General features: G+C 39.7%; 7 protein-coding genes across 12 annotated transcripts; 3 read left to right on the forward strand and 4 right to left on the reverse strand.

The window, feature by feature from the left end:
* The first annotated feature begins 1,810 nt into the window (after window positions 1-1,810).
* On the forward strand, window positions 1,811-8,615 carry LOC110155158 (PI-PLC X domain-containing protein 1-like). Its single transcript, XM_020919214.2, has 7 exons — window positions 1,811-1,960; window positions 2,030-2,147; window positions 3,826-3,950; window positions 4,110-4,241; window positions 7,278-7,442; window positions 7,522-7,717; window positions 8,368-8,615. Exons 2-7 carry the CDS (start codon window positions 2,030-2,032, stop codon window positions 8,598-8,600), a joined length of 969 nt encoding a protein of 322 aa, XP_020774873.1. The 5' UTR covers window positions 1,811-1,960; the 3' UTR covers window positions 8,601-8,615.
* On the reverse strand, window positions 8,585-10,007 carry LOC110155159 (histone H4). The gene has a single exon (XM_055150486.1). The coding sequence runs from the start codon at window positions 9,870-9,872 to the stop codon at window positions 9,561-9,563; it is 312 nt and encodes a 103-aa protein (XP_055006461.1). The 5' UTR covers window positions 9,873-10,007; the 3' UTR covers window positions 8,585-9,560.
* A 291-nt stretch (window positions 10,008-10,298) lies between these two features.
* Window positions 10,299-11,173, reverse strand: LOC110155192 (histone H2A). Its single transcript, XM_020919251.2, has one exon. The coding sequence runs from the start codon at window positions 11,157-11,159 to the stop codon at window positions 10,782-10,784; it is 378 nt and encodes a 125-aa protein (XP_020774910.1). The 5' UTR covers window positions 11,160-11,173; the 3' UTR covers window positions 10,299-10,781.
* Window positions 11,174-11,900: 727 nt separating this feature from the next.
* On the reverse strand, window positions 11,901-12,310 carry LOC110155168 (histone H2B 1/2). The gene has a single exon (XM_020919224.2). It carries the CDS (start codon window positions 12,299-12,301, stop codon window positions 11,927-11,929), a length of 375 nt encoding a protein of 124 aa, XP_020774883.1. The 5' UTR covers window positions 12,302-12,310; the 3' UTR covers window positions 11,901-11,926.
* Window positions 12,311-13,850: 1,540 nt separating this feature from the next.
* LOC110155179 (ras-associating and dilute domain-containing protein-like) lies at window positions 13,851-77,252 on the reverse strand. 2 transcript variants are annotated; one of them, XR_008631783.1, is made up of 18 exons: window positions 76,702-77,252; window positions 70,779-70,948; window positions 68,258-68,429; window positions 60,727-60,959; window positions 55,141-55,538; window positions 47,954-48,250; window positions 46,244-46,588; window positions 43,260-43,297; window positions 42,255-42,439; window positions 41,851-41,960; window positions 24,200-24,464; window positions 21,933-22,105; window positions 21,028-21,169; window positions 19,839-19,999; window positions 17,659-17,926; window positions 16,087-16,252; window positions 14,290-14,429; window positions 13,851-13,998 (listed from the first exon to the last, which is right to left on the reverse strand). XR_008631783.1 is itself a non-coding variant. In XM_055150618.1 (18 exons), the coding sequence occupies exons 1-18, from the start codon at window positions 76,830-76,832 to the stop codon at window positions 13,905-13,907; spliced, it is 3,492 nt and encodes a 1,163-aa protein (XP_055006593.1). In that variant the 5' UTR covers window positions 76,833-77,252; the 3' UTR covers window positions 13,851-13,904. The 2 variants fall into 2 exon arrangements, 1 of the variants encoding a protein (XP_055006593.1); XM_055150618.1 differs by having other exon boundaries at window positions 16,083-16,252.
* A 6,177-nt stretch (window positions 77,253-83,429) lies between these two features.
* abcc3 (ATP-binding cassette, sub-family C (CFTR/MRP), member 3) lies at window positions 83,430-208,190 on the forward strand. Of its 5 annotated transcripts, none has more exons than XM_020919219.2 (31): window positions 83,431-83,780; window positions 126,846-127,022; window positions 128,833-128,955; window positions 131,526-131,663; window positions 137,331-137,459; window positions 139,080-139,141; window positions 144,633-144,764; window positions 145,127-145,372; window positions 155,325-155,502; window positions 157,282-157,443; window positions 159,710-159,802; window positions 159,868-160,071; window positions 171,321-171,467; window positions 173,428-173,509; window positions 174,447-174,513; window positions 176,141-176,267; window positions 178,283-178,459; window positions 179,645-179,812; window positions 184,063-184,246; window positions 186,147-186,255; window positions 186,740-186,896; window positions 188,581-188,788; window positions 192,027-192,340; window positions 194,962-195,161; window positions 197,102-197,228; window positions 198,807-198,908; window positions 201,155-201,301; window positions 202,059-202,217; window positions 203,433-203,599; window positions 205,085-205,279; window positions 206,275-208,190. In XM_020919219.2, the coding sequence occupies exons 1-31, from the start codon at window positions 83,745-83,747 to the stop codon at window positions 206,384-206,386; spliced, it is 4,629 nt and encodes a 1,542-aa protein (XP_020774878.1). In that variant the 5' UTR covers window positions 83,431-83,744; the 3' UTR covers window positions 206,387-208,190. The 5 variants fall into 5 exon arrangements, with proteins under 5 accessions (XP_055006086.1, XP_020774878.1, XP_055006083.1 ...); XM_055150108.1 differs by having other exon boundaries at window positions 145,130-145,372; XM_020919220.2 differs by lacking the exon at window positions 192,027-192,340 and adding an exon at window positions 191,155-191,465 and having other exon boundaries at window positions 83,432-83,780.
* Window positions 208,191-211,460: 3,270 nt separating this feature from the next.
* On the forward strand, window positions 211,461-218,610 carry LOC110155180 (WAP, Kazal, immunoglobulin, Kunitz and NTR domain-containing protein 2-like). Its single transcript, XM_055150628.1, is given in 3 exon segments — window positions 211,461-213,390; window positions 215,841-216,220; window positions 216,222-218,610. Coding segments are annotated over 3 exon segments (1,725 nt in total). The 5' UTR covers window positions 211,461-213,204; the 3' UTR covers window positions 217,381-218,610.
* Window positions 218,611-288,358: the final 69,748 nt, after the last annotated feature.

The following is a 288,358-nucleotide window of genomic DNA, read 5'->3' on the forward strand; positions in this document are numbered from 1 at the left end:
TGACACAACTACAACATGCAGATTGTGAAATAACAGGTTGTACTGAAGAAAAAAAAAAAAAAAAAAAGATGTATAACACTTCACTGGGGGGTAAAAAGGTGCATTTTAATAGCAAAATGAAGACAAAAATTGAGGACAACTGTACTAAAATTGCCTTTAGGTCTGGAAGGGTTAAGTATTTTTAGGCATATGTATTTACTTCTACAGTGGATATTTTTTTCTTTTACTTCACTACACTTGAGAACACCTATACGTTCTACTTCACTACATCTGTGAACTGGACTTAAAAGTTAAAAAACAAAACAAAAACACTTTTCATATGATTTGAGAGATCGTTTTTTAGCATATATATGGTAATGTTCTGTCTAAAATGTTTTGAGTTTAAATCCCGGCTTTGAGCAAACAAAAACATACAATTCATTAGAGAAACATTATCATATATTGGAAAACAAAATCTATTATCAATGTCACTACTTTAAACACTAACTCAAAATCTTACTACTACTATACTTTTACATAAATACATGTTTTTTTATATGATACTTTTACTGTTTTTTTTATTATTATTTTTGCCCTCTAGTATCTGTACTTACACTTGAGGCACCACAATTAAGTACTTGTGTCAGATCTTGAGTCAGGATCTTAACTACTACTACTACTTTTATTGTTTTTTACCAAGACTGTCCTTTTTGATTTAAAAGGAGACACTGTGTAAAAGCGTGCACTTTAGTAGTTGATGTACTGCACTCTATTTCAAAGATCACATTTGTATTATAGATGAAAAGATGCATATTTATTTAGTGAAAAATGACAACAATGGCCAACTGGTCATAAATAAATATATATTTTATATTCTCTGTTTTTGATGTTTGTCTGTTTTTCTATTAGAGAACCTTATTAAAGGTGAGGACTGTTTTTAATATGCAAGATATAGTGTTTATTTTTATTATAAATCTTTATTATGCAATGTTCTTAAAGGTGCACTATATACATTTTTTATCGGGTGCCTGCCACCTGCTTGTTTCTATGGATACGTCATTGCTTTACCTTACATTTATTCAATTACAGGTGGTTTTATAACTCTAAAAATACCATGAACTGCAGGCATTCTGACTGGGAGCGGGGTTACCTTGCCACAGATCTGACCTGTAACTTGGTATGATTTGGTCTCCATGATGATAGAAAGGTTTAATGCCATACAACATTTCAGACGCTATAGCACCTTAATGAAGAAAATGGACCCTCCACCAAAACCATTACACAGTGTACCTTTAAATTAACTGTACGTGTCCTGTGCTCTTTCAGTTTTAAAATAATTGCTACAATCCCAACTGAGTTGTGTCTCCAAAGTCTTAGCCTGCAGATCGAGACACATCCAAGTTTCCCTCATTCTAAGTTTATGGACAGACCTCATGTAAATGCTCAGAACCTCCAGAATTCCCTCCCTGAGCTGCAGAGGCTTCACTAGCACTGACTCATGACTGGTGCAGGGGCTGGGGTTTACAGAGAGATCATTCAGAGCAGAGAGAAAGATTTTTAGGTTTAAACACATTGGATTTGAGCATTGAAACTGGCAACCCAAATGAGCAAGAATATAGACTTAGACAAACTTTATTGATTCACAAGGGGAATTATTTGGACACTGTAGCTCACACATCACAATATAATATGATAACAAAGATCAAACATAGAAATGGTAATAATACATTCTAAATGCTAATGAAAGATTGTGCACATGGTTCCTTTAAATCCATCCCCGGCCTTTATTCTGCATATTAATTGACACAAGGCGGTGGCTAGTCTAGGGGATCCAGTATCTGCATGTTTTTCCTGTTTGGACACACCTCCTGGTCATTGTCAAAGCTGCATTAGCGCAGAACAGCTGTGCAATGCCAGGTATGCTAGCAATGACAACACCTGAGGACATTTAGAAGCAACAGTGTCTTTTACACTCGCCCAGGTGAGTCTGACTTGTCTAAACATACTCAGTACATTCACAGCATTTTAATGAAGTTATGGTTTTTCACAGATGGCACCAGGACAACAGGAACAAAACCAACTTCATGAAAATGAAAGTTACAGTGACTGGATGTCCCGACTACCTCCAGATAAACACAACACAGTGCTGTGGCATCTAGTCATACCGGGTATGTTACACTTTAACAGATTTATCAGCACTTTAACATTACCTTTTATTATAGTGATCAGATTTTCAAAATGAAAAAAAACTGAGACAGCCCTGGCTTGTGGTGATTGGAAAACTGTTCTGCACTCGACCCATTCACAACATGTCAGTAGAGTCACATTTTCTTAGTGTTTTGGTAATTTTTAAGCAGCTTTTCTGTATTTTATCTAAACAAATGACAGTTTATACCTCTCTTTACTGTTGGCAGGGGTCAGATTGGTCAAAAATAGGGACACCTGGGACATTTCTCATATAAAACTGGAACAAATCAGTGTTTTTTAATAAATCTGCTGGGACAGGGGACACAGGACTCAAAACTGGAACTGTCCCAGGTAAACAGGGACATCTGGCCCTTTTATAGTGTACAACACATTGTACATAACATTGCATTTTCAGTACATCTCAAAGGATATCATTTAAAATCCGTTTGATAGGTTTGGAAGGTAGTTTTTTTTTTACAGGAAGTAGAAAATTCTAAAACATATTGATGACCTCAGACTAGGGAGAATTCTGTCTAGAAGTTTAGCACAATTTACTTGTACAACACCGCACAACATATTTTTCTTTGTCATTGTATTTTTATTTGTCATATATGAATTTCTGTGTACATTTGAGGAGTTTTGGCCTAGTCTAAAACATGGTTGCTAGGTAACAGTTATGGACCAGTTTTGGTCTCGAGAACTTTTTTTTTTTTTTTTTTTTTACGGTCTTGGTCTCGTCTCAGACTCGACTGCTTTTGGACTCGGTCTTGTCTCAATCTTGGACTTTGAATTTGAAAAAACAGGTTTAAAAATCCTACTCATTTTCTTCACTTTCTTCACAGTTTTATGTAAAGTGGCAGTGGAAGTTTTCTAAAAGAAGGGGTTCTCAAACTGTGCCCTTTTTTCTCAAACAAAAAATGGCACAGTGTTTCAGTGCAGTACAGTTTGCTTGGGTTAAATTACCATTTATCAGAAAAAAGGAGATAGATTTATAAAAACATTGATATATATGTGCCAAAATAACTGTAAAATACAATAAATGTAGAAAATGACAAAGATGGTCTTGATTTGGTCTCGATGGGCCGTGGTCTTGGTCTTGTCTCAGTCTTGGGACCCTGTGGTCTCCGACTGGTATTGGTCTCAATTTGTGCGGTCTTGACTACAACACTATTATTCCTTAGTGTGAATTATGATTTCCAAATAGGAAGAAACGTTTGAAACCTAAATAATAGCAAAATCTAAACATTAAATGAACTTTTCTCATTACTAAACAGTATTTTGTTCTGTCCCCAGTCTTATTTAGGCAATTTTAGTTCAAGTGCAGTTTTATTCTCAGGTCTACAGGGGTGCAAAAGGTGAGCAGTGCAACCTCAGTTAAAAGTTTTGCACAGGAAAATAAAACAGTACCCCTTAACAGAAGCGTATTATGTTTGCATCCCTCACCTTTGGGTTGTTCTTCGCATCAAAACTAATCAAAAACCAACTCTCCATACATATTTACTTGACTTCCATCTATTTTATGTGAATCTTCTCCTCAAAGATTTGTCCTACTCTCTAACATTATTCTATATTTCCCTACAAAGCAATATATTTATTTATTCATTCATTTGTTCATTCGTGTATGTGATGAACTTTTGTCTTATTCTTGTTACTTTTCAGGCAGCCATGACTCAATGAGCTATGATCTGGACATTAATAGTTCCATTATAGAGCCCGCCCTGCTGAAAAAATACAGCCGTCTGCGCTGTGTCCGCTCTATAATGAGGAGGTGGGCAAAGACACAGGTAAAGTTTAGTCAGTCATTGTGATGAATGATTTGTGTTTCTATTATTTGTAATTTGTTGTAGCCATTGTAGCTCTCATCAAATACTTTAGCTTCGATTTTATTTTGCATTGATAAAAACAGTGATGCCTGCTCATGACGTGTGATATTTCTGTTTTAGGAGGCCAATATCGTAGAGCAGTTGAACGCAGGGGCTCGTTACTTTGACTTAAGGATCGCTCGCAAAGAAAATGATCCCGACCCCGACAGGCTGTACTTCTACCACGGGCTGCTCACACGCACAGATGTGGAGGTAACATCACACTTCCTATAAATAAAATAAAAACATGCTCATGGCAAAATGCACAAATCTACCACATTTTTCAGACTATAAGTGGCTTTTTTTCATGGTTTGGGTGTTTCCTGTGACTTACACTCTGGTGCGACTTATATATTAAAATGTTTGAGTGAAGTGGTGAGAGGTTCTAGTCTTGTGTGTGAGTATCTGCTGCTCCTGTTCCTCCTGTACCACTGTCACTTCACTCTACTGCACATGTCTCCTGCAGAAAGAGCCTCTGTCCTGTCTGTATCATGTCAGTCGATCGCACCATTACTTCTGCACCACTGAACAATTTAACATTTAAACTAACTTATAAAGACGACTGAGAAGACTGAAAACAAATGCCCCCAAAAAGAAAATCTGATTTTGCAGATTACAAGATGCAAGTAGCGTAATCTGCAGCTGAAAATGGTACTCGAGCTGCAGAAAGAAAGTTTGGAGTGAGTGAGAAACTTGTAACAATTGGAAGGAACTTTCCTGGAAGTCACTGGATGGATGGACAAAGCCTGGACTGTCTGTTTCTGGTCTCTGATTTTATAAAATAAAATTCTCCCAAAAAGTGCAACCTAAATGTTTTTGGTTTTTTTTATTCAAAAAGTGCGACTTATACCCTGGCACCATTTATAGTCTGAAAAATTACATTACATCTAAACCCCAAAGTCTCCAACCTGTAGGTCGGGAGCTTCCAGGAGCTCTCCACCCCCCTCCATGTAGCTCGCTAAGGGATTTCTGAATTACACATATTGTGCTGAATAACTCAAATTTGATTGATTAAATACCTATTTCTGTTCTAAATGTATAATTTTGATGCCTAATTTTGTGCACTGATAACTGTAGAATAGGTTATGTTTTATAAGCATATAACTGCACCTCATCTACAGCTTGCCATGGCACTTATATTTACATAAATTCTAGCAACCACTAAAATGAGTAGCTCTCTGGCATTTTGATTTTACAAAAAGTAGCTCACAGGAGGAAAAAGGCTGAAGACCCCTGATGTAAACATTGTATTTTGTTTGTAGAAACCTCTTTTTTCTGCAAGAAAGAGAAAAAACAAAACAAAACAAAATAACCTTCACTTGGCCTCTCCTTTCACCCCTGCCTCTCCACAATGAATCCTGTGTAAGCACCCGTGCACATACCTACAGTACTGCCTGCCCATACTTCTATATTAATAGTGGCATGGTGGATGAGTAGCAAACCTCTCCAGCTTGGTCCTGACCAAGCCTATGAGCTAGGCTTAGTCAATAGGGTTGGTCAGGCATCTAGAAACTGAAGAACAATAGAGTGTAAGCTAACCGCATACTTATAAAATCTGAATAATGCATAAGACAGGACTATTAAAGGTCCCATACAGTGCAGACTCTTGTGAACTTTTATAATCCAAAACTAGTAAAATCAAATATGACCAAGAATACCAATAAATAATAAAAAGGTAAAAACATAAATATAAAATAAAAGACACAGAGGAGCACAACAACTCATGCGGTGTTAAAGCCAGAGAGTAAAAGTGGGTCTTAAGACAAGAAAAAAATGGGTCTTATGACAAGACTTGAACCTCTCCACTGTGGGGGCTGTTGGGATGTGGGGGGCAGAGTGTTCCAGAGTTTGGGGGTCATAGAGAAGGCCCAGTCTCCCTGGTTTTAAGTCTTGTCTTAAAACCAGGGAGACTGGACTGGACTCTTGTCCAGCTGGAGCTGGAGCCGGCCCTCAGAAATCAGAGCGCGCACAAGTGTAAATTTGGATGAGATCCAATAACGTTACCTCATCAAAAACAAACCTGGAATTGTGTTTTGTTTCATTCACACATGTTTTAGTAACTCTTTATTATTAGTCTGTCTGCATCTCTAATTCTCAAAATGCTCTGTTCCACCTAGTGATGTCGCAAAGTGGTGGTTTTCAAGTCAACAACTATCTTTTACCTTTAGTCATGATTGGAAAGTAACAAATTACATTTACTCACGTTACTGTAATTGAGTAGATTTTATGAGTATTTATTTTATTTAATTAATTTTTTTTAATAGGTAATTTTCCTTTTATTCAAGTACATTTTGACCCAAGTATTACTTCATTACATTGGAACCCACCCTCATTACTGAGTAAAATCCATGAGGTTTGCTGTTCACAGCGGAGAGCATGGATTAACTCTACAAACTCTGAAAATCAACTCCTGCTCAAACTGAACACGAGCTTTACAGTCTGATGCTGTAGTGTCCAGTGGGCAGAATATTCTGGAGGACATGGCTCTTTTTCATTTCTTATATCAGCAGGCAGTGTGCAAGTGTGCACCATTTTTGTTTTGCATACTTTGATTTTGGTTATTTATTTAATTTTTTTATTGTATTGTTGTGAGTTGGACCATATAATTCAGAATGTTTAATTTGTTAAATTTGTTATGCAGTTAAAGTTCTAAGTTCTATAAAGTTCAATAACAAGAAGAAAGAGCGCAGTGTTAGTAAGAGTTAGTAAGTGTTAATAAGTTTTAGTAAGTGTTAGTAGGTGTTGTGTAATTTGTGCTGGATTAGATTTATGACTCATCCTTTTTATACATTATATAAATGAAAGTAACTATGTAACATTTTCTCATTTTAAATTAAGTACTTTTACTTTTTAGATTTTTACTTTTCCTTGAGTAGGAATTAAGCAAAGTAAAGATAATTTTAGTTAATTACAATTGTTTCTGTACTTTTTCCACCAGTCTTAGTTTTGAAGAGATTTACATTTCCAGGGCTGAAATCATCCAGATGAGTTTAGTGAAGGTGTGTGCTGCTTCCTGTATCACCACATGACATGACAAGGAAACAGAAACACAGAAACCGACTCAGTCTAAATATGCAGGGTTTGTGAGTTAAACATGTGTGAATGAAACAAAATACAACTCCAGGTCTGTTTGTGATGAGTAAACTACATTAGAACATAAAGATAAAAGATAAACTCTTTAAAATCAAGTATCATTGTACAATACTTTGAAAATGCTGCCAGCTACAATAACATGCACTGTTTTATCAGACTGCTCTCAGGACTATAAAGGAGTGGGCAGAGGAGCACCCCAGAGAAGTCCTCATCCTCTCTCTGTCCCACTTTAAAGGATTTGGCAGTAACTCAGGACACCTCCACAACCATCTCACCAACTTCATCAAGAACCTGTTCGGCTCCAAACTGGTCCCCAAACCTGTAAGCACGCCTTCTACACACATCAGACAATCAACTACTAGTATTTGTTTATATTATACTTACAAAGGCAATGTTCCAGATGAGAAATGAAGACATGCCAACGTTGCAGAGGTGCTGGGACCATAAGCAAAATGTGATTGTTTCTTATGACCACCGTGAAGCCACCAGTCAGCCCGTGTTCTGGTTCAAAATCAGGTACTTCTACGGGGACGGCATGGATACGAACAAAGTGGAGGAAATTCTCACAAGGGATCTCAAAGTTGCCTCTCAAGCTTGTAAGTAGTTCCAGTCTGAGCTCTTTTCCACTTTACAGGATAGATGAGCGTGGGTTCATTTTCTTTCACCACTTTTGGCTGCTTTGTGAAGTTGTAGTGTATTGTTTTGTATCGTACTTTTGTAGATTTATAGAGAATTGTCTTGTGGGAGCATGACTGTAAGCTTGTGGGTGGAGCATTGAACAGATCTTACAGCTAAACATAAGAAGGGTTCTAATAGGGTGAACAGGAGAGATCACTAGATGACTCAAACATGTATGCCTGACATCTAAAACCTGTTTTTGATGAGGCAACAATGTTATAACATAGTATAAATGACAAATGATGACTGAGGGAGTGCTTTATTATCATTGTGATACTGGAATATTTTATGTCACTCTAATTTGCATATAGTTTGAGCTCTGGCAAATCAAAGCCAGCGATGCAGTGCTGTTATGTGCGTTTGTAGGTTTGTAAAAGAGTGGAGACAACTGCAGATTGGGACAATTGAGACTTGTACATTATTAACTTCCATGATTTAGAATTATACACAAGTACAAGTACAGGTAGTACAGGTTTAAAAACAAATGATCATCCATAGAATTGTTCTACAGCCTACTGATATTGTGATGAACACTTCCAGCCCACATTCTGCTTTCTGTTTTGTGCAGATTTCTATGTGTGCGGTCTGAACCTGACTTTACCAGAGAACGCAGGAGCTCTCAAGTACATTCTGAGATGGAGAAGTCTGGCCTCTTCCATACGGCACAGTCTACCAAAGCTGCTGAGGTGGCTCCAAATACAAGCTGCCAGGACACCTGTCAATATAGTGGCTTCAGACTTAGTGACAGAGCCCAATGTGGTCGCGACCATTGTCAGTCTGAACAAAACCGCTGTGTGTTGAGAACTGTTTTAGAAAAAGCACTGAGACTGCAGAATATTGTACTAGGCTCTAGTCTAAATGTTAACATAAATTCATAAAACTTGGATTTTAAATTTCATAAACGTGACTTGGCTGTGTCCATAGGTATGAGGCAAACATGTCCTAATCCAATGTTTACTGATCACCATTGTGATGTGATGGATTCACAATCACAAAAACACTAGACATGGTGTCCAAGTTGTGTTAATTTGGTGTTTTGGTTCTCAATACAATTATCCAATCAGAAAGTAGAATGAGTGTCTCATTTGGGTTTCCATGTCAATGCTGAAATTCTTTCTCTGATCTGAGTCATTACTCCCTAACCCTAACTATCTGCAGTTTTACCACAGACTGCATTGTATATCAATGAACATGGCTAACCCACTAGCTGCTGCGCTCCAAAGTGACCATGGGAGCGCTTCAGGCTCCACTAACTCTGGTCCAGTTCACTTAACAATGAAAAATTCTCTGTTTTCTACACTTTTCTGTATTGTAACTTGTCTAATATATTAGACATGTTTATTTCTATGCATTTTATTTATACACATGCCTGGTATTTAGTGAGTACAGATGAATTTTGTCTTGCAAGATCATGTGGAATGAGATCTAGTCTCATTTTTATCAGAACTGAAAGTTGTGAAAGTGAGGTAAATGAGTAGGTATTGTCTAATGAAGGAGCATTTTCATTATGCTGCGGCATCAAAATTGGTACGTTGAACATCAAACAACTTGTGTGGCAACGCTCATAGGTACTCGCCAGAAAACTAGAGAATTAAACCATTTCATGTTCACGGTTTTTTTTTGTCCTACAGAATAAACACATGTTACCATAGTTGTCTCTAAACTTCACAAGAACCACTTCACCAATAGTACAGAATGTGCCCTTAGATGAGTTGTGTGGCCCTGAAAAGGGCCGTTGTGTGTCACCAGAAGAAGTAGAGTTTAACCTCCGAAGCCGTACAGAGTGCGGCCCTGTCTCTTCAGGGCGTACACCACGTCCATGGCGGTCACGGTCTTCCTCTTGGCGTGCTCGGTGTACGTGACGGCGTCACGGATCACGTTCTCCAGGAAAACCTTGAGCACACCGCGAGTTTCCTCGTAGATCAGACCGGAGATACGCTTGACACCGCCGCGACGAGCCAGACGGCGGATAGCGGGCTTGGTGATGCCCTGGATGTTATCACGGAGAACTTTACGGTGACGCTTGGCGCCTCCTTTCCCCAGACCTTTACCTCCCTTTCCTCTGCCAGACATGTTCACCTCTGAGTCAGTTGAACCAAAAGATGACTGGACTCTCCGAGCGCACAGTCTTTATTCACTGACAGAGGACGTGACAGAGAACACAGGCTCTCTGGCGCCATCATCTGGACAGTATGTGCACTGAAAAAGGATAAATTCAAATAAAATTAAGTCAACTCACATTTTCCCGCTATTTTTCCTCATTTATATTCAGCAAATGTGAATAATACTATTTTAATGTAAACGCTTGCTCTTTGGTGAGATAAGAGTGTCTGTGCTGTTCTAGACTCTTCTCTTTGTGTTCACACGCTGCCTGTTGTTTTTGTGGTACTGAATGAATGCTGCAACATTGTGTTTTGTGGCACAAATGGACCGATGCTTTTATGGAGAACACTAAGTGTGATTTTTTTTAATATTTATATTCTATATCCTGTCGCTGTGCTTTGTTTGATTTGATTCAGTTATTAGTGGTGTTCCACGGGTTATCGTCTTAATTCCGTCACCACACATGTTTCTGTTCCTTGTTTAGTGTTAATTTCCTCTCCACACACTCTTCAGTACAATAAAGGTTTAGTCTGACGTGCACGGTGAAAAAAGCGGTTTTAATGACAGTGAGGAGTCTGGAAAGAGCCGTTGTTAGTTCACTTTGTGAGCGGGGACTCTACTTCTTGAGGGCCGCTGCCATCTTGGCTTTGGGCTTAGTTTGTATGTTACTGTGAGAACGATGTGAACTCAGTTTTATGAGAACATGTAAAGAACAAACGAACAACGAAGTCCGATTATTATCCACGGGAAAATTGAAAACACTAGGGTGATTTTAAGGAATACACTGCAATGTCTTCAAGATATTAACAAGTTTGTTCTTTTCTGAGAGTGCGTGGCTCTTAAAAGAGCCGTTGTTGTGAGTCGAGTCTCGGGGCGTCTTTACTTGGCCTTCTCGGTCTTCTTGGGCAGCAGCACAGCCTGGATGTTGGGCAGCACGCCTCCCTGAGCGATGGTCACTCCTCCCAGCAGTTTGTTGAGCTCCTCGTCGTTGCGGACGGCCAGCTGCAGGTGGCGGGGGATGATGCGGGTCTTCTTGTTGTCACGAGCCGCGTTTCCCGCCAGCTCCAGGATCTCAGCGGTCAGATACTCGAGCACGGCCGCCAGGTACACGGGAGCTCCGGCGCCGACGCGCTCCGCGTAGTTGCCTTTACGGAGCAGCCTGTGCACACGGCCCACTGGGAACTGCAGCCCGGCCCTGGAGGAGCGGGACTTGGCCTTAGCGCGGGCCTTTCCTCCGGTTTTGCCTCTTCCGCTCATGATTAGACTTTAACTCAGTGAAGTGGTGAGAGAATGAATGTCCTCAGACGGAGCGCAGCGTATTTATGTGCGAGAGCGCGTGCGTTTCAGCGCCGCACCAATGAGCGGCCGCGCTCAGACAAGAGGAGGAGCTCTGACTTGAACAGAATTCTCCACGGAGGAGCATCAGTTATTATTGCTGTTATTATTTGGCCTGTACAGGATAGAATAATTTAGGCTGTCACGATTAATATATTAATAGTGATAATTCAAAACTATCACAGCCTTATTTTGATCATTATAATCATTATTTGGACTGTACAGGACTCAACTTCAGTCAATTTACATTCGGTTAAAATGTTTTGAAAATTAAGTTTACAATTAAATTGTTAGACTATTCAAATAGGTGACTAAATAATCACAAGAATATTAAAATTTAAATATAATGAAAGGGGCTTGTCATTTGTCATACTCCATAGGCCCACACAAGAGTCTAATGAATCTAGTGTCTACGCGACGACACGATGCCAATGATGGTGTCCATCTTAATGGTCATCAATATGGAGATCATTAAAACTACAACCCCCGAAAAAGTAGCTTTTTGTGGAAATGTTACATAGCAAGACTTTAGATGGATGTCCGAGTGTATCCGTTAAGTTGCACACATGTCCAGACTCACAGCAACATAAGTGAAATATAACATGAGTACAGACACAGTATTGAAGCTCTTTAGTGGAGTGTGTGGCTCTTAAAAGAGCCGTTGTGTGTGTATATTGTGGTGGAGCAGTTTACTTGGAGCTGGTGTACTTGGTGACGGCCTTGGTGCCCTCGGACACGGCGTGCTTGGCCAGCTCTCCGGGCAGCAGGAGACGCACGGCGGTCTGGATCTCCCTGGAGGTGATGGTGGAGCGCTTGTTGTAGTGCGCCAGGCGGGAGGCCTCTCCGCCGATGCGCTCAAAGATGTCGTTGACGAAAGAGTTCATGATGCTCATGGCCTTGGAGGAGATGCCGGTGTCGGGGTGGACCTGCTTGAGCACCTTGTACACGTAGATGGCGTAGCTCTCCTTCCTGGTCTTTCTCTTCTTCTTGCCGCCTTTCCCGGCGGTCTTGGTCACGGCTTTCTTGGAGCCCTTCTTGGGCGCAGCCTTGGCGGGTTCAGGCATGTTTCTGATCGGAATCAGGACACTGAGGAGACGGGAGCGCGGCCGCTGCTTTTATCTGGGCCTCGCTGCGCTCTGATTGGTGGAGCGTGTAGCCGCGCTGTACTTGCTGGGGGTTTTGGGAGGAGGGTGGGTTCTTTCTCATGTTTCTTAAAGTTGTTTCTTACAAAAGATCTCCTGTCTTCTTCACGTCTTCTTCAAGATGCTCGGAGGCCTTGGAGGAGATGTAGGAAGTGTTCACAGTGCAGGCGTGCCCTCGGTGCTCTCATTTTATTTATTTTTTATTTTTTAATGGTCGTTTTCTTTTTTTAAAATCATGCAACATCCGTTACTTTATTATTCTTTAAGCCACAATGTGTGCTGTGGATTTATATGCTTTTCCAGTATTCTTAAATCTGTGAAAAAAGTTTTATTTGCAGAACTACAGTCTTGAGCGTGTAATGCTTTTAGTGGCCACTTGATGGCAGCATAAACTCTGGTGTTGCGTCCTGAGGCCGGAGGTCTACCCCGGATGCCTACTCCTGGGGCCTACATAAGACCTTATCATATTATTGAACACGTGTTTACACTGTTATTCATATGATTTCACTTATTTACATGTGATGAAATCCATTTGATTAACTATAGGGCAGTTTAAACCAGGATTTCTAGATGAATGTGTTCTTGTCACATGGTTGTCCAGGTTGTCTGCAGGGGTGCACCAGAGTGCAAGAGTGTTAAACAATCTCATTTCAGGTGCCTAAAATAATATCACTTCAAGGAAGCGTGTTATGTTTGCAGGTTATAAACTCAAATGCTCCCTCAGTCAGTGTGTTCTGGACCTGGGCCTGCACAGCGCAGCTGAGAAGTGAAAACCATTTAGGAGACTTCGCCATGAAGCTCACTGAGAGAAAGCCAAGGGTTTGCACTGACGACTACTCTGAGGATTTTAAATATAAGATATATTTAAAAAAAGAAGAAGTTAATCCCATATTTCTTGATTCATATAGTTGCTGTCTTCCATATAAAATGCATGAAGTAGTAAATATAAAAGCTGAAGAGAAGGTGTGTCCAAACTTTTGACAGGTAGTGTACTGTGTAGTGCAGGGGTGTCCAAACTTTTTTCATCAGGGGTCACATATGTAAACACAGATGAAGCAGAGGGCTGATCAAGGCCGTAGACTGGTGCACAGTACGGTGAATAATTGAAATATGTGCATGTTTAACACGAATAGCATGAATAAAGACTGATGGCTCATGCTAAGATCCTTAAAACCACACACTAAATATTAAATATTCACTTTATCAAGGTAGATTTTCCAAAAACTTGCAGTAAGAAGTACATTTTTAAATGATGTAAGGTAATTTGGGCCAATTCACCTGGAAGCCTGAGGGCCAAGAAAAATTTGTCTGAGGGCCACATGTGACCCACGGGCCGTAGTTTGGACATGCCTGGTGTAGTGTATATGTTTAGTAATCACGACCACACACATACACACACACACACACACACACACATCTCATATGTAAAAACACACATTTATTAACAGTCATAAGTGTTATACAGAAATGGGTCGTCTCTTCCAGCTGCCTGTCCTCTCTCTCCTCTCTCCTCTCTCCACTAGCATCAGTGCTGAGTGTGTGGAGCTTTGGGTCTCCGTTCTCCTCGAGCCACCAGCAGCCTCACCCTGTTACCCGACGACTGGATCAGCTCCTTTCCACTGAAAAACAAAAGAACCCATCAGAGAAGTCATAAATGGAGGACAAAAACAAAGACATTCAAGAAGCACAATGTTGTTTTTGTGGTGGGGAGTCAACCATGTAGGTATCATTTTTATGGATGGAGTTTATCTGTTTAGTTCTACTCAAAATGCCACTTAAGGAAGCTCATGAAAATACATGGATTTAAAACCTTCATGACTACAAGTAAATATTAGAGAGAAAAAAAACATGAAAAAGCAGCTACAAACTGTTAAGGAGAGTGAGTGGGAGCCCTGGTGTTTCTTACTGACCCCTGGTAGTCCACTCCCAGCAGACTGACTCCATTGACAGCCAGGATCCTGTCTCCGGGGGCCAGTCTCTCAGTGCGAGCGGCCGGGGACTCTGGGAGCACTGCGCTGATGAAGAGGCCCTTCATCTTCACCGCTGTGTTCTACAGTGTACACAGGACACTTCAGTGAATACATGAGAAGACTGGGACCCCTTATCAGTCAGAATATATATACAAGACCACACATCGCTTTCAAATACAAACAGTGAATACAACTACATTTACCAGAAGATTTATTTCTGATAGGATTTATTGTACTGCTCTAATAATAATGCATCAGTTTTATATAGCACTTTACAGAGCATTATTCATTCACTCCACACTTGGTATTGGTAAACTACTATTTGTCAGTCTGCTCCAGTTCTCCTCCATCCACCATCACTCATGTACACACCACTTTCATACTAGGCAATGTGGGTGAAGAGCCTTGCCTAAAGACACAACAACAGTTTTTGTGACTGGTGCCGCCCTGTGGCACCTGATTTTCCCAGTGGTCTCCCATCCAAGTACTGGCCCAGCCCTGCTGAGCTTCTGAGATCTGACGGGATCAGACTTTGACAAGCTGGTATGACCACGGCATGTTCAGGATTGTTTATTATTGATCAAATTTAAGTAATGATCAATGTTAGAAATGTTAAATGTTAGAATATTTGAAATTGTTCTTTCTGGCATACTTTAAATACATACATAAATCCAACATTTATAAATTCAACAGGCACATTAGTAAGGTGTACTGGACGCAAACTAAGTATTACTAAGTAAATAAAGAGTTATTTAATGTAAATCATGGCAATATATTTTAACATAAACATACAGTAGAGCAAATGGAAAACAATTGTTTTTTAACATTTGTGTTTTTAATATTCTTAGACACTAATGAGTGGTGTTTGGTTTAACCTACAGCATGAAACCGTATGAGTAATATATCGTTCAGTGTAATCGTACTCTTTCTGGGGTGGTACATCACTTGCATGATTCCACAGAAACAGAAAGTTCTCTATCTTTCTCCATGGAGGTAGATGTGACAATTTGCCATAGAAAACCAATAAACCAGAAGTTCCACAACCCTACAGGGCAGGACATTCAGCCATGTGAAAAAGGTTTATATTAGAGCCAAAGGAACAACATTTCCATGGAAACAAGCATGAGGAGGGTCTCCCTCTCCCGCCAAGTGAGAGTCAGGTCTGTGGAGATGCAAACCGGTTCATTTTAAGAACACAAGGTTTGATTTGTTTTTTAGGGCAGTTAACAACCAAAATTATGATGTTGTATTTGAGTCTTTTTTTGTTTTGTTTATTTTTTTGTTTTTTTGCTAAAACTTACATATTGTGGCTTTAAGTATGCATCATGTACACTGGTGTAGTGGGGATTTATTAAGTGGGGGTATGCGATTCATGACGTCATCGCCCTGCCGAAATACACATAGGTGTCATATAGATTGTTTGTTTATTTAAAAAATAAAAAAAAAACAGTAAAAGCATAACACACACACATATACAGGAGAAGTGGGCAGATAGCGTAATCTCTGCGTACCACACCCACTACACCCCTAGTTATGTATTTACAATTAAAACATGCTGTAGCTGAATGCATTAGTGTGAAAATAGTAAAATGAAAGTTAGTAAAAGAGCTGTTGGGTAAGCAGCTCAAAGGCAGAGCAGCTTGTGGCAGTGTTGTGGAGATGACAGTTTAAATGAGGATTAAACATGATGGTTAGAGTCTAAGTGATAACATGATCACACATGTGCCCCTCACCCACGTGTCGACCAGAGCCAGACCGATGCCCCTCTCTCCTCGCTGCAGGTCCAGGCTGAACACTTCCTGGTTGTTGTTCTCATGGTCCTCTTCCTCCTTCTGCTCCACCACAGTCTTCATACAGGAGCCTTCAGACCTGAGCTCAGCCCGGCCCTCACACACCAACACACCTACAAGAAGAAAGGTTTTTAAGAAGTGCATTCACACTGCAAAACACACAGAGAAACTGTGTGTTCACGCATATTTTTCACATGCATGTATGAGAGGTTTACATGTTTTTCTAATTATGACAAGATGGGTTCACACTTAGCAGTATTAGGTCCTAAATTAAGGCCATTTTAGTCCTGGTTTAGTCCTGATCTACTTTTTTAGTTTAGAGAATGCAGCTATATATATATATATATATATATATATATATATATATATATATATGCACACACACACACAGCTGCATTAAATATGGATAGCAAAAAAGCACCATACAATAACTATATGCTGCCCTCTGCTGGCCATGCGACCTGTTAGAGACTATGTCAGACCTGGGCATTGTGCAGCTCCCGGGCCACATTCGGCCCTTTGGCTGACTCTGACTGGCCCGTTAAGATAATTTGGAATTACAAAATAAACATATTTTATGTTTTACCTAAGGCTTGGACTAAAGCTGCATTGCTTTTATTTTAGAGGTGTTTTTTTTTTTTTTTTTTTTTTTAATGACACCCACTGGAAGGAGACCCTGGGGAAGACTCGGGACATGCTGGAGGGACTATGTCTCTGGACTGGCCTGGGAACACCTGGGGATACTCCCGAAGGAGCTGGAGGAAGTGTCCGGTGTGAAGGAAGACTGGGAGTCTCTGCTTAGACTGCTGCCCCAGCAACCTGGCCCCGGATAAGTGGAAGAAAATGGATGGATTTTTTATGAGATTTCTTGTAATGCAGCCTCACTTTTTCATTGCTTAGTCATAACATAAACTCTCACCAGTTTGACCAGCTCATCAAAACAATGCTATTTACTGCTCTTTATAAAGAAATGCAATTAATATTATACAAAACTGAGTAAAGCATTTTGGCCCAGCCTTCCACAGTATTTTCTGTTCTCATGTGGCCCCATAGAAAAAAAAAAAAAGCCCACCCCTGAGCTAGAGCACAGATCTGAAGCTGAACCCAAGATGGCATCGTGATGTTTTTAGTGGTCTGTGCTCTAGTAAGGGCGCAAAAAAATGTTCTCTTCCACATTTACTTCCTCAGTACAGGCAAGTACCTCCCACTCATATGACGTCTGTGACATGCACGGCATGGAGCGTTTGGACCAATCAGTTGCGAGAGCTGCTAGAGATAGACGTGTTGAGGATTTAACTTTTTTATTGTGAAAATAGAAAAGAATCCCTACAAAAAGTTGTCGATGCCCTCTCAGAACTCAGACAGTTTGAATTCCCAAAATGCATTGGGCTCTATGGGAAAATTCTTTCTAGACCCAAGCTCCGGGGAGCTGCAGTACCTGGAGCGGCCGGGGCCGGGGAGGGGCTTATCCAGTTTTTATTATAGATCTATGGACTAGAACCATTTCCATACAAATTACCTTCTTTGAGTATGTCTCCATTAGACATCCACAGATTGGCCTCATTGTTCTTCAGCTGCTGTGATTGGTCGATGGGGTGATCGTGACCATTGTCGTGCGGCTGGGGGCTTCTGGGAGGGGTGAGTGGACAGGGGGAGGAGCCTACAGCAGAGCATGTCATGGCGTCTCCATCTTCTTCCTGTCCCTGATTTTGAAGCTCCAGATGTTGTAGTTTTTGTGCCAGCCGCAGCGTGCCGTCGTCAGTTTGGAGGTGGGATTTTGGAGGAGCCTAATAAAAGACAAACGATATTCAAATGTGCACAAAAGCAGGACTGGACATTTGAAGTGTCTTATGGATTTACACAGTGCAAATCATCACTAGAGGTAAAGGAACTGTATGTAAGATTTCGATTTGAAATTCCATAAACATGAGTGAACTGTGTCCCCAGATTAGGTCATCAAAAGTATCAAAAATCAGATACTAACAAGTGTTTTTTTTTTTGTTTTTTTTTAGCATTGTGGTATTGGAATCGGTATTGAGTATCAAGTTCAAATTAGTATCAAATAAAGTTTTTAATTTCAGCATCTCAACACATCTACTCAGTACGTTGAAAATGCATGACCCGATGAATCCTACATTTCCACATTTGTACACATCCCCCAGTTTGAGAAGCTCTGTGATATTTCTCTGCTCCACACAGTTCAGTCTGACAGCTGCAGTGACAGATAAACATTAGTGTGGAAACGCTGAGTCTGGCTGTGTGAGCGAAGACTGTGTTGTTTCAGGTTTGTTTTTATGAGGCTCAAATAAAAATGTGTTGTGAGGTTATGATGTTTTTCCCACAGACCTGTGCCATAGACCCAGCCGCGATCACACACAGACCTACACAAGTGTCAAAGCACAATCCCCAAGCAACTGGGAAAGGAAAATATTTTGCTGTTAGATTTGGTATGTGTTTTTAATCAAGATGTGGTTCAAAGTGCAGATTTAAACTTGTCCAGGAGTTTGAAAGGAACTGTATGTAGCCTGCACTCTTACACTCGTACACTATATACTCAACTTGACATGCCGAATACACATGTGCTCTTATACATGTTCTGATCCAGCTCAGGATCATTCTAAAGACATTCAGGTATCAGGTATGCCTTTTTAGTATTGATACTTGTTCAAATGAGCATCTAGCTTCGTTACTACTTAGTCTTCAGTTCACTGGTCATTTTTAGGGGTGTAATGGTACAAAAATCATACTTTGGTACGTACCTCGGTTTTGAGGTCACGGTTCGGTTAATTTTCGGTTCAGTTTGGGAACAAGATGCAAAACCATTCGCTTGTTGTTTATTTGTGTGTTTATTAAACCAACTATTTGTTTTAACATTATACAAACAGGAAAATAAAATAAATGTAAAGTCCTGCTTAGTAAAACTAATACGTTAAATTAAATATTCTCAAATAAACAACAAATGTATGAAATATTATAAAAAATAAAATCCTTGTAAACAGTAAACAAAACTTTTCAAAAAGTAAAGTGCAACACTTAACAGTTCCAGCATGAACTTTTACTCAATCTTCAGATTTTGGTCAGAAAAAACAGTAAGCAGTAAATGCAGACCTGCTGCAGTTACAGTGTCAGTGGGGGGGCGGAGATTCCGTGCCCGCGAAAGGTGAAAGTGACAACCGGGGTGTGACGATCGTAGTTTTGCGAGGCTTCACGGAGGGACGTGGTCAAGACGAAATTGCCACCCTAACTATAAAGTGCTGCAGGAAACACTGCCACCCCAGTCACGGACAAGTTCCTCGTGAATATTAAAGAGCAGAGCCTCCGTGTAGCTGCACATGTAGTGGCAGAATGTAAACACATACAAATTGCACAGACTCACTTGTGCACAGCCCTGCACCAAACTGAACATCTCATACCGAAACGGTTCAGTATGAATACATGTACCGTTACACTACTGCTGATTACTGTACCCAATTTCTCCTATTTATTGAGCTAAGCAGCTGTTGAGGTCAAACTGTGTCTGTTTTTATAGTAAAGGTAAAACTTTACACTGGCCTCTGAAAGTTGTGGAAAACCCTTAAAAACTCAACACGGTGTACAATTAAAATACTCTGAATGCATAAGGGAAGTGAGGAATAACTGGACCACTGCAAACTGTTTAAATGGACTAGTTTTAAACAGTAAAGATGAGAGTGTGTGTACCTGCTCCTCTGTGCTCTCACACGTGTTATAGATGAAGAGGCTGAGCTCCTCCAGCTGCTCCCACAGTCCACACTCTGTCACGGGGCTCTCCAAGAGGAACTGGTACCCCCCGTCAGGCAGCACCAAAGGGTGCTGGGTGTCAAAACTCTCCAATATGTCTCCTGACAAGAAACACATATGTATTTATTAATAATAAAATGTAAAATGGTGTGTGATGAATTCCAGTGTAACAGTGTAAGTTATGACTTTGATCTTTGTTTGAAAATGAAAATCTGATTTCTCCACAGAACCTGTCAGACAGTCCTTGTCCCAGTCTACAGTAGGTCAGAAAACATTCAGGGGCACATACTAATTCAGTAATATTTGAACTCTGTAGCTGTAAAAGCTGAAAAAAAGATGCTAACATGGAATTATAAGCCTCTCGGATCAAGAGAACTCAAACATGTTGTATAATGTATATTGTATTTTCTTGGCTGTTTCTTGGCAAGGGCTTTATGCCTCTCCTACAGCTGTGTGTCTACATTTACATGATGCCTGTTCAAATCACAGTTATCTGATTTGAACAGGCATCATTGAACAGGCATCTGATTTTTCAGCTTGGTTAGAAATACATTTAAAGGAGAATAACATAACTTTTTTTGGTGGAGGATTGCTCAGGATAATACTACTGAAGCAAATGACAGGTTAGGAGTCTATTTTATAAAGAGTGCATATGTACAAAAATGTTACATATGTGACTCTTGATGTTTGAAGAAGTTTGAGAAAAAGACTACTTTGCGAGGAAATGTGCATCATGATCCAAAAACTAAACTCTCTTGAGATGTGGCAAAAGGCAATCTGTGCTCAGACGGACAAGTAAGTCTGTATTTACAGACTTTAGTACAAACACGTTTGAATTTATAAATGAGACCCAGATATGTATGAAGAAAGCATGTTTTTCAAGCTATAACTGAACAGATTCAACATGTCAAGTTTGATCTCATAATATCAAAGACTCCAGGAAAATCAATAACATCTCTATGGAGACATGCGGTGAACCCCCCACTTAAAAAGTGACATAGTGCGCCCTCGAACGTCCATGTGAAGTCTCTGCATTATTCCTTCACATTTCACATGTGCATTTTCAGATGTGAAACACAGAATGCTAAAGACAGCAGAGGTACTGTTGTGAGTGTTGTTTCTCTCTTACTCGTGTTCAGAGCTGCATCCTGGTCCAGGGCTGATGGGCTCCACATGCTGTGGGGGTGAGACAGGGGGCGGTAGAGGCTGAGCAGGTGGTGTAGTTGTGCAGGAAGTAGAGAGGGATAGAGCGAGCGGGACCCCCAACAGGTCTGCAAAACAACACACATATCATACCATGGATTACCAAAACGGGCTGAACAACAGGGCAAAAAATGACAATAAATTACTTTTTTTCCCTCAAATTTATCAGTCTAAATTTTTGGTTTGATTATTTTGTTTGTTTGTTTGTGTGTGTGTTGCTTTTCTCTCTTTTTTTAAAGCAGACCTATTCTGTAAAATGGACTTTTCTGAGCCTTTAACCATGTTATAGTTGTTTCCACATTTACTCATCAAAAGTTGTACTTAATTTGTGCACGTTTGAACAATCTTTAATGCCTATTTTTTCAACTCGCTTTATTGCAGATCAACCTGTTTTCATGGTCCTTGGTGAACCACTTCCAATTTTATTCTCCAGTTTTATTTCCTTAATCAGTGGATCAAGTGAATCAGAGCATGTACAAATCAGCAGTGTCACTAAGAAATTTTGGTTAAAAAAAACAAAAACAAAAAACATGGTCTACTATTGTGATGTGCGCTATCTGGCACTGGAGGTGCTGACTGTTTGTGATGATGTTTACGGCGATGTCAGCTCCCATTGGGCACCACAGTTTTCTAACACGGAAGTCAGCGGGTTTGCTTCTTGTATTAAGTCGTTTTAGATGAATATTGTGATTTGAAATTATAAGATAATGTTAAGATAATGATCATAGATTAGAACTATACAACAGATACAAGCAAACTATGTGTTCTTTACTAGTAGTTTCAACAATATGCTTGTAAGTGTATATAATACGTGTCTGTGTGTAATCTAACCTTGAGTAGGGTCTTGCGGGGGGTCGCCAGGAGGTTAAGGGCCCCGGACAGCTTTAGCGTCTGCTCTAGGGCCACTTCTCCCAGGGCCCTCTCATGAGCCCAGTCTAAGATCATGTCCAGACTGGCCCTTAGGTGGACCCCACGGGACCACTGGTAGAAGCCCTCCTCTGAACCTGCACGAAGACACAGATGAGATAAATGAAAGAATTTAAGAAAGAAATTAGAAAGAATTTACAGTATTTACTCTTAGGGGTTTTTTTTTGGTTTTTTTTGGACAAGCAATTGTGAGTAGATTTACAATTGATGTTTTAATAATGGGGTTCTGTTTCAAGTTTACATCCAGAAGAACTGACAAAAAGACTGAAATCTGAACAGACACACAGCTTTTATGTTTGTGAAGCAAATTCTGGTACTTCAAAAACTGCTCCCTTAGAAAGATTTGCTAATTGTGTTCATTCCAATTGTGATTTCAATTTGATTTACCAAGATTTTTAGGTCACAGTATGACTGTACAGGCTAGGACCATTTTAGAGGAAAAATTAAGTCACTTCTATGTAATCTACACCAAAAGAAGTTTCCAAAAAATTCATGCTTCAGTTTTGTCTCCATGGAGATGCTGTTGCTTTGCCTAGAATGGTCCACAGTATGGTATTATAGTTTTATTGTTAAAAATCTGTTGAAAAACATCTGACCTTATTGTGGAACATTACAAGCAAATAGATAACAGAGTCTCCAAATACATTTCAAGAGTGTCCCTCCAGAAATCTAATGGGAAAACTGCAGTTCCCTCTATCACCAGCAGAGAGCAATATTGTCACAAAAGTAACAGCCATGAGCTTTCATTCTTCATCTTTTAGAAATAACATTATATTCAATACTGAGACAATTCTTGAATCATGTAAACCAGTGTTTCCCAAACCTTTTTTTTGGTGACCCATAATTTAAAAGTCACAAACCTGCACGACCCAAGTCAGTAGACATTATTCATAACTCACAAAATAAAGGTAGATTTGAGCATTATTGAACATTAATGAGGATATTTTATTGTTGACTGAGTGATTGTGTATTACTCAAGTTTTAAACAATGAATCCCTGAAGCAGCAATAAAGGGATCCATAAGTCACCTGTTTGGACATTAAATGTAGGACATTTCTTTTTCTTTTCAACATTCAATTGAAGCAGCAATATTGGAACAAAATAGTCAATAAAGTAATGACAAAAAGATTAGAAATGATACAAAACCTGTCTTAACATTTGGACATTTCTAGTGAGATAGGTGGACCTGTGTGTGTTTTTGTAGTGTGTTCAGTCCGGGTGCAGAAGGAGACGCAGCAGCAGATCAGGAGCAGCTTTCATTCTGTTTCTGTGCTTTGTCTTCATTTTTGTGAGCACAGAAAATCTCATGTGTATATTGCAGATCTACATGCAGATCATGACAAGGTGACCCAAAAAAAAATCTCTTGCGACCCACCTCAGGGTCATGACCCAGTCTTTGGGAAACAATGCTTTAAGTTACTCTTACATGAGTAGCAGTTTTCCCAAATATTTCTGTTACTCTTGCTTGAGTAATCTCTAGGACCACTACTACTACTTCTTGAATATTCATTATTTTGAAGTAACTTTCGCCTTACTTCAGTGTAATTGTTGGCTATTCTACCCACGTCTGGCTAAACCGCACGTTTGTATGTCTGGGTTAGTTGCCTGGCCAGCCGACACTACACACTTGTTCTCAATTTTACACAGATATTTGTTTGGGCTGAAACTGAATCATGTCTCCTCAACGGATTAACCAATCGGAGAGACGCATCTGTTCTTGTTACAACAAACATGGTGGCTTACGAATAAAAAGAGAGAAACAAAAGTGAGAACAGCACAAATTTGCTGTTTAACAGTCAGATTACAGATGTGTTGACCTGGTTTATGGTTTATATCTCTGTAGTTACTGGGACTATCCACATGAAACAAAGTTCAACATCTTCTCTGTTAGCACAAATAACAGATGTGGAATATTTTGTTCACAAGAGCTTCAGACAGTGGTACTATTATTAAACACCAAAGACGTGATTGTTGTCAGTTGAAATGACTTTGAGCCATAAGGTTAATGCTAAGCTTGTGGAGCCAATTCAAACAAATATTGATAAAGTTCATCGTTTGTGGATCAGAAGTTTGGAGATTTCTGCCAGAAACACTAAATCTCCCATAGAGTGTGAAATTATAACTTCATCAAATTCTAAAACTTGAACACAACTTTCTGGAACCGTCCCTACCTCTCTCCATGAGCGAGTTGAAGAGTGAGGCGTTGATGAAGTAGAAGAGATACCCAACGAGCTGGGCTGACATCTCCGGGTGAAGTTGGCAGGTCTGGAGCAGTGTCCACGTTTGGTTGAGGACCTCCACCACCTTCTGGATCTCCTCAGGGGCATGGAGAGCAGGAGTACCCAGGACCGGAGAGCCGTCTATGGTGTCAGGAGTGTCCGGACTCCCCCTGAACGGGTTACAGTCCAGGACAGCTGGTAGGAGAGGGTACAATACCTGCAGAGAGAGTGGTAGTAAATTATATACTGAATATACTCATCATTTTGATATAAACATGTTTGTATTAATCTGTTCTACATGATCCCTGTGTTTTTATTTTGTTTGTTGCTTCATTTGAGTGGAACTGAATGCTGTGGGTGATGTCACATTGACTTAGTCCACCTTTGTATACAGTCCATGTCAGGGGTGGGCAATTCTTTTTTCCATGGGGCCACATGAGAAACAGAAAATATTGTGGAGGGTCAAAATATTTAACTCAGTTCTGCATAATGTGAATTGTATTTCTTTATAAAAAGCTGTAAATACCATTGTTTTGATGAGCTGGTCAGACTGTTGAGTTTATGTTATGACTAAGCAATGAAAAAGTGAGATTGTCCTACAAAAAATGTCATTAAAAAAACCAAAAAAAAACAACACCTCTAAAATAAAAGCAATGCAGCTTTAGTCCATAAAAAATAAAGGTAAGATGGTAAAATATGTTTATTTTGTAATTACAAATGAGCTTAAACAGGCTGGACAGAGTCAACCAAAGGGACATATGTGGTCCTGGAACTGCACAATGCCCAGTTCCGGTTTATGTGGTAAGTAGGGCAACACGATGTGCCAATAAAATTATATGTCATTAATATTTTTCTCACATAGATTGACCACAATTTTCTATTTAATTTTATTTGTTGAAAATCAAATACAAATGTCTTTCAATATTAATTTTCCAAAGCCATAAGATGCGGGTTAGTCCTATGTTCATTCAGCCCTATGTTCCTTTATTTCTAAGATTTTTCTCAAAATGAAACTCTAAGTCAGGTCATTTGTTGGAAATGTGGGAACATAGGGCCTAATTTTGGGGGGAAAAAAAGAGAGAGAAAGGGAAGAGAGGGCTGAGGGAACATAGGCACGCTCCCCAAAATGCAGACTTTTAACATGTGTCACCTACATATTACTATTTTAACTGAAAATATACGACCAAATCATCAAATCTATATCATGTTTAAAGCTGCACAATATATCAAAATGAATGGAATGTACGGTATCCTTGTCAGTCCATTTTCCAATCTTCTGTCAAATGTTGAAAAGCTCCAGGGGTTTACAACATGCACTCTGAACAGAATCCTACTAATACTTCCTACGCAAATCTAAACCCAGTCCCAGTTTTATTCCATGGACATCGTGTCACAGAGGTACTTCGAAATAACTGTACAGTAATGTGAAGTAGCTCAGAATACAGTAATACTCTGGGAATGCGCTGCTCCTCCCAAGACTGAAAAGACAATTCCTGTGGGCCCTTTGAGGTCGGAAAACTTTACAGCCCAAACTTATTGATTTCTGAGGTAAAACAAATCATTTAACCAGCAGCTCAAATGTCAGACCACCCAGACCTCAGCCCACACCCTCCACTCACTGTTCACTCTGCAACGCACGGGCAAGAGCAAGCACGCAATTACGACGGAGTAGACTTGGGTTCATTCTACTTCTTAACATACTTGTACTTGTAATTGAGGATAATTTTAGTCATTTATTGAAATTTGTTTGTGTTAAAATCATAACTATAACGGTAAGAACCAGAGTAGCAGTACCAACACAAAACCGTCTCACCCAGGTCAGCTTTTCCGGTGAGGGGTTCATAACCATGCCATCGCTCTGCCTGGAATGTTCCACAGTGTGACATTAAAGGGCTCTGCTTTACATTTATTCAATTACAGATGGTTTTAGAGCCAAAAAACAGGCATTCTGACTGTGAGCGGGGTCGCCTCTCCACACATCTGACCTGTACCTTAGTGTGGCTTGGTCTCCGTGAAGATAGAAAGGTTAAAATACTATCCACCTTATTCTGCCACGCCCACTTTTGTCTCTAAATGCTCCTAAACTGCGCTTTTTTGTGCGGTACTTCTGGTGAAACGGGGATTTCATTCATTTCAATGGAGAATTTTGGAAACATTTTACATACATTAAACACCAGATCTTTGGCATTTTTTGTTCTAATAACATAAAAATTGGCACTGCACACATCCGTCCCATTAGGATGACACCCTCCGAATTTAAGATCGGTCAGATGAGCAGTTCAAGAGTTATGCTTGGAACAGACAAACACAAACAAACAGACACACAGAGAGATGTTTCTTGCATTAATAGATATAAAGTCAGTTCAAATGTTCATGTGCACCAACAGGTCACACAGCACTGGTTCTCTTAAGGGCTTTAAAATTTCTTTATAGTCAAGTTTAGAGTTTTACAGTCAAGTTTTGTGTAAAAGACTGATCTAAAATGCTGCTAATATTGTGTAAAAAAGTTTCAAGTAACATAAACTTCAAGTAGTAGCCTATTTTTTTCATGCATGCATACTGGCCTGGAATGTTTCACAGTGTAGTGTTGTAGTCCAGACCGCACTAATCGAGACCAAGACCTGTCTGAGACCACAGGGTCCTGAGACCGAGACAAGACCAAGACTGTTAAAGGTCAAGACAAGACCAAGACCACGGCCTATCGAGACCAAATCGAGACCATCTTTGTCATTTTCTACGTACATTCATTTGTATTTTACAGTTATTTTGACACACTCTGTGCTCCTTTTTTGAACCCTCACCCACAGTTTAACAACACCATATTTAACTAATATAACTTTACAGAAAACTGTGAAGAAAGCGAAAAAAATGAGTAGTTAGACCTCGAGTCTGTGACATAACCAAATCCAAGTTCCTTCAAGACCGAGACAAGACCGAGTCCAAATGTGGTCGAGTCCGAGACGAGACCAAGACCATAAAAAAAAAAAAAAACTGTCTCAAGGCACAGTTAGTAGCACTAACTTACTGTATATATAATGACTGTATTTGTATTGCTCAAAAATACACAGTAAAATATGCATTCTTCCTCTGACCTCTCCACAGATCTGGTACTTCACTTATACAATTTTAGGGTTGTCTTTTCATCGATCACAAACTTAACGTGGAAAGTCATGTACATAACATTTTAGTACACAAGGCTCTTGACCTGTAGTATCACCTGCTTGTCTCCATGGAGATGTAAATAATAAAAATGTACATAGTTCGCCTTTAAGTACCAATTGTGCAGAATTCCAAGTCCTGTGTGAATACATTTTTGGACATATAACTGCACTTTTACATTAAGGTGCACTTTGTAACTTTTTTGTTTGAGGATCCATCACCTGCTTGTTTTTATGGAGATGTCATTGCTCTGCCTGGAATGTTCCACAGTGTGACATTAAACAGCTCTATCTTACCTGTATTCAATTAGAGATAGTTTTATAGCTCAAAAATACCTATAGAAAAACAGATATTCTGACTGTGAATGGGGTTGCCTCTCTGCAGATCTTACCCGTAACTTAGTCTGGCTCAGTCTCCGTGAAGATAGAAAGGTTTAATGCCATAGTGTGAAACATTCCAGACAAAGTAATAACATCTCCATGAAAAGCATTTGACTAAACGGAGCCTCCAGCAGAAAAGTGACACAAAGCACCTTTTAAGACTTAAAAGAACTGCAAAAAGGAGCTCATTTTGTTCAACATAAACATGAAAATGTCTGTTCAAAGCTTCATGCTGCTCTTGTTCGCACAATGTTAGCTTTGTTCTGCCTACTTGTCACTCTACTTTCCTTTTTCAATCTTCCGCGCCCTGTGCCAGCCATAGAATCCTTAAAAGTCTGGGGATAAGTGGCGTGGGCTCCGCATGGCACTGGTACAACCCAGTGAGTAATGACTTCAGAAGGAATCCACCCTGAAAAGATCAGGTTACAAGTGCGCTAAAGCCAAGAGGACAGTCACACCAGACAATGGGAATGTTTATGACGCCAGTGTTACAGGAACAGACAGTTTTCATGTTCTATAGAATCTGATGATGTCATCATTTCGGGGCTGGGGCCTATATAACTCTATGGGAGATTTACTGTTCTTTTCAAAGTCATACCCAAACTTAACCACATATGTTGGATGCTATTATTTGTTTAAGACTGGTTCTACAAACTTCCCATCATAATCTTAAAGGAGCTGTATGTACCTGTGCTCTTACCAAGTTTAAAAGGAACTGCAATCACAACTGAACCTGTGTCTCCAGAGTCATTTGATACCATCGTAAACGATGCATTTTGTGCCTTCTTTATCATTATTATTAGTTTGTACAACCATAAACAAAAACAAAACTGGCATCTTTAAAAAATTAAGATAAGAGCTAAAAAAAAAAAAAAAAAGATTATATTTCCGTTAAAGTTGTTAGCATGTGGAACAATGTGTATGATGATTGAACACTGTAGAAGCCTTTAAAAATTAGAGTATAAAGCTTTATGTTTTGAAAGCTATAGAGCTCTGGAATGAATGATGAATTATGCTTTATTTTGTTTGTTTTAATTGATATTTTGTCTCTTATATATACAGTAAGTCATGAGTGAAATTGTAAACACAAACTTGCTGTTCATACACTGCTTTTCTTTCTTGGAATTATGTCATTGTTAAATAGGATTTGGCATTAGAAGTACTTTTTACTTCAGCCTAAATACTAAAAACTATGTTTTGTTTGTTTGTAGTGCTGCAAAAATGACCATATAAACTACTACTACTACTATTAGTGCAGATAGACACATTCAAGTCTGTTTCATTGTCAGTTTATGGACAGGCCTCATGTGAAAGCTCAGAATTCAAACATTTTCTCCCTGAGCTGCAGAGACTGCATTAGCACTAATTCATGATTGGCTGTAGGTGCTGGGGTTTAGGGAGTGACCATTCAGATCAGAGAGAGTCATTTTAGGTTTAAACACACTGGATTTCAGCACTGAAACTGTCAACACAAATGAGAGACTCATGTGAGGCTCATTCTGCTTTCTGATTGGATAATCATCTTAAAAAACACAACACCAAATAGGCTCTATTTATGCTTACGTCACAAACCAGGACACATGCTAGATCTGCTTAATGCCATACAGTGAAACATTCCAAGCAAAGCAGTGGTCCAAAGTTATTCCTCAATTACTTGGAATATCATTCACCGAGGATGTAACAATATCCAAATCTCTTGATGTGATATTTTCACAATATGTATCTCACAGTATGATACTTATTTTGATACTTGTGGAGTTTAACAAAATGGTGAATATGCTACTTTTTCCTTTTAAAAGCCTTTGGTTATAATATGTTAAATAATACAAATTACAAAATTAAATAAAATGCTTAATAACAGCTATTTCTGCATTTAGTCTGCACTGACAACACCAAAGGATCATGGTCTATGTAGTTCCTTCAGTTTTTTTTTCTGTTGCTGCACTAAAACTATTCATTTGAGCAAAGAGGCTTGTAATTTGATATATTGTGATGGTTCACGATATTATTGGGTGTTAACCAACTGCCATAATCCTCGGCTTCTGAACCACTCGGACATATCCACGTCATCAGAGCTCCGCCAGGTGCTGGTCCAATTCCCCCAAAGCCCTCGACTCCTCTGTTTGACTCTTTTACCAAGGATGCAACGGTGGATCCTTGGCTGCCTCAGAGTACTCGAAATTGCCCATAGTGCATCATAACTTTCATTTTTTACTAACTTTATTTAAGCAGTAAAACACATTTTAATCAAATAAAACTCATTCTATAATAATAATTTTTTAAAAAAAAGGGAATATTTAGCTATTTTATATTGCTATTCACATTGCTGCAAATAGCATTATTATCAGACTGAACGAATTCAAATCAAGACAAACACAGCAACATCTGTTGAAGACGGTGATTGGAAATAAAATTAGCCTATCATCTGAAAATGTTTCAGCCTGTGAATTGATTTCTTTAGTCTAATTATCAACAAGTCAATAACAGATGATTCACTCAGCCTTTAATATTCAGATGTTTTAATGCACATTGACACATAAAAACACCTCTAAACACTTTATACTTAGAAACTGTGGAAACATGTTTATTAAAACTCATAGTTTTATCTCATTTGATCTGGTCACGGGACACGGTGCAGTCGCTCTCTCCAGAGCCTGTTCAGGTGCAGGACACTTGGTTCTGCTTCACAGGAGCCGACTCTGGAGGACTGCTACAAAGTGGTCTTTAGAGGAAGGATCCTGGGAATTGAGACGCATCCAATGTGAGACTTTTGACCATACAATCCATCCATAACTGCAATTAGTGTGAACACTAAAGCTAACAACAATTAGCATGCTATGTGCATTCCAGATTATCTGACAATAAAATGCTTTCTAATTATCTCTATATTCAGACAACACACAGCAGATTTATTTTGACCTCAAGAGCTGCTCATATACTCTACCGGTCAAAAGTTTTAGAACACCCTAATTTTTCCAGTTATTTATTGCAATTCAAGTCGTGCAAGTCCAATGAAGAGCTTAAAATGATACAAAGGTAAGAACTGAACAGACAGAGGTTACAAAAAAAAAAAAAAAAGATAAAAGATAACAAAACACAAGTTGAAGCTATAAGAGGGTGAGCTTGAAAACATGGAGTGTCCAGCACAGTGTCCAGACTTAAGCCCCATCGAGCTGGTTTGGGATGAACTGGACAGAAGAGTGAAGCAAACTACAAGTGCCATACATTTATGGAACTTCTGCAACAGACTTGGGAACAGCTTTCTGAAGAATATTTTTTACTGTAAAAAGAACGAGCCACGAGTGTGTTCAGCTGTATATCTGCCAAAGGTGGACACTCTGATGAGTCAAAGGTTTAGAATACGTTTTGGTCAATAAATTGATTCTATGATTTATTTTTCAACTCAGATTGCTTTTTTATTCTTTGCTTTCATTTCAGAGTGCAATGAGACAATGAGACAATAAACGGTAAAATAGTGAAAAAAGTATTTTGTTCTAAAACTTTTGACCGGTAGTGCACATCTGTTCTGGGGAAAATGAACAGATATGGGGAAGACATATTTTGCTCAAATACGGAAATAAATTGGGAACTGTTCCTTTAATAGTTGCCAGTCGCATTTTTAGCTGATTGCAGAAGGAATTAGTGCAGATGTTTTACAAGAGATAATTAAAGTGTTGCCCCAAAGCACAACAGCACAACAATAAACACGTGATTGTGCACAGGCCGACACTGACTCTGTGTGCAAACACCTTAAATAACCTTGTTGTGGAGACATTCAAAAAGTGCAAAGCCAGATGGAAAAGTGTGTGTTAACCCAGAGATATTTAAACCCCAAAAGAGCATTCATGACCCAGTGTACGGAATCGTATAGGTCAGACAAAACCAAACATTGACTTGATTCCATGACTTTGAGAAAGGGTTCGTTTGGGACAGAAAAGTGGCAAGTTTTGTGCATTTGACAGGGTTTCATGTTTTTATAATTATTACTTGGTTTGGTGGGATCCTACCTGTGGTAAATATTTGTCATAGTTTTACAGCAGTTAAGTGGCAGTTTGTGGGAAAAAAAGGTTGAGAAGAAAAGTTCAAAAATGCAGGAAGTACCGCTGAGTTATGAAACGGAATCCCTCTACCTATGTCATCAGCACGGACTATTTCATCCAAAATGAAGAAGGAAAGAAGGAATTTTCCTTTTGTTTTACATTATGGTTGCTAGGAAACAGAACTGGAATTAGCCCACCTAAGTATGTCACATCTGCTGTCCATGTCCAACAGGATGTAAAATGACAAACTAGACAATACAAGCAACATTTTATTTTATTTAATGTTTTTGTAAAATGTTGGACATTAACAACAGTGCAATTATTAGTCTAACCTGTCATAGGCACTTTAAAGATACACTATGTAACTTTTCTCACCTGTTTGTTTACTTTGAAAATGTTGTTGCTTTGCATGCAATATTCCACTCTACAGGATTAAATGTACCTCTATGGAAACATGCAGAAGACGCTACCAAGTCAAGTTACAGATCTAAGGAAAGGTGAGACTGCTCACAGTTAGAATGCATCTTTTTTGAGCAATAAAAGCAAAGACATGACAAACACATGACACAGTGACATGGTGCATCTTTAATCGGATTAATTATGGCTAGGGTCTTATAGGTGTATCAACTACAGTACCATAATATCATTACTTAAAGCCACTGTATTTCAAACTCATCATGCCTGTCTGGGTCCCTTTTGTGGAACAGCACAATCATGCGGGTGACCTGCCACCTCCAGAAAGTTCCATACTGTACCTTTAGAGACTCTGTGCTAGACAGTACTCAGTTAGATATGCTTAATTTGTTGACAACTGTGTGCAGTTGTCGCAGCATGCAGACTTTAATCTCTGGTAACACATGCAATTTTATCAACACATTTAAATTTGGGATGTAACAATATCCAAATCTCATGGTAGAACATTATCACTGTATGCATCTCATGGTACGATATTTATTGTGATATTTTGAAGGCGCTAATATAACTGTAGATAGGACACTTTTTTTGCTTTTAAAATACATTGACAAGATTTTGGTGTGAATTATTTCCATCATAATCGTAAGAATTCAAGTAAAAACATATTTCTTCATGTTGTTTGCACTGAAATGATTCATGGGATATGTAGTTTCCATTGTTTATAAGCTGTTGCTTCTATAAAACCATGCATTTAAGGAAAGGAACTTGTAATTCGATATATTGTGACAGCCCAAGACATTACTGTGAGACTTCTGAAGATAGAATATCACAATATTTTGGTTACTGTTACATCCATAATTTAAATAGTTTCTCAGCTGATATGATTTTTATTTGTATTTATTTCATTTGCACATAGCCTGCCTCTATGAACTAACATATTGTGTAGAACTACATTGTGACACTGCTGTTCTACTTTCTGTTCCCAAAAGGCAAAAAGAATATTCCATTGTGGACTTGTGCACATTCACCAAAAAGCACCACACCCTTGGCATGGCCCGGCGTGGGGAAAGTTTTTCATTCTGATTTCCAGCGGTGTGGGCGTACATGTCAAAACAGCGTCCAAAAATCCAGTTTTAATGAAGAGATGGCCCTATTTTTACTTTTAAAGCCCTATTCACAATGACATCGCCTCTGCAGTGACCTCAGCGCTTACGAACACAGCCAATCACAACGTAGTTTAATATGACCACTTCAAAACATACAGAAACCAAGACGCCAGATCCACTGCTTGCATGTTCTGCCAGTCACGAGTCAGCTCCTAGCCTACAAAGGCAGCCAGTGATATCTAGAGCAGGACTTTTCAGACTTTTTTTTTTCAGTTGTGGTACTTTTTTTTTTTTTTCTTCTTCTTCTTTTTTTTAATATTACCAAATTACACCATTTAGAAAAGCAAGAAAAGCTGGTGTAAGCAAAATGCATCTTACCCCAGTATCGATATATTGTAGAAATATCTGTTAACTGTTTGCAATTAAAGCATTTATTGTCCAATAATCTAGTTGTAAAGTTGTAAAACATCACTCTGACTTCTGAAAGTTGTAAATAGTGGATATAAACTCATCGTGGTGAATAATTAGGATGCTCAGACTGCATAAAGTCAACAAGGAATAACTTAGGACCACTGCAAAGATTTGAAAATGACCTAAAAATGAAAATTACATGTTTTTCAGTGAGTAAAAATCAGTTACAACGCCTTCATCCGAACTTGGATTTCAGAGATCTAGAGGAAACTTACATAATTCCTAAATAGTTGCTGTCCGTTGTGGTTTCAATGAATATGCGGTTATCAAACTTAAATGACTTCCAGATGTAGTCTACTTCATTCAGTGTATTCTTTTTGCTGACAGTGCATATATTTGGGTAATTACCGCATTACCGAATGAGACAGAAAACAGATATTTATTGTGTTTGGGGTTTTGAGAAACGTAAACATTTTTGCATGTTTGTGGTGAGTTTTTTTTTTTTTTTTGGGGTTGGTTTCGGGGGTTCCATGCCGTCCATCAGGCCTGTCACGGCACAGCTGGCTCAGAACAAGAAGAAGGACGTTTTCTCAAGAACATGTCAGACACAGACGCGGGGAATGCAGTAAAGACACAGGAGGTACACAGCTAGGGACTAATGGGCTATCCCTGCAGCTGTTTCCCATAGTAGACATGAATATGTGCTTGTTTTGTCTGAGCTAATATAGCAGGGTGACCAGACGTCCCTACTTACCCGCAAGAGTCTCACTTTTGAGTCCTGTGTCCCCTGTTCCAACAGATTTAGACAAAATCACTGATTTGTCCCAGTTTACAACACTAGAAATGCCCCAGGTGTCCCTATGTTTGACCAATTTGTTACTGACCAACAAAAAACATGCTTGAAAGTGAGCATAAGGCAAAAAAAAAAAAAGCAACGACAAAAGTCCATCAGATTAAATACTGACACGTGTGAGTCGAGAAAGGGCAATGTAAGTGCTCTTTGTAACATGCTGTCTGGTCACCATATAATATAGGAGGGCGAAGAAGATTTTCATATTTGTTGTACTAATTAGTGGCGAGAGTAGCCAAAAATTTTACTCATGTAAGATCAGTGGTGGTTACAAATTAAACTTTTTTTTTTTCCAGTTGACAAAAATGAAGTTTTATTTTGCTGTGTATCCTACCTGGATGTGTGAGGGATTACACAGACACCTAGCACCCCTGTTTAAGACTTTAGGGCCCTCATTTATCAATTCAGTTTAATTCAAGTTTATATATAATGCACATTGAAAACAACTTCAGCTGACCCAAGTGCTTCACATAAAAGTCAACAAAAAATAAATAACATGTGAAAACTACAATAAAAAACACCAAGATAACCTGACTAGCTCATGTTAAATGCCAGGGAGAAGAGGTGAGTTTTCAGTCTAGTCTTACACTGCGTTACAGACAGACAATCTGACAGGAAGAAGAAGGCTATTCCACAGTCCATGCACTGCCATAGAAAAGTCTCTGTCACTTCTTGTCTTGAGCCTCGTTTTGGGTACAACCAAAAGGAGCTGGTCTGATCTCAGGGCTCTAGGCAGAGTACAGGGCTGCAGTAATTATCAATTTCTCACAGAAATTCTTTTAAAGAAGATGCAGCACAATTTGGCTGTCCCATATGTCTTTAAGACATATAGGAATGTGGGGTCCTATCACCACATACAGGGACATTAGATGAGGTGCATGCCTGTCTCTGCACCACTCCAGTGCCACAGTACACCACAGTACACCACAGTACACCACAGTACACCACAGTACCACATGTGCACATATTTCCATCATCCAGCGTTTAACAAAGCCAAAAGGCTAATGTTGGTTAACCTGATGTTAAAAGTTTTCACCACTCTCCATCAGACGCCCCTTAATCCAAACTACAATGCCACAAATTGCACTAGTTATTTTTCCATTTATACAGTTTAGCGCATGGATTGATAACTGAGGCCCTGGGATCCTCACACACGAACTATATAGTCATGGAAATTGTAACTAATGATTATAATAAATACTCAATACTATACTTTTTGATCTGTTTTCAGAAAGTGTCAAGTTTATTTTAATGTACAAGCAACAGTTTATGCCTTTATGAACTACTACATGTGAACATCATACCATTTGTATTAGCACAGGGTATTGTCCAGACGAGGGAATTTGTCCATCTCAGGATCATAGGACTTTGCCTAAACACACAAACTCTACACAGAAATACTTTGTCCACTACAGCTCCATTACATTATTTATAGTAACAATCACCCGACGATCTTTCCTGTCATTGTAGCATCTATTTTTACACTCATCATTTTAAGTTTTCACAATTACTATAATCCAACACATTCAGATTCATACCACAAACAACAAACTGCTCCCCCGTGTTTACTCTTGTGGCTGCTAGAGGCTCGCTCCTCCATTGTTTTCAGGATCACTGTGGTCATGGTGAACAAAAGATGGAGGAGAATCACAACTGACATCCAGACATGTCAGAGATGCACTTATACAACTTTGTTTACTTGTCATGACACAGACATCCCATAATTAATGTTTTTGCTGAATGAAATGGTTCTGTAGTGGAATAGTTGTGTTCAAGTAACATGACAGCTATGTAGAACTTCTATAGTCAGAAGTCTATGCTGGAACTTGCTGATTGCAGATGTGTTGAGCAGGTTTATGTTCTATCCAAACAAAAACTAGCACAAAGTTCATCGTCTTCTCTGTCAGTACAAATAGACAGAAGTGAAACATTTGTTCAGTAGCTTAATAAGGTCCACTATTATTCAACCCCAAAGATGTGATTATTGTCAGTTGAAAGGAATTTAACATATATACAAACCTGCACAGCCAGGACTGAAGGACATTAATTTTAAAGGGCCCATTTGAAGACTGTGCAGTTGATAGAATGTTGATCACAATTTCGATTTGTGTGTCAAATGATCTCCAAACTCATATAATCGAGTTAAAACGAGCATAACAAAGTTTATTTTTTATATAAATAAGTATCCATCCATTTTCGTCCGCTTATCCGGGGCCGGGTCGCGGGGGCAGCAGCCTAAGCAGGGACTCCCAGACTTCCTTCACCCCAGACACGTCCTCCAGCTCCTCCGGGGGGACCCCGAGGCGTTCCCAGGCCAGCCGAGAGACATAGTCCCTCCAGCATGTCCTGGGTCTTCCCCGGGGCCTCCTCCCAGTGGGACATGCCCAGAACACCTCCCGAGGGAGGCGCTCAGGAGGCATCCGGAACAGATGCCCGAGCCACCTCAACTGGCTCCTCTCGACATGGAGGAGCAGCGGCTCTACTCCGAGCTCCTCCCGTGTGACTGAGCTCCTCACCCTATCTCTAAGGGAGCGCCCAGCCACCCTGCGGAGGAAACTCATTTCGAGCGCTTGTATCCGCGATCTCGTCCTTTCGGTCACTACCCAGAGCTCATGACCATAGGTGAGAGTAGGAACGAAGACTGACCGGTAAATCTTCTTCACCACAACGGTCCGATACAGCGACCGCATCACTGCCGAAGCTGCACCGATCCGCCTGTCAATCTCACGTTCCGTCCTTCCCTCACTCGTGAACAAGACCCTGAGATACTTGAACTCCTCCACTTGAGGCAAGGACTCTCCACCCACCCGGAGAGGGCAAGCCACCTTTTTCCGGTCGAGAACCATGGCCTCGGACTTGGAAGAGCTGATCTTCATCCCAGCCGCTTCACACTCGGCTGCAAACTGCCCCAGTGCACATTGCAGGTCCTGGTTCGATGAAGCCAAAAGGACAACATCGTCTGAAAACAGCAGGGATGAAATCCTGTGGTCCCCAAACCGGACCCCCTCCAGCCCCTGACTGCGCCTAGAAATTCTGTCCATAAATACAATGAACAGAACCGGTGACAAAGAGCAGCCCTGGCGGAGTCCAACATGCACCGAGAACAGGTCTGACTTACTGCCGGCAATGAACACAGCTCCTGCTCCGGTCATACAGGGACCGGACAGCCCTTAGCAAAGGGCCCCGAACCCCATACTCCCACAGCACCCCCCACAGGACACCACAAGGGACACGGTCGAATGCCTTCTCCAAGATCCACAAAACACATGTGGACTGGTTGGGCAAACTCCCATGAACCCTCAAGCACCCGATGGAGAGTGTAGAGCTGGTCCAGTGTTCCACGGCCAGGACGTAAAAATAAATAAGTATATTTATTTTATTTTTAAATATAGAGATTGTAGAACAGTTGGATATATAGTTTATTTTGGACACATTTACATTTTTCTGCCTTATTTCATGTTCAAAGTATATTATTCATTTTATGCGAAAAACACCCACAGCCACACTCATCACTCCACGCCGACGAGGAACAGAACGGAGGAATGAACCGAAAAAGCGAGTGCAATGTACCACTTCTAGACACAACTGAACAACTGAGTCACTGCGAACACGCCGACAATCCAGCGGTTCCAGACACCACCCTCCCTACACGCCACAACTGAACAAAGCCCAGAGTCACCGTGAACGCCACAAACAGACAAAACCACTCACCCATCACACTGTTATGTTTCGTTTAAAGTTCAGTGCAGTTTATTTGTGAAAAAAAGTTTGAAAATAGACCAGTAACAGTGCGCTTTATAATCTAGAGCGCCTAATAGCCAGTAAAACACAGTAATTGGATCTTTAATGTGTGCAAGTTAGGGTCACATCTCAACATTTTAACCCATTTCTTCAGGCCGGATTTTAATTTGGTCAGATCAGAAAAAAAGCTGCCTCACCTATCTTTAAAAGGCAAAGATTGAAGAACGATAGACAACTGCTTGGGGTGTCATGGTGCAATATCACAGCAGGAGAAAGAACTAAGTGGGCAGAGCTAAAAATGCTAACTAAAATATCCCTGACTTGTGGGGGCTTGTGGTTTAAAATCAGGTACAGGCGCTTTAAGTACGGCTAAACGAGGGTCTCCTCCCCCCCAGAAGACACGCTCACATACAAGTCCTCTCTTTTTCTCTCAGAATGCCCTTCTGTGGTGGACCCATTACAATCCTACGGGCCCCTTATCCCCGGCTCGTGTCTGATTATTTTCTTTACTTCATGCACACATTAGAAGCAGCAGCAGTGGGAGCCCAGACAGAGCAGGGTTACACCTAAATAGCCGTTAGCGCAGTGGTGAAGCTAAATGTTGTGGTTGCGAGCTCAAACATCCATTGATCACTTTACAAGGGAGCAGGAAGTTCAAGGAGTGCAGTGAGGAACAAGAATCCATGTGGAACTTGCTATTAGAAAACGCAACATTCCAACAATGATTTTTTGGGACTGTTACATCCCATCTGGGTTGGTATGGAGAAAGCAGCTGTTCTAAGATTTTACGCAAATCTTTCTGGTCTTTTATTTGCTTATTGATATAATTTAACATGATGAAATACAGGCGGATGGAAGTATCAGCTCATAAAGAGAAAGAACAAAGTTGAAATTGGGGGTAGATATTGTTAGGATAAATAACTAGGCTTAGCTATTTTGTACAATCACTTCTATAGTTTGTTATTGTACCGAGGTCATTTGAAGATCAGGGCTCTGATCACAGCAGTGAGACTCATACATATATGTCAAGACAAATGCAGGGAATTCTAATCTATCTAATAGCAAACTAACTAAATAGGACAAGAACTACTGATAGGGATGATGTCATGACTTGGTAGCCAGATAACTCCCCGGATGGAGTCTGATCGAACTGTGCAACGTGCCAATAGAGGCCTGGCTGACCTGTGCACCAACGAAGAGGCGCTAAGTCTAAACCATGGTCGCCTCCCACTATAGTTTGCGTATAAAAGTCATTGTATAAGTGTAAAAATTGAGTCTCTGCATGGGAATGTCAGCACAGACTCCTTGTACAAGTATGACTTTCTAATATTGGAAAAAAGTAAATTATCTGGACTTTATTCTGTTTCAAGTGTATTTTTTATCTAAGAAGAAAACTAACGAACACATGAGTAAAAGGTTGTTTTCCTCAACAATATGTCTAAAAATGTATTATTTCAGAATTGTTGTTTTGGAGAAATATAAAAAAATATACATATATATCAAATTACATAATTCAAACTATTAAAAAGGACTGTGATGAGCTGATTAGAAAAAAAATAAATAAACAATCAAACAGCTTTTAATGTAATCTGCTCTTTTTGTGGTTATTTTCAAGGTTCTTTTTTGTACAATGCTTGAATCTGGATAATACTAAAAAATATTTATGTATTTATTTTAGGCAAGTAAGAGATTTACATTATTTTACAATGGAACATATAACATTAGTGAAATCATAATGGAAACAACAAAAATTGTGCCCAAAAATGAGTGACAAAGAAGAAAATGTATTTAATCCCACCCCCACTTCTAATCTAACACAATGATCTTACTTTCAGACATTTTACATTAAACCAGTTAGTAATTTTGGGGCCCTAGGTGAACTTCAGTTTGGGGCACCTATACTGCACTGTTTAGTTGTTTTGTATTGAATTATGGTGGATTGGAAACTTGTCTTATTAGTTCGGTCACCTACTAGCTAACCAGAGGCGAAAGTTGTTTTATTTTTTTTTTTTACAATTTACAATTAGATTTTTGTTTAAATCCATTACATATGATTATGATTATACTAGGATTCTGTTCAAATCAGGGTCAAGCTGTCTAGTCCATTCTAACGTGAAGGGGGGATGCTTTGACAGCTAAAATAATTTTGACAATCATATACTATTTTAATGACGATTTCTTGTTTAAAAGTAACCTACTCTCATTTAATGTCATATTGAGAGAAATTCAAGTTTATCTGAGGTCTCGGTCATTAATGGCACTGAGGGCAATTGGTAGGCGCCCCTTCCACGTTCAGGGGCCCTAGGTGGCTGCCTACTGTTGCCTAATGGTAGTACCGCCTCTGCATTAAGCTATATGAACTATTTACGTACGGACAGAGTCACTGTTATAGTTTGGTAACATAACGATCAACATATTGCGATAATACATAAGGATACCAGCAATGGTTCCAGACAGCAAATACAAGTAATGTAATGGACAGCACCAGCAAAGGTAAGGAAACAACAAACATAAAGCAGCACTACAGAGGCCGTATGTTCTAATATTAAGACCCACTCTCTATATATATTGTAACCAGACCATATGTTTATAGAACAGCTTGAATTTATTTATTTTTATTTTGGCATTGCTTGAGATGTGTATCCAGACTGTTCAAGAGTTTTAAACCACATATAGACACACACAAACTTTTACGGGTAGTTTGAAAATTAGGCAATTGGGCAACTCTTAACTCTAATTTTGAACAAGTTTTTTTAGATTACTTGGTAGTAAATTGTTGAATGCTCTAAATCAGGGGTCATCAAACTAAGGCCTACTCCAGCTGGCCACGCCACTTTTTTCGTCACCTTACAAGCTCGAGATCAAACAGTGACAGTCAACACACGGGCAGAGTTCTGTAGTGCACTTAAGGACAGCAAAATGACGAGTGTTAAAGTACAAAAACTTGACAGAGAATGCAGAGTTTTCAAAGAATAGTGGACAAACAAATATTTTTTGTTCAGTGTAAGGACCATGCAGTTTGCCTGATATGTAAACAAAGTGTGGCGGTTTTCAAAGAATAAAATCTGCGTCATCAGGGTCATATAATTCTGTTATATGGCCGACACGACCCCGGCCCCCATCACAGTCAGGAGCCATAATGTGGCCCCAAGAGGAAAAAGTTTGGTGACCCCTGCTCTAAATAAAATGACCAGTGTATAATATTTCACAAGGTCAGGAATCTTTAGGCGCTTGGATTGCATGAAAAGATTATGGGTGTGTTCTAAAAATCCAACTTTATGGATAATTTGTAAAGCTCGTTTCTGTAACATAATCAATGGATGAAGTGCACACTGGTGTTACCCCACACTTCAACACAGTTTGTGAAATAAGGGAGAACCAATGAACAGTAGACCGTATGAAGGGCATTTTGATAATATTTCAAATTAAAATGTTTTAAGATTTACATTTTATAGAGCTCCCCTGTTTGAAACATGGTTAAAAGTCCCTAAGTTAAGCTTACCTTAGTAATATAATAGACACACTGTTGGAACGCCAGCATTATAACCTCTTCCAGGACAGCTATGGTCTCCTCCATGGCTGATCGCACACAAGAAAGATAGATCTGAAGAACTGAAAAATATACAAGAAAATGAATTATTATTGCCTACAGCAACCAACTATTAAAGGACACATATTATGCATTATTTGTAATCTTAGCAAATATGCCTCAGTGTAAGCACACAGTTGTAATGAATGTGATTTGACAGCAGAAATACTTGGTGATGATTTATGGACTGCCTGTGACATAACAATCCTGGATGAATGAGTGAAATACAAGCCCAGGTATGAGGCAGGTTTTTAGTGGTCGAACAATGTTATAACATGGATAAAAGCTCCAAAAAGTGTCCTTTAAACATGTCTTACACAGGTTGTGTTCATTGCCGTGCATATGTCCCTGCTCCTTCCTGCTCCTCCACTCCAGAAGCTCGGGCAGCTGGAACTGGATGAAGTGCAGGAGCTCCAGGCTGTTGGACATCCACATCACCAGGGGGCGCAGGCCTGAGATCACGGCCTCCGGAGTGAGAGGCTGTGACTGCTCTGGTTCTAAACTGTGACAAGAGAAGATATGATGGTGGAACAGCAGGAATGTTGTAGTTTCGAGTCACGCTCACGTCACAAAACTTAAAGATGTTTGGAAACGGATGACAACTTCCTTTGGGTTCTGTTAGCAATAATAACTCTGACAAAATCTGGGAAAACTGAGAAAATGTCCCACTTTTCTTCATCTAGATGTTTTGTATTTATTTTTTTATTTTTAGAAATTACCTATTAATTTGTGTTTCACTAGCAAGGACCATGCCACAACAATGGAATACAATAACACTATTTATTGACATTTGATAGATGTGAGAGCTGTTGGGAGACTCAGGGTGGGGGTATAATCTCCAATCCAAAATAGTCACCCAGCTGAATCAGAACATCCCTCCTTGAAGATGCTGTCATCGGACAGAAGGATGGATGAGAGACACGTGTGGGAGGGAGGTGGTCAAGAGCTCTGACGCAGACGGTGTTGTCGGGATAGGCCGTATAAATAGGGCTTCTGGCTAATTGAAGGCGTGGTTGAGATAAGATGTGGTTGGTTGGAGAGGAGGTTGAGGCGTGGTCCAGCTCCTGAATCTCAGTTAATCATATTAACTCCACATTATAATTTGTATAATTGTAGCGTTCCATAAGTGACATGATGTGATTAGAGTCCCGTCCCCCATGGAAAGCTTTGGTAGGTTGTGAAGACGCTGCTGTTGAATCTATGGTTTTATCACAAGCCCAGTGTCAGTAACTACACCGGAAGTTGTTATCCTCATATTTCCAAGAGTCTTCTGGTAAGAGTGATTAGAGCCTGGTGGTAATTTAAATGTAGCTTGTACTTACTCTTCAGACTGGACAGCAGCGAGCTGCTTTGTGAGCTCCTGTGAACAAGAATTTAAAGTCATTTTGATACTGATACTTCACGTTTGTGTAATTAAGGTTAAGGTAGACTTTAACCCCTTAAAGCCAACTGTCACAAATATGGGACAAACCGTTTGGAACCTATGGCAAGCACTTGCTCTTAGTTGTCACAAATTTGCAACATGCCCAGATTTCTTTCTTTTTTTGCTATAGTCACATTAATAAACTTAATTTACCGTCTACATAAAGGCAAAAACATTATATATATATATATATATATATATATATATATATATATATATATATATTATATATATATATATATATATATATATATATATATATATGCATCTATGATGTAAATTCAGGCGTTAAGGGGGTAAAAGTGACTATATTACACAGTTTTTTGATCTGTGTTCTAATGTAGTTTCCTCATCACAAACACACTTGGAGTTGTGTTTTGTTTTGCTCGCACACATATTTAACACAGAAATCCTGCAGATTTAGTTCTTCTCTCAAACAGAACATACTTTGTTCCACCTTGTGATGTCATGTGGCAATACAGGAAGTGCTCCACTGTGTTTTTAAACTCCACACACCTTCACTAGAATCATCTGGATCATTTCAGCTCTGGAATTGTCAATATCTACTGAACAAGTGGTAAAAGGTATTAATTTGAAAAGTACAGCTCCTTGACATCACAAGGTGGAAAAGAGCATTTTGAGCTTTGAAGATGTAGACAGACTAATAATAAAGAGTTACTCCAACATGTGTGAATGAAACAAAACACAACTCCAGGTCTGTTTTTGAGGTGGTAACAGCATAAGAACATGGCTCAAAGCTCACAAGAGTTATAAGAGTTTTAATGTCCCCCACTGAACCCGAAAACTTCTTGCTATGAAGCGTGGGTGCTAGCTAGCCACTCAGCCACCATACAACCCATAATAACTACTTTCCACCACTGAAAATCCTTTGAGTGCCACTTTAAAGAGTTCTATATTACACAAAATTGACTCTTGTGATTTAAGCCATGCTATAATGTTGTTACCTCCTCAAAAACAGACCTGGAGTTGTGTTTTGGTTCATTCATATGTTTGAGTAATCCTGCATTATTAGTTTGTCTATATCCCCAAAGCTCAAACTGCTCTGTTCCACCACGTGACGTCATGAAACAGTAATTTTCTGCTGTTTTTACCTTGATTGAAATGGTCAGTTCCAGGGCTGAAACTGCCCAAATAAGAGAGAAGAACTAAAGCCTAAATATGGATTTGTGTGTCATGTGTGAATGAAACCAAACAAAACTCTGGGCATGTTTAGATGAGGAAACAACATTATAACATAGATCAGAAACCTGTGTAATATAGGACCTTTAATTTGTTCCAAAGCTGGGTAACCACTGTTGAATGGAACCAATTTCCACGGCAAATATTTAGAATAGTCAATATGAATACATCACTAACAGCAAAAGAACCAGACCACACAATTCAGCAGCCAGGTCTGCCACATTTTTCTTTGCCAAATCCTTCTGAATATATGAGATTAGATATTTCTTCAAAGAGAAAAGTGAATCAGGGTGGACGATTAAAGACAGCCAATCGGATATCAAAGTGTTATGCAAACTAGTGTTACTTCATCTTTAAGGTCCCGTATTACACAAAATTTACTCTTGTGAGCTTCAAGCCATGCTAAAATACTGTTACCTCCACAAAAAGCATACCTGGAGTTGTTTTGTTTCATTGACACTTATTTGGGATACCCATTATTAGTCTGTCTGCACCTCCAAAGCTCAAAATGCTCTGTTCCACCTTGTGATGTCATGTAGCAGTAGTTAGCAGTTACCTTTTACTCGTTACATGCAGCCATTCGGACATACCATTTCCATTTTGTATCAAACGTCCCTGTACTAGCCTTTTTTTTTTTTTTTTTTTTTTTCAACATTCCGCCATTCTGACCACACGGTGTACGGGAGGAGGCGCAGTGTCTACAAGGAAAAAAAGGTGACACTACAAACTATGAGTAGGTTTTCAGAATGGTGATATAAAAAGTGTCAGAATGGCTGCATCAAAAAGTGGGGGCATGTTGGAATGGAGGGTTGTCGGAATGATGGAATGTCAGGGTGGGGGTCTGCCGGAGTAGCCTGATTCATCAGCCAGTTTCACTTCGTGGAAACTGTCTGACCTCGCACCATTAGGATTTGTTCGCTGGACGGTAGGTGGGTATGTTTTTATTTAACCAATCGCTTCTATTTGGTCGTGACATATGTAATGCGCCAAATCCTGTAGGAAGAAGGACAATAGCATCTTTTTCCTTGATAAAATTCACCAAACATTCTCTTTGTTCCAGCTATAAATCCTCGATCTTGGGAATCTCCTGGAATCTCCTATCTGTCTACATCCATCTCGACTGCTTTGTTTACTGTTGTGCTGTACCACAGAAGGGCCCCAGACAGGCGCGACAAGTTTGACGTCACGGCTTCAGAGCTCTTCTCTGATTGGCCGGTGCGCAGTCTACAATTTCTGGGGTTCATGCAAACCATCTAGTGTATTCTGATTCCTGACCTAGTCACTGGAGAGAAATGAAACTGAGCAGACGCGCAAGGTGACGCCAGCCTGGCTACTGTTGGAGAGGCCGTATGTCAGAATAAGGCTTGTACCCCCATTTACCTTTTGTCCAGTAGAAATGGAGGTGAAGGTGTATTGGTGTATAAGGTGTATAATGAAGGTGTACTGAGTTTAAAAACACAGTGGAGCACTTCCTGTATTACCACATGACATCACAAGGTGGAACAGAGGTTTCTGTCTGAGAGAAGGGTTTGTGTGTTAAACATGTGTGAATGAAACAACATTGTAGAGATGAAAAAATAGTGTAATATGTGTTCTTTAATGCTCTTGGAGCTGTTTACAATGAGCACTTTGAACACAATCCTACTTTTTACAGATAAATCACAATCCCTCCCTTCAGCTTACCCACACATTGCTCTGTAGATGACTGGCTGTGAGCAGGAGCAGTCTGCGTAGCTGTGACGCCTGCAGGCTAGTAGCACAGTACTGGATACACGTGCTGAGAAGAAAGGCTAAAGTCATCTGTGGTCTCTCTGTACTAACTATGCTGTGTAGTCCCATGGTTATTATCTCCTTGGTAACAGTGTCCAAAGAGTGTGTTGGAAAGCGTATGGTCAGGTCGTGTCCTTGTGGTGTTTTGAAACACAGAGGTGGACAGGGGGAAGTGGAGAGGCAGGTGCTGCACAGGAGCAGTTCATCTGGAGAGGTGGGAGAGTGGGTCAGTAGCCAGGGCTCAGTGGTCAAGAAATCCTGAAAAAGAAAGAAAAAACATATTAAGGATAATTAAGATAAATGCTGCATAAGTGTGTCACAGTAATTACAAATCATGCATGTGTGCCATACTGGGCTCAACAGTTAGCAGGGATTTCCGGTAAAGAGAGTTCAAAATGTAGAAAAGTTTAATGGAGGCTGATGAGATAATGGGGTAACTAATGGCCAAAACACACACTTGAGATATTTCCACGTTTTACTGAATTGGCTTTATTTGAACACTTAGATCCATATAGTAACTTCACAGCTCTCCTGACAGCTCGTGGGTGAGTTTGTTGTAATTTAAAGTTACATTATTTGGTGAAAATGCCAATAAAAAATAAATAAAAATTGTCCCTACATATCATTTGTAAATATCAGCAAAGCTTATTAGCAATCACTTTATTTGAATTCTAAACAATCAGTATCAGCATCGGCCATGTACATTTTTGATAGGGGTGGGGGCATCTGCTTACTTCCGTGGAGTTGTTATTGATGGAATGTTCCACAGTATACCATTAAACCTATGTATCTTGTATGTGTCAGTTGAGTTTATTTATTTCAGTGGGACAGCATGTATTAATGAACAGCAGACTATTTTACTACTTAACTACTCAGTTTTTATCTCAAAGCAGTCAGCAGTATTATGTGCTTCACGGAGATCTGGCTTCATACTAACATCCCAGACAACATGGCAAAGGAGAAATTCAATTTGTCAACTGGACAAAGTTTATTTGGTTGAATGTGTTTCGCAGCTCATCATGCTCCTTCAGTTCAGAACTGAAGAAGCAGCTTGGATGAACTGAAGTGTATGTTGAAGCTACGGAACTTCATTGCCAGTTTAGCTGTAGGATGTGACTTCTGGGAGCTGTGGTGGGGGCGCTGGAGCCGTCGCCTTGCCCTCTTTGTACATGTATGATTGACTGGATTGAGTCGTCCATCTTGCTCCATTGTTTGTGAATCCCAGTGTTGACTTAATTCCCGATTTTGAGACTTTGAGCTGAACTATGCTGCTGAAATGCACATAACTATTTATGTACAAGTCCTCTCAACTAAATTACGTGTAAAATAAATGTACAACTTAGTTCAAAATGGAACCTTGCCTCTGTGTTTTCAAAAATGAACTTGTGTGACCTTTTTAGTTATTTTGCTGCTGCTTGGTTCATAATTAAGCTGTTTTATTTACTTTCTTGACCATCACCACTCCATCTTGCCACACATGGAATATTCCAGGTGGAGCAATAACATCTTCATGGTGACAAGGTGGCTGACCTTCACCAGAAAAGTTAAAGTTTCAAATTTTCAAGCAAAATGTTCCTCTTATAAATCAATACTATTACTAACTACTACGTATGGCTGCCTTACCTGGTGGCTTGGACTAGCGGGGTCTTTAAACATAAACAGGTAGCTGTGTCCAATGCCGATGACATCTCCAGAGCTGAGCATCACCTCCGCATTCAGATGCTCCCCGTTCTTCGTCACTACGGCGATCGGGCACGGGCGCAGGGTCGTCGGGCGGCCGTTTGGAAGCCGGTGAAAACTGCAGTGTGTCGAAAGGATGTCATCAGCGGAAAGAACTATGTCGACTTTTGATTCCTGGTTCGGGTCAGATGTTCGACCCACCGTGACATTCGGACTTGTCAGGAGATATATGAGAAAGTCCTAAAGAACAGATAGAGGGGAACATACTGTATGAACAAATGAAAGAAACAGTAAAATGCATTGCTCAAAATGATCAATTGTTCTGGTTTAGATAAGGCTCAGTTAAAGGGGTACAACCCTTATTCCAACATACCGCCAGTCCGACAGACCCCCACCCTGACATTCTATCATTCCGACAACCCTCCATTCTGACATGCCCCCATTGCGACACATTTTGATGTTGCCATTCCGACACCTTTACCATTCTGACAACCTATTCATAGTTTGGAGCGTCACCTTTGTTGCCTCGTATATGCTGCGTGGACCGTGCCTCCTCCCGTGCACCACATGGGCTGCACCTCTAAAACAGAACTAAAACCAAGACTAAACCAGAACTAAAACCAGGACTAAACCAGAAATCTGAAATAAAACCAGAACTAAACCACTAACCAGAACTAAAATCAGGACGAAAACCAGGTCTAAGCCAGGTCTAAATCAGGACTAAAACCAGGTCTAAACCAGGACTAAAATCAGGACTAAAACCAGGTCTAAACCAGGTCTAAAAAAGGTCTAAACTAGGACTAAACCAGGACAAAACCAGGACTAAAACCAGGTCTAAACAAGGACTAAACCAGGACTAAAACAAGGTCTAACCAAGACTAAACCAGGCCTAAAAAGGTCTAAACCAGGATTTAACCAGGACTAAACCATGCCGCACGCACCGCGCCTCCTACGCCGCCAGTCCTAGAAAATATTGTCCCGAAAACAGTAGCGCCACAACTTAATAATTACCTTGTGTATGAATGGTGGAATGTTGAAAAAAAGCTAAAGTGCTGCCACTCTGACCAAGGAAAAAAAACAATGTTGGAGTGCAGGGATGCTTGATAAAAAATGGAAATGCCGCCCCTTTGACACTGATGTCCAGTTGTCGGAATGGCAACATGTAACCCAGTTAAAGGTGCTGTATCTGACTTAAAAACTAAAAAAAACAGAACAAGTTCATTTTAAACCATTTGCATTGGTCCGTTATTCCTCACTTACCTTATGTATTCTGAACGTCCTAATTATTCACAGAAATGTGTTTACAAGCAGTTTTCTCAACTGAAATGTTGTATTTCCAGTTACAGGCTCATTTTGTGATGAATTTCTTAGGGTATTTGAGCTCAACTAAAAACACAAGTTAATGTTTCCAAACTTTGAGAACCTTACTTTTTCAAATGCCTCAGTCAGTGTGTTGATTTGAAATACTTTTAAGGGAAGTAGTGAAAGCTGCACGACTAAATCAACACATTAAAACTCCACAGTCCATTTTCCCAAACTAAAACAATAAACAGCAGCGTCTGGTCCCAGCACACACACGTGTCCTGAAAGCCCTGTAGTGTACGCAGCCACTAGGGGTGTCAAAAGTATCCAAAATCTGATACTGATCGATACTAAAACTACATTTGAGCAGGTATCGGTTCTAAAGTCACTTTCACAGGACAAAAATGAACCTTTCCTGAATAGCTGCACCACTGAAGAAATATTTACATGTAACTCCACATGGTAATATAAAACAGTACTAATTTAAGGCTGTCATGATTATTTTGCTAATCAATTAATGTAGTGATTATTTATCTCAATTTACTGATCATTGATTAGTTGTTTAATACATGAAAGCCCGCCAAATGTATACTAAAGGTGCATTGTGTAACTTTTCTGGTGAAGGGTCTGTCAAGTAGTTTTCATCAAAATATAGATATATATCGTTTTGTTTATTGTAGACTGCCATATCGATACATCGCCAAGAGTATTTTTTTTTAAATATAGTTTACTAAATTATTTTGTTACAGTGCTACACTTTTGTTGCTTGTTTAGTTGAATGAAACTGGTTTATGCAGTCCAAACTGTCAGGTATCTTGGTCTGAAAAAAGAACCTAATAACATAAATTATCTGAAGACCAAATGTACCTCATTGAAAGTACATATCATATCGAACTGTAAGTGCACGGTATTGAAATATGTATCATATTGTGGTCTATGTATGGAGGCATGCATCGTATCGGCAGCTTCTTAATGATACCAAGCCCTAATGGAGGTGTTATTGCTTAGTTATTCATATTATTGCTTATCTTCATGAAGACCAAACCAGAACAAGTTACAGGTTCAGATCTGTGGAGAGGCGACCCCACTCACAGTCAGAAAGCCTGTTTTGCTCTGTATTTTTTAGCTACTGAACCACCTGTAACTGAATAAATGTAAGATAGTTATAAAGCATTTTTCATAAATTACCTTTTCGCTTTTTACGCATTCATCCAAGATATAAATTCACTTTAATTAATATATTCATTCATATTTTTATTCATTTAGTCTGCTCCAAAAGACAAATCTGATGTACTGAGGACAAACTGGGAACGACAAGTGAGCACACAAAGACTGAGGCGGGGCAGAAAAAATATTGATGCCAAATATTGGTAAAATTTTCAATATTGAATGGATACAATATCACTAATATCGCCAATAACTGATATACCATCCCAACGTTTTACGAACAGATTATTCAATGCAGACAGCACACCTACTAGGACTTACTTTGACCTTAGGAGCTGCTTTTACAGTATATCTGTCCTGGGGCACAACACATTGTAGTTTATTACAAGAAAAAATGTAGGTACAGTTGCAATTAGAAAGCAGCTCAGTTCTAATTAAGAATGGCGCATTGATGAACACAATCCAGACTAATTCAAAGTCCAATAGTGTGTCCATTGTTGGTTTAATCCAAGCCTGATTAAACAAAACAACATTCCATTATTCCTAGAGAGTGTCCTGTGATGCCTTGTCTTTCCAGCTGAACAGATTTGTGTAGCATTGCCTCATGGGTGTTGTGTAACTGTGTAGAGTGAGTGAGATTGGAGCAGTGACAGTTACAGCGGACGATAATCATTCAGGAAACAGCTCTGGCTCTGCTCTCTCAGCTTCCTCGTCAGTTCCTACTGTCTACTGACTGTTGACATGTGGTTTAACCTAGAAAATGATGATTCAGACTTTTATCTTTGACATAGTTTCGTGTGTGGAGTAATGGGTGATTGTACACTGAAAAACAAACAAAACAAACCTTTGACTTTGTTCCTTTGACTCTAATATTCCACACTATGACATAAAGTGCGTCCATACCTATGAAGAATGTTCTGGAGAATGTTTTTTTTTACCTTCCATTTCCATTGAATCATGCAGTTGAATTGCCACCTCCAAAAAGTTGCATACTGTACGTTTAAATTTGAAAACAGCAAATAATATGTTTTGCATTATTACAAACCTTAATTGTTTTTATTTCAGCTGGTTTAATCCAGTCATATGCAAAACTTTAAGGAAAAGTCTGGTACTTTGATTTAAAGGGTTAGATCAGGGGTCGGCAACCCGCGGCTCCAGAGCCGCATGTGGCTCTTTTATTCTTCTGTTGTGGCTCCCTGTGTCTTTGGAAAATAAATAATATTAGTATATGAGTATTTAATTACAATTTATTTTTATTTTAGTTTGCTCATTTTTAAATGTAATTCTAAATTTGTAGATAATGGGAATCTTGCAACATTCAGATAAAACGTTTTTAATATTTTTGTAGCTCAAAATATGCATCACAACTGCCCATCTGCCACACCCGGCACATACAATATCTGGCAGTCTGGACTTACCAGCACCAACACCAGTAGCATGATTTATTGAGCTTTTCAACCCCTTGTAGGTAAATGATGGATAAATCCAAGAAAATAAAAGTTTCTGAAGAAAACAGAATGTTTAATGTTATATGGGCAGATTCACGCTTCAGTACACACGATAAAATGATAATGGAACACAGAAGCAGACATATTTTTGGTTCACTGCAGATGAATAATCTAAGTTTGGGTTTTTATTTCCTATGAGAAGGACTCAAATACACATTAGGTATTTCATTTGAAAGTAAGCATCAACCAGGTGTCTTTTTTTCGGAGTTCAGAATGTTTGTATTACGTGCAGGAATAAAATTCCATGTTCTCTGTAGCATTTCATTGATTTGCAGCACACTATAGTCTTTTATACAGAGCACACAGGTAAAACAAATGATCTGCATCGCCTCATTTTAGAGTCAAAAGGGTTTTGTGGCTCCAGTGTTTTCTTTTCTGTGGGAGATACTCCAAATGGCTCTCGGAGTATTTAAGGTTGCCGACCTGGGTTAGAGGATATGGAAGATTCAACAAAGTCCTGTGTCTCAAACTACTTCATGATAAATATTTTGTTGATTTTCGAGAAAATGTATTCCTGAACTGGAAGATTTCCATGGAAACCTAATTTTTCAATAAGAGTTGAATTTATGGAGATGCAAGCTTGCTTATAGTAAGGACAATCAAAATGAAAACATACTTTAGTCTATTTTCTGGCTAAAAAGTTGCATACTCTGGCTTCATTTGTCTTTAGCCGTTATTCCCAAAGAACATGTGACTCATTTCTTTTCAACTGTACTAACTGTTATGAGGTCCTCACACTAATGACTGTCACTCCACATGGGACTCAAAAGAAACCAAAGGGTCACCACTAGAATAATGAAATACAGCAATATGCTGCATATTTCCCCATGTATCGTAAGTGTTATTGATGTGATTTTGAACATGTTGAATAAAAAATAAATAAATAAATGCTGCCCCATCGAAATGAGCTCCCAGAAGCCTAAATCGATATAAGTTACTTTATGTTTTTCCGTTTACAGTTGTATAGATCCAGTAGAGCCAAACCCTAATCCTAACCTCCCCGGTTTTACAACATATTTCTTTGGATTAGAGACAGAGGGTTTGATGCTTTTGCGCACGGTGATCACACTTTATACCTTTGTTATGTCAAATTTCTAGGGCCAGGCACGTTAACGCGTTAACTTTGCGTTAACTAATTAAGTCATTAACGCCGACAATTATTTTAACGCCGTTAACGCAGTTTTTATTATTTATTTATTTATTTTATTGTAAACGTCTGTTTCTCACTGGCTTTTAGTTTGAAAAAGTCCACCGCGAGCGTTTCTTTAAGTTTGACGTCTTTTCTTTACACTTTTTTCACTTTTTTCTGACCACGTGAGATGCAACGTGCCCGAGCCTCCGCGAGCTGCGGGCCCGGCCGCGGGTTCGGCCGCAGGCTCCTACTCCGGCCGCGGGCTCTGGCCGCGGGCTCCGGCCGCGGGTTCAGCTGCGGGCACCGGCTCTGAGCTGATCTTATTTCTTTAGTTCAGTGCTGGAGTCACTGATTTACCCAGATACCATTGGAAGAAAAAATGTGATTGGTCCATTTCCATTCCATTATATTAACCCTTTGTCTCCGAAGAAATATCAGTCCAGGTTTATAACACTGATCTAGAAATTATTACTAGTGTAGTTCATTACTCACAGCATAAAAAAATATTCAACAAATATATTAGTAGTACAAACGTCCATTCAATATTTTTTCTTGAGCCTTCCCTGAATACCCTGAAGGCTCTGAGGATTCTCCTGTGAAAGAAATGCTGTTTGCACAACAAATGTTTGGCTCTTTCATTTACATTTCCAATAAAAGTCGCTATACTCTACTTTTTAATTCATTAATTGGTTTAGCGTATAACAACTCGAACTCATGTGATTAATCGTGATTACATTTTTTTAATTTTTGCCCAGCCCTACAAATTTCATATGAATATGTGTAGGTAGTTCATTCGGACAGTCGTATTCTGCTCAAATAGGCTTCAACTAAAGGGAGCACATATCCACAGGTCCCACAGGTCAATTTAGCCATCGAATAATGTCCCACCATTATTCCCTTATTTAGATGAATTTAGGCAGAGGTATGTAGCTCATTTCCACAAGCCAATATCTTCTATCAAATACAGATCCCACTACTGAAAACACTGAAATCTTTTTTATTATATAGCTTTAAATATTATATATTTAATGTTATTTAATATAAAGATTTCACCTAATATCATAGGCTACAATGTGAATTTCCTATTATAATATAATGATTTTAAGGGGTGTGCAAAAATATCAATATATTGTATATTGAATGTGATGATACAGTATCAATATCGTGGGCTGCTGTATATGTATCGCCAAGAGTTTTTTTGGTATATTTTACTAAATTATTTTGTTACAGCACTACGGTTTTGTTGTTTGCTTAGAGGAAGCAAATTCATTTCTGCAACACATTTGACATTTTCATTGTTTTGATGATTAAAATGGGTGTGTTTCATATTAAATTTGCACAAGACGTGGTTTAACTTTTAGTGGTTTAGACAAGTGGTTTAGACTTTTAGTGTCACAGACATTATTTAGCCTTTATTTTTTTACTGAATCGTATCGAATCGATTTGAAATAGATCATATTGAATTACTGAATCGAAAGCTCAATATATTGAGATATGTATAGTACTGTGGCCCATGTATCGAGATATGTATTGTATCAGCAACTTCTTAATGATACACAGCCTTAGTGATATTTTATTTATACAGCGCCTTTCTAAACAAGGCTACAAGGTTTTCTACACATGGAAACAAAATAAAATCAAATATTAAATCCAACCTATACAATCATCTAACGCAGGTATTCTGCCGCAAATCTAACACTGGTCCAAACATACAATAAAACCAATACACTTTTAAAATGTTCTGCCTGGGGAGCTCAAATCGACGGCATTTAAACTGGAACAGCGCTTGAGGGTCGTGCACATGTGCAGTAGAGCTAGAGAGCTCAAATCAACGGGACACCAGAAAAAAAACAAAGTCACTCCACCAATCACAGTGATGTGCAAGGCATTTCAAATTCAAAACTGTCCGTTAGTCTACGAAAATAGTGCTGAATGGATAGATTTCTGGCCCAGTGCCACCCAGCCTAAACAGATGATGAGTATAATGATCGGGGGTGTGCAGAGACGGCTGAATGCAGTACCTGTGCGAGGCTGTGTCCCCTGAGCAGCAGCAGGTAAGGACAGTCCTGAGGCGGGTGAATGGAGTACTGTGTGCTGCTATCGCCGCTGCTCTCCGTCTCCTCTCTCTCCCACTCCGTGGCCCCTCGCTCGGCCCCGGTCCCGGGCTCACACAGGGCCTCTGTTCTGGCCCCCGAGTCCCCCGCTTCACTGACGCTGTGTTCTGGGTCCGTTGTGGGGAGCTCGCAGATCTGCAGTGAGGTCTGGCTCTGGTGTCTGGGGCTCTGCTGGGCGTGGCAGTCTAACATGTCAGTGGAACTCCTGCTCCTCCACAGAGCGCCACGGACGCTCGACCTCTCCATGAGCGTGGACGTGACCCGGGAGCGGCTCTTTTGAAGTTTTCGAGCCTGGGCGTTGATACCTGAAAAAAAAAAAAATTTAAGTAGAGGAAAAAGTAGCACGTTTGGTTCAATTAAAGAGACCTATTCTGCAAAATCGACTTTTCAGAGCTTTTAACTGTGTTATAGTTATTTCCCCTTCCCTTGGAGTGATTTGTGTATGTCTGAGCAGTCTTTAATTGTTTATTTTCAAGACGCCATTATTGATTAACCCCTGTTTTTTAGCACCACCAGCTTACGCCTACTTCTCTGTACTTACTTTGTTCTTCAATTTTATTTTCTTAATCGGTGTCAGATCCCATTGGACATCTCATTTTTCTAACACAGAAGTCATCGGATTTGTTTCTTTTATTAAGCTGTTTTAGATGAATATTGCGATTTAAAATGTGCAATTTATAACATAATGATCCACGGATGTCATAGATTATAACTATATAACAAGTAGCAAACACAGGCACAATAGGTCTTCTGTAACTTTTTCCAGTAGTCCCCAATTAAATCCAAATCCATGTACCACAAGATTGATGTAATATTTAGAGAACTGGTTATTTTTTACATTAAAGTTCCACATGGCATAAGTACATGGGAGTTGCCTGTTGATGAGTATTACTGTCCATTCCTGTTATTAGCAGAAGATCCTGTCATTTCAAAGGGTGTGACTGACAGGAGAATGAACCAGTCAGAGAGACGCATGCTCTGTTCTTGTCAAAACAAACATGACAGCTTAAATTTTTTAAATCTGCAGAGTCAATAATAGAAGACTCTTATTATGTTATGAGAATTTTCGAAAGGAGAGGTCCCATATTACACTATTTTCTGATCTGTGTTAGAATGTTGTTTCCTCATCACAAACAGACCTGGAGAATCCATGTATCATTCATTCATTCTTTTTTCAAAATAAAACCAAAAATAATAAGAAAAAAAAAACACTATTCATTATTATTTGTCCTCAAAGCCAAAATCTAAACCAGGACTGAACTAGGACTAAAACAGGACTAAACCAGGACTGAACTAGGAATAAAACAGGACTAAACCAGGAATGAACCAGGACTGAGTGTCAGGACGGGCCCGGAGGTGCGCCCGCGTAGACTGTTGGGTGACCGTGGGCGAAAGAACCAGCACAAAGCTCCAGGCCCCACGGAGCAAAGCGCAGCCGTCGCCCGATCGCACTTTGTGGACACCCTGTTCCTCCACAGGCTCTGGGTTCTCTCTCTTTCTCTCAAGTCCAAGATTAGTCTGGGTTTAGTCCTGGTTTAGACCTGGTTTAGACCTGCTTTAGTCCTGGTTTAGACCTGGTTTTAGTCCTGTTTTAGTCCTATTTTAGTCCTGTTTTAGTCCTGTTTTAGTTTTGGTTCAGTCCTGGTTCAGTCCTGGTTCAGTCCGTATGCGGCACAAAAGTCCAGCATCGCAGTTTGGAAACTGGAAATGGCCGTGATCCGTTTTCCATTATTCATTTAAACACAAAATCGAAAACTGAAAAAATAAATAAATAAAAAAGAATCGTTATCCGTTTTTTTTTTTTTTTTTTTTTTTTTTTTTTTCATTTTGGTTTGGGAGAAAAAAATGAAGAAAATAGTTGCGCTTTTTTTTCCGTTTACTTACTTTTGGCTTTATTTTGAAAAACTAATCACGAATGATATACGGATTTACATTGATTCTGGAGCTGTGTTTTGTTTCATTCACATATGTTATCACACAAACCCTCCATATTTAGGCTGACATTTTTTCTCTCAAACTGAAAACACTCTGTGCCACCTTGTGATGTCATGTGGTTATACATGAAGTGCTCCACTGTGTTTTTAAACTCCATACACCTTCACTAGAATCATTCAAATCATTTCAGCCCTGGAACTGCCAACCTCTACTGACCTAAAGATAAAAGATAAAAGCTTTTAACTTGAAAACTACCACTACCTAACATCACAAGGTGGAATAGAGGATTATTTGAATGAGGATTGCATGAAACAAAATACAAAGTTCTCCAGGTATGTCTTTGAACAGCATTATAAAATGGCTTAAAGCTCACAAGAGTCACGTCAGTAACATTTCCAGCACTTTTGAGAAATGTATCAAAAAAGAAAAGAAATGAGAAAATAAACATAGTGATAGGCCAACTTGTGTTCTCATTATTTCACAGTAAAAGCGGCTGTGCGGAGGCTGGTGAGGTGCCAGTCATTAGCACATGGAGATCTGGGGCCAAAGTCAACACACAGGGAAGCGGCGCAGAGGAAGCACAGCCCGGTGGAAACACACACACTGTACATGGAAAATGAGAGGGGTCATCCACACCCCAGCCTCCATAAGCTCTCACATCATACGGACACTATCACACTATCACAGTATCACAGTGTCACAGTGTCACAGTGTCACAGGAGGGGCCATCCGGAGCCCAAAACAACACACAGCAGGGGGTCCACAGCCAATTGAAGACTCATGTATGATCTGATGAAAATATGTTTTGTGTATTTTTTTTAGTGAAACAGATATAGACTTTACTGATCCACAAGGGAAACTTTACTGATCCACAAGGGAAATTATTTGGACACACCCTTCATAGCATATTATAATAAAAAAGAACAACGCTATAAATGAGAATAATAAATTATAAATAAGTAGCAAAATAGCAAAATATTTGACATCATGTCAAATAAGACACAATTACATAAATGTATACATAAAAATAAAAAATAAAATACATAGTAATACACATATATCTCAGTTATATGATTGACTATACAAGGGCATGTCACACTGAGTAAAGCCTGGGGTTTTGGGTATAACAATATTGTATCATGCTTTTTTTGTTAATTGATTTGCCTGAGCAGCAAGTCCCTTCTACATTCTGATCAAATCCTCAAAGTCAGGAAACGGACAACAGAGTGTGGAAAACCTTCATCCAAAATTGAGATGGGCCAATCACAGCTGCTCATTTGTGGAATGTGTCTTTCAAATGCAGAAGACATCTCCTCTTCAAAAATAGTTTGGTGCTTTAGTTGTTCTGTAAAAATCTGTGCTGTGTCCTTTGAGTTTTGCTTCTCATTTTTAATGTGTAAACAGCCATGTTTATTTTGGACATGAATGGAGCATGTGTCTCTCTGACTGGTTAATCTGCCTGTCAATCACGCCCTTTGACATCAGGACAGGAGCTCCAGATGTGCCCCTCTTTGCAAAGTTTTTCAGTCTGTGTTGTTCTGGCTACACTGTTGTGCTGTACTGAGGGCACTCACTGCAAGCTCAGTCCTTGTTATCTTGGTGTCATCAGAGTTATAATACTCCCTACAACAGAGTATATCCAGACTGGAGTACACTAGACTGGACTGGATGACACTATTACCATGTGCTGAGGGTTCATGTCTGATGATCAGTAAACTTACATTATAAACTACAGCCTCATGTTTTTTTTTTCCAGCTTTTGAATTTACTTGAAAAATTGATAAGCAACATGTTTTAATCTGCCATGGTTTTTAAAGAGATAAGGGGCAGATGAAATTATATTTTTTTAGGCTTAAGGCTCAAATGCAGGAAAGTACAGGATTACTCAAACATATATGAATCGCTCACTACAACTCTAAGTAAACTAATGATCAGGAACACTGTTATAACACGGTTAAAAGCTCACAAAATAGAGTTTTCATGATATTTATCCAGTAAATACTATAGTTGGAAAGCATGAAACTGTCTAGAATTTCAGTCTACAATAATAAAATACTAATAAGTATTTTATTATTTTTGACTGAAAAAAAAATAAGACTAGATTGAACTCATCATGCTGCCTCTAAATTATTGCATATACTCTACAGTTTTTATTTCATTAAAGAACTTCATGGTCAAACTGGGCTACTATGAGTCAGGACAATGTTTTTTTGGGGGGGAAACTGGCACAGAATATTTTACCAGCTCAATTTTGTAGCAGAAATTTGAATGAGAAAAATATACCCATTCAAATATGGTTTGTTCTCTGTGGTTTAGCAAATTGCTGTCTGGAAAATGAGTCCCTGAAAACCACATTTTACTGTGAGAACACTAACTGACCTTTACACTGACACACTAATCCGAGGGAAATATAATTCTATGAGCTGTTTCCACACTCTTCCACAGATTCTGATTTTAAATTTGATAAACTTGACCAATTTGTGTCCCCAGATACAAGGTCAACATGTTCAAATCAAATCATCAAATGTTTTGATGATTTTGAAACAAGGACTTATTTACACAGAGCTGATATTATTGTTCTGAATTAAAGAACTGGAATTATGCAAAATGGACTTTTGGAACAACCTACCATGTTCTAACATTGTTCCCTCATCAGAAACATGCCTGAAGAGGTTTTAGATGTTGTCCATGGATGTTTCAGTAATCTTGCAATCTCTCCTGGGCCCTAGTTGAACTCTCCTCAGGTTTAGCAGTACAATCCTGTCCAAGACTCAAACCACAAGCCTATAACCCAGACTTCTGCACAGACATTTTCCATAAATCTACAAAAGCATGATACAAAACAATATACCTGATGCAATGTGCAGTAGTTTCATTAGAGGAACATCCACTGATTGTGTTGTGATAGTGCTCTGAAGGGGGAGTGAGAGCATCAAAAATGAAACTTGAACCTATTTACACATTTCAATATTTAATATAAATAAATGGCCATTCCAGCTTGTCAAAGCCTGATTCGTTAGATCTCAGAAGCTCAGCAGGGCTGGGCCTGGTTAGTACTTGGATGCGAGACCGCTGGGAAAATCAGGTACCACAGTGGGGTGCCTTTCGCAAAAACTGCCGTTGTGTCCTTTGGCAAGGCACTTCACCCACATTGTCTATTATGAAAGTGGTGTGTGTGTGAGTGTTGGTGGTGTTCAGAGGGGCCGATGGCAGATTGGCAGCCGAGCTTCCATCAGTCTCCCCCAGAGCAGCTGTAGCTACAGTAGTAGCTTACCACCACTGAGTGTGGAGTGAATGAATAATGCTCTGTAAAACATCTTTGAGTGTCCAGAAAAGTTATATAATTCTATATAAAACTCATGCATTAGTATTATTATTATTAATATGTCAGCAAATGTAGCAATTTCAAAAGGTAACAAGTGTTGGCAATTAATGGCCCTCAGAATTGTAAGGTGTGGATAACTATTTGTTTGAATGACCCACTGCCTTGACCACTGCTGTTTCATGATATCAGTTACAGAAATGTGTACAGTGAGGATGTAGTGAGGCCAGTATTACCTGCAGTGACCGTGTCTTTCTCTTGAGACTCTCTCTCCTCCACAGAGCTGCGCTTCTGGATTTCAAATCGTCTGGCCAGGCCCTCTCGTGGTTTCCATAGCGACTGCAGGAGGAGGGGCTTCTCATTATCACCGACAACGCGGAATGCCTCTGTCTTCCACTTGTTCTCATTGAGAGAGCCAATGGCATCACAAAGCACATAGGAGACTGCCTCCTCTTTGCTCAGGCCGTAACTGAAAGAGAGCAGAATTTCAAATAAGTTCAATTACACATTTTAACACCAAAAGTCCTACTTTTTCTTCTGATTTTGAACTTCTTTTGTAGCCCTTAGAATGGGTACTCTTAAATGTTTTAAAACTTCAAATAGTTTGATGACATACATTCGGAGAATCGTGGTTACTGTAACCATAGCATGTTGAGCCCCGGAGAAGGGCATGACTCAAGTATGCAACATATGCCCACTCCAGATGGTTTTGATGAGAACAAAAATCAAATAAAGTCAATATAGTGTGTGCTGTCAGTGAGTGAAAGAGAACATGAGCCACGTATCCATTGGTTTGCTTTGGGGCAGTCCGATACAGTCCCAAAGTGTTTCCTATCTCTTAAATAGTCCTGTGCTTTTTGTGGTCCGGGGCCTCTTCCGGCTCTTGGTTGTCCTCCTCTTTACCTGTGTAAGTAAAACAGTGTGGAGCCCAGAGGAGCAGCAGGCTGCAGGCTGTGGGTCAGCTATGTCCCATGAACCACACAGCGGAAGGATCTATAACGAGGTTTAAGGAGGGCACAGAGGACGGCAAATCTGACAACCCAACATTTGTCTCAACTGTATTTTACATGATAAACATACAGGGGCAATCCAATGAATACTTCTGTTGTGTCTTTGGGCAAGAAATGTCCCTACTTTAGTTACTGTATACACCAGTTTACATGAAAAAAAGTGAGTAGTGACAAGAACATTTTTAAACCTTATATTGTTTGCGATTCTTATTCAGTGGATCATGACTAAATTATTGCTGACAAATGATTGTGATATACCATAAATAAGGCATGACCAAACAGTGGTCCAGGGGCCAAATGTGGCCCAGCTTTCTTGAGGGGTGGGGTCTGGTCATATGAGGAACAGTGTGATTGATCTATAGGTGTCCACACTTCAAACTACTTCACTCGTGCGGTCAGATGTTTGCCATCAGTAACATCTATCTTTAATCTGAGCAGCCATGTGTGATATCACATAGTACATGAAATGTACCACACACTTTTTGCTGAACAGCTATTAAAACACCATTTACACAGTTTAGTAGCAAAAAAGTTGTGTTAGTTCACAGTCCAATAGCCAGCTTTATCCACAGGGAAGCAGTAGAAATGGTGAGCTTTTATAAGTACTTGGGGACTGTGTTTGATTCCTCCCTAAGATTTAATAAAAACACTGAGCAGTTTGTGCAGATGTCCTCTGGGAGGCAATATGTCACCCCACAACAAAAGACCAACCACTACACTAAATCTTTCTTTCTTCCATAAAGCTTTTAAATGGAAATTAAATTTGCTATTGTGTCCCTTATGCACTGAGGTTTGAATGTATGGTGTGGGTTGTATGTATTTGATTTTCTGTTTATTTTATTTATTTGTGGATTGTAAACAACCAGAGATGTGCAAACTGAATTGCTCTTTAGGGATTAATAAAGTTGTTGATTGAGTGATTGATTGACTTTAATGAACTTGAAGCAAACATAACTACCTTATTTTTCACACTTTTGTCATGGTTTGGGTGTTTCCCTGGTGCTATTTATATATTAAAATGTTCACACTGACAATGAGAGGGCGCTCTAGTCTTGTGTGTCAGTATCTGCTACTCCTGTTCCTCCTGTACCACTGTCACTTGGCTCTACTGCACATGTCTCCTGCAGAAAGAGCCTCTGTCCTGTCTGTATCATGTCAGTCGATCACACCATTACTTCTGTACCACTGAACAATTTAACATTTAAACAAATTTATAAAGACAAAAGACTGAAAAAAAAATGCCCCCAAAAAGAAAATAATATTTTGCAGATTACAAGCTGCAAGTAGTGAAATATGCAGCTGAAAACGCTAACTGAGCAGCAGAAAGAAAGTTTGGAGTGAGTGAGAAACTTGTGCCACCGGGAGGATGCACAATGAAACTTTCCTAAAGTCACTGGATGGATGGACAAAGCCTGGACTTCAGTGACACCAAAACCATCCTGTTGAGATTCAGAAAGGCCGGAATAATTCTAACTGGAGCTGATGCTGAGTCTGACGACAGCTGCACAGAAGAGGAAGTGGCTCTCTGTTTACCTCCAGAAATGGCGGAACTGCTCAGAAGTGACACCGACGATGAAGAATTCAATGGATTTAGTGATTGAGAGTTTGGTAAACTTGTTCTGTTCTGTTGTTTATGTTATAGTTATCTGAAGAACTGTCCATATGTGACGTTAACAGTCTGTTGTTCTCTGTTCTATTGTTATTACTAGAACTTGACTTTCAAGATGAAATGTCGGTTTCTGGTCTCCCCCCAAAAAGTGTGACTTATATATGTTTTTTTTTTTCTTTTTCTTCTTCATTACCCATTTTTTTTGGCTGGCACAACTTATACTCTGGAGTGACTTATAGTCCATACAATACGGTATAGTATGCCCAACTATTGCTACAAAGCTAATTTACATCTGCATTTCTAGGAAGGCAACAAAACAAGTACAACATACACACAGGAGAGTCACAAAGCACAAGAATATGTTAAAAAGAAAGATCCATCCCATTTGATTTAAGCTTTAAACGCAGCAAATAAATGACCTACAAGCTCACTTTTACTGCCCCATAAGTTCAGACCTGAATGTTGACCGCAAACTTAGGATAATGGCGGAGTTCAAAGCAGGCCCAGGCCTCCACAGCTGATTCTGATAACGCCGCTGTAACTGTAGAAGAGACAGGTCTGACCCCGGTGTGTGAGGGGCACGGGGGGGGGCAGCTCCGGTACATCCATCACCTCCAGGTAAAAGCAGCTAAAAACGCTAATCACTCTCACCTGTAGGACGCGATGCAAGAAGAGTCTGCAACTGTGTAAGGATGAAGGGTTTTCACGGTTTCAGAATTCTGACTTGGTTTGGTGGGATAGTAGCGGCGGTCAATATTTATCATAGTTTTGCGTAAGTTAAAGGTGCATTGTGTAACGTCAGATGCTTTTCTCCATGGAGGTGTTATTGCCGTGTCTGGAATGTGGCATTAAACCCTTCTACCTTCATGCAGACCGAACCAGACCAAGCTGAAGATCAGATCTGTGGAGAGGCAACCCCGTTCGCAGTAGGAATGCCCGTTTTTCTAGGTATTTTTGAGCTACACTGGAAAAAAAACTATATCTACATAAGTTTAATTTACTTAAATTAAGACCATTTTACTTTATTTGAGTAGATTCAACAATGGAATAAATATGGTTTTCTTTGTTTCTTATTTTAAGTGCAAAGATTTTTTTTTTCTTCTTATTTTAAGTGTAGCAAATTGTATTTTCATATTTTATATACAAAAAACCTTGAAAATTTTACTTGTCAAGTGAAATTTACTCAAATCATGATAAAACTTTCTTAATTCAAGTCATCTTAACTTGACTAGATTTAGTTTTTTCCACTGTATAAACCACTTGTAATTTAATAAATATAAAGTAGAGCTGTTTAATGTCATACCGTGGAACATTCCAATGACAAACTGTATCCACAAAAACCAGCAGGTTAAAGTCACATAGTGCACCTTTAAGTGGCAGTCTGTGGTAAAAACTATTTGAGATGAAAAGTACAAAAATAGAGGAAGTAGCACTAAATTCTGAAACAGAATCCCTTTACCATTGTCATCAACTCGGAAAATTTCACCCAAAATGCACGGAAGACTTACGCACAAGAAAGGCATTTTTCAGGCAGATTAAACATTGTTGATAACTGCAGATTTTTCGTGGTAATGCAGCCTGCCAGTCTGATGTAGATAAAGACTATTTGAAAACTCTCCATACACTTAAGGTCCACATTTGTTCCTTTTGTAAAGCAGTAACCCTTTTAGTAAGTAGTGATGGGAAGAACGCTTTGAAAATGGATTTAGTTACACAATACAGAATACTTTAATTAAAACATATTTTATAACATAATCCGGTCCAATCAGAGTACTGCATTCTGAATACTTGGAATACTTTTACATCAAGTTGCATTATGTTATAGTGTGAAAATATGACATAGAATTAGAAACAGCTTTATTTATTTATATATATTTTTTGTGTTATGCATTCAGTTATGTTTTCAACTGTGTTTTCTTTATTATTGTGTAGTTCAAAGTCAAAATTACATTCAAAAGTGCAACCGTGTACTCCTTTAGGGAAACTAAGTGTACTCTGAATATAACCACATGTAAGAGTAAATGTACCTGTGTGCATTTTCAGTACATACAGTATATTGTTCAGTTACTTCCCAGCACTGTTCGTAAGTGACTAAACAAAACCTTGTATGAGATAAAAACACAAGACCTATTCCTTCATGTATAGCAAAAAATAGGGTTCAGGCCAACACTGACTGTAAATGAAGCAATTCTATGGTTTGTCCCAAAGCAAAAGAAAGGTTTGGCACATTAACACTGTGTTCATTGTGTTTCAGTCATAATAAACACAACAGTAACTCCAGTGAACTCATTGCACTAACAACAAAACAGCTCACAGTCTCAATGGGACTCTGTCGTTAAGTACTGACATTCATTCTGTGATGAAAAGTTGCAAGTCTATTGGGTATAAAGACGGATTTATCTATCTTTTTTTCTTTGTATTTTTACATCGTAGAATTTAACACAATGGGTTTAGTCTGCATAATTCCGGGCGTACACTGTGTGATCTTTGGCCCTTTTTGAGCCAGTTTTTTCACTCTGCAACTGCAACTTTACTTATAGCGCACTTTAAAAACAACACAGTGTTGCAGGACATAACTAAATAAGAAACAATATAAACAATAAAACAAAAGATGAATAAAAACATAAAACAACTAAGAAAAGGTCAACATCTCAAATTGTCAAAGGCCAAAGTGAACAAGTGCGTTTTAAGAAGAGATTTAAAAACAGTTACAGAAGAGACCTGTCTAATGTGCAAAGCTCATTCCACAGTTTTGGTGCAGCCAAAACCGATTGGCTGCAACAAGAACCGATTAATACCTCGTGACCAGCTCCTGATCAGCAATCATAGGTCGCAAGAATATCAAACCAGTATGAAATCCAATTGCCTCTCGCATTCTGAGTATCATACATGAATTGTGAGCTGTGATTTTTTAAACCCTGCAATTCAGTTGTGCAGTCTGAACTGGGGCTGAGTGAAACAATCAAAAATATCACACAGTGCATGTCCGGCATAACATGAAACATAATAATCCATTTCTCTCTGACACGCATATCTCCTGAACGGTGTAATGTCGAATAGCAAATATAAAGTTGAGCTCCAGCCAAATGCAGCCAATCAAGGCTAGCAGTTATAGAAGCGAATCTGCAAGCAAAATATAATTAGAAATCTGGGTACTCAGCCAAAGAACCAATCAGGAGCAAGGTTTTAAAAAGGCAAATGCACCGGTAGTTTGACAGAGGACTGGTACTTAGCAACAAGCTGGGATAGCTGTCAATCAAACCTGTTGCTAAAACTAACAAGAGTAAACCTCGACAAAAGAAGGCACCTGATTGGATTCATATCTTTATATCATTATTTACAACAAAAGAAGGAAATAAAAATCAACAGGATCTTGTAGAACGGGTTGACATGAACAGTTTAAGGTCAGAATGATGAGCCTGACAGCAAAGAGGTGTGATGGTTTTTCAACAGAAGTCAACTGGAACCAGACTTTGAAGGAACCACTTTGTACCCACTTCATATTTGGAGACTAGCAGGTTAGCTATGCAAATATATGTCTATGCATGTATGTGACATTGCTCCAGACCATCAGATTTTTTATTTTTTTCACTACACAAACAAAACAACAACATATATTTCATTTTCAACACAGCATCCCAGAGGGGAGTGTATTATTAAAAGCATAAAAGCCAATTAGTTTTATCCCCAGCCAAAGTGAATGTGCTCATGTGTTTTCATCTCAACAAAGTGGTGTGAGGATGCAGAGCAGACCTCACGGCTCACACATGTGGCTCGCAGTTGTTCAAACAGGGATTACTTTAGCATGTCAAATGTAATGCTATTTTACTGCCCCAGTTCAATATGGTTAATGCTACAGTCTTTTCAAAACTTCAGATTTGGGTTGAGTTCATTCTCCAGAACTTGGTGATGTCATGGTTTCAGATGGACCTTATATAACTCTATGGGAAGAAATCGCCAAAGTTGAACTCCAAATGTTGAACCATATCATTATTTATTTGGGATTGGCTCCACAAACTAATCATATTATCTTAAAGTCCTTTCAACTGACAACAATCACATATTTGGGGTTGAATATTGGCTCCACTTTCTAAAGCTATTGTGAAAATAAGTAGTTATTATGCTGATGGAGAAGATCTTGAACTTTGGGTCAGTTTTGGTTTCATGTTGACAGGCCCAGTAATTGCAGGGATATTAACCACAAACCAGGTCAACAAATCTGTAGTCTGACAGTTAGACTGACAATTCCACCAAAGAATTCTGACCTGTCCTCCAGCTCAGTTTATATAGTTATAGGGATTCTCAAACGTTGTGATGTCACGTTAACGCAACCAATTACAAAATGGACATAGCATGCAACTACCATTTTTCATTTTTGCATAACTTATTTACTGGTTAAAGACTGGGTATAATGCAAAATCCACTTTTTGGAGCTTTTTACCATGTTATGAAGCTGTTTCCTCAAAAACTTGCCTGAAGAATCAAATCGTCTCTCCTAGGGCACGATAAAATACTGGTAGCCGATATGGGCAACAATTTTGAAAATGGTGATGGATTAGATGTTGGTTCCAAGGTATAGGTTCAGTCGATATCCTACTTTGAAGGGACAGTCCGGAATTTTGGACATAGGGCCTCATTTTCTAGTGAGTCAGAGTGTTGGAGACATGTGGAGACACTTTTTAAAATATTCCATCCAGTCCTTGTATTTGCAGAGGTCGCTGGTGCTAGGCTAGTGCATGTCAATGGCCACAGATATCCTCCCACTAAAAACAGTCTTACCCACTCCACAAAACACCCAAAACAAATCTATTATTACACCAGACTGTCCATGTAAATGTCTGTGTTGATAGAATAATGTTTGAAATAAATCTAACCTTTTAATTAAACAGTTCTACTTTACATTTATTCAATTTCAGGTCTTTTTATAGCTCAAAAATACAACAAAAAATAGGAATTCTGACTGTGAGCGGGGTCACCTCTCCACAGATCTGAGTTGGGACTTAGTCTGGTTTGGTCTCCATAAAAATAGAAAGGTTTTTTACGGTACGGTGAAATATTCCAGACAAAGGAATAACAGCTCCATGGGGAAAAGAATTTGACGGACCCTCCATCAAAAATATTACACAATGCTTCTTTACACCCTCTTACCGTTCCAGCGCCTCTTTGACCAGCTCCATGGCGCTGGATTGGGTGGTCGCCAGGACGCTCTTGTAGTGCGCCCCTCGACAGATCTCGCTCCCGAATATCTTCAGGACTCCCGGGGCCGTGATGTGGTTGGACAGTTCGGACGGGTCTTCCGCAATGGTGGACGTTGAAATGGCTGTAACGGCAACACATTTTTAAGACCTTTAACTGGGGCTGCCAAACCACATTTCCCATAAAGCCGGCACTTCCTGGGTTTATTGGGGATTCTAGCCGGGGAGCAGAGCCGTTAATTCTCTAATATTTTGGAGAGCTTGACACATACAGTGCCGTAATTGCGTATTTATTCACTATGTAAGTATTAAAAGTCAAAGCGTGAAGCTATAGAGGCTCTGTGCAGATAATGAAATGTTCATATGGAAAAAATAGTCAATGAATAAAAGTTTGGTTATAAGCTTTGAATATGTTCGCAATTTAAGTGAGACATTTGTGGCATTTATCCACAGTAGTGTAAGAACATGCAAGAAAAATGTTATGGGAACTTAAATTAGTACAGCAAAGCAAAACCTGTTCTTTATTGTTCCAAATATTTTCGACCAGATGCACTGATTTAATTGCATTCATGTCCCAAAACAAAATGATACAACTAGAATCATTTTGGCCAATAATTGTCTAAAATAAGGAGTATGTTTTCTTCATTATGCACATTTTTATTGCCCTGAAAAACATAAAACTCTCAGTGGGCTTGCATCTCCACAAATCTGATTCTTATTTGGCCTGGAGAAGAGCCTGTTTGTTTCCATGGAAATGTTGTTCCTGTGGTTATAATCTCCCACAGTATGGCATAAAACATGTTCCACAGTATTGTTTTAACTGTCTTTTTCCATGGAATTACACAGTTGACTTTCCACCTCCAGAAAGTTACATAATATCACTTTAATACTTTCAAAATGGTTTTACCGCTGGTTTGAACAGACATCAGCAGTTTTACAATCAATTTTACTGATCACTTTTAAAGCTCGCTTACACCAAGTTACATTTCAGAACTTTTAACCCTGTACGAGCCTCCTACAGCCGCAGATCCTCAGGCAGGTTCCTGTGGATGTTCCAAAGTCCAGGCTCCGGATAAAGGCTGATGGAGCCTTTTCAGTCCGGGCTCCTCGGCTTTGGAACGACCTGCCTGAGGAGATAACCATCAATATCAACTTTTAAATCACTTCTAAGACTCATTTTTATCAGTTGGCGTTCCTTTAGCTCAGGGGTGGGCTTTTTTTTTTTTTTTTTTTCCATGGGGCCAAATGAGAAACAGAAAATATTGTGGAGGCCAAAATGCTTAACTCAGTTCTGCATAATATTGATTGTACTTTTTTATTAAAAAAAAACAGTAAATATCATTGTTTTGACGAGCTGCTCAGACTGTTTATGTTATGACTAAGCAATGAAAAAGTGAGGCTGCCTTACAAAATATGTCATTAAAAAAACACCTCAATAATAAAAGCAGTGCAGCTTTAGTTCATGCATGAGGTCAAATGATAAAATATGTTTATTTTGTAATTCCAAATGAGCTTAAAGGGGCCGGTCAGAGTCAACCAAAGAGCTGTATGTGGCCCGGGAGCTGCACAATGCCCAGGTCTGCTTTAACCAGTTTTAGCTTGATCCCTTATTTATTTTGATTTTATTAACTTACAGTATTTATTATAATAAATGTAATTGTTTGCATCATTGTCTGATTTTGTATGCCTTCTGGATGCTATTTTTATTGTTCTGTGCTGTTTGTACAGGACTTTCTAAACCTTATTTTTAAAAGATCTTTATAAATAGACAAGTTATAAGTAGTATTAGTAGGATTAGGATTAGTATTTGTATTAGTAGTATTAGTAGTAGTAGCAGTAGTAGTAGTAGTAGTAGTAGTAGCAGTAGTAGTAGTAGTAGTAGTAGTAGTAGCAGTAGCAGTAGCAGTAGTAGTAGTATTATTACTTAAATGTGTTTTCTAGTTGAGGTTCTGCTGCCTGTTTCTATGAAGATGTTACTACTTTGCCTAGAATAATCCACAGCATGGTATTAAATCTTCATGGAGACAATATCATTATCAGATCTGTGGCGTGGTGAGTCTGCCCATGAAATAAACACCAGACAGAAACATCTAATGGCATACAGTGAAATATTCCAGGCAAAGCAATAAAAACTCCATGGAGAAAAACAATAATATGGGAATTTTCAATAGATTTAACTGTGAATCAAATGACTTACAAGTTACTTAACACGGCATTCACATTTTTAATTTGAAAAGAAAAACTGAATAAATGATAAACAGTTAATAAGCTACACACTTCATGACATCACAAGGTGTAACAGAGCATTTTAAGCTTAGGTGCAGACAGACTAATAATATAGGATTGCTCAAACGTGTGAATGTTTTTGAGGAGGTTACAACATTCTAACATGACTTAAAGCTCACAGAGGTCCGTTTCATCTAATTAAAACTTGAACCCAATGCAAACACAGTTTACATCAAACTGTTACTCACTGCTGGCCTTCTTGGTCGTGATGGACAGGGACGTCTTGATGCTGGATGCCATGGACCCCGAAGAGGATGAGGGACCCCGCAGGAAGACTCCGGAAAAGCGGTTGCTGTGGTTACGGAGGCGGCTTTTACAGGGCTGCCTGGTGACGGTGCTCTCAGCTGATGACCCGGACCTGCAGGATTGTAAGACTTTGGTAAGACCTCTGCAATTATTGAAATGTCATGTAAACAGTTAAAACTGATTAGTATTGAGATTTTTGTCTGATTGTTCACCCCTGTGCAGATTTTGACAAAAGAAATTATGCAAAAAAATACTGACAAAAGACAAAAATCAAAGAAACTGAAAATGATTTTACTTTGTCTTTGAAATACAACTGTTAAAGGTCCTATATTACGCAAAATATACTCTTTAGAACTTTAAGCCATGTTCTAATGTTGTTACCGCTTCAGAAACAGACCTGGAATTGTGTTTCGTTTCATTCACACACGTTTGAGTAATTACATTCCATTACAAAACTCAAAATGCTCAGTTACACCTTGTGATGTCATATATAGTGGTGTGCAAAAATATAGAAATACTGATACATCATATCGTTTAATGTGATGATACAGTATCGATATCGTGGGCTGCTGTATCAATATATAAGCAAGAGTATTTTTTGTTATATTCTACTAAATTATTTTGTTACAGCTACAGTTTTGTTGCTTGTTTAGAGGAAGGAAACTCATTTATGCGACACATTTGACATTTTCACTGTTCTGATGATTAAAATGTTTGTGTTTCATATGAACTTTGCACAAAAAGTGGTTTAACAAAGACTTTTAGTATCACAGCCATGATTTAGCTTTTATTTTTATTGAACTGCATCCAATTGATATGAAATATATCGTATCAAACCAAAAGTGCACTATATCGAGATATGTATCATATTGTGGACTATGTATCGAGGTACCATATTTTTCTGACTATAAGTCGCACTTTTTTCATGGTTTGGTTCACCATGCAACTTACTTGACTTTCAGCATGAAATGTCTGTTCCTGTCTCTAATTTTATCAAATGAATTTCCTCCAAAAGTGTGACTTATATATGTTTTTTCTTCTTTATTACGCATTTTTTGGCTGGTGTGAGCAATCATACCGGCAACTTCTTAATGATACCCAGCCCTAGTCACGTAGTTTTCAAATGAACAGCCCCCTTTACATTTAGTTCAGTAGAGACTGTCAATTCGAGGGCTAGAAATCATTCAAATGATTCTAGTGAAAGTGCATGGTGTATGCTGGGTTTGAGCGTGAATTTTAAACAAAACACAACTCCACAATTTATGTTTGTGATGAGAAACAACATTATATAATATACTGTAGATCAGAAAACAGAGTAGTATGGACCATTTAAAATCTACTGATATAAACACCAGTCAGTCAGCGATGACGTTTATCAAAATGTGTTTAGAATGATTTCAGTAGTCACAATTATTCTGATTAATCATAAACATATAAAACCAGATTGTCAACTGGATTATCTGGTTATTCTAGTTATGTTATTTTACAAGCCATGTACATGTAACCAAATACCACAAAACACAATTAAAAATACCACTAAACAACCTGCTAGTGCATTGCCTATACTTACTGCGTACTTGACGGATCTCTCGGTGGCCGGTCATAAAACCCAATACTGAATGAAGTTTGGTTTTGTGCTGAGCCTGTATTGTAAGCTGCTTATAGTTCAAAAGTCCTCTGCTCCAATAGAGTGAAATCGCATTGTTGACATTTGGGAAAGTGGCAAGGCGGTTTGTTTCAGATTATTTTTCCCTTTGTTTACCGTAATAGTTGGGATAATTACAATCTCAGTTGTCATATATTTGTTGTTTTTTTAAATTGAAAATGAAGCTGAGGCTGGGTTTACTTAACATCACAACATTATTTTGCCATTAGTTTAAAACAGATCTGGAGAATAAGTTAGAATTCTCCATTGGAATTTGCTGATGAAGTGTCAGAATGCAGATTTGTTGACCTGGTTTATGGTTCACATCTCTGTAATTAGTAAGGATGTAACAGTAACCGAAATACTGTAATATCGTATCGTTAAAAGTAGGGATGTAACGATATCCAAATCTCACTGTACGATACTTTCACAATATGCATCTCACAGTACGATATTTATTGCAATATTTTGTGGAGACTAACAAAACTGTGAATATACTACTTTTTCTTTTTAAAATGCCTTGACAAGCCTTTGGTTCTGTCATAATCCAAAGACCTACAATCTGCTTAAAAAGTGCTTAATAACAGATATTTTTTTCATAGTCTGCATTTAAAGAGGGCAAAGGATCATGGTCTACGTAGTTCAGTTTTGTTTTGTTTTTTAGCTCTTACTGCACCAAAACTGTTAATGTAAGCAAAGAAACTTGTAATGTGAATATATTGTGACGGCCCACGATATTATTGTGAGACCTTTGGCGATACGAGATAACGATATTTCATTTATTTTTACATTCCTAGTCAAAAGTGTCATAATAATATCAGAGGCTATCACAGTATTAAGTCTTTTTGCTTAAAGGTATAGTTACTTTATATATAGGTATAGTTTTTATTCTATAAAGCACTTTATATTATTTTGTGTATGAATTGTGCTGTACAAATAAACTTGCCTTAAACAAAGAGAACTACATAGACCATGATCCTTTGGTGTTGTCAGAGCAGACTGCATGGAAAAAATAACTGTTATTAAACACTTTTACATCATAATTTTTCATATTATAACCATACCAAAGGCTTTTCAAAGCTTTTAAAAGGAAAAAAAAATAGCTATTTTTTTAAGCCTCCACAAAATATCACAATAAATATCAAACTGTAAGGTGCATATCGTGAAAATATTGCATCAATGCATTTTGATATTGTTACATCCAGAGTAATTACTGTGTCTATCTAAATAGAACTAAAACTGACACAAAGTTTACCATCTTCTCCGTCAGTAGCCTATAAATAAACTGATTTTTGACAACAGCTTCAGAAAGTAGTTATGGCTGTTGAAAGGACCGTAAACCACAAGATTGAATATCAAAATTTTGAAGCCAGCACAAAACAAAACAATTTAACGTGTGTGGGTTTTCACTTTGGAACTTTTGTAGAAGCTGACAAATCTAACATGGAAGCGGTGAACATTGGCTGCAAAACGTACTGTCAAATGCAGACTCAAATGTAGCCTGATTCTTAATTCAGTATATACTATATACTTTTATACATACTAAGAAATGATGGTACACTGTAAACCCAAATGTTCAAAGTAATTTAATAGATTAAGCTGTGTATAGTCAAAGTTTTAGAAATAGTTCTACTAACTTAATTAGGTCAAGTTGCTGTAACATGTTCTTCTTTTTGAGTAATTTTAACTCATATTTTTTGATAAAAGGTATAAATGAGTGTAACTTACAAAACATATATGAGGTACAACTATGATAAAGTCCTGTTATTTCTATTGTTTTAAATAGGGATGCTTTCAAAATAAACTTAATTTATATAGTACATGCTAAAATACAATACATTTTCAAAGCGCTTCACCAAATAAGTGAACTTATTCCAATGGTTTGAAAACTCCCAATTTTACATCATAATAATTGAAAATAATTGAGTTGCCCTAACAGAAAACTATGAGTCATATTCACTGCAAATATTTCAGCACTTTTAAGTCAGCTGTCAAGTACAAGTAGCAAACCATCCAGCCTTTTAAGTTCTAGAAGACTGTGAATTTTAAGTTCATCAATTTAAAATAATTGAGCTAATCAGTCGCCTGAATTTTATTTATTTATTTTTTTAAGTTAGGGAAACTTATTTGAGTTTACAGTGTACAAAAAATGCTGTATTTGCAATTTGCTAATTGCATCCATTACAATTGTGATTTCGATTAATCTTGCAGCCCTGTAAGGAATAGTAATTTGAGGCTATTACTGTTTCTTTAAATGTAGTACACTGGTTTAGTATTATGTTAAACACTGCCAAATGTATTCAAGGGTTTAGGTAAATTCAGAAAAACAAACACTGGAATAATTCTATAGTAAAGTAAAGTGCATTGTCTATTCACCTTTTTTTTTTTTTTAAGTTACACTACTCTTACTTCTAATTGTGACAATATGAAATGATTTGAACATTTGTGTTTCTTGCACCCTTCACAACATTGATTCTTGTGAGCTTTAAGTCATGTTCTAATGTTGTTACCTCCTCAAAAACAGACCTGGAGTGACCTGTTTAGTATCATTCACACATGTTTAAATAACTCTTTATTATCAGTCTACATCTCCAAAGCTCAAAATGCTTTGTTCCACCTGTGATGTCATGAAGCGGTCGTTTTCAACTTAACAGCTCCATTTACCTTTAGTTCAGTAGAGATCGGCAACTCCAGGGCTGAAACTGTTCAAATGGTTCTAATGGAAGTTGTATGGATTTTAAAAGCACAGTGGAGCACATTCTGTATTACCACATGACATCACTAGGTGTTTTCCGTTTGAGAGAAATCAGCCTAAATATGCAGGGTCTGTGTGTTAAACATGTGTGAATGAAACAGAACTAAAACCGAGGAAACAACATTAAAACATAGATCAGAAAATAATAATATGGGCTCTTTATTGTTTTGTCATTGCATTGTTTTGTTTATCTATTAATGCAAGGAACGCCTGTCTGTGTCTTTCTTTGTGTGTTTGTTTGTTTGTCTGTTCCAGGCATAACTCTCAAACCTCTCATCCGACTGTTCTCAAATTCAGAGGGCGTCATCCTAATGAGACGGGTGTGTGCAGTGCCAATGTTGTTAGGGTAAAAAATGTCAAAGCTTTGGTTAACTTAAAGGATAAATCAAAAGTTGCACCCAAGACGGTCACTCTAACTTATTTTTTTCCCAAATGATGTTTTAATTTCTTGGACTTTCATCTAAAGTTGAGTAATTGCTTCAAGTTGAATAGGCTAATATTATGTTGACGTAAATGCTGATCTGTCTTTCAGCTAAAACACAGAACTAGGGTGACCAGATGCAGAGGTGGGACCAAGTCGTTGTTTTGTAAGTCTCAAGTGGCCCATAAGTCCAAATCAAGTCCAAGTCAAGTCCAAGTCAAGTCCAAGTTGTCTACTTTAAGCTTCACGTCATTTCAAGTCCTTTTACACCAAAGTACCAAATATAGCTTAGATTTTTGCAATTTATATGAATTTTAATCTAAACTGTACTTTAAAAAGTCATAGTATATTTATATAAGTGTATTTATATAGGAATTGTTGAAATTTTATTTATTTTTTTCTTTTTAAATGTTTTGTCAAGATCTTATATGAATCATCACTGTCAGAATAGAAAGTCTTCTTATGTCACAGAGCTCAAGTCCAAGTCAAGTCCCAAATCTTGGTCTATTTTATCAAGTCAAGTCTCAAGTCCTGAAAATAGTGACTCAAGTCTGACTCGAGTCCAAGTCAAGACATGCAGGTCCCAACCTCTGACCAGACGTCCCTATTTACCTGAACAGTCCCAGTTGAGTCCTGTGTCCCCTGTCCCTGCAGATTTATCCAAAACCAGTGACTTGTCCTAGTTTTATACAAGAAATGTCCCAGGTGTCTCTGTTTTTGACCAATTTGATCCCTTCCAACAGTAAAGACAGCCATAAATTGTAATTTGTTTAGACAAAATACAAAAAAAACCTCTTTAAAACCAAAACCAAAACACAGAGAAAATGTGACTATACTAGCTCACATGTTAGTCATGATGGTCTCTGCATAACAATTTTCCTTAATTACGCGCTCGTTTCACAATTTTATCATTACCAACCAGCATGAAACCAAGAATGTCCCAGTTTTTGATTTTGAAATTCTGGTCACCCTACACAAATGGCAACTTTAGTCGGAACTGCATTTTTTCACAACACTTCACAAACTTATTCAAAGTGTACTCACTGCTGAGAGCCATCACTGGTCCTTCTCCCCAGTTTACCAAAGCGCCTCTTGGGTGAGACTGCAGACAGGACAGCCGGTGGTTGTCTCCGCGGGGGGAAAGATCGCGCCTCTTCGGACAAATACCCGCTCATCCCTGCTCAAAGCGCTTCTGTCTTCCGTCCTACTGTCTCTGCGTGGAAGGCGGTGCGCTCATGTCCCCTAACTCTCATTCCGGGCATGTTTCGGGACACTCCGCCGCTGTCTCATCCTCCCTCTCTCTCTCTCTCTCCGGAACACACGGGCTGCAGATGTTTCCACTTCTGCGACCCCAGCTGTTGGAAGCGATAGAGCTGACGTACGGGATCGAGTTGCGCGGCGTCGCTGTGGAAAAGAGATGAGCGATAAGGCAGAAGTCAAGCTGAATCAAGGCGCGGAGCTGCTGAAGTCTCGCAAGTTCCGACTCCAGAAGCGAAATGAAGAAGGTGTTACGTTTCAGACGTGCTCCAGGCGCTAACCAGATGTGCGTCTGCCGAGGAGATGCCCATTGGAATCCCGCCCATCCGCTGCGGCTGCTCACAGGTCAAAACCAACCTTCTTTTAGGCTGTGTTTAGGAGAGAGCTAAACACAGGTCTCTGTCCACCTGAGGGACTGCACATTTCAGAAACAAAAGCTGAAATAGGCCTATCAGATGTGTTTTAGGCCTTCACTTTTCTGATCTGTGTAGCCTAACATGTTTCCTCATCACACTTGAAGTTTCATTTGGTTTCATTCACACGTTTAACACTAATGATGTAATCAAGGACGCAATAATCGAGACCAAGACCTGTCCGAGACCACAGGGTCCCGAGACCAGGACAAGACCAAGACTTTTAAAGGTCAAGACCAAGACAAGACCAAGACTACAGCCCATCCAAACCAAATCAAGACCATCTTTGTCATTTTCTACATTTATTTGTATTTTACAGTTTTCTGGCACATGTATATCAATGTTTTTGAAAATCTATCTCCATTTTATCTGAGAAATGTTAATTTAAGCTTAAAATAAGACACGCAAACTGTACTGCACCGAAACACTTTGTGCTCCTTTTATGGACCCTCATCCTCAGTTTGAGAACCCTTCTTTAAGAGAACTTCCACTGACACTTTACACAAAACTGTGAAGAAAGTGAAGAAAGTGGGTAGGTTTTTTAAACCAGTTTTTTCAAATTCCTAACTGGAGTTAGACCTCGAGTCTGTGACAAGACCAAGTCCAAGTGCCTTCAAGACTGAGACTAGACTGAGTCCAAGAGCCTTCAAGACCAAGACAAGACCGAGTCCAAGCAGACCAAGACACTTTCAAGACCGAGTCCAATGTGAATATTCAAACAGAGACAAAGGGATTATGGACTAAGAGATGAGTTCATTTAAAAAAAAAAAAAAAAAAAAAAAAAAAAAAGTAGGTACAACAGCTGTACAAATGAGGCTATAAGTGCAGTACATTTATGGAATGGACTTGGAAAAAAGAATAAAAAATGTGCAAATATTAATATTTTTTTAACATTTTCATGAATTGTTATTAAAAAGTTATTATTGATAATAATTTTTGGTTTGTTTCTTTGTGTCCATCTAATGTCAGATGTCTACAGATGCACTATAATGTATGTATGTAATGAAATATTGTAAATTGCAGGGGTAGGATTAAAATAAGGCATGCTTATTTCTACTCCTTTTTTTGAACATTGAATGTTTTTGACACTTTTGTTCTCTTTATTTGCTTTGTTAAATGTAAATGTTCAGAGAGTATGGAGGCTATGTTGTGCCTTCATACTAAAAAAAAAAAAGGTCAAATAGATTAACTCTAACTCTATAAACCTTCACTAGATTCATCTGGATCATTTCAACTCTGCATTTCTCTGTCAATCTCTACTGAACTAAAGGCCAAAGGTAGCCATTAATTTCAAAATGATCACTTCATGACATCATAAGGTGGAACAGAGCATTTTGAGTTACGGCGATGTGGACAGACTAATAAAGGATTACTTAAGCATGTATGAATGAAACAAAACACAACTTCAGGTCTGTTTTTGACGAGTTAACAACATTCTAACTTAAAACTCGTGAGAATTGATTTCTTGAGTGCTCATATTAATCACAGGCTCCTGAAAATGTGCTGTTTGAATCCATTTTGTATTAATTTTTCTTGAGTATTCAGACCTATCTTAAAACTGTTATGACAATGTTTGTTCATGTGTGCAGCATTAGGTAACTCCGAAACATTCCACCATTAAGACCCCCAGCGTGATGACACTGGGTGCATTTTCACAACTGCTTCTGCATTAACAGGAATTACCGGCACTTGTGTTCATGTAGCGCTCCCTGTTGGAATGAAGGAGGCACTATATGACGTTCACCAGTAATTCATGTCAGCGTCTAACATCTGGTTGCACTTTTCAACCTTGTCACTGTGAGGAGAGTGTGTGTCCTTGTGTCTCTGTGTGGACATGGGTCTCTCTGTTGGTGTCCTGTCCGTGTGTTTCCTCTCTGGGCTTTGTCTTTGTTGAAGCAGTGAGGACTCTTCTGTCTTCACTCTTCTGTCTTCGTACAGGACTCTAGGACACACCTGAAAACAGCAATATAAACACAAAAATAAATAAATAAATAAATACAAGCCTATATTGTCCTCTACAGATAAGCGAATGCTGCATGCAGTCGAAATAGCCAGTGTATAAAACTACTAACTGCATGGAATGTATTCAAAGTAACAAAGTAACAATATAGCAAAGTAAGTGGATACTGCTTACTTTTACTTCACTACGTTTGTTGTATAAGTATTTTTATCATAGTTTGAGACCTGCTGAAAAGAGGGGCTTTTTTTTACCACATTCATAGTTTGAGCAAACAAAAATATCATAAAATAAATAAATAAATACATTAATGCAGTAGATTCAGTTGAACAAAATTATTTATCAGAATCACAAAAATTCTGCAAAATACTTACACTTTTTACTTCTTAAAGACTCATGATGTAACTTTTTGGTTGGGGGTCCATCACCTGCTTGTTTCTATTGAAGTGTTGTTGCTCTGCCTGGAATGTTCCACAGTATGGCATTAAACAGCTCTAATATTTAATAATGAATACTTTTATGATTTTTCATGCGATACTTTTACTTGAGTATTTTTGCTCCAGTATCTATACTTTTACTCAAGTAACAAATTTGAGTACTTCTTTATCACTGCTCAAATGCTTCTGAATCTTCATGTAAAAATTTATTTTTAAATAAATGTATTTAGTTAAGGTGCGAAAACTAGGGTGACCAGATTTTCCAAATTCAAAACTGGGACACATCTGGTTGGGATGGTTGGTATAAGAAAAGAAAAAAAAGTGCCTAACTTTGTCCATTCTCAACTCATTTGTAGGACTTCTGTTTTGCTTTTTTTCCCCTTATAGTCATGTTCAAGCATGTTTTTGTTTTTGTTTTTTTTTCTGGCTAAACAATTGACAATATATTGGCCCCTTTACTGTTGGGATCAGATTGGTCAAAAATTGGGACATTTCTTGTATTAAACTGGGACAAATGAAGGGTTTTGGATATGGGGATACGGGGCTCAAAACTGGGACTGTCCCGGGTGAATAGGGACGTCTGGTCGCACTCAGCACTAATGTGAGTCAGTATAGTCACATTTTCTTTGTGTTTTGGTCATTTTTAAGCAGCTTTTCTGTATTTTAACGAAACGAATGACAATTTATGCCTCTCTTTACTGTTGGCAAGGATCAGATTGGTCAAAAATAGGGACACCTGAGACATTACTTTTTAAAACAAATGAGACAAATTAATGGTTTTGTATAAATCTGCTGGGACATGGGACACAGGGCTCAAAACTGGGACTGCCCGGGTAAATAGGGACGTCTGGTCAACCTATGCTAAGTCCAAACTAAATATTGTCCTCTGCTGGAGCTAAATTTAAGGAACGCAAATACAGGCTACCTGTTTTCTCGGTTGGCCTCGCGTTTCCGCCTCCATGACTCCATCTTGTGGCGGGAAAGTAGAAGCGCGCGCTCACGCAGGTCGGTCGTGTTTTGTGAAAATTGTCGTTATATTTAAAGTACGAAACTTGACAAAATAACAATATAAAAATATGCATACTCGTTTTTAAGTTGACTAATTCATGTTTTGGTTTATTGCAGGACAATCTGGAGAGATCTGCAGAGCTCCTGAAAAATAGCTCGACAAGTTATAAAATAAGCTAGCACCGTCTGCATTTAAAGTAGGCACATGGATCGTCACACATTTAATCATTAAAAAATAAACATAAGCCCGTGACCATTATGTTTTTCTCATAACAGAAAATATTATGCAGAACAAGTTACAGTCCCAGTTTTGAGCCTTATGTCCCTTGCTCCAGTGAATTTATCCAAAACCAATGATTTGTCTCAATTTTATACAACAAAAGTCCCAGGTGTCCCTATTTTTAACCAATTTGATCCCTGCCAACAGTAAAGAGAGGCATAAATTGTCTAGGTTTTTTTTTTTTTTAGATTTTTGTTTAGGTAAAATTATGGAAAACAAACAAAAAATATGACTATACTGAGTCACATTTTATCGTGAAAAAGTGATGAATGGGCCAAGTGCATAACAATGTTCTAGTTTATAATAAACAAATATAATAATAATAATAATAATAAACTGTGAAATGCATTTGTTTCACAGTTTTATTATTATCAACCGCCACCAACCCGGGTGTCTCAGTTTCTCATTTTGAAAATCTGATCACCCTAATGCAAAGTTTAGTAATGTATAGCTTGATCTTTTACGTCATTATATTTAAACATTCAATAAAATAGTAATAGACTATAAAAGATGGTCATTTATCTAAACCTAAGAAGAGTGAGTGTTTGTGACGTTAAGAACTGGGCTCACTTCTTTTAAATAATAAATTGCATTAGATTTGTGTGACACGTCTTGCAGAAGTGACAGATAAACCTGTCCGTGCACTGATATGTCTTTGTGCTTTTCAGGTGTAGCACGTCTGTATGTATTCTGCACAACAGGTTTCGTGTGTAAACCAACACTCCAAGACTGCAGGGAGAACCACAGTAAATGGGCTTAGATGGCTGGGGGTGGAGCTACGTTAAGCTTACTTGCCAAACTTGACCTGTGTGATACCAGGGGGACTGTGACCGCTCCAACCCTGTGAGGGATTTCCTCGGGCAGTGATAGTAAGTGCTTATCCAGAGAGGTTAGAAAAAATACATACATTTAAACTATACACAGCCAGTATCAAAACTTAAATGCCAAAAAAAATGAAAAAAATACTGTTCAATCTGCTTATTTTCAATACACCATTTTGCCACCAAAGGTATATACCCACTGCTTTGTACTTGTTTGTACTATTTTATTTTTTGGTACACATTAAAAAACAAACAAAAAATAAAAAACACACGCATTACAAGGTCATTTAAGATAAGATCATTTAGGCGCATGAATAAATGAGGGGCTTTAAACACAAATGTGAACAACTCATTAAGAAGCAAAACTATGTTCCAGCACCTCTTCTCACTTGTAGCTATATAGATGTGTTTAAGTTTTGTTATGATTTCAGTAGTACTATAGTAATAGCATGTAGTTCCTAATATATAATTATCTCAACGCTGAGTTGATCCCACCCCATATACAGTTGAAATTCTTCACATTACTATACACAAATGAGTCTTTTGAAGTACACATATACACACTCTCTTACATCTCTTACACTCTCCTATATTACGCTTTTGTCTGGCCTGTTATAATGTTGTTTCCACATCAAAAACAAACAAACCCTGAGTTCTTGCATCAGACAGAAAACACTCCACCTTGTGATCTCATGTGGGAGTACAAGAAATGCTCCAAAGTCTTTTTAAACTTCATACACTTTCACTAGAATCATTTTGATCATTTCAGTCCTGAATTACCAATCTCTACTGAACTAAAGGTAAAAGGAACTGTTCACTTGTGAATGACCGTTTCATGACATCACAAGGTGGAACAGAGCATTCTGAGCTTTGGAGATATAGGCAGACTAATAATAAAGGCTTATTCAAACTTGTGGGAATGAAACAAAACACAGCCCCAGGTCTGTTTTGATGAGGTAACTTACCTCATCAAAACAGACATTGGAGCGTGTTAGAATGTTGTTACCTTCTAACACAGCTTAAAGCTCACAAGAGTCAGTTTGCGTAATATAGGACCTTAGGCTTTGCAGTTAATTGGATTTTAATTAGAGATTGAGATTCAGTCACTTCTAATGTTCAATGATCTACAACCAGTCCCCAGTCATTAAAAGCATGTGGTTTAGAGCAGAGTTGGGGGAATAAAAGTCTTGGTATGAAATGGCAATGATTAGTAGATCTTTGGCTGAAAAAGGTTGGTGACCACTGGATTAGACCTTTTCGATACAAAGAAATGATTTAACACAGTAGCCTATAGCTCACACATTAGCTACAGGCTTGAAGGTCCCCCTCTGTTGTAGACCTTATGTGAACTTTTAACCTTGTTACTGTACCAAACCTGATGGGCGCTTGACGGGAATGTGAGAGAACCAGGCCTATTTATAGAGAGCAGCTCGTGCTGTAGTAGGACATTCATCTGTCTCACGGTGTTCAAAAGTAAGACAGTCTCAGAAGTGTAGCTTTGTCATTTCGGATGCTGCTTAAGCGTGACTCGACATTTCACAGGGTTTTTCTGTTGACTTGAGTCATGTTGCGTAGGCGAAGTGAGCATAGAAAGCTGGAGCGGAAAGGCGGAGCCTGGGAGCTGTGTGCAGCGACAGCCCTGCCCGCGTAAGCCTCGCTCTCTCTCCCACAGAAGCAGAGCTTTCTTCGGTCTCTGTTGATGACTTTACTTGTGCGCGGAGCGGAAGCGGCGGGGCTTCTCCATAGCGCAGTCTCGGGCTGCCGGTTCACACGGAGGACAAACTAAGCGCATAGTCGTGTGTCCGTATGTTTGGCATGTGATAAATAGTCTTGTGCAAATAAGAAAAGGTAATTGGCAAGTCGACCTGTAGCGGGGCTAAAGGAGCTCTGCGTCGGTCTCCCGCCGCGAAGTAGATGGAGCGGCTGTGCGGAGCGGAGCTTCCCTTTTGGGTGAGTACTACTAAATCCATGGTACTACGGTTGTCATCGGTGGTGTGGCTTTAGTACGGCACAAGATCCTCCAACTCCATTGGCTTTGTGTCGACTTCGCGCACTACCTGACAATGTTAGAATACATTATTGGCTGCTTTTGTTTTCTTTCCGGGCAACCTTTCAGGGTTTTACGCCACGGGTCGCTTCCTAAAATAACTCTCTTAATAGCATTTACTCGGTTAACAAGTAAGACATTTCATGTCTCACTGAATTACTTATGAACGTTTGCCTATTTCTAACATGTGTTCTGACATGTTGCACAAGTTTCTGCGTAATTGTAATGGGCATGCAACTGGTGCATTATTACCCAAATCTATTAATATGGGCTTAATTAACTATGATTTTCATTATTATTTATTACAGCATTATGAGAGATCCACTCCAAGGTTATAGAACATTTCATAAACAGGATAGTTTGCACAGTGCAGCACATGATAATGGCAATATATAAAACAAACATTTAGAAATTGGCAGAATTGCAATCCAGACAAATGCAATAAATAAGAATAGATGAGTAATATGTATGTATGTATGTATGAATAGATCAAAATAACCTATGCCTGTATGTGTCTATGAATGAAGTATTACTTCTGCATAAGAATATATTGCATAACCATCCTAATGCAAGCCTAGCAAGTCAAGTGATCGGTGTTTATTTATACATAAAAAAAACATGTTCTTGATTTGAGATAGTCTGCTCTTTGTGCATTCTCTGAAGGGGGAATAAACCTGCTTGTTAAGGCTATTTTGCAAATCAACATATGTTTTTCAATGTGTCTCAATTGTTTAGTCTGTGGATGTTGAACTGACTGTTAATGTGAGATGTTTGAACCACATAAACCAAACTCTGTGGTGTCCAACAAGGAGGAAGATTTTCCAAATCTCAAATTATTTGTTCTTTCCCTTCTGCTTGGTTCTTAAAAATGCACTGTGTACCTTCTCTGCTGGAGGGTCTTCTACCTTCTTGTTCCCATGAAGATGAGGATTCTTGAATGTTCCACAGTATGACATTAAACATACATAAACATACAGGTCACATCTGTGGAGAGGCAATCCCACTCACAGTAACAGTGCATGTTTCTGTAGCAATACAATCACCTGCAATTAAGTAAATGCAAGTCTGATATGTTTAATGTCATACTGTGAAATATTCCAGGCAAAGAATTAACACCTCCACGGAGACAAGCAGGTGATAGACCTCCCACCAGAAAAGTTACACCTAAAGGAGTCAGAGTAAAAAAATGCAGAAAGTAAATTAGTACTGTATATATCTGTATAGAGCAATGTTGTCATTATTGCACAAGAAGTACATTCCTTTTGCCTATAGTCAAACTTCATATAATACATTTTCCCATTGACTCTGACATTTCTGTATTGAGGTCAGGAGACTTGATGTGTACTGTTAAAGGAACCCACTAAACCTACTCTGTGAGATCTCCAACGCCTCTGACTGATAACGCACGCATTATCAGTATTTACAATCTAGAATAAATACCACCTCCAAGAAATTTGTAGGCTGACTTATAGTTAAAGCTGTGCCCTTGTTTGTAGGTGCGCTACAAGTTTGATCTTTGATTGTCATTTTTGTGGTTGTAGACATCACTAAATCTTTGCAGCCTAACTATTACTATATGGTAAAACTATTGAACTGTGATTTTTCTGAAGTATTGTGATTATATTTGATATTTTTCTTTTTTTTTTTAGTAATAGTAGTAGGGGGTTTAGTCTTGGCAGAAAGGCGTAGTTTATTGTGCAGGGGTGATAGTAGCTTAGTTGATAGAGCGCCAGGTCTAAACCAGGACTAAACCAGTTCTAAACCAGGACTAAACCAGGTCTAAACCAGGTCTAAACCAGGTCTAAATCAAGTCTAAACCAGGTCTAAACCAGATCTAAACCAAAGTCTAAACCAGGTCTAAACCAGGACTAAACCAGGTCTAAACCAGGTCTAAATCAGGACTAAACCAGGTCTAAACCAGGTCTAAACCAGGTCTAAACCAGAAACAGTCTAAACAGGTCTAAACCAAACCAGGACTAAACCAGGACTAAATCAGGTCTAAACCAGGACTAAACCAGGTCTAAACCAGGACTAAACCAGGTCTAAACTAGGTCTAAACTAGGACTAAACCAGGACTAAACCAGGTCTAAACCAGGACTAAACCAGGTCTAAACCAGGACTAAACCAGGTCTAAACCAGGACTAAACCAAGTCTAAACCAGGTCTAAACCAGGACTAAACAAGATGACACCTAACAGTAGGTGAACATAATTTAAGGCAGCAGTGATCTCATATAGAAATCATTTCTCTATCAATAATGTTTTTAATCTGGTTAAGGAAATACCTTGCTTTTTGTGTCTTTTAGCAGATTAAACATCTTTGTCTTTGCTTCTCTACAGCAAACAAATGTCTGTTCATGGAGATTTGGGCTCAACAGCCAATTTGAAGAGAACAAACATGAATTTTCAGGATGTGGTTGCTACGTTCATATAGTTTTAAAAAGCACTACAATATCAAGTAATCCAAAGTATTCAGATTACTTTACTCACTTTAAGTAATTTAATGGATTACGTTACAAACTACATTTAGGGCTATGTAATCTGTAATTTGTAGGGGAATACATTTTAAAAGTAACCTTCCAAACACTGGCCCCAGTACAGAAATATTGTCGCTCTTGAGGTCAGAAACTGTCCACTGAGTACTGTCAGCATCTAATTATAAACCTTTTTATTTTCCGATAGTCAAAAAGTGTGCGTTAGGGATGTAACGATATCCAAATCTCTCTGTACGATATTTTCACGATATCCGTCTCACAGTACAATATTTATTCCGAGATTTTTTGGAGGTTAACAAAACTGTCAATACTAGGTCTGGGTATCATTAAGAAGTTGCCGATACGATACATACCTCAATATACAGGCCATGATACGATACATATCTCGATCTAGTAAGCTTTCGATTTGATATATTTCAAAATTATTTGATACGGTTCACTAATGGCTGTGATACTAAGCGTCTTTTTTAACCCACTTCTTGTGCAAAGTGAATATCAAACACACCCATTTTAACCAAAAACTGTGAAAATGTCAAATGTGTTGCATAAATAAGTTTCCTTTCACTTAACAAGCAACAAACCTGTAGCGCTGTAACAAAATAATTAAGTAAAACACAACAAAAAATAGCCTTGGTAATAAATTAATACAGCATCCCACGATATCGATACTGTATCATCACATTAAATGATACGATATATTGATATTTTGGTATTTTTGTACCCCTAGTCAATATTCTCCTTTTTCCTCTAAAAATGCCTTGACAAGACTGAACCCAAAGAACTAAGACTTAAAAGTGCTTAGAACAGTTATTTCTTCATGTAGTTTGCGCTGAAACTGAGCAAAGGATCATGGTCTATGTAGTTCCTTTTGTTTTTTTGCTGCACCATAACAATGACTTTAAGCACTTGTAATTAACTTGTAATTCGATATATTGTGATGGTCCACGATATTATTTTGAGACTTTTGACAATATGATATCACGGTATTTTGGTTATTGTTACATCCCTAGTTACCTTTCTAGTTACTGTTAGGTTTACTGTCATGGCAAAACTTCACTCTGGTCTCTGAGAGTTGAGAAAAGTGCTTGTAAACTCCGATTAGTGAGGAATAAGGGAAAACAGCTCTGCCTTTTGTATAATAACACATTTTGAAGTAAATATAGAAGATAATATTTAAACAAAATTATGCCACTGACGCAATACACTGCAAAAAAAACCAAAATCGAGTCATGTTAAGATGTCTTGAATTAAGAGTTTTGTTTTTTTTTTTATCATGATTTGAGTAAATTTCACTGGACAAGTAAAATTATCTACCAATGGAACAAGACTTTTTGTACTTAAAATATGAAAATACATCTGACTACACTTAAAATAAGAAAAAACAACTACATTTTGCACTTAAAATAAGAAAAAATCAAATGTTGCTTGAATTAAGAAAAACACACTATTTATCTACCCAAATAAAGTAAAAAATTCTTAATTTAAGTCATTTTAACTTACCTAGATATAGTTTTTTTCCAGTGTAAGCCAGGAGCAATATAATGAAACACTTTACTACTTAGTTTGCATTTGTAATGAGTCATAGAAGTTATTAATTCAATACCCTCTACAGCTCAAATCTTATATTGTTCCATCGCTCATGTATACTCAATGATAAATCAATATAGTAATTAGGGGTGTCAAATTATCACGTTAATTGTGATTAATTAATTACAGTCATATTTAGCGCGTTATGTTTTTTAATCGCGTTAATCTCATTTTTAATCTCTAACTTTACTGTTTCTGTATGCGAGTTGCTTTAATATAAAATCTGTTTTTATGTGTTGTTGGGACAACAACACACACACAAAAAAAACACATTTATCATTTTTTTTATTTCGGTAATTCCACTCATTGCCGGAAACCCACACAAAATGCGCGCACTAAGAGCGATGTAAACGTCTTATTAACGTTGGTGGCGTCAGTCGCACAATGGACGAGGTCGAAGAGCCAGTAGAACAGAGGCAGCAGTGCACAGGTAAAAACACATTCGTGTCTTGGAAATTCTTCTCCCGACGTGAAATATAAAAGAAAATAACAAATATAAAATCGCCTACAACTTAAATGTCACTGGTGAAAACAACCTGCATAGACTCATGATGTCTGCACTACTGTCCTATAGTGACCTGCCACATGAGAGGACACACACACAAACACACACAAACACACACACACAAACACACACACACAAACACACACACACAAACACACACAACGCAAACACACACAAATACAAACACAAACACACACCTTCATCATCATCATTAACCTGAGAGCGCTTCCTCCTGTGCGCCTCTAAACCAGAACTAACACCAAGACTAAAACCGGGACTAACCCAGTCCAAGACTAAACCAGGACTAAAGTAGGACTAAATATGTTTAATATGGTTAAGGAAAGACTGGCCTTTTTATTGTCTTTAAGTAGACAAAAGTCATTATGTTCAGATTTCCTAGTCTTTGCTACTTTACAGCAAACAGTTTCTTATTCATGGAGACTTGGGCTCAACAGCCAATTTGAAGAGAACAAACAAGAACAACATTTGCAGGATGCGGTTGCTACATTCATGTAGTTTTAAAAAGCATGACAATATCAAGTAATCCAAAGTATTCAAATTACGTTACACACTTTAAGTAATTAAATGGATTAAGTTACAAACTACATTTTGGGATATGCAATCTGTAATCTGTAGGGGATTACATTTTAAAAGTAACCTTTCCAACACTGCAGATTAGTAATAGTCATAATAATGATGATACTGTGGAATGTAAGTGACTGCATCTGTTAAAGTTTGTTAAACAATAATGACTTCATAAAGTCACTTTTTTTGTTGTTCTATATCAGTCTTTTGATCTGCCACAATAATGTAATAATGAATTTAAATGAAAATACCTCAAATTGAAGGCTTTTCTCAGCAATTTTTAGGTGAGATTAAAAAGAGATTCATTAGATTAATTAATTACAGATCATAATTAATTAATCTCTCAATTTTTTTAATCGCATGACAGCACTAATAGTAATTATCGTCACAGGCTTAAATGTGTAGCAGAATGTGTGTTAAATTGTTCCAAAGACAAAAAATTAAGTTAAAATTATTTTCTGATGTGTTATAATATGTAAAAAAATAAAAATAAAAAATCTTCTCTCAAACAGACGGCACTCTGTTCCACCTTGTGATTGTAAACTCCACCTTCACTAGGATCACTTGGATGATTTCAGTCCTGGAACTGCCCATTTCTTAGACTTAGACTTAGACAAACTTTATTGATTCACAAGGGAAATTATTTGGACACCGTAGCTCACACATCAAACTATAATATGATAACAACGAGAAAACATATAAATGTCTGTTACATAAGGGTGAGTTGTACAGTTGTAGGGAGTATTATCTGTTACTTAAGGGTGAGTTGTACAGTGTAGGGAGTATTATCTGTTACATAATGGTGAGTTGTACAGTTGTAGGGAGTATTATCTGTTACATAAGGGTGAGTTGTACAGTTGTAGGGAGTATTATCTGTTACTTAAGGGTGAGTTGTACAGTTGTAGGGAGTATTATCTGTTCTATAAGGGTGGGTTGTACAGTTGTAGGGAGTATTATCTGTTCTATAAGGATGAGTTGTACAGTTGTAGGGAGTATTATCTGTTCTATAAGGGTGGGTTGTACAGTTGTAGGGAGTATGACTTAAAGCTCAAAAGAGTCTATTTTGTTTAATGTAGGACCTTTAGGATAATTATTACGGCTACTGACTAAAAAAGAGAAATTGTATCATAGTGGATTTAGACAAAATAATTGCTCCTAAACTTCTTGGAGTGTGTAGACTTGGGATATAGGTCAGCGTAAGAACATGTAGTGCTGTAATCCACAAACAAGCTGGCCATTTAGCAGATACTCCAGCTATGCAGCTACGGTTACACTCAGCAGTACCAGGGCTTCACCTTAACTACACTATTTTACATTTCATTCATGCCACTTAGTTATGGAGTAACATGTGGCACAAGGGCACAGTGTATATCTTTAGAAGTTCAGACCACAACTTTTTATTTTATTTTTTTTCTGGAAAATGTATGTTTTATAATAGGGATGGGCCGATCTGGATTTTTTTGGAGCCATTATCCAATATTTGACCTGTTAATGTGCCTATATCCAATATTTGCTGATCAATATTTAGCTTTGACAATGCATAGCAAGGCCCACACATTAAGTTGAACTAAAAAGGTCATAAATAAACCTTTCACTTTTGTAAAAATAACAACATAATATATTAATCTAGGACAGTGTTTTCCAAACTTTTTTTCTGGGGACCCGTATTTTAAAAGTCACAAACCTTCGCAACCTAAGTCAATAGACATTATTTGTGAATCACAAAATAAAGGTGGTTTTGAGCATTATTGAACATTAATGAGGATATTTTATTGTTGACTGAGTGATCGTGTCTCTGAACAATTAGTATTACTATTAACTTTTATTAAGTTTTAAACAATGAAAAACAGCAGCAATAAAAGGATCCATAAGTCGCCTATATAGACATTAAATGTAACCCATTTCTTTTTCTTTTCAACATTCAGTTGCAATATTGGAACAAAATAGTCAATAAAATAATTACAAAAAGATTAGAAATGATACAAAACGTGTCATAACATAGCACAGAAAATCCCACTTCACACATATATGTAGTAGTGAAAGGAATAAGCATAGAAATACAGGTCCTACTGAGGACAGGATATACAGAAGAAATGCTTATCCAGAAAGATGATAAAGTCACCGATCCATGTATACAACTGTACACTGAGGACCTACATGCAGACTGTGACAAGGCGACCCCAAAAAAATCTCTTGTGACCCACCTGAGGGTCGCAACCCAGTCTTTGGGAAACAATGTTTTACAATAGGGATGGGCCGATCTGGATTTTTTATAGCCGTTATCCAATATTTGACCTGCTGATGTGCCTATATACAATATTTGCTGATCAGTATTTAGCTTTGACAATCCATAGCAAGGCCCACTCATTAAGTTGAAAAAAATACCACAAATAAACCTTTCACTTTTTTCACTGCATTGTAATAACAACACAATATTTTAATCTAGGATTCATTTGTTTCATGTGTAAAAATACAGTCTTAAAATAAAACTCTTCTATTTCCACTGTTATTTATGAGTCTGTTCAAAAAAACAAATCTGATGGTCACTGAGAACAATCTGAGAATGACACATCGACACACTTAGAATGAAGCAGCGCAAATAAAATCTGTACTGAATATTAATACAAAAGGCTGATATCGGTATGGGCAAATCAGTATATTTTTCAGTTTTCTGGGATTCTCTTCACAGTTCAGTTCACATTTTCAGATCATCCAGAAGAACTGACAAACGGACTGAAACATGAACTGACATATGAATACAAGAATCACATTTTAGAACATGTTTGTACAGGGTTAACAGTTTTATCCAGACTAAAACAGAGATTCAGGAAATGATGGCAGCTCGAAAATGTCAGCCTATGTGATTTGCAAGTTGCATCCATTCAACTTGTGCTGAATCTTGCTTCCCTAGTGTGACTCATTTCGCAAGGTTTTTTTTTTTTTTTTTTTTTTTTTTAGCAGAACAGAAAGCGAGAGCAAAAGTTGTTCCAATTTATGATGACTACAGACAGATCACTGTGAGAGTTCCTCTGTCTTTTCTTCACTCTGTGGTTTTGTCTGTGAAGCAGAAGGATACTGCAACAGATTTTAGATTATGTAAACAAGAGCTGCAAGATTAATCGCAATCAAATCGAAATATGAACGGACACAGTGAGCAAATCGCAAAAGCTGCTGTTTTTGAACTAGAATAGATTAAAAGGCCTTTTATTGTCACTATACACATGGACAATTTACACTATACCCATGTATAATGAGATTGAAAGCAACTTTATTCTGCTTAAAAGCTTCTAACGCTGTAGTTTAGAGTGTTCAAGCATGTTCTGAAGTGTGATTCTTGTATTAGTTTGTCATTTCTTCTGGACGTGTTTAAAATGTGAAATATGAACAGAATCCAGCAATTTTGATCGCAATTCTTGTCAGAAAAATTGCACGCCTTTCAGCCTGCACATCAGTAACCTGTCATACAGTACGTTACAATGTGTTGCCATAATAAATGACCTGAATACACATTTTCTCAGCATGTCCTTGAAGGGAAAATGAACATGCGAAAATAGAAAAAGGACAAAGACAACCTGGCTAACGCATAGAGTTCAGTTCAGTTCAGCTTGTAGGTTACATAGTCGTACCAGTGTTTGTAAGTGGATAACACCAAAGCTCTTTTGTCTGATTCTTGTGACAATATGGATTTTTGCTTCATCATGCTTCTCTAATTTTTAAGGCAATATTATAATGCACACATGAATTTAATTAATCATAATGTTGAAGAAACTATTATTTCTTTGGACTATAGCTCAACGTCTACATGTGCCCTTTTCTCCCAGTCCTCAACTTCTATCAAACATGCACAATTAGGACTAAACCCAAACTGAACCAGGACTACAGCAGGAGGCCAGGTCTAAACCAGAACTAAACCCGAACTGAACCAGGACTACAGCAGGAGGCCAGGTCTAAACCAGAACTAAACCAGAACTAAACCAGAACTGAACCAGGACTACAGCAGGAGGCCAGGTCTAAACCAGGACTAAACCAGAAACTGAACCAGGACTACAGCAGGAGGCCAGGTCTAAACCAGGACTAAACCAGAACTGAACCAGGACTACAGCAGGAGGCCAGGTCTAAACCAGGACTAAACCAGAACTGAACCAGGACTACAGCAGGAAGGCAGGTCTAAACCAGGACTAAACCAGGACTAAACCAGAACTGAACCAGGACTACAGCAGGAGGCCAGGTCTAAACCAGGACTAAACCAGAACTGAACCAGGACTACAGCAGGAAGGCAGGTCTAAATGGGGTCAGCCCATTAGTCCGACATCCCAATAGTCCAAAAATGGATCACTGAGTAGAGATCCCATTAGTCCAACTGTACACAGCAGAGATGCATGGATGACTTTAAAACATTCATAAATTTGGAGTGTGGGTGGAATTGTCCTTCGTTTAGAGAGCCACACTTTGGGAGTGTTCAGATCCACACTGGGGACTCCAGCTGAAGGGAGAGAGCAGTAGCGTGATGTCAGTCTGACTGAAAACAGTGTCACACAGAGTTTTTAGGAAATAGACCAGAATCTGGATTTATTTATGAATTAAAGCTCATAATTGGGAGCTAAACAAAAGTGATCACACAGGGTTCACCGTCCTCACTATTATCAAGCTATTGCTTAAAACATTAACTCACATTGGAACATTCCCCTACCCAAAAGACTCTACCCAGAGCTCGGGATAGACTGTAGGCTGTACTAGGCTACTAGATTTACCCTTAACCTATTTACCCTAATGGCCTTTTCGTTTGCTCATGTTTACACAATGTCAGCTTGACCTGGCCATGGTCCTGAATCAAGTGCACTGTGCTGTCCCTCAAGTGTCTTGTGGCAGAAGAGCAAGGAGAATTAACTCATCAACTGCAAGAGGTGTAAGGCTGATCTGATCCTCAGTGTGTCATGAATTGTGCAGCCCTATGGTTTATTACCCATGTTCCATACTATGCTATAACTATTCAGCCTAATGCAGAATATTCTCCTAAATACTACCCAGTATTTAGGTCAGCAGTACACCTCTTGCAGTTGATGGCTAGTTAATTCTATGCTTATTAAAATATTCAAAGATCTACATCAGTGTCTGCAATTTATTGTGTATTGTTTACTATCATAGCCTGTAGAACAGGCGGCTAACGTACGTAAACAGTTCAGTTATAGTGTTTCCTTAACCTGTTATCTTATTTCAAGACACATAGCCGTTACGCACTGTCATACAACGATACAGCTGCCTATCCAGCCGACCTTTATCTTGTGCTCGTTTTTACACCTTTTTCTTTTCCCTAAACTGCACATCTGATGGCTTTTTTCCCTTTTCTATATTCATGCCTTGTCCACGTTTTACCGGTGTCAGTTTGGGAGTATCAAAATGCATCCCTTAAAATAAGACTCACGACAACATAAACTACACCGTGTTGTGCAGATTCGCTTCAGGGAAAAATAAATGTGACTTTTAATCTTGGATTCACAATATTACAAATGACGTCTGTTTTATTCTTAAGCAAATGCTAGCATGATTTACTCAGCTAACTTGTGGCATAACTGGCTATTAATTTCGGAGAAGACCGAAATCCCCCCACGCGCCCCTCCTTCTTGCTCTTCTGCCACAAGACACTTGAGTGACAGCACAGTGCACTTGATTCAGGACCATGGCCAGGTCAAGCTGACAATGTGTAAACATGAGCAAACGAAAAGGCCATTAGGGTAAATAGGTTAAGGGTAAATCTAGTAGCCTAGTACAGACTGGCCTACAGTCTATCCCGAGTTCTGGTTAGAGTCTTTTGGGTAGGGAACGTTCCAATGTGGGTTAATGTTTTAATAATAGTGAGGACAGTGAACCCTGTGTGCTCGATTTTGTTTAGCTGCCAATTATGACTTCATTAATAAATCCAGAGTCTGGTCTATATTGTGCCACTGTTTTCAGTCAGAATGACGTCACACTCTTCTGCTCTCTCCCTTCAGCTGGAGCCCCCGGTGTGGCTCTGAACACTCCCAAAGTGTGGCTCTCTGAACGAAGGACAAGTCCAGCCACACTCCAAATTTATGAACAGTTTATTTTTAGCACATTAGAAGTCATTCATGCATCTGTACTGTGTACGGTCGGACTAATGGAATGTCAGACCAATAGGATCTCTACTCAGTGGTCCATTTTCAGACTATTGGGATGTTGGACTAATGACATAGAACTGACTAAACCAGGACTAAACCAGAACTGAACCAGGACTACAGCAGGAGGCCAGGTCTAAACAGGATCAGCCCATTGGTCCGGCATTCCATTAGTCTGAGTGAACACAGTAGAGATGCATGGATGACTTGTAATGTGCTGAAGATAAACCATTCATAAATGCGGAGTGTGGGTGGAATTCTCCTTTGTTCAGAGAGCCACACTTTGGGAGTGTTCAGAGCCACACCGAGGGCTCCAGCTGAAGGGAGAGAGCAGGAGCGTGATGTCAGTCTGACTGAAAACAGTGGCACACAGAGTCGGATGAATGTGACCTGGCCATTCAGACTGATGTCCCCTGTCAAAAGATCGGATATTTTTAGGAGCACAAGTCCAAGTATCCTGGGTCACATTTGAAAAAATCAGATCTGTGTCGTTCAGACTATCATTAAAAGATCAGATACAGGAGCATAGGGGAGAAAAAATCGGATTTTGGTCACTTCAGGCTGCAGTCTGAACATAGCCTTATAATCTTATATAAAATAATAAAAATATGAGGTGGGTGGTGTTTTGTAATCTTTTTTGCATTCTATTACAGCATTACTAACTGTGCCTGCTTATTATTATTGGTCCCACAGCGGCCGCCCCAGGGCAGCTGTAGTTTACAACTACCGAGGGCGGAATGAATGAATAATCCAATGTAAAGCACACTGGGTGTTTTGAAAGGCATCAAATCCAATGCATTATTATTGTGGCTTTGGGCAAAACACTTCACCCACATTGTTCACTCCAGACAGTCTCAGTAATGCAGCTGCTGATTGGAACTTTCAACAGGAAAGTCACGTGTCACTGATATAAATGCCAAATATTTCCCCACGCTTGGCCAAAAAGGAGCAGCCAAATGAAATAAGGGAAAATGTACTTACACTCCCATCCAGCAATTTACATATTCTCCTGCAGAAATTTCCTTAACTCTATACTAAAGCAGTTTGTAACAACTCATATTTTCTCTTATCCAGTGTGGGTATGAGAATCAGCCTTCCTTGTGAGATAAAATGTAGCAGTTATAGCCTGACCAATCCAAACTGGTTTCGCATTCCTCTCACCTCATATTAGCAGAGTTTAGTGCGCCTCTCATTGATTCTGATGAAATCCAGTATGTTCTTCAATCCCTTGTGATTTTTTTATTTATTTTTTTTCTTGCCATATTTGTTTTGACACTCATAGGTCATACATGTCTGTCACTGCTGACTAGGGACATAACAAAAGTATCACAATAATATCGTAGACCATCACAATATATCGAATTGCAAGTCTCTTTGCTTAAATTAACAGTTATGGTGATTTGAATGCCTTACTTCATGATTTTAATGTGATTTTATTATTCTGTAAAGCACTTTGAAGTACTTTGTGTAGGAATTGTGCTAGTCTTCCCTTTTTAGGGTGCAGCAACAGCTAAAAAACAGAGGGAACTACATAGACCATGATCCTTTTGTGTTGTCAGTGCAGACTACATGAAGAAATAACTGTTATTAAACACTTTAAAATCGTAATTCTTCATATTGTAACCCTACCAAAAGCTTTTCAAGGCTTTTCTGAGAATTTTTAGAAGGAAAAGTAGCAGATTCAAAGTTTTGTTAGCCTCCATCCATGTCGTGAAAATATTGTATCGAGGGATTTTGATATCGTTACATCCCTACAGTTGACCAGACTCATATTTTTTTGTAAAGTACAGGAGATGTGTGTGTACTGGATCCCAGGCGAGCACAGTTATTCTGTTATACAAACACAGCTGTTTGTAGATCGTAGATGTTGAACCTCAAACTTTAACTTTTTTTCAACTTTTTATTTGGATTAACAAAGCCCTATCTCCCCGTCCCCGCTCACTTCCTGTCTTTTCCTTTGGCATGTTATTACTTTCCACTAAATCAAAACATAATCCGCCTTGAGAAATTGGACTCTTGAGTTTTTATTATCCGAAAAGGCCGACATGTGCCTCTCTTGTAGTGCGTGTCGTGTTATGGAGTGGCGGAGAACATGGCCAGAGGCGGTTCCTGTTCTATTGCTGACTTTACAGCCGTTAGCCCCTCACACTGTTTAACACGGACCAGATGAAGGGACGCAGCGTTATAGATTAGAATCCACCTATCACCCACCTGTTGGATTTGGTGTATGATGGTATATGATGTTATGTTCTGCGATAGTGATATTAATGTGATATTTTTTGATTCAGTGATTTCAGTTTCTGTGTAAGGATCATAGACTGTATATATAAATGGACAGAACTGACTTGCTAGCCACTGTGTTCCAAATAGGAATTGAGCAACTATGATTCCAATAGGCCTTTAGTTAGTTCTGCTTCTCTCAAAAACTGCAGCCGCCCTTCCTGCTACATTCATTGTGTATTGGGAATTAGTTGAGTCGTGCTAAAATCAATCTTTAAATATCAGACAGCAGGTTACATAATCACAGACAGCATGTTAGGGCCTTTACGACAAGGGACAGTCCAGAATTTTGGACACAGGAGCTCATTTCTTAGTGAACCAGAGTGTTGGAGACATGTGGAGACACTTTTTTTAAATATTCCATCCAGTCCTTGTATTTGCAGGGGTCACTGGTGCTAGAATAGCGACACATGGACAGTCTAGTGTAATAATAGATTTGCTTCGGGTGTTTTGTGGAGTGGGTAAGACTGTTTTTAGTGGCAGGATAACCATGACCATTGACATGCACTAGCCTAGCACCAGCGACCAGTCTTTTGGACTTTATGCTGCAGTAACTGGGATACATGCACCATGACGAAACCGGAATAGTCAAAAAACCTGATCATACCCGGGACACTGATGTGCATGTAAACACACTCACTGAGTGGTATAGTGATCTCCAAGGAGCCAAAGCCGAGTCGTGGGACTGTGAGGCACAACTCCAGTGTTGGCGTTGTCAGACACAGCCTCATCTCCTTCTGCTACACTACGCACAGCAACTTACATTTGGTTGGTTGATTAAAAATGAACATGATTGACGAAATTCTTAATGATTAATTATCGATTAGTCGACTGATCATGCCCATCCCTAGTGGCTACAATAACTAACCACCACTGAATGGGGAGTGAATGAATAATACACTGCAAAAGCTCTATATAAACCCGATGCATTATTATATTATGTACTTAAGCACCACTAAGTTGCAGGATTTGTTTTGTAAAGTGAAATTACATTTAGCAAGATTGCTGTAAAGAAGTTACTTCATACCTTTGAACAAGAAGAACACCAAGAATTACACCACGGTCTTAAAAAAAACCCCAACTCCATACATGTTTGAGTATTTTAGCAATCTCTCCCGGGAACCTATCCTCTGAATGATTAGCTATTCCATGCTCCCACACAACTATTCTCTATAAACTTTTAAAACAGGATACAAACAGAGCAACTTGACAAACCTGGTGTGATGTGCAGCTGGTAACGGAGGGAAACAGGGGCAGATTTTTGACATTCAAATGTCTCTTATTCAGAAACTAGAGGGACTATTGAAATAAGTAAAGTATCAGAATGTAGGAAAGAGTTACACTCCAACAGGGTCAAGTTAAACCTGTGATATTCTTTCAAGTTGTTGACAAAAAATTTAAAAAAAAACTCATGTCGGTAACGGAGGGAATGAAATATGCAGCACTTTTTGGGCAATAAATCCAAACAGTGATAACTCTTGGTTCTCACTTCCATATCCTTAACAAACTGGTTTGAATATTTGCTTCATATAGTTTTCTACCATATGGTACAAGATTAGGTTGAAAAACCTCTTACTTTTTGACTCATGAGATTTTTTATTAAGAAAGGTCATGGTAACGGAGGGAAAAGTAACAGAGGGAAAATTGTACAAACAAGTAGAAGGTGCAGGATTTTACTTCATTTGTCGCTTTTTTCTTCTGAATACTTTAATATTACTTCAAAATGAAAGGAAACTATTTCTATAAAATATGTCAGTCCTTCCAAGCAAATTTTTATCATTTTAAATACTTTTTTTTTTTTTTAATCCTGTACCTTCATCAACAGTTCAAAGATGGAATAACACAAGATATGATGAAATACATCCATTTATTTACATGATTTGCAGGTCTTTGAAATTTGGGAAATAATTTTTGTTCCATGTTTCATACATGGTCTGTTTAAAACGTATGGAACTTTAGAACCAAAAATAGTACAGAAAAAAGGTCAACAGTTTCATAAACTAGAGTACATATGTATCTGTTGAATACATTTTTATATCAGATGCATTAACTTGAATTTTTGGCCTTGCTGTTTACTTCTACTTAACTGGGCTCAGTAGTTTCATTAGCGGGATGCACGCTGATTGTGCTTTGGTACAGCCTTGAACGGGGGAGGACTTAGCATGGAGAGGAAAGGGAGAGGAGAGTGTAAAAAAGGTTATACTGGATAGCATTTGTCATGCCCTTTATTTGTATAGCTCACTTATATGGGACAGTTCAAACAATGTCCCTCTGACGTTGATTAAATTACTATAACGCGGCGCCAGGCCCATTGCCGTTAAGTCATCGCCGTCATCTGTCCACCATAATGGCCACTTATTGTTTAGAGCTGTATAAATCAACATATGAGTCACAGAAAGCATCAGCGGAGACGTCTCTGAGTGGAGCGGCCTCCCCGGACAGTGGTGTCGTGTTACCGCATACCATCTGCGAATGGGCCTACAATTGACACTTTATTTAATGTACGGAGACATTACATAACTCACAGCCGCACAGTGTAGATCCCCGATGACACGTACTTCTGGAACACTCTGCTTATTATGTGCAAAAACTTGAAAGGCCTCATATTATGTTATTTTCTGATATTTTTCTGATGTTTCCTTATCAAAAACAGACCTGCAGTTGTGTTTTGTTTCATTCACATGTTTTGTCACATCATCACAAATCCTGCATTTAGGCTGAGTTCTTTTCTCAAATGGAAAGCACTCTGTTCCACCTTGTCATGTCATGTAGTAATACTGGAAGGACTCCAGTGTGTTCTTAAACTCCACACACCTTCACTAAACTCATTTAGTTCATTTCAGCTCTCGAATTGCTGATTTCTACAAAGCAAAAGAATCCGTGTATCATTCGTTCATTTGTTTTTCAAGAAAATAAAAATATAAATAGAGAAATAATTAAAAAAAAGGTTTTTTTTTTCATTATTTCTCTCCAAAACCAAAATGAAAAAACAAATAACAATGTGTTTTTTCAGTTTTTTATTTTGTGTTTAAATCAATTATTGAAAAAAAAAAGGATAACAGCCGTTTCCCGTTTCCATGACTTAAACTGCAATGCCGAACTTAACCAGCACTGAGACCAGTACTGAGACCAGGGCCAGACCAGGACTGAGACCAGCAGGACTGAGACCAGTTTAATCCTGGTTTAGACCTGGTTCACTCTTGGTTCATGTGTGGTTAGACCTGGTTCAGTTCTGGTTTCAACCTGTTTTAGTCCTGTTTTAGTCCTGTTGTTGTGTGTAAAATATTTTGTCGATGTAAGTTTGTCAAAAAAAATCTATGTCCAAACTCTAATTGATATCAAAGAAATCAGATTTTTACTGCCTTACCAACTTGAAAAATAGTATTTGTTCATTTTAAATGGTTTGCCTCCCACTTATTCACCTCTATGAGTTTATAAGAGATCAATGTGGACTTTTACCGCCATGTACATGTTACAGCTAACTAACATTCTAACATGCACTTCCTGATTACCAATTGAAATGCTTTATAAGATGCAGACAGTACACAGCTGACTTATTTTGACCTCAAGAGCTTGTCAGTACTGTATATTGTGATTGGGTAAGACAGTTTGCTCAAATGCATGGGAAAAGTCAACCAGTTTAAAATTCTCATTGTTTTATCAGTGCCGTGTATTGTTTGTTTAATCACGTCGCTTTCTTTTGACATGACTGTGCTGTTCACACTGATAACACAGCTTGACTTTGTTGTATTAAACAGGAAACGGAACGTAATCCTTTGGAAAATATGAGCTTCAGAAAGATGATTCAGCATCAATTACATCAACATTTAAGCAGACTCACAGTGTGGAGGCTAGAAATGTCAGGGATCAGGTTCAGTGGTGAAAGTACAATACTTAGATACTCAAGTACAGATATTTAAAAATTGTAAGTTTTACAGTGGATACACTTCACACAGACAAAGACAGACACAAACACAAATAAAAGGAACAGATAAACGGGATTAACAATAGCATGCAGTTATTTAAAGGCAGTTTTGAAACAGGTGAGTTTTCTGGGCTTTTTGAAGATAGTGAGTGTAGCTCTTGGTCTTGTGTTTATTCCTGGCGGAGGGAGACAGGAAGTTGGCATCAGCTGTTCGGAGAGCGCAGGTGGGAATGTGACGATGCAGGAGCTCAGGGAGGTTATGGAGGGACTTGTAGTCAGTGGAGAGGAGCTTGATTTGGATGTGCTGGGGGACGGGGAGCCAGTGGAGCTCTCTGAGGACAGTGACGATGTGTTCAGAGGAGGTGTGGATGAGGAGGCAGGCGGCAGAGTACTGGATGTACTCGACTCTATTCAGGAGTTTGAATTTGAGTTTTTTTTTGTTTGTTTGTTTGTTTTGTTTTGTGTGTGTGTGTGTGTGAGAGAGTGTGTGTGTGTGTGTCAAAATCACTATACATACAATGCTTAAATTTTCTACAAATCCCTGCAAAATACGTTCTACTTTCTACTAGGGATGTAACAATATCCAAATCTCTAGGTACGATACTATCATGATATTCATTTCACGGTACGATATTGCAATATTTTGGAGTGGTCAATACAGTTGTAGACAGGATACTTTCTGTATTTAAAATACATTGACTTAGTTGTGAATCATTACTATCATATTCCCAACAATTAAAGTAAAAACATCTCTCTTCGTGTTGTCTACACTGAAATTAATCATGATCTATGTAGTTCACTATGTTTTTTGTATGTTTTATGTATGTTTTGTAGCTGTTGCTACTATAAAACCATGCATTTAAGCAAAGGAATTTGTAATTCAATATATTGCGACAGCTCTCAATATTATTGAGAGACTTTTGATAATACTATATCATGATATTTTGGTTATTGTTACATCCCTACTGTGGTGAGGTCAGAAAATGCTTTTAGGTGATTTATTGTGCTCTCCAACAGTGCAAAAAGGTGCCAAACATGAGTGGTAAAATATTTACTGTGATTCCGTGAAAAACAAAAAAAGTTAAAGTTCAAGGCAAACTAAAAAAAATTTGTCTCGTGCGCTCTCCACAAACGTTACCTCCACTGTAACCTGGTCGCATCTGCTGGCAGAGCTGCAGAGTGCACCTTTATGCCCCCGTTTGCCCCTCCCACATGACATAATCCCCCAATAAATGTGATTTGTGCCGTTTCTACAACTAAATGGCCTACTTTCCATATATCTACCGTTACACACCTGTAATACCTTGTGCCCAGAATGAATAGGTCTCGTTTATAATTTCCGAGAGTCAGACAATCCGTTTAATTGAGCATGCAAATGAATCGTAGCTCACATGATCCCCTGAACCCGCGCAACGGAAGGATTTAAGCTCCCAGCGCGGATGTGTCCGGGTTTGCCAGAACTCACCACGGAAGGAGGGCGAAGGCAGCGGCGCGAGGGGAAGTGGCTGACTGGTTGGCGTGACTTTGATGGACAGAACAAGCGCTTCTAAGTGTGCACCCTTAGTCGTGACAAGACACGCAGGAGATGTTGTGAAAATGTATATTAATAAGAGGTTTTGGTAAGAAATAGTTCGGCGCGCGGAGCGCAGTGAATACGGAAACGGGCGCGCGCGTCTTCACGTGCTCTCCCGAGGGACGCCGTTCTTAGGGACGGGCCTGCTCCGTCACACCTACTTTTTACTCTTACAGTACATTTTTACTTAAGTAGATTTTTCACCCCATGATTTTACATTTATTGTCAGTGAAATCCTTAAAGGTGTGTAAAGACGTACCTGATTTTGTCTTAAAAAATAGAAGTAGTTCATTTGAAAGAGTTTGCACTGTAAAGTTATTACCTGATGCATTCAGAGTGTCCTAATTATTCACCATGATGACTTTATAAGATCTACTTAATACAATATATCTGTACTGCACACATCGGGGGGAAAAAAAAGTCAGGAATTCATTTATGGAAGTTTTGTACTTCTGAACTCCCCAGAAGCTGCCTTAGCTTATAAAAGGGGCCCCACATACTGTATAATCAAAACAAAATACAGTTATAATTTCATATTATCCCATCTAATCATCCTACATCCCCACAGACCCTTTGTTTCCACATAGTTAGCATTCCACGTTTTTACATTTTATAACACTACATTCAAACACTAGGGGTGTGCAAAACTATTGAATATCGATATAGCGTATCATTTAATGTGATGACACAGTATTGATATCGTGGGCTGCTGTATCAATATATCGCCAAGAGTATTTTTAGGTATATTTTACTAAATGATTTTGTTACAGCGCTACAGTTTTGTTGCTTGTTTAGAGGAAGAAAAGTCAACACATTTGACATTTTCACTGTTTTGATGATTAAAGTGTTGGGTTTCTTATGAACTTTGCACAAGAAGTGGTTTAACAAAGACTTTTAGTATCACAGACGTGATTTAGCCTTTATTTTTATTGACTGTATCAAATCGATTTGAAATATACTGTATCAAATCAAAAGCTCATTGTATCAATGTATGTATTGTATCATGGCCTATGTATCAAGGTATGTTTTAGGGTTGTACCGATCCGATCACGTGATCAGAAATCGGTGTCGATCATGTGATGGCGGACTCGATCCGGACTCGGATGTTATGTTCTGATCAGGTATCGGATAAATGATATACAACACACAGCACACAACAGTTTTGTTTTGTTTGGCTGGGGTTTTTTTGTGTGTTTTTTTTTTTACAGAGGCTGCTGTACTAGACTAGTGACTACTAGGGACTTTTGGGCCGTGCCATGCTCAGGCACTGTTACCTGGGGTTCTGTGGCCCGTGTTTACACCTGCGTGGCCTATGGCGCTGTTTGTTTGCGTGTTGCGCAGCTTAGCTGGCGCTTTTGGCGGGGAGGGTGGGTCCAGCGGCATGGTGCATCTATTGAGCACCGTTGTTGCGGTGCGTGCTCCTCTGTTTACGGTGTGCACTCTGATGTGGGTTTGTGGATGTGGTGGCGGTGCGGGGGAGTGGGGGCTGCTGTCATCTCGTTTTTATTTGGTAAGATTTTGTTTTATTTGGATATCATAGATGAGCCTAAATGTTTCAAATGTAATGCACAGGCTTCCATATAATATCAAATATACAAAGTATAGATTGAGCAGAATCTAGTCTCAGGTCTGATCTGATTCTGGTTCCTGTTTTGTTCAGTTCATTAAGTTTACTAAGTTACACATTCCAAGACCAGACTGTGAAAATTAAAGATTTTCAACAATGATGGTGCACAGTTAGAAAAGTTAATAAAATTAAAGTTTTGGACATTTGATTTTTCACACTAAGTTCAGCCCAAATACTACAAATGAAATCAACACAATCTGATCCCCGCACACATCCTGGATCTTATTCTTTGCTCTGAGTTCATTTCATAATGTTTTATAGAAGTATCGGATCAGGAGTCAGCATCGGCAGATACTCAAAATCATAGGACTCGGACTCGGGGGCAAAAAAATGTGATCGGAATTTCCCTAGTATGTATCGTGTTGTTGCCTATGTATCGAAATATGTATCGTATCGGCAACTTGTTAATGATACCCAGCCTTATCAAGCACTGTTCATGACCTTTGATTACAAACATATTTGTACAAGATTGTTCTAGTTACAGTAATTCTAGTTATACAGCCTTTGAGGTCATGACTGAGTGAGTGAAATGTAGTTGAATTTTCTTTAATCTCTGGCTTTGTCATGTCAAAAGGTCTGAATTAAAAATAGTTGATGTGATACATAAATCTACACAAGATTGAATTGAAATATTTTTTGCTTGTCATTGTGATTCTTATTTTTAGCCCCTCCCTTGGCCTTTTCCTTACCTTCCACCTTATTCCGCCCCGCCTGCTCGTCTTTGAATGCTCCTAAACCGAGCTTAACTTCCGGCGAAACTGGGATCCCATTCATATCAATGGAGAATTTGGGAAATGTTTTGCATCTTAAATATGACAGAAAGTTGGTTCATTTGTGTAAAATGTTCAATGTTCATGTGTACCAACAAATCAACACTGCATTGATTCTCTGGGGGCTTTAAAACGGCTGTATAATCCGTATTGAATTTATTTACTGTCAACATGAGCAGCCCCAAAAATAATACAAAATAATACAACCTGAATCATGCTGCCCACGGAAACTTCCAGAATCAGGTGAATAGCCTAATATTTTCTGACATTTAACAGTAGCTCACACATCACATAAGGAGAAAAAAAATGTGCAAAGATTATATGATTGACAGTATTATCTGTTACATAAGGGTGAGTTATTGTACAGTTGTAGGGAGTATTATCTGTTACATAAGGGTGAGTTATTGTACAGTTGTAGGGAGTATTATCTGTTACATAAGGGTGAGTTGTTGTACAGTTGTAGGGAGTATTATTTGTCACATAAAGGTGAGTTGTTGCACAGTTCTAGGGAGTATTATCTGTTATATAAAGGTGAGTTGTACAGTTGTAGGGAGTATTATCTTTGACATAAAGGTGAGTTGTTGCGCAGTTGTAGGGAGTATTATCTATTATATAATGGTGAGTTGTACAGTTATAAGGAGTATTATCTGTTACACAAGGGTGAGTTGTTGTACAGTTGTAGGGAGTATTATTTGTCACATAAAGGTGAGTTGTTGTACAGTTGTAGGGAGTATTATTTGTCACATAAAGGTGAGTTGTTGTACAGTTGTAGGGAGTATTATCTATTATATAAAGGTGAGTTGTACAGTTGTAAGGAGTATTATCTGTTACATAAGGGTGAGCTGTCCTACAGTTGTAGGGAGTATTATCTGTTACATAAAAGCGAGTTGTTGTACAGTTGTAGGGAGTATTATCTTTGATATAAATATGATTTGTTGCACAGTTGTAGGGAGTATTATCTGTTCCATAAAAGTGAGTTTTTGTACAGTTGTAGGGAGTATTATCTGTTCCATAAGGGTGAGTTGTTGTACAGTTGTAGGGAGTATTATCTTTGACATAAAGGTGAGTTGTTGTGTTGTTGTACAGAGTATGAGTTGTTGTACAGTTGTAGGGAGTATGAGTTTTTGTACAGTTGTAGGGAGTATTATCTGTAGTCTGGTGCAGAGGGCATCCCGTATAGAGACATTTTTGTTATTTGCATAAGACTTAAAGTACGTATTACAGGCTTTGATGATTCTCTAATTTCTACTTAATGTGTTGGGATAATAGTTGTTGTAAATATAAATTATACTTTTACATAAATCAAGAAGCAATTTGTGAAGAAAAGTTAAAAAGTTAAATATGTTGAAAATTACAGAAAGTTTTTGAGAGATTTATACTCATGACATCACACTTCAGACATTTATAATGTTTTGTTTTGTTTTTATTTATTTATTGTATTAATTTTATTATTATTATTATTATTATTATTATTATTTTTTTTAATTTTTTTTCTGATACTTTAAACATTCATTAAAGGTGCACTATGTAACCTTTTGTTTGGACGTCCTTCACCTGCTTGTTTCTATGGAGATGTCATTGTTCCACCTGGAATGTTCCACACTGTGACCTTAAACAGCTCTACTTTACATTTATTCAGTTACAGGTGGTTTTATAACTCAAAAATACCTAGAAAAACAGGCATTCTGACTGTGAGCGGAGTCGGCTCTCCACAGATCTGACCTGTAACTTGGTCTGGTTTGGTCTCCATAATGATAAACAAGTTTAATCCCATATCGTTTTACCATCCTGCGTGGAGAAAAGCATCTGATGGACCCTCCACCAGAGAAGTTACATAATGCACCTTTAACCCTTATTCCAACTAAATAAAGGCGTTTTCTTATATTTTTATTTGTCAAATAATAATTTCTGTGTACATTAGAGGAGGATTGGCCCGACAGTTATGGAATGTAATGTCAAGATTTGCAACCAGGAAATAAAAATTGCCCAAAAAAGTGTAAAATCTTGAGTAAAATTTGAAATGTAATGATCTTGGCTGTGTTTTAGTAAAATGGGTGGTTCAACTTGTCATAGGCCTTTCACCAAAAACTCTGAGATTCTTTTAATCCAATCTTTTCAAATGTTGCTTTCAGTGTGGCAGGTGTCAGCAGTAGTATTTACACATAAAGCCTTTATTATTGTAGTGATCTGATGCAATAGATGTTCATTCACTTAGATGCAATGTGAGGTCATGTGTACTTTGGCTCTCCCTGGACTCAGCTCCTCGGCAACAACTCCAATGGGAGAATAGGCTACTGTGAACAAGCTGTCTCATTTTATCTGCATTTAACTAGTACAGTAGTAAGTAGTAAGAGCAAAATGTCCGGTATCTTTAGTCATATTTGTAGTTACCACACATTTTTGAGGTATCGGTATTGGCGAGTACTCAGACAAAATCGCTGATACCACTTAGTATATTTGTGAAAGAGGACCCACTTTTTCCTACTGATTAGCTGTGTAAATAAAATAGAAATTTATCACTATCCCTGGTCTCATTTTGGCATTTTAGTGCATATTTGTTAAAAATGTGACTTTTGGGTCAAAGCTGTGTCTGTAACAGCCTCTTTAGGATCAACTACGGTCAGTACATTTGAATTTACAGGTTGGACTAACAGCCTCCAGTGAGTCAGATGCAGGTTATTACTTGACGAGCGCAGACACTTGCATTTATGGGCAGTACGTGAGGAGCCCCTCTCATGTCCCGCCGTGTCTGGAGAAAAGGGAAACAGCGTGATCCGGGTACAAATGTCCGCTCTGTTTCATAGTCCACAATGTACCGATCGGCACCGTGTTGGATTGTTGTGGCTGTCGGTCGGCTGTCAATCATCGCTCCAGAGGAGGGCTGGGTATCATTAAGAAGTTGCCGATAAGATACATACCGTATTTTCCATACTATTAGTCACTCTGGATGATAAGGTGCACTGTCATTGAATGGTCGATTTTCAAACTTTTTACACAAATAAACCACACCGGACTTTCAAGGAAACACAACAGTTCGATGTGTCAGTGGTTTTGTTTGTTTGTGGCGTTCACGGTGACTCTGGGCTTTGTTCAGTTGTGGCGTGTAGGGAGGGTGCTGTCTGGGACCAACGGATTGTCGGCGTGTTCGTAGTGACTCAGTTGTCCAGTTGTGTCTAGAAGTGGCACATTGCACTCGCTTTTTCAGTTTGTTCCTCTGTTCCGTTCCTCGTCGGCGTGGAGTGATGAGTGTGTCTGTGGTTGTTTTTCGCTGTACGGTCGCTAGGGGTGTGCAAAAATATCAAAATATCGACATACCGCATCGTTTAATGTGATGAAACAGTATCGATATCGTGGGTTGCTGTATCAATATATCGCTAAGAGTATTGTTTGGTATATTTTACTAAATTTAACTGAATTATTTGGTTACAGTGCTACAGTTTTGTTACTTGTTTAGAGGAAGGAAACTTGTTTATGCGACACGTTTGACATCTTCACTGTTTTGATAATTATTAAAATGTTTGTGTGTCATGTGAACTTTGTACAAGAAGTGGTTTAACAAAGACTTTTAGTATCAGAGCCATGATTTAGCCTTTATTTTTTATTGAACCATATCGAATCGTTTTGAAATATATTGTATCAAATCAAAAGTGCACTGTATCAAGATATGTATCGTATTATGGCTCATGTATTGAGGTATGTTGTAACAGACCCAGGTTCTGGGCCTGTTGGGCAGATTAAATGTTTCCTCTGTAAAACACAAGGAAATAATGCGACAGGCAATCATACAGTTTCTCTTTGCCTCGCTTCTGCCATATTTATTTATACAATCATGTATTTTCATTTCAATATTCAGTTTTCTTACTGTTTAGTTTACAATTTGCAATCATGTCAATCATCAATCTTAGAGAGAACACATCAGAATCATGCTTTAAGATCATGTACAGCAAACATTCCCATTAAGTACTTCTTCTCTAACATTGTTACACATTTTCAATTTAAGTTTTACATTTTAACTAAAACACACTTCAATTTCTACCACCACAGCTGGTCTGCTTTTAACATACTGTTTTTAATATATAACCGCCACCTTAACGGCTCCTCATGAATTGTCTGGTAATAACCGTTACTACTGACTGGCTTTTCGCTTTGGCTTGAGACTCTTTTTAATTTTTATTTATGAACTAAATCTTTATACTTTTATAATCAAAACAATGTCGGAGCACTTTAACATATTCTCAGTTACGAAAAACAGGAGCTTAAAATAAATGCGTCACAAACTCAAAATGGCGCCCTTAGCTTTGCCTTGACCCGTTTTTACACGTCTTTTTACATGGCTTTAACTTAACAAAAATACAGTATTTATCAACTGATTTATACACTCACGACTAGCTCTGTTCGTTACTTATTGTTTTCGACCAATATTATGTGGTTTTTACTTTGATACTGACCTGTAAAACACAAGGAAATAATGAGACAGGCAATCGTGCAGTTTCTCTTTGCCTCACTTCTGCCATATTGGAGAGGAGGACCTCTGACCCAAGCCCCCAGGTTCCAAAATGGCCGCCCATTCAAGTCAATGGGCTGAGCTCAATGGCACATGATCCCAGATTAGCCTAGCCCGGCTAGGTACTTCCGGCGGCCGTGGGCCGACCGAATATGCGCACTAGTGCTCTTTTCTCCCACGGGCACACGCGAATGCACGTAACCGCACACACGGTGCATGAGCTCGTGTGTCACGTGATCGCTTTGACCAATCAGAGCGAGAGGAGCTAAAGCGGAGCAGAGCGGAGACGAAGCTAACGAATATAAACTGTTTTTTAAGACAACTGAAGGATTTTGAGCTGAGAAAAAGTTTATGATCTAAAAATAGGTAAAAATCGCCAGCAAATCCGACATCATCTGTAGGTGAGCTATCAAACGAACATGAGCAGTTTGTGATTATATTGTGCTCTATGAGAAAAATCTTGTCTCGGCCCATGGGATTTTTTCAGCTGAAGTTCCAGTGAGTGACCACTACGTCAACTGGAGGCAGCTACAAGCTAGCAATACTGTATCCAGTTATTTTAATAGATCCATGCTCTGACCTCACAATACCGTCTCGAGGAGTCATGCGCCACCTACTGGCGTGAGGGTTGGAGGCTTTTGAGTGCGCCCAATTGCCCGGAATAATATAATACCGCAATAATTAGGCCACGATACATATCTCGTTACAGTGCACTTTCAGTTTGATACAATTCGATACGGTTCAATAAAAAAATAAAGGTTAAATCATGTCTGTGATACTAAAAGTCTTTGTTAAACCACTTCTTGTGCAATAATTGTGTTCTAATGATAGAAATGTAATAATGATAGAAAATACATTTGTTTTACCTCTCTGATGCCTCCATTTAACCTTTGGTATGGATGTTGAACTTGGTAAAATAAATATGGTGCAGAGAGTGCAGCACAACAGAGCTAACTTTAGACTTTGTTTAATCTGCATAATTAGCCATTTGCTCTGAGGATGAGTGTCTTTTTACTGCTGCTCTATACACTGTGGTCTTGCACTGTGGTCATTAAAAATAGACTTTTGAGGATTTATTTTTTGCTTTTGTACTGTAGCAAAACTTCCCACTATGCAGTATCAGACCGTTATCGGTATCGGCGAGTACACCAAGGCCAAGTGTCAGTATCGGATCGAATCCCCCAAAAAATTGAACAACACTAATCCTGAGAATTCTAATTATTCACAACGATGAGTTTGTAAGTTCTTTTCACAACTCTCCAGAGCGGAGTATTGTCGTGACGTGAGCTAAAAGGCGCTACCGTGCACTTCCTGATAATCGGACAATAAACCATTTACCATTTATCTGTACTGGGTAGAGACGCACTTTTCACCTTTTTGGTCTTTTTCTAGTCCTGAGTCTGAAGGTTTATTCCTCACTCTTTACATTACTTTCTGTGATAGAAATGTAGATTGTGAAAAGGTTTCTTTCAATCTATCTTTGTGTAAATGAATGTGAATTCTACCTGAAACCCAGAGCAGTCATTAACATGTGTAAAGGTTCATCAGGCACAACTGTCTCCGCCTTCAGGAAGCCCTTTGTTGTCCTCAACTGTATGTTAATTTAGTACCACCCTCTGAAACCAAAGTCACTCTGCTTTGGTATGTATGTAACTTGTATTTCTGTATAAATACTCAGAGCTCAAATGCTCTGGGGAGAGGGAGATGGGAAGAGACGGGAGGAGACAGGGGTGAGAGGCTCTTGGGCTTTGGCCAGGGCAGGACTAGGCCCTGTCCATATCTGCTGTAACAAGAATAAACCTTGGTCTATATTTCAAAAACTCATTGGGCTTCGCAAATGGATTCATTATTTATCTTCAAGAGATATATAATTTTTTCCACAACACTTTCTCTTTTTTCACTTTCTTGTTGGCAATAATCAGGGAAAATGTATGTGAACTACTAGAAAAATGTTTACATATTATTTATTATTTATTAGGGGTAGGTGTTGCGCCAAAGAATGCATGTTATGCTTTATCTTCCATCTGATAATACAGGAAGTGCCCCACTATGTTTTTAAACTCCATACACCTTGACTAGAATCATTTCACACCTGGAATTGCCAATCTCTGCTGAACAAAAAGTAAAAGGAGCTGTTCACTTGGAGATGTAGACAGACTAATGATAAAGGATTACTCAAATGTGTGTGAATGAAACACAATATCAGAGTCACAGAGGTCATGATTAGGGATGGGCATGATTAATCGATTAATTGATAATTGATCATTAAGAATTTCATCGATTACGTTCATTTTATTCGACAAACCGAATGTAGGTTGCTGTGTGTAGCGTGACATGTGTTTCTCTGCACTCAGAAGGAGCGAGACACAAACAGTGGGTCAGTCTGCAATGTACCGAAGCACAAATGTGTATTTAACGATGACTTGTACAAGAAATTCCACGCTTTCCGTTGCGTTCGGGACAAGTGTGAGTCCATGTACACAGTGTACAAAGCAGCACATATGTTTCGGTGTCCAGTGGGAAAAAGTTTTACCAGGTGAGAGTCGCTCAATGTCGATGACGAGGCCCCACCTCCCACCTCCCGTACGGTGTCCTGGTTTTGACAAACACAAATCTGGTCACACTAACCTGTATTCCACTGAGTCATGTCTTTTAATCTGACAGAAATTGACCGCATCAGCGACACAAGAGCTGTAGTTTTATCTTCGCTGAGTTTATGCAAATTAGCGATGCGGTTTAAAGTTTTGTTTCTGTGAGAGTTGCACAGAACTGAATTAAACACATTATAATGTCAAACGGATTGATGTGGCTCTAGAGTGGTTACGGTTTATATGTCGTAAAGTTGAATTTATTTATGCAGATTAGTAGTGCAGATAGTAATAATAATGATGATCATTTTAATATAAAACGTTAATGATTAATCGATAATCGATTGTTAATTCTTCCGACGATCGATTAAGAAAATTTCATCGAATGCCCATCCCTAGTCATGATAACACCCACTGTATATTACCTATCATATTTCCAGTGTAATTTCCATCGTAAACTCCTATCTTTATCTCTTTATAACAGCATTATATCACTCATGTCACACTGCTCTTCTCGTAAGAGCAAAGGAGATGCTTTCTTTACTTTAGTCACTAATTAAACCAGCCATTTGCCTTTCTCCTGCACACTGTACAACTAAAAACCTTTTTAATATGACATATAGGAGTACACTCACAAACTGTTCTCTCTTTGATGAATAAAAGCAATATTTAAACGCCCTATATTACACTAAATGTATTCTAGTGAATGTTAAGACATGTAGTAATGTTGTTTCCTCCTCAAAAACATATTCCTGGAGTTGTGTTTTGTTTCATTCACACATGTTTGAGTAACTCTTTATTATTAGTCTGTCTACACCTCCAAAGCTCAAAATGCTTTGTTCCACCTTGTGATGCACAGTTTAGTTCGTTAGAGATTGGCAGTTGCAGGTTGGAATTATCCAAATGATTCTAGTGAAGATGTGTGGAGTTTCAAAACACAGCGGAGCACTTCCTGTATTACCAAATGACATCACAAGTTGGAAAAAGGTAGAGTGTTTTCAGTTTGAGAGAAGAACTGACCCTAAAAATGCAGCATCTGTGTTAGACATGAATGTCACTTGAATGAAACAAAACACAACTCCAGGTCTGTTTTTGATAATAACATTATAATATAGATCAGTAGCATAATACAGGCCCTTTAAAATTCAGTTTGTTTCAGTATTAGTTATATATTATGCAGTTTACAGTAGTCACTGATGTTATATAGCCTCTTTACAGTTTGTAGTTACACCTCAAGCTACAAGGTGATTCCAGGTCATTCTGTAGTCATACTTATGTACTAGAAAAGTCATAGTTGCTTTGAGCAAGAGTCCATATACCTCGACAACAGAGCCACTGTAACTCAGTTGGCAGAGTGCTCCTCCTCTGATCTGAAGGTCAGTTCGAATCCTGTCTCGACATTGGTAGAGTGGTCAGATCCATTGGCCCTCAGGTCAGTTGTATATGTGACCATATTATGCTATTTTGTAATTATGTTGTTTTAATATTTCTTGAACAAAAACATACAGACACAGATTAATACAGAGATACTCAGACACATGTGAATGGAGCAAAACACAACTCCAGGTCTGTTTTTGAGGAGGTAACAACATTATAACAGGTCTAAAAACTCACAATAGTTCATTCTGCATAATATAGGAGCTTTAAAAAGGCTGTTAGAAAAAGGTGAGCGTGTGTGTTTACATAAATACACACAGTGAGGATTGATGGAGCTGCTGCATGTGAGCTACAGTAAACAGGAGACTACTCTGTGTGAGTCTTTTGTCAGCTTTCACTGCATTAAAAGCATGTACCTCACAAACAATAATTACACCGCTTGCGTCTAAAGTAGTGCAATGCTCAGATCATTTTCAGCCCTTTGGAGTGTCAAACAGGAAGCAGCTCACGTAGGTTTGCTAAGGAGCAGATGAAAAACAAAGTCTGCAATACTATTCAGTGTAACAATAAGCATGATGCTATAACTATGACCCCACAGTAGTCTCACAGTATTGATACTTTGCATCACCCTGGGGGTGTTTTACATGTATGTGCATGGCGGAATGTTTCCATGGTGACACAGTGCACACATTAGTAAACACAGTCAAAATCATTTTCAGATGGTCTGAAATACAACATTTATTTAAACACATGTTCAGGAGGCTGTGATCAATACAAGTGTCCATGGTCCTGTTTAGGTGTTTGATTTTCAACCAAAAGTGGAGAGTGACAAACTGAAAACCTGTAGGCTAATGCCCGCTTAGCTTGTGAATGTTATATTTTTAGAGAGGGACTTATCACCTGGGCAGCTCATTTGGTGTATTTCCAACTAAGTCAGTTCTTTCTGATCAGATTGTGTTGAAGTAAAACAGAGATTAAACAAAGCCTCAGACAGAGCAGTGCCTACACTTAGTATCACACTCCTATGTTGATGACATCACATGCAAAGTGTCAACGGATTGCACTGGCCAAAAGTCACCATTGTGGACACGTTTTTATCAACATTATCCAGCCAATTCAGTTCATCACTTTGAACACACCATACTCCATTTTAAAGCTTCAAACCCACACAATTCAGTCACCGTTTAGCCCTAGCAACTGTGTTTGGTAAAAGCAGCTTGAGCTGAAAATGGCACCGCTGTGTGCTCTTTGCATAATAATAAAGCAATTTATTAACAGAGAATCAGGAAGTGAGCTGCTAGCATGCCAGGTGTTTTTTAAGTTTACTGTGTCATTAAACTGACTCTGCTCTGGTGTCAGAAAGTTGTGAAAAACACTTATAAACTCATGGCTGTGAATAATTAGCATTAAGACTGTAAACTGCTGAATTTTAAGATGATAAAAATCAGGTACAGCGCCTTTACTGTTCAAGAGACATACAACAACTCACCCTTATGTAACAGATAATACTCCCTACAACTGGACACCAACTCACCCTCATGTAACCGATAATACTCCCTACAACTGTACACCAACTCACCCTCATGTAACAGATAATACTCCCTACAACTGTACAACTCACCCTCATGTAACAGATAATACTCCCTACAACTGTACAACTCACCCTTATGTAACAGATAATACTCCCTACAACTGTACCACTCACCCTTATGTAACAGATAATACTCCCTACAACTGTACAACTGACCCTCATGTAACAGATAATACTCCCTACAACTGTACAACAACTCACCTTCATGTAACAGACAATACTCCCTACAACTGTACACAACTCACCTTCATGTAACAGACAATACTCCCTACAACTGTACAACTGACCCTTATGTAACAGATAATACTCCCTACAACTGTACACCAACTCACCCTCATGTAACAGATAATACTCCCTACAACTGTACAACTGACCCTTATGTAACAGATAATACTCCCTACAACTGTACAACTGACCCTCATGTAACAGATAATACTCCCTACAACTGTACAACAACTCACCTTCATGTAACAGACAATACTCCCTACAACTGTACACCAACTCACCCTCATGTAACAGATAATACTCCCTACAACTGTACAACTGACCCTTATGTAACAGATAATACTCCCTACAACTGTACACCAACTCACCCTCATGTAACAGATAATACTCCCTACAACTGTACAACTGACCCTTATGTAACAGATAATACTCCCTACAACTGTACAACTGACCCTTATGTAACAGATAATACTTCCTACAACTGCACTACAACTCACCCTTATGCAACAGATAATACTCCCTACAACTGTACAACAACTCACCCTTATGCAACAGATAATACTCCTTACAACAACTCACCCTCATGAAACATATAATACTCCCTACAACTGCAGTACAACTCACCCTTCCCCCATGTGTAGGCATGGTGCTGGGCCTGTGACCCTGTGTTTGAATACTGCTGCCTCTCTATTCTTCTGTGCTGGAAGTTCACACTGGGGGCTAGTGGAACGAGTCGAGCAGCTTCCTGTGCAGATCACTTACCTGCCGTCCCTCCACCACAGACTGCACTATCGCATAGGGCTGAACCACTTGAGAAACATATAATTAATTGCAATTTTTCCCATCAGGCATTGCAATTGTGTGTGCTTCATGCCATAGTATAATGTTGTTACTTCTCCAAAAACACACACGAGTTGTGTTTTGTCTTTGTATTACCACGTGACATCACAGTGTTTTCGGTTTGAGAGAAGAACTCCGCCTAAATATGCAGGTCCAGGTCCGTTTGTGATGATCAAAACAAAAAAAGTGGAAAATGGGCTCTTTAAGCTCATATTGCACTTGATACTCTTTGATATATTGCTGTTTTTTATTTAGCAACAATATTTCTTTGTTAAACCACTACATATGCAAAGTTTTTTTTTCTTATATATTTATATGTGAAGGCACAGCACATATTAATAAACATTTAAATTGTAAACATGTAAAGATTATAGTCAGCGTGGCTAATTTCCATCTTCAGTCCCTCGGCAGGTTGATGTCAGATCAGCTGCAGGACAGGGAAAATTACAACAACAATCACACAAACATACATAACACCAGCACACTCACTATACACACAATTTATTTTATTTCAGACAGTTCATTTGAAGTTTGAAGTCAAGAGTTACAGAATTAAACCAACAACCACTCAATATTAGAAAGTAAAAAGTAATTTTGATAAACATGATGACATATTTGACCATTGAACCACCACTGGTTTAAAGCTTTAGAAAATGTTGAAAGGTCTCGTATATCTCGTGTATTCCATGCTTGACTTGCTCAATAAGCAAAAGAGAAGCACACAAAAGCACTTTTCCTAAACGGCACAGAGCAGTCGCCTCTAGAGCTGCTCTCGTTGTTCCATTTGAATTTCTTTTCACCAACTCCTTTAGAAGAGGTGAAGCAAGATTATTAAAAACTCTATACCAAAGTTAAATCTGCATATCTGATTGTGTTGTCCCAATTTAGAAATTTGTCAAGTATTCTGCAGTAGTGATCATTATTGGGCTTTTTGTCTAATACCTTCAGTGCTTTTTTATAGATAGTTTGTGCAAATGTTAAGAGTAGTTTTAGAGTTTAGTTTAGAGTTCAACTAGTAATGCGATCATTTAGATGCGGCAAAATCAATAAATTTAAATACATAATTTGCCGAGTTGGTTGTTAGATTATTTCTTATATGACAAAATTTTAAAAATATATATTTGATTTTTGTCACTGTTCTTTTGACATGTTGTTGAACGATAGTCGTGGGTCCAATGTACCTCCCAGATTCTTCACTTCATGGACCAGTTTCAGTTTTGTTCCAAGCACAAATACATCTGGGTCTGTATCCATGTCAGTTTTTTTTTTTTTTTGTTTGAGAAAAACATACCAACTGATTTTGAGATATTAAGATGTAATTGTGAATGTTGTAACCAGTTTTCTACCTCTGGCATAACTCCTGACAGGTCTTGTGCAGCTCACAGTTTGTTTTTTGACTTATATGAAATATATATACCATATTTTCCAGACTATAAATTGCTCCAGCCAAAAAATGCACAATGAAGAAGAAAAAAACATATATAGGTCGCAGCAGACTATAAGTTGCACTTTTTGGGGAAATGTATTTTATAAAATCAGAGACTGGGAACTGACATTTCATCTTGAAAGGCAAGTTCTACTATAACTATATTATTACGATAAGTAAAAATAACAGAATAGAGAACAGGCTGAATAGGAGTTAATATGTTAATGTAACATATTAAAAGTTCAATTCCGATAATTATAGCATAAACAACATAAGTTTACCAAACTCACGATCTCACTCCAAATCACTAAATCCATTGAATTCTTCATCCTCAGTGTCACTTCTGCGCGACCTCCACAGAAAACCATAGCTCCATGAGGTAAACGGAGCGCTGCTTCCTCCTCTGTGTAGCTGTCGTCAAACTCAGCATCAGTTCCAGTTAGAATTATTCCAGCTTTTCTGAATCCCGACAGGATGGTTTCGATTGTCATTGGAGTTCAGGCTTTGTCGATTCATCCAGTGACTTCCAGGAAAGTTACATGGCGCACCCGCCCAGTTGCCGTGAAGCTGTGTTCTCCATCCCCACTTTCCTCCAGTCCCTCACAAGTGTCTCACTCACTCCAGACTTTCTTTCTGCTGCTCGAGTACCATTTTCAGCTGAATATTTCATTATTTACAGCGAGACAGCGGGCTTTTTCTACAGGAGGCATACGCAGTAGAGTATGACATAAACAAGTGTCCTTTCACTAAACAAGCAACAAAACTCTAGTGCGGTCACAAAAATATTGCTAAAAAATACCAAAAAAACACTCTTGGTGATATATCGATACAGCAGCCCATGATAACGATAATGTACCACTAAGTTTAGTATCAGGTTATATTGATATTTCAGGATCTTTGCAAAGCCCTGTTGGTAATTATGTCCATTTAAATTGTGGTTAATCTTGCAGCTCTACTCTGGCAGTGTATGTCTAGGGAGTGGTGGCGTGTGGAGAGTGGGCAGCTGTGTTTGTCTTGGCTGCGTCCGTGGGTGGGCCCGTGTATATGTGTGTATCGGTGTGTGGGTGCATGTTTGTGTGTTTGTGTCCGTTGTTGTTCATGTAGATACAGACCAGCCCTCCTATTTGGAACGTTAGTCACGAGGAGATGGAAATCCTCTGCATTGATCACTAAATGTGAGAATAAACTGGTCCTATATTCTGAACTAAAGATGAAAGATAGCTGTTTACCTGAAAATGACCACTGCATGACATCACAAGGTGGAACAGAGCACGCTGAGCTTTGGAGGTGTAGAAGACCTATATTAAAAGGTTACTCCAAAACAACTCCAGGTCTGTTTTTGAGGAGGTAACAGCATTATACCATGGTTTAAAGCTCACAAGAGTCAATATAGGACCTTTAATATATTGAAAAATGTTGGGAGTATTCTAACAAATAAAGTTAAGACATTTATTATAGTGTTTTAAGGCACTAAAAACCTCCACAGAGTTGGCTTGTATCTTCACTGGTTGAGGGTCCACCATGGAGAAGATCTTGCTTTGCTTTGAACCTTCCACAGAATGGCATAAAACTTTTTTTCAAAATATATCAGGCTGATTTTTGGACTATTTTTGGTCTTAAATCTCCAGTATAGGCCGATATTTTGTGTTGCTCAATGTACTGCTTAAAAAATACACACAAACTGTATATTCATGCTTTAATGTGAAGAGATAGCTGCTCAAAACATGACTACACAGCTCTTTTGTAGGTTTGTAGTAAAAATGCGCTTGAGGAGAGAGTTTAGTAACTTAAAGTGACAAAATATGGGGGAAAATATACAAAATAGGTCCAAAATATTGGCCCAAAATATCGTCAGAGCTTATCGGCCATCGGTTGTGCTGTCAGTCAATAATCAGTATCAGCATTATATATGAAAAAACCCATATCAGCCGATCTCTAATAAAGTTCAAAAGGCTTATTTTATTTTGATATATATGAGAGCTAGTGCAGACATCGAATTCATCTCATTTAATACCACTCATTTGTCGTGGAGTCTTTTTAGATTTAGACAAACTTATTTACTTACTAAGGGAAATTATTTGGACACAGGCATCAACAATGCATCTAAAATCACTAGAAAAATACAGTACCGTATTTTCCGGACTGTAAGTCGCTGAGGAGTATAAGTCGCACCAGCCAAAAAATGTGTAATGAAGAAGAAAAAAATATATATAAGTCGCACCAGACTAGTCGCACTTTTTGGGGCAAATCTATTAAATCTATAATCAGAGACCAGGAACCGAAATTTTATGTTGAAAGTCAAGTTCTAGTAATAACAATAGAAGAGAGAACAACAGGCTGTTAACGTCACATATGAACAGTTCTTCAGATAATAGCATAAACAACAGAACACCAAACTCTCCGTCTCACTCCAAATCACTAACTCCATTCAATTCTTTATCCTCAGTGTCCGGAGGTAAACAGAGCGCTGCTTCCAGGCTTTGTCCATCTATCCAATGACTTCCAGGAAAGTTGCATGGCGCACGCACCCAGTTCCCGTGAAGCTGTGTTCTCCATGCCCGCTTTCCGCCAGACCTTCACAAGTTTCTCGCTCACTCCAAACTTTGTTTCTGCTGATCGATTACCAGACAGCAGTTTTTGTGCAGGACACATGCAGAGTTGAGTGCGAAGTGACAGTGGTAAAGGAGAAATAGGTGCAGCAGATACAAACACACAAGCCTAGAGCGCCCTCTCGAGGCTGTCAGTGTGAACATTTAAATATATAAGTCGCACTGGAGTATAAGTCGCAGGAAACACCCAAACCATGAAAAAAAACTGTGACTTTTAGTCCGCAAAATATGGTACTCTCAAAGGGCCTCTACCTGATTTAGCTGTCTGCATCTAACTATAAAGCATTTTATTATCAGATAATCAGGGAATGCCTGTTAGCATGCTAGTTGTTGGTTTCTTACAAACTAATTGAGTGAATAATTAGGATTCTCTGAACGTATAAATTAAGTGAGGAGTAACTTAGGGCTGCTGCAAACAGTTGAAAATGAACTAGTTCTGTTTTACATGTTTTTAAAGCAGAATGAACTTTTTTGGAGCTTTTAACCATGTTACAGTTGTTTCCCCTCACCTTTTTTGTATTTGAGGTGATGTAGTGTGTAAATCTGAAGAATCTACAGGTCAGATCGGTACATTCACAACCTGTTTTTCTGTATGCTTGAGCTCTAAAACCACTTGTAACTGAATGAATATAAAGTAGAGCTGTTTAATGTCCTAGTATGGAACATTCCAAGCAGAGCAAAGACCTTTTGGAGTCACACCCACAGTAGTGTAGCGTGCTCTAAAATAACCCGCTAAAGACCTTATTTGTTGGACATTTCCGGACCTGTGCTTTGGATACTCAGTTCCCCATTCTTCTTTATCTCTCTGTGGGCAGGTTTCTGATTAAGCTCCACCGCACCTTTCATACACACGGTTCAAGAGTGTAACTACTTAACAACCATTGTGTGGCGGGGAGTGTAGTCTGTAGTGTAGGCTGTGCACTTATGTTCTCAAACTGTTTACAGATTCTACTCAGTCTAAAGCATCTGGCTTTAAAGAACACAGATTATGCTTTCTTGTGGCTTTAATTCCCTTTTAAACATGCTTTTGTTCAGCTTGGGTGTAGGCCGGGGACATATGGTGATAAAAATGGAAAGTGATCTCATCACTGTGGCGCTATATTTACGTTAAGCCTCCATATTGTGATTCACTGCTTTTTTGTTTAAAGCAGCTCTGTGGACAGTTATGTCTCTCTCTACTGAACTACTCATGTTCGGCTGACAGAGCCTGAGAGGGGCCTACAGCTTTCAAAAAGGTTGGATTTTGTGGTGTTTTTACCTATTTTCAGATGGAAATCAGCTGGAAAGTCGCTCTGTACCTCAAGCTGGAAAGTTCTTCTGAATTGTACCCTTTATGAAACTAAGTTAGTTCATCTAGATACATACACATTTTTAAAAAACACCTTTTTTTTCATTATATACATTGTATTAATTACACATGTAAGTTGGAATAAATCTCAACACATTTGCATGCAAAGAACTGATATGGTCTCAAACACACACTCTGTAGCTTTCTAAGGCTAAGTTCAAACTGCAGGGTTTAATGCTCAGTTCAGATTTCTTTGTGAAATTTTGTTGTGAGGTTGTTCACATTTCCAATTAAATGTGACTTGTATGTGATCTCTAGTGTGAACTTTAAACACCCCAAAAGTGTCCCACTTGCGTATTGGAGGACACATCAGCGTCTCACACACAGTGAGCGTGCTCAGTGCTTACAGAAGTCGCCTAAACGCTGGGCTTCTTTCCCAATATATGGTTCAGTTGTTGGTAAAATGGACAGGTTACACATCCGTTGTCTACAGCCGCTTCGTTTGTTCAAGTCTTTAGCCTCCTTGTATTTGGCTCGCAGGCTCTTTATATTTCATTGACATTGGAGCCAGGACTGCCTGTAGCTGCACTCGCGGATTTGTTTGGCAGTCATTTCAAAAACTGCCTGTTTTCGATAAGACCCCTTCAATTTGACCTGAACACAGCGGTCCCTCCAAATATGAATGAACTCTCTAACCTCACTTTCTCTCCATTGACGAGAGTCTGAGCCTGACGTGTAGGTGGATGAATGTGACCTGGCCATTCAGACTGAAGTAACATGTGAAAAGATCGGATATGTATCGGTTTTAGGAGCCGGACCTGGGTCGCATTTGAAAAAATCAAATCTGTGTCATTCAAACTGTTATTAAAAGATCAGATACAGGAGCATAGGGGCGAAAAAAAAAAATTTGGGTCACTTCAGACTGCAGTCTGAATGTAGCCAGTGTTTCTTGTGTTGCGCTGCTTACAAATCATGTTCATGGCAAGCAGGTAAGGAAATAATAATCAACAGTTACAGATGCTATAGGACATGGGGAAGAAGAAAAAAATAATGTTAATACGATATCAAACTTCTGCGAGCAAATGAGGATTATATTGACATTACATACTGAAGAAATGTGTGCCACTTTAGGAAGATCAGTAAAATGACATAAACAAGGCACGACATTTCATTGTATTATGATTAGAGCCCGACCGATATGGATTTTGTTGTGGCCGATATGAAACTGGTATAATGGGAGTTGGAGCTGCCGATAGCCGATATAATCGCCGATATATTTAGTGATGTAAAAATTCACTGTAAATCTTGAATTGTTTAAAAAACTTAGGTTTGGCTCTAGTGGATTCTAAATTGGTTTTATTTAGGCAACATTTATTGTTATTCTGACTCTTTACATCATATTTACATACAGTAGATTGGCCTAATGGCATTTTTGCATCGCATTCTAGCTACTATTGATGGGTATTCCATTTTTTTTTTTTTTTTGGAGAACCGGCTCTTTTGGCTCTGCTCACTAAAGCAGCTGGCTCTTTCGGCTCCCAAGCGACTCTTGATTGTTTAGTTGCAAGCAGGACTAAACCAAAACTGAACCAGGACTGAAAAAGGACTAAACCAGGACTAAAACAGATTTAAACCATGTGTAAAACAGGACTAAACCAGAACTGAACCAGGACTGAGTGTCGGGACTCGGTCTCTATCTCTCTCTCAAGTCCAAGATTAGTCCTGCTTTATTCATTTTATGCTGAACTGCAGCCAAATATGCACCTTTTTTTTAATCCTATGCACACGCATATTTCTGAAAGTTTCGTTTTCAGCCGCTGCTGCTGTCAAACTACGGGTCTACATGCGGCTTGAAGAGAAAAAGTGAGAAAAAGAGAAAACACGGCTCCCAATAAGAAGCATGCTCCCGTCGTTCACTTCAAAGAGCCGGCTCTAAGAGCCGCTTCGATCGCGACCGACCCATAACTCCTAGCTAGTAAATAAACTACCGCTATTAGCCTTTAGCCGTAAAAACGTGCGCACAGCGGTAATTAATTATATGCATAAATGTGGATCATTCACACGTCTATTCACAGCTCATTTACATATCAATGCTGGTCCAGTAACAAATATACGGCCAATATAGTCACTTTACAATAGACCAATAGAAAACAGCCTGTTTATGTGTGGGAGCTACAGCAGCTAATCGCTAACAAAACCTAAACTAGCTTCAAAGTCGATGTATTTCCAACACTCACCGCTCACACAGGCTCCTCCTCACATCACAAGTCTGAACTAATAAAAGTCCTTTTAATCCAGACTCAAGCCGATTGTGGGTAAAAAGAAAATAATCTCAGTGTTGCGCACGGCTGTGGGTGTAAACAAACACACGTGAGTGAAGTGACGTGACTCTCTGGTGTGTTCAGGGACAGTACGGACACAAATTACACCGCAAATAAATACTGATGCAGAGCCACATATTAGGACATTTATCTGTCTATAAATTGGATTAAATGAACATAATGTAGAGAGTCTAAGCTTTATAACAAGGTATAACATGCCCACGTGAAATATCGGCCCATATCGGCCGATAGCCGATATGTCTCCAGGTGCCCATATTGGCCGATAATATCGGCCAGCCGATATATCGGTCGGGCTCTAATTATGATATAGAATTCTGATTTTCTAACTCAATTCGTCCCAGTGCGTGACACGGACTACTAAAGGCCGGTGAGAACATCCCTCCTCTCTGCGGAAGGGGGGACGTTCCCGACATCCTCCAGCTGGGACTTTCAAACCAGGGGACACTCGAGCTGGTATTCTTACAGATCATAACCTTTTTCTCAGCTCAAAATCCTTTTTGTACCATGATCAAATTGAAATCATGATCTGGCTCTAAGAAGATCATGATATGAATTTTTTGGCTTACCTCACCCCCAAGCCCCATGCAGGGTTCAAACATGGCCACAGGCTTAAGTGAATGGGCCAAGCTTAGTGGGGCGTGTCGCAGGATTAGCATCAGCAGCTCAGTGTAGCTGGTGGTTGTGCTGCCCAGCGACCACATACAGCAGCGCTCCTCTCCCAGAGACTCATGTGTAGCACGTGCACCTCAAATGAAGAAGACTTCTACTCTCCAAAACACTCCTAACATTCAGAACAAAATATATAAGTCCTTTCACCTGAAATAAGTTTGGTACTGCAGTTGTTTTTGATGTGTAAGCAGCCTTTATAAAATAATAATATAAACAAGTGGAAAGTAATAAAAGAATAAACTGAAAAATACAAATTAAAAAGACAAATTAAAAACATAAACAAGGAGTTTTGAAATATAAAATTAAAGATGATTTTAATCAATGGAATGTTTTTTAAGAAGTTCTTAAGGGTGTGGGTGTCTGTTCCAATCTGAAGGGGCTTTGTACTGAAACCATCGATGTCCAACTTCTTTATAGATTGGAGGAACAGAAAAAGTGAGACAGTGGGTGCTTCTGAGTGAATATGACGGTCTTACTGAAATACTGAATACTAAAATCATGATTATTCAAATTATTATTTTTTTATTTGCATGCATGCAACTAAAAATGCATTTATTGATTATTTCTCTCAAAAAAAAACAACACTTTGTTATTGATAATTAATGGAAAACTTTCAAATTGAAAATAAATGTAGACTACAAATATGAACCTTAGAGCAGTTTTGCAATGTATAAAACATAAAATGAATAAAATATGAACATGAAACAAACATAGAAAAACATAAATGTATCCAAAATAAACTGTATATTCAGCTGGTCTACAATCTCTATATTTAAAAATAAAGTAAATATACTTAATTTATATTAAAAATATCACAAATGAGTTTGGAGATCGTTTGACACACAAATCAAAATCATGATGAAAATTCAATTAATTGCACAGCCTTAAGTTAAAGTAAAGTAAAAACATGTAAAAATGTGTTGAATCCAAAGTAAATGACATGTGTTGTTTGGTTGTAGCAAGTTGAGTTTTCCAAATCAAATACAGTGATGGCTTTTATTTGGACATTTAAAAATAAATCTACAAAGAGAGTTGAAGAGAACATTCAGTGCTTTGAGATTTGTATCCCAGCAGTCACGCCCTCTGAAATCAGGGAGACAGGATACAGCTCCAGATGCACTCATATTTGTAAAAAACTTTTCAGAGTTGTTCTTCTGGATGGCCAGGTAATAAAATCCATCCTTTTTGAAAACTGTAGGTCTCTGTCAGCCCCTGTCAGCCAAATACGAGTAGTTTGTGTTTACTCTTTTTTTTTTTTTTTTTTTTTTTGGTCACATGCCAGCCTGTTTTCCAGCACAGGTTGGGATTTTGTTTGGGCTGACCACTTGATGAAAGGAAACACATCCTTCTGTATCTTTCTCTGAATGTGTAGGGGCAGAGAGAGAACTGAACAAAATGTGACTGCACTGGCAGCTGTGTTATTACTTTAGATAGTACTGTATGTTACTCTTCTTGTTAATCTTCTCTGTCACTATAAACAAACAGAACTGAAAACTAAATCACAATAGCTTCAGTATTATTATTCAACCGCAAAGATGTGAGTCATTCTTTCAAAAACTGTGGATCTAGAGTTGTATGGCATTGAAAGTGTCCAGTGGAGAAATTCAGAGCTGATTTCTAGATTTGTCTTTTGAGAAAATGCCACAGTGTTGTTATGCATCAAACAAGAGACAATTACCTTTTAAAAATGTATGTTAAATTATACCAAATAATTGATGTAGCATAATGTAGGATAGTGTACACTTTCTGTTACACGTATAACCTTCATAGCGTTAAGCAACTGCAGTCCCTTTTTAATGCAAGATCTGTTATCACTAGATCATAAAAGAGGAGAGAAATTGTTTACAAGCTGATGCGCCTTGGACCCGGAAGTGACATAACGCTGAATAATACTACAGACCCCTCCCCTCCCTCTGAAATTATGACATTGCCTATTTATCTTGTTTCATTTCACAACTTATTTAATTGTTTTGTTTCCTAAAAAAGTGAGTGAGCATGTGACAAAGGTTTTTCCTCTCTTGTGTTTGCAGGAGGCCAATCTGACGCTGCACTCGGACCGACCCGACCTCCCCCAGTGTTTTCAGCTCACTGTGCTGGCATGGCTGCCCTGTATCTACCTGTGGGCCGCGTCCCCCTTCTACCTTTTATATCTGCACAGGAACAGAAGAGGCTACATCATGATGTCCATAAAGAACAGAGTCAAAACGGTAACGCCACTGCTTGTATTCACTGGGCCTCATTCATGAATCTTTTCTTTAAAAATTCCTTCCACTTTAAGAACATGCTGAAAGAACTCTGTACCAGATTCACAAAGCATTTTTAAGCAAGACAAATTTCTTCTTAAGTGACAGTTGTGCCGAATTCACCAACAGCCAGATACGAAGACCTTTATGCTCATTTACATTTCATTCACATAGAAAATGTATATGTATTTGATTAGAAACGCTCTCTGAACGTCCAAATATGGCCAACATGGGTTTGGTATTATCAAGTGTGAAAGCACAAGGGAGAGTGAAGTGGAGGTCAGGTGGAGCGTCTTCAGACTACCACTGTTTTACAGCTTTGGTCATTTCAAATGTCCAAACTCACTCAGGGAGGGAAGATTTAAGTCACAAACTTAGTGAAATAAGTGGATTGTATTTATTGTATTTATCGTATTTATCGTATTTATCATATTTATCGTGGACCCGCAGTAAATAATGAAGGGGGGTTCTGGAGTTGGGGTGCATAAGAGTGCGCTCTGGTCGTGGGGTGTCAGGGGGGTGATGTTGGTGTTGATTCCAGTGTGGTGACCATGCACAGGGCTGTGACAGACCCCATATAGAGAGCATTAGAGCTGGGACAGACTGAAGCTCACTGCAGCCTGGAGAAAATGTGTTACACCCAATAGACACAGACTCTATAAAACGCCTCATGAAGGTTATTGGATCACGCAGTCATATGTTTATAGGAACATAGCAAAAGGAGAAATTCAATTTGTCAGCTGGACTAAAGTTTATTTGGTTGAATACATTTTGTAGCTCATTCACGCTTCTTCTTCAGTTCTTCACTATTATCTGTCTGTGCTGCTGCTGGAGGCAGAGCAGCACCGACACAGGCGCGTGAACCCAGTGAGAGGACCCAGGAGCAAAATAAATCATCAAATTATCATCAAAAAAGGAAAAGTCTGATAGTGTAACTCCCCTAGCAGTCTATATTAAGAGTAGACTGGCTATATTATAAAATATAAAACAGCCTGAGAAAGCTCTGTTCTTATTTTCACTGAATAAAAATGTTGTAAATCATTTACGTAAGCAAATGAACTAAAACACTTTGCATATAAACAACAAATGTACAGTAGTTGTACTGTAAAGTATTGTATGTAATGTTTCATTATATCATATTATACTCATTAGCAGAAAAAATTACTTGAGATTTTTTTTTTTTTTTTTGCATCTTAAAACGTATCAAAATGAAATCATTATCGTGACCCATGTCTTCAGATATGTTTCCAATCATGAGGAAACCATTTCGTTGCATCCCTAGTAATTACCACTCTTACTGTATATGGTACAACAACACTTAATGGTGCAATTAGGTGTGAAAGGACATCCTGGTGGACATTCAGGTCATACACTGTGTCTACACATGACATAAACACTATGCAACTGAGCTTTTAAAAACAAGAAAATGATCATTACATTCAGTGACAGTAATAATAAAGCACACTGTGTTGTAATAAAGAAAGCCTTAATAAGCTCAGTAGCACATTCTTATTGAAGCTGTTTTTGGCAGCCAAGAACATATGAATGTAGACTGAACAGCCAATCACTTTTACTTTGTTTACTACTAATACTATCCAGACCATCGCCCAACCCAGGTTCAGTTGTACCTTTTAAAAACTGTACCAACAGAAACAGAATGTGGGCTCTCGTTAACATGTCGAAACAAAACTACTCCAAAATAATGTGGATACTCCTTTTTGCATTGAACAGTTTTGTGTATTTTGTAATTGTCTTTGTTTATTTGCTGTTGTAGGCATGTGGCTTGTTACTGTGGGTGATATGCTGGGCCGACCTCTTCTACACATTCCATCAGCGGGCACAATACAGTCCACCTCCTGTTTTTTATGTCACTCCACTGGTGCTTGGGATGACCATGGTAAGGACATAGACACTTTGTTTTTGCAATCCAACCAAAATGTACTAAATGTGCGTATACATGTCCTGGTAAGAGTCTTGAAGTACAAGTACAAATAAAAATGCACTTTTAGAGTACAAGTGAAAGTATTTTGCATAGATTTTAGGTCCTATATGAGACATGTTAGAATGTTTTTACTTCATCAAAAACATACAAAGTTGTGTTTTGTTTCATTCACACGATTGAGGAACTCTTTATTATTAGTCTGCCTACATCTCCAAAGCTCCAAATGCTCTATTCTACGTTGTGATGTCATGAAGTGGTAGTTTTCAAGTTAACAGCTCCTTTTAGTTCAGTAAAGATCAGCAATTCAAGGGCTAAAACTATTCTAGTAAAGATGTGTGGAGTTTAAAAACACAGTGGAGTACCTCATGTTTTACCATATGACATCACAAGGTGGAACAGAGTGTTTTCCGTCTGAAAGAAGAATTCAGCGTAAATCTTCAGGATTTGTGTGTTAAACGTGTGAATGAAGCAAAACACAACTTCAGGTCTGTTTGTGATGAGGAAATGACATGATAACATAAATGAAAAATAGCGTAATATGGGCCCTTTAATATTGCCTCTTTTACTCGTATCTTTACTTCTGAATTTGACGACAGTTTATTTTGTGCCAGCAGAAACAACACTGAACTTTGTTAGGTTAAGTTAGGTTAGGTCACTTTATTCGTTCCCGTTGGTAAATTTGTTTTGCAGATTTGAGAGGCTGGTCCAACATGTCACATTTCATTCATTCACACTCTACACAATCAACACATATAAAAACACAATCACAAATAAAGTCAGGGTTTGGAATTTTTTAAATTTAATGAACTTTTTGGAAAAGTCATGGAATTTTAGTATCTCTTTCACACAACTACAGCGATCTGTTAAAGGGCCCATCTCATGCAAAATCAACTTTTCAGAGCTTTCTACCTTCTAAGAGTGATGTGTGGGCCTTGTATGGAAGTGGTTTTTAGATAGATTTGGCATTTTTTTAACAAATTGCAGCATATTTCTGCCACCCTCCCACATGACAACGAACTAAAACCCGCTACAACGATGACGCGGTAGCTACACCTATGACACGTTTGATGTAGCAGAAAGTGCTTCGCACTCGCCCCCCTCCCCCACTCCACCGCCTCCGCCAGGCCTCCACACCGTATCGACTGACAATTCCCACATGAACACCTAAACAAAAGCATAAGCTAATTGTTCTACACTGCAGTGTGCACAATATAATAAGTTTATCTACTAGTGTTTATTAATAGTTTACCAATCAGTAATGTTCAGCTGATGTTGACGCGGTGCTTGAACTTCGTGCTCCTCAAAGTCCTCGTCCGATTCCGGGTCCAACACATGTGGCTGAACGCGCTGCATTGCCATGATGAATAAAAGTTTATTCCTACCACTATCAGGGTGCACGCCTGTCTCCCCCTCCCTCCGTTAGATGGGCGGAGGAAGGGCGGCTCACTCAGAGCCTACGTCACGTTTGGAGGGTGGAGCCTGTGCTTTCTCAGGACAGACAGGGGGATGAGCAATAGTTCCTGGTCTGTGACTGCCTTCAAGAAATCAGTAAGATTGTGTATTGAATGTTCCAAAACCCAAATTGTGCTTGTTTATGTGCAGAAGATACAATGTGAAAAGAGTTATTTTGCATCTGATGGGCCCTTTAAGTTCTCATTAGACTATTCTGATTATTTCTGAACGTTTGCAACTTGTGTTTAAAAGAGACGACAATAAATGCACTGACAGAATGTTGAAAGTTAAAAACTATAATCCCAAACCATTTCATATTTAGTCAGGGAAAATTCACTTTAGATCATGAAAAAGTCATGGAAAAGTTTTGAAATTTTGTCAGTGAAAAAGAGTGGGAACCCTGTATAGTGTTACAGAATGTTTTTTTTTTTTTCCATAAATTATTCATTCTTTCATCACGCTTGGCTAAAAAACACAATACATATTAAATATATAAAAAATATTAAGGACAGTATTTTATTTTTTTTTACTTAAATGCACATAATACATTTAGATCACCATGTTGCCTCACATTGTTTTGAAAGCACTGAAGTCACTGAAAACAACCTCCTTTGCTCTCCATGGTAAGTCACTCCCCCTTCAGAGCACCATCCCAACACAATCGATGTGCATCCTGCTAATGGAAGTACTGCACATCACAGTTTGTATAGTGTATTGTTTTGAGCCTTTCACATGAGCTAACTGTAAAGAGGGTTTGAATAGGGCTTGTAAGAGATCACTAGATTACTCAAACATGCATGGATGACACCTCAAACCTCCTCAAGCGTGTTTTTGATGAGGGAAACAACGTTATAACATGATAGAAAGGTCCAAAAAGTGGCCTTAGCTTAATACGCCCTCTTTAAGCACTTGAAGCATTTTTGGCAATGTCATAATATTGGGAATTACAGGATTTTAATAGGATTTAAAACTAAAATCTTTAAAAGTGTGCCAACGTAAATTTGCCAACGGATCCGTCAAGATTATTTCAGGTCAGCAGACTGAGCCGTGTGCTTGTGGGTGCTCTGTTTCAGCTGCTGGCCACCTTCCTGATCCAGCTGGAGAGGCTCCGCGGGGTGCAGTCGTCAGGAGTGCTCTTTATCTTCTGGTTCCTGTCCGTGCTGTGTGCCATAGTGCCTTTTCGCTCCAAGATCCTGCAGCTATACAGCCAGGTGAGTGAGGCTGTGTGGAGACAGACCTGCATAACCAGAGCTCATTCAGAAACACACATGGAACTGAACTTAATCACATTTCCTTAAAGGTCCTGTATTACACAAAATGGACTCTTCTTTAAACCATTTTAAAATACTGGTTCCTCATCAAAAACATATCCAGATGTGTTTTGTTTAATTTTGTTTGAGTAATCCTGGTTGGTTTATTAGTCTGTCTACATCTCCAAAGCTCAAAATGCTCTGTTCCACCTTGTGATGTCATGTAGAGTTACAGTTTTCAAGTCAACAGCTCCTTTATTATTCCAGTGAAGTTCTAAACAGTTTAACAACAAAATGGAGCACTTCCTGTATTACCACATGACATCACAATGTGGAACAGACTGTTTTCAGTTTGAGACAAAAACTCAGTCTATATATGCAGGATTAGTGTGTTATACGTGTGAAAGAAACAAAACACAACTCCAGGTCTGTTTGTGAAGAGGAAACATTATAATATAAATAAAAAAATAGGGTAATATTGAGTCTTTAAAGGGACAGTCCAGAATTTTGGACAATGGACCTCATTTCCTAGTGAGCCAGAGTGTTTGAGATGTGTGGAGACACTTTTTTTTTTTTTTTTTTTTTTTTAATATTCCATCCAGTCCTTGTATTTGCAGAGGTCGCTGGTGCTAGGCTAGTGCATGTCAAAAACAGTCTTACCCACTCCACAAAACACCCGAAACAAATCTATTATTACACCAGACTGTCCATGTGAATGTCTGTGTTGATAGAATAATGTTTGAAATAAAACTAACCTTACGTAAATCCTTCAAATGCAAGGTTGCTTTTACTTCTAAAATGATTCTATCAACATAGACATTTACATGGACAGTCTGCTGTAATAATAGATTTGCTTTGGATGTTTTGTGGAGTCTCAGACAACAACTTACTGACCCAAGTTTTGTTTCGTCAACTATTCCACACATGTATGCATCATCAACATCCCTCTGTCACAGAAAGAACACTCATATTCCACTGAGTCGTGTCCTTTAGTATGTGTTGCATCAGCTCTCAAGGTAAGAGCTGTTTTTTTTTTTTTTCAGAATTTAGTTGATGCAAATGAGCCCTGTGGTTTAAGCTTCATTTCTGTAAAACAAACACATTATAATGTCAATTGGGCTGATGTGGTTTTAGAGTGGTTATGGTTTATGTGCTGTAAACTTGATCTGTTTATTTATATATTGAGTTTATTTATGATTAGTAACAGTAATAACAATGATGATCATTTTAATTAAAAAAATGTTAATGATTAATCGAAGACCTGGTTTAGACCTGGTATAGTCCTGATTCAGTCCTGGTTCAGTCCTGGTTTAGTCCTGATTTAGTCCTGGTTTAGTCCTGATTTAGTCCTGTTTAGTCCTGAATTATTCCTGGTTTTGTCCTGATTTAGTCCTGGTTTAGTCCTGAATTATTCCTGGTTTAGTCCTGGTTTAGTCCTGGTTCAGTCCTGGTTCAGTCCTGATTTAGTCCTGGTTCAGTCCTGGTTTAGTCCTGGTTCAATCCTGGTTCAATCCTGGTTTAGTCCTGGTTCAGCCATGGTTCAGTCCTGGTTTAGTCCTGATTTAGTCTTGGTTCAGTCCTGGTTTAGTCCTGGTTTAGTCCTGGTTCAGCCATGGTTCAGTCCTGGTTCAGTCCTGGTTTAGTCCTGGTTTAGTCCTGGTTCAGTCCTGGTTTAGTCCTGGTTTAGTCCTGGTTCAGTCCTGGTTTAGTCCTGGTTTAGTCCTGGTTTATTCCTGGTTTAGTCCTGGTTCAGCCATGGTTCAGTCCTGGTTCAATCCTGGTTCAGTCCTGGTTCAGTCCTGGTTCAGTTCCTGGTTTAGTCCTGGTTTAGTCCTGGTTCAGCCATGGTTCAGTCCTGGTTCAGTCCTGGTTTAGTCCTGGTTTAGTCCTGGTTCAGTCCTGGTTTAGTCCTGGTTTAGTCCTGGTTTAGTCCTGGTTCCTGGTTTAGTCCTGGTTCAGCCATGGTTCAGTCCTGGTTCAATCCTGGTTCAGTCCTGGTTCAGTCCTGGTTCAGTCCTGGTTTAGTCCTGGTTTAGTCCTGGTTCAGTCCTGGTTTAGTCCTGGTTTAGTCCTGGTTTAGTCCTGGTTTAGTCCTGGTTCAGTCATGGTTCAATCCTGGTTCAATCCTGGTTCAGTCCTGGTTTAGTCCTGGTTCAGTCCTGGTTCAGTCCTGATTTAGTCTTGGTTCAGTCCTGGTTTAGACCTGGTTTAGTCTTGGTTCAGTCCCAGTTCAATCCTGGTTCAGTCCTGGTTTAGTTCTGGTTCAGTCGTAGTAAAGTGACCCTCCCCCCATAGGATTTTGACTCTCCTTACTTTTTTCTTCAGTAGTTACTTATCTGATCATTATTTCTCATGTCATTTATTTTTATTATATATTGCTACATATTGCCTTTCTTTTAAGGTATTTTAAGGAGTGTTTTGATGGATAACAACTTGGTATTTTGTGTAAATGTGACGTATTGTTAAAATTGCATATACATAGTAATCTTGTCACTTGTTATATTGTATTTTACATTGTTATGGTTTTTAGTTTGCTCTGTTCAGATAATCCTTAATCATAATGTCAATTTAGGCAATGGTTTGTAAGAATAATGACCTTGAATTTACTAATGTTGTGTTATTAAATCTTCTCATATCACCTATTTAACTACTTAATTGATCACCCCTGTCTATTTTAACATGATTCCAAATCATAAAACATCACTTTGATTACCTAACTCATTAATAACTGCTTATCTCATTTTCAGTAAAATATGTGTTTAAACAACTAAGTAATTTTTAACATTCAAAAGTTATAATCGACATAAAAAGGCATCTGAGTTCTTCAAAAAACACTTTTAAATATGTCAATATGTTTTAATTTGCAGATATAGTATTAATATTCAAGGTTTTTCAATAGAATTCAAGTTCTTTATTAATAAAATATAGATTTTCATAGGGGGGGTCAATATTCTATAGGGGGGTCACATATACCATAATAGAATTCTGACCCCGGGGTCAAAATACTATATGTTGACCCTGGGGTCACCTCATCGCGGGGTCAAAATCCTGTACCACACCGGCATCTTGATCAATTTCTTCTGCTCAGTAAATAAAGCCTGTGAAATGATGACAGATTTTTGACAGTAATATTCACGCCGGGTACCTGCAGGTAACCGACCCGGTGCAGGACTCTGGTATGATGTCAGTTTCTGTGATGTTTGCAAATGGCGATGAGAAAATTCAGTTTTTCGACTGGACAAAAGTTAGTTTGGTTAAAGATGTTTCTCAGCTCATCCAAGCTGCTTCTTCAGTTCTGGTCAGACGCTGGTGGACACTTCTTTATATCTGTCTGTAGGGAGGAGCTAAATAACTACTCCAAAACTAACACACCTACTTGTTTACAGTTTCTGTTTGTTAGTTAGACCTATTGACCTGTACAGGGTGTGAGGTCTAATTAGCAGAACAATTCATGGCCATAATGGAGCTTCCACATCTCTGGACCTGAGCTGGCTACACCTGTTGTTCTCTTGTTTGTTTTGAATTAGGTTTGAGGATGGAGTTGTAAAAGTTTGCAAATGTTCATGTGCACTGAAAGTTGGTTTGAAAAAAATTGTGCATGAAATCGAAATTGCAATATCTGCTAGAAAAATGGCAATTCAATTTTTTCTTAAAATCGTTTAGCCCTGGCCTAGCACCAGCGACCTCTGCAAATACAAGGACTGGATGGAATATTTCAAAAAGTGTATCCACATGTTTCCAACACTCTGGCTAACAAGGAAATGAGGTCCTATATCCAAAATTCTGGACTGTCCCATTACAGAGATTGTACTTCATTTCCTGGAAGTGGAAAGTCATCTGTGTTATTCCGTGAAATAGAAAATGGTATCTGAATCAGAATAAAGCGCTTATAGCTCATAAACTCATTGCAGTGAATTAATTAAAGCTCTTAGAATGCAAAAATCCTAATTACGGTGCAAGTCACATGCTGGCTGAATGCATCAGAGGTCAAATCCTCCAGCTTAGGTAGTCCTGGCCAAGACTAGCAACAAGACCACGGAAATACCTTGAACCGCTGTTTTAACACGTAAAAATCTGATTTAGGTTAACTTTATGGCTTCTAAGTAAGAGTCGAGGAATTGTGTCTACATATGTCCAACCCGGAAGTAAAATTATGTAAAAAAAAGTTTTAGAACACCCTAATTTTCCAGTTATTTATTGCAATTCAAGGCGTGTAAGTTCAATGAAGAGCTTGAAATGGTACAAAGATAAATACTGAACAGCCAAAGGTTTAAAAAAAGATACAAAATACAAGTCCAATCTCTGCCAAAACTACCTCATGAAAAAAGAACAAGATGGTGAGCTTGAAAACATGAAGTATCCAGCACAGTCTGCTCCTTTGAGCTGGTTTGGGATGAACTGGACAGAAGAGTGAAAGCCAAGAAACCTACAAGTGCCACACTTTTATGGGAACTTCTGCAACAGACTTGGGAAGAACTTTCTGAAGAATATTTGATTTCTATTGCAAAAAGAACGAGCCACAAGTGTGTTCAGCTGATATATCTGCCAAAAAGTGGACACTTTGATCAATCAAAAGTTTAGAATAACAGCAACAGTTAAACAGTAAACAGTAAAAAACTTGGAAAATGTGTGGTGTTCTAAAACTTTTGAACGGTAGTGTAGAGTCCTGCATGGGTCCATTTTTGGAGACCCGCCCGCACCCACCTGCACCCGCGCAGTACAGCACTGCACCCGCCCATTAGCCCGTGATTTTATCAAAGTTAAACCCGCACCCGCCCGGACCCGTTAACATTCCACCTGTTACCCACCCGTGCCCATGATAAATTACACACAAATTAAAAGCATTCTAACTGAAGGATCCATCAGAATATGAATTGAAAAGTTACGATTTCAAGAATTACAATCATGAAATTAAATGAAACGGTTACGCTTTCTTCAGTACAAATACAAATTCACAGACTCGACACTACTGTCATCACTTCACAGACTTTATTTACTGAGCAGAAGAAACATTGATCGCGTGCTCCACACACGCCACGGACTGAACCAAGCCTCCTAACTCATTACTAATCAAGGACTAGCCCAGGACTAATCTAGGACTGATTCCAGAACTAAACCAGGACTAAACCAGAACTGAACCAGGACTCACTGTTGGGACGAGCTCGGATGTGCACCCGCGTAGCCCGTCCAGTGACTGCACGGAGCGCAGCCGTCGCCCAATCGTGCTTTTCGGACACCCTGCTCCACGGGCTCAGGGTTCTCCCTCTCTCTTAAGTCCATGATTAGTCCTGATGTAGTCCTGGTTTAGTCCTGATTTAGTCCTGACCCATCCATGTCTAATCACTACCCGCCCACATACCCTGCCGTAAGCACATTGAAACCCGCCTATTTCAGCAACTGTTTGCCCGTACCCGACCAGGTGTAGGACTCTGCAGCAGTGTACTTATGTTCTCTTTGTTTTAGTGAAATGCTCAGTCTAACCTGTTATAAGTAGTGTATGAACTGTATATGTGACTACAAACAGAGATCACATGACACTGGCCCGTACACTGACATGACATGTATTATCACTAGAGGTTTGCTTTGGACTCCATGTGTAACGCTCTTGCCCCTGTGTTGACGTTTCAGAGTGAGGAGAAAAGCGATGCGTTCAGGTTGACCACGTTCTACCTCTACTTTGTCCTGATCCTGTGTGAGCTCATCCTCTGCTGCTTCAATGAGAGACCTCCACTCTTCTCCAGCGTGGTTACAGACCCCGTGAGTCCTGCTCTACCACACACCACTGTCTTATGTTCTCATCATGTTCTCGTAAAGGCTCTTCAGACTAGGCCTGTCACCATAATTACTATATTGCCTTATCTTTCAATATATGAAATCAGGGACAATGCATTCAGGCACGTGGAGTACATAGGAAGTGCTTATTTTCAAGTCTTGTCCCTGGTTGAGCTTTTCCACACCGACATATATAATACAAGACGTAATTCAAAAGACTGTACATTAAAGGCCCTACGTTGCACAAAATTTACTCTTGAAGCCATGTTCAAAGACTGATACCTCATCAAAAGCATACATGAAGTTAGGGCTGGGCAAGATAGGGGGGAAAAAGAATCACGATTTTTTCCCCCATATTGATCAACCTCGATTTTTGATTTGATCTTCTTCCATCTTATTTGAAATACAGAGAAATAAAGAGCAGGGTGTCAAGGTCACTACAGTTTTCGTGTTTGATAGGACCAATAATAATTCTGGAGAAATTCACATTAAAAAACTGGAATGAGTTTGTTATCAACAGAAACACGTGCAATGCCTGTGCACCAAATCAGGACTTAAGTTTCACTCCTGAACGGTGAGAAAATCGTGGTTTGCTTTCTCTAACTTAGATTATAATCATCAAAAGTATCAACAGGAGATAAAAGAGTGGGACGAAGGTGAGGAGTTGGATCAGAGAGCAAGAGTGGTCTGACAGCACCGCTCACACACACAAACAGAGGCACCTGACTTTTACGTGAAGAGACAAAAAGAGAGCGTAAATCCTTGTCAGACATAACCCACGATACAATTTGTATCTCGATACAGTGTACTTTTGGTTCAATATGATATATTTCAAATACATGAAATAAAGAAATAAAGGCTAAATCACAGCTGTGATACTAAAAGTCATGTTTTGTGCAAAGTTAATCTGAAACATGCCCATTCCGATCATCAAAACAGTGAAAATGTCAAATGCGTCACATAAACAAGTTTATTTTCTCTAAACAAGCAACAAAACTGTAGCTGTAACAAAATAATTTAGTAAAATACACCAAAAAATACTCTTGGTGATCTATCCATACAGCAACCCACGATATATTGATATTTGAATATTTTTGCACACCCCTAGCCTGGATTTGAGTTATGCTTCATTCACACGTTTGAGTTTCTTTTCTTTTTTTTTTTTTAATACATTTTATTTGCAAACTACATAGATTCCAACAAATAGGAACCAAACAACATACAAGATACAAGACAGACATTACGATTGAAGATTACATAAATATAGGGACAAAGATGACAGGGGTTGGTGACAGTGTGAACCTTATGTGTGTGTGTGTGTGTGTGTGTGTGTGTACGTACGTGTGTGTACGTGTGTGTAGGACGTTTCTGTCTGAGAGAAGAACTCGTAATATGGGCCCTGAAATATTGCCACTGATAGTTGAAGCTTTACATTTGAATTTGACAGCAGTTAAGCAACACCATTGCACTTTGTAACAGTTTTGCCTCGTGCCTTCAGTCAATGAGGCAGAGTGTGGTGTGTGGGGGGTGGACTTGTTAAAGCACGCTTATCCTTATATGACCTCCACTAACCCACTTTCTGACTCTTATTCCCTTTCTCCTCAGAATCCCTGCCCCGAGAACACTGCAGGCTTTCTCTCTACAATGACGTTTTGGTGGTTTACCAGGTTTGTACCACTCTACACACTGCTGGCTACGGCATTTGGCTGCTTGTTATCCGCTTCTCCCATTGACTGTATATATAAATGGACATAGCTAATCTACTGGGGGCCGAGTTCCAACTAGGAAGTGAGCATGGGCGCGCTTCCAACTCCATTAACATAATTCCCAATTCACTTTGCATGGAAAAACATTGCTCCTCTCTCTGTAACTGCTGCTGTCTGGCTCCTCATTTTGATCTTAAAATGCATGTATTAACCCGCTCTACATATTCCTGGTGTTTTTATTTTACTGTTTTGTTCATAAATCAATTTCTATTCCTTATATGGAACTCGGCTTCAAATTCGCCCCCATAACCACTAGCCTCGATGAGTTTCATGTGACTGGAGACAAACATTATGGGTGACGTCACGCTCACTTAGTCCACTTCTTCATACAGTCTATGGCAGTGGTCCGCAACCTTAAATACTCCAAAAAGAAAAGACAACAAAAGAAAACACCTGGAGCCACAAAACCCTTTTGAGTCTAAAATGAGGAGAACACTATATCATTTTGTTTTACCTGTGTGCTCTGTATGAAAGACTATAGTGTGCTGCATTTACGAAATCAATGAAATGCTACAGAGAACAGTCGATCTTATTTCTGCATGTAACACAAACATTTTGAACTCAGAAAAAAAGACACTTGGTTGATGCTTACTTGCAAATGAAATACTCAATGTCTATTTGAGTCCTCCTCATAAGAAATTTAAAAATCCAAACTTCCGTCTGCTTCTGTCTTCCGTCGTGATATTATCGCATGTACTGAAGCGTGAATCTGCCCACTTAGCATTAAACATTCTGTTTTCTTCAGAAACTTTTCTTTTCTTGGATTTATCCATCATTTATCTACAAGGGGTTGAAAAGCTCAATAAATTGTGCTACTGGTGTTGGTGCCGGTAAGTCCAGACTGCCAGATCTGTACCAGGTGTTTTGACGCGTATTTTGAGTGACAAAAATAGTTAAAATGTTTTATTTTAATGTTACAAGATGACAGTTATCTACAAATTTAGAATTACATTTAAAAAACAAACAAAAATAAAAATACATTGTAATTAAATACTCATTTACTTTCCAATGTCACAGGGAGCCACAACAGAAGGATGAAAGAGCCAGATGCGGCCCTGGCTTCTACATATGTTTAGATATGGGTTTGTTTGATCCAATCCTGATATCTGATCTACAAACTGGAAATGACACATGGGCACACAGAGAATGGGACAGTGATGAAAAAATATCGGTGCCAAATATTTCCCCCAATATCAACCCAAGCCAATATCTGCAAAAGCCCTACGATATCAGCCAATACCAATATACCAACCAATATATCGTCCATCCCTACTTCTAATTTTATACTGTCTTTTGAAGTTGTTTTCAATGCAACAACCACAACCAGCTAACAGCCATTCCACATTTATAACATAATTGTTTAGTTAAAATTACTGAAAATCAGATAATAATCAATACTCAAACAAGTATCAAAACTAAATACTAAAAGTCACATTCACAGTACAATGAGCATTTTCTGAATGTTTTTAGAATGATCTTGAGCTGTATCAGAACAAGTATAAGAGCACATAGACTAGTACACACCCATAGACCACTATGGAACCTGCCTGGACCACTGAGGGATTACACACATATAAGACTACAGTACATGGGAAGAAAGTACTATGATTTAATGTTGAAAATCACATTATAGCATAAAGAAAGAATGTTTTTGTTATGATCATGTTATCAGAATCAGTATATCAAGTCTATTCCTCAGTATCGATTTTCAAGTTTGAAATTTTAGTATCATGACAACACTAGTGTGGTCTATGGAAAATTTCACAAAGACACTTTTAAATCCATTTTTTTCTTGAACCCCTGACAGCCCCGCACAAGAATTCCAATATAGTGCAAATATATAGCCTATTTCTTGAACTTTAATTGGTAATGAATACTGTATACCTTATTTTATAAGGCGCACCGGATTATGAGTATATAATAATAATAATAATAATGTCGAATTATCTTGTCTATTTTCCTACATAAGGCACATTAAACGAAACAAATGGACGACACTTGAGACTGATCCCTTAGCCCAGATGTCCACGATCCATTGGAAGATCGTGGCGTAACTCGCCCAACGTTGCCTTCCTGTCTTCGTAAATGTGTATTATGAATGTGAATGTGGGTGGGTTGTTTAAGTTTGGATTTTTATTTCCCAGGAGGACGCAAATATACATTGAGTAATAATGTGTTTAATGCAGCTTTGCGCACATTTGATTGTTGATCCAGACCCATGAATCAAAAACAATGGCAACAAGGCGATGGCAGCCACACAAACATCTTGACGTGTCTGCTGTAGTCTCATACTTACTGCTCCAGCCTACAGAACACACTTGAGGCTCATTTCCGGTGTAACATGAGCCCGTCTTTCTTGATGTGATGATTAGCATGTCTGGGAAATCCAATCTGTAACAATTGGATTTAGGTGAGTAGATGGAGCATACAGTACACCATAGAGCCAAGACAAAATGCATCATGTGCAATACTGTAGCATAATGAGCACCACCACTCGTACTGCTCACTTAAGTACTTCACCTCATACTTTTTCTGTCCATTTGCTAGCGCTACAAGCTTAAGGGCAATCAAATCGGAATTGTAATTTCAATGGACGCAGCTAGAAAATCACAAAGGCTGCAGTTTTTGAAGTAGGGGGCGGAGCTCAGGCGCTAGAGCATTTGCCTTCGACGTAAAAAAAAAAAAAAAAACGTCATTGGTTGAGCGGTCATTTCCATTGTCACAGTTTGGCAGTATGATTCCAGCTCCCTCAGATGAATACTTCCATTGTGTTCTTGGGCAAGACACTTAACCTACCTCATCCCCAGTCTCTGCATACACTAGTGTATGAATGTGGGTGTGAATGTGTGTTGTAAAGTCAGGGTTCCCATGGGCATGTAAATCCTGGAATAGTCATGGAAATTGAAAATGTCATTTTCCAAGCCTGGAAAAATCATGGAATTTTGTATATTCATTGAAAGTTTTGGAAAAAATCATGGAGTTTTAATATCTCTTTCACACAACTACAAGTTTTCATGAGGAAATAATGATTACTTCTGAACGTATGCACTTTTTGTTTAAAAGAGCGACAATAAATGCACTGACAGGATTTTGAATGTTAAAAAACTATAATCCCAAACTATAAAGTGATTGGAAAGAGTTAACATTTCATATTTAGCCCTAAAAGTCAATTCTACACATCTAGGTGCCATAGTAAAAGTAATGGGAAAGTTTTGAAATTTTGTCAGTGAAAAAGATTGGGAACCCTGTAAAGTTCTTTGAGAGCCAAAGTGCTGTATAGAAATGTCACCATTTACCATAATTTCCTCTACAAACCACAAAATATCTTATTCTGCATTAAAAAAAACAGCAGACCCTGTAGTTTAGATACAAATGTGGTCTGAAATGAGACGTGTTTAAAATGTGAACTTTGAACAGAATCTAGGGATGAGACGAGGTCAAACTGTCACAAGGCACACACAGGAAGTTAACATATTGTAGGCCTATAAATCAGTCTTGATGCATGTGGGGAGCTGATGTTTAAAGCATAAAGGTTGTTTCATGCATGAAAAGAATATGAGGAAAATTACATAATGTTATCATTTTTTATAACTCTGTCAACATATAAAATCCACTCACAACGCAATGTATACAATATATTCAAAATCTCATCTTGATCTCGTATCTCGTCTCGTGAAAATTCTGTCTCGTGCCACCCCTAACACAATCTGATTATTAAAACAAATCACTTGTCTGATTGTAATAACAGTTAGGTCTGGGTATCATTCAGAAGTTGCTGATAAGATACATATCTCGATACAGAGAGCTTTCAATCCGTTACGATTCAATATGATATATTTCAAATTGATGCGATATGGTTCAATAAAAATAAAGGCTAAATCATGGCTGTGATTAAAGTCTTTGTTGAACCACTTCTTGTGCAAAGTTAATATGAAACACCTATTTTAATCATCCAGGGTAGCTGCGAGGTCTTAAAAGTCTTAAAAAGGTCTTAAATTTCATGTTCCTAAAATAAGGCCTTAAAAAGACTTAAATTATGTTTGTTTACTCAACCGGGCTGCAGTGCAATGTTAAATGGAGGGAGGGTAAAAAAACAACAACGTAACATGAAGGAAGGTCTAATTTGGAGTATGCATAAACAATACTTTGTTTTTTGGCACCGGTGGCAATGAGTATACAATCAGTTTCATCTACACTGCCCAAGACGCAAAACTCTGGTCAGATCTGCTCACATCGAGTACGTGTTTACGTCACATACATCACCACCAAGCGTCACCACCGAGCCGCCTGACATGTATACTCAATCCAATTCCACACACTTTTGCATCACTGTATGAACACAGATTTCCTCATCTAAACGCAGAATAAAAAGTGAAGATGCTACGACACTTTTGTGTCTTCTGTTAGGACCGTCATCATATAAATGTAGCCTTAGATTCTAGATATAGAATATAGATATAGATATGGTAGTTGGTTGGTCATTATTAGAATTAGACCTGGTGTTTTTCACCCGCATAATGTGTGTGACATTGGTCTTAATTTTCATTTAAGTGGTCTTAAAAAGGTTTTTAAAAAGTCTTAAATTTGGGGTAGTCAAACCCGGAAATACCCTGTAATCAAAACAGTGAAAATGTCAAATGTGTTGCATAAACAAGTTTCCTTCCTCTAAACAAACAACAAAACTGTAGCTCTGTAACAAAACCATTTAGTAAAATATACCAAAAAATACTCTTGGCAATATATCTATACAGCAGCCCACGATATTGACACTGTGTCATCATATTAAACAATGCAATGTATCGATATTTCAATGTTTTTGCACACCCCTAATTACAATGCTTGCCAGAAAAATCACAATTCAGGCCTAGCATATGCAGCACTGTATGTAACCACAGGCAGAGACACTTATTGTATGTGTGTACTGTATGTGTTGTGTCAGATTTTTTCTCTATTATCAAGTCTTTTAATATGGAATCTGTATATCTGTATATTTTTATAGCATACTTCTATTTTCATGCTGTTCTTGAACATATACCAACTTTATGAAAGAATTATGGTTTAGGGTGTGTTCACACATCGTGATTAGTCCTGATGCAGACTTGGTTTGGTCCTGTTCTATGGCCTTGGTTTAGTCTTGGGCAAGTCCAGGTTTAGTTCCAGGTTTTGTCCTAGTTTAGTCTTCGTCCTCTAGATACAGAAATATGCACGTCAAATCAATCAAAGCACAGTTTAAACCCTGGAGAAACTGGCCTTTTTAAAGATTGGTCCTTCCTGCCTCTCCAAAATATAAAATAGAGTAATGGAAATAATCTACTCTCGTGATACTACTGTGTAACGTATTAGTAGTAGTAGTACTAGGTCTCTTTTTAAAGTGTGTGTTTCTCTTCCTCAGTATGGCGATTAAGGGCTACAAAAATCCGCTGGAAGCCAAAGATCTGTGGTCTCTAAACCAGCGGGACAGCTCCAAAAGCATGGTGCCCAAACTGCTCAAGGAGTGGGACAAGGAATTAGCCAAAGTCAAAAGGTACTACACTCTCTGTTTATCATAAGTCATATTTCAACATGTTTTTCATTATTGGTGATGTCCTAATCTCAGATGGATCAGGGGCCTAATTTATGTACGTAAATTGATGTAAGATTCTATGTTTGTGGAAGAAAACGTTGAACCTTTTCATTATTTTTTGGGGGGATTGGCTCCACTATCTAATCTCATGGCTTGAAGTCATTCCAACTGACAACAATCACATCTTTTGGGGTTGAATAATGGCACCAATTTCTAAAGCTATTACGAAAATAATAAACAGCAAATTCCACCGTAGAATTCTGCCCCTAGATTGTTGTGATGTCTGTGAACGCGACCTATTTCTCATTTTGTTTTTTCCCCAGCAGTGTACCAAACGTGTCCACTCAAGCCACTTACTCCAAGCCTCCTTCAGCGAGCACCAATCACGTGGGAGGAGCGGAGAGCAGCCCAGAGGAGGCCGAGGTGCTCCTGTCCGGGCACAAAGCAGCGCCCCATCAGCCGTCTTTCCTCCGAGCGCTGGTCAGAGCCTTCGGACCCTACTTTTTAATTGGTTCTGCTTTCAAGTTCCTGCAGGACACCATCACCTTTGTCAACCCACAGCTTTTGAGGTAAATAGTCACATGATGGTCAGTTGCAGATAAAACAGGCTCATTCCAGACTCATATGTTTGTCTCTAAATTGAGTTCTACCCATGAACACTCTGGTATCGCTGCCCTACAAAGACAGAGCCCTGTAGCCCTGTAATTGTGTTTGGTCAAAAATGAGTTCATGTCATTTTGTTTGTATTTCAGACCTCCTTTATCATGTAAATAAATATCTTGAAAAATATTGAGCTCAAAATTGACCTTTGATCCCAGTTTTGTCAGTTCCTGTTCTCTGCCTTTGTATCATGAGCCAAAAATCGTCGTGCAAGTCGTGCAAAGACAAAAGGCAGAAACTGTGTATGTTTTGTTTGTGATTTAGTTCATAAATATATTTTATTTTAAAATCCAACCTGTCGCCTCCTTCTTTTCGCCTCCTTGGCACAGGGTCTGAACACATTCAGTAAATAAACCTTTGTATTCAATTATACTTCACTGATCTTTAAAGTGAAAGTATTGTGTGTATTTATTCATACTGTACTGTACACAATATCCTGCAAAGTCACTTGTGTCAAACTGTTTCACTGTGTAAGTGTCGTTGTACGATCCTGATCAGCACTAAACAGGAAACTCCAGAGCTCTTCTAGATCATTTCAAACAAACATGTGATGACTGGAGCTTGGTGAGGTTTTCTTCTAATGGATGGAAGTCTGAGGAAAATTAATCAAATAATAATCTTGTCAGTTTCTGCCTTTTGCCTTTGCACAACTCCTTATTTTTCTCTCATGATACAATTTTGAGCTCAATATTTTTCGCATACAAATATTTCTTCAGAATAGCAACTAGTTGTCAAATTTTGGACTACTGGACAGAACAGAAACTTTGAAGTCATTTTTCTTAGTTTCACACTCTGGTGAGTTAAGGTCTTTTACCTTTGCTGAAAGCTCTTCTCTGCAGGTTTTCTCGCTAAAATAGGCCAAAGTATATCTGGCTGTGGCATGTTTGTTTTGATTTGCTTGGGTGCTTCACCTTTGGCTTCCACCCAAACCTCAATGCTGCTCTGTGATTGGTCAGGTCTGAGGCCCACCAGCGGCTGGACCCTATCACACCAGTGGGAGTAGGTCAAGATGAATTCACAGGAATCCATCTTGCTGTGCAAGGTTACTTTCAGACCTGTTTGCACTGGATGCCTGAGCAGGATTTGGTGGTTATTTAAAGTGCCTGTGCCATTTTTTATTTTTTTTTATTTTTTCAAGGTATTTGAGCAAAATGTGTCTTGTCCCAACACAGATATAATATATATGTAGAAGCAGTTCTTGAGGTCAAAATATGTCCACTGTGTGTCTGCATCCAATTATAAAGCATTTTATCATAGAGAATCAGGAAGTGCATGGTTAGCATGCTAGTTGTTGTTAATTTCTCTGAAAGTTGTGAAACACATTCATATTCTCCATTGCAGTGAGTAATTTGGATGCTCTGAATGCTTAAGGAGTGAGGAGTAACTTTGAACTCCTGCAAACTGTTTACAACAACCGTTTACAACCATTTACGATGTTTTCATGTTTTTAAGACCTGCAGCACTTTTAAGGTGCTCTATGAAACTTTTTTTTTTCCACAGAGGTGCAGTTTTTTTTGTCTGAAATGTTCCACAGTGGAATTAAACATAACTCTTTTGATAGTTTTCAAGTTTCAAGTTTCAAGTTTCTCACAAACATGAGCTTTGATTATAAAAAGCACATTTTAAATAATGCAAACTGACTGACGCTTTAATGACACTGCACACGTACATTGGCCCTTTATTCTTATGCAGTTCCTGTCAGTGCATTTTTGCATACTCTGCTCCCCTCATCTGAGAATATGCGGAGTGTTCCTTACATGTTGCCAATGCAAACTCATGGAAATGTGTTCGTAAAAGTTGGAAAAACAAACACATGCAGCTTTGTGGAAGCTCTTATCACTACTGTCTGCATCAGTAAGATAAGTTATCACGTACAAGCAGTCATCACACTGCAGCTTTTCACATTACAATATAAACGTCAGGCTTGTGCGCTCCACCAAAATCTATTTCACTAAAAAGCAATATATTTGATTTCCAGGAACATGTTTTGGCTTGAACTTTTAGCCCCGCCCACTTAGTCCTTTCTGCAGCTGTGAAACAAGTGTCTGGGATAGTGTCATGCAGTTGCGTCCCAGGATTCCTAGTAACAATGAGAAAGATCAGGTTAAAAAAAATGTGTTCTTTTCAGTTACTTCTGTGTTCTGAGAAAATGCTTGTGTCTAATGTTTCTTATTTAGCAACTTTTACAACAATACCTGATGAATACAGAGCATATATCTTGACAAGAACAAATTAAAAGCAAGTACAGGTCTTTTAAATGTCTCAATTTTATCAAACCTTTAGCCTACCATACCATAAACAAATTAAAATCGCAATTTAAATTGGCACAAAGTTTTATCAATATCACAAAAGCTGCAATCCGAAAGAGAATATCCTCTCCAAAGAACAAAATACTAGTTTTATAGAAAGTCCTTGTTGCAGCTGCAGTTTAGACCAGAGGCAGAACCAAGTCTTTGTTTTGCAAGTCTCAAATAAATCTCAAGTCTTTGACCTCAAGTCCGAGTCAAGTCCCAAGTCAAATATGTGGGGCGCCAGTGGCAAAAAACTGTCATTGTGTCCTTAGGCAAGACACTTCACCCACATTGCCTAGTATGAAAGTGGTGTGTGTGTGAGTGATGGTGGTGGTCGGAGGGGCCGATGGCGCAGATTGGCAGCCTCGATTCCGTCAGTCTGCCCCAGGGCAGCTGTGGCTACAGTGGAAGTTTACCACCACTGAGTGTGGAGTGACTGAATAATGAACTGTAAAGCACTTTGGGGATCTTGAAAGGCACTATATAAATGCAATCAATCAATCAAATACAGGCAAGTCCAAGTCGAGTCTCGAGCACTGGTCAATAAGTCCAAGTCAAGTCCAAGTCGTCTGCTTTGAGCTTCAAGTCATTTCAAGTCTTTCAACCAAAGTACCAAATATAGCTTAGACCAGGGGTCGGCAACTCAAAATGTTCAAAGAGCCATATTGGCCCAAAAAAACAAAAACCACACCTGCCTGGAGCCGCAAAAAAATTAAAGTCTTATATAAGCCTAATATGAAGGCAACATAGGCTGTCAGTATATTAGCTGTATAAGCCAACTTTTAAAATGACTAAGTCGGCTACAAATACAAAATGAGCATTCATGATACACAAACCCCTTTTGTGACCCTCTCATACTCGGTGCACCGTCTGTAGCCACTGAAATCAGGTGGTTAGTGTTTATTCCTTTGTCATTTAGGCCCCGTTTACACGTACACGGGTATTTTTAAAAATGGAGACGTTTCCCTGAGTTTGAACACATCGTTTACACATTAATTCGCCTCTGAAAATGAATCTTTCTAAAAACTCCGGCTAAGTGGAGATTTTGGAAAACTCCGGTTTCGCGTTTGCATGTAAACTGAGATAAACAGAGTTTTAGGAGCTGACGCGCTGAAAGTGCGACCGACGTTTACCTGTTGCTTTGACGATGATGATGGAAGTATTCAGAGCAGCAGTCGCATTTCTTCTGATCGTGCACAGGAGCACTCATAAAATAAACCCGGAGCAGAAGCTCTGAGCTCGGGCAGCAGCGCCAAACACACGGGAGCAGTCAGCGCGCAGCTCCTCAAGACGGGTCTGTGGGTCCAGTGTTGGTCAGATTGTCCGGAGGCTCCATCCCCCGTGTCCTGGTTCCAGACGGGGGCGAGCAAGACCAGCGCGCAAAGGACTGGATCTGAGTGCTTCAGTGCAGTCATCTGTGCGCTGGTTCCGTGCGGGAAAAGCGAGAATGTTCTGTGAACCACAGGTCCGGGCTGCTCCGGTCCTCCGCGCTCGACCGCGGCTGGTTCCGTGGTGGTGCAAAGCATCCAGACAGAAGTGTGAATCCAGTTTGATTTGTTATATGTTGTTCTGAGCGTCCGTCTGCGCATGTGTTTTTTTTTTTTTTTGTTCTTTTCTCGGGGAAAGCGCTTCTCAGGTGGAAGCACCGGACACCACCCCCCACTTCAGCTCATCTGTTTGTTCTGCTGAAACACTTTTCATGTGTTTGTTATGTTTGCATTTGCACACAGCTGATGGATCAGATCCATGACCAGAGATGAACGAGGGTTTTACCCCTAAAGAAACCAGATTAAAACTACAACCAAAAAAATCATTCCTTTTCCATTTTCACTCATTTTTGAAAAAGCCCCAGGGAGCCACTGGGGGAGTGCTAAAGAGCCGCATGCGGCTCCGGAGCCGCGGGTTGCCGACCCCTGGCTTAGACTTTTGCAATGTATATTAATTTAAAGATAAATTGTACTTAAAAATCATAGTATATTTATATATGAGTATATAAGAATTGTATAGAATATTTTAGTTATTTTTTCCTTTTTAAATGTCTTCACAAGATCTTAGAGTGACCCATTAAAGAATTCAGATTTAGAAGTGCTTCTCAAGTCACAGGCCTCAAGTCCAAGTCAAGTCCAAAGTCACTGACCTTCAAGTCTAACTCAAGTCCCAGGTCTTAGTCCATTTTATCAAGTCAAGTCTCAAGTCCTTAAAATAGTCAAGTCTGACTCGAGTCCAAGTCACGACTTGCAAGTCCTCAACTCTTCTTTAGACATCTGCAAACATGTTCTGAAATGCATGGGATTCTTGTATTAGTTGATCAGTTACTATTTCAAACTTCTCTCAAATTGTTATATTACATAAAACTGACTATGAGCTTTAAGTCATGTTATAATGCTGTTACCTCCTCAAAAACAGACCTGGAGTTGTGTTTTCTTTCATTCACACATGTTTAAGTAATCCTTTATTATTTGTCTGTCTACATCTCCAAAGCTCAAAACGCTCTGTTCCACCTTGTGATGTCAAGAAGTAGTAGTTTTCAAGTTAACAGTCTTACCTTCTACCTTTAATTCAATAGAGATTTGCAATTCCAGACTTGAACTTATCCCAAGTTGTTGTAATGAAGGTGTATGGATGTTTAAAACACAGAGCAGCACATCTTGTATTACCACATGACATCACAAGGTGGAGTTTTGTCTGTTTGAGAGAAGAATGCTGTAGCGCAACGTTAAACAGAGGGAAAAAAAACAATAGCAACAACATCAAATGATGTAACGTGAATGAACGTCTAATCTGGAGTATGAGCAAACAATACTTTGGCTTGTGGCGCCGACGGCAATGAGTAAACATGAGTAGAGTGGAGGAAGATGCTGGATGGATGATGGGGAAGTGTCGGTTTAATTCAATTGGCTCTAAGATTGTAGATGCAGTAGTTGGTTGGTCATTACTAGAATTGGATCTGGTGTTTTTCGCCCGCATAATGGGTACGATGTTGGTCTTAATTTTCATTTAAGTGGTCTTAAAAAGCTCTTATAAAGTGTTAAATTTGAGGTAGTCAAACGTGGGGATACCCTGTTGTAATCCTCCGACAGTTATCTCTTCACATCTAAAATAATATTAGCTTTGATTTGATTTAAAATAATCACTGTTGGGCAAGTTACTTTAAAACTGTAATGTGTTATTTATTACTTATTACTGTCATTTCAAAGTAATTCATTACATTACAATATTACTGTATTTAAAATGTAAGGCATTACATTACTTTAAGTTACTCTCACCAAAATAACTGCGAAAAAGCTGAACTTTTGAGCCGTATATGGACTGAACCAGGACTAAACAAGGTCTAAACCAGGACTAAACCAGAGCTGAACCAGGACTAAACCAGGACTTTAACAGGACTAACCTCAGACTGATTCCAGGACTGAAGAGGAGGACTAAACCAGAACTGAACTAGGACTAAAACAGGACTCACTGTCAGGACGGGCTCGAAGGTGACCGCAGGAGAAAGGACCGGCTCAGCTCCGCACCTCATGGAGGTAAGAGCGACTGTCGCCCGATCGCTCTTTATGGACACCCTGCTGCGGGGGCTCGCGGTCCTGATTTCAGCAACTATTTGCGGGTACAAGACCCGGTGCAAGAGTCTGTTACAGCGCGAAACTTCTACCTTCCTTCAACGTGTCCAGAAGTCCAACTTTTTGTGCGATGGTTTGCATCGTCCTCTGTCTTTTGGATGCGAGTGCAGGAGCCTTTGTCAGTGCAGAACGTTTCGTCGATGTTGTGGATTTTGTCGGAGAGAAAACTTGCAGACATACAGCACTTCAGAATCACACTGATACAGATTGAACATGTATTTAAATTTGGCAGCTGAACACATTCTGTACTGAAACAGCGAGACCGTGAAAAGTGAACCGCGTTAGAGCGAGGGACGAGTGTAAACCAGGTCTAAACCAGAAGTGACCCAGGTCTAAACCAGGTCTAAACAGCGTAGAGTTCTGGGTCGGTCCTTTCGCCCGCGGTCACCTGAAGGTTTATCCGGCCGCGTCTCCGGCGTTTCACCGCTGCTGATTTTAGCGAATTTCTATGGAGAAAAACCCACCACTTCAATCCAGGTTAAAAAAGCATTGTAACGCGCGTTACTCACATTTGTACCGAGTAAAATATTACAATTTTTTCCCCTGTAATGCCTTACATTACTGCGTTACAGCAAAAATCAACGCATTACTGTAATACATTACTTTTATAATGCGTTACTCCCAACACTGAAAATAATGCACACTGACCCTGGCCTACACGCTCTAATGACAATCAGAGTGCACACGTACATTGGCCCTTTATTCTTTACTAAATGTTGTACTGAATAAAAGTGTTTGTGTATCTTGACTGACAGTGCCTCTGGTCATAATCTTGTTTTATTTATGATGACGTCAAACAGGATTTTACACATTTAAACACCCTGTGTCACCTGCTTCTCTCCATGGAGATAGATAAGTTATGTTTCCAGACAAAACAATAACATTATCCATTGAGATGAGCAGCTGGCGGACCCCCAAAAAGTTACATAATGCACCTTCAATGTCAAATATACTTGTTTTTTACTAGTTTTATAATCCTTCAAGATTCACCTTCTTGTACAGGGCAGCCGCGGGGTCTTAAAAGTCTTAACAAGGTCTTAAATTTCATTTTCCTAAATTAAGGTCTTAAAACTCTTAAATTTTGTTGTCCAAGTCTTATTTTTTTTTACAAAGGTCTTAAATTTCATTAGCCAATTTTTCTTTTTTTTGTAAACTCAACCAGGCTGCAGTGCAACATTAAACAGAGGGGGAAAAAAACCAACAACAATGTGAAATGATGTAATGTGAATGAACGTCTAATTTGGAGTATGCGCAAACAATGCTTTGGCTTGTGGCGCCGACGGCAATGAGTAAACATCAAGTAGAGTGGAGGAAGATGCTGGATGGATGATGGGAAAGTGTCGGTTTAATCCACTTGGCTCTTAGATTCTAGATGCAGCAGTTGGTTGGTCATTATAAGAATTGGATCTGGTGTTTTTCGCCTGCATCATGGGTACGATGTTGGTCTTAATTTTCATTTAAGTGGTCTTAAAAAGCTCTTATAAAAGTGTTAAATTTGAGGTAGTCAGACGTGGGGATACCCTGTTGTAATCCTCCGACAGTTATCTCTTCACATCTAAAATAATATTAGCTTTGATTTGATTTAAAATAATGCATACTGACCCTGGCCTACACGCTCTAATGACAATCAGAGTGCAGACATACACTGGCCCTTTATTCTTTACTAAATGTTGTACTGAATAAAAGTGTTTGTGTATCTTGACTGACAGTGTCTCTGGTCATAATCTTCTGTTATTTATGAAGATGTCAAACAGGATTTTACACATTTAAACACCCTGTGTCACCTGCTTCTCTCCATGGAGACAGATAAGTTATGTTTCCAGACAAAACAATAACATATCCATTGAGATGAGCAGCTGGCGGACCCCCAAAAAGTTACATAATGCACCTTCAATGTCAAATATATTTGTTTTTTACAAGTTTTATAATCCTTCAAGATTCACCTTCTTGTACAGGGCAGCCGCGAGGTCTTAAAAGTCTTAACAAGGTCTTAAGTTTCATGTTCCTAAATTAAGATCTTAAAAAGTCTTAAATTTTGTTGTCCAAGTCTTTTTTTTTTTTTTTTTTTTTTTACAAAGGTCTTAAATTTCATTAGCCTATTTTTTATTTTTTATTTTTTGTAAACTCAACCAGGCTGGAGTGCGACGGTAAACGGAGGGAAAAAAAACAACAACGTGAAATCATGTAACGTGAATGAACGTCTAATCTGGAGTATGCGCAAACAATACTTTGGTTTTTGGTGCCGACGGAAATGAGTAAACATGAGTAGAGTGGAGGAAGACGCTGGATGGATGATGGGAAAGTGTCGGTTTAATCCACTTGGCTCTTAGATTCTAGATGCAGCAGTTGGTTGGTCATTATAAGAATTGGATCTGGTGTTTTTCGCCTGCATCATGGGTACGATGTTGGTCTTAATTTTCATTTAAGTGGTCTTAAAAAGCTCTTATAAAAGTGTTAAATTTGAGGTAGTCAGACGTGGGGATACCCTGTTGTAATCCTCCGACAGTTATCTCTTCACATCTAAAATAATATTAGCTTTGATTTGATTTAAAATAATGCACACTGACCCTGGCCTACACGCTCTAATGACAATCAGAGTGCAGACATACACTGGCCCTTTATTCTTTACTAAATGTTGTACTGAATAAAAGTGTATGTGTATCTTGGCTGACAGTGCCTCTGGTCATAATCATAATCGTCTGCTATTTATGATGACGTCAAACAGGATTTTACACATTTAAACACGTGTTCTGGTTTTATTGGGACAAGATGAGCCAGATAGTAATGTCACAGTGACATTCTTTATCACCAGTCATTCACACTGCAAAATTATCAGCATTCCTTCAATATGTGAGCAGCTTTTTGACATCTAATTTAAAGGGTCCATATTACACTATTTTCTGATCTATGTTCTAATGTAGTTTCCTCATCACAAACAGAGCTGGAGTTATGTTTTGTTTCATGCACACAAGTTTAATACACAAACCCTGCACAGTTAGAGTGTGTTCTTCTCTCACACAGAAAACAGAGCATTTGGAGCTTTGAAGATGTAGACAGACTAATCATAAAGTCTTACTCAAACATATGTGAATGAAACAAAACACAAATTCAGGTTTTTGATGAGATTATGACTATATAAGAAGTCTTAAAGCTCACAATAGTCACTTTTGTCTAATATAGAACCTTTAATGAATGAATGATAAAGTCAAATTAATGTCACATAAACTGCCAGATGAAAGAATCGTTTTACATTTAGGGTATTGTTGTTATTTTGTTTTTACACTTTTATTGTTAAAGATTCTATTTTTCACAAAATGTATTTATGTGAGCTTTAAGTCATTTTATAATGCTGTTACCTCTTGTCTGTTACAGACTTGGGGTTGTTTTGTTTCATTCATACATGTTTGAGTAATCCTTTATTATAAGTCTGTCTGCATCTCCAAAGCTCCAAATGCTCTGTTCTATCTTATGATGTCATGAAGAGGTAGTTTTCAAGTTTACAGCTACAGTATCTTTTCTCTTTAGTTCTGTAGAGACTGGAAAATCCAGGTCTAAAATTATTCAAATGATTTTAGTGAAGTTGTATGATGTTTAAAAAGACAGTGGAGCACTTCCTACAACAAAATGTTTTCACCCAGCCTAAATATGCAGGGTTTGTGTGTTACAAAAAAAACAAAACTCCAGGTATTTTATGATGAGGAAATAACATTATAACAGAGATCAGGAAAATATGGGCCCTTGAACTGAACCTTGAACCTTGAAAATAAATCATGATTATTCATTCACTAAATAATCTTGACATCCCTAGTGCCTAGTGTTTCATAAGAAACATCTGATTTTTACTAAAACACTGTAATAGAAATGACTACGTTCTAAATAAATCAGTAATAATGCCTTTACCCCCCTTTATTTCAGTTGAACACTAAACGTGTGCTGTTTTCTCTCCTCAGCATGCTGATCTCGTTCACTAAACAGAAGGGTGTTCCAGACTGGTGGGGCTACGCTTTGGCATTCCTCATGTTCTTCACTGCAGTGCTCCAGACTCTTATACTGCACCAGCACTTCCAGTACTGCTTTGTGACAGGCATGAATGTACGCACAGCCATTGTCGGAGCGATTTACAGGAAGGTACTTCACTTTACTACTACTTCTACATTAGGGATGGGCATGATTAGTCGATTAATCAATAATTGATCATTAAGAATTTCATCGATTACGTTCATTTTAATCGACAAACCGAATGTAGGTTGCTGTGTGTAGTGTGACCAAACAGGGTCTGTACATGTGTCTCTCTGCACTCAGAAGGAGCGAGACACAAATAGTCGGTCAGTCTGCAGCGTACTGAAGCACAAATGTGTATTTAACGATGACTTGTACAAGAAATTCCACGCTTTCCGTTGCGTTCGGGACAAGTGTGAGGCCATGTGCACAGTGTGTAGTGGGAAAAAGTTTTGCCAGGTGAGAGTAGTGCAATGTTGATGACCCCACCCCCCGTACGGTGTCCTGGGTTTGACAAACGCAAATCTGGTCACACTAACCTGTATTCCACTGAGTCATGTCTTTTAATCTGACAGAAGTTGACCGCATCGGCGCACAAGAGCTGTAGTTTTATCTTCTTTTATCTTCTTCTGTAGTTTATGCAAATTAGCGATGCAGTTTTAAGTTTCGTTTCTGTTTCTAATGTCAAACAGGCTGATGTGGCTCTAGAGTGGTTACAGTTTATATGTCGTAAAGTTGAATTTATTTATGCAGATTAGTAGTGCAGATAGTAATAATAATGATGATCATTTTAATATAAAAATGTTAATGATTAATCAATAATCGATCGTTAATTCTTCCGATGATCGATTAAGAACATTTCATCGAATGCCCGTCCCTATTCTACATACATAGTTGTTATGTGTTTATCTGGCAGTTGATGCCATCAGTGCAGGTTACATCTGTGGAGCAGTGACCTTCTACACAGTAAAACTGTATGGTTTTTTTTTTACCATAAAATCACCTGTTGATTAAATGCAAGACAGATATTTTGAATGCCATATTGCAGTGTTTCCCAAACTTTTTTTTTTCACAAACTTTCACGACCCAAGTCAATAGACATTATTCATAAATCACAAAATAAAAGTGGATTTGACCATTATTGAACATTAATGAGGATATTTTATTGTTGACTGAGTGACCATGTCTCTGAACTATTAGTATTACTTAAGTTTTAAACAATGAAAAACATTCACTGAAGCAGCAATAAAAGGATCCATAAGTCGCCTATTTGGACATTAAATGTAGAACATTTCTTTTTCTTTTCAACATTGAACCAGCAACACTGGAACAAAATAGTCAATAAAATAATGATGTCTCATGTGTCAGAACTGTATATTGCAGATCTACATGCAGATCATGACAAGGCAACCCAAAAAATCACTTGTGACCCACCTGATTGTCATGACCTGGTCTTTGGGAAACAATGCCATATTGTGTAACATTTCATGCAAAGCAAGTACAACTCCATGGCGATAAGCAGCTGGTAGAGTGCCCATGAGTTAAATACTGAACTCAGCATTCATTCATAAGCATTCTGTCACTGTAGTGTTATAAATGATCTCTGAATCTAACTTTCCACCTTGAACTTTGTAGTTATTATTTAAATAAATAAAAATATACAACAACCAATGGATCCCTCTACCTATGTCAAATGTTTAAAACATGAAATTCAACACTAGGTCCTGTATTTATGCCTTAAGTAGCATTAAATACTTTCCAGGTACTTCCGACCATACTAAGTAACAAATGAAATAGATGGAAATCTGTCTCATGCACATATATTGTTTGTACACACCCAGATCAGACTAAATGCAAGCACAGCCAGAAGTGTTGCAGAGCTGATGTTGTGTGCTGTGTTGTTTACAGTCTCTGGTCATAACCAACGCAGCCAAGCGCTCGTCCACTGTGGGGGAAGTGGTCAACCTGATGTCAGTGGACGCCCAGAGGTTTATGGACCTCACCACGTTCCTCAACATGCTGTGGTCTGCTCCTCTGCAGATCATGCTGGCTCTCTATTTTCTTTGGCTGGTAAATACACTCGACTTTGATTAAGAGCTGCTACTTTTTTCTCATACCAACCAAAGTGTGTGTACTACTTAAGGCATGCTCAAGGTCTAGTATCACATTCACTCAGAGGAACTGTATGTACTGTAAAATGTACTTCAATCACAAATGGGTTTATATAGTTTATATAGAGTCTATAAGTATATGTACATCATCTCCTACAACAACACAAGCACTGATTCATGATTGGCTGTAGGTGCTGGGGTTTAGGGAGTGACCATTCACATCAGAGACAGGGACATTTTAGGTTTAAACCAACTGGTGTTGAAACTGGCAATCCAAATGAGAGATTCACATGACGCTCATTCTGCTTTCTGATTAGAAAATAGTCTTGAACCAAAACACAAAATTATAACATAGTAAACAATGTTGACATCATAACATTAAGAATAAATCAGCGTTACAATTGTTATCAGTAGAAGCTCTGTTTCATTTGAACATGATTATCCTTGTGGAGAGGCGAGCTCACTTGAAATGCAAGACAGATCACTCCAATGAGGTCCATTTGGTCTTAGAGAAGAAGAATTAGAGAAGAGAATATCTTTATTGACATTGTAACCGATACAACAAAGGGAGCAGTAAATAGTAAGAGATAAAAGAGTGTCTATGGCAGCGGTCTCCAACACTTTTCCTCAGTTGAGCTTCCTTTACAAAACAAAAAATCCAGAGAGCTACTTATTTTTTGCAGTTATAGCAAATAAAGTATTCATAGAGCCATGGCAAGACTTAGATCAGGTACAGATGAATAAAACATAAACCATTATTTATTTATGAATGATAGAATTACAATAATAGGCCTTTACTTCATCAAATTTGAGTTATTCAGGATAATACATGTAATTGAGAAATCCCCTGGTGAGTTACTTGGAAGGGGGTAGAGAGCTAATGGCAGCTCCTGAGCTACAGGTTGGAGACCCCTGCTCTATGGATATTTTTTAAAAGTGCACCCACACATAGCCTAGCCATACACATCCACATTCATAAATGCAAAACGTAAAAAAAACATGCTGTGGTAGCACCATATAGTGAAATAATGACTGTCGGTTTGTAGATAATTTATGTTATTAGGTCTGATCATTTATGTTATTAGGTTCTTTTTCAGACCAGGAGTTTGTGTTGTACCTGACAGTTTGGACTGCTCCCTCGCGGTCTTCCTCAGAGTGGTCAGGTGATGTTGCTGTGGCAGTGAGTCCTGAGGAAGTGGGACTGTAGATGGCGCTGTCATCCCGCCTCCACTGGTTTGGAAGACAGCGCCAAAACCTGTTTAACACGTCAAAGCAATATCACGTGACTCTGAGGAACATCGCAGGAAGCAGAACAAACTGTGAGGTATGAAAACAAACTATACATACAGTTACTATACATACTATAGAACAGGGGTCCTCAACCCCCGAGCCACAGACCGGTACTGGGCTGTGGGTCGTTTGGTACCGGGCTGCAAAAGTGCACACCCCCCCTCCCTTTATGCATCTCTAAACCAGGACTAAACCAGGTCTAAATCAGGTCTAAACTAGGTCTAAACCAGGATTAAACCAGGTCTAAATCAGGTCTAAACTAGGTCTAAACCAGGATTAAACCAGGTCTAAATCAGGTCTAAACTAGGTCTAAACCAGGATTAAACCAGGTCTAAAACCAGGACTAAAACCAGAACTAAAACCAGGACTAAACCAGGTTTACACCAGGTCTAAACCAGGACTAAACCAGGTATAAACCAGATCTAAACCAGCACTAAACCACGACTAAACCAAAACTAAAACCAGAATTAAAACCAGGACTAAACCAGCTCTAAATCCAGCTCTAAAACCAGGTCTAAACCAGGTCTAAAATCAGAACAAAACCAGGTGAAAAAAAACGTGTCTAAAACCAGGTCTACACCAACTTTAAACCAGGTCTAAAACCATAAATAAAACAGTTCTAAACCAGGACTAAACCAGGTCTAAACCAGGACTAAACCAGGAATTAAAACCAGGAGTAACCCAGGACTAAAACAGGATTTAACTAGGACTAAACCCTGGTCTACAAAATATTGTCAGACATAAAGCCGGTTCGTGGCTCTAAAAAGGTTGGGGAGTACTACTATAGAACATCTGATGCAAAGCTATAACAGTCCCATGGAGACAAGCAGATAGTAGACCCTCCACCCCAACAAGATGCTAAGAAAAAGCTAATCAGTGGAGGACTGTTGTGTAAAAAAAGACAGTGGCTAAAGATAAGCTTCAATGTTTTGCAGAAATTGGGTCCGTCCGTGCTGGCTGGAGTGGCAGTTATGATCCTCCTAATCCCACTCAACGCTTTCATCGCTATGAAAACCAGAGCCTACCAGGTATCCCGCACTCACAGTCTCCAACTCACCACACAGCACATCACTGACCCTCTGTGTGTGCGTAGGTGGAGCAGATGCGCTACAAAGACGAGCGCATTAAACTGATGAACGAGATCCTGAATGGGATTAAGGTCCTGAAACTGTACGCGTGGGAGAAGTCCTTCATAGACAAAGTGTTAGCCATCCGACAGAAGGAGCTCCATGTGCTGCGCAAGACCGCCTTCCTGGGAGCACTGTCCACCATGGCCTGGACCAGCGCTCCTTTCCTGGTAATCTCTTGTTTTTCTTTAATTTTATTGTCCCTGTAGAGCAAGGGTCTCCAACCTATAGCTCAGGAGCCACCAGTAGCTCTCCACCTCCTTCTAAGTAGCTCGCCAAAGAATTTCTGAATTATAATTAACAAAAATTTGATGAATAGAATGACTATTAAAATTGTAAATGTATCATTTTCTTGCCTAACTTTACTTTCTGCACTAATAAATGGATAATGGTGTATGTTTTATAGACCTCTAACTGTTCCTATCTAAGGCCGTGGCTCTTAATTACAACATTTCTTGCAAACATTAAAATGAGCAGCTCTCTGGCATTTTAGTTTTGTAGGTAGCTTACCGGAGGAAACGAGGTTGGAGACCCCTGCTGTAGAGAAATTCGTCATTGCTTTAAAGGGCCTGTGTTACGCTATTTTCTGGTCCATGTTTTAATGTTGTTTCCTCATCAACAACATACCCAGAGTTGTGTTTCATTTCATTCACACAGACAAATCCTGCAGAGTTCTTCTCTCAAACAGAAAACAGTCTTTGCGATGTTTGTGATGATACAGGAAGTGCTCCACTATGTTTTTTAAATTCCATATACCTTAACTAGAATCATTTGAATAATTTTAGCCCTGGAATTGACAAGCTCCACTGAACAAAGGGTAAAAAGTAACTGTTAACGTAAAAACTACAGCTTTATGGAACAGAGCATTTTGAGCATTGGGGTTATTGATGGACTAATAATAAAGGGTTAGTCATATTCAGTTCAATTCAATCTTTATTTTGAACACATAATATCTGGTTCATAGTAGGGGTGTAACGGTACACAAAAATCATGGTTCGGTACATACCTCGGTTTTGAGGTCAAGGTTTGGTTCACTTTCGGTACAGTTTGGAAACAAAATGTGAAACCATTTGTGTTTTTATTAAACCAACTATTTGTTTTAACATTATATAAACAGGAAAATAAAATAAATGCAAAGTGCTGCTTGGTAATACTAATAAGTTAAAGAAAATATTCTCAAATAAACAACAAATGCATGAAATATTATAAAAAATAAATTCCTTGTAAACAGTAAACTAAACTTTTCAAAAAGTAAAGTGCAGCACTAACAGTTCCAGCATGAAGTTTTACTCAATCTTCATGTTTTTGGCCAGAAAAAACAACTTGTCCACAGTGTAAGTGCAGATCTGCAGCAGTTACAATGTCTCCAGCGACTGAAAATACACTTTCACAAGGGACAAAGGTCGTCCCAATAACGGACGAGTTCCCTTGTGAATATTAAATAGCCGAGCCTTCTGTGTAGCTGCACATTTGGTGGTGGAATGTAAATACACACAAATTGCGTGAACTCATTTGTGCCTTGTACTGAACCAAACATCCCATACCAAAACAGTTTGGCATGAATACATGCATCATTACACCCATAGTTCATAGTATAAGTAGATTAAAATAAGAAGAATACAAATTGAAATATACAGTGCATGTTATAATGTATACAGACTAAACCACCAGTGTGTCCACAGCTTAGAGCTGAATCTGACAGAGCTCCTCACAGGACACACTACAGCTTGAATGATTTGATTGTTCAGATTCATGGCTCTACACATAAATGTGACAAGACAGGATCTCACACCACAGTTAACAAACATTTCACTGGCACTACAAAACCTCGGCACTTGCAGTAATATTCTCTCAGAGTAAGAGGTCACTGTCAAACTCTGCAAACTCTTTTTCTTGTAGTTGTGCCAAAGATGTGCAGTATACAAGAGCGAGTGGAATCAAACGTGTGAATGAAACAAAACACAACTCCTTTTGCGTAATAAAGGACCTTTAACTTGGAAAACAGTGCAGCAAAGACACTGCTCCATTTCTCGATCAGGAGTACCTAGCTGGAGGATTAGCCTGCTATCCATGTTGACAGAAAAAACCAGAGCACCCTGAAGAAAGCCGCCCACCCAAGCAGAGAATGTGTGACCCTCCACACAGGAAGGTCATACCCATTCTGGAATTCCAATGTGGTACCTTCTTGCTGTGAGGCGACAATTCTCAAACCAATCACAGCAGGATGAATTCCTGTGTCTGTGTTCGGGATCGTTCACAGGACAAATGACAGGGCAGAGTTGTAGCGTGGGTAGAAGCCAAAGATGAAGAGCCCAAACACAAAACAAACACAGGGATGCCGACGTAATTACAGACTATCTTGGTCCAGAAGGAAGCGGTATTTGTGGAACAGTAGTGAAAGAAGTATTCATTGTTACTTAAGTGAAAGGAGATCGGAAATGTACTCAAGTAAAAGTATCACATGAAAAAATCTATTTAAGTAAAAGTGTAAAAGAGTAAAAGTAAAAGTATGAAAGTACCCATTTAAGAATCTACTGTTGGGTGATCAGGACTGAGACTAGGACTGATACCAGGACCGGACTGGACTGAGACCAGAGCCGAGACCAGGACCAGACCGGGACTGAGACCAGGGGCCTCATTTATAAAAAACTGCGCAGGAGTTGTCGTAAGTTAGTGCGTACGTCTGTAGCTACGAGAGGCGTGCGCCACGCAAACTCCATATTTAGAAAACCCACCGCACGCACCAAACCACGCAATCTTTGCTTTATAAATCCCACCTGCAACTAGAATTTGCGCATGTAAACCTACGTCACGTCACGCCCCCTCCACACCTCCACCTCACCATAAAAGGAGCAGGTAAAGTGACTGGTGAATGAGATTTCCCTGAACATGAGCCGATAATCAGTGAGGTTTGACCGAGACACGCGGGACAGAGGGAGGAGGAGGCTCCACGCAGCACCACGTGATCACGACAAACACTTTATTAAAGAGACTTTATTAAACAAGGTTTAATAAATAAATACAAAACTAAAAGTGACAACAATGACTCATCTGTTCATTTAATCATTTTTTATAATATTTAGGCAGCACATCTTTGCAGTAAAGCCCATGTGTTTTTTTCGCTGTTTCAAGAGTTTTATCGCTGTATTTTTAAGTCTGTCTATGAAGTGTGTGAGGACTGGCCCTGTATATTTATGCATATACACATAGATACGTGCACGCGCTGATCTGAATGGTCAAATTATGAGCGCGTGCGAGAGATTCAGATGCCCTCCCCTGGAGAGGGAAAGGAGCGAGGGAGGGACACGAGGACACGAGGACACAGATTTAACATGAAACACATCAGATACAGATGTTATTCTGCCAATTAAAGTCCACACGAAACATCCAAACTGCTGAACCTGTGAGTGTGGGTCTGGGTCTGTGAGTGTGAGTGTGGGTCTGGGTGTGAGTCTGGGTGTGAGTGTGGTCTGGTCTGTGAGTGTGTGGGTCTGGGGTCTGTCTGGAGTGTGGGTCTGTCTGGGTCTGGGTCTGGAGTGTGGGTCTGGGTCTGTGAGTCTGGGTCTGTGAGTTGGGTCTGTTCTGGGTCATACAGTCAGAGAGCAGCTCTCATGTGCAAGAGTTTCCCATTACACAAAAATGTAGGGAAGATTTTGGTTGGGGTCAGGTTCGGGCAGTGGGCTTCGTGTTGTCCGCAGACTCGGGTCACTCTGGCGCTCGGTGCGTAAAGACTAAAGTAAAAGTGTTAAAGTTTTGTTCATTAAATCAAAGTCTGGCTCCTGCTGCGTCCAAGGGAAGAGTTTTTCTCTCAGGTCGGGTCATTATTTCGTCCTCTGTGTTGGTCACAGTCTGTGTTCTATAGAAGTCTATGGTCGTGGTGTGGACTGTGGGACTCTGTGCTACACCGGGTCCGGGAACATAGAGTAGAACGTAGAGTTTAGAGGAGGTCCCGAGTTGGAGTAGAGTTAAGCAAAGAGCCACGCCTTAAGCGAGTTTTATAAATACTGCAGTTGGCGTAGGAAGCGCGCACGCACGGATTTTTGCGTAAGCAAGTTTTATAAATGAGGCCCCAGATCTAAACCAGGATTGAGACTGGGACACGACCAGGACTTAGACCAGGACCAGACCTGGACTGAGGCCAGGGCTGAGACCAGGACCAGACTAGGACTGAGACCGGGACTGAGACCGAGACTGACACCGGGACCAGACCAGGGCTGAGACCAGGACCAGACCAGGGCTGAGACCTTGTTTAGTTCTGTTTTAGACCTGTTTTAGTCCTGTTTTAGTCCTGGTTCAGTCTTGGTTGAGTCCTGGTTTAGTCCTGGTTTAATCCTGTTTTAGTCCTGGTTTAGTCCTGGTTTAGTCCGGCATTGTAGTTTAAGTCACAGAAACGAGAAAGGCCGTTGTCTGTTTTTTCCATTATTCATTTAAACACAAAATCTGAAACAAATCGTTATCCTTTTTTTTTGTGTGTGTGTGTATTTGTTTTTTCATTTTGGTTTTGGAGACAAATAATTTTAAAAATAGTTGTTTTTTCATTTTCTTATTTTTGCTTTTATTTTGAAACACTAATGAACGAATGATACACGGATTCACTGCAAACTGTTGAAAATGATCTCGTACTATTTATGTTTTTAAGACAGGAAAAATCAGCTTGAGCACTGTACACTGTACACTTTAAGAGGAAGTGTGTCAGCCGCTGGGAAAACGTGATACCAAATGAATCAGACATGACAGCTGTACATGCAGTGTGGCACCAGGCCAAGTAAAGCGCTGTTTGAAGCTTGACCATAACAGTCTGCTGGGCTGGGTGGAGTACAGTAGCAGAGTGTACTGTACTGTGGGTCCCAGACTTTGTTGTCTCAAGTAGTAGGGATGGGCGCTATAATGGGTCCAGTATCAGTATTGGCCCATATCAATACAGATTGCTCAATTCTGATATCAGCCAATGTTGAAGAGTAATACCAATATTCTTTTCTCTATTTTATTATTTTTTTTCTTGAAAAATTTTAAGGTGCACTATGTAACTTTTTGGTTGAACTTCTAGCACCTGCTTGTTTCTATGGATATGTCACTACTCTGCCTGGAATGTTCCACAGTATGACTTTAAACAGCTCTAGCTTACATTTATTTAATTACAGGTGGTTTTACAGCTCAGAACTACCTACAAAAACAGGCATTCTGACTAAGGATACAATGATACAGTTTTCCCATGATTCAGTATGTAGTATCTCAATACATGGGTCACGATATCAATTCAATTTCGACATGTTTTAAGACATGAAAAAGAAATTCTCATGAAGTTTTTTTTTTTTTTTTGGCTAATGAGTATAATATAATAACGCTATGATATTAATGAAACATTACATACATTACATTACAGTAGAACTACTGTAAAGTTGTAGTTTAATGTCATACTGTGAAGTGTTTTAGTTCAATTAGTTTAATGATTTACAGCTCAAAATTTTTATTCAGTGAAAATAAGAACAGACCTTTCTCAGGCTATTTTATATTTTATAATAAAATAAAATGAAAATTTAAGAGTCTGAGAAAAAGATTGTGGATATCGTGAGTTGTGTTGCGGTTGCAGTGCATATACGAGCGCACTTTATTAAAGCCAATGTAAAGCGAAAAGCGATTTTAGAGTATTTAAAAGTTAATATCTTTGTCACTTCTCGGTCAGTGTAAAATAAAAAGTAACTGAAAGGGAAAACCCTCTGTCAGAATATCTCAGCTGTAAGCCTGTATGGAGCTGTTTTCCTACTGTATCTGAGGAGGACGCTGCATTAATTATTTCCCTTTTTGACCAAAATAAATGGCGTCACAGTGAGTATGGAGGAACACGTGTGTATTGACCAAACACATGTATCGAATTGTGACACCAGTATCTACACGATTCGAGATTGAGCGGAGTCACCTCTCCACAGATCTAACCTGTAACTTGATCTGGTTTGGTCTCCATGAAGATAGAAAGGCTTAATGCCTTACCTTTAACTGCATTTCAAATTCAAACTCTGCTGAAACAAATGATCTTCCATACTCCATACTCTGTCGGTGCGAAGGTGGAGCAGATGCATTACAAAGACGAGCGCATTAAAGTGATGAACGAGATCCTGAATGGGATTAAGGTCCTGAAACTGTACGCATGGGAGACGCTCATTCTCCGTGTGCCCATTTTGGACTGACTAATGGCTCAAAATGGAAATAGAAGAGTGTTACTTGGCTGTATGTGACTAATGATTTTATATCCCAGCGAAATACATTTTGTTACTGTTATTTTCACAAAGGAGAAAAGTTCATTTATGAAGTTTACCTTAACCTAAGTGTGCACTGTGTAACTTTTCCAGTGAAGGGTCTGTCAAATGTTTCACAGTACGGCATTAAACCTTTCTATCTTCATTGAGACCAAACCAGACCAAGTTACCAGTCAGATCTGTGGAGAAGCGACGCCGGTCAATCAGAATGTCTTTCTATTTTTCTAGGTATTTTTGAACTATAAAACCACCTGCAATTGAATAAACGTAAAGTTGAGCTGTTTAATGTCACACTGTGGAACTTTCAAGGCAGAGCAATGACATGTTCATAGAAAGAAGCAGGTGAAAAGTTACAAAATGTACCTTTAACAAATTAACCTATGTATTTTAAAAGTTACATATCGTTATCCAGTACGCCCTAGACTTTATCCGACACCCAAAATACACCCTACATTTTGTACTGATAATCCTTTAGAATTAAAAAAAAAAAAAAAAAACTCGCTGGTCCTCTTCACCTGGAAGCAAATGCAGAATAAACCACAAAATAAACCAAAACCCAGATTTATTGGGAGGGATTGCTTTTTCACACTTAAAGCAATATGCCATAGTTTAAGTTATTCTGAAAGCACGCCTCTTTTACTGCGACTTATGTTAAATTAATTTCATAATTTAACAAATTTAACAAATGAATTATTTCGAAAGCCCTAATATGACGTGATTCCATCATTTGTAAATTGTGGGCCAATCAGGTGTTTCCAAATCCAACAAATTACCCTGAATGAGTTTATACATAAATAACTATCTATGTAATTTCCATTTTATGATATGCTGTGAAATGTATGAACAAGAATATAAAAGAAAAAAAAAAATTAGAATAATAAATCTGTTATATTTGTATATGTTGTTGTTGTAATGATACTGACATGCAAAGTCATCCAACAAAATCCATAACATTTATTCATAAGGATGTAAAATGTAGTAAACAAAGAAAATGTCATATTCAAATCAACATTACCTTTTAAAATCTGAAACCATTCCAGGTACCCTCAAGCAACTACTCGAGTACACCAAGTGGGGAAACAATGCAGTAGAACATTGAGTACTATACTACAACTGCTTTACAACATATGCAAAAACATATTCAAACATGCTGTACATACGTTTAACATCTGTAGCTGTCTACTTCCTCTCCTGAGTCCCCCCAAGTGAAATGTGATTATACATGTTCCAGTCCGTCGGATCCAGTCAAATAAGCAGGTGCAAAAAAATATATGTAGTTGGAGCGCTGGCTGGAGCACCACTAAGTGAAGTAACAATGTGGTGCTCACATCGGGGCATGTGAATGACGTGCCCTGATGTGAATGACGTGCCCTGATGTGAATGACGTGCCCTGATGTGAATGACGTGCCCTGATGTGAATGACGTGCCCTGATGTGAATGACGTGCCCTGATGTGAATGACGTGCCCTGATGTGAATGACATGCCCTGAGAAGACACAAGTCGACACGCATTGACATTTGACATGAAATAAAATTATAGCTAAGCATACCGTACCATATTTTTGGACAGTGGAAATTGTCAGTGCGCAATAAGTCAGTGCGCTTTATGTATTAATTCTGTTTCTGCTTACTGACCTCGAACTGACTTTATGTGGTACACGGCGCTCAAAAATCTGTCAAAATGTTTTAGTACAACTTTGGTAAGCGATGAAGCCGCTTAATACATTGTCCAAGCATTACGGCGTCTCTAGCCAGGAGCCTCACGGAGTAAAGTTTAGTTTAGTTAGTTTCAAACCTGCACATACAATTTACAACATAACAATACAAATGCAGATACAAACATGCAGGTTTGAAAAGGGGGTGGATAATGGATTTCCAATCCCCTCCCACATTTGACAGAACAACACTTCAAGTTAGTATATCATACATGAAAAGACAAGACAAAACAAACATTTAAAGATTTTTCATGTCTGAAAAATTTCACATGAACCATCTCCAATGCAGCAGAAGCACAGAACAGACTCACCATCAGCAGAACATCCTCTGTCACAGAAAGAACACTCACATTCCCCTGAGTCGTGTCCTTTAATGCGCCTTGTAATCCGGTGCACCTTATGTATGAAAACAGATGAGAGAATTCAGCATTATTGATATTGCGCCTTATAGTCCGGTGCACCTCATAGTCTGAAAAATACAGCATTTGATATAAAGTTTTCTGTTGTTTTCTATATGGATATGTCAGCCATTTTCTGTCTGAAGTGCAGTCTGAAGCATTATACTGGCAATAAGCAGACCAAAAGAAAAGAAATCCTCAGATACTGAAAATGATACTGGATATCAGCTTCTAAATATCAGTTCAGCCGATATCCTGGTTGCACATACTGTATAAACTGGACTATTCAGTACTGGTTGTAGTTGGTCTGGAAAGTCTCATAATGTTTGAACTTTTATTTATACAAAGCTGTCCTGTGGTTACTTGAAAGATTAATAACAGCCACATAGAACATTTGGATCAGTTGTCTTATTTCGTTTTTGTTTAAAGGAAATTGCTCTGCCTGGAATGTTCCACAGTGTGACATTAAACAGCTCTACTTTACATTTATTCAATTACAGGTGGTTTTATAGCTCAGAAACACCTTGAAAAACAGACATTCTGACTGTGGGCAGGGTTGCCTCTCCACAGATCTGACCTAGGCTTTATTCTATACTGTGAAACATTCCAGACAAAGCAATAACATCTTCACAGAGAAAAGCATTTGATGGATTGAAATCGGCGTTGTAACTGAAAACGCTGAATCATTGCATCTCTAAACAAAAGTACAAAGCAGCGTTTGTGTACAAATGAGGGTAGATCAGAGCAATGACGTCTTGAATACAGGAAAATAAAGGTCATTCAACCATGCATGAATCATTCTAATCACAACTTCAAGTGGTTAAATGAGAATAGAATTAACACTTTAACACATTTAACAAACAATTAACACGACGCAGGTAAAAGGTCTACGAAGTTAATGCCGCACAATATGTATCCTTTTTTTTTAAAAAAAATGACTCCCAAGACCTTGACCCTGACCAAGTAAAGTAAATAGAGCACTTCTGTTTCCATAGCTTTACTGTTAGAGGTAGTCGACCATGCAGATGTTTGGAAATAAGTGACCATACAGTAGACGGCATGGAAACGTCATAGCAACATCCAACAGCCCATAACTCAGAACAGCATCATAAACATTAATGAGCCATAGAAGTGTTTGATTTATGTACAGTTTGAAGGTGCTGTGCCTGATTTTTACTCTCTTAAAAGTGTGATAAACAAAACTAAGAAATTATTTGGACCAGTGCAAAGAGTTTACAAGGAACTACTTACCTTATGCATTCCAAGCATTAATCCAAGCTTTAAATTAGAGCCAAAACTGCAATATATCCATATCATATTTTTATTCTTATTTATGTTTATGTTTATTTTAAAAACTTTACTAACTTTACTTTTTGGAGCTATCGATCATGTTATAATGGTGTTCTCTCATCAAAAGCATGCCTGAAGCGTAGGACTGGGTATCATTAAGAAGTTGCCGATACAATACATACCTTGATACAGTGAGTTTACAATTTGATACAATTCAATACGATATATTTCAAATCAATTTGATACAGTTCAGCAGAAAATAAAGGCTAAATCATGTTAAATCACTTTCATATGAAACACAAACATTATTTGTCTAAATCAGGGGTGCGCAATACGTCGATCCCGATCTACCAGTCGATCGCCAAGGTCGTGTGGGTAGATCGCCGTGTCTCGTCTCGGACTCGCGTTTGGACTCGGTCTTGTCTCTCACTCAAGGTCTGACGCTCAACAAGTGTGATCATATTTCATTACGGCCGCTGCTGTTGGTAATAAACTTGTAGCGGGTGCAGGAGCGTGTGGGGCGTCTCAGTGCAGCCTGTGCGCTCATTTGAAACCCGCGGAGACTCTACGGCGCATCACAAACACACACGCTCCCTATGCACGGCTCGTCTGCGACAGCGTGTGCCCTCGTGTACCAGCGTGCATCACAGGGCAGGTTCAACTTCCTAAACATCCTACCTGTCCATCTGCCTCACGTCAGCACGCCGCCCCTCGCCTTTTCACGCTCTCGCTCCTTCCTGCGTACAGCGAACACAAGCCCCTCCCACAGTGCGGCTGATTAGAAGAACAAGACCAAACGTGAAGCAAAAAAAGTCTAAATTTGTGTTCCAGTGTTGGCACAAAGCAGGTCTACAGCATAGAGCGGATCTACAGAACAGACCTACTGCCACATTTGGCTGAAGTTTGTCTAACAAAAGTGCACAAATGCATCTGTGTTTGTCACGATGTGCGTTTGGTTTGGTAAATGTGCAGAGGCTGTAACTCCAGTTTGGAACTTTAAAAAACAGGTTTAAAAAATCTTCCTTCACTTTTTTCACAGTTTTGTGTAAAGTGCCAGAGGAAGTTCTCTTAAAGAAGAGGTTCTCAAACTGTGGGTGAGGCTCCAAAAAAGGGGCACAGAGTGTTTCAGTGCAGTTTGCTTGGCTTTGTATTAGGTAGATCATTTTGACTTGGTCATTTTGTAAGTAGCTCACATGCTGAAAAAGTGCGAGCACCTCTGGTCTAAATAGTATAGCAACAACGATGTGACATAGGTTTCTTATCTAATATGTGGAGTGCTTGTTTGGACAAACTTTGCAGAGGTTGCATTGCAGAGTTTTTTGCCAGTGCACATAAAATGCAAAAATATCATTGAATGTATAAAAAGCTTGACAGCATTTGAACTCATTTGGAGACGTATGAATCTAAACTGAGACAAATTACATTTCACAGTTTATAATATGATTGCATATTATGGCTAGTAAAAATCAAGCATGATGAGCTAGTACATGACCGTAAGTAATAAAGGAGCCTATATGATCAAATTGCAGTTAGAAGAAGGACTTCATAAGACCATAGAGCAGATCAAACCATCACATTTCTTATGTAACACCTTACGTCTGTCACTATTCTTTCTATCTCATTACTTCTTCCAATTCACACCACGTCTGCTAATTAAACTCCTATTCAAACGCATATAATAGAGGCCTATCTAATGTACTTTTTCACCACTTTACCTTCAAAGTTCTTTCATCCCTAAATATCAACGGGTTTTGTGTGCACAGGTTGCCTTGACGACGTTTGCCGTTTACGTGACGGTAGATGAGAACAACGTATTGGATGCGGAGAAGGCCTTTGTGTCTCTGTCTCTCTTCAACATCCTCCGGTTTCCTCTCAACATGCTCCCCCAAGTCATCAGCAGCATGGTGCAGGTAGGCAGCTCGAAACGCAGTCATGGAAGATTTGATCATTCTCTTATTTTGACTTATTTCAGTGGGATTATAACTATTGTAAATATAAATTGTATTTTTACACAAATCAAGGAGCAATTTGAAAAGAAAAGTTGGAAAGTATGTTGAAAAAAGTAGGCAGGAAGTAGAGAATTCTAAATATATTGATGACATAACTCTAGGGAGAATTCCACCAATATAGCCAGTCCATCTGAACTTTACAAACATTGCACTGGTTCATGTCTTTATCACAGTTTGAGTTTTGTTTGGTTTTTTTACTTTTTAATTGTAGAAAAATACAATAACTGGATTAGAGTATTGTTTGTGGAGAATAAATTGTTGATTTTGTTCATATTTGGACCTAAAATGGGCCGTAGAGACATTTTCAATCACTGATGAGGAGAAAAAAATCAGTTTGTCAACTGGACAAAAGTTAGTCTCCTTCTTCAGTTCTGGTCAGATGCTGGTGGACACTTCCTTATATCTGTTATAAGTGTCCATCAGCATTCTGACTAGAACTGAAGAAGCAGCTTGGATGAGCTGCAAAACGTATTCAACCAAACTTAATTTTTGTTCAGTCGACAAACTGATTTTTTTTCTCCTTGCCATGGATTCTACCTGGACGACTGAGGGATTCTTAACATATTTTCAATCACTATTAGCTTCAAGACAAAAAACAGGCTAGTTTACAGACCTGAGTGTTCACACAGGACTAGAATTACCTGAGGACTTTTGAGTTTGCAGAATTACAGAAGGTCAAATTCAGTGAATTTTTTTACAGACATTTTTACACATGGACAATTCGCACAGGACTAGAAACACAGATGACAATTATAATTATTAGGGGTGTACAAAAATATTGAAATATCGATATATCAAATGGTTTAATATGATGATACAGTATCGATATCATGGGCTGCTATATCAATATATCACCAAGAGTATTTTTTGGTATATTTTACTAAATCATTTTGTTACAGTGCTACAGTTTTGGTGTTTGTTTAGAGGAAGGAAGCTCATTTATGCAACACATTTGACATTTTCACTGTTTGTGTTTCTTATGAACTTTGCACAAGAAGTGGTTTAACAAAGACTTTTAGTATCACAGCCATGATTTACCCTTTGTTTTTTACTGAATCATATCAAATCGATTTGAAATCTATTGCATCAAATCAAAAGTGAACTGTATCGAGATTTGTATCATATCGGCAACTTCTTAATAATACCCAGCCCTAGTAATTATTGCAATTTACAAGGGGACCCTCTGGTATATGTATGAATAGGGCTTATGTAACACTTTGAACCACAAAATGAATTGTTATCATTTTTTTGTACATTCTAGAACTTTTGCTAAATCACAGATATGGAACTCCCTAGCGAGAAGTAAAATTTAAAACCTTAACAAACGGCCAAATTGGGAAAACGAACTGGACTTCTTAACTGAATCTTAACTGTGTTTTAGTTAAATGAGTAGTTTAAAGCTGTCAGTGGCACTTTAATGGGGAGATAATCATAATAATGTGCTAGAACATGGTGGGAAAGGGTCTGTATAATTCTGTGGGAGAATCGGAGACATTCAAGCAACCTGACATTTTAGATTATTTATACTGACACAGAATATGTTGAACTTTGTACCGTTTTTTTTTTTTTTTTTTTGTTCAGATCAGAAAATAACGTCATATGGGCCTTTTAAATTAAGGGTCATGTTTAACAATTTTGGTTAAGGTTGCTCTCATGGAAATTAATATAGTATGTATGTTTCCACAAAGCATGGAGAATGTGTGTGTTTATGTTTGTTATTGTAACTCATAATCTTCTTGAACTATACTTTTAAATGTATGTCTAAATAAAAAAGTGCTCTATAATGACATGAAAAAGCATTCCATTTGACTTGTTGGAGCGTGAACCGTGCCTAGACCCTGCTCTGTGTTTTGTTTGGCAGGCCAGCGTTTCACTGAAGAGGATCCAGAATTTCCTGAGTCATGATGAGCTGGATCCAGAGTCTGTGGACAGAAAAGGATCAGGTACAACAACAACTAAAGCATCCTCTTACTTGAGTAAATGTTTTGGTTACTCTTCCCGCTGTGAGTCTAGAACAGGCTCTGTGCACGATCTAGATCACTGTGTCTCAAAGCTAACAGCACTTTTATTCAAATCCTAAAACATAATGTAAACAGCCTATTAGACTACCCCATTATTTATATGTGTAAAATCCTCAGTTTGTGGTGTTGAATCTTTATTATGCCTGAAAATGTCTTTTTGTGTTGGCATTGAGACATAAACATCTCTCTTCCTGAACACAGAAGTGTCCTCCGCTCAAGTATTCATTTGACTTGAGCAGTTTTTAACATGTTTTCAATCACATCCACTCACAGCTCTCTACTCACTGCCTAGTTCTTACAATTACTCCTATTTACTAGTTGTACTGTTACTCGTTGTAATATTGTTTTACTCTTACTTGAGTTTCTTTGAATTCTACTTTGTACTTTTCGGGTGCATATGTACAACATCAAATATGTGATGCAGCATCAATGGAATCATGAAACAAAATAACTAAATATTTGAATCCTCAAAGTCGACAGCCTTACAAACCTTTGGTCTTCTCTCAGTGAGCTTCAGGATGAAGTGACCTGAAATGGTTTTCATTTCACTGTGTGCCTTGTCAGGGTCAAAAGAAATAATAAAGTAAAAGGTGAACATTTATATTCATTGGTTCATAAAACTCTAATAAACATGTAAAACCAGTTTTTAATTATTTTTAATGAGTTAGTTTGTTTTGTTCACTGCATTCCATACATGTTCATTCATAGCTGTGATGCTCCCAGTGAGAATCTATTATGTAAATACAGTAACTTTAAAAAAGAAATGAGGTGTGTCCTGCAGAATCCTGTCTTAGTCATAGTGTACAAATGTGAGGACACGTTAGTCTTTCCTGTTCAAACAGTCATTCTCTCTCCTCAGAGTTTGCTGCTACCATCATCAATGGGAAATTCACGTGGGACAAACAGGATACACCAGTTTTGCACAAGTATGTAAACGAAATGATACTGCTTACTCATGCTTATGTAGTACTTATGTAGTACTATTCTAACCTGTGTGCTATTATTATTTTTTGTAAGTTAACTTATTTTGAAAAAAATCACTGACAAATGGGGAAGGGCAATATATATCTTTACTTCAACTTAAGATACATTTGTGGGTCTTGCAAATATTGTTAAATATCGGTATTGGGAAATATCAGTTATCCACCGGAGTCCGATAATTCCAGGTGTTTTACTACACATAAACCCCATGAAAACATTCATTCTTACCATGAGAAGTGTCGCCTCTCCATAGATCTGACCTGTAATTTGGCTTGAAGACCTTCATCTGTTTAATGCCATACTGCAGAAAATTCTGTAGAGCAATAAGTTTTCCAGACCAAAATGCCATAACAATTAGCAAAAAAAACATTATGTAAAGTTAATTGTAAAGTACCGTATTTTCCTTGGCGATTAGGCGCAGTTTTAAGCCTCCAAAAACCACTGCGCACCTTATAATCCGGAGCGCCTTTTATATGAATTTCCGCAAGTGTTCCAGTACAACTTCAGTAAACGACAAAGCCGCACCACTTGCAGTATTACGGCTACCGTAGTCAGGAGCATCGTGGAGAAATACGTACTGTGATTCCTCATTTTTCCTGTGGACGAGGAAAAGATGAGCAACTGGCTGCGAGAATTTTACCTTAAGAGACCGGATGGCTTTTTCCACACATCTCCGTCCCTATTGATCTGCGACTCCAGCGCAGTAACAGATTGTTGTCCAGACGCAGCCGCGATTCATTTTCAAATTATTTTACCAACAATGGCCAATACAGAGAATGTGATACACGAAGATCAGAGCAAGAACCAGTGAGCGAACATGTGGCTCCAGAGTGAGTCAAAATTGGGGGTGTGTATGTCTGTTCAGGACCTGCACGCACAGAGACGACCCGGTGTTCCCCGGGATCATGTAGGAACCAGCATTTGTTATTTTAGGCTTTAATTAACCAAATAATTTTATGGCAATAGCCTATTCAATTGATACAACTTAAAAAAGTCCCTGCTTTTAGCCTAGTGTGAGAAATACAGTCGGACTAGATCCAAACCAGAGTCCTGAACCAGCGGGAGCAGCTCTTGAGTTTCGTTTACCGCGCCTTATAGTTCGGTGCGGTTTATATGTGAAAAAAGTTCGGGAAAACAACAGTGCGTCTTATAACCCGGAAAATACGGTACTTTAATTGCAACTGAATTTACAATGTAGGTTTAAAAAGTAGGACTCTGTTTAAGTATAAATATGATGAACTAATACAAGAAACCCAAATGATCAGGTTCAACATTTGTGCTTTTACCTTTTGGATATTTCACGCTGATCACGCTGGGAGGTTCTGCATGCGTCCCTATGGCGGAATAATTAGCTGTTACAACAGTGGCACAATCCACACATTAGCAAACACAGCCAAAAAAGTTTTAAGACGGTGAGAAGAAAGAGTGCCAGCTGTGTGACAGAGCTTCAGACAGAGCAGTGCCTCCAGTTATAGCACCAGCCACCCAGGATGTGTTGATGACATGAGTTTTGTTAGTGTTTGGGAGTCACATGGTTCAGGCCTGTGAGTATGTGCTTGCTTTGTGTTGCAGCATTAACATGATGGTGCCTCAGGGCTCTCTGCTGGCCGTGGTGGGTCATGTGGGCTGTGGGAAGTCCTCGCTCATCTCGGCTCTGCTCGGGGAGATGGAGAAACTGGAGGGAGAGGTGTCTGTGCGGGTAAGACTGTGATCGTACCGTAGAGTGTATTTATGAATGGACATAACTAACCCACTATCTGCCACTTTTGAAATTCATTTTGTATTGAAAAAACATCTCCCCTCTCTGTGTAACTGCTGCTGTCAGACTCCTCATTTTAAAAAGCTCACATTTACCTGCTCTACATGGTCCTGTTGTTTTTATTTCGCTATTTTGGTTGATAATAGATCTTAGCACTGGGCAGTATGATGGATTTTCGTTGTCATATTGATTGATCCTGATTTCATTTGTCTTTTTTGTGAATGAAAAAACAAAAATGGCTTTCAATATAAATATTCTGAACATGATCAAACCATACTAAATACACAATTAGATCTGATCTTTTAGTCATGTTGGAATGTTGTTTGAGAGTTTGTTTCATTCTTTCATCCACACATTTGAGTGTTTCTTTACTTTTAGTCTGACTCCATCTCCAAAACTCAAAATGCTCTGTTCCACCTTGTGATGTCATGTAGTGGTAGTTTTCAAGTTAACAGATATTTTTTACCTCATGTTCAGTAGTTTGTCAATTCCAAAGCTAAAATTGTCCAAATAATTCTAGTGATGGTGTGTGTAGTTTAAAAACACAGTGGAGCACTTCCTGCATTACAACATGACATCACAAGGTGAAACAGAGTGTTTTCTGTTTGAGAGAAAAAAACAGCCTAAATCTAAAGGGTTTGTGGAGGAAACAACAATATAACAGAGCATAATATGGGTCCTTTAAAGCCCTACTATGGAAAATTCAAGGCAAGAAAATCTTTTCCATGGAGATCTTTTCCCAGAAAAGTTCTGCAGTGCAAGGTGCAGTATGTAACATTCTGGAGGTGGCATGATTCCATTGAAAAAGAAAGCTAAAACTAGGACTGGGTGTCATTAAGGCGAGTGGTTCACACTCAGGCTTCACAGGAAGAAAGTTCCAGATTTGATCCTCGGGATTTTCTGTGTGGAGTTTGCATGCAAAAGTCCTCCAGCTAAGGCAGTCCTGACCAAGCCTAGCAACAAGATCATGGAGATGGGTCTCCAGTGCCCCATGTGCTGCCCACGGCCCCTGAAAGGATGGATGAAATGCAGAGGACAATTTACCTACAGGAACAATAAAGCACTACAAAACAAAAACAAAACAAAGGCTTTGGGGCCCACTTATTCATGATTATATCCCTTTAAAGACTGACAAAGTGCTTTTTGTTTAGTGCGTCTTATTAACTAGAAGAACACATCAAACTGTGGCACTGGTCATTGCTTCTACGAGCAACAAACCCATTGTAATCGACCGTGAAAATATCAAATGTATTGCATAAATGAGTTTCCTTTGTCCAAACAAGCAACAAAGCTGAACATGCTTTATATCATTTTTCTAAAAAGTTACATACTGTAACTAAAAAGTTACATACTGTGGTGTTAAAAATAGTCACTGATATCTTTCTACGGTTCAGAGGAAAGGCTATAAATCTGAAGTTTGAACATTATCGTAAACATTCACTGTATCATATATATGGGCCATCTAAGTAAAAGTATTTAAGTACCCCTTTAAAAATGTACATAAAAAGTGCTAAGTATTTTGTGCAGACTTTGAGATCTAATAAAGCTTCAGATGTAGTGATTTTGATAAAGATTTATGTGGAGTTGTGCTCAACAGAAACAACTGAATCAATTATTTTTTGTAGCTGTTTTATTTGTATATTTTTGTTTGCTTAAACTCTGAACATGTTAAAAATAAACCCTCAGCCTTTTCAGAAGGTCTCAGTCAAAAATAAAAAATACATTTACTTTTCAGTCCAGTTAAAAAATAGTGAAGTACAAAGTACAGATACATGCTCTCAAATGTGGTGAAGTAAAAGTTGTGTCATTTTTTTTTTTTTTTTTTTGTCACCTAAGTACTGAACATTTCTACTTTCACTTCATTACATTCCACCACTGCTTACATCCACTGGTATAAATATGTTCTATATAATGTCCTGTGAGTGGAAGCTGCCTCACATGTGTTTCCTGCGCAGGGCTCCGTGGCCTATGTCCCTCAGCAGGCCTGGATCCAGAACGCCACCCTGAGGGACAACATCCTGTTTGGGAAACCCTACCAAGAGGCCAAGTACCGCTGTGTACTGGAGGCCTGCGCTCTCACCCCTGACCTGGAAGTACTGCCTGGAGGAGACATGACTGAAATAGGAGAGAAGGTACACACACGCCTCCTCACATTAACACCGCCCCTTCAGTCGATGCTTTTAAATCTCGTTTAAAAACACACTTTTACTTAGTGGATTTTAACACAGCGTGAAAATTGTGAGGTCCTCTGACTGTCTTTTATTGATTTTATTTTCTAATTTTTAGGGCTGGACAAAAATTTTAAAAAATCTTAATCACATTAATCACATGAGTTATTGTGATTAATCGCATGTTATACGCAAAACCCAATAATGAATTCAAAAGTGCCGTTTAATGCATTTTATTGGAAATGTAAACGAAAATGCCACACATCTGTTGGCAAACAGCATGTTTTTATACAGTAGCAGGGCACTAGTCTGTAAAGTCCATGTTTATACTTCTTCCTTGAGAGAACCTCACTGAATGCATGTTGGTCACTGAATCACTTTCAGTGCAGTTTGTCAATTCCTAGAATTTGATTTAACAAATTCAATTGAATAGTAAAGTGTATGTGATTGTGTGTGTGAGTGTATGTGATCAGCATTTAAATACAAAAAAGAACAGTAAAATAAAAGTATGCAGTGTAAATCTCAGCTGAAACAATCTAATCAAATTAATACAAAACTGAAATGTATTGCCACTGCTAGGGCATCAGTGTTATCCTGTTATCCTGTTTGATATAAAAATGAGAATCTCAGTCAAAAACGGTACCCAAAAAACACTGTCAGTGCAATTTGTCAATTCCTAGAACTTTTTTTTTTACTCCACAATGGACTTTTTCAAAGTAAAAACCAGTGAGCCACAGGCATTTACAATAAAAAATAAATAATAAGATAAGATAAATAATTATAAGGGATAATGAATTCATTAGTTAATGCAATAAAAAATAAAAAAAAAACATCAACGCGCCCTTTTCTATTTGCTCATTTTAGTTTTTTGATGTTGTTTTTTTTTTTTTTTTTTTTTTTATTGACTTGCGTATTTATTGTTTATGCTTTATTTGATTTCATGTGTTAATATATATTGTGCTTACTCTGTGCAGCATTTTTGGAGATTTTGTGTTAAATGTGCATATAAAGTTGCATTGGATTGGATTGCACTTTGAGTAAAGACAGTGGATATAAAATAATTTCAGATGAGAGCATTGTGATCTCTGTAGTGTTTTTGTGTTTCTTGTGTATTTAAATGTCATAAATGAGTGCTTTTGTGGTGTGCAGGGCATTAACCTGTCTGGAGGGCAGAGGCAGAGGGTGAGCCTGGCACGGGCCCTGTACAGCGACGCAGACGTGTACCTGCTGGACGACCCTCTGTCTGCTGTAGACGCTCACGTGGCCAAACACATCTTCGACCACCTCATCGGACCAGAGGGGGCGCTCAAGGGCAAGGTCAGAACACACGAAAACTAGCAAAGGTTGATCCTTTTTCTTTTCTAAAATCAGCTGTGTAACTTCGGGGGCTACTTGGGGGTAGGGATGTAACGATATCAAAATCCCTCGATACACTATTTTCTTACGGCCCTATATTTATTGTGGAGGCTTACAAAATTGTGAATATGCTACTTTTTTTCTTTTAAAAGCCTTGGAACAACCTTGAAAAACCTTTGGTACTGTTATAATATGGAAAATTAAGATTTAAAAGTGCTTAATAACAACCACTGTATTTCATCAGGTAGTCTGCAAGGACAACACCAAAGGATCATGGTCTACGTAGTTCCCTCTGTTTTTCAGCTATTTTTGTGCCATGGCAAGGCAAGGCAAGGTTATTTATATAGCACAGTTTGTACACAGAAGTACCGGTAATTCAATGTCCTTTACAGAATAAGAAAGACATTAAAATCACCATTATTATAAATTTAAGAAAAGAGACTTGTAAATCCAATTTATTTTTGTATTATTGTGAGACTTTTGACGATACAATTTCACAATATTTCAGTTATTGTTACATTTATACTTGAGAATATTGGGTCTTTTGGCTAATTTAGATCTTGTTTAGACGCGGTTTAGTACAACTTTAATACAAATTTAAATAATTCTACTTAAAGCTACCATCTGTAATCATTCTCATATGTCACTATCTGTGTTACTGCACTTTTGATAGTGCACCAACTTTGGGTTAATAGAAGAAGATTAGAGAGGGTGAGGGGGCACAGAAATTGTACAGAAATGTTCCTACTTTAGTCTTGTTTTAGTCATATTAGATTTGATATTGCTTTATGCCCAATGTGTAGGTTAAAGGTTCTATATTACAGTACACAAAATGGATTCTTGTGAGCTTTAAGCCATGTTATAATGTCATTACTTCCTCAAAAACATACCCAGACTTGTGTTTTGCTTCATTCACACATGTTTGAGTAATTCTTTATTATTAGTCTACATCCTCAAAGCTCAAAATGCTCAGTTCCACCTTGTGACGTGAAGCGGTCATTTTCAGGTGAACAGTAGAGATGGTCAATTCCACCACCAAAATCATCCATTTCTTGTGAAGATACTGTACATGGAGTTTAAAAACACAGTGGAGCTCTTTCTGTATTACCATATGCAACATGTTTTCAGTGTAGAGAGAAGACCACAGCCTAAATGTGCAGGGTTTGTGTGTTAAACAAGTGTGAATGAAACGAAACACAACTCCAGGTGTGTTTGTGATGAGGGAACACATTGATGTTATTACAGAGCAGAAAATAACATAACATGGGCCCTTTAATTCCTATTGTAATCTTAGTCTTATTCAAAACTGATGAAGCTGTTTTAATCTTATTTATTTACTTATTTGGCAGAGACCTGGTTTAGGTTGTGTACGTAGAGGTACATCATTAGACCACAAATTAGTGTTGTAGCTAAGACCACAATAATCGAGACCAAGACCAGTCTGAGACCACAGGGACCCAAGACCAGGACTGGACCAAGACCTCTGAGGGTCAAGAGCAAGAATTTTATAGGTTGAAACCAAGACAAGACCAAGACCATGGCCCATCGAGACCAAATCGAGACCATCTTTGTAATTTTCGACGTTTATTTGTATTTTACAGTTATTTTGGCACATATATAGCAATGTTTTTTATAAATCTATCTCCATTCTATCTGATTAATGTTCATTTAGGCCTAAAATAAGTCAAGCAAATTGTACTGCACTTTTTGGACCCTCATCCACAGTTTGAGAACCCCTTTAAGAGAACTTCCAATGGCACTTTACAGAAAACTGTGAAGAAGGTGAAGAAAGTAGGTAGGATTTTTAAACCTGTTTTCCTAATCCTAAACAGCAGCCGTGATGAAATATGATCACACTGAGCGAGTTTCAAACCTCGAGTCCGAGACAAGACCCAGTACAAGTGCCTTCAAAACCGAGACAAAACCAAGTCCAAACGCAGTCGAGTCCAAGATGACACCAAGACCGTAAAAACACGGTCTTGAGGCCAAGACCAGTGTTGAGTACTACGACACTACCACAAATAAATAGTACTATGCAAAACATGGATGCAAATAACTATATCAACACTATTCTATATATATGTATTTTTAGAAGTCAAACAAATACTTGCAAATGACATTATGACATAGGCAGGAATGGTGACTGGCAGTAACAGTCTGTGGGTTAAACACTAGACAAGTCCAAGCTGAGGTTGTTATGAGCTGTGAAAACCCGTGAAAGCGTAATGTGAAGTACTTTATCAGAGCTTTCTGTGTACATGTGATAAGTGACTGAACCAGTCTGCTGTTTAAGTCACTGTAATGATCCTGTCGTTAAAAGTGCCATACTACCATATTTTCTGATTTATGATTTAATGTTGTTTCCTCATCACAAACAGACCTGGAGTTGTGTTTTATTTCAACCACACATGTTTAACACACAAACCCTGCAGATTTAGGCTATATTCTTCTCTCACCTTCACCTTCACTATAATCATCTGGATCATTTTAGCTCTGGAATTGTCAGCTCTACTGAACAAATGGTAAAAGGTAGTTGTTCTTCTCTCATAAGGAGGTGGTCATTTTCAAGGTAATACTAATTCTCATAATAGAGGATTACTGAAAACACATGGAAATGAAACAAAATACAACTCCAGATATGTTTTTTGAGGAGTTAACAACATTCTGAAATGACTTAAAGTTCACAAGAACCAATTTTGCTCAACATATGACCTTTAAAGTGCCTCCTATCAAACTCCAATCAGTTGACAGATCTGTAGTTACACCCAGACGATGCACTGACAGAGAGTCTACACACATGCAACCATTTTAAAGGAGCTCTATGCAAACTTTCTAGTTTCTAGTTGTCCACCACCTGCTCTGTCTGGAATATTCCAAATTCCAAAATCTGTCAGAGAGAGAGCTACAGCACCATCTAGTGGGCTTTTTAGTGCTACTCATTCTGACTCAGGTAGTGGAACCAAGTTGGCAGTTGGACTGCTGTTGCTGTTCTTGTTGTTTCCTTGGGCCAACTTTGTCTAATTCCTTTGTATGCTTTATGTTTAAGAAGCTGATGGCGTTGGGATGGATTAATTCTTAGTAATAATGTAGAGTTTGAAACCTCATGACTCGATGAACCATTGAAACTTCTGCCTTGGACTGAAACACTTTCAAAGTGCTAACTATAACAGAGAATAAGGCTAATATCTGTTAGTTGTGTGCAGAACTGTGTATGACTGAAATACACTGGGAGACGCTACATTTGCAGTGTTGTCATGTGATGTTGCTGTGACGCTGTAACTAAATTGTACTTAAAAAGTCATGGTACATTTATAAATAAGTATTTATAATATAAGAGTTTTAGAAATGCAAATTTTTCCTTTTTAAATGTTTTGACAAGAGTTTAGTGAGAATCATTACGGTCAGAAGAATTCAGATTTAAAAGTGCTAAATAACCGTTATATTGTCATGTAGTTCTCTGTAGTTCCCTCTGTTCTACTGCATTGTACTGTATATTTCTGTAGTACATTTGAGGATACCATCTCACAGTACTTCAGTTACATCCAAAGTAACAAACAGAAGTAGATACAGAAATACAGTTTGTTTCTGTAAAATTAAGCACCACGTGTGAAACTGGAAAGTATTTTCTAAAAAGATATTTTTTAGGAGATTATTACCTGAGAAAATGCTATGTAACATGAATAGATTATATTTTATAGTCTCAGTTTGCATAAATGAATCAGTGATGTGACGTTCGTTGAAGGAGTCGGCTCTTTTGAACGGTTCCTTAGAGTGAACTGTTGGAACCAGATCTCATTTTTGAAAAGAGAAGAATCTTCCTCTTTCTAAGTCAAATAGGCAGCCAGAGTGAGAGCTTTGTGCACAAAAAACAAATGTAGCATCACAATAACAGTTACTTTTAAAATTATTATTATGTTTTGTTTAGATTCTGTCAAATTTTAAAAAGGAAACTCACTTCCTCTTTCAGTTGCTTCTATCATATATAAAGCATAAAAAAAAGTCTTTTAAACGGCTCTTTGACTTGAACGGATCCAAAAGATTCAGATCTCATAAAAGAGCTGAAAGTCACAAATTAAAATGAGGTACAAATTTAATGTTTTTCTTTTCTTTTCTAAATATCTGTTTCAGCACTGGTTCCATGTATTTTATGTTCAAACCTTTAGTATTGTCATGGTCTCCTCTAACCTAAACGCCTGGCTGTGTTTGGTCAGACCCGTATCCTGGTGACCCACGGCATCAGCTTCCTGCCGCAGGTGGACAACATCATGGTGATGGTGGAGGGGGGCGTGTCAGAGATGGGTTCGTACCAGGAGCTGCTCAAACAGAACGGGGCCTTCGCCGAGTTCCTCCGCAACTACTCCCTGGAGGACATCATCGAGGAGGACGAGGCCACCGGTAACGAGGATTAAGCTGAAATCATTCAGGCTGATATGCAAATCCACTTATCCACTTAAATCCACTTTAGTTATGTAGCATATTTTTTATTAACACTTTAATTTAATATTCTGTAGTGCTGCACTGTAGTTTATACAAGATAAAAGATCTATAACCAGCTCCACCAGTCGAAAAACAAATCCAGGAAAGAACATGAGAACTACAATATAATATATGATTAAAGGAAATGCATGTAGCCTGCACTCTTACTGTTTTAAAAACAAAGCACACTGGTCCCTCATTTATCGTTCTAAAAATGACCTACAATAGGCAAAATCCGGGAAGTAGTCAGCTTTACTTTTTACAATAATTATATCTGTTTTAAGGCTGTAAAACCCCTCACTACACACTTTATACAGTTTTCCCAGACACGACAGTTACAACCCTTTTTGTATCCTTCTTAAAACCTATTGCTGCTGTTGTCCTTATGTTATTTTCCTCCTTCTTTATGTAACAAACCGAAGATTAATTTATTCCGTAATGGCGGCTACAGCCGTGTAACTTCTACCTTCCTTCAGCGTGTTCAGAAGTTCAACTTTTTTTGCGATGGTTTGCATCTTTCTCTGTCTTTTGGGTGCGACTGCAGGAGCCTTTGTCAGTGCAGAACGTATCGTCGACATTGTGGGTTTTGTCAGAGAGAAAACTTGCAAACATACAGCACTTCAGAATCACACTGCTGGAGACCTAACATTTATGTAATTTTGGCTGAACGCATTCCGTACTGTACAGGAGACACGGCACGACAATGGCCTACAGTCCCTTAGCCAATCAGGACATGGGGAGGAACATAATACGCATTCATACACTGTAAAAAAAAAAAAAAAGCATGCAAAATTGCACAAAAAAAATCAGCAAAACAGCAGGGCCACAAAACAGCGGGGCCGCAAAGGGTGAACCATGTTATAGTGAGGGATGAATGTATTACAATCACAACTGAACCTGGATTGCCAGAGCCTTAACCTGCAGATAGAGGACACATCCATTGTCTCATTCTCACTATTCTCTATATGGACATATGTATATGCCTTATGTGAAAGCTCAGAACCTCCAGAATTCCCTCACTGAGCTGCAGAGGCTGCACTAGCACTGACTCATGACTGGTAGAGGTGCTGGGGTTTAGGGAGTGACCACTCAGATCAGAGAGAGGCATTTTAGAGTTAAACCAAGTGGATTTCAGCATTGAAACTGGCAACCCAAATGAGAGACTCATGTGAGGCTCATTCTGCTTTCTGACTGGAAAACCATCTTGAGAATCAAAACACCAAATAGTCTCTATTCACACTGACATCACAAACCAGGAAGACGTTTGGAAAGATGCAATGACAACTTCCGGTGGGCTCTGTTTGCCATAGTAAGTCTGACCAAAAAAATGAGAAAATGTCCCAGTTTTCTTCATCTTCATATCATTGTGGTGTCTAATCAACATTTACAACCATACCACAGTTGAAAAAACAGTTTTCATCATTTCCCCATTGACACACAACTCTGAGCGCACTGGTACATGTGATTAGAAGAGATGAGGCTCCAAATTTAAGATGTTTCCAAACAGCACATACATCTGCAGTCTTCATTTTACCTCTGATCACGTTTACTTCGTGTCAGGAACTACAATGGAAGTTGTCATTGCATGTTTCCAAACGTCTTCCTGGTTTGGAATGTAAGAATGAATAGAGACTATTATAGGATACCTATATTTTAGTTTAACAGATACCTCATATCTGGGGACACAGTTAGGTCATGTTTATGGAATCTTACATAGTGTTCCTATACAAAAATAGACCCAAAAAAAAGTCATAATTAGAGAAACATGAAAATCTGTAGTGTTGAATACAGCATGTGCATAACGTGATTGTTTTCACAGAGGATATACTAGAAGAGGAGGAACTGTTCCCTGAAGATGCGCTCAGTAACCACACAGACATTGTGGACAATGAACCAACCATCAATGAAGCCAAGAGGAGCTTTTTACGGTATTACACTTACATAGGATTTTCACTGGCCCATAGTCAGCTAGAGATATATATGCTCAATGCCATACTGTGAAACATTCCAGCCATGTAATAACATCTGTACGGAAAAAAGCAGGTAGAAATGTTACATATTACTCCTTTACATAAATACACTGGCTGACAATTTGGCTTAAAACAAGTCAACCCTGGACTAGTAACTAAACCTAAATGATTGAAAACACTCAACAAGATGAATTTAAAAGTCTCATATTATGCTTTTTCTAATCCATGTTATAATAGTATGGGGGTAAGGATTACTCAAACATGTGTGAAAGAAACAAAACACAACTCCAGGTATGTTTTTGATTAGGTCACAGGAGTACATTTTGTGCATAATATAAGACCTTTAATTTCATTTAACGTAAATCACTATGGATGTATCGGATTTCACTTTGTGCACACCCTCCAGCAGTCCCATCACTCAAAGCTTGTTCCTTTACTCCAGGCAGATCAGCATCATCTCAGCGGACAGTGAGGGCGCGCGGTGTCGATCTGTGAGGAGACACACCTGTAGTCAGAAGAAGCACGGAGAGCCCCAGGAGAAGAAGAAACCTCAGGAGGTGGACAAACTCATCCAAGCAGAGACCACAGAGACCGGCAAGGTACAGGCACACACCAGCACTACCTGTCAGGGTGGTGTTGTACCAGTCCACAGGTCAAAGAATGGAATGGGTGTGAGTGGGGGGGCTAAGAGAGGTTCAGGGGCGTCTAGTAATTCAGCATTATGAAACTTTTGCAGACATGCTAGGAACGGTGTTGCTTAATATTTGGTCTCTATAGCACAAATAAGTACAGTGAAACTCCAGCAGGTTTAACTTTCACTTAAACATATCTTCAATCCATAGTCGGGGGCCGTGGTAAAAAAATGATAAATGATCTGCCACTTTCTAGGCCTGGAGTCTCCAACCTGTAGCTCGGGACCAGTAGCTCTCCACCCCCTTCCAAGTAACTCGCCAAGGGATTTCTGAATACACATATTGTGATGCCTAACTTTGTGAACTGATGATTGGATAATGGTTTATGTTTTTTAGGCATCAAGCTGTACCTCATCTAAGGCTTGCTATGGCTCTTATACATTTCTTGTGACCTCTAAAAGTCTCTGACATTTTTGTTTTGTAAACATAGCTCACTAGAAAAAAAAGGTTGGAGACCCCTGCTCTAGTGTGATCTGCACCTATCCATCAGAGGTGCCGACAGCTACAAGGCTCTTTGTTGTGATGACGTTTAGGGCGACGTAAGCTCCCGTTGGATACCACATCATTTTAGATCAGTGCTTCTCAATTATTTTCTGTCTCGCCCCCCTAGCAAGAAGAAAACATTTCACGCCCTCTCCACTCCACAGAACCACTACCAAACGTGGACAAATCACACCCTCGCCTTCAGTTGCACACCCAGCATGTGTCCAATACAGATGGACACATGCTGCGTTTGTCCCGGGTTTATCAGCCTGATTGGGGTGTAATGTCTTTAAGAGATGCAGTAATTTATTTGTCTTCATGCTGTCCGCTGCCAACAATTTAGACACAGTAAACACGTCGGTGTTTCCTCATTTCCCACCATAGTCACAGTGAAGCTGAGCGCTACATACGCTTTATATACAGTTTATTCTCTGCACTTCATATCTCCTGCTCTGTGCTGTGTGACACTATACCCAACACTATAGTGCTAATACTTCCTGAGCACACTCTGACAGTGAGAGCGTCACTGGCAACTACTGTAGTGGATGTGCAATTACACTTTATTCTAGGACAGCAAAAAAAAAAAAAAAAAAAACACGTTCCCCGAGGTCACACATGTCCCCTCTGGCATCGCTCCACTATTTGAGAAGACTGTTTTAGATGAATATTGCAATTTAAAATGTCCAGATGATAACATAATGATCCATAGATGTCAGATTATAACTATAGAGCAGACAAAAGCATATGATGTCTTTTTTAAAGGAGACCTATTGTGCGTGTGTCTGTTGCTAATAAATACATAAAAATGAATAAAAGAAACAATTCCACTGACTTCTACCACAGCAAAGTGTCAGTACCTCCGATGGATAGTAGCGGATTTGTACCAAAATGACTACGCAATGTTACAGAATCCTACTTGTACCACAGAAAATATGGTACTTTGAAAATAAGCAATTAAAGATTGCTCAAACATGAATCACTCACTGAGGAGAAATAACTATAACATATAAGCTCTGAAAAGTTGATTTTGCATACTAGGTCTGCTTTAACATGGCGAGTGCACGTTTGTCTCCTAGTTAACCCTTTGTGTCCCACTGGCCCACACTAGGTGAAGGTGACCGTGTACTTGGAGTACGCCAAAGCGGTGGGCCTGGCACTATCAGTGATCATCTGCCTGTTGTACGGCTGCCAGAGCGCCGCCGCCATCGGAGCTAATGTGTGGCTCAGCGACTGGACCAATGACGCCAACACCAACCACACACAGGAGCGCGTCAACATGAGGGTGGGGGTGTACGCCGCACTGGGCATTGCACAAGGTGAGCAGTCCTCCACTCAGCTACAGTCAAATGCAACAGTGGGACACAACAGTGGATGGGCTTCACTAGTCATCTTAAACATGTGAAAAACACAACTAGTTCATTTTAAACAGTTCACAGCTCTCTGAAGTTATTCCTCACTTACCTATGCATTCACAGCATCCTCATTATTCACAGTGATGCTAACTAAATCTAGCACGCTCATAGTTCACTTTCTGTATGTGATTTTAAACTTTTTTAAAATCACACAAATTTAATATTCTTCTAGAAATAGAAATTTAATATTCTTCTAGAATATTAAATATTAAAGCGTGCTCACTGTTTCTGTCCATAGAGCTCACAAGAATGTCATCAAAACATCACGGGAATACTGAACAAATGCATAGTAATCGGAATAGTCAAGTTCTATCCAAGTACTATTATATCTATTACAGAACTATTCAATTTAAAACGAGACTATTCTATTACTACAGACGTTCTAAACAAGGGTCAGCCCAAAACAGTACAACAGTAACATGGATAAAACTGACTCCAAATGATGCAAAAAAAAAAAAAAACTTCTATGAGGTTTTTAACCCCGCTAACTGTGTAGCTTACTTAAAATTGTATTTTGAGTTGATTTGTCTTGAGGGCTCAGAAAATTACCGTATTTTTCGGACTATAAGGCGCACTTAAAATCCTTTAATCGGTGTGCCTTATGTATAAATTCTGGTTGTGCTTACTGACCTCAAACCGCTTTAAGGTGGTACATGGTGCTCAAAAATCTGTCATAATGTCATTATGAGTCGTGTCCTTTAGTCCGACAGACGCTGACCGCATCAGGGTACAAGGAGTGAGCTGTTTTTGGGGGGGGGGGTTTAGCACTTATAGCTTATGCAAATGAGCCATGTGGTTTTAAGGTTTGTTTCTGTAAAATGTAAACAAATGTGACAAAGCTGTATTAAACACATTATTACTCAATGCGTATTTGAGTCCTACTTGTAGGAAATAAATGTAAAACTTAAATTAAATCCACATTCACATTCATAATACACATTCAGCAAGACAGGGTGGCAACGCCGGGCGAGTTATGCCACGATCTGCCAGTGGATCATGGACGCCTGGACTAAGTATCGGTCTTATGCAATTTATAATCCAGTGTGACTTATGTATGAAAATAGACGAGAGAATTCAACATTACTGATATTGCACCTTATAATTTGGTGCGCCTCATAGTCCGAAAAATACGGTACTGTTTTCACCTGTCCACGCCCACTTTTCTGTACTTTTATTTCAGATTAATCAATGATTAAAACAAAAACAAGTAAATAAAAAATCTGCTCCTTAGTAAATGTCACTATTCATATTATTAAGCTGTTTTTGATCAATATTAGGTATAATCCTCCAGCTAAGGTAGTCCTGACCAACACAAAATCTGCAGATGGGTCCCCTGTGCTTTGCAAACAGCCCCCTGTATTGAAGGATGGGTCAAATGCAGAGGACAAATTTTCCTATGGGGACAATAAAGTGTACCTTAACCTTTAGAGTGTGGTTTACACCATGTGAAAACATGAGCTACGTAACTTAATATCAACTACTCAAAAACCTTAATAGGTCTTTTTAAAGCCCGCATATTACTCTATTTTCTGATCTGTTCTAATGTAGTTTGCTCATCACAAACAGACCTGGAGTCCACTTTTGTTTCATTCACACATGTTTAACACACAAACCCTGCAGATTTAGGCTGAGTTTTTCTCTCTTCTCTCTCCTTCTACTTGATGTCATATGATAATACAGGAAGTGCTCCACTGTGTTTTAAACTCCATACACTGTCACTAAAATAATTAGGATCATTTCAGTCCTGAAATTGGTCATTTCTGCTGGACTAAATGTAAAAGATAGCTGTTTACTTGAAAACTACCACATCATGACATCACAAGGTGGAGTACAGCAAGCTTGTTTGCCACTTGGGGCACACGCACCACAGTTTGAGAACCACAACTTTACGTATATTTTGAGTTTGTTTTGGCTAATGCAAACTGCAGAGTGTTCCCATGATGTTAAATGACACATAAGCTCTATAGAATGCATGTTATGTTGTGACTTTTGAAATGATTTAAAGATGGAGGACAGGTGAGTTTTCTATGGGAAATGTTCAGTATTCCAGATTTAATCTCTTTGTGTGTTTTTTGGGGTTTTTTTTTTAATCACTGATCAATTGTGTTGTTTTCCTACAGTATTATAGCTAGTATTAACCTTACTTCTTACATTTTCATCACAATTTTTCTGGAGTCCTTTTCTTCTTATAGCCACAGGACCGAAGCTCTTCCAGTCTTATATTAACCCATGGAGTCTGACCTCCTTCCCCTCACCCCTCTCCACTTCAGGTATTCTGGTCATGATCTCCTCCCTCACTCTGTACATGGGCAACATCGGAGCGGCCCGCAGGCTCCACCTAAACCTCGTCAACAATAAACTGCGCACACCCCAGTCCTTCTTCGACACCACGCCAATAGGCCGCATCATCAACCGCTTCTCCAAGGACGTGTACGTGATTGACGAGGCCCTGCCCGCCACCGTGCTCATGTTCCTGGGCACCTTCTTTGTCTCGCTGTCCACCATGATAGTCATTGTTTCCAGCACGCCCTTCTTCGCGCTGGTGATCGTGCCGCTGACTTTCATATACGTGTTTGTACAGGTACAGCCCCTCTCTCCAGAGCGATGGATGTCTTTGTCCTGGCGCACCTCCTGCATGCACATAATGCCCATGCCCAGCTTTAACCGTGCTCTTTTTGTCCCTCTCTTGTAGCCTGGCACACCGGAGTCTAAGCCTTTCTCTGCTGGTGCTGCTTCCTCCTTTTGCTCTCCCTGCAGGCACTCTGCATAGGCACTGTTTGGCCTACACATACATAGCACTACTATCCCCAGTGACATCATCTAATCAGATTATCTGATCTGTTTGAATCAAAAGGTCTTCTGTTGTCTTTCTTGGTTCCACCTGGTGTTGAGTCAGTGTTATTACACTAGAGTAGTCTCATAAATAACACCACATTTGTTTTAGGTAGTTCTCTGAGGGCTGCTGGAGACATCTTGTGTTGGACTTGATTTTTAAGGGAATGTCATTGTCTTACAGAGGAGCATATGTATCTTGTTTAGACACTAGACTGTTAGAGCCATGTACAGTGATGTTTACAGTGGGCATGTGAGGGCAAGGTGCTGACAGTTGGAGTGGCTGTTAACCTGTCCCCCCTCTCCGCAGGTTTGTTCTTGTTGGTAAACTGCCTGCTGTGTCGGGCCTACAGTATGCTGCTCGCAGCCAAAATCACACACCGCAAGCTGCTGTGCGGGGTCCTGCGAGCCCCTCAGACCTTCTTCGAAAGTACTCCCACTGGGCGGTTACTCAACCGCTTCAGCAAAGACGTGGATGCTATTGACTCTCACATTCCAGAAAATATAGACATATGGATGCGCACTTTCTGGTACACTCTGAATGTGCTGCTCATATGCTGTGCCCTCACCCCAATGTTCCTCCTAGTCATAGTCCCGTTAACACTGCTCTATTGGTGGGTTCAGGTAAATAGGACTGAGTCTGCTAACTCATTAATACATGCATGTGAGTGCAGTGAGTGTGCTGTAGCCTGCTCGCTGTGTGAGAGTGTTCAAGCTGCTAACTACCTCTCGTCCATAGTCAGTACTTTGGTAGACGGTGTGCATAGTTAGACATAGTGGGCATAGAGTAGGCATACTTCTGATGATAGTAGTGGTGGGAGTGGTTCTGATGTCCTATCTCCAGGGCTCACATGAAGCTAAGACACAGCCCTGTTCTGGCAGCAGCTGTGTGCACCTGGCTCTTCTGATGATGGTCACTGGAGCCTCGTTTCCATAGGGTCGGTAGCAGTCCAAAGCAGTCTGAAACAGCTGGGACCTGGAACGGGCTCGCGGGGGCCGGTGTTACTCACGCCCTTGCACAATCACTGGAAAACCAGCAGCACGCCAGTAGTGACACACGCATGGCAACACGTAAATAGTGCAAACCTGGTGACTGTTATTTAACAACAGCGCAGATGCTCAATTACCAGTAAAAAAGAGCTGGAGAAACAGCCTGCAGCGTGAAACTTACATTCACCCGAAAACACATCTATTTTCCAGCGCGGGGCCTTTACTTTGACTTGGTGTAATAATAAATCCACATCCAGTGACAGTGTGGTGTGTGCGTAAAGATGTATAAAAACTAGAGCACTTAAAGCTCTCCATAGTCCTTCTTCATCCAGATGACCAAGTAGTAAAAGAGTAAAGTTATTTATCCAAACAGTAGCATGTACTCCACGCAGTGATGTCTTTGCGTTTACAGAAAAGCCAAAAGTGACCCTTAAGCACATGTCAGTCTACGCGAGGATCAGCTGTGCGCTCTGGTTCATTCGCATGAGTTATATTTGAACACAGATCAGTGTTGATGCTCCTTTAGTTTAGCACTGGTCTTTTGACAACTGTAGCTCGTGGTGCTGGCAGTGGAAACGAGGCTTATGTTCCTGTGTGCCCTCTGCAGACGGAGAACTGTACCACTATACAGTAGTTTGTATGTGTGATCTGCATCCATCAGAGTATTTCCACTGTACTGTTTTGGCTTGTTGTTAGAAATGAGAACAACCTCTAGAGGGCACAGTTAAGCCTTTCAGTTGGAGTCAAAGCCTGCTTGTACTACCTACAAAACTAGTAAGAACAGTACAGCCAAATGTAGTTTATTTGTTGTAGTGTAGCCTTTATTTCTCCTCTAAACATCAGTACCAAAGATGAACAGCCTGGTTATGCTCATGAGGGGTGGTGCAGTCTGTGTGCAGCGCTCTGTCACTAACCATGGGCTGTGTGGCCAACTAACAGAGCTCAGACCCTGCTGCATGGCTCACATCCTCACACTATCCTATCTCTAACACCAAGGTCATGGCCAGGGATCTTACTATGTACTGATTTTATTTGGTTGTAAATAACCTTTAAATTGAATACCTGTCAACACACTCTACATGCCAGATTTACTTAAGCTTCAGCTCACAGTGTTTGTACAACCTTAATCCTCAGTAAAAGGTGCACTATGTAACTTTTTTTCGTCTCCATGGAGATTGCTTTTCCTGCAGGTGTTCTGCAGGATGGCATTAAACTTATCTATCTCCATGGAGACATGCAGTTGATGACACTGAGCTGTGACTGTGACTGTTTAGCAATAAAAGCACCTTTAATTGAGTAATGCAAGGCAGATTTTGGAGCATTCCAGGCAAAGAAATAACATCTCCATGCAGACAAACAGGCAGACTCCCAGTGCCCAGTGTATCTTAAACATACACAGTAACACTTTATCATTATTACACGTTTAAAAGCCTTAAGAAAGCATGAACAAAGACTTTACTCATAATTAATTAATAAAAGAGTTTATCAAGAATGAATCAGGCATAGTTAATTTGTTCATTGTGAATTAAGCCTTGTTTATGTTTTTTTAAAACTAGTTAAAGGTGCAGTATGTAACTTTCTGGAGGTGACGTATCGCCTGCATGATTCCATGGAAATAGAAACTTCAAAGCATTCATCTCTATCCCCCATGGCAATAGATACTGTGGAATATTATAGCTATTTTTATGGAAACGAGGTCAGGCCAAGTAAGAGTCAGGTTTGTGGAGATGCAAGCCCGCTCCCAGTAGGACACATGTTTTTCAGTGCAATGAAAACAAACAAACAACCAAAAAACGTGTTAATATGAATCTATTTTGTGCCTAAAAAGTTACACACTGTGGCTTTAAAGTGTAGTTATTATAAAGAGGCACTGTGAATACGTTACAATCACACAAATTTAAGTAAATAAAATAGGAACAATCAAGAGAAAATCAAACCTTATGTGTGTTTCAAATTATGACTGAAAACTGTGATCCGGGAAGCGATGTACAAACCCTGCCGACCTCACTTCCAGCTCGTAATAACGTTTATAAGGAACACCACATTGTTGAACCTGGCTGGCATGTAGACTGTGCCACCCGCTTAGCTCTGGCATCACATCAAGCGTGTTGTGGAGGCTGGGCAGGCGCTAGCTAGCTTTCTGTTAGTGTGTGCATGGGCTGGCTGCATGTGTACTTGGCTGCTTCTGGAATACCTCTCTGGCTTGTGTTCACTTGTAATGCTGTTTTTGTCTCTCTCCCCAAAATCTTCTCCAGAGGTTTTATGTTGCAACATCGCGACAGCTAAAGCGCTTGGAGTCGGTCAGCCGCTCTCCCATTTACTCCCATTTCTCGGAGACGGTGACGGGCTGTAGTGTAATCCGGGCCTACGGCAGACAGTCTGCCTTTGTGCTGATGAGCGATACCAAAGTGGACGAGAATCAAAAGAGTTACTACCCGGGTATAGTGTCCAACAGGTAGGTGGCTCCCTCCTCAGAGACCAGGAAGAAAGGTGGAAGGAAAAGGCACACACAACACACACACACACACACACACACACACACATAAATAAGACAGTTACAGAAGAACAGACTGTGCACAGCAGCGCCCCATAACCTCACTGTTAGCATCATTACTTCCTGTCTAGTAGGCCTTTTTCACAGAGCAATAGACCTTTTACACAATGGCCAGAAGTGCAGCGATGTAGGGTAAACGTAACTTCAAGTTAATGCTTTTCTGTTGCAAAATATCTGTGTAAATGTCAGGCGTATTCTCCACCAGCTTCATAAATCTGCCTCATCACCAAATCTTCATTCAAAAAGGTCCACAAAGGATAAACATTCTTCCATGAAGAATTTATCCACAACTATCAAGGTAACAAAGACCAACGCTTAAAGGTGAACAACAAAGATGACGCATTAGTGAAATACTGAACAAAACTAATGTTATGGACAGAATATGTCCTTTGTGCTCTTTGTTGGTTGAAGGCTGAAGAAAAAAAGTCATGGAAAAGTTTTGAAATTTTGTCAGTGAAAAAGAGTGGGAACCCTGATCATAGCAAAGGTCTTATCATGGTGTGTGTGGTTATGTGGCATCCACTGCCTGATATTTAAATTAGTGGTGCTAATATTTAAATACATTTTAGCACCACTAATTCCCAGTACACAATGACTGGAGTAGGAAGTGCAGCTCTGCACTTTTTGAGAGAACCAGCACTAGCCAGGCGGCTGTGAAAAGGACCTACTGTATGTCCATGAGGTGTTTGCTGGGTGGCGCTAAAATCAAATATTTAAAGATAAAACAGTAGACGGAGCCAGGCCTGTCACGATAACATATTTTGAAGTGTGAAGTGTGCAGAGTTACTTTGTGTAATTTTAGTTCATAATCCATCCTTCTACATCTGAAATCTTATCGTACTGCAGAAAAAAATGCCTCAAACCGTAGTAATCTACAAATAAAAGCAAATGTGTGGTCTTTACTTTAATACATCTTTATATGAATTGGTCATTTATTTTATATTTAACATTTTTTTTAATAAAAGTTAACCTGAGCTTTGAGAAACAGTGAGCTGGCGTGCTGTTGTGCACAGAGTTTATTATGTCCACTTTTAATATTATCCTTTTGTATCAGAGAATATCACAGTTAGCAGGTTTTGCCCATCCTGTCACAAGTGAACAACAGCATAGATATATCCACCTTAAAAACCCTTTCTCTCCTGGACAATTGGGGATTACACAGATTTACACATTTTCACCCTATTATCACTTATAACTCATAATGAATTAGTACTTTATGAAGAATGATTCAGTAACTACTTCATTAAAGCTCCAACATTGTCTTCTCCAGCTGTAGAATCTTTTTGTGACTGGAAGGGCAGCTGGCTTCCAAATCTGCCAGTGGAATTTATTCAGTGTGGCAATCCTGATCAAACAAAGACAGCTGAATTCTAAATATACACTAGTCATATTGGATCTAATCTCCAGATACAAAATTGTAACAATTTGGGGTTGTGCTATAAATTGTAAGAAAGAAAAGAAAAAATATAATACAAATCTAAATTTTGCTTAATGATCTTGTTTGCTTAATGATCTCTTTGATTCTGATTCTCTTGCACATTATGACTTTTTGTTCAAATGATATGTCAAAATAGTAAACACTGAACATCATTTCAATGACATGACTTATCTATCCCACATTACATATAGTATACTTCATGTATGAGCACAGGGTTCCTTTAAGGACCTTTAATGATGATGGCCTATTCTTATACAATGCTATAAATATAAAGTTGTATATATTCTCTTGTAAGTAACAGATGTTGCCAAGCACACATATTTCACATAGAGTTGAGACATTCTATCCTGTATGGCATTCTAGTTTGTGGTTTGTCCAGCTGACTCCTCTTGTCTGTCTTCAGGTGGTTGGGAGTGAGGATTGAGTTCATTGGGAATTGCATCGTACTGTTTGCTGCTCTGTTTGCGGTCGGTGGGAAGTCGAGCCTGAGCCCGGGTCTCGTGGGGCTGTCGGTGTCCTACGCCTTACAGGTACACTAAATCTGTACTACTGACAAAGAAGGCCTATTGTGCTTTTGTCTGCTCTGTAATTCTAATCTCTGACCCACGTGGATCATTGTGTTATCACTTGGACCAGGGCCCAGCTGATAGGGATTTTTTTGGATCCGATATGATACAGATAAAACAGGCTTTAGAGGCGCCGATAGCCAATATAAAAGCCGATATATTAAGTGATGTAAAAATTCACTGTAATCTTCAGTCGATTATAAAACTTAAGTTTGGCTCTTTTTAAGTTTGGTTTATTTAGGCTGCATTTCCAGGTATTTTGCCTCTTTACAGTCATATTTAAGAATAATTGGTCGGCCTAATGGCATTTTTGCATAACATCTAGCCTGTAGTGCAAACAAAGTAAGTAAACTACTACCGCTATTAGCCTTTAGCAGTTTTCATAAATGTGTGCCGCGGTAATGAGTCATATTTGTAAATGCAGACCATTCACATCTCAATTCACAGCTCATTTACATAGCAATGCAGGTCCAGTAATGTGTACAGCCACTATAGTCACTTTACACTAGGCCAAAGTAAGAAAAAAAAAAACAAAATGAGACAACCAAAAAATCAATCAAACAAAAAGGTGAGCTGGCTGCAGGGATCCAGCCGCCCCGAGCAGGCGGATTACTGTCCTTTTATACCCCGCGCTCCCACAAGTGGCATCCGCGGATTGGAGGGGACAGAAAGGTGACCGGCCAATCCTCCACACACAAAAGCAAATAGAGAAGGACGGGAGCACTAATAACGAATTCCAAAGGGCCGAGGCCCGTAAGATTAACCAACCAACCAAAAGTAAATAAAAAAGTAAAACCGACGCATTTGTAACACTCACACAGACACCTCTCAGATCACAAGTCATCAAAAATAAGTGTCCTTTTTATCCTGACTCAAAGCAATCATCCATAAAAAGAATATAGTCCAGTATGTTGACAGCAGCTGCATGTGTCTGTGAGACAGTCCTCTCTACTCTGCACTCGCACTTTGATAAAAACAAGCAGTAGTTTTGTTGCTGGTCTAAAGTGAAGTGAGGACATTTATCTGTCTATAAATAGGATTAAACAGCTGTAATATAGAGAGTCTATGCTTTATAACAAGGTATAACATGCCCACGTGGACTATCGATCCAAATCAGCCAGACTTAGGTCTATGGCCGATACATCTCAAAGTCCTCATATCGGCCAACCAGTATATAGGTCGGGCTCAAATTTGAACATTTTCAATCACAATATTCATCTAAATTAATACAATGAACAAGTCCACTTCTGTGTTAAAAAACTGTGATGATCAACAAGAGCAGACGTCGCCATACACATCATCACAACAAAGAGCAATGCATCTGTCAGCACCTCCCATGGAAAACTGCACATCACTGTAGCGAGGACCACATGAAGTTGTCAAATCTTACATGTATAACCGATTAAGAAAATAAAATTGTAGAACAAAGTATGTATGGGCTCTGATTAACTTTACACTGAAAAAACATGTTTCCCTGAGGTTGCTGTCGCTAGCTTTAGCAACAGGTTTGATTGACAGCGTTGTTTGCATTGTGTCCCACAGGTAACCATGTCCCTGAACTGGATGGTGCGCATGACCTCTGACCTGGAGAACAACATTGTAGCAGTGGAGAGAGTGAAGGAGTACTCCGAAACTCAGACAGAGGTGAGTTTGCATTCAGGAATTTCCATACAGTCACATACAGAATGATGCCAAACAACACCGAGCTGGAAGTATAAGTACATGTGAGGTCTGGAAAGTTACTGTACTCTAAGCCATCCACAGTTATCTCACCTCTCTTTCTTTCAAAAGTTTAAACATAAACCTTGGAATTCCCAATCTTAACTTGAACATGACAACTAATGACCTCACAAGTTAAAACAGAGTACTTTGAACTTTGGAGATATAGACAGATGTAGACAGACCAATAATAAAAGGTTAATGAAATAAAACACAGCTCCAGGTCTGTTCTTCAGGAGGTAACAACATTATAACATGACTTAAAGCTCATAACATAAGTATCAATGTTGTGTAGTATACGACCTTTAAACTGTTTAATTCATCTAATTTTGTATGAAAGACTGATCTAAAATGGTTCTAGAATTTAAAAAAGCAACTTGTAACTCCTTGTAACTTGTCCTTTACACTTTACCTTAAAGCCCCACCAACTTTTTACCTAAAAATAGAATCAAATAAAAGCCCGTTTGTTTGTTTTTCCTTTTGGATGCTTCATTGTACTGAAACGTGTACTTTGTTTTGTGATCGGGCTTGCATCTCCACAAACTTGACTCTAGGCCACCTAGGGCCCCCAAACCTGGATATGACAATATGACATTAAATGAGAGTAGTTTATTTTAAACAAAAAAACACCATTAAAATTAGGGGCGTGCAAAAATATTGAAATATCGATATATCGTATCACTTAATATGATGATACAGTATCGATATCATGAGTTGCTGTATCGATATATCACCAAGAGTATTTTTTGGAATATTTTACTCAATTATTTTGTTACAGCTACAGTTTTGTTATTTGTTCAAAGGAAGGAAACTCGTTTATGCGACACATTTGACATTTGACTGTTTTGATGATTAAAATGTTTGTGTTTCATATGAACTTTACACAAGACGTGGTTTAACAAAGACTTTTACTATCACAGACATGATTTAGCCTTTATTTTTATTCAACCGTATCGAATCGATTTGAAATATATCATATTGAATCGAAAGCTCACTGTATCGAGATATGTATGGTATCGTGGCCTATGTATCGAAGTATGTATCGTATCGGCAACTTCTTAATGATACCAGCCCTAATCAAAATAGTATCTGACTGTCTAATCTATTTTAACTGTCAAAGCTCTGTGTGGAGTTTGATTGTTTCTCCCCGTGTCTGGATGGGTTTCCTCCGGGTGCTCCGGTTTCCCCCATCAACCCAAAACATGCTACAGGTCTCCAGGAAAACAGTTGATAGCCAAGGTCAGTTAAATACAATCAATCCATGAACTTGTTCAGGGACGACAGGTGGAAGTTAACACTGATGCTTCAACCTGGTACAAACATCTCTCCTGTTAAGGTTCATGTAAACATAGTGCACTGTCCCTGTCTCATTAAATAAATAAGTAAATAAATAAGCATTTCCCCTGTCACATTAGAGTGGGCTTGATCCTGATTTGAACATAACTGTAGCAGAATCATAATCATATATAACGGATGTAAACAAAAATGTAATTGTACTAGCAAAAAAATAAAACTTCTTTTAGCTCTGGTTATGTAGTAGGCGACCTAACTAATAAGACAAGTTTCCAATCCACCCTAATTCAAATAGAGATGTGCGTGTCTCAAGAATAATGGAGAAAAACAGGCGATAAATTAAAAAAAAAATTATAATGAGGGAACCAAACTCAAATTGGCCTAGTGCCCCTAAATTGTTAACTTCACCAGTGTCTGGAGGACTCCTGCTTGTTTTCCATGGAATTGCTGTTCGTTGTCTTTAATCTTCCACAGTGTATGGGATACTGTGGAGCAGCACATGTATGATTTTAAGTTTCAGTTTCGATGGAATCATGCAGGTGACACCTCCAGAAAGTGACGCTTTGTTACTTGAATGTGACTGAATGACTGATATATCCAACAGTACTTAAACTGAGTACACATTTTCAGTACTCTCCACTACTGCTACTTGTTATTAGATCCCCACCAGTGCCAGCCTATTGCACAACACATGTGTTCTGTACACAACGTTCTCCCATTAGCTGCTAGAGTCTTCAGTGAGCACATTTGTTTTGAGCACTTCTCCTAAGCCCGTCCCATGGGTCCGATAAACGTTTGGCCACTACACGTCAGAGAATGATAAACAAATTACGCTGTGCCTAATGAGTTGTTCAGGAGAGCCCTGTTTGTGTCCCCAGGCGCCGTGGGAGATCGAAGACAAGAAGCCGCCTCCTGATTGGCCGCCACACGGGAATGTGCAGTTCAAAGATTACAGCGTGAGATACAGAGAGGGACTGGACCTGGTGCTCAAGAACCTCAGCCTGAGCGTCAAAGGAGGGGAGAAGGTCTGCACTCTTCTTCATCAGACTACAGCAGGAAATGGGACTTTTGACAAACATGACCTTAGCTTTGAATCAGATTATAATCTCCAAAACATGCTTCATGTGTTTCAGTCTTATTTTACTCATAGATTTGTTTTAGCACTTCATTTAATAGTAACTTTGCAGAGAGCTGCTATTGCTTTGAGCCTAATTTAAAGGAACTGTATGTAGGATTTTCATAAACGTGACCTAAAATAGCTTTTACTGAAAACAGCTGTAATGCTTAATTACAACAACATTTGACGTGACGCCCATGTTATTTGTAAATTATGTTTTAATTTGGTGTTTTGGTTCTCAAGGCTGTTGTCCAATCAGAAAGCAGAATGAGTCTCACATGAGGCTCTCATTTGTGTTGCCAGGTTCAATGTAGAAATGGAGTTGGTTTAAACCTAAAATGTCTCTCTCTGATCCGAATGGTCCGAAGTGTAAACCCCAGCACCTACAGCATCATGAGTCAGTGCTAGTGCAGCGTCTGCAGCTCAGGGAGGGAATTCTGGAGGTTTTGGGCTTTCTGTTATGTATTTTGTCTTCTCTAAAGCCAATAAAAATGACTTTTATCAATTTCCTTAACATGAACAACCCAGAAAACACTTTCTTCCTCCAAAGTCTTGCGTGTGCTCCAAAGCACATGCTTTTACTTAGAGAGGGGCTGGCTCTAGAGCTCTCGTCTGAAGCAGCACACAGAGGTGGTGAAAAGCTGACCTGTGTGTTTGTTGTGCAGATTGGAATAGTGGGTCGGACCGGAGCGGGGAAGTCCTCCATGACCCTGTGCCTGTTCCGCCTGCTGGAGGCAGCAGGAGGAGAGATCACCATCGACGACGTGAAGATTGCAGAGATCGGCCTGCACGACCTGCGCTCCAAACTCACCATCATCCCTCAGGTGCACTACTGTTCTGACACACACTTTAATTAAAGCTTTTGTCTTTATGTTCATGACTATTTACATTCTCACTCAAGGCTTCAAAACTATGAATGAGCGCATGGAGTGCAGTAAAAGGGTGAAATAACTTATGATTTATAGTTTAGATTCTTCAGAATATCCTCCCTTTTGCTTTGATCACTGCTTTGTACAGTCTTGGCATTCCTCTCCTGACCCTGACATGGCACAGCTGTGAAGTGAAACCACTTCAGAGACTTCATCATGAAGGTCACTGAGAGAAGGCCAAGTGTTTGCAGCAATATCAGCAAAGCAAAAGGTGGATAGTTTGAGGATTTCTATATAAAATATGAAATATATTTAGAGTTTGTTTTTATTTGTCTTATCTTTGCAACATAATTCCATCTGTCTTGCTTCATATATTTGATGTCCTCAGTGTGTATCAACAAGAACAAATTGGCCAAAACAAATTCAAGGAATGAGAATTTTTGTCCAAACTTTTGACTGGTAATATAGAATTAGACTGGGATGTTGTGCAATTGTTTGAAAATTCTGATAATCTGGCCTGTAAAAAATATTTATTAAACCTTAAGAGTCGCTATTTGGTGAAAAAATACAGATCTAGACATTAAGTTGATTTAAAAGTGCTGTACCTGAGTTTTACTGTCTAAAAACAGGAAACTAGTTCATTTTAAAGGGTTTTAAACGGTCCAAAGTTCTTCCTCACTTACCTTATGCATGAGAGAATCCTAATTATTCACCACGATGACTTTTTAAGCTTTAAGAGAACAGAAAGTAGTTGTTTCACTCACACATGTTTAACACACAAATCCTGCATATTTAGTCTGAGTTTGTCTCACATACAGAAAACACTCTGTTCCACCTTGTGATGTCATGTGGTAATACAGGAAATGCTCCACTGTGTTTTTAAACATATATAATTTAGATCATTTCAGCCTTGGACATGGCAGTCTCTACTGAACTAATGTTAAAAGGAGCTGTTAACTAGAAAACTACAGTTTCATGATATCACAAGGTGGAACAGAGCATTTTGACCTTAGATGTAGACAGACTAATAATACAGGATGACTCAAACATGTGTGAATGAAATAAAACACACCTCCAGGTCTGTTTTTGAGGAGATAATATTTTAACAGGGCTTAACGCCAAGTAATTTAGGACCTTTAAGTAGAGCTGTGTGTTTTGTGTTGGCCCCAGGAGCCCGTGCTGTTCTCAGGGACTCTGCGCATGAACCTGGACCCGTTTGACAGATACAGCGACGAGGAGGTGTGGAAGGCTCTGGAACACGCTCACCTGCACAAGTTTGTGAGCAACCAGCCGGCTCAGCTGCTGCTGGAGTGTGCCGAGGGCGGGGAGAACCTCAGGTGAGACACACACTGTGGAAAGGAGTGGACTAAGAGAGTGTGACATCACCCACAGCATCTGGCTCCAGTCAAATAAAGCTCACAGAGGCTAGCAGTTATAGGAACGAATTTGGACTTTCTCTACGGACAAAAAAGCAAAATAAAAACATCGGGAGCGTGTAGAGCAGGTTAATATGAACATGTTAAAGCCAAAATGACGAGGCTCACAGCAGCAGTTACACAGAGAAGGTTTTTCAACATTACGTCAATTGGAGCCAGAGTCGATGGAGCCAGAAGTGCACCCACGCTCATTTCCTATTTGGAATGTGGTGGATAGCGGGTTAGCTATGACCATTTATATATACAGTCTCTGGGGACCAAAGAAGAAAGGAGAAGTGAGATTCAACTTTTCTATACCATAGTTTTCAGACTATAAGACGCTCTTAAAATGGACATTGTACCTTATAATCCGGTGCACCTTATAAATTAATTCTGGTTGTGTTTACTGGCCTCAAACTGATTGTATGTGGTACACGGTGCTCAGAAATCTGTCAAAATGTTTTAGTACGACTTTTGTAAACTATGAAGCCCGACCGCTCGATGGATTATCAGAACATTACGGCTCCTGTAGTCAGGAGCCTCACAGAGTTAATCCAACAGGAGATGAACTGCATCAGCACACAAGGAGCAGCTGTTTTTTCAGTGCTTATAGTTTATGCAAATGAGTCATGTGGCTTTAAGTTTTGTTTCTGTAAAACGTAAACAAATGTGGCAAAGCTGCATTAAACATATTATTACTGAATGTATATTTGAGTCGTCCTCGTAGGAAATAAAAAAACAAACTTAAATGATCGACTCACATTCACATTCATAATCCACATTCATCAAGACAGGGAGACAACGCCGGGCGAAATACACCACGATCTGCCAATGGATCGTGGACGCCTGGACTAAGGATCAGTCTCAAGTGTTTCACTTAATGCACCTTATGTATGAAAATAGACAAGAGAATTCAACATTATTGATATTGCACCTTTATGATCTGGTGTACTTTATAGTCCAAAAAATATGGTACAATGTTTCCTAGTAGTTATTTACTGCATTAGAAGTTGGAGAGATGCAGATGCAGAGATACATACTGGTGTGAGAGCCTTTCCCACGCCTCCGTTTTAGTTGATTTGTCATCAGCAATACATGTCTTTAGTCAACCAACAATGTCTTTAGTCGACTATAGCTGTACTCATATGATCATATGTGCTTTAATGCCCTGTGTGTGTGTGTGTGTGTGTGCGCGTGTGTGTGTGCGCGTGTGTGCGTGTGCGTGTGTGTGCGTGTGTGCGTGTGTGTGTGCGTGTGCGTGTGTGTGTGTGCGTGTGTGTGCGTGTGTGTGTGTGCGTGTGTGTGTGTGTGCGTGTGTGTGTGTGTGTGTGTGTGTGTGTGTGTGTGCGCGTGTGTGTGCGTGTGTGTGCGTGTGTGTGTGTGTGTGTGTGTGTGTGTGTGTGTGAGCGTGGGGCAGAGGCAGCTGGTGTGCCTGGCTCGTGCTCTCCTCAGGAAAACCCGCATCCTGATCCTGGACGAGGCCACGGCCGCCATCGACCTGGAGACGGACGACCTGATCCAGTCCACCATCCGCACACAGTTTGACGAGTGCACAGTGTTCACCATCGCGCACCGCCTCAACACTATCATGGACTACACCAGGTACACACCTCGTATGAATGTGGTGTGTGATGGTGCAGGACGGATTTTCACCATCACAGAATGTGGAGTGAATGAATAAAGCTCTTTGGACGTCTTGAAAGTGAAATGATTACTTATTTAACATGTAATGTCATATTGTAGAATATTCCAGTCAAAGCAATAACATCTCCACAGAGACAAGTGTCCCTTTAAAACCTGACATAAAATGCTGCCACCATGTTCTGTCTATGTAACCCACTGGCCATTCCAAATTAATTGTTCTGAATTAAATAGTTTGGAATTAAAATATTCTCCTTTGAGTTTACATGGAAATAATAATTCTGAATTGAGGTTTACATGGAAAACATGTAATCACCTTTATTTAATTCCGCTCATCGTCTGGAGGTGGGGAAGTGTTCTGACTGGACAGAGACACAAACATATTTACGTCAACCAGAAGAAAACACACACTTCAGCTGCTACCGGCTTTTTTGTTATCTCAGTTTGTTGTTACACCACGGACACAAACTTTTTCCACAGTGGTTCTGATGATAATTGCACAGCAGCTGGAGAATTCTCTCATCACACTTTACGTCTGTCAGCTGAGGATCAGAAGGGAAGAGCGTCGGAGAAGGAGGAAGAAGACAAAATGTGTTTGAGGCTGCTCTACCTCAGCCCACTCCCACATCCCGCTCACAAATCCAAAGAGATGTGGATGAAAGTCTGAAGCCAGGACTGGTGGAGCCGGATCGTCTGGATCCGTTTACATGATCCAGGAAGAAATTAATTTGGCTTTAAAATCGGAATAAACTCCCCACTTACTTCAGAATTAAGTTTAATTCCAAATGATCACTTTCATTAGGACTTAAGTGTTTACACGGTCTTTTTAAAGTGGAATCATTTTTTGTTCAGAATTAAATCATTTCCATTCAGAATTAAAGCTCTGGTGTAAACGTGGCAGATGTCTTTCTTTCCACACACTAACACTAACAGTAGTCCTGTGCTTGTGTTTGCAGAGTGCTGGTGTTGGACAAGGGAAGAATTGCAGAGTTTGACACTCCGTCAAATCTCATATCTGAGAGAGGAATCTTTTACGGCATGGCCAAAGACGCTGGGCTGGCTCAGTAACACACCCTCCCCTCCCAACACAGGAGCAGACCAGGCCCTGGGCTATGAGACTGGAACACCTTATATCAACTAAACTAAACCAAGTCACTAGAGCAGGTCGTCCTCTGGTCTCTGGCAGAACTGTCACCATATTTAAAGGGGATCTTCCCCATTTTTTCATATTATTGAATAAAAACATGTACAGATATCTTATAGAATCAACTCTTAAGGTCAGACTTTATGAGAGTGTTTTTGTTTGACTTTATCTTTTGTAAAACAGGAAATGAGACTGGTGCACAGTTTGCATACTAGTTGTTTATGAAGTTACCGTATCGGCACATTTACAGTTTACAGATTTTATACAGATTTACATTTTTTTTGTACCGTTTGGGAGCACATTACCTAATTCTATCAATACCTTTATATGTTGGGAGATGAGCTGTTTTCATCTTGCACAACACATATTTCTGAATGAAGTAGAGTAAATATTGTGACATGTCTAACCCTGGTTTCTCTTTGGAGTTACCATAGAGACCTACCTCCACAGAAAGTGACCCAGTCTCCAAACCCAGGGCCCTGTACGTCCTCCTTTCTCCAGCTTGGACATTACTCTGTCTGAACTCACTCTAGGATTTCACACATCAACCGCTGAGAGCCAAACCAGAGCAAGAGACACTGTGTGACACCGGGACATACAATAAAAGAACGGATCATTTTCCCCTCATACTGATTAAGCCACATTTCCCTTCTATTTTATTTTTAATTTTAATATTAATTTCCTCACCATAAACAACAAAATGGTCACATTTCATTATATAAAGACTGAAATGGACTTAAAACAACTGCATTATGGATATTAGTTAGTGCGTAGCTGGATAGTCTCTGAGATAAATCTGAATATTTAAATTTTTCCTAACAGCTCCATAGGAGAGACTACTCCGATAAATACTCATGTATAAGTACAAAGGTATTTAGGGGAAGTACTGCACAACATCTGATTTATAATTCTCAGTGAAAGGACATTAGAGTCTGGTATTGCAGTGAACACAAATGTTCAAATCATTTCATATTGTCTGTGCAAAATATAACTCAAGTAGAAGTACAGTTACACTGTACATTATATTACTAAAGGAGAGTAAAAGTATAGTGTCTGAAATTACTCTCAGAAGTACAATTTTACTGAAGGTCCTATGTTACACAAAACTGACTCTCGTGAGCTGTAAGTCGTCTTCTAATGCTGTTACCTCCTCAAAAACTCACCTGGAGTTGTGTTTTGTTTCATTCCTATGTTTGTGTAATCCTGTATCATTTGTCAGTCTACATCTTTGTAGCTCAAAGCTCAAGCTCCGAAAATTTTAAAAGTTACTCAAGTAATATGTAGCTAAGTAGTGTCCACCAGTGTGTATCCCCTGTTTGATCTCGCAGTGTCCCCTGCACTGTTTGGCTCGTCTCTGTGGTGTTGAGTGAGGACACAGTATGAGTCGAGCGTGCCCCTTAGTGCCTTCTGCCAGTGTGAGGAAGTAAGCCAGAATGTATCACTGTCAATGTCAACTCTTTATGCTGAAACATGAGACAATCGCAACTTTTATATTTGATGTTTTTCTACTCCAGAGAATACTGTGCCACTGTACTACACTGAGCGTTTTGTGACAAGCCCACTTATTTTTGTACTGTTATTTAAGTTAAAGGAATGTTTCTGCTAGACAAGTTTGCTCTGTGTTTTATGTGTGATTCTTTTGTGAAGCAGATCTTTCAAAACTTGAATTGTCAGCCACCAAAATATGAAATATGATAATAATGCCTTTATTAAAAAAAGAGTCTATGATGATGTGTGCTGTTATTGGCTTTGACGTGACACTGATGGTTCATTAGAGGAGAGAGACTCCAGGCTCCAGCAACAGAACCTCATTTAGTGAGTAAGACTAAACATGAAGCCTCTGGTTCTGTCCATGTGCATGAGAGGTTTGTGATAAACATGAGTGTAGCACATGCACGTTCTCCTCATATCCACCAGAGAGCGCTCACACTCCTTATTCTTCTGCACCATTACACTATTATAGTATAGTTAGTGTATAGTATAAAATTGTATATTGTAGTATCACTAGTATATTATATTAGAGTTAGTATATTGTATATTATTAAAGCACATTATAGATATTATTATGGAATATAGTGTAGGTAAGTAATAAAGTAATGAGTGTTATTTTAAAAACAAAATAAAAGTATTCAAGAAACACTTGAAGATACAGTATATGGAAACAAGCAGCAGGAGGCCATTTTTTTGGGCCAAATAAGAGTCAGGTTTGTGGAAATGCAAGCCTGCTCACAGTAAGAATCTGGTTTTCAAATAAAAACAGCAAAAAGGGATTTAAAAAAGTACATTAAGAGTACATTAAAAGTTACATATTTACTACTGGCTTAAAGTTCAGTCAAAAGGACGTGAATGGAAATACCCCAGTTTTCATAATGACTGGACTGCTCTCTCTGTCAGTGCAGGTCAGAGGGGTCAGCTCACAATGACACATGTACTGCCTCCTCTGCTCAGTCTTGGTACTGCTGCTACTGCTACTGACTTATGGTCATTTGTCTCTTCCTCACTGACCCACACTCTCACACTTTTATACCACTCCTGAAACATGGGACACTCTGATCACTCCTGAAACACATGACACTCTGATCACTCCTGAAACATGGGACACTCTGATCACTCCTGAAACACATGACACTCTGATCACTCCTGAAACACATGGGACACTCTGATCACTCCTGAAACACATGACACTCCTGATCACTCCTGAACTCCACTGAAACACACTCTGATCACTCCTGAAACATGTGATCACTCTGAAACATGTCACTCTGATCTGAAACACACTCTGATCACTCCTGAAACACTCTGATCACTCCTGAAACACGTGTCACTCTGATCACTCCTGAAACACGTGTCACTCTGATCACTCCTGAAACACGTGTCACTCTGATCACTCCTGAAACATGGGACACTCTGATCACTCCTGAAACACATGACACTCTGATCACTCCTGAAACATGGGACACTCTGATCACTCCTGAAACACGTGTCACTCTGATCACTCCTGAAACACATGTCACTCTGATCACTCCTGAAACATGGGACACTCTGATCACTCCTGAAACACGTGTCACTCTGATCACTCCTGAAACACGTGTCACTCTGATCACTCCTGAAACACGTGTCACTCTGATCACTCCTGAAACATGTGTCACTCTGATCACTCCTGAAACACGTGTCACTCTGATCACTCCTGAAACATGGGTCACTCTGATCACTCCTGAAACATGGGACACTCTGATCACTCCTGAAACATGGGACACTCTGATCACTCCTGAAACACGTGTCACTCTGATCACTCCTGAAACACATGGGACACTCTGATCACTCCTGAAACACGTGTCACTCTGATCACTCCTGAAACATATGACACTCTGATCACTCCTGAAACACGTGTCACTCTGATCACTCCTGAAACACGTGTCACTCTGATGAAACACGTGTCACTCTGATCACTCCTGAAACACATGTCACTCTGATCACTCCTGAAACACATGTCACTCTGTTCACTCCTGAAGCGTGTGACAGTGGGAGTACAGATCACAGCAGTGTGGCTGAGTCCTTGAATAACCCTTAGCCTGAAGCAGCGCTGTAGAAGAGTCTGTACTTGACAAGAATCCCTCTATCATCAGACAAACGTGTGTGTGTGTGTGCGTGTGTCTGTGTGTGTGACCTGGGGCACTGTCTGTCTGCAGCTCTGGCACGCGCTTTTGGAATGTGGGTTTTGCATGAGAGTGCAGGGCAAAAACAATGGGCACAGTTAGAGAAGTGTTTCTAGGAAAACCACAAGTTCTACGGTTGTGCCTCGTCTGAAAGTTGCGTGTGCATCTGTGCCAATGATTACAGCCTCGCTTCCATCAGTCTGCCCCAGGGCAGCTGTGGCTACAGTGGTATGACACCACCACAGTGTGGAGTGAGTGAAGAGTGAGTAGAGTGTGGAGCAGCATTTGGGCGAGCTTTGATGTGTCTGTAAATCACATTACAAAATCAACACATCAGTTTAAATGTGACCTCCACCGGGCACCAGGATCACACTCCTCACCTGCTCATGTCTGTACAAGAGCCCGGACTGAGCACATTCATCTTCTGTCACATCTTCAGGGGCCGCTGAGACTGTTTTGGTTCTGTTCTGGTTCTGTTCTGGTTCTGTTCTGGTTCTGTTCTGGTTCTGTTCTGGTTCTGTTCTGGTGGAGCTGTGGACACGTCCTGTGGGCACTCTTTGAGGAGCACAGGGTCTGCACCAGTTTCATGTGCAGTGGCACACGGTGCAGTTACATAAAGTGTGCACAAAAGCGGGCTTTGTGTGGGCTCTTGGTGGAGAGCAGGAGGTGCCATTCTGCACATCTTTATGTAATCATCACTTAAAGGGACATATATGTTAACCTAACATGTGAATCATGTCAAATACACTTTTCTGAGCTTTAATCATGTTCTACAGGCTGAGTGTAAACAGTCACAGACCCCAAGGACTTTTTAAAAAGCCTAAATCCCCCTGTGACTCCAGCTGAGTCGAGTATGAGAACTGTCCTGTCACTTTCACTGTGTGAAAGATTTCTCAGTTTTTTTGTGAAGAGAATGTACAGCTGCTGACTTGTCTGTAAATCCTGATCATGCTGTGAATTTTGAGCACTTGGACTCGTGTGTCTTGCTGAACTGTCAAATGTTGTAGTCGAGCTAAAACCATGACTGTACAAGTGACTCTAGTCCCTCCAGGTTCTTACGAGATGTCTTACAAGTAATTGGTCCGTGTCTTATGATCATTCTGAACACCTCTGAGCTCGGGCTGTGTCTCTTGTTTTTTTAAACATGCTTTTGCTTTAAAAAAAAACACCATTTGAGGTTCTGTCAAACTACAGGCCAATTTCTAAGTTGTCTCTGTCTTTTTTGTCAAAAGTGTTGAAAAAAAAAAAAGGACTTTTTGTGCAACATTCAAGTCTATCTGGAGGAAAACTGCATCTTTGAAAACTTTCAGTCTGGCTTTAAAACTCATCACAGCTCTGAAACTTTTAAGGCTTTTTAATGATCTTGTTGCTTCTGTTTCCTCCGTGGTGTTGTTGTGTTTAGATTTGACTGCAGCACTTGACACTGTGGATCACCAAATTTTGATTTCTCGTCTTCAGGAATATGTTGGTACCAAAGGTGTGGCTCTAAAGTGGTTCAGATCCTACCGTGAAGAAAGAGATTTTCTGTTCAGTTAGGTTCCTATAGTTTAGGTGTGACTCAGCTGAGCTGTGGAGTTCCACAGGCTCCGGTTTGGGTCCTTAACTGTTTTCTTTGTACATACTGCCCCTTGGGTCAGTTTTCAAAAAACACAACATTTCCTTGCATTGTTTTGCCAAGTTTTTACACGTTTACTTGCCCTTAAAACCCAGCACAGATAATACCCAGACCATCTCATGCAGCCTTCAGGATGTAAAGGACTGGATGGCTCTAAGCTTCTTTAAGTCAAATTGTGGTATTTGGTGATTTATCTGTTGCCAAAACATCTCAGAGTTTCTGAGCTGAAATTGCCTCCAGTCTGACAGAAATCTTGGTGTTATTTTTGATAGAACAGGTTGTCAGAGCAGGTTTTTACCAGCTGCATCTCCTGAGGTGAAGTCATACCTGCCCCGCCATGACCCAGAACACTTCATTCATGTCTTCATCACCTGCTGACTGGACTCCTGTAACTCTCTGTACAGTGGGTTAGACCAGGGCTCCATCGTCCACTTACAGTCAGTCCAAAACGCTTCAGCGCGCATGCTCACACAAACCAAGACATAATAATGAGCTCATTTCTCCAGCTCTGGCCTCTGCACCGGCTGCTGTCAGCTTCAGGGTGGATTTTAAGATCCTGTTGATGATTTTTAAATGTGTAAATGCGTTGGCCTGTCTCTTTATCTCTCGGAGCTTCTGTCTGTCCTTGTTCCCAGTAGAACCATGAGATCATCAGACCAGATGACGTTAAATGTTCCATGGTCCAGGCTAAAAACGTGAGGGGACGGGGCTTTTGGCGAAGCTGGTCCCAGACTCTGGAACAGTCTTCCTCTGGGTATTACAACTGCCCCATCTTGAAATATTTGTAAATCTTTGTTAAAAACTCATCTGAAAGCCCTGTTCTGAACACAAGCTGACAGGCTTTAGTCTTTGATTCTTTTACTGTGTTGTTGTGTGTGTTATTTTACCTTTGTACAGCTGTGGTTGTTGTTAATTGTGCTTTATAAATAAACTGGACTTGACTAAAAATGATCGTTTTAACCTCCCCCTGTCTCCGCCCACTGCTTTTGCAAATAGCTGCACTAATACTTAAAAGCAGAACAAACAGCATGATGCGTTTTCTTTCATTATTGATGACTGATTATTGATGACTGATTATTGATGACTGATTATTGATTATTGATGATTCTCTTAGCTCACAAACTCTGACTTGAGTTGCACGAGTGGCTCATGCGGCTCCCTCCTCGTGCGCAGGGCAGTCCTCGTGCGCGGCACACACAGGGTTAAGCGGCTCGGGCTCAGACAGGTGCCGCCAGCAGAGCCGCATCAGACCAAACCCTCCCGAGCATCCCCGGAGCCCCAGAGGCGGGATGGTGGTGCTCAGAGCGGGGAGCAGGCTCACAGAGACACGAGGCTCCACCTGCAGCGCCTCTCCGCGCCTCACGCGCTCCTAAACTCTTCAACTCTTCAACTCTTAAACTCTTCAACTCTGCGTAAACTTGTTTCTTTGAGAACTTCTCTCGGACTCTCGTGCGGCTCGTGCACTGCGGACATGTGCTGGAGGCGGTTTGCGCGCGGGTTCTGGATGCTGGCGTGCGCGTCCATGTGGATGGAGTGGCAGCTCGGAGCGGTGCCCGCAATCACCTACACTCACCCGGGCATCTGCCCCAACGACATGAACCCCAACCTGTGGGTGGACGCCATGAGCACGTGCACGCGCGAGTGCCTCTCTGACCAGGTAAACTCCAAACTCTCATCAGAAAGGTGTATACTATACACTTTTATATACACTTTTATATACAGATGTACACTTTTATATACACTTTTATATACACATGTACACTTTTATATACACTTTTATATACAGATGTACACTTTTATATACAGATGTACACTTTTATATACAGATATACACTTTTATATACAGATATACACTTTTATATATACAGATGTACACTTTTATATACAGATATAGTTTTATACACAGATATACTGTTTTATACACAGGTGTAGAGTCTTGTATACAGGTGTATAGTCTTGTACACAGGTGTATAGTTTATATACAGGTGTAGAGTCTTGTATATACAGGTGTAGAGTCTTGTACACAGGTGTATAGTTTATATACAGGTGTAGAGTCTTGTACACAGGTGTAGTCTTGTACACAGGTGTAGAGTCTTGTACACAGGTGTAGAGTCTTGTATATACAGGTGTATAGTTTATATACAGGTGTAGAGTCTTGTACACAGGTGTAGAGTCTTTTATATACAGGTGTAGAGTCTTGTACACAGGTGTAGAGTCTTGTACACAGGTGTAGAGTCTTTTATATACAGGTGTAGAGTCTTGTACACAGGTGTAGTCTTGTACACAGGTGTAGAGTCTTGTACACAGGTGTAGAGTATTGTATATACAGGTGTATAGTTTATATACAGGTGTAGAGTCTTGTACACAGGTGTAGAGTCTTGTATACACAGGTGTAGAGTTTATATACAGGTGTAGAGTCTTGTACACAGGTGTAGAGTCTTGTACACAGGTGTATAGTTTATATACAGGTGTAGAGTCTTGTACACAGGTGTAGAGTTTGATGTGTGCGGTGACTTCAGGAGGTGCTTCAGTCTAGTCTCCATCAGACCGATGCAGCTGTATTTCCCTGAGGGACAGTGGCCCCTGAGCTGGTACGTGTACAACACCATCACTTTGAACACTGTTCAGGCTAAAATATCTCCAAAACTAGATCTGTTTTAGAAATGATTTCATAACAACTGCTATATTAGATTTTTATGAAAAATCAAATACAAAAGACTTTATCAACATTGAGAAATCCAGCCAATCCAGGACTGAAGCAGCTTAATCCAGGACTAGACTAGGACGAACCAAGTCTGAAACAGGACTAAACCAGCACTAAACCAGCACTAAATCAAGATTATATCAGGACTAAATTGGGACTAAACCAAAAAGAAACTAGCCTATAGCATAAAATACATGTTTTACATATATGTATAGAAGTAAGTAAAGTTTTTACAAAGCGCTTTACAGTTCATTCTTCATTCACTCCAGGCCTGATGGTGGTAAACTACTACTGTAGCCACAGCTGCCCTGGGGCACAGTTACAGAAGTGTTTCTAGGAAAACCACAAGTTCTACGGTTGTGCCTCGTCTGACAGAAGTGAGGCTGCTAATCTGCACCATCGGCCCCTCCGACCACCACCATCACTCACACACACACCACTTTCATACTAGGCAATGAGGGTGAAGTGTCTTGCCTAAGGACACAACAACAGTTATTCCCACTGGAGCCCCACTGTGGCTCCTGATTTTCCCAGTGTCTCCCATCCAAGTACTACCCAGACCCAGCCCTGCTGAACTTCTGAGATCTGTTGGGATCAGGCTTTGACGAGCCCGTACAGCCACATGTATGTTTGGAAGAGGGTTACGGGTCAGATCAGTGGGAGGGCCTGATCTGGCCCCTGGGGCTTACAGGTGCACTATGTAACATTTCTAGTGGAGGGTCCGCCACCTGTTTGTCTCTATGGAAATGTTATTGATTTGATGATTGATTTGCCTAGAATGTTCCACAGTATAGATTAAACCTGTCTATCCCCTGGGAGACAAGCAGGCTACACTACATTACAGTTCAGATCTGTGGAGAAGCGCCTCTATTCACTATGTCCCTATCTGAGTAATAGAAACACCTGTAATGAATAAATGTTAGATGGAAATGTTTACAGTCACACCATGGAACATTCCAGGAAAAACAATAACATCTCCATGGAGACAAGCAGGTGCGGACTTTCCACCAGAAAAGTGGTGCAGTGCACCTTTAAAGTCTGGTTTACAGTTCTCTATCAAATCTACGCTGAAGTGCTGCACAGCTCCATAACACACATGAAAACCAAACAGACACTCGTGTTTGCAGTGGCGCGCTCATGCCGCGCTCGTGCACCTCGGTCATAAAGGTTACTACACGACCAACAACTTGGAAGAGCTAAAGTTTGTCACAGAAATGTTTGCACATGAGCCTAATATGATGATTGTTTATTGTCAGTGGCATGGTTCTGGTCTGTGTCAGGACGTCAGCTCTCAGTTGAACAGGGCCTGACGCAGAACTGTTCACCAAACTTAAGTGGAATAGGCTTGTTGTGTTTCTGTGTATGTCCTTCATGTTCATGAGTTGGTGTGTGTGTTCCTGCAGGAGTGTGAGCCTTCAGAGAAGTGCTGTCAGAACGTGTGTGGGAACCGCAGCTGTGTGGCGGCGCGTTATATGGACGGGACCAAGGGTCCGGTGGGCATGCCCCCTCAGGCCAGCTGTGCCAGCTTCATGTGCTCGCAGCAGGGCTCTGTGTGTGACATCTGGGACGGGCAGCCCGTGTGTAAGTGCAGGGACCGCTGCGAGAGGGAGCCCCACTTCACCTGCGCCTCCGACGGGATGACCTACTACAACAGGTGCTACATGGACGCGGAGGCCTGCTCCAGAGGCATCAGTCTGACCGTGGTCACCTGCCGCTTCCACCTGAGCTGGCCCAACACCAGCCCCACTCTGCCCCGAGCCACCACAGGACGCCCCACTACCGCCCCCCTCCACACCACCGCCCCCCACCCCCACAGAGCCCCAGTCCCCCGCTCTGGTCAGCAGCCCCGTGCAGCAGACGGTCAGCGTGGGCGACACGGCCAGCTTCCTGTGTGACACAGTGGGGCGTCCTCGCCCTGACATCACGTGGGAGAAGCAGCAGCCCGAGGGGGCCGAGCGCGTGCTCATGAAGCCCAACCACGTCAGGGGCAACATGGTGGTCACCAACATCGGCCAGCTGGTCATCTACAACGCCCAGCCCCAGGACTCTGGGGTGTACACCTGCACCGCCCGCAACCCCTCTGGCTCTGTGCAAGCTCACCACCCCCTCACCGTCCTGCCCCCTCAGCCCCTCCACAGCCAGGGGGCCAACCTGAGCCGCTGTCTCCCAGAGGAGTGTGTGAAGCCCCCTGGCAGCTCGGAGCCCTGCCCCGGTGAGGAGAGGGTCAGCTGGTACTATGAGCGCAAAGCTAATAACTGTCTGTCTGTGAGCCACTGCCAGGGCCCCGAGCAGCCTGGCTCCAGGCTCTTTGACACGTATGAGGCGTGTATGCGCTGCTGTGGCCCCGAGCTGTCGGGCCCCTGTGGACTGCCCAGTCTGCAGGGCCCCTGTAAGGCGTACGAGCCGCGCTGGGCATACAGCAGCAATCTGCTCCAGTGCCAGTCCTTCATCTATGGAGGATGTGAAGGCAACGACAACAACTTTGAGTCCAAAGAAGCCTGTGAGGAGATGTGCCCCTTCCCTAAAAACCAACACTGTAAAGTGTGCAAGCCCCGCGGCAAGATGGTCACCAGCTTCTGCAGGAGCGACTTTGTGATTGTGGGCCGGATGAGCGAGCTGACCGAGGAGAAGGACTCCGGACACGCCCTGGTCTCTGTGGAGGAGATCCTGAAGGACGAGAAGATGGGTCTGCGCTTCTTCGGCGCAGAGCCTCTGGAGGTCACTTTCCTGAACATGGACTGGACCTGCCCCTGCCCCAACATCACAGGGGCAGCCGCAGAGGGCCCGGTCATCATCATGGGGAATGTCAGTGACGGAATGGCTGTGCTGCAGCCCGAGAGCTTTGTGGGAGCGTCCAGTCCACGCCGAGTACGGAAGCTCAAAGAGGTCATATCTAAAAACACATGTGACATTCTGCGAGCCATCACCAACAGTCCCCAGTAAACTTCTGTCCGTCCGGATGCTTTATTTTAACAAAAGAACTCTTCTGACACTAATGCTGCATTTGACATGTTAAAGTGAATGTTCTCCTCCTGTGTCCCGTGTCATACTTAATGTGCTCCTGTTGTTTACTGTGTCATACTTACTGTGCTCCTCCTGTGTACTCTCATACTTACTGTGCTTCTCTTCACTGTGTACTGTCATAAATACTGTGCTACTGGGACATGTTGTCATAGAAAGCATCAGACACATGTGAGTGTGTGTGGATCACACACATATGTGCCAGCCCTGCGCTTTTGTCTTCACATTGTGGCTGTTTCTTTCATCCAATTGTTTTCTTGTGTGTGCAGAGTGACCGGTGTGCTGTGTGTGTGAGTACACATACATGTTTGTGTGTAGTATATAAGTATATGTGTATGTAATTTGCTGCAGACATGCTCATTGATCTTCATGTAAAAACAGAGATATAAGGGCTGTGAGCTGGTAACCACAGAGTTTAGTTAAACAAAGCTTTGATTGGCCTCTCTGTGGGATTGTAAAAATGTGTGCCCTGTGCCCAGCCTCTGTGGTGGGCTGTAATTGGCGCAGGAGCCGGGCTGTAGGCTCACATGGAGCTGTGGAGAGTTATGCGTTTCATGGCGTGCCAACAGGAGGCTTCAGGGGTGTTCGCCATCGCGCACTCTGTTTCTCCCATCCTCCTCCACAGGCCTTTACGGGCTGCACCCCCGGGAGGCCAGCACACTCCAGCAGCTGTTGGAGCACCACAACAAAGAGAGGCCCAGCCGCACCTTCAATCACTAAGTGAGAGCAGCGCGCACAAAACAAACTGGTTCCATGCCTGGAATGCCATTATCAGATCATACACGAGGACACGTCGAATGAGAGACCTCTGGGTTCATTACAAACTGGCAGCCCACAGTGAGGAGTGTGTGAGCCAGAATCACCACTGTGGACATCCACTTTCACTTCATGTAAATAGTGCTTGTAATTATGAATAAATCTACTTTATAATTAACATCAGACAAATGTAACATTTCATTTGTGTCTTATCAAAAGCCACTTTATTCAAATGAAGAAAGGCTGATGAACAAAGTGTTTGGCTGAGAATAAAGTGCACTGAGTGACCCTGCACTGGAGTCCAGTCCAGCCACACATGGAAAAGGAGAAGGGAGGTCTCTGTAGAACATGCACACAGTGTGATGAGGGTTTACACACCTCCAGCTGTGCTGAGCCTCACACGGACACATGAGGGCAGTAGAGAGTCCACATTAGCCCCAGCAGTAGAAAGGTGAACGAGGTCATAGTGGAGGTCCTCCTGGAGGTCCTTGTGCAGGCCCACCCCAGGACGGGCCCAGAGCAGAGCACAGGCCTGGGGAAGGCATCAGCCAGAGCACATCTGCTCTGCTCATCTCATCTGGAGCCAGTACTGAGAGGACAGTGGCCTCACACGCAGTGACGGAGCCACACAGGTCCCATGGCTGTAGATCACAGGTGGGGCCCAGGGTTGAGGGTTTGAAGCCGGAGTCAGTCTGATGTTTGCAATGACTCCCCTGACTCTTAATACTGGCACAGATCTCCTGACACACTGTCAGAGTCCACGAGGCCAACAGTCTGTCAGCTCACTGTGTTCACTGTGCACATGTTAAGAGTGTGTAACAGCCCCAGAGGGGCCCAAACACACACTCAGGGATAATCCACATTAAACCTGCACTATGGAACCTTTCTGGTGGGGGGTCCAGTGCTGCCTTATCTCCATGTTATTACTTTAGCAGAATGTTCCACTGTGTGGCATTAAAACTGGTCTATGTAGAAAAGCAGGTGGGTCAAGTTCTAAGTCAGATCTGTGGAGAGGCGATGTGTTAAGCAGCACCTGTAATTGAATAGGTGTGTTTCATGTCATATTGTGGAACATTCAAGCAAAAGCAACATCTCCACTTCACAAACATTCTTCTTTACTTCTGTAAATTCCAGGATGATTCAGATTTGAACTAGTAGCCAGGCTGACGCCAACTACTGCCTCTGCTCAATTTCATTTCTCTCCAGCAACTAGGTCAGTAATCAGAATACACTAGACAGTTCACAAAAACCCAGAAGTGTGAGTTCAGGCACCAGCCAATCAGCAAAGAGACATGTATTCTGTGTTGCAACGATTCCCAAGATCAAGGATTTAAAGTCGGAATAAAAAGATTGTGTGGTGAATTTTATCAAGGGAAAAGACATTATTGTCCTTCTTCTTACGGGATTTTGGAAAAGCTTAATATACCAGTTAGTCCTGTTAGCGGCATATTACTTATGTCAGTGATTGGTTAAATAAAAAAGTACCCACTTACCGTCGAGCGAATGAATTCTAATGCTGCGAGGTCAGACAGTTTCTACGAAGTGAAACCGGCTGATGAATCAGGCTAGAGAACTCGGCCACTTGGGTTTGGTTTAGAGATGACAGAAGTGGTCACTGTTATGCTCGTTAGTATTTATTTAGCCAACAGACTCATTGTAAAAACACATATTCATGCTTAGTGAGACTTTTGAGTACTGGCACGTTACAAATAATGCCAACAACAGTGAGTTGAGTAGTTGAGTACATGTAACAAGCCAAAACACGTGGATCAAAGACGTCATTTAACATTTATACATTTAGTGTTACAAAAAAATAAGTAAAAATCTTTGTTATAATGTTGTTTCTTCATCAAAAACATACCCAGTGTTGTTTTTGTTTCATTCACATGTTTAACACACAAACTCTCAAACTGAAAACACTCTGATCCACCTTGTGATGTCATGAGGTAATAATACAGGAAGAGCTCCACTGTGTTTTTAAACTCCACACACCTTCACTAGAATCAACTGGATGATTTCAGCCCTGAAATTCTCAATCTCTACTGAACTAAAGGTAAAAGGGCACGATTAACTGTACCACTTCATGACATCACAAGGTGGAGCAGAGTGTTTTGAGCTTTGAGATGTAAACAGGCTAATAATAAAGGATTACTATGTCAATCTAACAAATGTAATAATATAGTTTGATTTAACTAAGTGAATATTTAAGTCAGATTTCGTGGCACAGACAGATCAAGTTAATACAATTTCACATAAACGTCTCACTCTGTCTGATGATAAAGCTGCACTGTGTAACTTTCCTGGTGTAGGATCTTGTTTCCATGGAGATATTACCATTTTACGTTGATTATTGCAGAGTATGGAAATAAACTTTGTAAGAAACGTGGTAAGAATTTGAGTTTTTTAAGATATTTTCGAGTTATAAAACATGTGCAAGGGAGATATGTTTAATGCCCTACTGTGGGACATTCCAAACAATAAGGAATAACAGAACTATTATTACTAGTAGAGGGTGAGTGTGTGTATATGTAAGTTTTGGCTCCCCCTGGTGTTGTCTTGAAGTAACTACACAATAATCTCAGTATCAGGATGTGATTTTCTTTGGAGATACAGGAGTTCCTTGACTGTGGCCGCGTCTCATTTCTCTTTTCTCGCTTCCTTCTCCTTGATTCCTCTCCTCGACCCTCATTTTATCAGCTGTCAATCAAATCTAATTCATATTAAGCAGTGTCCCGAAGAAAACTACAGCAGGAAGGAGTAAGAATCTGACATCAGAGAAAAGAATCAGACTTTATTGGTGTCAGTGAGGAGTTTATTTCGTCTCTCCTCTCTGTGTCTTCCTCGCCCATTTCCTGCAGAATCGAGGAGAGGAATCAAGGAGAAAGAAGTGAGGAAACAGAATATACTCCAGTTTGAATAATCTTTCCTTTGAATGTGATTTATCTTTTTTTTTTTTTTTTTTTTTTTTTTAAACACTCAAAATCTATGCTAAAAAATGTGTTATATGATGTAATGATATGCAGAGGTGGAAGAAGTACTCCATTTTGTTAATTGTTTTGTTAAATTAAAGTACAAATAATGAAGCAAAAAAAAAATACAATAGAAAATACTCAAGTAAATATCACATGAAAAAATGCACTTAAGTAAAAGTATTAAAGTACCAGTTTAAAAATAAAGTATTTCACAAATTTTTGGTCTAATAAAGCTTCAAATGTCCAGCCAAAACTTTTTTTTTTTTCCCTTTTTTTTTTTTTTTTTTTTAGCTGTTTTCATTTGTATACTTTTGTTTGCTCAGACTATGGGTTAGTGTTATAGTACTCGAGTCTTAGTCTTGAGACCAGCCTGGAGATTATTGTTTTTGTTTTGTTTTTTACAGTCTTGGTCTCGTCTCGAACTCGACCACATTTGGACTCGGTCTTGAAGGCGCTTGGTCTTTGTCTTGTCTCGGTCTTGAGGTTTGAAACTCGACGAGTGTGATCATATTTCATTACAGCCGCTGTTGTAATTAGGTAATTAGGCAAACAAACCCACTTTCTTCACAGTTTTGTGTAAATTGCCAGTGGAAGTTCTCTTAAAGAAGGGTTCAAAAGGGTCCATAAACAGGGCACAGTACAGTTCAGTGCAGTACAGTTTGCTTGTCTTAATGAACATTAATCTTAAATGAACATTAATCAGATAAAATGGAAATAGATTTATAAAAACATTGATATATTTGTGCCAAAATAACTGGAAAATACAAATAAATGTAGAAAGTTACAAAGACGGTCTTGATTTGGTCCCGATGGGCTGTGGTCTTGGTCTTGTCTCTGTGTCGACTTTTAAAAGTCTTGGTCTTGTCCTGGTCTTGGGACCCTGTGGTCTCGGACTGGTCTTGGTCTCGATTAGTGCGGTCTTGACTACAACACTGCTATGGATTAGTCTTAAAATAAACCCTCAGCCTTTTCAGCAAGTCTCTAAAATAAAATTAAAATAAAAATACTTTTTTTTTCAGTCCTGTTTAAAAATGCAGTGGAGTAAAAATTAAAAGTAACATATACCTACAATTCTTATCTCAGTACAGTACTTTGCTACTTTTACTGTTATGTTCTGTCACTGATGATGTTTTGTTGACACTCCTGTAATAACTCTTCAAGAACACACGGGGGCAGCACACGTCCACATGATGCACAGAGGTCATACCCAAACAGAAACAGACGCTGACGCATCTTCCACTCACTGGCAGCAGGACACAGTCACTGCTCATCCAAATCCATCGCACTTCAGAATTGTATTTATTTATTTATTTTGGTAAACTGAGACAAAATTTTGGACAGAATTCTCCCAGTGTGAGGTCATCAGTGTAGAACTCTCAAAAATAGAACTCTGCACTTGTCATTTTAAAAAAAAAAAATTCAACACAAACTGCTTCTTGATTTGTAAAACTGTTATTTAAATTTACAACAGGTATTACTCCAACAACTTAAGTAGAAATTAGAGAATGGCCAAATCCGCTCATACATTTGGATACATGTTTTTGCAGGTCATTACTTCATGCAGGAGTCTAAAGCCTTTTTCCTCCAGTGAGCTACTTTTACAAACAAAAACGCCGGAGAGCTACTAGTTTTAGCAAATACAAGAGTCACGGTTTTAGATGAGGTACAGTTAGATGTTTATAAAACATAAACCTTTATCCATTTATTAGTGTACAAAGTTAGGCATCAAAATGACACATTGTACTATGGTAAAAGGGATTTAATAAATACAATTGGAGAGCTGCTGGTAGCTCCTGAGCTGCAGGTTGGAGACTCCTGACTGAATGTATTTCTCTGGGTGATTTTAGAGTAGAATAGATCAGAGTGGACTAATTATAATCAGTGTTGGGGAGTAACAGATTACATGTACTAGAGTTATGTAATCAGAGTACAAATGATGAGTAACTGTATTCGGTTACAGTTACTGTTTCAGTGAGTGGTAATTGGATTACAGTTACTTTGTTGAAATAAATGGATTACACAGAGATATCTTCCTGTTTTCACATTTTGCCCCCCCCCCCCCCCCCCCGGAAACTAAACCAGGACTAAACCAGGTCCAAACCAAGACAAAAACCAGGACTAAAACCAGAACTAAATCCAGGTCTAAACTAGATTTAAACTAGATCTAAACCAGGTTTAAACTAGATCTAAACTAGATCAAAACCAGGTCTAAACCAGGTCTAAACCAGGACTAAAACCAGGTCTAAACTAGATTTAAACTAGATCTAAACCAAGTCTAAACCAGGACTAAAACTGGACTAAACCAGGGATAAACCAGGTCTAAACCAGAATTTAACAGGACTAAATCATACTGTGTGGACCGTGTCTCCTCTTCTTCTATCAATAATATTTTTTATATGGTTCAGTAAAGTCTGGGCTTTTTATTTTCTTTTATCAGACAAAACATCTTATGTTACGATATCCTCGTCTTTGCTTCTCTACAACAAATCAAGTAATCCAAAGTATTCAGATTACGTTACTCACTTTAAGTAATTTAATGGATTCTGTTACAAACTACATTTTGGGGTGTGTAATCTGTAATCTGTAGGGGAATACATTTTAAAAGGAACCTTTCCAACATTGATTATAATGTGGAACAAACAACAGCCTGTCCCCAAAGGTGCTCTCTTGTCCGCTGCTGGTGCTGTACAGGAGCTGCTGGAGGTTCTTCAGGATGGACAGGAGCTTGTTTAGGGCCTTCTTCTCTGCCACAGATGTGAATGAGTCAAGTTCTGCGCCCACTACACATCCTGCATTCCTCAGCAGTTTATCCAACCGCATGTCATCCCCCAAATTGCTGAAGAGGACACTGGAGATGAGTGTCTGGTAGAACATCAGCAGGAGCTTCTAGCAGATGTTAATGTTATGTTTGCCGTGTCTTTTTCTGTAGAGCAAGTCTGTATTCTCTGACTAGTCCAGTCTGTGGTCAAGATGTAAGCACAAGTAACTCTCTACTATCTTCCCCTCAATGGTCACAGGTTGCCTACTCCTTCTAAAGTCAGTGTTCATTTGAAGGTCGTTAATCCTGCACTACACCACAAAGTCTTCAGTGAGCTGCCTGTGCTCCACTTCATCACTGTTCTTGATACACGCCACATTGGCTGTGTCGTCAGAGCACTTCTGCATGTGACACAGCCCTGAGTTGTATCTAAACTCTGGCTTGTACAAGACAAACAGAACTGGTGACAGTACAATCCCCTGAGGAGCTCCGGTGTTGCAGTACTAAGCTGTCTGTAATCCAGTAAACAGAGAAGAATCCACTCCCGTCTCCGTCAGTTTGTTTTGGAGCAGCAGAGGTTTGGATGGTGTTAAACAGTTTGTTATGTCACATGTTATTACAGGTTCTTACACATGTTATTACAGGTTCTTACACATGTTATTACAGGTTCTTACACATGTTATTACAGGATGGCAACGATGAAAATTTTGGGTTCGTTTTTGCGGCTTCCCATCAAACTTCAGTTAACGATACTTTGCACAAACTTTGGCTGATTCACTCAAACTCTAATCTAGAACCCTACGAGACTTACGAGACCCGACAAAACAGTGCGGCACTGGAAAGCTCATTTCGGTCGAGGTCGGGACTGCGCAATGTGGGATCGGGTGATAAACTGCAGTCTTGCAAACTAAATATGAATATGAATGTAAAGTAAAATATACCAAAGATTATTGTTTGCCTATTATACATCATTTGTGCTGGACGTTTTATTTGGCATTAATAAAAAACATTTTACGCAGCCTAAATTTGCGGATGTGGTCTAATCTCTCGCAGATTTTAGACAATTCCTTTCCGCTTCTCTGTGTTTGATAGAGTTTAAGAAAGCAAACATCCCCATCTTGCAGGATTTGTAGCCGGGAGTGGGACAAAATATTGCAGATGTGAGCAGGAGAGGGAATGAACATTACAATTCTTTGCGGGCGCAGACGGGAGCAGAATTTTCTGTCCCAGGCAGACCTCTACTCTAATTTTTGGTGGACACCTCAACCTTGAACATGAACATATAAGAAAATCAACAAAAGGGAATTTGAATGGAACAATAACATTTTACTTGCATCATGATAATTTGAAGAAAAATATTTATAAAGAGTAGTAGCACAGGCGACAAGATATTCATTTTTTCTTTATTTCTCAAGTGAGTTGTGGCTGCTATTTTTTGTTACTGTTTATCCGATCATCTGATCTAGGGATGTAACACGGACTATTACCCGAGTTGAACCGAATTGGATTTGGAACACTTAAAGGTGCTGAGGATTAAACCGACAGGACCCAGATCTTCAGGCCGGTAACACCCATCCATGTACTTTCTCTTAGCGCGGTTGGCGAGGTACGAGCCAGCACAGGAGCATGTTCCTCCGCTGTGGCTTTGCGGATGTAAGTTTTTGAATATTGGATTAAAAGACAATTTTGTTCAGTCCTATGGTGGGATTCTGAACTGAAGAAGTCCCATGGATAAAAGACGATATGGTTGCATGCACATGGAGAATAGACATTAAAGCGGGTGCTGTTATAAACTTTGTCATTTATGTTGCGCTAAGTGGCCTAATATAATTTAAAGTCAACACTGCAAAAAACTAAATCCAGCCCAAGTTAAGATGACTTCAATTAAGAAAGTTTTATCAAGATTTGAGTAAATTTCACTTGACAAGTAAAATGATCTAGCCTGCTTCATCAGACGGTTTTACTTCATAGAAACCTCCGTACAAACCGTCTGACCTCGTGGCATTAGGATTCGTTCACTCAAGGGTAAGCAGGTGCTTTTTTTGTTTAACCAATTGCTGCTATTTGGTCGTGATGTATGTAATGCGCCGCTAATGGCTTTTTCAATTGTTACGAACACAGACGCTCAGAGCATCGACCATTTTAACTCACTACACTCTCTGGCAAAGTTGGCCCAAGCACAATGGATGGAACACATGAGTTTGGGGAAAACAAAAGTTCCTATTGGACACTGCTTTTCCCTACATCATCACACAGCATGTGATAATAATGTCAGAAATATGCTTGGAAAACTGCAACTTGCCAGATTCATCAGCTGGTTTCACTTCATAGAAATTGTCTGACCTCTCAGCATTAGGATTCATATGTTCGATGATAGGCGTGTACTTTTTATTATTTAACCAATCGCTGCTATTTGTATGTAATGCACCACTAACAGGACTAACTGGTACATTAAGCTTTTCTAAACTCCTGTAGGAAGAAGAACAATAGCGTCTTTCCCCTTGATAAAATTCACCAAACATTCTCTTTGTTCCGGCTTTAAATCCTCGATCTTGGGAATCGTTGCCAACACAGAATATACCACTCTTCGCTGATTGGCTGGTGCCCAGACCCGCACTTCTGGGGGTTTTGCAAACCATCTAGTGTATTCTGTTTCCTGACCTAGACACTGGTGAGAAATTAAACTGATCGGAGGCACTAGTTCGCATCAGCCTGGCTACAAATGATCTGCCAGTGGAATAAGACTTTTTGTACTTAAAATATGAAAATGCATCTTGCTACACTTAAAATAAGAAAAACAACAACTTTTTGCACTTAAAAAAAGAAACAAAATTGAATGTTGCTTGAATTAAGAAAAACACACTTATTCCATTGGTCGATCATTTTTCTAGTCAAGTTCATTTTAAGTCATTTTAACTGACTTAGATATAGTTTTTGTTTGTTTGTTTGTTGTTGTTTTTCCAAGTGAATGCAGCTTTTGTCTTTGTTTTGATTATTTATTACAAGTGAATTCATTATAAGGGCGATAGTGTTACAGAACAATCACTTACCCAAATAATACTTCATTTTGATCGGTAACCTCCTGCTCTCTCTGTGTGGGTGTTAGAACATTGGCACAGAAGACATGTTGGCGCCCCTAACTGGGTGTAAGAAGAAACACTAGTGGACAAAATAATGCTGCCCAAAATAGAAACAGTGTGAGCGCAATCTAGTCTAGAAAAAAAAAAAGAGACAGGAAAAGACAGTGTGTGGCAAGTGAGGGCCGATCATTGCCGCTTGCAGCTATATTTATTTTCTTCTTCTCTCCTCATGGATTTGTATTAAATATGAGTGTGTATGGATGTGATGTGTGGGTGGTGTTTGTCGAGTGTGAAGTCTGATCCTCGGGTTTGTCAATAATAAATAAATTAGAAAAAAACTCGTCCATTTTGCAGCTAAAAAAATGCTGCTTCAGTTGTTTACAAACATCTCGTGTTTCAGCCCCTTCGCTCGGCGTGGGGATTACTCCGTGCATTTCCGCTCCACTGCTAACGATTATGTAATGAAACACACACACACATACACACACTTGGACATACACACACTATTCCAGCACAACGCCAACTCAGCTTTTTGGTCCATCCTGGAGCTACTACAGAGCAGAAGTAGGAGAGAAAGTGCGTCTGCTGTAGTTTTCTTTTGGCGTGAGGGAGGAGATAAGTGACAGGTGTGTGACCCTCTCCTGAATATTTCATTTCTGTCCTTTGTTTAACGCTGATGGGACTGTAATAGAAACCGGGCTTACATAAGGGAGGGGACATGAGGCAGGAGGAAGTGCGTAGACAAGGTCGCGCTGCTCTGAAATGTTGACTAAATGAAAATGTACAGACACATGTATGGAACACTGAGCTGCAAGGCAATAGCCTACTTTTGCTGTTTAACCCTTCCAGACCGACATGCTGACATGTTTTATATAACTGTGCATTACTTTCCAACCATAAAAGACAGAAACTTACTAGTCTGATTCATCAGTTTACCGGGGATAACGAGGCTAAATGATATATTAAGCTTTTCCCAAATCCTGTAGGAAGAAGGGCAATAACGTCTTTCCCCTTGATAAAATTCACCAAACCTTCTCTTTGTTCTGGATTTTAATTCTCCATCTCGGGAATCATTGCCAACACAGAATATGATGAATATGAATATGATTGGCTGGTGCCCGGACTCAAACTTCTGGGGTTTTTGTGAATTGTCTAGTGTATTTTGATTCCTGATCTAGTCGCTGGAGAGAAATTGACTAGGTGGTGCTATCCTGGCTAGAGAGTTGCAGCTTTCCAGGCATATTTACAACATTATCCTCTGTCACATGCTGTGTGATGATGTAGGGAAAAGAAGTGTTCAATAAGAACTTTTGTTTTCAGCCAAACTCATGTGCTCCGTACATTTTGATTGGGCCAAACTTTGCCAAAGAGTCAAACTGTCAATGCTCTCAGTGTCTTTGTTTGTACCAATTGAAAAAGTCACTCTAAGTGCACTTATTTCTGAAATAAATGGAAACTTTTGCATCTTGATCTGTCTAATTGCACATCTCTTGCTATTTTTCAGGTTTATTTCAGTCCAGATGTCCAAATCCAAATGTAATAAACCCCATGAAAATGCAGGAAGGGCTCTGTGCCCTGGACCTGACACGGTTCCATGGAACCAGGAAAGTAAAGGAGCGATTGCACTTGAACTTTTTGAATTCACGTTCTCCGCTACCCTTCCAACACCTCAAAATGTGATTATGTAACCATCAGAGGATGTTTAGAGACATTACTTTTGCTTTAAGACCCTGTGCCAAGGCCACAAGAAAAAGAGGTTGGATTTTAAAATAAAATATACAGTATTTATGAACTAAATCACAAACAAAACATACACTGTTTCTGCCTTTTGACTTTGCACGAAAACTTATTTTTGGCTCATGATACAAAGGCAGATACAGGAACTGACAAATAAGGGTCAAAGGTCAATTTTGAGCTCAATACTTTTTACAATATTTATTCACATGATAAAGGAGCTCTCAATCCCATATTCGACCATTCTTTTCCAACAAAAACATTTGAGTAATAATGATGATGTCATGTCGTGTTATTTTTCAGTGAACAGCTCCTTTTACCTTTTGCTCAGTAAACTGATAATTCCAGGTCTGAAATCATCCAAATGATTCTAGTGAAGGTGTGTGGAGTTTAAAAACACAATAGAGCACTTCTTTTATCACCGGATGACATCACAAAGTGGAATCGGGGTTTTGTTTGAGCCTGTGAGGTGTTGGTGTATTTTTAGCCGAGCCCGGCGGGGGGTCAGGAGTAACATGTCCCGCACCAGCTCACAGTCGAGTCGTGTCTGTCCTAATCAGTCAGCCGCCCTGACCCCGATCTCTCCTCCTCCTCCTCCCCCAACACCAACACCACCTCCACCACCGCCACCACCGCTGCGCTCTTATGCAATCACTCAGGGAGGGGGGGAGAGAGAGAGAAGGGGGGAGGAGAGAGAGAAAGAGACAGAGAGAGAGAGAAAAGAGGGTGGAGAGAGAAAGAGAAAGGGGGGTGGAAAAAGAGAGGGCGAGAGAAATAGTGAGAGTAACGGGAGGTAGAGAAAGTGTGGAGAGAGAGAGAAAGCAGAGAGAGAGAGAGATAGAGAAAGGGGGTGGAAAGAGAGAGGGAGAGAGAGAAAGAGAGGGAGAGAAAAGGAAGGGAGAGAAAGTGTGGAGAGAGAGTGAAAGGGAAGAGAGAGAGTGAGAAAGAGAGAGACAGAGAGAGAGAAAAGAGGGTGGAGAGAGAAAGAGAAAGGGGGGTGGAAAGAGAGAGAGAAAGAGAGAGAGAGAAAAGGAAGGTAGAGAAAGTGTGGAGAGAGAGAGAAAGTGGAGACACAGAAAGAGAGACAGAGAGAGAGGGGGTGGAAAGAGAGAGAGAGAGAGAGAGAGAGAGAGAAGAGAGAGAGAGAGAGAGAGAGAGAGTGTGGTGTAAAGCTCGACTGCCCCTCTTCTCTGGACACATTATGTAACGAACTTTAGTGGTTTAATGTGAGAGTCGAGTCACAGCACTGACCACACACGCACGCACGCACGCACGCACGCACGCACACACACACACACACACACACACACACACACACACACACACACACACACACACGGGGGGGGGTTATGCAAACTTTCTCCCATGTTATAACACTGTTCCCTCATCAAAAACACGCCCGAAGAGCTTTTAGATGTCATCCGTGCATGTTTGAGTCATCTAGTGATCTCCCCAGGGTCCTAGTCAAACACTCCTTACATTTGACATGAATATACAAGAAAGCAGTGCAGTACAACTTCACAAACCTGGTGTGATGTGCAGTCGTTTCATTAGTAGGACCCACACTGATTGGAGAGTGACACAGCAGAGAAAGAAAGAGAGGGGACTGAACAATTCTGTTTTTGATGAATATAGCGTTTTAAAAACAATAAACGGTAACATGGTGATTTAAATATGTTATACGTAAATACTCCATAGAAGTCAAATACCCCCTCTTAAAAAAAAAAAAACAAAAATAAATAAATAAATATAAAACTAGTGCTGTAAATTAAAATATTTAAACTTATAAATGTCATAATTAACTTGTGATTAATCATAAATTAAACACATTTTTTGTCCCTAGAATAATCATTTTAACACTCATATCAACACAGAAAAGTAGACAGCCTTGCTTTGTGGAATTTTTATTTATTCATTTATTTATTTATTTTTTCCGACCGTGTTTGTCAGGCCTTCTCAGTTTCATAGAAATGGTTTTACTTCCTGTTTACAGTTATATAATTTCTGTTTTCATTTCACTGCCATGATATTCAAATAAATACACTCTCTTTCCCTAACCCTAACCCTTTGTGCAGCAGAAAAGCCACACAAATCTGAAAAAATAATAAATAGAATGTGACATGTTCCGAAAGCGGGTAAAACTGTAAAGATGGAGCTGCTGATCTCCTGTTACATCTCCAAATGCTCTGTTCCACCTTGTGATGTCATGATGTGGTAGTTTTCAAGCTACCGGCAAGTTTTCACCTTTAGTTCAGTAAAAATCAGTTGGAAATCCCAGGGCTGAAATGATTCAAATGATTCTAGTGAAGCTGTATGGAGTCAGTGTTGCCAGATTGGGTTTAGTGATTTCAAAAACTTTCTTCAGCCAAAAAAATGAACAATATTTTGTCACGGAAAACATTTAATCTTTGAATAAACGTCTGTAATCCATTGTTAGGATTTTTAAAAACATTGTCAGCAAACATGTTAAATGTAGAACAGCATTTTCATTTGTCACAGAAGAAAGGACATTTAATTTTTAAATACAAATTTTGCAGGCTATTTAATCTGTAAACATTTTTTCAAAACACTGCCTGGCTTGAGAAAACATGTCATTTAGCCTAATACTTGAATAAACATGCTGTAATCTAGTGAGTATTCTATTGGCTTTTTAAGCAGATAAGCAGCAGATTGAGAAATAACAAGTTGTATGGGGGAAAAAAGGATGTATAACACTTCATTGAGGGTAAAAGGAGGAGTTTTAAGCAAAATTAAGAAAAAAAAATCCAGGCGAGGAAAAATGTATTAAAATTTACTTTAGGTTTGGAAGGGTTAAACTCCACACACCTTCACTAGAATCATTTGGATCATTTAAACCCTGGAATTGCTAATAAACTGATACTAAAGGTAAAAGCAGCTGCAACTTGCAAATTACCGCTTCATGACATCACAAGGTGAAATAGAGATTTTGAGCTTTGGAGATGCAGACAAACTAATAATAAAGAGTTCCTTAAATGTGTGAATGACAAAACACTGTTTTTGAAGCTGTAACAACATTCTAACATGACTTGAAGCTCACAAGAGTAGAACCATAACACAGAGAACACAAAGGTCTTTCAGTGCGCTAAACGGGGGTAAGCTAGTGGCTAACAGGTTACAAAGTGGATAAAGACATATTATCTAAAAATAGTCTATTGCGCTAGCTGACCTAAAACCACCACTTATGAGCCAGGAGCTGTTACGGCTTGAAATTATGTCACTGAGTTAGCTGAAAGTACCTCAACAACTGTTCCAAAAATAGCCCCAGTACTAGTGTTTATCCGCCAAGAGTAAAGACGCTAATTAGGCGCTAAAAACAGCCCCCAGCTAGCTTTGAAACCGACTCTGTTGCTATAGAGAAAAGCTAATCTCACGCTAGGCTAGTCTCTGTTAATGCGCCGCTGGACTTGGTTTAGATCTGGTTTAGTCCTGGTTTTGTTCTGTTTCTTAAAGGGAAATTATGACGCTATTTTCTGATTTATGTTACATTGTAGTTTCTTCATTACAAATAGACCTGGACTTGTGTTTTGTTTCTTTTACACATGTTTAATACTCAAACCCTGCATTTTTAATTGAGTTCTTCACTCTGTTTCACCTTGTGATGTCATGTGGTTATACAGGAAGTGCTCCACTGTGTTTTTAAGCTCCATACAGAGTTGCCAGATTGGGTTCTTGTGACTGTGTCAGGTGGGGAGGGGAGGCCTTAGGCGGGCAGATAATACTTGGGCAACTCATTGGTGGAGTTAGCAATTTTTGGGGGCCTCACAGTGCACCATTTTTGTTTTGTATTGTTTTGTTTAGTTTTTTGTTTGTTTTTAATATATACATTAAAATGATTATTGTCTGTTTTTCTCCATTGTTCTTGACATATGCACATCTCTATTTATTTGAATTATGGTGGATTGGAAACTTGTTTCATTATTGTTATGTAGCCTAAATAACTAGAACTTAAAGTAGTTTTATTTTTTTGCAGTACAATTATATTTTTGTTTACATCCGTTACATATGATTGTGATTATTTTTCTTATAATTATTGTTTAAAAGTAAACTACTCTCGTTTACTGTCATATTGAGAGAAAATCAAATTGCTCTGAGGCCTCGGCCATTAATAGCACTGAGGGCAACCTGTTGGGAGCCCCTCCAGGTTTGGGGGCCCTGGGTAGCCGCCTACTTTTGCCAAATGGCAGCACCACCTCTGGGGCTACTTTCAAAAAGTTTGACTGTTTTTGTATTCACAGAAATCAACGTGATATGTAATAATGCGAGGAGCAGTATGGGACTTTCACTCCTGTCCAGTCTATGCACAAACAGACGTCCACTACGCTCAGACCTCCCGGTGTTCAGCTGTTGCACAGATTCAGTTTTTCGATGTATGAGTCAGTAGACTCTGTGCCAGCTGTTGTTGCAGTAGCCAAGGCTTTAGCAGACCACTGATGATCTTCATTTTTATGTGTGATGAAAACGCTGTTCTACATTTTAGGTTTTACAGAACATCATTTCTCAATCCTGACAATGTTTTAAAAAGCCAGTAGCAGATTGCTTATTAGATTACAGCATGAGATGCCACCAAGTTAAAAACACAGTGGAGCACTTGCTGTATTACCACATGACATCACAAGGTGGAACAGAGTGGCTGGGCAGCAGTAACTCAGTTGGTAGAGCGTTTGTCCACAGGGTGACGGTGCAACTCCCTGGAATCAATTTTGAGAACGCTTTTAAAAGGTCAAGCAAAAAATTATAGATCAAAATACCAAATAAATAAAATCAAACAAACAAAAATGCATAAATACATAAAAGATATAAGATTGCAAGCAAATTATTTGTGTTATCATGTAAAATATTTATCTTTGTTCCGCGTCCTTCACAGTTTTGTTTGATGCCATTTTCTTTGGTTCTAATTCCAGTCTTCTTGTGTGCACTCCCTAACTCTTTGGTTGCTTTTTTTTTTTTTTTTTAAACAAACAATTTGCATAATTCATTCATTCCAGAGCTCTATATCTTTCAAAACATAATGCTTTGAAACTAACTCTAACTCTAATAATGCTAAAAACTAACTCCTCTAACAGAAATACAATCACTTTTTTTTCTTAATTCTTATCTTTCTATCTTATCTTTTTTTGAAAGATGCCAGCTTTGATTTATTTTTATTTTATTTTATTTTATTTTTTTTATTTCCAAACCTTTTTTTTTTTTTTTTTTTTTTTTTTTTGAAAGATGCCAGGTTTGATTTTCTATTTTATTTTATTTATTTATTTATTTTCCAAACGTTGAGTATACACAACTTAATCTAATTAATTATTTTGAACATTGGGTTTACAGTGAATTACCATTCCATGACATCACAATGTGGAACAGAGCATTTTGAGCTTTGGAGATTTACTCAAACATATGTGAATGAAACAAAACATAACTCCAGGTGTGTTTTTGATGTGGTAAAAAGTTGATTTAGTTTCACGTTAAACTTTAAACTTAACAAAATAGCCTACCCTAAATATATGCTTATCACATAACATGCAAAAATGACTTGAGTTGCATTTTTAGCAAACATTTTGACTTGAGTAATTACTTCCATACTGGGTACGTGTAGTAATTTTATTTTAGAGTACACTAAAGCTGTGATAATTGGCAGCTGATCGCATCCCTTGTCGACGTCATCACCCCATTCGCCCTCTAAACTGGTGCCATCAGAATTCAGAGTGGTGCCAGGGCTGGTATGGGTACACCCATACTGCGCCGGGGGCCATATTTAGGTCACTGGCCGGGACGGCGGATCAGATTATAATGGGGGGGAGACATGATCGGAGGTGTTCCAAAAGTACATTGCGATTCCTAAAATTGGACGCCAACCAGGAAAACAAGAGGCTGGTACATTTTGTTCACTCCCACGCTCAGACTGACTCCAAAACGCTGGGGCCATGGTGACAGAAATAGTCTCAAAGCAAAAGACAATACGGCAGTCTGCTGTAGTTTTTAGGATCAAATATTTGCAGGCAGTGCTTTTATGTAAGTATGCAACTATAATGAGTGAAGTACCACAGGGGTCAGTTTAGGGACCACAAGATTTATTATATTTATTATAAGATAGCATTGTACCTGATGTTTTTTTCCCCCAATGTATTTGAGCAAAATACATCAGATACACAACCAGTCAAAGATTTTGGACTCCCATTCAGTGTTTTGTTTCTTTTTTCTTACTACTTTCTACAATATATATACACACGGAAGACATCAAGTATATGAAGTAAGATATTATACATGGAATTATTTACTTAAGAAAAAAAGTGAAATAACTCTACTGATTATTTCAACAAAGCAAAAGATGGATAATTTGAGGTTGATTATGTTATGAAATATTTTTTGCGATTTAACAGTGTTTTTTTTTCTTTGCTACATAATTCCGTACATCTTGCATCATATATTTGAGGTATTCTGTTTTAGAATAAAATGTAGAAAGTGATAAACATATAGTGTAGAAAAAAAACACTGAGTGAGAAGGTGAGTCCAAACATTTGACTTGTAGTGTATATGGGCCAAGCAGCTCTGGAGGTCAAAAGTCCACTGTGTGCACTCTGCATCTACTGTCTGATGGTCAGGAAGTGCGTGTTAGCATGCTAGTGGTTGTTAGCTTTACCGTCACTGGGCTCAGAATGTTGTGAAAAGTGCTCGTACAGCAGAAGATACATTCATAATAAAATAAAATCAGTCACAGCAGCTCTAAACCTGAGGGGAAATGTTAGTTGCTTTTTAAAAACATCTACATTATCTAGAGAGTGTAGGTGAGGAGGCAGTTTGTTCCAGAGTTTAGGGGAGATGACTTGAACGGATCTGTCACCTCACGCTCTAAAACACATGTGGCAAGGCCAAGGCCCGCGGGCCACATCTGACCTGCCAAGCCATTTTATGTGGCCCACAACGGGTTAAACGGTATAATTTATTATTATGTTGTGACTCTGTGCTGCTACTGCATCTCCCACAATGCACCACAGTTGTTTCCCGTGAAGTGACTGCATCTCGCCACTAGAGAGGCAAAGAAAACTCATCAAATTTCCCCAAAAATGTCCAAGGAAAGAAAGAAGGACGGCTATTTCATGAACGTTACTGAAGGATTAATGTGTTTTAACTTAAACCTTTAAATCAAATCCAGTCCACTTTATTTCTACAGCACATTTCATAAACAAAACAGTTTCCCAAGTGCTGCACAATACAGATAAAACATATCCAATAGAAATATAAAGTAAAACTCGACTTAACTCTACTAGTCCTCATTAAGACAATAAAACTAGTCAACTCAAATAAGAGCAAGAATACCAGTAAATAATTAAAACATAACTAAACAAAATGAATAAATATGAAATGAAAAATCAAATACAGACTTTTGCAGATTTGTAACATACTGATATTACAGTTACAGTTACAGTCTTAACTTTACAACCAGCCCTTTGACGACAATCATGATCCAAATATGGTCCTTGGTGAAAATGAGTTTGACTCCCCTGATCTAAAACTTGTCTCAGGGACCTTTAAGAGATTTTGGCTGGTAGACCTCAGGCTACAGGCCGAGGTGTATTACTTTATCAGATTTGTGATGTAAGCAGGAGCCTGAACACGTAGGGCCCTAAAGGTCAGCACCAGGATCTGTCCCTGCGCTCAATTATCTTCCGACGCCCACTTGGACTTTGGATTTGACGTCACGTTCGAGCTTGAAGCGTACTATTATTATGTTTGGAGTGACGGACTACGTGGATTATGATTATGACTATTCCCTCGTCTTATGAAAACGCTGCCGCTTTAATTTATTTCACTTTTGAAATTTGCACTTCATTTTGTGTTATGATTTCTCTTCCGTTACAACCTTAGGGACATTAATGCCTGTTAAATCAAGTATTTGTTCAATATTGGCCTCAACACAACACTGACTACCAAACCCTCAGGCAGTCATATGTACACGGTAAAGTACTGCAGTGACATGGAAACGGTAAAGTACTGCAGTGGACACGGTAAAGTACTGCAGTGACATGGAAACGGTAAAGTACTGCAGTGATATGTACACGGTAAAGTACTGCAGTGACATGGACACGGTAAAGTACTGCAGTGATATGTACACGGTAAAGTACTGCAGTGACATGGAAACGGTAAAGTACTGCAGTGATATGTACACGGTAAAGTACTGCAGTGATATGTACACGGTAAAGTACTGCAGTGACATGGAAACGGTAAAGTACTGCAGTGATATGGACACGGTAAAGTACTGCAGTGATATGTACACGGTAAAGTACTGCAGTGATATGGACACGGTAAAGTACTGCAGTGATATGGACACGGTAAAGTACTGCAGTGATATGGACACGGTAAAGTACTGCAGTGATATGGACATGGTAAAGTACTGCAGTGATATGTACACGGTAAAGTACTGCAGTGATATGGACACGGTAAAGTACTGCAGTGACATGGACACGGTAAAGTACTGCAGTGATATGGACATGGTAAAGTACTGCAGTGATATGTACACTGTAAAGTACTGCAGTGATATGGACACTGTAAAGTACTGCAGTGATATGGACACGGTAAAGTACTGCAGTGACATCGACACGGTAAAGTACTGCAGTGACATGTACATGGTAAAGTACTGCAGTGATATGGACACGGTAAAGTACTGCTGCAGTGATATGGACACGGTAAAGTACTGCAGTGACATGTCACGGTAAAGTACTGCAGTGATATGGACACGGTAAAGTACTGCAGTGATATGGACACGTAAAGTACTGCAGTGATATGGACACTGTAACAGTAGTTGCAGTCACGGTAAAGTACTGCAGTGATATGGACACGGTAAAGTACTGCAGTGATATGGACAGGTAAAGTACTGCAGTGATATGGACACGGTAAAGTACTGCAGTGACATCGTCACGGTAAAGTACAGTGATATGACACGGTAAAGTACCAGTGACTTGCCAAAGTACTGCAGTGACACGTAAGTACAGTGATATGGACACGGTAAAGTACAGTAAAGTACAGTACTAAAGTACTGCAGTGATGTACTGCAGTGATACAAGTGACTGAAATTATCATTTGCATCACAGGGCAGGTTCAACTTCCTAAACATCCTACCTGTCCATCTGCCTCACGTCAGCACGCCGCCCCTCGCCTTTTCACGCTCTCGCTCCTTCCTGCGTACAGCCAACACAAGCCCCTCCCACAGTGCGGCTGATTAGAAGAGCAAGACCAAACGTGAAGCAAAAACCAGTCTAAATTTGTGTTCCAGTGTTGGCACAAAGCAGGTCTACAGCATAGAGCGGATCTACAGAACAGACCTACTGCCACATTTGGCTGAAGTTTGTCTAACAAAAGTGCACAAATGCATCTGTGTTTGTCACGATGTGCGTTTGGTTTGGTAAACGTGCAGAGGCTGGTAAATATCACTGCAAAACCAGAAAAGAATGTAACTCCAGTTTGGAACTTTAAAAAACAGGTTTAAAAATCTTCCTTCACTTTTTTCACAGTTTTGTGTAAAGTGCCAGAGGAAGTTCTCTTAAAGAAGAGGTTCTCAAACTGTGGGTGAGGGTCCAAAAAAGGGGCACAGAGTGTTTCAGTGCAGTTTGTTTGGCTTTGTATTAGGTAGATCTTTATGACTTGGTCATTTTGTAAGTAGCTCACATGCTGAACAAGTGTGAGCAGCCCTGGTTTGGACCATCTCCAATCAGGTCAGTTCCTTCTTGTTCAGGCAGGTAAACACACTGTTACACTAGTCTAGTCTGGAGGACATAAATGCATGGATCACCATCTCTAACTCAGCTTTAGAAGTCATCGTTTAGATAGTTTAGATATGTTTCACAGTTGGAAAAAGCATCGCACAAGACATCGCATCATCAAAAAATACTCCTAGATTTCTTAAGTTGTTTCATCCGTTTCAAATGAACTAGCTCCACGTTTTTAAGAACATAAAAAAAAAAATCAGGCACAGTGTCTTCAAGCAAAACATTACAGAGAACATTCATACATCATCCAGTAGAATAAGAGGCCAAATGTTGTATTAATAAAGGAGAACAAAGAGTGAGAAATATTATGTTTTGGTATATTTATGGAGAGCTGCTTTTACAATATATCTGTACTGGACACATTTTACTATTTACTTCTCCGTTGTAGAAGACTGTGGAGTGTACTGTTGCAGTATGAAGCAGCAGGTCCCAGCAGCTGTTTCCTTGTCACTGGTTCCATCAAAGCTATGGGAGGTCCTCAGATCTGCTCGGGCCTCACTGTCTGCTCAACATGTTCTGCGCTCCAATCAAAAAGAAGCATCTGTCGCGTTATGTTTGTTACGTAAAGACGAGACATGAAAAAGACGCAGCAACATGGAGTTAAAGGTGCAACAAAAACAACTTCTGTCACTACAAAGTCTATAGTTTTAAGGTTCTACGTTACGCAATGTGGACTCTGGAGCTTTAAGACGTGTTATTTTGTTGTTTTCATTCACACATGTTTGAGTGATCCTGCATTATTAGGCTGCTTGCACTTTGTGATGTCATGTAGTGGTTAAGATTAACACTATTTTTCGTCTCAAATGAACTTTCTCACTCTTCAATTCTCAGAAATACCCTTAAGTTGTTGTTTTATTTTTGAATATTTTCTCCGATATCTGCTGGTGCACCGAGGAGTGAAGCTGTGTCACTTTCGTTTTTGATGCTCTGAGTCCACCCCCTTCCTTTGCTCTCCGTGCTAAGTCACTCTTCCTTCAGAGCATGAGGTTTGTCAAATCGCTGTGTGCAGTTTTACATTGTGTTTTGGTATAGTGGCCATACACCGGTTTGTAAAAGCCTGATCCCGTCAGATCTCAGAAGCTCAGCAGGGCCTGGTCTGGTTTGTACTTGGATGGGAGACACTGAGAGTCAGTGGGAATAACTGTTGTTGTGCCCTTAGGCAAGACACTTCACCCACATTGCCTAGTAAGAAAGTGGCGTGTGTGTGTGAGTGATGGTGGTGGTCGGAGGGGCTGATGGCGCTGATTGGCATGGCAACCGCGCTTCTGTCAGTCTGCCCCAGGGCAATTGTGGCTTCAACAGTAGTTTACCATCACCACGTGTAGAGTGAATGAATAATGCTGAATAATGCTGTGTAAAACGTCTTTGTGACAAAAATGTCTGTGAAAAGTGGTATATAAATAAAGACTTACTTACTTTATATTTACGGAGAAGACATGCACACACACGTTAGTCCAAAACTCTGAAGGAACAAAAAGGAGAGAAGAGCACATCACCCCAATCCTTGCATCTTTGCACTGGCTTCCTGTTCATTTTAGAATTGATTTTAAGATTTTATTGTTTGTTTTTAAAGCTTTGAATGAACTGGCCCCACAGTACGTCTCGAACCTCATCCAAATTTATACCCCTGCTCCACGCTCTGAGGTCTGAGGTCCAGCTCCAGCTCAGGGGGCCTAAGACAAGACTTAAAACCAGAAGGACAGGGCTTTCTCTGTGGTCGGCCCTAAACTCTGGAACGATCTGCCGCTCCACGTTCGAGCAGCACCACAGTGGAGAGTTTTAAGTCTCGTCTGAAGACCCGTTTTTATTCTCTGGCTTTTAACACCGCGTGAGTTGTGTGCTCCTCTGTGTCTTTTATTTTATTTTTTTTGTGTTTTTATTGGTTTTACTGATTTAATTTATTTATTGGTTTATTTATGATTTTGTTTTTATTTTATTTTACTGGTTTTATTTTATTTTACTGGTTTTATTATTTTAAGACTAGTATTATTTTAGTAGTTTATTTTATCATCTTATTATTGTTGTCTTATTGTTGTTTATTTTTATGTATTTGTGCAGCACTTTGGAAACAGTTTGTTTGTGAAATGTGCTATAGAAATAAAGTGGATTGGATGCACACAGAATCTCAGACTTCCAGTCATCGTGCAGTGCATACTGGGAAGGATCCTCTGAAAAAGTGAGCATCCAACTGCCATGTTTGATTTCCCAGTGGGATGCATCTATTGTCAAAGCCGATCTTTTCTAGTCTTTTGAACCATCAAATCAAATCAAATCAAACTTTATTTATAAAGCGCTTTTCATACAAAAATGTAACACAAACTGCTTTACGGTGATTAAAAACAATCCCACATTTCATTCCACGAGCCCACAGGACACACCCCGGCAGCCTAAAATAAATAAATATAATAAAATGTGTACAGTAGAAACAAGTAAAAATGTGATATTTCATTCAAAAGCTGAGCTAAAAAGGTGGGTCTTGAGCCTGTTCTTAAAAACATGAACGTTCTCTGCAGCCCTGAGCTCCTCCGGCTGCAGGTCCATAAACGAGGGCTGTAGTACTGGAAAGACGCCTCCTCTCTGTGAGTGTGTGTCCTGACTTTGGGAATAACCAGGAGTCTGCTGCTGGAGGGGTACAGGTTCCACGAGGGTTCGTAGGGTAAAAGCAGTTCTGCAAGATAAGAAGACCCAAGACCATTAAGACATTTAAAAACCAGTAAAAGAACTTTAAAATCGATCCTGAAACTCACAGGAGCCAATGAATGAACCATATCACTTTTGTTTCTGGTTCTGATATTGTCATATTTTAATTTTGGGATTCAGACATTGTAATTGTGTGGTTGTTGGATCCTAACAGTGGAAAATGACCTTCAGAAGTTTGTGAACTCCATAACTGTAAAAGGGAATCAGATGTGTGTGTGACTGCATTCTGCACTCGCCTCATTCAACTCGACCTTCGTTTAATTGACAAGTCATGTGCTTTTTTGTTCAGAAAGTAACTGTTAACTGTTTACCACAATCATTAAGATCCACTAATTCATTGCTGTGACTAAACAAGCTGAATGCAAGTTAAATTTGACAGTGTAAACGACCACTGCGATGTACTTGAGCCTGGTCAAGCAGAAGTAAACAACAAGACCAAAAATTCAAGTTAATGCATCTGATATAAAAATGTATTGAACAGATACATATGTACTCTAGTTTATGAAACTGTTGACCTTTTTTCTGTACCATTTTTGGTTCTAAAGTTCCATATGTTTTAAACAGACCATGTATGAAACATGGAACAAAATTATTTCCCAAATTTCAAAGACCTGCAAAAATCATGTCAATAAATGGATGTATTTCATCATATCTTGTGTTATTCCATCTTTGAACTGTTGATGAAGGTACATGATTTTTTTTTTAAAAAGTATTTAAAATGATAAAAATTTGCTTGGAAGGACTGACATATTTTATAGAAATAGTTTCCTTTCATTTTGAAGTAATATTAAAGTATTCAGAAGAAAAAAGCGACAAATGATGTAAAATCCTGCACCTTCTACTTGTTTGCACAATTTTCCCTCTGTTACTTTTCCCTCCGTTACCATGACCTTTCTTACTAAAAAAAATCTCATGAGTCAAAAAGTAAGAGGTTTTTCAACCTAATCTTGTACCATATGGTAGAAAACTATATGAAGCAAATATTCAAACCAGTTTGTTAAGGATATGGAAGTGAGAACCAAGAGTTATCACTGTTTGGATTTATTGCCCAAAAAGTGCTGCATATTTCATTCCCTCCGTTACCAACATGAGTTTTTAAAAAATTTTTTGTCAACAACTTGAAAGAATATCACAGGTTTAACTTGACCCTGTTGGAGTGTAACTCTTTCCTACATTCTGATACTTTACTTATTTCAATAGTCCCTAAAAATCTGCCCGTTTCCCTCCGTTACCACTTGACCAGACCCACTTACATTTTTATCCAGTTTTCTTTTCTTAATCAGTGACACTCGTAGGATTCAGCAGTGCTGCGAAGTCATTTTGGTATCTATTTATCTCTAGTGTGATGTGCAGTATCCATCAGAGGTGCAGAAGGTCACAGGGCTCTTTGTTGTGCTGACGTTTAGGCCGACGTCAGCTCCAAATGCTCATGTAAGTTGACGTTGCGTAACATCTGGTCCACACTGTCTGTGTAACAAGAAACATCTGAACACAGAACATTTGATTCCTCGAGCTGTGTCATCTGTGAAACTCACTCTCCTCTTTCTCAGAATAGAAACATCCCTCGCTTTTTTACATGTTATTTTCCCCCTGAAGATCTACAACCCATCTCTCTCTCTCTCTAATCTCTCTCTCTCCCCCTCTCTCTGTCTCTTTCTCTCCTTCCTCTGTCTTGCTTTATCCTCTCTGTCTGTCTTTCTATATATCGCTCCCTTTCTCCATCTCTCTCTCTCAAGCTATCCCCCCTTCTCTATCTCTCTCTACACCTCCCTCTCACCCCCCTGTCTCCCAGCATCCCTTCCTCCATCCCGCTCTCTCTCTCCCTCTTTTACTTTCTCCCTTTCCCCCTCTCTCTTTCTCTCTCTCCTTCCCTCTCCCTCCATTACTCCCTCTCCTCCCTCTCTCTTACTTTCTCCCACCCCCCCTCTCTCTCTCTCTCTGCCTCTCTCCCCCTCCATCTCTCTCTCCCTGCCTCTTTTTCTTGCTGCCTCTCTCACCGTCTCAGTCTCTCTCCCTCCCTCCCTCCCTCTCCCCCTCTCTCTGTCTCTCACTTTCTCTGCTGTCTCTCTCTCTCTCCGTCTCTCCTTTTCCCTCCATTGCTCTCTGACTCTTGCTTTCTTCCGCCCTCTCTCTCTGTCTGTCTCTTTCTCCCTCTTTCTCTCTCCTTCCCTCTCTCTCTCTCTACATATCCCTCCATCTCTCTTTCAATCTATCCCCCCCTTCTCTATCTCTCCCGACAGCTCCCTCTAACCCTCCGCTCTCCCAATATCCCTCCTTCCCTCTCTACCCTCTCCATCTCTCCTCTCCTCCCTTTTGCTCTCCCACCTCTCTCTGTCTCTCTCTACCCCTCCCTCTCTCCATCTTTCTCTCAATCCATTCCCCCTCCTCTTCTCTCTCTCCCCCATCTCTCTCTCTCTCTCCCTCCGTCTCTCCTCCGTCACTTGTTACCGTGGGAAGAACAGTGCTGACATCACGCCGGGGCCCATTATGCAATCCCATCATCTTTTTATAGTAACGGCTCGGATACAGGCGGGTCACAGCGGACTCCACATCTGCCCCCCTCCCCCTCCCCTCCGCACACACACACACAAGCCCCTCCCCCTCCCGAGTGTGTGTGTGTGTGTGTGATAACATTACACAGATGATGGTGAGGGAGGAGAAAGAGGAGAGATGGAAAGATAGAGAGAATGGAGCGAGTGGCCCAAGGGCAGTGAGGAGAACAGAACATCCTCGCATCTGGACGGGAACAAAAGCACTGCTACTGTTACTGCTACTATGACTACTACTGCAAATACTACTACTACAGGCCTACTAGTACTGACACATTTTGAAGTACAATACAGTATCGCTACAGAGATATACTACTTTATGCGATAAGTTCAGGTTTTTTTAATATAAAGTATCACTGAACGAAATAAACAGCAGAATAAAACAATCATTTTCCGTAGAAGTTATTTATTTATTTATTTATTTATTTACAGCTCAAAATTGTCTGTATTACAACTAAAATAACACAAATTTCCACATTATTATAAAGAATATGTACACACGGTAAACACTGAGTGAAAAAAAATATTGTTCCAGTTTTCATATGATGAACAGACGGTCAATATACTGTAGTATTTTTTTTAGTACTAGGTCTACTGCTACTAATACTAATGCTGCTGCAGCTTCTACAGTTTTGTTGTTTGTTTAGTGGAAGGAAACTCAACACATTTAACATTTTCACTGTGTTGATGATTAAAATGTTTGTGTTTCATGTGAACTTTGCACAAGAAGTGGTTTAACAAAGACTTTTAGTATCACAGTCATCATTTAGCCTTTATTTTTTATTGAACCATATCAAATTGACTTGAAATATATATATTGTTTCGGCAACTTCTTATTGATACCTGGGTCACGTCAGATTGATCTGTGTGTCACTCTGAATTGAGTTCTTCACTTTCTCCATCTGGAGCAGCGCTCGCTGAAAGAGTTTAGAAAAGCAGCAGAATGAATCGAGCTCATCGAGCAAACCACCCGCCATAGTTTCTTTTTAGGCACTTTTGGCCAACTTGCTCCAGGTAAAACCAAAGAAAGTGTCTGGAGAGGGAATATGTCCATAAACCAATTTAGCCAGTTTTGTGATACAAATTTGTGCATTAAGGGCATCATAAGCTAGTCAGGCTGGTGTCACCTAGTGCCTCTGTTCAATTAAATTTCTCTCCAGTGACTATATCAGGAATCAGAATACACTAGACGGTTTACAAGAACCCCGGAAGTTGGAGACCGCGCACCGGCCAATCAGCGAAGAGCTGTGAAGTCATGATGTCAGATTCAAGCACCTGTCTGTCAGCACAACAGTAAACAAAGCGTCGAGATGGATGTAAACGAAGACAGACATTCTGTGTTGGCAATGATTCCCGAGATCGAGAATTTTAAGATGGAACAAAAAGAATGTTTGGTGAATTTTATCAAGGGGAAAGACGTTATTGTCCTTCTTCCTATGGGATTTGGTACATTACATATGTCACAACCAAATAGCAGGACTGGTTAAATAAAAAAAGTACCCGCCTACAGTCGAGCGAACGAATCCTAATGCTGCGACAGTTTCCACGAAGTGAACCGGCTGATGAATCAGGCTCGTCATAAGCCACCATCAGTGTCTGCCAGCACCAAACTTGATGGAGCTTGGGGTTGTCATCATGTCTGAAACTCCTCCCCCTGCCGCAGAAACCCTGTCATTGGGTCAACCACTGCACCGGTCGAATTTAAACCGTACAGCAAGAGCACCTAAGATGGATTCTCGTGAGTTTGTGAACTAACAAATGTCAAACTGTCAAATCATTTGCTCCCGTCTAGAAAACTGCACACATGTCTCAGTCATTGCACTTTTTACAGTTTTCTTGAATGTATCGAGTGCCACCACAGATTCCAATTGAAGATCTGTCCACAAATGATTCCAAGACCATGGAGGTGTAGAAAAGCTCAGAGAAGCACCTGTCCCAGTGAAAAGTAACTGTGAGGAGGAGGAGTGAAGCCAGTAACCACTTGAGCTTATAGTAAAGTGATTACTAAAGTTCTTCACAAAGTCTAGCCAACAAGACCATAACGAGTGCAGTGGCTGGTGATAAAAGTCAGTGATGTATGATACACAGAGTCCAGTTTTTGTAGAATGGAAGACGAAACATGCACAGGGTGACCAGATTTTCAAAACCAAAAACTGGGACACACTCGGTTTGTGGTGTTTGCTCCATGTTTTCGCCCAGGTGTCTCCAGTGGTTGTCTGCTGTTCCCTCTGGAGATGCCGGCCAGCTCCCTGCCTCCTCAGCCTGCTTTCCGTTTGTAAAATAAACTGTTAAAACTTGGACTGAGTAAACCTAAACAGGCTAAACTGCTAATTGGGGTCCCTCTATACCTAACCTTAACACAGATTATGTTTCTCACCTTAAGTAATTTAATGGATTATGTTACAAACTACATTTTGGGGTATGTAATCTGTAATCTGTAGGGGAAATACATTTTAAAAGTCACCTTCCAAACACTGAGCATGCATATACAAGGTCTGTGAATGGCCTACTATTATTACTTTTAGGCTACGTTCAGACTGCAGGGCTTAATGCTCAATTCCGATTTTTTTGTGAAATCCGATTTTTTGCGAGGTCGTTCACATTTCCAATTAAATGCGACTTGTCTGTGACTTCAGTGTGAACGGTAAACGGCCCGAAAGTGTCCCGCATGCGTACTGGAGACACGATGACGTCAACCCGTGCGTCAACCGCAGCGAGCGTGCTCTGTGTTTACGGAAGTTGTCCAAATATGATCGCGAGCATTGAGCACCTGGCGATTTTACAGTTCTGGTTTCCGCCTGCTTCAGCGCAGAATAGTGACGTTTGTCGCTTGTTAATGACGTGTAGGTCGGATGGATGCGCTTTGTCCGTTCAGACTGAAGTTGCATGTCAAAAGATCGGATATGTATCTGATTCAGGAGCACATATCCAAGTGGCCTGGGTCACATTTGAAAAATTCGGATCTGTGCCGTTCAGACTGTCATTAAAAGATCGGATACAGGTCACATAGAAGCCAAGAAATCGGATTTGGGTCACTTCAGGCTGCAGTGGAACGCAGCCTTAGTTTTGTTTTCATACTTGACGATGACCATGTCATAATGCTGTTACCTCCTCAAAAACAGAGCTTTAGTTCAGTAGAGATCAACAAATCCATGGCTGAAATGATCCTCATGATTCTAGTGAAGGTGTGCGGAGATTAAAAACAGTGGAAGTGAAGTTCCTGTATTACCACATGACATCACAAGGTGGAAACAAAACACAACTGCAGGTCTGTTTCTGTGGAGGTAACAACATTAGAACATGGCTTAAAGCTCACATGAGTCAGACTTGCGTAATGTAGGACTTTTAAACACTTGAGGCATGAATGATGAAGTGACGTTATGTGAAATCGGGCCGTAAAGAGCAGAAGTCAGAGGACAAGGTCAGCGCCTAAAAACCCGTGCGACAGGGGGATTCTCACGACTTACATAACAATAATCTGTCATGTTTTATCTGATCGGGAAGAAGCGTTGCTGATGAGACGTGGTGATTGTATCTTTGTAGTTATTTGTGTGCTTGTGGTGTCTAAAAGGAAACTTACAACGTTGTTCCCTCGTCAACAACATACTTGGGCCGCGTTTCTTTTTCCTCGCTTCCTTCTTCTTAATTCCTCTCCTCGATTTTGTAAGAAACGGGTGAGGAAGGCCCACCCACAGAGGAGACACAGCGAAGACAGAGGATATAAACTCCTCACTGACACCAATAAAGCCTCCTGAAGTCTCCCTCATGTTTACTGCTTCTTTTTGTGGTTTTCTTTGGGACACCACTTAATATGACACATTTGATTGACCGCTGAAAAATGAAGGATCTCTGGTTTTGGGACTTTGTGGTCTCGGACTGGTCTTCGTCTCGATTGTGCGGTCTTAACTAGGGATGGGCATTCGATGAAATTTTCTTCATCGATCGTCGGAAGAATTAACGATCGATTATCGATTAATCATTAACGTTTTATATTAAAATGATCATCATTATTATTACTATCTGCACTACTAATCTGCATAAATAAATTCTAACTTTACGACAATAAACCGTAACCACTCTAGAGCCACATCAGCCTGTTTGACATTATAATGTGTTTAATTCAGTTTTGTGAAACTCTCACAGAAACAAAACTTAAAACCGCATCACTAATTTGGCTACAGCTCTTGTGTCGCTGATGTGGTCAACTTCTGCCAGATTAAAAGACATGATTCAGTGAATACAGGTTAGTGTGACCAGATTTGCATTTGTCAAAACCAGGACACCGTACGGGAGGAGGGAGGTGGGGACTCGTCATCGATATTGAGCGACTCTCACCTGACAAAGCTTTTCCCCACTGGACACAGAAATATATGTGCTGCTTTGTTCACTGTGCACATGGACTCACACTTGTCCCGAACGCAACGGAAAGCGTGGAAAGTCATCGTTAAATCCACATTTGTGCTTCGGTACGTTGCAGACTGACCCACTGTTTGTGTCTCGCTCCTTCTGATGCAGAGAGACACATGTACAGACCTGTTTGGTCACGCTACACACAGCAACCTACATTCGGTTTGTCGATTAAAATGAACGTAATCGATGAAATTCTTAATGATCAGTTATCGATTAATCGATTAATCATGCCCATCCCTAGTCTTAACTAAAACACTAGTAGACCGTCATACTGCCAGACGGAGGTAAGAAACAGTTTTCCCAGTTCATTACACAGTGTTCCAAGTGTTCACGCTCTTAAGCCTCCAACCCCATCAAAAAACGACTGCCCGCCCCACAATCCAGAGCGCCCCATACACGAATCCACTCGGGTGTCCCAGCACGACTTTAGTAAACTACAAAGCCACACCACCCGCAGAGCACACAAACACACACGGAGCAGACAGAGACCGCACAGCCAAAAACATCCACAGACACACTCATCACTCCACGCCAACGAGGAATGAAATGGAAGAACGAACCGAAAAAGTGAGTGCAATGTGCCACTTCCAGACACAACTGAACAACTGAGTCACTGCGAACACGCCGACAATCCAGGGTCCCAGACAGCACCCTACACGCCACAACTGAACAAAGCCCAGAATCACCATCAAACAAAGTCCAACTCAGAGATCTAACTGTTGTGTTTCATTTAAAGTCTGGTTTATTTGTGAAAAAAGTGTGAAAATAGACCATTCTATGACAGTGCGCCTTATAATCCAGAGCACCTAATAGTGCGGAAAATACGGTAAAAGCACTAATGATTATTTTTTAATACCTGTTCATTTTTTACTGATTAGTAGATCTCAGACATCGCTGTATTACTACAAAAATCTGCATTTTTAAGGGCTCGTGTAACCCAGGTGATAAATCCTGTAAAACGTCTGCCTCTCTCTCTAGCATCTGAGCCTATCTGTCCTGTCTCTCTCTGTTGCACTTAAATCTCGTGGTATTTCAGTGTGTTTTCATGGGATCTTTGCATCACAAGATCACGTGGGTCAGTTAAACCAATCTGAGTTTGGTGCTGTTGGAAGCTGGTTGAGAGTCGAGCTGCAGGAGCCTTCTATCACGTCCCAAAACTGTGTTAAAGGGCTTGTGTGCAAGGCGTAGTCTGTGGAAACTGTCCAGGTTTCTACCCCCCCAATGGTGCGCGCTGAAAGGAGCAGGCCTCAAGCTTACAGAGCCTTCTGAAACACTGCAGAGTCGCACCTCTCCTGCCGGGTCGGTAGGAGGCTCTTTGCATCCCCACAAAAACTCTCCCAATGAACCCACGTGCCCCTTGGCAAGGCAAGTTTATTTGTACAGAACAATTCATTCACAAAGTACTTCGAAGTGCTTTACAGAATAAGAAATACATTAAAATCACAATAAAAACAAATCAAAACATAAATAATCATCATAAAATTAAAAACAAAGAGACATTAATTACATAAATTAAAGGGTAGAGTACAAAATGAAAAACCTTTCAGTCATATGCAGCTAAACAGAACCGTTTTGAGCCTGGATTTAAACAGCGTCACAGAAGAGTCTGTCTCACATCTTCAGACTGTTCCAGGTTTTAGCTGCATGAACCTGAAACTCTGTCTATTCATGTTTAGTTCTGACTCTGGGCACCAGCAGGAGGCCGGTCCCTGAGCTCCTCAGAGTGTGAGATGGTTCATATGGAACTAACATGTCACAGATGTACCTTAGTGCTCGGCCATGGAGACACTTGTACAAACAGAACCACTTTAAAGTCTCTGAGCCACAGGGGGCAGTGCAGAGACCTGAGCACAGGACACATGTGCTCGTACTTCCTGATTCGAGTCAGGACCTGAGCTGTAGGGTTCTGGATGTACTGCAGTGTCTTTCAGCTCGTTTGGAGAGGCCAGTGAACAAACCATTACAGTATCTAACCTACTGGAGACAAACGCATGATTTGATGTGGATGTTAAAGTTCAAGTCTGAGTCCATTATTACCCCTAGATTTCTTGCCTGACTTGAAGGTTTTAGAGAGAGAGACTGGAGGTGACTGCTGACTCTGTTTCTTTGTTTCTGTGGGCGTTGTTTCTATGACTTCAGTCTTGTCTGAGTTTAGCTGGAGAAAGTTGTTTTGCCTCCACACACTGATCTGTTGGATGCAGTGGTAGAGTGAGTCCACTGGTCCATAGGCTCCTGCTGCAGTGAGACATAGATCTGAGTGTCGTCTGTGTAGATATAGAACACATTATTACTGTGTTGCATGGGCATTGCCCACTGACTTTCACACATTATCCTCATGAACTCTTGCTGCACTTTATTGCCTCTGGATATACAGTCAAACCCAGACGTGAGTCTCACTGAACTGTGTGTGGGCTGGGTTTATATTTTTGTTCCTGATTACACTGATTATCGCTGGACATATGGATAGATTGTGTGCAGACAGATACTGCATGTATCGTTGCTGAACTCTCAATATATTTTGCACTTGATTATCTATTGTGTGACTAAACCTTATTATTGAACTGTTGTGTATTATTGAATGACCATTCACACTGAACTGTCAAAGTTTTATGTTTTATGTCATTTAACTATGTACTATAATATATGGCACCAAACCAAAAGATAACTCATCTCCTGTCACGCCCTCCTAGAGTTGAATTCTAGTCTTCTGGTCACTAGTCCATAGTACTACTCCACTACCACATGATTACTGTGTACCCATGTATTTATACTAGATTCAGTGACACAGATGGTATTGCACTATTTTCTGGTTCATGTTCTAATGTAGTTTCCTCATCTCAAACACCTGGAGTTGTGTTTTGTTTCATTCACACATGTTTAACACACAAACGCTGCACATTTATAGGCTGATTTCTTCTCTCAAACTGAAAACACCATTTACCATTTTAAATATTCATTTCAGCTTCTCCTTGACTGTAGTAAATATTACCGGCCTATAGAATGTTGTGGTAAACATTTTGAATTTATAGCAAGTCATAACATTTGCATAACATTTCCCCACATCTACTTTGAGCCAATCACATGAGGACATTAATCACTGATAATTACAAATGTGATGCTGAACTGTCTTATTGATACATTTGTCAGCGGCACATCCAAGAGTAATGGGGCCTGTCACACAGCACATTAAACCGAGCAGGTATACACTACAGGGACACAGCACAGGTTTAATGGCTTCCGATCAACAATTAACGCCTTAATTACCTCATAATTCATGCATAATTAACATTTATATGCACTAAGAAAATGGCTCTATACCACTGCGAGTTAGTCAGCTAGTGTTGTGTACTCGAGTAGAATGTACAGGCAGTGTGGGGTACTTCTGTTCTGAATACTTGAATAAAGGAGTATTGTAAAACTGAGATCAGAAAGTGTATCGGATCATTGTGGTGAAGAAGGAGCTGAACCGAAAAGACAAAGCTCTCGATCTCACCTATGGTCAGTGTTGGGGAGTAACAGATTACATGTACTGGAGTTACGTAATCAGAGTACAAATTATGAGTAACTGTATTCGGTTACAGTTACTGTTTTAATGAGTGGTAAATGGATTACAGTTACTTTGTTGAAATCTCCTGTTTTCACATTTTGGGATATTCCCTTTTTTTTTTTTTTTTTTTTTTTTTTTGTTTGGTAATTCCACTCATTGCCGGACACTAAACCAGGTCTAAACAAGGTCTAAAACCAGGTCTAAACCAGGTCTAAACCAGGTCTAAACCAGGTCTAAAACCAGGTCTAAACCAGGTCTAAAACCAGGTCTAAACCAGGTCTAAACCAGGTCCAAACCAGGTCTAAACCAGGTCTAAAACCAGGTCTAAACCAGGTCTAAACTAGGTGTAAACCAGGTCTAAACCAGGTCTAAACCAGGTCTAAACCAGGTCTAAACTAGGTCTAAACCAGGTCTAAACCAGGTCTAAACCAGGTCTAAACCAGGTCTAAACCAGGTCTAAACCAGGTCTAAACCAGGTCTAAAACCAGGTCTAAAACCAGGTCTAAACCAGGTCTAAACCAGGTCTAAACCAGGTCTAAACCAGGTCTAAACCAGGTCTAAACCAGGTCTAAACCAGGTCAAAACCATGTCTAAACCAGGTCTAAACCAGGTCTAAACCAGGTCTAAATCAGGTCTAAACTAGGTCTAAACCAGGTCTAAACCAGGTCTAAACCAGGTCTAAACCAGGTCTAAAACCAGGTCTAAACAGGACTAAAAACCAGGTCTAAACCAGGTCTAAACCAGGTCTAAACCAGGACTAAACCAGGTCTAAACCAGGACTAAAACCAGGTCTAAACCAGGTCTAAACCAGGATTTAGCAGGACTAAACCATGCTGCACGGACCATGTCTCCTCGTCTTCTATCAATAATATTTTTAATACCATTAAGGAAAGTCTGGGCTTTTTTATTTTCTTTTAGCAGAAAAAATATCTTATGTGAAGATTTCCTCATCTTTGCTTCTCTACAGCAAATCAAGTAATCCAAAGTATTCAGATTACGTTACTCACTTTAAGTAGTTTAATGGATTACGTTACAAACTACATTTTGGGATATGTAATCTGTAATCTGTAGGGGAATACAATTCAAAAGTAACCCTCCCAACACTGCCTATGGTCATGAGCTCAGGGTAATGACTGAAAGAACAAGATCACAGATACAAATGGTTGAAATGAGTTTCCTCTGCAGGGTGTCTGGGCGCTCCCTTAGAGATAGAGTGAGGAAGTCAGTCACACGGGAGGAGCTCGGAGTAGAGCCGCTGCTCCTCCACGTCGAGAGGAGCAGCTGAGGTGGCTCGGGCATCTGTTCTGATGCCTCCTGGGTGCCTCCCTGTTGAGGTGTTCTGGGCATGTCCCATCGGGAGGAGGCTCCAGGGAACACCCAGGACATGCTGGAGGGACTGTGTCTCTGGGCTGGCCTTGGAACACCTTGGAGTCCTCCTGGAGGAGAGGGAGGAAGTGTACGGGGTGAAGGAAGTCTGGGAGTCTGAAGAAAATGGATGGAGATTAGAAATACATAAAAATAAATAAAATACGTTTAAAACAACTATTTATTTATTTCACCATTTGTTATGCATTTTTTAGCACAAATTATACAAGAAAAATCACGCACATTTTCCTATAAGACTGCACAGGTCAGTGTAATGGCCTGGTAAGTCCAAACAGTATCTATTGAGTGTTTTTTTTTTTAAACAGAGATACATCAGTCTGGTCACCACGCCCTCTGTCATGCCTCACGTCAGCCTCAAACACCGCCATCCAATCAGATTTGTTTATTTTAGTGACTCATGTGAAACGAAGGAGTTCACTGGTCACAAATCATTTTCAACAAAATGACTTTTGTTTTTTATTACCTCATACGTATTCATAGACCCTCATACACCTTCACTAGAATCATTCGGATCATTTCAGCCCTGGAATTGTCCATTTCTACTGAACAAAAGGTAAAAAGTGAAAACTACCACAACATGACATCACAAGGTGGAACAGAGTGTTTTGAGCTTTGGAGATGTAGACAGACTAATAATGCAGAATTACTCAAACGCATGAGAAACAAAACACAACTCCAGATCTGTTTTTGATATTAGTTTATTACAAACAATCTGCTGAATGTCCCTCCTCACTCTTCACCCTCATACCACATTACTTTCTATCCTGTCTCTGCATGAAGGCAGACAATCTTTAAAAATATCAATAGTCTCATTCAAAATTCAGCTGAAGCAGATTGTTTTTGCTGCTGCGTCTGTGGAGCAGGGCAGAGGGAGCGCTGTGGTGTGGTGGAGTGTGGTGTGCTGTGGTGTGCTGGAGCGTGGGAGGTGTCCCTGTGACCCACTGGGCGACACAAATGAGGCCTGACCTTTGCTGTGGCTGCATGGGGAGCTGGCAGAGACCCAGGCCTGCACAGTGGACAGTCTGAGCGCTGCACTGGGTAAAATATCATTATATCATTCTCTAAAGAAACACAAACATAGGACTGTTACATAATAAGCTTAGTCAGAACTGTATGCTTTCATGGTCCTTGCCGTGCATCCACAGTACACACACTTTAAGAAGAGATTGTCTGCAGAATTACCGAGCAATGCACTAAACCAGGGGTGTCAAACATACGGCGCGGGGGCTAGATCCGGCCCTCCAAGACCTTTAATCTGGCCCTCGGCTGATTTTCTACAAAAATATTTTAATTATATTTTCTATTAAAATATTGGTAATTTTCTGTGCCGCTGAGCATAGGAGCATCTCCAGCGCCTCTGTGCGTGGCCCCTCCCACCAGAGCCTTTTGACTGTTGACCGTGACACCGCAAAATGTCAAAAATGAGAAAAGTGGACGTTGAGTGCAGGATTTTCCAAGAAAAATGGCCTTATTCCTATTTGCATACAAGTTCATGTTAAAACATTGTGTTGAAATTGCATTTTTCTTAAAGTTTCAGGTTGTTCATAATATAATATTTTGTAAAAGAAAGAGTTTATCAATTAAAAAAGATTTCTGTAATAGATTTGTGTTTCTCTGCACAAATATTTGAACTTATTGATATTTTGGGGGTTTATATGACATGAGTTTTCTGATCCGGCCCCTTTTGGATCAAAGTAGGTTGGATACGACCCCCGGACCAAAATGAGTTTGACACCCCTGCACTAAACACCGTTGATCTGAGGTGACAGAAGTTTGATTTTGTTCAAAATGAAAGGTGACCAATGAGCTCCTTTGTTTCACACGTGTCACTGAAATAAACTAATCTGATTAAAAAATAAATAAATAAATAAAACCTAATCTGGTTGGACTAACATGTTGGGTTCTGGTTTTAGACGCGATGGTGGATTCATATTCATCTGTATAAAAAATACAGAGATATCATTCTGGTAAGATACGTAAGGTAAGTAACATATTACATGTTTATGTTCATATTACATCTGATACATAACTTTATATTTATTTATTTATTTATTTACAGTGCACCCGTTCATATATATGTTTTGCTCATTTCTATATCTCATCCTTATTTTCAATTTTTCTATTTATATTCTAATGTTGTAGTCAAGACCGCACTAATCGAGACTAAGACCAGTCCGAGACCACAGTGTCCCAAGACCAGGGCAAGACCAACACCTCTGAGAGTCAAGACCGAGACAAGACCAAGACTTTTAAAGGTCGAGACTGAGACAAGACCATCTTTGTCATTTCCTACATTTATTTATATGTTAGTTGTTTTGGCATCAATCCATTTGATCTAAATAATGTTCATTTAAGCCCAAACAAACTGTCCTGCACTTAAACACTCTGCGCTTCTTTTTTGAACCCTCACCCACAGACCCCCTTTTTAATCCCACTTTAATTAATTTAACTTTACAGAAAACAACTTCAAAATGAATCAAGTGTTTGTTTGTTCTTTTCAAGTTCATAACATTTACAGTTACATTCTCTTACAGGTTTTGCAGTGATATTTAGCCTCTGCACATTTTCGGTCTGTAGTGAAATATGATCGCACTTGTTGAGTGTCAAACCTTGAGTCCGAGACAAGACCGAGACCAAGCACCATCAAGACCGAGACAAGAACAAGTCCAAACGCACTCGAGTCTGAGTTAAGACCAAGACCGACCAACACGACTACTACCACACTAGTATATTCTAATAAAGATTTTCATGTAAACTGCATTATTCTTTACAGTACATCTGTTTATATATCCCCCATATATATGATAATGTTGTTAATTGTTCCCTCCTGTTCATACTGCCATATTTATTTGTAAATATTCACTACAATCTACACTGTATTATACTGTAGATTATACTGTAGATTACCTATATTGTACATACTTCCCATTCTGTATATCACACTTGCTGCTCCTGCACTTCTTATCACACGCTAAACCACATTTTGTTATTTTGTATTTGTATTGTAAAGAGGAACTGTCGGAATGTTAAATGTAGAAGAATCAAATGTTCAAATCCTTTCATATTGTCACGTAAAGCTTTTGTCACTCGTAGACTTACTTACAGTGGAAAGAGTAACCTCATCTTGTACTCAAGTAAGAGTACTGTTCAATAAAAACAGTAGAATGCTGTTAGAAAAGTACTCTCAAAAGTACAGATTCTTTAAAAAGTTACTCAAGTATTGTAAATTCCGGACTATAAGCCGCTACTTTTTTCATACTCTTTGAACCCAGAGGTTAATAAAATGATGCAGTGAATATATGAACGGATTATTTGTTTGGTACATTGTCCATTCATATTCACGGTCGATGGCAGCCTGAGTGCAGAAACTGATTGGACGTGGATCTAGGGTTCACATGAAGTTGCTACACGAGCTAGAAATATTGTCAGTGCACACAAATAGTTTATCGCCATGTGATTAAATAAGTTATAATGCTAAGATAACATTAGTGAGGAGGATATGTCTAGGCCTGTAACAATAATCAATAAATCAATTAATCGTACAATAACTTTTAACGAGCTCGATAACTTTTCTGGCCGCAGTAAATTCTATTTGCATGTTTGTTTGTTTTCCTCGCTCTCAAAGAGGGTGAATGTTAGAAGGTTTCTGTCGCTCTCTGACTCTTCTCGTTTAACAAGCGGAATGATGCTTGAACCAAAGTGCGCAGTGTTTATTGACACAGCGGATGCGCATGCAGCCTGAGTACAGAAAGCGCCGCTGTGTGTGCGGCTAACATGAAGCCGCAACATCGCCGCAATAGCGCCGCTGTCAGAGTGACAAAACTGTTCAGTGCCGAGTACCAAAACATGTCACGATCCTGAATCAACACTGGCGAGCGTGGCACGTCTCAACAGCCACACGCGTCAAATGCAGCAAGTGCGCAAACGATGAGAAGAAATGTGTCAAACAGAACTAGTCAAGCCCCCGGGAGAGCTGGAAATCCCAAAACCACACAAGAAACCAACATGATACCAGACAGGACAGCGGCTCCCTCATAGCAAAATAGCATCCTGTGCCCTGGGAGAGTCTGAAATCTGCTGAAATCCACCAAGACACATGACATGATACAGACAGGACAGAGGCTCTAGCAAGAGACATGCTCAGTAGAGCGCGGGGAGAGATGGGGTTGAGGTTCTGAGGAAGATGCTGTTTGATTGTGTTTGAACAGTTATTTTGTGCTTCATACACACACCCTCTTCATGGAAAACACAAAGAAATTCAGATGATGCAGCTTTTAAGTTAACGGTGACTGATGTGGCTGTGGAAGAAGGAAACAGAGCTGCTGCACGTGAGCTCGACATCAGTGAGCCGACGGTGCGATTTTGTCGACGGCAGCGTGACGAACTGACTCAACGCAAAAAGACGACAAAAGCTTTCAGAGGTGATAAAAGCAGACGACCCGAACTTGAAAACATTCTTGAAGACGTGGACCCCTGCGGCTTATATTCAGGTGCGGCCTATTTATGTACAATTTTATTTTTCAGGTGCGCTCTATAGTCCGGAATTTACGGTAAATGCAACTTAGTAAATATTACAGCTGCTTACGAGGAAAAAAGGAAGAAAGAAAAAATAATACACGGGAAAAATATGTCAGATTTCTACAAGATCAATGAGTGAGAGAAAAGTCATTTTGTTTGGAAATGATGCGCGACCAGTGAGCTCCTTGTTTCACGTGTGTCAATGAAATAAACAAATCTGAGTGGACGATCGTGTTGGCTTGAGATGCACCGAGGATTCTGTGTGCACACGGATATACCTCTATATAAAAAATAGAGAGATTTCATTGTGGATTTACCAGGCGAGGTTGGTCCTGAATTCTAAGTGTAAAAGTGCAGAAAACTTCTACAGACTTTACAACGTCACGCTATTTTTACCAAATAACAATCACCTGTATCTACAACTATGGCTCATTTTACACTCACACATTGTTCAAACTGTTTTTCTGGGTTCGTTTGGCGCATGATATACGAAAGATAATAGTCTTGGCTTCAAATTCCGAAACAGATGGCACCTTTCTTTGTGATGAAACACACATAGCATTGCAAAGAAAATGCGTTGATTTCTAACTGTTATTTAGCACCGCAGGATTTGGGACAAAGATCTAGTGAGAGTTGTGATTGTGATTAGATTAATGTTTCTGTTTGAATAAAAGGATACGGTTCAAAGTTCACATTTTAAACACATGCAGAAAAAGTGACAAAACGATTGAAATATGAACTTACAATAATAATAGTAACAATACAAATAAAACCTTTTCAATAGATGTATAAAATAAAGCACTACTTAACACCACTATCCCTCGTTAAAACAATAAAACTAGTCAAATAAAAAAAAGCAAGAATACCAAAAACATAAAAATAAATTAAAGACACAGGAGCACAAAACTCATGTGGTGTTAAAAACCAGAGAGTAAAAGTGAGCCTTAAGACAAGACACTCCACTGTGGGGGCTGTTCGGACGGTAATGTGGTTGAAGTGCCTTGCCCAAGGACTAGAGTAGTGCAAAAATATTGAAATTTAAATATATCAATATATTGTATTGCTTAATGTGATGATCACTGTTGGGCAAGTTACTTTAAAACTGTAATGTGTTCTTTATGACTTGTTACTGTCATTTTAAAGTAATTTGTTACATTACAATATTACTACATTTACAATGTAAGGCATTATATTACTATTGTATTACATTTAAGTTACTCTCACCAAAATAACTGTGAAGATGCTGAACTTTTGCACCGTATATGGACTGAACCTGGACTAAACCAGGATTAAACCAGGACTAAATTAGGTCTAAACCAAGACTAATCTTGGACTAGAACTTGGTATCTAGGACCGCCCCTGAGAGAACCCCGCGCCCGTGGAACAGGGTGTCTGCAAGGCGCGATCAGGCATTAGCTGCGTTTAGCCCCGTGGAGCGCGAAGTTCTGCGCCGGTCCTTTCACCTGCGATCACCTGACGGTCTACGCGAGCGCATTTCCAGCCTTTCACTGCTGCTCATATCGCAGTGATTTTAGCGAATTTGTATGAAGAAAAACCCACCACTTCAATCCAGGTTAAAAAAGCATTGTAACTCACATTACTGACATTGTACCAAGTAAAATATTACTATTTTTCCCTGTAATGCCTTACATTACTTCGTTACAGCAAAAAGCAGCACATTAATTTGTTACTTTTATAAGGCATTACTCCCAACACTGGTGATGATACAGTATCAATATCGTGGGTTGCTGTATCGATATATCACCAAGAGTATTTATTTGGTACATTTTACTTTAATAGTCATTTTGCAGCACTACAAAACAAAACAAAATACAAAACAAAACATAGAGTCCAACCCCATGGATCATGACTGAAAGGGTTTAGGCTGAAGTAAAAAGTACTTCTAACACCAAACCCGATTAAACAATGACAGAATTCCAAGAAAGAAAAGCAGCATATGAACAGCAGGTTTGTATTTACAATTTCACTTACGATTTACAGTACACATAAGAGAAAAAATATCATTTAAAACAAACAGAATTGAATGCATTGTTCATCCATTCCAGAGCTCAAAACATAAAGCTTTATACTCTTTAGACTTTTTTTTAATCACTCAGATTGTTCCATATACTAACCCCTCGAACAGAAATACAATCACTTTTTTTGTTTATGGTCATACAAACTAATAATAATGATACAGAATTTATATTTATATATGTATATTTTACTCAGTGATTTTGTTACAGCACTACAGTTTCTTGTAGAGGAAGGAAACTCAACACATTTGACATTTTCACTGTTTTGAGGATTAAAATGTTTGTGTTTCATATAAACTTTGCACATGAAGTGGTTTAACAAAGACTTTTACTATCACAGCTAGGACTGGGTATCATAAAGAAGTTGCCAATACCATACATACATTGATACGTTATGTTTTTCCATACAATGCACTTTCAAATCAGTACGATTCGATATGATATTTCAAACTGACTGGATACAGTTCAGTGAAAAACAAAGGATAAATCATGACTGTGATGCTAAAGTTTTGGGCAGAGTTAATATGAAAAACACACATTTTACTCAAAACAGTGAAAATGTGAACACAACTGTAGATCTTGCACAAAATAATTTAGTCAAACTTAAGCAAAAATACTCTTGGCGATATATCGATACAGCAGCCCATGATATCGATACTATATCATCAAATTAAATGCTACAATATATCGATACTTCAATATTTTTGCACACCCCTAATCACAGCCATGATTTAGCCATTATTTTTACTGAACCGTATTGAATCGTTTTGAAATATATCGGATCAAATCGAAAGTGCAATGTATCGAGATATGTATCATATTGTGGCCTGTGTATCGAGGTATGTATCGTATTGGCAACTTCTTAATGATACCCAGTCCTACTAAGGACACAAGGACAGTTTTTGCGACGGGCTCCTCACTGTGGCAACTGACTGTCCTAGCGGTCTCCCATTCAAGTACTAGGAAGTATTACCAAGTACTACCAAGAACTACCAAGACTCGGTCCTACTGAGCTTCTGACATCTGATGGGATCAGGCTTTGACATGGAGGTATGGCCACAAAAAACACAAGAATCACATTTCAGAACATGTTTGTACAGACCTAAAGTGCAGGGTAGGCTGCATCATTTGCCCCAATGTCAGAAATTCAACTTGACCCCAAATTCAAAATGTGACAATACCAAATAAAAGAAAATCTGTGGAATATTTGCTCAATTGAATAAACTCTACTGGTCCACCAAGCCTCTTAAGTTTCATCCTTACGGTGTCCATAGACTCTGGCAGAAATAATCTGTTTTTCTCAAATAACTTAAAAAATAATGCATTTAGAGCTATGGTGTCAATGGGAGTTGAATGTAAATGTTGCTGTTGTATCTTTTGGTAAAAAAAATGTATATCTTCATCTTCATAACTTTCTAAGATATGACAATTTTATCAAGATTTTCAGTGTTTTTTCATAAATATCCAATATCCACAAAGGCCAAAGATGAAATGAGAAACATAAAGTTTGACAGCATAAAAATGAAGTAAGTGAGTGTGACGTCACCCAGAATGCCCCAATGGCATGTATGGCTCAGGGTTTGGTAAACCCAAGTTTCCAGAAAGAATAAGGATGTTATTAAAGAAAAACTGATTTTTCAGCTCAGATTTAAGACTTCCACAGGTCTACTGGGTCCACTAAACCTCTGAGGTTTAGTTGACCCAGTAGACATCAATAGAATTTCATGAATTTTCTCATGGAAGTTTTCTTTGGCAAGTGTAAAAAATTTATACTAGGTACAGATTGATTTTCAAACATTTTTAAAAAGTTGGGCAAATGATTTGCCCTACTGCAGTGTTAGCAGCTTTTATACAGAATAAGAGGAGATTTGGATGGTTGTGGAGGAAATTATGATACTTGAAAAACTGCAGTGATTTGCTAATTGCGTCCATTCAAATTGCAATTTCAATTTGATTACAATTAGTCTTGTAGCCCTACTTTGTACATTACAATCAGCGCTATTTCTTGTTGATGTTCCACTCATGATTCATAATTGTGATATCCTCATGATCTTTCTATGCCAACATTACCCATCTAAATTTAAAAACCATCTGTCTTTGCAATGTTGTTTACCCCGTTGTCAGCAGGATGTTCAGCTATGGCGTTCTTTACTCTTTGCATCGTGCATGACTTCATTCCCTCCGGCGGTGGCGTTTAAGCTGGTGCGTCCACGTGCTATCATCTATACCTTGCTCTTTCCGTGGGTCAGGTGACGGGCCAGCTGGGTCGGGGTCTGTTCCTTCATCATGGGTTAGGTCAGCCGTGTTACTGACAAGTCAAGTGGAGTGACGTTGGCCCAGCAGCAGTGAGCACAGCCTGGGCTAAGAATAGGAAAAGGTGCAAGGGGACACGGGTGAGAATGCAGAGCCTGTAGAGTGGGAAGAGGGTGTCAAAGTGAAATATAGTAAGTGCTCATGACAGGTTGGACCACACATTTTACTAAAACACACTCTCATTTTACACTTTCTTTCCAAGTCTGGGCATTTTTTCCGTTTCAAATTTGACTTCCTGCTTAGAAATCCTGACATCACTAGGGAATTCTATAACTGTTACCCAGCAACCACGATGTAGAGTAGGTCAAAACTCCTCTAATGTACGAGTTATTATTTGACACATAAAAATCTAAGAAAACACCTTTATGTTGTTCAAATCATATTTAAAGATGCATCGTGTAACGTTTCTGGTTCAGAGTCCATCAAATGCTTGTCCGGAATGTTTCACAGTATGGCATTAAACCTTTCTGTCTTCATAGATTCCAAACTAGGTGAAGTTACAGGTCAGATCTGTGGAGAGGCGACCTCACTCACAGTCAGAATGTTTGTTTTTCAAGGTATTTTTGAGCTATAAAACCATCTGTAATTAAGTAAATGTAAAGTAGGGCTGTTTAATGTCACACTGTGGAACATTCCAGACAGAGCAATAACATCTCCATAAAAACAACAAGGTGATGCACACACTACCAAAAGATTACATAGTGCAGCTTTAAAGTTTTTTTTTTTTTTAAAGTTTTGTAAGTATAAATTGTGCCCAAATTTTGTTCTATCTAGTGTGATGTCATCAGTACAAAACTCCTAAAATAAAACTCTAATTTTCAACATATTTTTCAACTTTTCTTCACAAAATGTTTCTCGTTTGGTGGAAAAGTATAATTTATATTTACGACAAGTATTACAGCACTAAGTATTAAGTAGAAATTAGACAATGTTCCAAACTTGTCATGCATAGTAAAAAGTGAACTAAGAACAAAATATACTTTTTTTTTGCTACTAAACCAGTGGCGTAGCATAGTTGCGCAAGGCCCTGGTGCAAGTCTGGCACTGGGCCCCAACCCCCCTCCCTCCAACCCAAACCATCTTGAGCCATCCCTGACAAACATAAACATAAATCCACTTCCCAAAGCACATAAATAGCAATCAGTGAGATATAGAGTTATATGCAGTTGCATATGCGTTGTTTATGTTGACAGAAATTTATACTGAGTCTGTACTGTGGAGGGGGGCCAAATCTGTCATCGATACGGCTCAATAAAAAAATAAATAAAAAATAGATCATGGGTGTGACACTAAACATCTTTGTTAAACCACTTCTTGTGCAAAGTTCATATGAAACACAAACATTTTAATCATCAAAACAGTGAAAATGTCACGTGTTGCATCAAAGAGTTTCCTTCCTCTAAACGAGAAACAAAACTGTAGCTGTAACAAAATAATTTTTTTAAAATACACCAAAAAATACTCTTGACAATATATCGATACAACAGCCCACGATATCCATACTGTATCATCACATTATTTTGATCTTTTTACACACCCCTAGTAAATGTTTTACAAAACAATGAAATATGGATCAGGAGCTGCTTCCAGTGGCCACTGCAAATTCGAGTACTATGTGACATCACTTATGACTGCATATTAAAGTTGGATTTTCTGATTACAAACGCTAGGCTATGGGGCGGAGTTTGAAGTGTGGATACTTGTTAGACCAATCACCTTCCTCCTCCTCCCTCACTCTCCCCTTTAGTCCTCCAGACCCCTTCCCTCCTCCTCCTCCTCCCTCACTCTCCCCTTTGGTTCTCCAGACCCCACCCCTCCTCCCACCTCACTTTCCCCTTTAGTCCTCCAGACCCCGCCCCTCCTCCCACCTCAGTCTTCCCTTTAGTCCTCCAGGCCACTCCCCTCCTCCTCCCCCCTCACTTTCCCCTTTAGTTCTCCAGACTCCGTCTTGTCCTCCTCCCCCCTTTAGTCCACCAGACCCCGCCCCTCCTCCCCCCTCACTCTCCCTTTTAGTCCTCCAGTCCCCTTCCCTCCTCCTCCTCCCTCACTCTCCCCTTTAGTCCTCCAGACGCCTCCCAGTTTAGCAGCTCTATTTGCAGTGTGGTTATGGGCGGAGCTTGTGGTCAGAAGGTCGTGTCCCTGATTGGCTGATCCACCTGTCAATCACGCCCACCTGAACTCGGGAGATTCACCTCTTCGTAAAGTTCTGGAGAAGTGTGTATTCTGCCAGGCCATGTATTTTCTGTATCAATAAATTGCACTTGCACATTTGTTACCGCGACAGGCCTAGTGCTTACACAACTACTGTCAGAGGCTTCATAAAAAGTAGAAAAGTATTCGGGGAAGCTGTGTGCAGTCTCCTAGGAGTACTTCAGTCTGAGAGCAGTGCAGACACACACACTCGGCATACCACTGTTAGAAAGTGTCAGCGTAGTGAAGTAGACTGCAAAAGTTTGTTCATCATTTTAAAATCATTTCCAAGATACTCAAGTGCACACATTCAGTATATAATGCTAAAGGGTGGTTATTTTGTGTGGATTTAGTATGTTTTTTCCATGTTTGTGTTAACAGGCTCTATTTACGTGGACGTCACAAACCAGGAAGACGTTTGGAAAGATGCAATTAGAACTTCTGGTGGGCTCTGTTTGCAGTAGTAAGTCTGACACAATCTAGAAAAAATGAGAAAATGACCCAGTTTTCTTCATCTCAATGTCATTGTAGTGTTCCGTTATGTTCAGTTAATCAATAATTACAACCAACCTCAGGTTTTCATAATTTCCCCACTGACGCACTCCACGTACACTGGATACATGATGATTCCAAACAGCACATACGTCTGCAGGCTTCATTTTACCGCTGATCACATTTACTTCAGTGGGTTTGATCATAGTCGGTCAGTGAGTCCAGTGTCGGAAACTACACCGAAAGTTTTCATCGCATCTTTCCAAACTTCAGACACATGTCACAGTAAGAAGTTTATTGCAGACAGCAGCGGCCGTAATGAAAAATTATCACATTTGACGAGTGTCAAGACAGAGACAAGACCGATTCCAAGCGAGTTCAAGACCGAGACAAGACCGAGTCCAAGTGCCTTCAAGACCGAGACAAGGCCGAGTCCCAGGTCCTTCAAGACCGAGACAAGACCGAGTCCAAGTGCCTTCAAGACCGAGACAAGACCGAGACAAGGCCGAGTCCCAGCTCCTTCAAGACTCGGACAAGACCGAGTCCAAGGGGCTTCAAGACCGAAACAAGACCGAGTCCAAGTGCCTTCATGACCAAGACAAAGCCGAGTCCAAGCGCCTTTCATACAGAGACAAGACCGAGCCTCAACAAGGTAGAGTCAGAGACCAAGACCATAAAAAAACAGTCTCGAGACCCAAGACTGGTCTCGATTACTGCGACACTACTAATTAATTGCTCGTTTTACATTTTTAGTTCAGTAGAAAGGCAAATCCAGGGCTGAAATGATCCAAATGATTCTAGTGAAGGTGGAAAACACAGCAGAGCACTTCCTGTATTATCAGGAAGGAATGTTTTCTGTTTGAGAGAAGAACTCTAAATCTGCAGGGTTTGTATGTTAAACTTGTATGAATGAAACAAAACACAACTCCAGGTTCGTATGTTATGTATTGTGATGAGGAACATTATATAAATGGGAAAATGGCTTGGACCCTTTAAGAAAAGTTTGAACACTATTGAAGCTTTACTTTGTGGTGGAATTTAAGGTAAACGCAGTGTTATATAAAGGCTAAAAATCTCCAGTTATACCCCCCTCTTACAATGACAGCTCTGTAACACACTGGGTGTAATAAGCAGGAAGTGGTTAATTGCTTTGACATACACCTTCCTTCTCACAGGTTCTGACAGCTGAGAGGCTATGTCAGGTAAGATCTGCCTGTCCCCGCTGTGAACCTCCAGTCTGTTTCTGTATCTCCTCTCCATCATGCAGCGAGGGAGCCCAATATACTGTACAAGAAAGAACCAAGTCAACTTTTGCAATAACAATATATTTGGCAGTGCTGGGAGAAGTACTACATTTGTTGGTGAAGTGAAAGTACGTTTACAGAAGCAAAAGGAGAAGTAAGAGAAAAATCTACTTCAAGTGTCTTTACCGGAACGTGCCTGAAGAGGTTTTGTGCGTCATCCATGCTCGCTTGGGTAATTTTGCAGTTTCGCCTGGACACTATTCAAACCCTCCGTACGTCACTCATACAAAACAATACACTACCACTTCATGCAGTAGTTTCTTAAGTGAAATGCACACTGCACTCTGAAGGGGGAGCAACTTAACACAGAGAGCAAACATAGGGCAAGATGCAAGATACCCCTGTTGTGGAAAAAAAGATGTACAGAAGATGATGTATAATAAATAATTGTATAAAAGATGATAAATAATTAATCCATTTGCAAAAACTGATGAGTTTTTTGAATAGAGGAAGGTGTATTCTTGTTGTTAAAGCAGATATGGACTAGCCTGATTCATCAGCTGGTTTCACTTCATGGAAACCATCTGACCTTGCAACATAAGTATTTGTTCGCTCAACCGTGCTACTGCTATTTGGTCGTGACGTATGTAATGTGCCAAATGCGCCATAAGAAGAAGGGCAATAACGTCTTTCCCCTTGGTAAAATTCACCAAACATTCTCAACATTTGTTCCAGCTTTAAATCTTCAATCTCAACACAGAATGTATGTCTTCTACATCCATCTGGACCGCTTTCTATACAGCAAAAGAGACTCAGACAGGTGTGACGAGTTTGACGTCATGGCTTCAAAACTCTTCGCTGATTGGCCAATGTGTGTCTATAACTTCTGGGGTTCTTGGAAATCGTGTATTAGTGCAGTGTATTCTGATTCCTGACCTAGTCACTGGAGAGAAACAAAATGAGCAGAGCCACTAGGTGGAGCCAGCCTGGCTTGATCTTTTTTGCATTCTAATGCATTTATCACAAGATCAGCGAGCAAAGGGGAACAGAAGTGTTTACACCATTGTTTCCCAAAGACTGGGTCGCGACCCTCAGGTGGGTCACAAGAGATTTTTTTGAGTCGCCTTGTCACGATCCGCGCACCCCTGCTCTTCACTTTTCAGCAGCACTGTCTTGCCTAACCAGTTTTCTGTGGGAAACACTGATTACTGTTTTTCCTTGTTTAAAACTTGAGTACCGTATCTTTTGGACTGTAAGGCACTTAAAATCTCTTAATTTTCTGAAAAATGAACAGTGTGCTTTATAATCTGGTGGACCTTATGTATTAATTCTGATTGTGCTTACTGACCTTGAACCAATTTTCACACATATTCCACTGAGTCGTGTTCTTTAGTCTGACAAGGACCGAGCTGTTTCTTTAGAGAATTCAATATTATTCATATTGCGCTTTATAATCCGGTGCACCTTATAGTATGAAAAATACAGTAATACTAATTGTTCAGAGAAAAAAAAAAAGAGTATCATATCATCAATGTTGGGAAGGTTACTTTTAGGTAGTATTCCCCTACAGATTTACAATACTCCAAAATGTAGTTTGTAACGTAATCCATTAATGTTACCTTAAGTAATTTAAGTGAGTAACGTAATCTGAATACTTTGGATTACTTGATATTGTCATGTTTTTTAAAACTACATGAACGTACCAACCACATCCTGAAAATTTTAGTTTGTTCAGTCTTTATTTGACCAGATTAAAAATATTATTGACAGAAAAATTATTTTTGTTTTATTTATAATATATAATTATGTCCACCTACTGTTAGTGTCATATTGTATTAGTTTAGTTCTAATTTAGTCCTGGTTTTAGTCCTGGTTTAGTGCTGGTTTAGTCCTGGTTTAGTCCTGGTTTAGTCCTGGTTTTAGTCCTGGTTTTAGTCCTGGTTTTAGTCCTGGTTTTAGTTCTGGTTTTAGTCCTGGTTTTAGTCCTGGTATCTGGTTTAATCCTGGTTTTAGTTCTGGTTTTAGTTTTGGTTGAGTCCTGGTTTAGTGCTGGTTTAGTCCTGCTTTAATCCTGGTTTTAGTTCTGGTTTTAGTCCTGGTTTTAGACCTGGTTTAGTCTTGGTTTTAGTCCTGGTTTAGACCTGGTTTAGTCCTGGTTTAGTCCTGGTTTAGTCCTGGTTTTAGACCTGTTTTAGTCCTGGTTTACCCCAAAATGTGAAAACAGGAAAATACCGCCGTGTAATCCATTTATTTCAACAAAGTAACTGTAATCCAATTACCACTCATGGAAACAGTAACTGTAACTGAATACAGTTACTCATAATTTGTACTCTGATTACGTAATGTCAGTAACATGTAATCCATTACTCCCCAAAACTGCATATCATGTATTGAGGTATGTATAGTATCAACAACTTCTTAATGATACTCAGCCCTAGTTTGGACTGTCCTGTCACTTGGTCTGGTTTGGTCTCCATGAAGATAGAAAAAAGCATTTGACGCACTTTCCTCGAGAAAAGTTACACAATGCACTTTCAAAATGCACGTGTCCATTGTTCCGCATAAAGGCCCTGACACCTGCTGGTCCTCTCCTTCAAATCAGCCCCAAACAACTATGAGAATAGAACCAGCTATTTACAACCTGAGCCCTGCTGTTCAATGACTCACCGGCAGACCACAGGAGCACTGACATAACAAGGCGAGTACAGCTGCTACGAGCACACACCGTAAGTATACTGAAGGGGGCACCGTGGAGCAAAGGATTTGGACAAATCTGTTATTGAAATGCCAAGTAATGCAATATCTGCTGTGGCACAGGAGATTCAATTAAATTTGTCAACTGGACATTTGGATGTTTGTTTAGGTCAAAAATGTTTCACCGCTCGTCCAAGCTGCTTCTTCAGTTCTGGTCACAATAGTTTGTTTGTGGCTCAAAGCAATGTGGTCTACTCCCTTCAGTGCAGTGAAGATGCAGTGAGCAACACTGGAGAAACAAGAAGATGTACCAACAGAGACGAGAGAGCAATAGTGGACCTCGGTCTGCCGTACATCTCCATCGAAAAAGGACCTCAGTCTGCCATACATCTCCATCAAAAAAGACCTCAGTCTGCCGTACATCTCCATCAAAAAGGACCTCAGTCTGCCGTACATCTCCATCAAAAATCTTTGCTTTGAAGATACTGAGTTACAAATCCTAGCTAGAGAAAAGAACTGGTTTGAGAGGGGAGTTAAAGACGCAGTTTTTGTTAAGAGAATCCATCCTTGAACAGAAATGAAGCTGTCAGACATCATCTGTCTCCCATCTACAACTGCTTCCTCAAACCTAAAACAAAGAGAACAACAGGGGGAGTCAGGTTATGGCCCTGAATGATTCTGCGACCATGACTCCGCACTCAGTACAACAGGCTCTCTTCACGCTGACGTCATAAACCAGGAAGACCTTTGGAAAGATGCGATGACAACTTCACAGGCCCAGTTTTCTTCATCTCCATGTCATTGTAGTGTTCTGTTGTGTTGAGGCTAATCAACATTTACAACCATACCTCAGTTTTCATCATTTCACCACTGACACACAACTCCGAGTGCACTGGTACATGTGATTAGAAGAGATGAGGCGCCAAATTCCAGATGATTCCAAACAGCACATACGTCTGCAGTCTTCATTTTACCACTGATCACATTTACTTCAGTGGGTTTGATCACAGTTGGTTTTAATGCCGGTAACTACACCGAAAATTGTAATCATATCTTTCCAAATGTCTTCCTGTTTTGTGGCGTAGAGCTTATTGAATAGGCCTAGCTAACAAATAGAAACTGTGAACAGGTAGTGTGTTAGTTTCAGAGTAGTTTCAGTGTAGTTAGCTCCTCCCTGCAGGCAGACATGAGGCAGTGTTCACCAGAGTCTGACCAGAACTGAAGAAGCAGCCTGGATGAGCTGAGAAACGTTTTTGACCTAAATAAATATTTATCCAGTTGACAAATTGAATTTCTCCTTTTCCATGGATTCTACCAGGACGACTGAAGGATTCTGCACAATATCTGCAGTGGTGGAAGAAGTACCACACAAGTGTAACGAGGAAGGTCACAGGTTATCTCATTTCCCACCCGGCGTCACTGATTGGAACCTAGTGCACACATCAGTGCTGTTGTCGGGGCTTCCGGTGGGTAGTTGTATGTAGCGCGCATGTTGTACGGAGTTGATGGAGTTGGCGGAGTTGGTGGCAGTGACAGCGAGCGCTCTGATCGTGTCCCAAGTCTCATGTGGGGAATGCTAGTCAGTAACTCTTGCCCTCTACTTGACTCTTGGTCTATTTGATGTGTTTTTTAGTGTTAGTGATTTTTGGATGATTGTTGTCGTAGAGCTAAAGTCATACCGTTATCTTTATTATTAGTCTGTCTACATCTCCATATTTCAAAATGCTTCACTCCACCTTGTGATGTCATGTCGCGGCAGCTTTCAAGTTAATTGCTCATTTTAAATTTAGTTCAGTAGAGATGGGCAATTCCAGGGCTGAAATTATCCACATGATTCTAGTGAAGGTGTACAGAGTTTAAAAAACATAGTGGAGCACATCCTGTATTAGCGCATGACATCACATCGTGGAACATCGTGTTTACTGTTTGAAAGAAGAACTCAGCGTAAATATGCAGGGCTTTTGTGTTAAACATGTGAATGAAACAAAACACAACTCCAGGTGTATTTTATATTGTGATGAGGAAACACCATTAGAATGTAGATCAGAAAATGACGTGGACTCTTTAAGAAAAGTTTGAACACATCTGATTTGCTAAATGCAATATATGTTCACGTTTGTGATGCAGTAAAAGGTTAGGCCTCAGGGTTTAGCACAAGTCACTTTCACCCAGATACCCCCTATAAGACCGTCACACACTACAGGATTTTTTGGTCTTAAACCATTTTTAAACGTGCAACAAAAAGTGCACACCACAGACACAAGCAGAATATTACAAGACTTAAAATCTCTGATCCAAAGACTGCAGTAATAAGATCCTCTCATTATTTTCACTATATCCCGAGTTTGTATCTTGTGTCTCTGTGTCTGTCACTCCTCTGCCCCTGACACTTTGTTTATTGGCTGTTGTTGCTGTTTGGTGGTTATGATCTGACAGTGACACCACACATGAGGAGCGCAGCTCCTTCACAATCGCACACGAAGACACAAAGTCAAGTCATGATTCCTCAAACTCGGGTAGAAGAAATTGCAGACAAAATCGGGTGAGTGGCGGCCTTTAGCACAAGGCACTTTGACCATCTAGAACTCTATGCACTTTAAAATCAACTCATTCATCATCCATGTTTTGCACAGCTCGAGCACTTTAACTTATTGTGAATGTTAGGGGTGTGCAAAAATATCAAAATATCGATATATCGTATCATTTAATGTGATGATACAGTATCAATATCATGGGCTGCTGTATTGATACATCACCAAGAGTGTTTTTTGGTATATTTTACTAAATTATTTTGTTACAAAGCTACAGTTTTGTTGCTTGTTCAGTGGAAGGAAACTCATTTATGCAACACATTTGACATTTTCACTGTTTTGATGATTCAAATGTTTGTGTTTCATATGAACTTTGCACAGGAAGTGGTTTAACAAAGACTTTTAGTATCACAGCCATGATTTAGACATAATTTTTTATTGAACTGTATCAAATCGAATTGAAATATATCAAAGCAAAAGCTCACTGTACTGAGATATGTATCGTATCGTGGCCTATGTATCGAGGTATGTATCGTATCGGCAACTTCTGAATGATACTCAGCTCTAGTGAATGTGGCGTTTGGCTAAATTGGTTTGATTTTACATTACTAATTTGATGACAACCAACTACTAATTTGATAATTACTAACACTGCTTACTGATTTGTTGTGTTAAATTAGTTGTGGGTTGAACTCTACATTTACTAAGGTTCATTTGTGAGTTGTTGTTATTTACTGGTATACCTGGAAAAAATGAAATAACTTTTAAATGTTCCTGACAACAGTTGCTGTTTCGACCATTGTGATGAAGAGGGAGCTGAGCTGAAAGGGAAAGTTCACTCTTGGGGTCCCCATGGAGAAGCTGGAGGAAGTGTCTGGGGTGAGGAAGCCTGGGAGTCGCTACTTAGACTGCTGCCCCCGCGACCCAGCCCCGGATAAGTGGAAGAAAATGGATGGATTTTTAAATGTCTAGAATATTAAATAAAGCCGTGTAACTTTTTCAACCACATTGTCCTTTCCTTAGGCCAGAACGACTCGAGGGATTAAATGATTAATAAAACGGGTGACCAACCTTAGCACTCGGTTACACAAGCTAGATTATGCAACGCTGTCTCATTCTTTAATATGGTTTCCTGCTCAGGTCATAAGAATGTTCAAATGCTATTACAGTATTAGTGGTGGAAGAACTACTCCATTTTGTTACTCAAGTAAACGTAGAGATACTGGAGCCAAAGAATACTCAAGTAGAATTTGAAGTATGAAACATGAAAAATCTACTTAAGTAAAAGTATTAAATGAACTGTTTAAAACTGTACTTAAAGAGCAAAAAGTAAAACTATTTTATGCAGATTTTGAGGTCTAAGAAAACTTGAAATGTCGTGATTTTGATAAAAGTTTGTGCAGAATTTTTAAGAAAGAGAAACAGTTGAGTCAGTGTATATATTTAATCTACCAGAGGCCTTGGAGCTTGAGAGTTCTGCACAGTATCTTTGCTGTTCCTAGTACTGCACTTTTCAGGACTGAGATGTTGTGTATCTGTTGTAGCCTCTTCCAGTTTGGGGGTTACAGCCCCGAGTGTCCAATCACCACAGGCACCACTGATGCCTTTACTTTCCAGGCCTTCTCCAGCTCCTCCTTGAGCCCCTGGTATTTTTCTAGTTTCTCATGTTCCTTTTTCCTGATATTACCATCGCTTGGTATTGTGATGTCCACCACCACGGCTCTGCTCTGTTTCTTATCCACCACCACTATGTCTGGTTGGTCCATCACCTTCCTGTCAGTCTGTATCTGGAAGTTCCACAGGATCTTGGCTCGGTCATTCTCCACAACCTTTGGAGGTGTGTCCCACCTTGATCCTGGGGTCTCCAGCCCGTACTCTGCACAGATGTTTCTGTACACTATGCCCGCCATGTGGTTATGTCGCTCCATGTATGATTTCCCTGTAGCATCTTACACTTGCAGATGTGTGCTGGACTGTCTCAGGAGCCTCTTTGCACAGTCTACACCGTGGCTCTTGTCTGGTGTGACAGATCTGGTCTGGTGTGACAGATCTGGGCCTCTATTGCTCGAGTGCCCAGAGCCTGCTCCTGAGCACTCCTGATATATATTAATTGTAAATGTAAAATAAACCCTCAGCCTTTTCAGCAGGTCTCAATTATAATAAAAAAGTACTTTTGCTTTTCAGTCCTGTTCAAAAATGTAGTGGAGTAGAAAGTAAAACTTATCCAAGCTGAATGTCTGTATACCAACAAGTACAAATGAAAGGTTTTCTTTTATTCACACATTTGAGTAATCCTGCATTTTTAGTCTGTCTACATCTCCAAAGCTCAAAATGCTCTGTTCCACCTTGTGATGTCATGAAGCGGTTGTTTTCAAGTAAACAGCTCCTTTTGCTTTTAGTTCAACAGAGACAATTCCAGGGATGAAATCAAAACATAAAACACAACTCCAGGTCTGTTTGTGACGAGAAAACAACATGATAACAGAAATGAGAAAATACTGTAAAATGAGCCCTTTAAAAAGCACAAACCATGGAGCAGAGGCTGGACTTCTATTGGATTTGGAAGGAGCTCAAATGACAGCGATGACATAATCTCTTAACAGTCCTATAATGAGTTCCTTGGCGTATTTATATGTTTACCCAGACCCCCTCTGCACTGTCTGTCAGCACAAGCACTTTTGGACACACATAGGCACATGCACATGGAGTAAGTCATGGTTATTTGAAGACTAAAAACAACAAATATCATGCATTATTTGTAACAGGGTTGTCAAAAGTATCAACAATCTGATACTAATCGATGCTAAAACTAGTATCATAACTAGATACTTCTTTTGAGCAGGTTTCAATACTAAAAAAGTCACATTCACAGGACAAAAGTGAGCTTTTTCTGAATGTCTTTAGAATGATGTTGAGCTGTATCAGAACAAGTATAAGAGTACATGGACTAGTATACACCCATGGGCCATTATGGTACCTACCTGGACCACTGGTAAGATGTAGCAGGAGCACTTTTAGAGCAAAAGAAACAAAACAAATCTACTTTAGTAGCTTAAAGTACTTACCATATTTTTCAGACTATAAGTTGCACTTTTTTTTTTCATGGTTTGAGTGTTTCCTGTGACTTATACTCTGGTGTGACTTATATATTAACATTTTCACACTGAAGCGTTGAGAGGTCCTAGTCTTGTGTGTGAGTATCTGCTGCTCCTGTTCCTCCTGTACCACTGTCACTTGGCTCTACTGCACATGTCTCCTGCAGAAAGAGCCTCTGTCCTGTCTGTATCACGTCAGTCGATCGCACCATTACTCCTGTACCACTGAACAATTTAACATTTAAACAAACTTATGAAGACGACTGAGAAGACTGAACACAAATGCCCCCAAAAACAAAATCAGATTTTGCAGATTACAAACTGCAAGTCGTGAAATCTGCAGCTGAAAACAGTAATCGAGCAACAGAAAGAAAGATTTGGAGTGAGCGAGAGACTTGTGACACCGGGAGGATGCACCATGAAACTTTCCTGAAGTCACTGGATGGATGTACAAAGCCTGGACTTCAGTGACAACCAAATAATTCTAACAGGAACTGATGCTGAGTCTGACGACAGCGACACAGAAGAGGAAGTGGTGATCTGTTTACCTCCAGACGTCACAGAGTTGCTCAGAAGTGACACCGAGGATGAAGAATTGAATGGATTTAGTGATTTGGAGTGAGATGGAGAGTTTGATAAACTTGTTCTGTTCTGTTGTTTATGTTATATTTATCTGAAGAACTGTTCATATGTGACGTTAACAGTCTGTTGTTCTCTCTTCTGTTGTTACTAGAACTTGACTTTCAACAGGAAATGTCGGTTTCTGGTCTGTGTGTGACTATGTGTATTTACTATGTAAGTGTGACTTACTTTTTTTTTTTTCTACTTCATTACACATTTTTGGCTGGTGTGACGTATACTCCTTATATAGTCCAAAAAATATAGTAAGTAAAATATGCTTTAACATACATAGATTTTGAGAACCACTAAAGCATCAAATGTGGTCATGTGCTGCAGGGCTCAGGTTGTAAGGAGTTTTATTCTCACTGTTGTTTGGGTCTGATTTGAAGGAGAGGCCCAGCAGGTGTGAGTGCTTCATGTGTGTGTGTGTGTGTGTGTGTGTGTGTGTGTGTGTGTGCGTGTGTAAGTATAAACACGTGTATGAAAGACACGCTGTTTCCACACCACATGTATCGTGCAGAGGCAGGGTTTGTGTGAGGAAAAATGACTCCTCTGACCTACTGTGGGAAGAGTAAACTGTGGATAAAGGAGAACTGAGTCTATGAACACTTTGAATGTGGCCTTTTACTCTTCTGTGTTATGTCTTGTGTAGCTGTTTTGTATTTTGTAGAGTTCTGTCTCACCTAGCCTTGTTTCTGCACCCACACCTCTTAAACACTTCTCTCTGCAGTGACGACCAGAGCCACACGTGCCTCCACCAGGGGACAATGTATCACACAAACACACAAGACCTCGTTCACACAAACAGTTTTCTTGTACATTGCAATAAAGGAGTCGAACAACCTCCCAACTGAACTAAAAAAAACAAACCCTATCACATTTTCTATGGAGCTTAAAAAATAGCTCTGGAATAAACAAACATTTGACAGTAGCTCAGTTGGTAAAGTGTTTGTCCTCTGATCTAAAGGTTGACGGTTCAAATCCCGCTCTTGACGTAAACATCATTGGTTGAGTGGTTAGTTAGTTAGTCCCACAGATAAATGCTGTCGTTGTGCCCTTGGGCAAGACACTTCACACACCTTGCCCCCAGAGTCTTTGTACACTGGTGTATGAATGTGTGTCTGAATGGATGAGTGGTTCCTTGCAGTAAAGCGCTTTGACTGACTTGGTGGGAAAAAAGGTGGCTCTGAATAGGCGAGTTTCATTGTTGACAAAAGCGCGCGTTGCATGCTGGGAATTATTTTGGTCGGCGGCAAGAAATACTAATTCAACATGACGGACGGAGCGAGAAAGCACGTAAAGGGTATTGATCCCGGTTATTTATCCACTCTAACGGCAGAGGACCCAAGACCATTTGACCAGAAATTGGTCATAAGCATCGATGGAGCCAAATCACCCTTTTCAACCCCGACAAAAGGTGGAACAAACCAAATTTCTGGTCAGAATCACCAACTACCTGGACAAATATTCACTTCGGCGATATCCACAGTGACTTGGTGGAAACTCCTGGGCCATTCACAGCAGAAAAGATGAAAACCTCCAAGAGTCTCGATGTGTTGTTGAACTTGTTGGAGTCCACGGTTTGTTAGGATCTTCTACGTTTGCTCTGCGGATGTTTGAAAGCCGTTTAATTCACCGTTAACGGTTCTTTTCACTCAGAATACGAAAAAGACATTTTCCTTCTTCCGCGCTTCTATTTGTGCATCCGATAATGCAGCAGGAATTTACCATTATCGGGGATAAATACGTGAGGTTACGCACTGTGTTTGACGCTATCGTGTTTCTTGCCTCCGCCCAAAATACTTCCCAGCATGCAATGCGGGCTTTTAATAACAATGACGTCAGCTGAAACTCGCCTATACCACTTACCAAACCTGCAGCACTGATAACAAGTGTGGAATAGCACACACTTGTAGTCTGAATAGTCTGGAACATTGTATTTTCTGTATACTGTGGACTGATACAATAGACAAGACACATACACAAAGTAATTCAAAGTGCTTTACAGAATAAGAAAGACATTAAAATCACAATATAAACTGATCAAAACATAAATAATCATCATAAAATTAAAACGAGAGCGAGACATTAAATGAGAGAGAAGAGTGAGGAATGAAACCCTTGTAGTCACATGCAGCTGAACAGAACTGTTTTGAGTCTGGATTTAAAGAGCGTCAAAGTAGAAGCCTGTCTGAAGACTGTTCCAGGTTTTAGCTGCATGAACCTGAAACGCTGACTCTCTGTTTAGTCCTGACTCTGGGCACCAGCAGGAGGCCGGTCCCTGAGATTGTTCATATGAAACTAACATGTCACAGATGTACTTTGGTGCTCGGCCATGAAGAGACTTGTACCAGAGTCCTGCACCAGGTTGGGCACCCAAATAATTGCTGAAACGGATGGGTTTTAATATTCTGGAATTTTACGGGTGGGTATGCGGGCAGGTAGTGACTACACAGGTGGGTCAGGTGAATCAAATGAACGACGAACAGGAGAAAAATACTTGACGTGCATCCATGACATCTGTTGCCCTGGAAACAAGTGCAGTGACTTTAGTATTTATCACACAAAGCCATCAGTGGAGGTGATTGGCTCAGCGGCTGTGCTCTTTGTTTAGTCCTGGTTTAGACCTGGTTAAGTCGGGCAGATGCGGATTTAACTTTGATATAATCTCGGGTTAATGGGCGGGTGTAGTGCTGTACTGCACAGGTGCAGGTCTCCAAAAATGGACCTGTGCAAGACTGACTTGTACACAAACAGAGCTGCTTTAAAGTCTCTTCTCTGAGCCACAGGGGGCAGTGCAGAGACCTAAACAGAGGTGTATGTGTATGTGTGTGTGAGTGTGTGTGTGTCTGAGAGTGGACAGTGTGTATTGTTCTGATTGTTGACTAATTGCATTGTATTATTTATTTCTCTCAACCGGGTTCTGGAGATGCAAACAGGCTGTTTAGCTCTAATCTGGTGCGTAACATTTAACGTCTCTGTACATTGTCCCTTCAAATAAAGACTGAACTAAACTAAACTGCCGACTGAAAACAGATGGAAATTATCTTTTTTGCTATAATCTGTCATATTGAATGTATTTACAGGTGTTCATTTATATGCACTGTTCTTATCCAATAAATACATAAGACTGAGGCTGATGCTTCTGCAGCATTTACATGATTAGTCGAGAGGCAAAAGCAATGAACTACATTTCGGTAAAGATGAAAAGACGACATTTGGTCCCGTGTGAAGCCTGTGCCCCTCCGGACCCCCTCACCTCCCCCACATTAACATAATCCCAGGTAATGTGCACATGAGCTCTACCCAGTGTGCGGTAGAGAGATGAGCTTAAGCAGAACACAAGAACACAGCAGCTCGCAGAGGTAAACACAGGAGCCGTGCTGCGTCTCTGCTCCTGTGAACGCTTAATGACAGTATTTTTAGAGTTCTATAGGGACGTGGAAGGGCTGTGGAGGAAGCTGGACCGGTTTGTGCATTTACTGCTCATATATACTCTGAAAAACATTCTCACTGTGAGCAAATCCTGCAGATTTAGACTGAGCTCTTCTCACTCTTTTCCAACTTGTGATGTCATGTGATAATTGTGTTTTCAACTCAAGCTTCATTAGAATCATTTGGATCATTTCAGCTTTGGAATTGCTGATCTCCACTGAACAAAAGGTTAAAAAGTAGCTGTTAAAACATCACACTGTGGAACAGAGCATTTAGAGCTTTGGAGATGTAGACAGACTAATAATAAAGAATTACTCAAACATGTGAATGAAACAAAACACAACTCCAGGTCTGTTTGTGAGGAGGCAACATTATAACATGGCTTAAAACTCTCAAGAGAAAAACATAACACTGAATAAGAAGGTGTGTCCAAACATTTGATCTCGATACATCAGCTCAGTTTGTTTCTGTCCCCATGTGTCCTCGTCTCTGTGTCCTCATCAGGGGTCCGGGCAGGTGCCACAGTGGTCCTTGAACGCGCACGAGTCTATGTGTTCATATGAAATCACCTGTTGTGAGTGGAAAGAGCGAGGAGGTCCACCTGAGCCCGAGCGTGGCGACCTGCTGGCTCCGATTTCCCCCCAGGTCGCATGACACCGCATGTCACTCACCTGTCGTGCTGTCCCTGTCGATGAAACAAGCATACCTCCCTCTGCAGTGTGGTGCAGCAAAAAAACAACACGGATCATCTTACTCATTGTTTGCACATGTACACAGCACAGGTACTAGCAAAGGTATTAAAGTAGTCAAGTACTGTACTTAAAGGTGCATTATGTAACTTTTCTGGTACTTTTTTACTTTTACTTTGCTACATCTGTATACATTTTTTTACTGGACTGAAAAATTATAGTAATTTTCATCTGATTTTAGGGGTTATTTTACCATATTTGAGGTAACATCCTGACTAAAGGTTTGAGTTCAGCTTTGAGCAAACAAAGATAAATACACAGAATTCATTAATTTATTAAAATAATTAAGAAATGGATTTGTATTGCTACTGTTAACCAAAATATCTATCATTTTTGATCAGTATCACTATATACACAATACTCGTGTGAAGTACTTTAATACTTTTACTTAAGTAGATTTTTCAAGTGATCTTTTCCTTGAGTAACTTGTGAGCTCTTTCTGTGTACGTTTACTTCTAGGGAAGTAGAGTAGGTAATAGAGTAGTTGGTCCACACTGGTGTAGAGTGTTTCGTGTGTTTCCAGTGGGAGACTCTGGTGACGTTGTTTACTGTTGGAAACGGTTGACCTCTGACCTCTTGCTACAGAAGAGTCGACTCGTACGCGGTTTCAGACTGCAGCCAGACTACTGTCAATGAAAACACATCAGTCAAAGATAATCACACACAACTATAGACAGGAGTGTGTAATGTGTGACATCATGCTGAGGGTGCAATTCCCTTTCAGATCAAGTTGTGTCCTTAGGCAAGACACTTCACCCACCTTGACTAGTATGTGAATGTGAATGTGAATCTATACATGTGAATGGCACAGATAGTCAGCCTCAGTTCCATCAGTCCCAGGGCAGCTGTGCCTTCAGTAGAATCTCACCACCACCAGGAAAGGAGCTAAGAATGAATAGAGTGCAGTACTTTGAAAGGCTCTGACAGCCCTGTAAAGTGCATTACAAAAGTATAAGGGAAAAACAAACAAAAACATGTTATGGATTGACCAAGTCGGCTAAACATATAATTTTATATTCATTATTGTCATGGTCCTATCCGGTAAAACGAGGCAGTAATCATGAAGTCGTGGTCATACCAGCTTGTTCAAATCTGATCCCATCAGATCTCAGACGCTCAGCAGGGCTGGGCCTGGTTAGTACTTGAACTGGAGACTGCTGAGAAAATCAGGAGCCACTGTGGGGCGCCAGTTGTTAAAACTGTCCTTGTGACCTCAGGCAAGACACTTCACCCTCATTGCCTAGTATGACAGTGGGGTGTGTGTGAATGTTGGTGTTGGATGGAGGGACCGATGGTGCCGATTGGCATGGCAGCCACGCTTCCATCAGTCTGCCTCAGGGCAGCTGTGGCTACAATAGTAGTTTACCACCAGGTTCATGCAACAAATACCTGGAACAGTCGTCCTGAATATGTGAGACAGACTCTACTTTGACTCTGTTTAAATCCAGACTCAAAACGGTTCTGTTTAACTGCACATAACTGAAAGGTTTTCATTCAGCACTCTTCTCTCTAATTTATGTCATTAATACCTCTCTCTCTTTTTTAATTTTAATCTTTAATTTTATGATGATTATTTATGTTTTAATTTGTTTTTACTGGGTATGCCACTGGGTCTGGAGTGAATAAATAATGATCTGTAAAGTGTTTTTGAGTGCCCAAAAAAGCACTACATAAAACTGATGCATTATTATTATTATTATTATTATTATTATTATTATTATTATTAAGCTTCTCTGGATTCCCCACTGAAGGCTGACAAAGCAAAACATACTTTTGGTTGTCTTTTTTTCATGATTCAAGTATAACTCAGTCATTTTGCACCTGGCTACAGTCCATCTCTCTCCAGAGCTCAGGGTTCATGCTAACTGAAATTTAGAAGGATTTACACAACACACACAGGCCTACTACAGATATAAACCTACTACAGATATAAACCTACTACAGGTATAAACCTACTACAGGTATAAACCTACTACAGGTATAAACCTACTACAGATATAAACCTACTACAGGTATAAACCTACTACAGGTATAAACCTACTACAGGTATAAACCTACTACAGATATAAACCTACTACAGGTATAAACCTACTACAGATATAAACCTACTACAGGTATAAACCTACTACAGATATAAACCTACTACAGATATAAACCTACTACAGGTATAAACCTACTACAGATATAAACCTACTACAGGTATAAACCTACTACAGGTATAAACCTACTACAGATATAAACCTACTACAGATATAAACCTACTGTGCACAGAGTATCTCCACCTGATCCAACGTAAACATCAGTTGAGCGTTGGCGTGGGGGCCGTGGGGGCCGTGGCTGCAGTGTTTCAGTTCAGTGAAGTGTGAGGAGGTTCTCTGGCTGAGGTCAGCACACAGGCTAACAGAGGCTAACAGCGCTAATGCTTGTTGACAGAGGCTGGTGTGTGTGTGTGTGTTTGTGTGTGTGTGTGTGTGTGTGTTGTGTGTGTGTGTGTGTGTGTGTGTGTGTGTGTGTGTGTGTGTGCGTGTGTGTGTGTGTGTGTGTGTGTGAGGGTTTACAGCAGCCGTTAGCGCGCTAGCCCAGCTTTAGCAGCACAGCGCTAATGCTCAGAGACGGCTCTAAACAGCCCGGTGCAGTCATGGCTAAAATAGCAACACGGTTAATCGATACTGTCTATTATGAGGCTCTGAAGATGGATTTCTGTGGGACCGTGTGGAGTCTGATATTCCACACGACAAGGACAAGTGGCTGGGCTAAAAGAAGGAGCTACTTCAAATTCAAATATTACAGTAAAAAAGATAGTTTGGGATTATAAACAGCGACTTTATTCACTGTATTCCAGAAGTTTCCATTGTCACTGGGGGTGTATTATTTTGCAAGGAGTGGCTGATCTTGACAGTAATTAAAGGCCCTATCAGGGTTCCCATGGTCATGGAAATCCTGGAATAGTCATGGAAATTGAAAATGTCTTTTTCCAGGCCTGGAAAAGTCATGGAATTTTGTAAATTCAGTGAAGGTTTTGGAAAAGTCATGAATTTTTGGTATCTCTTTCACACAACTACAGCGTTCTGTTAAGTTCTCATGAGGCTACAAAGATTATTTCTGTTTACGCTTTTTGTTTAAAAGAGACGACAATAAATGCACTGACAGTATTTTAAATGTTCAAAAACTATAATCCTAAACCATAAGGTGAGTGATAAGTGATTTCATATTTAGCCCTAAAAGTCAGATCAGTTCTACACATGTAGGTGCCATAAAGTCATTGAAAATTCACTTTAGGTCATGAAAAAGTTATAGAAAAGTTTTGAAATTTTGTCAGTGAAAAAGAGTGGGAACCCTGTGCCATATTTAACAAAAGATATTTTAGCGGTAAAACTTTCTCACATTCTGCACTGAAATTAATAGCATTTCCATTAACCAGAACATTCTAGGCAATGAATGTTCCAGTTCATTCATCTTAAAAAGTAAAAAAAAAAAAAAAGTTCATTTTGCAGTGGTCCAAAGTTATTCCTCACTTATGCATTCTGAGCGTCCTCTTGACTCACTCTTTTCAAAACTTTCACAGACCAGAGTGAAGTTTTGTGTTCACAGGAAAGCTGAAAACACGTAGCATACTAAAACACTTCAGACTTATTTTGACCTCAACAGCTGCTTATGTACAGACAAGAAGGTTCCAGGTTCAGTCCCTGGGGCCAGTTTGCATGTTTCTCCCTGCATGAGGGTGCGGGTTTCCTCTGGTTCCTCCCATCATCCCAAAACATGCAGATGGGTACACATGGGTACACATGGGTAACCCAACAGGTTGATGGGTCAAATGCAGAGTGTACCTTAAATCAGTGGTCCCCAACCTTTTTTATGACATGGGCCGGTTTTATATCCGACAATATTTCGCGGACCAGTGGGAGGGGGTGGGCGCGTGGCATGATTAAGTCCTCGGTAAATCCTGTTGGTTTAGTCTTTGTTTGAGACCTGTTTTAGATCTGGTTTTGTTCTGATTTAGAGGCGCAACGTACAGGAGGAGGCATGATCCACATGACGAACAGGTAAAGACACGGCCCACACAATGTATAGGAGGAGGCATGATCCACATGACGAACAGGTAAAGACACGGCCCACGCAACGTACAGGAGGAGGCATGATCCACATGACCAACAGGTAAAGACACGGCCCACGCAACGTACAGGAGGAGGCATGGTCCACATGACGAACAGGTAAAGACACGGCCCACACAATGTACAGGAGGAGGCATGATCCACATGACGAACAGGTAAAGACACGGCCCACGCAACATACAGGAGGAGGCATGATCCACATGACAAACAGGTAAAGACACGGCCCGCGCAACATACAAGCGAGGGCATGGTCCACACAGTGTACGGGAGAAGGCACGGTCCACGCAATGTACAAGACTGAAGACACGACCCGCGTGACATACGGGAAGAGGCACGGTCCACTCGGTGAATGGGATGAGGCACGGTCCACACGTGGTGTACATGTGAAGACATGGCCCGCACGACGTATGGGAGGAGGCATGTCCATTTGGTGTACGGGAGGAGGCACGTCCGCCCGGCGTACGGGAGGAGGCACGTCCGCCCGGCGTACGGGAGGAGGCACCTTTATTGACCTTTATTGTGACCTTTATTCCATGTTATAATGCTGTTTCCTCCTCAAAAACAGACCTGGAGTTGTGTTTTATTTCATTCACATATTTGAGTAATCCTTTATCATTAGTCTATCTACATCTCTAAAGCTCAGAATGCTCTGTTCCACCTTGTGATGTCATGAAGTGCTCATTTCCAAGTCATTTCACATTTCTTTAGCCCCTTTTACCTTTAGTTCAGTAGAGATCAGCAATTCCAGAGCTGAAATCATTCAAATGATTCCAGTGAAGGTGCATGGAGTTTAAAACACACTGGAGCTCTTCCTGTATTACCATGAGGGTGTTTTCAGTTTGAGACAAGAACTCAGCCTAAATGTGCAGGGTTTGTGTGTGAATGAAACAAAACACAACTCCAGCTCTGTCTGTGATGAGGAAACGGTAATATGGATCCTTTAAAAAGAAAATCTGGACTGGGACATTTTTTCCTCGAATATAATGAAATGAAAAAACGATGTTGTTGTTTGATTCTGTTTTGTTTATTTGTGTGCACTGAAAGGAAATACACATACCTGCCCCTTTGTGTGCCCAGAGTGTGAATGCTAACGAGTGTGGAAGTGTGAGAAAGCGGAAGTGCTCTTGAATAGCGTAGTGATGGGTCCTCACAATGGCGTCCGCACGGGGGGAAGGGGGGGGGCACGGCGGCACATAAACAATTCAAACGCACAATGGAGCAAAGATCTGCGAGAAGAACCGGAGCTACAAATCACGAGAGGACAAAACACGGAGCGCAGGAAGAGAGGGGAGGAGGAGGGAGGGAGGAAGGGAGAAAGGGAGGGAGAGAGAGGCCAAAGAGGGCAGAGAGAGAGAGGCCGGAGAGGGGGAGAGGGAGAAAGAGATAGACTGAGGGAGGAAGAGATGAAGAGGGGAGAGAGAGGCTACAGAGGGAGAGAGAGGCAAAGATAGAGGGAGAGATGGAGAGAGGGGGGAAAGAGAGAGGGAGACACAGGGAGTGGGAGAGAGTGAGGCCAGAAAGAGAGGGGGAGAGAGGTCAGAAAGAGAAAGAGAGATAGGTCAGACAGAGAAAGAGGTCAGAAAGAGAAAGAGAGAGAGGTCAGAAAGAGAAAGAGGTCAGAAAGAGAAAGAGAGAGAGGCGGAAAGAGAAAGAGGCCAGAAAGAGAAAGAGAGATAGAGACCAGAAAGAGAGAGGTAGAGAGGCCAGAAAGAGAGGGGGAGAGAGGTCAGAAAGAGAGAGAGAGAGAGGTCAGATAGAGAAAGAGGTCAGAAAGAGAGAGGTAGAGAGGTCAGAAAGAGAAAGAGGTGAGAAAGAGAAAGAGAGAGAGGTCAGAAAGAGAGAAGCCAGAGAGAGAGAGAGAAGAGGAAAGACAGAGGGGAAGAGGACAGAGAGGAAGAAAGAGAGATAGTGAGAGAACGAGGAAGAGAAGGAGAGGGCAGAGAGAGAGGGAGAGAGCGGAGAAAAGGAGGAGGAGGGCGGGAAGATGAGAGCGAGAGGGAGAGAGGGGGAAAGAGAGGCCAGAGATGGAAAGAGAGAGAAGGAGGGGGAGGAGGAGGGCGTGGTGAGAGAGCGGTGGACAGAGGGAGAGAGGCCAGAGAAGGAGGGGAAGGAGGAGTGCACGGAGAGAGGGAGAGGAGGAGAGAGAGGTCAGAGAGAGGTAGAGGGCAGAGAGGGAGACAGAGAGAGGGAGACAGAGAGAGGGGAAAAAGGAGAGAGGGAGAAGGAGGGCATGGTGAGAATGGTCGGAGAGATGAAGAGGCAGGAAAAGAGAGGAGGAGGAGGGAGAGAGAGGCCAAATAGGGGGAGAGGGAAAAAGAGATAGATTGAGGGAGGAAGAGATGAAGAGGGGAGAGAGGCCAGAGAGGGAGAGAGAGGCAAAGACAGAGGGAGAGATGGAGAGAGGGGGGAAAGAGAGAGGGAGACACAGAGAGCGGTAGAGAGTGAGAGAGAGAGAGAGAGGGAGGGAGAGGGAGGAAGAGAGGAGAGACAGAGAGAAGGAGAGAGAGGAGAGAGGAGGAGAGAGAGGGGGAAAATAGAGGGAGAAAGGCTAGAGAGCGGGAGAGAGAGAGAGAGGCAGGAGAGAGAGGGGGAGAGAGGAAAAGAGGACAGAGAGGAAGAAGGGGAAGGGACGGACGAGAGAGAGAGAGAGAAAGAGAGGGAGAGGCCGGAGAAAAGGAGGAGGAGGGCGGGAAGATGAGAGAGACATGGAGAGAGGAGGAGAGAGAGACAAAGAGAGGCCAGAGATGGGGAGAGAGAGAGAGAGGGAGAAAGGCCAGAGAAGGACAGCAGAGAGGAGGAAAGAGAGAGAGAGAGAGAAAGAGGGAAAGAGAGAGGGAAAAAAGGAGAGAGGGAGAAGGAGGGGGAGGATTAGGGTGTGGTGAGAACGGCGGGAGAGAAGGATTGGGAGGAGGAAGGTGAGAGAGCGACCGGAGAAAGGGAGAGAGGCCAAAGAGGAGGAGAGAGAGAAAGGAGGAGGGCATGCAGAGAGAGGTCAGAGAGAGGCAGAGGGTAGAGAGAGAGGGAGACGGAGAGGGAGAGAGGGAAAGAGAGAGGGGGGAGAAAGAGAGAGGGTCTGCTGGGGAAGCGTAGTTGCCATGTTTGCTCCTTTAAAGCACAGAGTGTTATTTTTGTGTGACGTATTTAACTTCAAATGATACAAAACTGATTCTTGCAAACTTTAAATCATGTAAGAATGTTGTTGGTTTGGTCTCCATGGAGATAAAGGTTTAAAGCCATACTGTGAAACATTCCAGACAAAACAACAAGCTTTTGACAGACCCATCACCAGAAAAGTTACACACTGCACCTTTAACTACTTCTTTTAGGACCAAGGTTGAATTTTGGGGGGGTTTTCTCAAAGGCTTGGACGCTTATTGTGCTCTGAAAATCTGGCAACTCTGGAGCCTGTCAGGAGGGAAGGGCTGTCGAGTTTAGAGCGAAGAGGAAGTCCAATCTCCAAAAGGTTTCCTATCATTGTGAAATCAAACACAGCAGACAAATGCACGTTAAGTTATGTACTTATGACATTCCTCTGCTATCGCTCATACTCTATATGGGTGGATGGAAGAAGTGTCTTGTCCAAGGACACAATGGAAGGATGTGTCAGAGGGGCTTTGCTCGAACTGAAAGTCAAACAGAGCAGACAGCAAGAACAAAGCATGTCTACTTACTTAAAGGTGCAGGTGGAACATGTTTAAAAAAAAAAAAAAAGGTGCACTATAAGGTTTTCTTAGTCACCTCATGTCTCCATCTACATGTACCTGGAATGGTCCACAGTCTGGCATTAAATGTGTCTGTCTCCATGGAGACAACCAGGAGATGCCACCAGCTCAGTGGATCTGCATGTTTGTCAAGTTTTGTGTTTCTTATTTTATAGATAATCTGCAGATAAAACATGAATTCATAACACAGCAAGATTTGTGTTACAACATGGTCACACCGGCTTGTCAAAGTCTGATCCTGTCAGATCATAGACGTTCAGCAGGGCCGGGCCTGGTTTGTACTTGGATGGGAGACACTGAGAAAATCAGGAACCACAGGGGGGCGCCACAAAAAACAAACTGTTGTTGTGTCCTTAGGCAGGACACTTCACCCACATTGCCAAGTATGAAATCGGTGTGTGTATGTGTGTGTGATGGTGTTGGTCAGAGGGACCGATGGTGCCGATTGGCATGGCAGCCACACTTCGATCAGTCTGCCCCAGGGCAGCTGTGGCTACAATAGTAGTTTACCACCACCAGGTGTGGAGAGAAAGAATAATGAATCTCTAATGCTCTGTAAAGTGTTTTTTGTGACGTATGTCTATGAAAAGAGCTATATAAATAAAAACTTACTTAAAGCCGTCAGTGTGTGTTGACGTGTGGGTTCGACATGTTGTTTTTTGGTGTGCGTTGGCCTTTAGGGTCCATGTACCATTTGTTCTTTTGAATTTCAATTTAGAACGAAAAACAATAAAATGGGAAAACTGTTTGTTATTTCATTACTCTGTTTTTGTGTCAATCAAGATACAGATTTTGACTTCTGTTTCAAATAACATCAATCAAAAATCAACAGTCTCAGTGCCTACTTGAATGTAGATATTTTATTCTCTCTGGTGTATTTGCCCTGGAAGTTCTGCAAGAAGAACTTACCTGAAAAATCATTGCAGTATTGTGGACAAACATGTCCTCTTCTTTTAGAGTGACACATTTACTTTCACATCTTAGAAAGTCACTGTTGAACTCCACGACGACAAACAGGAAGCAGTGATAAACTCTCGTTTGTTCAGTCGACATTGAATTCACACATTCACACACACATAATATTTTAATATTTGAATATAATAATATTAAAATAGAGACTGTTGATTGGTGTTATGTGAACTAAGCTTTACATTAAATATTGGTAATAAAGGTCAAAATCGTTTTTTTTTTTGTGTGTTTTTTTTACACTAAAACGGAATAATGAAATAATAACTGTTTTCCCATTTTTTTGTTTTTTTGTTCTTAAATGAAATTCAAAAGAACCAATGGTACACTCTAAACTCTGATAGTCGTGTTTAATCAGAAAAACTCAGGAAGTCTTATTCTTCCTTCATAACATAAGTACAGTAGATGATGTAATCAGTAATAACTCACACACACTGAGTACACGAGACTCTCTGAAGCTCTGTTCACTGACAAACAGTCATGATTACACTTCAAACACTAGTAATGTTACCTCATA

The sequence above is a fragment of the Boleophthalmus pectinirostris genome, unplaced genomic scaffold (assembly GCF_026225935.1).
Source record: "Boleophthalmus pectinirostris isolate CB_2022bp ecotype Guang Dong unplaced genomic scaffold, ASM2622593v1 HiC_scaffold_14, whole genome shotgun sequence".
NCBI classification, from domain to species: Eukaryota; Metazoa; Chordata; class Actinopteri; order Gobiiformes; family Gobiidae; genus Boleophthalmus; species Boleophthalmus pectinirostris.

Bases quoted from the DNA above. Each gene is read 5' to 3' on its own strand.
- abcc3 (XM_020919219.2), top strand. From the start codon at position 83,745: ATGGAGCGGCTGTGCGGAGCGGAGCTTCCCTTTTGG. The intron at 137,460-139,079 runs GTGAGTCCTGCT...CTTTCTCCTCAG, and splicing joins CCAGCGTGGTTACAGACCCC to AATCCCTGCCCCGAGAACAC. The intron at 139,142-144,632 runs GTTTGTACCACT...TCTCTTCCTCAG, and splicing joins ACGTTTTGGTGGTTTACCAG to TATGGCGATTAAGGGCTACA.
- LOC110155158 (XM_020919214.2), top strand. From the start codon at position 2,030: ATGGCACCAGGACAACAGGAACAAAACCAACTTCATGAAAATGAAAGT. The intron at 2,148-3,825 runs GTATGTTACACT...GTTACTTTTCAG, and splicing joins GTGGCATCTAGTCATACCGG to GCAGCCATGACTCAATGAGC. The intron at 7,443-7,521 runs GTAAGCACGCCT...GCAATGTTCCAG, and splicing joins CCAAACTGGTCCCCAAACCT to ATGAGAAATGAAGACATGCC.
- LOC110155159 (XM_055150486.1), bottom strand. From the start codon at position 9,872: ATGTCTGGCAGAGGAAAGGGAGGTAAAGGTCTGGGGAAAGGAGGCGCC.
- LOC110155168 (XM_020919224.2), bottom strand. From the start codon at position 12,301: ATGCCTGAACCCGCCAAGGCTGCGCCCAAGAAGGGCTCCAAGAAAGCC.
- LOC110155192 (XM_020919251.2), bottom strand. From the start codon at position 11,159: ATGAGCGGAAGAGGCAAAACCGGAGGAAAGGCCCGCGCTAAGGCCAAG.
- LOC110155179 (XM_055150618.1), bottom strand. From the start codon at position 76,832: ATGAGCGGGTATTTGTCCGAAGAGGCGCGATCTTTCCCCCCGCGGAGA. The intron at 46,589-47,953 runs GTAAGGCAGCCA...TTTCTTTTTCAG, and splicing joins CCGCTAGTCCAAGCCACCAG to GATTTCTTGACCACTGAGCC. The intron at 17,927-19,838 runs GTACACACACTC...GTCTTTTATTAG, and splicing joins GTGAGAGCACAGAGGAGCAG to GCTCCTCCAAAATCCCACCT.